This window comes from Phascolarctos cinereus, unplaced genomic scaffold, assembly GCF_003287225.1.
Source record: "Phascolarctos cinereus isolate Bilbo 61053 unplaced genomic scaffold, phaCin_HiC Scaffold_5;HRSCAF=322, whole genome shotgun sequence".
In the NCBI taxonomy this organism is placed as follows: Eukaryota; Metazoa; Chordata; class Mammalia; order Diprotodontia; family Phascolarctidae; genus Phascolarctos; species Phascolarctos cinereus.
Window position 1 is genome coordinate 93089697 of NW_027555958.1, and position 259040 is coordinate 93348736.

A 259040-nucleotide genomic window follows, 5' to 3' on the forward strand; every position below is an offset into this window, starting at 1 on the left:
TTCATGAGAACTGGGCCCTTAGCGGAGGGTCGGGTTATAATGTAGTTTAGTAAAAGATTATTTGTCGCACCCAAGCACCTCATCCAGGCCTGGAGATCTTGTTTTGCTTTCATTTTATTAAACCAATTTCTCTCGTAAATTAAATCAATTTCTCTTTTGTGTGTGAAAGAGGAAGAAACTTCAGCAAACCTGAACCGGAAGGAGCAGCAGGTTTCTCTTCAGCCCATTTCCTGCCCACAGCCTCTCCACGGCCTTCATGCTCTTCTTTCTACCTAGCACCCTTTAACTCCTATAAAGCAGCTAACAACATGATACAAAGGGAGAGGGCTGACTCCACTCAGAAAGTCTGCATTAGAATCCTGCTTCTTGCCATTTACTAGCTTAGACAAGATACTTCCCTTCTCTGGGCCTCAGCTATTTGATAATAATAATAAGCATATATGTATACATAGCACCTACTGTGTGCCAGGCTCTGTGTCCAGGGCATTACAAATATCATTTCATTTGATCCTCACAACAAGTCTGGAAGGTAGGTGCTATTATTATCCCCATTTTCCATCTGAGGAAACTTGAACCAAACAGAGGTCAAGTGACTCACCCAGTAAGTGTCTAAAGTGGGATTTGAACTCAGGTTTTCCTTATCCTGGTCCTTAACCTAGGCACAGCATTTTATCCACTGTACCACCTAACTGCTTCTAGTTAGCATACTCAATAACTCCAGCGTCCCTTTCAGCTACAGATCTGAGATCTTGTTATCTAGGCCCTCTACATTTTTCTGGTTCTTCCCATCCCATTTATTCTGACACACACTAAGATTTGAACTCTCTAAAGCCCATTTCTATCATATTCCTTTATAATCATCATACTAATTAGCATAACATAGTGGCTAGTGTCAGGACAATCTGGCTTCAAGTCTTCCATCTGACAGACCAGCCATGTGGCTACCAGCAAATCCCTTAGTCCCTCAGATTATAAATTACAGACGAGTTACTGAACCGAATTTGTGGAAGGAGATCCCCCTCTGGGAGTTCTCTATGCTGATAAAATCACAGGTCTGGACAAAGAAAAAAAATCAGACCTATGTCTACCTTTGCACGGAGTCTTGAAGTCTATCGAGCAACCAGTAACATAATTTCTCTAAACTTCGTTTCCTCATTTTAAGAATGATTTCAGTGATTTCAATCAGGCTTGCTTTGGACTTCTTTGGTGACAGGCATTGAAAATATAATTAAAATATAATAAGCCGTCATTCTTAGAAATGTGAAGCAAATGGGCTATTCAAAGCCACCCCATTGTACTCTGAATGAGAATACAGCCTTGGAATGTCTTGGTGACTCAGCCAGTCATGAAGCATTAGAATCACAACTATGACCCCTGGTTGCAAAGCAAAAAACCCAACAATATAAAAAGAGATTTCCTAAACTAATTTGTCTTTGAGAGTTGCAGTTGAATGGAAAACCTAGTTACTTCAAATGTGTCTGTCATTTAAAAGTTGTTTGTTCGTTGAATGGAGTTGGCATTGGAATGTAAAAAATACTTTTTTTTTAAACAAACACATACCCTATCACAGGGTCATGATAGTTCTTGTTATTAACTATATGGGAGTCTCTAAGCATCTTCAAAGTCCAGTTCTGGGACAATGGGGCAATATATCTTAGGTGTTGACAAGTAAATTTGTCTTAGCTGTCATAAATCTTAAAGACATGTTTGTTTGACCTACTGCTAACTTAAGAAATGGAGTTGTCAACAAAGGTAAAAAAAAAAACCAAAAAACAGGCCACACAGGATTCACCGATTCCTACCCTTCCTCCTGAGCAACAGAGAATAGTGGAGAACGAAGACTCCCCAGAATTGCTAAGTTATTTTCAGGATTTGGGAATCTGTCAACATGCCTGTTGCTAAAGGAAGATCTTGGTTACTGAGCAACTTCAATTTTATTACTTTGTTAATTGCTGTCCTCATACAGAAGCAAGGTTACCAAAGCTAACCCAGACTCTAGCTTTGCTCTGAGAAAATTCACTATGTGTGTGAACTACTCTTTTATTTTTCAAACTTTATTCAGAGAAATTTTATGACTTAAGATACAGATTATTGCTGTTTCATATAGGCTTTAGGTTCCATCAGTCTCAAATTTGATTGGATTCATTAGAACAGCATTTGAGACAACATGGTATCCTTGGAGTCAAGAAGACTTGGGTTGTAGCCCAATCTCAAAATATTGGCTGTTACCCAGAAAGCAAAATTAAGAGGACCTAATCTTTCTGTATGGGCAGTTAGGTGGCACAGTGGATGGAGCACTGGGCTTGGAATCAGGAAGACTCAACCTCATGAGTTCAAATCCAGCTTCAGACACTTACAAGCTGTGTGACTTAACCCTGTTAAGTCCCTTGACACTTGGCAAGTCACTTACCCCTGTTTACCTCAGTTTCCTCATCTGTAAAATGAGCTGGAGAAGGAAATGGCAAACTACTGCAGTATCCTTGCCAAGAAAACTCCCAATAGGGTCGCAGAGCTGGAAATGACCTAACAATAAATATCTTTTTGCATACCTAGCTGAAAAGGAATCATTCCAATTTTTTTCCCTTCTGCCTAACCAAGAAAAGAACTGCCACAGCTTCAGATTCTGAATGAATGAGTAGAAAATGAGTAAGTAGACAAATATTGATTTAAACTTCGAAAAGATATGAACAAGACCTTTGTATGATTAAGAAGAAAGACACCACCATCAAGGTGTTGTATCTTTATTGCTCTCTCCCAGTGAGTAACATTAGTTAATCTAGTTAATTAGTTGCCATTCACAACTTCAAGTTTCATTATGCTACCTCAACAGCATCTTTTCTCCAAGTCAACTTGAGATTTCATTCATTTTTCCATTCTACATGTTTGTTGATTCAATTCAATTTCAATAAACATTTACTAAGGGTCAGCTAAGTGCCAAGCACTGTGGTAAGCACTGGGGATACAAAAATAGGTAGAAGACGGCCCCTGCCTTCAAGAAACTTACAATCGAATGGGGGAGACAACACCTACTGTACAAGGACTTGTGTCTTTATTCATAAGGTCTCCTTTATTAAATGATCAAAGGATATGAACAATTCTCAAAATAAATGCAAGCTCTTAATAATCATATAAAAGATTGCTCCAAGTAGCAAATAATAAGAGAAGGAACAGACCGATTGAACTGATTGAACTGGAATGGGGCACTCCCAGGTGAAGAAACTAGCTCTACAAAGCAGGTTAGAGCCTTCTCTGAAACTTAAAAGTCTCCAAGAGTTCCCTAGAGCACTGAAAGTTTAAGTGATAAAAAGTATGTGTCACAGACAGAACTTGAACCCAGGTCCTCCTGAATCCAGTTCTCCATCCACTACAGTTCAGAGGTTTTACTACACATTTAGCAAATTGACAAAGATATTTTTAAAAGCACAAAAAAAGACAAAAATATTCAGTGTTGGAAAGTCTGAGAGAAAAAAAGGCATACTAATACAATTGATCAATAGTTAAGTGCCTACTATGTGCTAGGCGCTGTATACAAAACTGAAGATATGCATAGAATGAATGTAGCCCTATTCTCAAAGAGCTTACATTCTGATGGAACATTGGTGCAGCAATTTCAAGCCTTTCTGGAAAACTGTTTGGAATTAGCCTAAGCAAAAACAAAAAACAACAACAAACTAAACCATGTATACTTATTGACCATGAGATCCCACTGTTAGGCATATATCCCAAGGAGGTCAATGACAGAAACAAAGGTTCCATATACAACGAAATATTCATAACAGTGCTTTTTTTGTGGTAGCAAAGACCTAGAAACAAAGTAGATTCGAGTGGATTAGGGAATAATTAAACAAATTGGGACACACAAATGCAATATTAATGTGCCACAAGAAAGGATGAATATTGAAAATTCAGAGAAGTAAGGGAGGATTTATATAAACCAATGCGGAGTGAAGTAAGCAGAATCAGGAAAACAATATATACAGTAACTACGGTAACGTAAATAGAATAGCAGCAATAACAACAACAAAAAGAAGCTAAATGCTAGATAATTAAATGGCCAAGCTTTGCCCTAAAGAAGAGTTGAGAAAATAGAGCACCATTTCTTCTTTGCAGAGATGATATAGGATGGGTGTGGACTATTTCATATACTGTCAGATATGATTGATAAGTTAATTACTTTTATTGAATGCCCGCCCCCTTAAAATTTTTTTTGTTATGAGGAATAGCTTGATGAATAGGGGCAAGGAAAATTTTTAAATAAATAAGCAAATTAACATAAGTAAACATACATCTAACCTGCCCCCAAACAGGAGAAATATGCCTATTAAATGAAATGTCAAGCAGATAAATATAACACATTTGGACGGTAAATGCCTTATATATCCTATATTCACAAAACATTTCTTCTGACATTGTTATTTGAAAATGACTTGGGCTGGCAAGGCATAAGATAAGCAACTAGGCACAGAAATTATTATATTCTCTTTTTGAAGAATCTAAGGGTGATGGGGTTTTTCCTCCTTTGAAAACCATTCTGGTCTGTCTGTGGTAATTGATTTTGCAGAGTAGATGGTTTTTCTTTTCTGTTGCTATTCACAATAATAAAATAAAGGCAATGTGGCATGGTTGTATTGTGAAAAGAGCATTGTATTTGGAGTCAGAAGACCTGGGGTCAGTTCCAAGCTCTATTGCTAACTACCTTTGTGACCCTGCACAAAGCCTCATTTGTAAAATGAGGGGTATGAATAAGGTAATCTTTATGGTCTATTCCATCTCTGGAACTTTTGTATATGAAATTATATACCCTTACTGTGATTAACAACAATAATGAAGTTTTGGGAGAAGGGAATGGGTATTATAATCCAAAAATGCAAATTTTCAAAGCCTTGTGTATCTTATGCAATTTATTTCATTCTTTCTAGAGAAAACACCACAGAATGATCTTAAAAAATCATAACAATTGACAGGCATATAGTATTTTACAATTTATATCATATAGTATTTTATTATATAATATATAGCATAATAGATTCTGCTCCAGCCCCTTACTTTTCTTCTGTGTGTGTCTCTCTGCTTCAAATGTGTTTCTTGTAAACAACATATTGTAGGATTCTGGTTTTTGATCCACTCTAATATCCACTTCTGTTTTATGGGAGAGTCCATATGATTATTAACTGTGCATTTCCCTCTATCCTATTTTTCCTCCTGTTTGTCCTCTGTCTCCTCTTACCCTTTCCCTCCTCATCAATGTTTTGCTTCTACCACCTCCCTGGATCTGCCCACCCTTCTGTCAGTTCCCCCCACCCCTTAATCTCCTCCTTTCCTACTTCCCTGTTGGGCAAGATAGGTTTCTATATTCATCTGATCGTGCATATTATCCCCTCTTTGAGCCAGTACGGATGAGAGTAAAGTTCAAGTGATGCCCATCGCCCACCTTCTCATCTTCCTCTCCACTATAGTAAGTCTTTTGCACCTCTTCATGTGAAATAATTTACCCCATTCTACCTCCCCCTTCCTTCTATACCCAATGTACTCCTCTTTCTCATCCCTTAATTATTTTTGTGTCATTTCCTCAAATTCACCTTATACCCATACCCTCTGTCTACGTATATGCCTTCTAGTTATGCCATCAGTGATATAGTTTTCCCTTTTTACCTATTTATGTTTCTCTTGGGTCTTGATATTGGAGATTAAATTCTTGGTTTAATTCTGGTCTTCTCCTTACGAAAACCTGAAATCCTTCAATTTCATTGAATGACCATTTTTTCCCTTGATGTATAACATTTAATTTTGCTGGGTAAGTGATTCTTGCTTATAGTCTTAGCTCCTTTGCATTCTGGAATATCATGTTCCGTGACTTCTGATCTTTTAATGTTGCAGCTGCTAAGTCCTGTGTAATACTGATTATGGTTCCCTGATATTTGAATTGTTTCTTTCTGCCCCCTTGCAGTATTTTTTCCTTGACTTGATAGTTCTGAAATTTAGCTATAATGTTCCTTGGAGTTTTATTTTGAGATCTCTTTCAGGAGGTGATCAGTGGATTTTTTTCAATGCCTATTTTGGCCTCTGGTTTCAAGATATCAGGGCAGTTTTCTTTGATAATTTCCTGGAAGATGCTGTCCAGGTCCTCCTTTTGACTATGGCTTTTAGGTAGTCCCATGATTCTGACGTTGTCTCTCCTGGATCTATTTTCCAGGTCAGTTGTTTTTCCAATGAGGTATTTTACATTTTCTTCTATTTTTTCATTCTTTTGAATTTGTTTAATTGATTCTTAATATCTCATTGAGTCATTAGCTTTCACTTGTCCAATTCTAGCTTTAAAGAAGTGATTTTCCTCAATTAGCTTTTGTACTTTCTATTGTTTTCTTCTTCCAAGCCGTAATTCTATTGCATCACTCTTATTTCTTTTCTCAATTTTTCTTCTATCATTCTTACGTGATTTTTAAGTTCCTCTTGGAGCTCTTCCATGAGTTCTTACTGGGCTTGAGACAACTTCTTATCTTTCTCTGGGGTTTTGCCCATAGGTGTTTTAACATTGTTGGCCCTTTCTGAGTTTGTGTCTTGATCTTCCCTTTCACCATAACAACTTTCCATGGTCAGAATCCTTTTTTGTTATTTTTTGGCCTTTTCCTTTCTCTTACATTTGATCTCTGCTCCCAGGGGTGGAAGGAGCATTGTTTCAAGCTTTTAGCGCCAGGGGCTGCAGGCCCTGGCTGTTTACCTGGTGCTGAACTGATGTTTCCCTGAGGCCCATGGTGGACCCTCAGGTCTGGTATTGTGCTGAGGGGTGGGATGGGGGGTGGCTGGTGCTGCTGGAGGCCATAGGGATCTAGCAGCTTACCCGGTGCACAGCCAGGTTCCTCGTGCTGGTGTCTATGGTATTCTCAGTCTGGTGGGGTGTTTCTGTGTTTCCCTGGAGATATGCTAAAGTACATGGGGTCTGGCCACTGGCAGTTGCCTGTTTGCCCAAGGCTTTGCTGAAGCAAGTGGCAGGACCAGGTGCTACCAGCTGCCTTAGGGTTGGTATCTACCTGTTTGCCTGGAGTTACACTGAAGCATGTAGCAATTCTCAGAGCTGGAGTCTGCCTATTTCCCTGGGTTTCCTGAGACACATGGTGGAGATGGTGTTGGTGTTTGCCTGCTGTACCACACTGGGGCTCAGGATCTACCGCTGGTTTACTGAGATGGAGCTTGCTTGTTGGGATGCTTCCTGTCCTGGACTGTGCTCCCCTTTTACCCCAGTGAGACAGACCTGTCCTGCCGATCTTCCAAGTTTCTTGGGCTCCAAGATTGTTTCACCCCATCTTTTTGCTGGTTCTGCTGTTCCAGGATTTGTTTGGAGGCACTATTTTTATTTTGTTTTTTTGAAGGTGAATATGGGAGAGTTAGGGTAATTTGCTGCTTACTCTACCATCTTTGATAAATAATAATGTGAATGTAAGAGGGCACCGTGTAGGTACTAGGTACAGTAATACTTCAGCAACACTATAGGAATTATCATGTAGCCACTTCAGGTGACTTCTGCTTGGGAGGGGATAATCTCTGTTTGGAGGTATAAGCCCTACTATGTTTATTTGTAAAAAAAAATCAGTCAAATTTAGTCACGACTCATGGCTACATCTCGTACGCATAGGAAAAGCAAACAGGACAAATGTGCAATGCACAACAACATTTTTTATAGTCACTTTTCAGATGAATTGCCTGCTTTGGCATTCCCTTCTCACAGATTTATTTAGAACAGTAACTATTCATTGAATTCTCCTCCCTAATCCACTTGACATGATAAATCATCAGCCCCTTTAAACAGTATGAAGTATCTGGGTGTGCATGGCACTGTCCTAGAGAATGACGGGCTCTTTCTACATGTTGGCAGAGTCAATGTCTGTGTAATATGATGTGAACAGTGTTTACTGCCCCACCCAAAGATATCTGCCCCATTTTGTCTGCCATGCTATCCTCCTTTGCAAGCCTGTGAACTACGGAGTCCAAGTATCATTATCTCCATTTTACAAATGAAGCAACTGAGTCTCAAGAGGTTAAGGAGGTATATGTTTCAATACTCCATGGCTAGTCAGGGTCTCAAATTCAGCTCTTTTAAAAAGAAGTCCAGGTTCTTCCCAAACTCCTCCACCTCACCGCATCATGCTGCTTTTTCCAGAAAATTGTGGTTAAAATGCACATAGGTCTGTTCTGGGGGAGGAGAGGTAGAGCGCTGCAAGGCTTACTCCAACCTTATCACATTAGCTTTTGATTTTCATCTGGGAAGGCAGAAAACACTTGCCTTGAGGGGATAAGATATGAGATACAGGATGGGTTATTTCAGCAGAGGCAATGGAAGGAAAAGGTACTGAGTGGCCAAAGGCCAGCATGAACTGCCTGCTCAGGGTGGTTGCCCAATGTAGAACACCAAAGTAGGAGCTCTGATCTGGGAGATAGGATGGTGACACTAGATCAAAGGGACTGTCTTGAACAAGAAAGCATCTAGGGCAGGTGCTGAAGTGAGGAGGGAGGCCATACATAATGAGAAAAGGCTGCTTTTTAAAAAAACCCACCTCATAACAAGGAAAAGTACTTAAGTAAAACCAAACAAATCAGAAATCTTATCTGACAGCACATCTAATAATAATAATAATAATAATAATAATAATAATAATAATAATAGCTAGTATTTATATTATATATTAATTTAAGGTTTGCAAACCAGTTTGCATATGCCATCTCATCGGATCCTGACTGCAACTCTGAGAGGTAAGTGCTATTATCATCTCCATTTTACAGATGAAGAAAATGAGGCTGAGAGAGGTTAAGTGACTTGCCTACATTTAATAAATGTCTGAGGCAAGATTTGAACTCAGGCCTTTCTGACTCCAAGTCCAACACTTTATCCACTTTTCTCAAAAGAGAAGGGAAAGATGTTTCATCCTTTGTTCTTCTGGACCAAGAATGATCGTTAAAAGTGATCAGTTAGACTACCTATCAGCATTGTATTATAATTTATCAGCATTATAATTCATCAGTGTGCCAGGAACCATGCTAGACTCAGGGGATAAAAAACAAAAAGAATGAAATAATCCTTCCTTTTGAGAAACTTCACTCTGAATTAATTTATAACGCCTTCTCATTTTTCTCAGAATTCTTCATTTCTGTTATTTCATACAACATAATCGTATTTTATTACAGTCACGTATCAGATTTTGTTCAGTAATTCCCACGAACTGATTTTTCCTTCCTTTTCTCCTTTTTAAAATCCCCGACACTACAAAATAAGCAATTTTCCTTCTCTCTATAGCCTTTGAAGGCCAATGTTTTCCTCTTAAGAAATATCAGGTACATCTGAAAATAAATAATTCTACTTAAGGTTATTCCCAGGCTGTCAACACATCTCTAAAGGTGATCCTCCGCAGGACCCACTGAGCTAGTGCCTGGTAATGCCTGTTACCTTGAACTCACTCCAGCTGCTCAGGGTGAGGTATTTGGAAAGATGCTCAGTAAGCTCAAAGAATTGATTTGAACCGAAAGCTTCAGGGCCAACCCAGGGATTTCATAGATAGGGAAACTGAGGCCCAGAAAAGAGAAAAAGCAATTTGCTTGAGCTCCCCCAACTAATTAGAGATCTTCCGAGTGCCAGTCCCATGGCATCACCCCGCTGTACTTCAGCCCTGTTATATCCGTCACAGTTCTCTTGGTTTAACGTGGGACAGTGTATTCTTGGGCAGTAAAGGATTGTGTGATGCAATTCAGTAAACATTGATCAACCTTCCACTGAGTGCAAGCACTCCCTGTGCTAGCAATGGGGGGACACAGAGGAAAAGTAATGATAGCTAGCATTTATAGAGAGCTTTAAAACTTGCAAATCACTTTCCATATATTAGGGAAAGGGACTAAGCGTGTGTATATAAGACCTACTATGTGCCAGGCACTGTACTGAAAAATTTACAGATATCATTTCATTTGATCCTTACAGCAACCCTGGGAGATAGGTGCTGTTATAACCCTCATTTTACAATTGAGGAAACTGAGGTTTTGATTTGCCCAGGGTCATACATCTTGTAATTATCTAAGGCCACATTTGAACTCAGATCTTCCTGACTCCAGGCCCAGCACTCTATCCACTGTACCACTTAGCTGCCACCTAGCTACCTCTCATTTGACCCTCACAAGCTAAGTGGCACAGTGGACAGAGTGTTGGGCCTGGAATCAGCAAGACGTGGGTTTGAATCCAGCCTTAGATACTTATTAGCTGTGTGACTGTGGGCAAGTCATTTAACCTCAGTTTCCTCAACTGTAAAACGAGGTAACAGGGGGCAGCTAGGTGGTATAGTGGATAGAGCATTGGCCCTGGATTCAGGAGGACCTGAGTTCAAATCCAGCCTCAGACACATTGCACTTACTAGCTGTATGATCCTAGGCAAGTCACTTAACCCCATTGCCTAACCAAAAAAAAAAAAAAAAGAATGGCGTAATAACAGCTCATGTTTCTCAGGCAGTGAAGCTTAAATGAAATGATATTTGTAAATTGTTTAGAACTGTAGTAGATGCTTTATAAATGATAGCTATTATCATTCATCTTCATTTTACATAGGAGGATAATGAGGCAAACAGAAATTAAATGACTTGCCCAGGATCACATAGGTAGTATCTAAGGCAGAATTTTAACTCAGGTCTTCCTGACGCCATATTCAGTGCTCTGTCCACTGTGCTACCTAGTTGCTACAGTCCTCGACTTCCAGCAGCTTACCAGATACTGAAGCTAGGTATGATAAGTGACACAGAGAAGAGTAATAGAAAAAGGTGGCTAGTGAAATAAAGAAAGGTGGGGTATTGGCATAGCGCTCTTAGAAAATTTAATAAGAATTGGAACTCCATCCGTTAGGGAATCAGAGATTTGCCAGAGTAGGTGGCCCCTAATTCCAGCCTTAAAAGAATGAGGAGAAAAGGTTTTTCCGGGCATGAGGAACACTTAATTGTTTGAATACAGAGGGAGGAGATTTGAGATCAGAGCATAGCCAGCTAAAAATTTGGCTAAAAAGTCCCCAGAGGAAAATAATGTGAAATTGGGATGGAAAGATTATGGAAGACTTTAAATGCCATTCTGAGTTTTTATGTTATCCTGTGGGGAGGAGGCTGACTAAAACTTTTAAGCAAGGAAATTACATAGTCGTATTAGTGCATTAGGAAAATTATTTTGCCAGTTGCATGAAGGATAGATTGGACAGCCTAGAAGTGGGGAAACCAGAATTCCTGGCAAGAGGTGATGAGGCCCTACGGTGTCAATGTGAGTGAAGAGCAGGGCCTGGGAGAGTGTGGAGGTGACTCAGGATGACTGGTTATGTGTCAAACTTTGGACAGAAAGTCCAAATGGCTTTATCTTAATAGGGGCCAGTAAGCTGAGTGTGATTACACTAGGTCTGGCCCTGCTATTTCAGATATTTGCTTGGTAAGGGGTCCAGAGGACAGCATGACTTGCTCCCTCCCCAGTTAGAGGGAGGAAAAATTCACCTGGAAGCACTCTCTGGCAGCTAAAACAGGGAAGGGCTCCCAGTTAGGGTGTGGCCATCTGAACAAACTCTGCTAGAAAATATTGATGAGAGGTCTATGGAATGGGTGAGGTTCTGATATCTCTAATGTAAGGTAGGGAGACACTGGGATTGCACTGAAATAGGAAATCATAGTCTCAACCATTTACCACCACTTTCTGGCCATATGACCTTGACTAAGTAACTAGGTAGATTAATTAACCTTTTTGGGCCTCTGTTTTCCCAACTTTAAAATAAGTCGACTGAACTAGATGATTCCAAAGGTCTCTTCTGTCTCTAAATCCTACAAATTTTAAAGAAGAGAACTTAAGACAGAGCCTTGGAGGACAGTCTCACTTAAGGGATGGGAAGAAAAGGATGAACCAGGGAGGGAAATGAAAAAAGAGCAGTCCTACAGGTAGGAGGAAAACATAACAAGGAGAGTAATGTCACAAAAAGCTGAGAGGGAAAACGCCAAGGGAGAGGGGTGGTCAATAGTTGTTAATGCAAACAATGATTTTAGTTGTATTACTTCCTAGGCACACAGCAAAATTGGGCCACCTCCATTTTCCCACACCTAGCTAATTCTCCTATCCATTCAAGCATCACCTGCCTGTCCCAGCTCTCTAGATTCCACGAGTAAGTAGAATACTGCAACCAGAAACCATCTGCTTTCCTTTTTAGGGCCTTCCTGGCCCAGGACATGGCAGGAGAAGCAATACAGAATAGTGGAGGGAAACCATGAATTTAGAATCAGAAGAGCTGAGTGTGAAGTCTACTTCTGTTTCTTACTCCCTTTGTACCCTTGGCCAAATCCCTTGGGTCTCCATCTCTTCATTTATGAGATGAGGAAGCTAGAACAGGTGATCTTCCTACTGCTCCAAGCTTCCCTGTGATCCCAAATTGAGAACTGGGTCTCATTTTCCTCATCTATATATAAAATGAGAGCATTGGGCTGGATGTTCTCCAAGGTTCCTTCTGGTTCTTACATTCTATCAGAAGTCCTCCAGCTATGCTCCCATGCCCATGCCCAGTTGTTCCTTCAGACTTTGGAAGAAATCTTCTATACACATAGGCTCACTCTACCAGGACAAAGGCCTTCTGTCTCTTTTCCCCATTGCTGGAAAATATAAAAAGGTGCTGAGGGCATCCTAATATAGCACCACCAGACAAGCTCTCCCTTCTCCCCTCTGCCCCTCCAAATCCTACCCGTTCACCAAAACTCATCTCAAGTCCCAGTTCTTCCTGAAGTCTTTCCTGACTGCCTCAGCTTCCTCATAGGTCCATCTTTTCTCTGTAATCATATGCTACACCACTGTAATCTGTTCTGTGCCATTTATATTTATACTCTTCCTATCTGGTAAGTGAATTATGTGGTCTTCCCATTTCATGTGAGGCTATTTTAATGGTGCCCATGACATCTCACTACCCTGGGCATGAAGAAATAGGAGCAGCCTCTGTGTGGGGCTTTGTTCACCAAATCAAGACGGCAGTACCCCCAGGGGTGACCTGATAATAAGGACTTCAAGGCCTCAAGCAGCTAAACCTTGAGCAATTACAAGATTGTGCATTGAGGCAGAATAGGGTCTCAGATTCATTGATTCTAAGCCAAAAGGGATCTTATAAGCCATTGGTTCTAACTGCCTGCCCAGGGTACACAGCTAGTAAGTATCTGATATGGTATTTGAATCTAGGTATTCCTTACTTCAAGTCTACTTCCATATCTGCTAAACCACGCTGCCTCTGAAGTGAACTAGGAGACGGGAGTGTAGTGGGGAGGGGAAATTGTTTTAAGACTACATGAAAAAAACAACACCCCCAGCTTTGGAATTCCCCCCTAGGCTCTGCATATCTCAAGTGTGGGAAGTATGTGATGTCTTCACTGCATTCTTTGGGACACAGAGGCACTGAATCAAAGAGAAAGCCACCTCCCAAGGGCTCTAGAATGACAAAGGTCAGTTTATAAAAAAATTTTTTTTTAAAGAAAACAAGAATAGTTTACAGGCCTTTAGTATTTTATGCCAGGCTACTGTGACATCTCTGACTCATTGCTCTCTAGGACTTTAGCCAACATTGAAGATTTTTTCTTTATATCACCTGTTTAATGGTGTGCATTGGCCCTTCAAGAAATAACTGCGTCGGCACCTTCCTCACTTCCTGTGTCACAGGCTGTTTATAGCCCCTGAATGTGCTTAAGCAGTTGCTATGATTCACTAGAGAGACCCTGGCATTTCAGCAGGGAGGGGATTGATTTGTATAGTCTCTGGAATGCAGGCATTGATGTTTTCGAAAGCTTTTGCTGTTAAGAAAAAGAGGGAGCCGTGGGAATGCAGCCCTGTTACCGTTTTACATCATATAACATGTATGCCTGTAGGTATGTGTGCTTGGGAGGTCAGCAAAGTCTGCCTCCCCAGTCACTGAAGCAGCCCTGGCCAGAGGTAGGGGGGAGTAGAACATTCTCTCCCGAGTGTGTGTCACCACTAGTATGTCTTCCTGGGCGGAGCACCAGGATTGCCAAGAGATTGTACAAATTATTATTATCATTATTTCTTTTTTGTATGGGCTATTTGGAAAGACTCTCTCCTTTTTGAGCTCCTACCGCTGCTACTCCCTGTTGGACTGAATTCCAGGTCTCAGTGACCCAGGCCCAAACAAGGATAGGCCACAGTCCCTTGGAGGTACTTCCAAGGAGTATATAGAGATTCAGGACAAAATCAGGGCTTTGCATTCTCTCTAGGTTACACACACAGTTTGGGACCCATCACTTACTGGCAGAAACAGAAACTACCTCTAAGTCTAACCCAGGGCTGAATTATGGGGTGAGGGAGAAGTGAAACTATTTACTTACTTGATTTCATATCTGACCTAGTGGTGGTGGTAGTGACTGTGATGTAACCTCTGAGCTGCCTTCCTTCCATTTTCTTTTTGCATTTACAAAAGTGGCACAAGATAAAGGGCAATGAATGAAAAGACATCTTAACCTTTTGAAACCCGAGGAATATAAGACCCAACCGGAGGCTGTTTCTTCACTGCCAAACAGAAAAGGAAGACAAATGCCTCTAGGAACGATATCCACTTTTGAGTCAAACCGCTTAACTAATGTGCCTCCTACTTGACTGACAAAATGAAAGCAATCTGCCTTGACCTCCCTCTACTTTGCAACTTGAAACCTCAAAAGCTTTCTCTTACTTTACTATAGACTCTGAGAAAGAAGGGGCTCATATGCTTGCCAAGACCAACTTCTGCTTTTCATTCCATCTCAATTCAATTAGTTTAATAGGCTAATTCTTTCTAACAGTGTTGAGCAAGAGTAAGAAAAGAGAAGGCACACAGTGGGGGTGATTCAGGGTTGAACATTGGCTGGATTTCAACAGCAGAAGTATTAGGGAGCAAAGGAATTGATTGAATCAACCTTGTGGGTGAGCTGGGGTGAAGTGAAGATGGGAGTCATGGGAAGCAGGATTGCCCAAGGTGAATAGCATGAATACAGAAATCTTCAAACAGGAGGCCAGGAGTTGGGGTTGAGGAGAGAGAGATGATGAGCTAGATAGTGAATTTGAGAAAGAAGAGAGAGAGACCTAGATCCTGAAAGATTATAGCAATAAAGATACAGAATGAGTTATATAGATTAAAGGCCATCGAGGCAAGCTCCTCATTTTATAGATGAAGAAAGTGAATTGTATCCAAAATCACACAGCTAGCTAGTGTCAAAGGCAAAATTTGAATTTAGCTCTTCATGGTCCTAAATCCAGCACTCCCGTGGTCCATTGCACCAATAGCTTCTCTGGGTACCTTCAGATCTCTCCTCAGTGAAAGTCTTCAAATAAAAATCAGATGACCCCGATCTGACTGGATATTGTAAAGGACATTCTTGGTCAGGTCCAAGTTGGACCAGATAGTCTCTGAGTTTCCTTCCATTTCTGATATTCTCTGATTTATAACTGGGAGGATGGTGATGCACTTGACAGAGAAAAGAAAATCTGCAAAAGGAGTAGGTTTAGAGGAAAGTCTATGGAAGATATAGCCCAACTGCACCACTATTAGCATCAGTGCTATTCTTTTTTTTTTTTTTTTTGGCTAGGCAATGGGGTTAAGTGACTTGCCCAGGGTCACACAGCTAGTAAGTGTTATGTTTCTGAGGCCAGATTTGGACTCAGGTCCTCCTGAATCCAGGGCCAATGCCCTATCCACTGCACCACCTAGCTGCCCTATCATCAGTGCTATTCTTACAAAACTGAAATGGAACTACATTAGTGATTTTATTTATCCATGTAACTGCTGCTTGAGCAATCCCTACAGTCACAACAGTAGAGCCCATAAACTTCCTCCCCAATTAAGGTCTGTTTATTTTGTCATTAAGTCTCAGGAGCTCCTTTTCCATTATTTTTTCTTCCAGGTCCCGGAATTTGACATCAGTTTCATGTACCAACTTATGGCCTTAACTCATAATTCTCCCATAATTCATAAAATCCCCCTTAGGACTGACTGTACCATAAGAGAAGCAATGAGAGAAGAGTTTAAAGGCACTAGAATTATACCTGCAAACATAGTTGGTTCTTCTGTGTAAGTCCACACTTTGAGATGGTTTATGAATGAATGAATGAAAATACATTTATTGAGTCCTCACTGTGTGCAAAGTGCTGTGCTAAGCATTGAGTATATAAATAGAAAAGCAGGAATAATCCTTATTCTCAAGAGCTCTCATTCTGTGAGGGGGAGACTAGATATATAGGAGATTTTAGCAGCAAATCCAAAGGAAAAGACCCATGGTGTTTAGGATATATATCAGCAGAGCAGATGGTAAAGCTTCTCCTTTAAAGTTATTTACACTGATAAACCCATATCCATTTCTGATGGTGGACCATTCAGTAATGCCAAGGACTTTGGTGGTGAGAACTTTTCTGGGTCTTCAACAGCTGTGACTGCTGAGAAGGTGGGAGCTGCAACACCTACCCAAACAGGTGTTGGCTTGCATTTCTACAAGGAATGATTCCCTGGATGATGACTATGAAGACAGGGTTGGCGACAGGGCCTAGCGGGGAGGGAACACTGCTATTCCCAAGGGTCTTGGGCTCCATATCCAGATGGTGGCAGTGATTGGACTCACCTGGCATATGCCAATTCTCATCTCTTTCCCAGGGTGCTTTGCTCCTTCAGCTGAACAAGTTTACCGTGTACTATTTTACTTTCATGCTACTCTAAATTAGAGAGTAAATGCTTAATAATTATTTAATTGAATTGAAATGAGAGAGTCTATGGCCAGACTGTTTACAACTAGATAGCTAAGCAATGACTAGGTAGCCACTATAATTTTGTTGATGAATCATAGGACCGCAGCACAATAGATCTAAAGATGAAAGGAAAAAGCTATCTCATCAAACATCTTCATTTTACAGATGAGGAAACTGAGACTTAGAGAGGTTACATCACTTAGCTGCGATTTACCCTGTATATGCATAGTTGTTTGTGTATTGACTTTACTGTTAGAACGTGAGTTCCTTGATGGCAGGAGCTATTTTTGCCCCTCTTTTTATTCTCAGTTCTTAGCACTGTGTCTGGCACATAATAAATACTTAGTAAATGCCTTTTTGACTTGGAACTAATTGGTGCAGAATCATGAAGCTAGTGTCAAAGGCTTGATTTGAACCCAGGTCCTCCTGGCTCTGAGATCTTTCCACTATCCCTTGCTATTTCACTAGGATGATCCTGGTTTAGACTTTTTTTAAATACTTTCTTTTGCTCCCACTTTCCCACTTTCTCTTCAATTCCTTCTTCTGTCTCCTGGCTTTGAGAGAGGTCATACAGTATGTGATTCCAGGCTGTCTTCGAGAAGGTCCTGTGGGGCAGCTAGGTGGTGCAGTGGATAGAGCACTGGCCCTGAAGTCAGGAGGCCCTGAGTTCAAATGCGGTCTCAGACCAAACACTTCACACTTACTAGCTGTGTGACCCTGGGCAAGTCACTTAACTCCAATTGCCTAAAAAGAAGAAGCTCCCAGAGTGATTGAAAGACTATGGGGAAAAGCCAACATGTAGAGGAGCTGGTACCCCAAACATGGTTCCCTACCTCCAGGTTCTTCTCCAGAGACTTTAGGAAATTTCCCCTTGGGTAAATTCATTTACTCTGTGTATTGCTTGATATATTCTCATCTACATAAATTCTCCAATTTCTTTTTGCTCTCCACTTAGATCAGTGGATTTATTCAGTCTTTGACATGTGCGATGGCCTTTGTTTTAACGAGCATTTGGTGAGAAGAGTTGAGCTTTAGGTTAAATCTTGAGGCATTCCTTCACTGTTAAGGGAGAGTGAACAGAAAAAGCCACTTGGAATTATTTCCATTTAACTAACAGTGTTTTGAGGAGACGATAAAGTAGGAGGGTCACTCACTGAAGATAGCAGAGCAGCCAGCCTCATGGCTCCAATTACCCTGCTCCACTCCTGGCAAGAATCAAAGTCACCTTTGGAGGATGGGGAGCAAAATTCCAGAGCTGTCTATTCACTTCTCCCTACAAGCAGCATTTAGACAAACCACTCTGGACTTAGACATAACCTACAGGGACAAACACCCCTCCACCTACCCATGTCTATGTCTGTACATATTTACATACACATATGTACAGATAAGGGAAGGGACAAGTATTTTTTTTTATTTTTAATTTTTTAATTTTCCCCCAATTACATGTTAAAACAATTTTTAACATATGTTTTAATGTTTTGAGTTCCAAATTCTATTTCTCCCCCCTGTCCCCCTCCCTGAGACGGTAAGCAATCAGATATAGGTTATACATGTACAATCGTGTAAAACATTTCCATATTAGTCATTTTGTACAAGAAGACTAGAATAAAAGAAAAAGAATAAAGAAAGTAAAAAATAGCACGCTTCAGTCTGTACTCAAACTCTATCAGTTCTTCCTCTGGAGGCAGATAGTATGCTTCATCACTAGTCATTCGGGATTGTACTGCATCACTGTATTGCTGAAAATAGCTGTTACTTACAGTTCTTCATGGAACGACGTTACTGTGTACAACATTCTCCTGGTTCTGTTCACTTCACTCTGTATTAGTTCATGTAAGTCTTTCCAGGTTTTTCTGAAATCATCCTACTTATCATTTCTTATAGCACAAAATATTCCATTGTAATCCTATGCCACAGCTTGTTCAGCCGTTCCCCAACTGATGGACATCCCTTTGATTTCCAGTTCTTAGCCACCACAAAAAGAATTGCTATAAATATTTTTGTACAAATAAGTCCTTCCCCCCCTTTTTTGTTGATGGGACAAGCATTTATTAAGTGCCTCCTATGTGCCAGAAACTATGTTAAGAATACACAAATATTATATGTATATGTGCACATAATTTATACACATATGTGGGTTCATGTGTATGAATACATAGGTTCGTCCTGGCAAAAAAAGCCCCAGGTCAGTTTAGAGACCTTTCGCTTATGTCTGGCTCATCAGTCGGGGAAGGAACCTGGGAACCTCAGATCAGCTCATTTACCTCCCACTCACGCACCACATGGGAATATAATTGTTCACCACTCTCCAAAAGATGGCCATCATCTTGTCCTTACCAGCACTCAAGCTCTTGAGGCATCAAACATATAACAAGCCTTATGGATACTGTAAATGCATAAAGGACCCACACCCACATCCCTTTCCAATGAGTCCCCTTTCTCTCTGCCCCAATGCAGACCTACAAAGTTCCTGTGGCTCATAGGCCTGCCTCAGGTTGAGTTCCACTGAGGGACAAGGTCAAGGTTTTATGGTTTTCTCTTCCCCATTGCCCAGCACCTGTGGCTGACTCATTGCCATGGTCCCGCCTCCAGGACATTCCCTCCCACTTGGCTCTCCCCCAAATGGCACAGGGCAGCTGCTTCTCCCCAGGAGGGGATGCCACTTCCCAAATAGCAAAATCGTGGAGAGAATGTGCAGTTGACAAAGTTACAGTTCTTCCAGCCCTGGGGCCAGGATGGCTTTGGGTTGTTCTTTACATTAGGTCTTTACCCCAATTCTTTACATTAGGTCCCACAGCCCTTCAAATAAAGGACTCTGTCGGGTGTTATGGGAACTGCCCTCTATTTGTCCTGCCTGACTTCCATTTCCTACACTTGGCAGTGAGGGTAACTCTGTGGCATGGGCCCCAATTCTCTTGGTCTTCTGGGTAGGTGAACTACAGCTTTCTCATCATTCTCCCCAATAGATGATTGCTGATTGATGGGAGGGGCTCCTCTTCCTCTTCTTGTTTGCTTGTATTCCTTAGTTTCCCCTGGGCCATAACAATTTAGTTAGGTGCCACTTTAAGCAAGCAATAGAAAAAGGTGGGACTTGAGGGGCAGGCTTGGAAGACTCATCTTCTTGAGTTCAAATCTGGCCTCAGATACTTACTAGTTGTGTGACCCTGGGTAAGTCACTTAACTCTGTTTGCCTCAGTTTCCTCATCTGTAAAATGAGCTGGAGAAGGAAATGGCAAACTGCTCTAGTATCCTTACCAAGAAAACAGGAAATGGGGTCATGAAGAGTTGGACACAACTGAAAAATGACTGAACAACAGCAAACAATAAAGGGGGTCTTGGGGGGGAGTTGAGGTTTGGAGGGTAGAGCTAGCAACCGCTTCTAGCACAGGCATCTATAATACACAAGCATCTCTGAGCAACCCTCTGTTAAACTCCTAAGAAAGTTAGGTGGTGCAATGGATAGAGTACTAGACATGGAATCAAATCCTGACTTAGATACTTAGAAACTTCTTGTGTGACCCTGGACAAGCTGTTAACCTCAGTTTCCTTATCTATGAAATGGGGATAATGATAGCACTTACCTCCCAGGGTTGCTGTGAGAATAAAATAAGATGATATTTTAAAGCATTTTGCAAATCTTCATGTGCTATATCAATATTAGCAATTCTTATTCTAACCTCTCTTTTTTTCCATCTTTTTTTTCTAATGTCCCTTACCAGCACATTCCAATCACCTAAATTATACTAGCTGTGTTGTGTGTGTGTGTGAAATCCACTAAAACAAAGTAACAAAAGGCAGCGAGGTGGTACAGTGGATAGATCACTGGTTCAAATCTGGCCTCAGACACTCACTAGCTGTGTGACCCTGGGCAAGTCACTTAACCTATGTTTGCCTTAATCCACTGGCAAACCATTACAGTATCTTTACCAAGAAAACCCAGTGGACAGTGTGCTCCACGGGGTTATGAAGAGTCAGACACGACTGGACAACAGCAACAAACACAAAAGCTCAAGAATGGGAAATGACAAAAAATCACAACTGGAAGTTACTTAACTATTATAGTTATCGGTTCATAGTTATTTTTGTAGGAAATCTCTCTGACTTGAGGGTCAGACTTAGGGGTCATAGATTTAGAAATGGAAGGGATCTTGGAGGTCATGGAAGCTAACCTCGTCATTTTACAGTTGAAGACATTGAGGCCCAGAGTTAAGGGATTTGTCAAAGGTCACACAGGAAGTATCAGAGTCAGGATTTGAACTCAGGGTCCTCTGACTCCAAATCCAGTACATTTTGAATTCTGCCATGGATTTGTTTGGACTGAACTACAATCCCCAGTAATATAGGGAAATGAAATGTATAGAAATACTGTCTATTCAACTAATCCTAAAGATTTGGGATAATGAAAAGGAAGTGGGTTCTACACATTCAGACCTTCCAGCTCTACCATTCTGTTCTAACCCCAGGAAGGGGAAAAGCACAAAGGATTCCCCCCGGGTCTCTCTTGAGTTGCTGTTCACTCATGTCCGACACTTCATCACCCCATTTGGGGTTTTCTTGGCAAAGATACTGGAGTGATTTGCCATTTACTTCTCTAGCTCATTTTAGAGAGGAGGAAACTGAGGCAAACAGGGTTAAGTGACTTACCCGGGGTCACATAGCTAGTAAGTATCTAAGGCTGAGTTTGAACTCAGGTCTTCCTGACTCCAGTCCCAGCGCTCTATCTACTGCACCACCTGGCTGCCCATATTTGCTTTAATAAAACAGCAAAATATGAATAGTCTGGAGGCTTCTCTGGGTTTTGTCACTTATTAGCTGAGTTAATACAGTTGTTTACATATTTTTTGTCAAGACCTGGGATTTCACCCATGTGGGAAACTCCCTGATGTGGAACTTTGCTAATGCTGAGTAGCTGATGCTCTGTGGTCTTAGAGTTGCCTGGGGCACTGAAAGATTAAAGAATTTACTTATGGCCATAACGTGTCAGAGGCAGAAAGGGAGCCCAGGTCATCCTGACTAACATGTGCTGAATATTACTGATCCTCTAGTTAGGTTTCTTTCTCTTCTTCCCCATTTTTATATCCCCTATCATCACAGTATATGTTACTGCTTTCAGTGGGTGCTCTAAATCTATTTAAGGTCTATGTAATAGGAAGTTTTGAATATTGCTGTAACCATAGGCCTACCTCTGGGTTTCCCCCTCCTTGTAGAGTTATTACTATATTGATTAGGAGAGGTAGAGTGTGAAGTCTAGAAAACCTGAGTTCAAATTCTGTCTCTAACACACATTAGCCTCCCTGGGCTAGCCCCTTATCCACTCAATGCTTCAGATGACTCTCTAAAGATCTAAGTTTTATAGCAAACGCTGATCCGTGTCTTAAGAAGGAGTTTCCTCACTGAAATTTCAGTATACCAATGATATTATAAGTCAGTTTCAGCCCACCCCAACCAGGGTGGAATTAGTAAACTGAATTGATAGAAGTGATTTAGAAAACCTTATAATGGTTTCACCTACATCATCTCAAGTCTCACTCTGTACTAAAAAATTACAGCTGTGAAGCTAAATCCCACAGAAGATTGGCCCGAAGGTACATAAAACCAAACGTTTTCTCCATTGAAAAGGGAATGACCTCACTCTCAACTCGTGTAATTCAAACGGGCAAACTGAGAGGCTTAGACGCGCTAACCATCACATCTGAAGAAGGGTTAGACTAGTTGAACAAAAGAAATGATCTCAGAAGAGGTAATAAAAGCCAAGTCTCCTTAGGCAAGTGATTTCTAGGTGGCAATCCTCTCTTCTTGCAAACAGTCCAAAGGGTTTCAAAATAGAATATGGTTTCAGGACGCAAATATGCTATTTACTGTGGAGTTACAAATTATAGTAAATTCCATACATTCTTGCACAGAGAAAATAAAATATTTCCAAATGTAAAAGTGCAGTCTAGTTCTTGAAAAGAAAGATTTATTGCTACATAAAAACTCCTTGCCTAGCAACAAAAACACTAACTCTCCACACCTTTTGCCTAGTGAGTGGATACCCACATCCTCTTAGTCACTCCTGGTTTGTTTGTTTTTTTTTTTAACTTATAAATATATCAGTCTTTTAATAGGCATTGTGGTTCAAGTAACTAATTTTAAATTTCTGGTTTAAAGCATAGATCACTCTAATGAATTGCCAATTGAGTGGGATTTCATCTGATAGTCCAGAAAAACCTACCATCTACCCCTCTGGGGAAAGTATTTGAAGTGTGTTTCATTTTCTCATCCTTTTCCTTTCCCTAGCACAGATTCATGTCACTGTCATAGAATGCTACTTGGACAGGGTTGCTTAGCAGCTATTTTAGAGTGAGATCCAGACCTATTAAGGCAGCTGATGATGCAGTAGGTAGAGAGCTAGGCCTGGAAACAGGAAGACCTGAGTTCAAATCCCATCTCAGACTTACTAGCTGTGTGACCCTGGGCAAGTCACTTACCTCTGTTTATCTCAGTTTCCTCAAATATAAATTAGGAATAAAACAGCACCTACCTCCCAGGGTTGTTATGAGTATCGAATGAAGTAATACATGTGAGATGCTTAGCACCATGTCTGGCATAGTAGGTGCTGTACACCTCCTTCTTCCTTTGCCCTTGTCACTCTCTTCCATTTTGACTGAGGGTTGGTTACTGTCCTCCATTCTCAAAGAGGACCAAAATGATATCACTAGGTCAGAGTCAAATTGTGGTGTGTCTGACTGTGGCTGATCAGACCAAAACAAGTTCGGAATGTTCTACCACAGAAAAGTCCATGTGAACATTTGGGGTGGATTCTCTAAATTTGCGCATCTCAAGTTTCCTTTGAGCTACTTCAATTCTGCTTTGCTTATAGAGCACGGTGCCTTCTCTGACACAAGTACGCCATGCTGGGTGGCCCTTTGCCAGCATCTCCTGTGTCATGCAATTAATCCCAAAGTTCTTCAAAGTGACCTTAGAGTGTCCTTGTATCATTTCCTCTGACCACCACGTAAGCACTTGCCTTGTGAGGGTTGGCATCACACTCATAACTGACATTTACATATTGCTTTCAGTCAGTCAATAAACATTTTTTTAAATTTTTTGGAGGTAATCGGGGTTAAGTAACTTGTCCAGGATTCTACAGCTAATAAGTGTCTAAGGTCAGATTTGAACTCAGATCCTCCTGACTTGTGGTGGTGCTCTATCCACTGCATCGCTTAGCTGCCCCTCAATATGCATTTATTAAGCACCTACTATATACTAGGCACAGTGCCTCTAGTATCCACTGGGGATACAAAAAAAGTCAAAAGACAATCCCTGCCCTCAAGGAGCTTACCCTGTCATGGGGGAAACAATGAGCAAACAAACAAGACGTATACAGGATAAATAAGAAGTCAATGAGACAGGGAAGGCAATAGAATTAAGTTGTCATTCAGTCATTTCAGTCTGTCCCACTCTGTGTGACCCCATATGGGATTTTCTTGACAAAGATACTGGAGTGGTGTGCCATTTCCTTCTCCAGCTCGTTTGACAGATGAGGAAACTGAAGCAAACAGGGTTAAGTGACTTGCCCAGGGTCATACAGCTTGTAAGTGTCTAAGGCCGGATTTGAACTCAGGAAGAGGAGTCTTCCTGACTTTGACTTAAAGGAAACCAAGGAGGAAGTAGGCAGAGATAAAGAGGGAGAGTATTCAAGCATGGGGTACAGCTTGAGAGAATGACCAGAACCTAGAGATGGAGTGTCTTAGTCATGAAACATCAAGGAGGTGAGTACTACTGAACTGAAGGGTGTATGGTGAGAGTAAGGGTAGGGAGAAGGGTAGGTTAGAAAGGGCTTTGAACACCAAGTAGAGGATTAAAAGCCTTAACATTTGCAAAATGCTATATATATAATTATATATAACGTATGTGTGTGTGTATATGTGTATATATATATATATATATGTATATACACACACACACATATAAAATCTCATTTGACCCCGAAATAATCGTGAGATAAGTGCTATTGTGCCCATTTTACAGATAACAAAACTGAGGCCATGAAAAGTAATTTGGCAGGGGACACAGAGCTTGTAAGTTTCTGAGGTGGAATTCAAACCCAAGTGTTTCCTGACTCAAGTTCACTACTCCATCTACATGTTGCCCTACAGCATGGCTTAAGACAGCATTTCTTTTTATAAATTCTCTGTGACTTTCCTATCATCAGCAGGACCACTTATTTATAAGAATCCATACCCATTTTGCCAACAGGCTTATTTTTTAAAATACTAAAGGCAAAATGAGCACCTCCTCTCATTTTCCAACATCATTTGTAACAGAGACATTGGACATGATGTTTGGAAACGGGTTGCTAACCAACATTCTATAGAACAAAGTGTTGGTGTTTAGTGGTTATGAGTCACGGATGAATGACTTCACCACTGTAGACCTCCAACTGGGTGTGCCATGTGCTTTAGATTAACTCACAGCTTTACCCTTTCAGGTGAAAAAAGTTTTCCCCTCAGCTGCTTAACCTTCAGTACCTTCAAAGAACAAACTCAAGTTTGATGTCATTGAAGTTTCTACAAATAGGATTTTGAAGGGCAGCAATTGCTGATTAGATCAGATGACAGTCAATTTGGGGCTGGCCAAACTCTGGGAAATGGTCAGTTTATTTTCTATATTTGTCACATAAAAGCAGTCCAGCAACTGCCCTTAGAAATAGGAAATCCTTCCCTTCTTTCCAAAAATTTCATATTACCTTATATTCACATACTAGTGAATATGTGGTGTCTTCCCAGTGGAAGGGAAGCTCCCAGGGCTCAGCAAGTATTTTTTCTTCTTGTTCTTCTCCCTCTCCTTCTCCTCCTCCTTCTCCTCCTTCTTCTTCTCCCTCTCCTTCTCCTCCTCCTTCTCCTTCTTCTTCTCCCTCTCCCTCTCCTTCTCCTCCTTCTCCTCCTTCTTCTTCTCCCTCTCCCTCTTCTTCTCCTCCTCCTCCTTCTTCTCCTTCTTTTTCTTTTTCTTCTTCTTCTCCTCATTGTCATCATCATCATCATCTTCTCCTCCTCCTCCTCCTCCTCTTCTTCCTCCTCCTTTTTCTTCTCCTCCTTCACCTCCTCCTCCTTCTCCTCCTTTTTTTTGGGGTCCTTCATATCCCAAGCAACTTGCATTGTGCCTGGTACCTATAGTAGGTACTTAATTAAACAATTTCTTAAATAAAATGTTCAATTGGGAGTTTATTTTGAGAGGTTTAGAGACATGTGGAACAGTGGAAAGAACACTGAACTCTGAATCGGGAGATCTGGATTAGAATGCTACCATTTTTCTTCTTGCTTTTCAGTCACGTCCAACTCTTTGTGACCCCATCTTGATGTTTTCTTGGCAAAGATAATGCTATTTCCTTTTCCAGCTTGTTTTTACAGATGAGGAGCCTGAGGTAAACAGGGTTAAGTGACTTGTCCAGAGTCACTCAGCTAGTAAGTATCTGAAGCTGAATTTGAATTCGTCTTCCTGACTCCTAACTTTCTGGTGCTCTACACACTGTGCCACCTAGCTTCCCTTTCTACCACAGACCCTTTCTAACTGTGTGATAATGGGCAGATTATTGTTGTTCATCCTTCATTCTCCAAGAAGACCAGTGACATCAGGAGGGTGCTGCCTTGACTTGCAAGTGAATTGGATTTAAGTGAGGCAGGGCAGTGCAAAGTCATCAGCCCCACTCTCTGCTCCAGAATCATTGGAGTCCAGTGGCAAGACATAGGTCAGGAAAACTGGTGATGGCTCAGCAATGAGAAAGTCAGTCAGTCAATAAGCATTTATTTCACACGTGCCAAAGCTGCTAACCTCTCTGTTTCCTCATCTGCGGAACAAGGATAATACTTTTGCCATCCTCCTCACAGGTTTGTGTTGAGAAAAAGTTTTTAAACTTCAAAGTGCTATAAAAACATGAGTGATTATTACATCCAGGCAATGATCAATATTCCAAATGAACTCTATAAGATGAACAACAGATGACATTTCTATAATGCTTTAAGTTTGCAGAGCACTTTACATATTAATAATAACTGACACTTATGTAGCTAATAATAGCTAGCATTTATGGAGCACTTTAAGGTTTTACTTTACAAATATCATTTTATTTGATCCTCACAACAACTAGGAAGTAACAGCTGTTATGATCCCCATTTCACAGATGAGGAAACTGAGGCAGAGAGCTGGTGAAGTGGCTAGCCCAGGGTCACACAGCTAGTTAAGGATCTGAGTCTCGATTTGAACCCACGTCTTCCTGAGTTGATCATGATTTTGCAGCAGCTCACCTTTTTGAAACAGACTTTTTAAAAAGATTGCTGTGACTTCTCTTCTAGCTGTATACAGTGAATCATTGATGTTTATGTAAGGCCCAGGATGGAGAGAGAAGCCCATGAACTCTGCCTCCAGTTTTCTTCATGTTCTAGCTGAAATGTTTTCCCTTTTACAGATGAAACGAAATGTGGTAAACATGAGCTAAAGAAATCCTGAGAAAGTCATCATTTTTCCTAACCTCTTTTTTGTGAACCACTTGATATACAATTTCCCTCTCATCCTCTTTGTTTGAGTCAGGTAGGTGGCAGGTGGGTGGCTCACTAGATAGAGCACTGGACATACAGTATGCAACCTGTCTCAGACACTTATCATCTTGGGAGAGCCACATCACATCTTTCATCTTCAATTTCCTCATCTGTAAAATCAGTCAATAAACATTGATTAAGTCCCTGCTATAAGATCTAATATGTCCCTACTATGTGCCTTACTATGTCCCTACTATGTGCTTAGTGCTGGGGATACAAAAAGAGTCAAAATACGGTCTTTGCCTTCAAGAAGCTCACAGTCTAACAGGGAGACAGTGAGCAAACAAATACGTACAAACAAGCTATATGAAGGGTAAATAGGAAGTGATTAAAAGAGGGGAGGCACTAGAATTAACAGGGATTGGGAAAGGCTTCCTGTGCAGTAGGTAGAAATGAGGAGGAAGAGTATTCCAGGTATGGGAGTGAGGCAGAGAAAATGCCCAGAGCTGAGAAATGGAATATCTGGCTCATAGACCAGCAAGGAGGTCTGTAAAATGGGGATAATAATAGCACTCATCTCACAGGGTTGTTATGAGGATCAAATGAGATAATGTATGTAAACTACCTCGTATACCTCAGAGCACGGCATAAATGTTAACTATTATTATTTGAGGAGGTGACATTACAAGAAATTAATGTGGGCTTTGAAATGCTGGTCTTAACATAGTCACAAAATTATCATAATACAAATGTACAACATGGTTTCTTCTCAGATCAAGAAGAATTTAGATATACCGATGATATTCAGGGTCACAATCCAACCAGAAGGACTGGGGAAGTAAATTCATCAGTTGCATTTATCTCTGATCATTGAATTAATAGTTAATACTCATTGTTCACATTTCCAGTGGCTCACATAGCCATTCACACCTCTTTGATGAGCAGGAAGTCACCAAGTACAATTTTTTTTTTGTAAAAGAGTCTTATATGATAAAGTAAGATGTTATTACCTGTCATGACCCTATGCACGAAGAACCTCTGAGCATTGCTAGGCATCTTTTTACTGCACCATAAGGACCATTGGACCTTTCCATATGCCCTCTAGCTGAACCTTCCTATTATAGCTCCCAATTAGAGGGTGAACTCCTTGATTTCAGGGAATGCCTCTTTTCTGGGTGTATTCCTAGTACTTAGCAAAGTTCTTGGCACATAATAAATACCTTTTCATTCATTCATTCATCTCACAAAACAGGGAAAATACGCTTGCATAAAATTTTGTATGAGATTCATTCAGGCAAGGTTTTCTTAAGAGTATTTACAGATAAAACTGGAGAGAGGATAACAAATAAACATGAAATAGCACAGATTTTCCAGCATTTCTATACCATCCTATTCTCATAATTGTTGAGAATCTACCATTTCACTACCTAATGTTCCATGTGAAATAGTAGAGATCAAACTTAAGGAGATAAAAATGTGAAAAGTGGCTACACCTGACTAGATACAGAAAAAATCCATTCTGGAACTTTAAAGGTACTCAAGAATAGATGTTCAAGCTGTCTCAAAGAGGAGAATATTTAAGACACTATTAATTTTTTCAAAAAGGTGACCAAGAAGACATCAGTAACTAACAACCATATGCCAACTTTATCATTTATATAAAATAATTATTAGAATAGTCTAAGTATAGATAAAAATAAGAGAAGAAAAGAAACATATGTTTCTCAACAAACTCATCATCATAGTGAGACGATGGAAAGTTCTGGAGATTACAAAATTATTGATCGCAAAAAAAACATAACTTGACTCCACTGAGCAAAATGTAGGCGTAAAGAGTCCCCCAACAGTGTTATCTCCTATGCATACCTTAAGATCAAACAAAATTTCTGGTAGATGAAGCTTTGTTCAATGATGTTCTTGTATCAGTATCCATTGAGGCATAAAACAGGGAGGCATATGTTAAACAAAAGTGTTCACCAGTGACTTGTGGAGGCTATAATGTGCAAAATCCAAATGGAAGAGATTCCCTATAAATTGTAAAATTCTCCAGATGTTCATTATGCTGATTATATTCAGGCCCAGGATTACTACATTATGTCATCAAGGAGATTCACAACCACCAAAGAGATTGGCTTGGTGATCCATACAAGAAATACGAAGTGGATGAAGAAGATATATTGTCTAAATTGACATACATTTGGATGGCTAGTCATTTTACTTAGCCTATCATATACCTTTGATAGGCACTGTAGCAGGATAGTTAGTTGGACAACATATGAAGGAAGGTGACTGTATTGGTAAAGAGCCTTTAAAAAATGCCATATGAAGACTGGGTGAAAAAAACTGGTGATGTTTAGCTTAGAGAAGAGAAGATTTAGGTAGAGTATGATAGCTAATTTCAGATATTTACAGGGACATCATGAGCCTTGCTCTGCTAGGCCTCACAGTACAGAAGTAGGAACTACAGGCATAAGTTATAAAGGAGCTGATAATTAGGCTGATATAAGGAAAGACTTCCTAAATTCAGAGGTATCCCCAAATGGTATGGACTTTCTCAAGAGGGAGCAGCTCCCCCTTCACTAAATATCTTCAAGCAAAGGCTGGTTGACTATTTTTTTCAGGTACTTTAATTAAAGCAATAAACATTTTAAAAGTAGATACTTTGTAAATAGATGAAAAATGGGAACGAGTTGTCTATGACAAATCATTTTCTCCATCAATACTGGTAGAGCCAGCACATTTGGATTCTAACATCCCAACATGTATGAGACAATAGAAATGGCACTAAATAAGACAAAATGGAAGGAACAGCTGGACCAGGCCAATTATGTATAAAGGAGGTTTGGGCCAGAAATGACAATTTTGAGGGCATTAAGAGATAAATTCTTATGATAGCTAAAAGAAAAGAAGATATTAAATAAAAGGGGAAAATCAGGGATTGAGGGCATCAATGATTATAGTGCTTACTTTCTCATCTCTCTATGAGAATAATCTACATAGATATTGAGCGCATCCTTCATGATTATATGAGAAACGAACAGATAGGCTTTCACAAACAATATTCTATAGCAGACCACATGTTTATAGTCACACAATTGACTAAAAAGTAGAAATAATACAAAGTGCTATTGTTTGTAGTTTTTTGTTTTGTTTTGTTTTTAGGCAATTGGGATTAAGTGACTTGCCCAGGGTCACACAGCTAGTACGTGTCAAGTGTTTGGTCTGAGGTCAGATTTGAACTCAGGTCCTCCTGACTTCAGGGCCGGTGCTCTATCCACTGCACTACCTAGCTGCCCCTGTGTTTTTGTTTTCACTATTTTTTAAAAGGACATAATTGAGTAGGGCACAATGCAACCTCAAATACCCTCTTCCAGCATGATGTCTCCTGTGCACATACTAAGATAATATAAGATTCCTTCATAGACACAACAGCAGAAATAACTTTGCTTGCTGTTCCTCTGATTACTAAAAATAAATGTGGCATAAATCAAGGAGGCAAATGCTCATCATTTACTATTGTCATAGAGAATTGTCTGCTTAGAATCCAAATAGAAGGGTGATTCCTTATAGATGGTGAGGTCTTCCTGATACTGCTGGCTGTAGGTGACATGGTACCAAATGCCTCAAGTGCTGCAACGTTACAAAATCTCCTAAGTGAGATCCACAGTCATTAAAAAAAAAGGTGTCCTAACCATCCATACAGAAAAAACTAAGTGGATGAAGAGAACATATTTTCCAGACTATGATATCCAATGGATGAAACCCCCCCCCGTGCTGTCCCATCAGTAAATATAATTAGAAATCTCACAGATGGACAATGAAATAGATATACAATTGAACAAGAAATAAGCAGCCTAGACTGCACTTTGGGAAAATGAGTAGTACTTTCAAAGACCCCAAACATTTACCTGAAACAAAAACACCTCTTTTTAATACCAATATTATTCTGGTGAAACAATTTGTCTTTGAATCATAAAGTACCACAAACTCCAAAGAATCAAATTGTTGATGACACAAGTGAATAATTAATAGACATATTCAATGAGAGGGATAAATATATTATCAATGATGAATTAAGTGCAAGGAGTGGCATGAAAGATGTTATCAAAGAGATGTATGTCTGTAAAAGAAGATGGGCCAGTCATGTAGTGAATTAATAAGTCAATAACATTTATTAAGTACCTACAATGTTCCAGGAACTGCACTAAACTCTGGGAATAGAAATATGAAAAAAGAAAGACAGTCCCCACTCTCCAGGAGCTTACAGTCTAATGGGGGAAGATAACAAACAAAAGGAAGCTGAAAAGGGTGGTTGAGGGGGGAGGAAAGAAGGCATCTAGTTCTGTGGTCATGATGGAAAAGTCCAAAGGAATGTAGCCAAGTGGGAGAGTGAAAATGAAGAATTACAGATGAACAGCATGTGTACTGTTCTTGTATCCAAATAATATTTGGAGACATAGAGAAAGACCTCTAGAATGTTGGATAGATCCCTAGAGAAAATCAGTGAGGAGCACAGGGCTAAAAGGCATCAATGGGTGATGGCTATACTTTGGAAGAACTACCTACAAAAATAAGGTCGCAGAGTCACTGAACTATTGAGTGGACTATTGGAATACTATGTAAAGGCATTGTCATGGATGCTAGAAATACAAGGATGAAAAATAAGTTTCTTCCTTTAAGGAGTTTATAATCTAATAGGGTGGCTGTGGCATGCACAAAAATAAATATGACACAAGGTAGAATGTAAGTTTCTTGAGGGTGGGAATTGTGTTGTTTTTTTATCTTTTTCGTTTTTAATCTCAGAACTTAGCATAGACCCTTGCTCTTAAGTAAGTGATTAATTAATGTTTGTTGAACTAAGTGTGACAGAAGCAAAGTGGCAACAAATTTAGAGAAGGAAATAAGCATTTATTAAGTGCCTGCTGTGTGCCAGGAACTTGGCTGAGAACTTTACAAATATTATGTCATTTGGTCCTTACAACAACTCTGGAGGTAGAAACTATCATAATCCCCATTTCACAGTTGAAGAAACTGAAGCAAACAAGTTACATGACTTGCCCACGATGACTTTCATTTGTAGTGCAGGTCTTAAAGAAACAAAGGGATTTTAATAATTAGTGATGAGGAGGTTAGTCTATTCAGTGATAAGGAATAGCCCATGAAGATATATGAAGGAAAAGATTATAGGGAAAGGTCAGGAAACAGTTTACCTGGAACATAGAGTCTGTGAGGCAACTAGCATGAAACAAAGCTGGAACCATAAGTTGGGACCAAGGTATGGAAATATTTAAATGCTAGTCAGGGGATTTGTTTTTTTTTTCTTATAATCAATAGAGAACCAGTGAAGGTTATTCATTTGTTTTTGAGCAGAAGAATGGGAAGATCAGGCCTGTGTACAAGGAGGGTTACTTTGGCAACAGCATGAATGATGGATTGGAGAAGCAAAAAAATGAGGCCAAGAAACCATTCATTGAAATATTGCAACCGTACATATGATGTATGTCTTTGTGTATATATCTATCTTCCTATGTAGATAGATACACACACACACACATACACACACACAAATATGCAAAATAAACGTTTATTCAAAGATCAGGTACCAACTTGCAATGAATTGAATTTGGGAGGTTCTGTGAATACCATAAACTGCTACACACAGGTATCACTCCTGACTAATGGTTATTTTAGAGATATTAGAAGATATTTTCAATTCACACTATTTCCCCAATGGTTGGTGACTTTTATTAAAGCACAATTAAGTGTCCCAATATTCTTACTGGGGCCCTTCCTTTAACGGAGAATATAAAACCAAATGAAAGTCTGCTACGCCTTTTATCTTATCTATTTATAGGGACAACATACAACCAAAGCATGAGAAATATTTATTTCCACACGGTGGCAGAAATGATAGAAACAAACAAAGAGAAGACATGAAAACCACTAGTGTGTAAGGAAAATGTAGCTTGCTGTCAAATCAGGTAAATAAAGTCTAAAGTTAATTGTCTGATTTGGTGGTACTTGTGGAGTCTAGGGACTTAGGCAAACTTCTATTTTCACTCTGTAAACCTCCATACCCTGTTATTTCTAAAGTGCTTTTAGCTTGCTGCTGGATTTCTATCAAAGTCAGAGGATACTAAGATCTGCAACTTGCTTTTTAAAGTCTTTGAATCAAAGGCAAGGCCTTACCTTCATGCTCTACGATGAGCCACCAACTCATTGGGTAGGAAGGGTCACTGTGGGTATATCGGCATGTTTAATTATGCTGTAATGAAAAGTCACCAAGCACTGGGGAGATGGTGTGAATTGAAAGTAAACATATTTTAATATCTGCAAAATAACAATGAATCCGGAATGATGCCTGTAAGAGTTCCAAATTAGTCTTCCATTTTCTAGATCAGTCGATGTCTTGTCACTGGATTCTTCAACATAAATGTAACACCCGACCCCACACGGGGTGTTTTTAATAGAGTTTAAAGGTACAGAGTCACATCTCTGGTCATCATCGACTCAAAAAGCCATATGAATGGTGTACCTTGTAGAATCACATATCGTTGATTTATTTATGAAAATAGGAGGTCATGGGATATCGTGTGAATCACGTGTGAAATCACATGTGAAAAAGATTCCAAGGGATTAAAAACCATCATTTAAGTGTCACTGTTATTTTACATGAGGTCACAAAGACTCAGACATGACAAATGACTGAACAACAACAATTTTTTTACAACTCTGATTGGAAGGGTCATGAGCTGAGAGCTTCCTTTCCTCGTGTGACATTTAGAACATGATTCAATTTTAGAAGACCATTTTCTAGGCCCCCTTAACCCATAACTGCCACAATTAATTTTGTTATGTCTGATTTGTGTTTCTATGACCTTTCTTATGATGTGTATAAGCACATATTTGCTTCTTAGAATTTTGTAAATGCAAATGCTATCCCTCTTCTTGGGAATGTAAACACATTGGGATTGCTTACTAGAGAATGCATACATGCATACACACACTTATACATAGTTATATTAATGAGTAAGGCTTTTCCCCCCTTTTGTTAGAATCTTTATGTGTTGGAAATTTAATCTTTCCCTCTATTGAAGTGGACAGCATTCTTATGTAGAATATCAAAGGAAAACTATAAGAACCCCCCTCAAAGACCTCTGATCCTCACTTCAGTGAGTAGCCCAACACTAACCTTCTTGCCATGGTCAGGCAATTTAGAGATAGAACTCCCTGGAAAGATTATCGCCTATATTAATTGGCCACTATCCTGTATGCATCTATGGTTTAAATTGCCTCTCACCTTCTTCCTTCCTCACCTCTTTCCAGCTCCAAGTCTTTGTATTTTGTCTTCCCTATCAGAAGTAGGTTCCTTGAGAGTAGAAACCTTCTGTTTTTGTATCCCTAACACTTAGCACCGTGCCTGACACATAGTTTGTTAATAAATAAATATTCTATCATAGCAAGTAAGTAAATATCCTATCTATCCACCTGTCATCTATCAGCTGTGTGGAGGATGGATTGGAGGATGGACTGAAATGAAGAGAGATTTAAGACAGGAAGTCCAATTAGGAGGTTATTACAATAGTACGGGTGAAAAGTGATGAGGGCCTTGAATTAATGTTGTGGCCACATCAGTAGACATGGGATGAATTCCAAGAGATTTTACTCCGTGATCCTCTGGTTCATTCTGAAAATAATAAAGAATCCAGGTGGGTTGAGGTACAATTCTATTGAGTCCAAACTATAACGTCATTCATAATTAACACCACATATAAGCCTGCTACTGAATAGGTGTCTTGAAGTACATTTCTAAAAGTAGTTGTCAATTGGAAAGGAAAGAACAACCTCTTGAATTTTCCCCACTTAGCTTTGTAAGAGCAGGGTCTTGTAATAGATCTTTCTTGATCGTCCAAACTTGGCTATTTTCCACTTAGCATTATATATGCCAAGTAGCCTCTGCATTTGAATAAAGTTATTAGGTAAATTGTCAGGCACTTTTTTTTTGCTAATAGTTATCCAGGCTGTTGAACTTAGAACTCAACATTTTAACAGTGCTATCCTAGCACTCATAGAAGACATGCAAAAGATAACCTGATGTACCAAGATAATCACATGCATGTGTCATAATTACCTTTAGAAATATACCTTTACAAAATGCAAATGCAAAAAAAGAAGAAGAAGAAGAAGAAGAAGAAGAAGAAGAAGAAGAAGAAGAAGAAGAAGAAGAAGAAGAAGAAGAAGAAATATAGTTAATACAGAACTGGAATTCAATAACTCAACTAAAGTAGTTAGAACTTGTTTTTCAAACTAGTATCACCTGTTTAGATATAGTTTATTCCCATTCATCATCCCTTTGCCAATCTCTGACCTCTCTCACATTAGATGAAAGAAACTAGACTTTTTAAAAAATTGGCTCTCCCCATCTTGCCAAGAGTGGAAGTGCAGGGACTGTTCAGGGACCCAGACCCACAACTGATGGGCACAGGAAATTTGATCTGATCTGTTTTGAAGCTGGGACTGTATGTTCTTCCTTAGGCAACCTGGTGGCTCCTCGTTCTTGGGAGGATTACCATATTCAGATGTTCAAAACGAACTCTAAGGATGTACAAAAATACACATTGCTCTTTTTAAGGTGGTAAAGAATGGAAATCTGAGATTTCCAATTTCCAATAAATTGGGATGAACAAGTTATCATATATAAATGTGCTAGAACAGTTCGGATACACAATCAACATAGCCCACTGAAACTCAGAACTCCTGAGCTCTAGAAATATGCCAGCTTCAGCCTCCCTAGCAGGGATTATAGGTGTTTACTACAACACCTACCATGAAGTACTTTTTCATGTGTATATGTCACTACACAATTTTTACATGTCAGTTTAAAGCTGTACCTCCTTAGGATAAACAGGTATTATATTAAGGATATCAATACTTAACAATACTCTTTTAGCCTACATAGGTATGAAAGGCTTACTGTTGTACCTCTAAACAGAGTCATAGAAATTGGGACACAAGATCATAGGGTCATAGATTTAGAGTTGGAATGGACCTTCAAGATTATCTGATTTTAATCACTTCATTTTACACATGAAGGAACTGATCTCAGGGAAGGCAAATGATACATCTAAGATCACACAGCTTGACACAGTCAAGATTTGAACCTAGGCCTTCTGACTTCTAATTCTTCCTATTATACCATATGTCTCCCCAAATTAGCATGGTTTCTTTTCATATCAAGGGAAAGGAAGGAAAGCCTCTGAGAATGTTGAGTGGACCAGCTGTGGAGAACTATTGGGTTGGACATGGTCAAGAACAGCATCAAAGGGTTAGGTGGGGATGAGTTGTAAACTGTACCATCTGAGGAAACATCAAAATCAATGTCATCACAAAACCAATTGAGTATTGGAGCTCAAAATTAAGCCAGCAGGTAAGTTGCTGAGGTGGAATCTAGGATTGAATTTCTCCTGTGAAATCATTATAATATACTCCTTTTAAATTTTTTTATTCAATCAGCAAAAATCTGCTTTCTCTCCCACCTCCACCCTAAATGGAAGACAAAAGAAAAGCAAAACCCCTGTTACAAACATATATAATCAAGCAAAACAAATTCTGCATTGGCTATGTCCAAAAAATGTTTCTCATTCTGCCCTTTAGTCCTTCTCCTCTCTATCAGGAAATGGATAGCATGTTTTATCATAAGTTCCCTAGAATTGTGAATGATTATTAAGCTTATCAGAGTTCCTAAGTCTTTCAAAGTTGTTTATCTTTACCATACTGTTATCACTGTATAAATTGTTCTAATTCTCTTTACCTTGTTTGCACAAGTCTTCCCAGGTTCCTCTGATTTGCCTTACATTTCCTCACATTTTTCCTGCCTTTTGACTTTGTTTTAAAATTTCTTATTGTCTTATGGCATCATCTATTTGGGTCCATCCTAATTTTCAGGAAGCTTGTTGTTGGCCAAGGTTTTATACCTCTTGTGCGAAGCTGTTAATTTCCTTTCCAATTCTTTCTTCCATAGCTCTCAATTCTTTTCCAATTTTTGTCCTCTAGCCTTCTCATTTCATTTATAAAAACATTCTAAACTCTTTTTTTAACTTCTTGCTTCATCTCTGGAAGGAATTCTGGTTGAATTTGTGCCCAAACTGCTTTTTTTTTTGAAGCTTTGCTTGCAGATGTTTTGGAGTCCTTTGGAGTCATTCTTTTCTTCTGAGTTCGTGTCCCAAGTGCCCCTATAACCACAACTTTTGTTTGTCCATTCTACCCGCCTATTACCTGATTTCAGACTTGACATTAGAGCTGGGCTCTGTGTATTCATGGAGGGAAGGTCTGGGCTAGTCCTGTTGCTTAATTCTTGTGGTATCAAATACTGTGTTATTCCAGGCTCTCAGAGACAGCTCAGGCCAGGGACCTTCAAGTTTTCAGGGCTCCCCAAGTGGTTTGATCTTGAACAAAATCTGATTGCTGTTCCCTTGGTTTGAGCTCTGCAAGGTTCTTACCTGGGTTTGGTCTGAGCAAAGATTACCAGGCCTGGAGTCAGAAAGACTCATCTTTGTGAGTTCAGATCTGGCCTCAGACACTTATTAGCTGTGTGACCCCAGCAAGTCACTTAATCCTGTTGGCCTCACTTTCCTCATGCATAAAATGAGCTGGAGAAGAAAACGGCAAACCTCTCTAGTATCTTTGTCAAGAAAACCCCAACTGTGGGCACAAAAATTCAGATACAACTGAAAAACAACTGAACAATAACAGTAACAGTAAAATGCTGGCTGGACTCAGCCATTACCAGCCAGCTGGGAACCTCTGCAGGATCGAAATGACAGAACTGCCGCTTATTTTTTGGTCTGAAATTCCTGTCTTGGCTATTTCTCTATAGGCATCAGACTGGGCTAGACAAAGCTGGAAATGAGATCCTACTTTGTTTCTGGGATCTGAGCAACCTCACTACTACTTATTTGTGAACTTACTTCTCTCTCTGTATACTACCTAGGGCCTCTGACTGCTTCTTACCCCAAAACACCCCCTGTGGGTATAGGTACCTTCCTTAGTCCACCCTGGATCTGTGACCTGGAATTGGGTAGAGGGTGACAAAGCTGCCAGTTGGCAACTCCCATTGTGATGATCTGGCATGGGTATAGGACCTTCTCTTGTACTGGTGTCCCACCTTTCCCTGAGTCCTAGACAGACTCTGTCCCCAGTGTCCCCAGACCTCTCTATCTCCCTGTGCCAACCTGGGCTGGAAAAATGACTCACCATACCTTTTTCTTGGATTTCCCCATCTGTATTTGGTCTGGTACATTTTATAGATCAGTTTGAAGGTTTGGGGAGGTAGGAGAAGGGAAGGAGCTTGCTATACTTTATTCTGCTTATTCCTCCATATTCCTCAAGACTCTATAACACCTATTTTAAAGTCTAATTTATTTTTAAAGCCAGATATTTATCTCTTTGCAAAATCCAAAAATTATAGATAACCTTTAGGTTAAAAATCCAGATTTTTCAGGGAGGCTGGCTAGATTTTGAAACTTTCTCCAAGCTTCTTCAGAGTTATTACCTGCCTTCCATTCCTTTCCCTATACTATAGTCATCTGAATTATTATGTGAGGATTCTGACACTGCCTGTCCTTCCTTGACCTCTAATCTCCCCATCAAAGTATCCATACAAAAAATAGAAAGCTGATTAAATTTATATGTTTTGAACATAAGACCTCTTTCTGACTCGGGGAAATTTTCTGAGATGAACCCAAAGCAGCAGTAGCTGCTACTGCTACTGCTGCCACCCCTCCCCTCCTTGTCCTCATCCTCATCCTCGTCCTACTTCTCCTACTGTTACTATACTACTATTATTACTCTTACTCTTACTACTACTACTATTAATCCTACTCCTATTCTTACTCTTAGTAAGAGTATTCGTCCTACTGTGATATAAGAAATGATGAGCTCAGTGATTTTAGAAGCACATGGAAGGTCTTACACAAAATAATGAAGAGTGAAATGAGCAGAACCAAGAGAACATCGTATGTAGTAAGAACAATAGTGTCTTAAGAATGACTTTGAGCAAGTAAGTTATTTTGGATATTATAAATAGCCAAATTAACTATAAAGGACATATGTAGAAAGATGCTATCCTATTACCACTACTACTACTACTACTACTACTACTACTACTACTACTACTACTACTACTACTATTACTACTATTCCTCCTCCTCCACTACTGCCACCAGTATTACTTTTATTCCTACTCCTATTCCTATAACCACTACTACTCTACTATTATTACCACCATCTTGGTGAAAAATCTGCTAGTGTTATGCCTTCATGCAGCTATTGTTTCCATGATATATTTGCCCCTGCTCACCTTAGAAGGAAGACAAGATCATTTAATCTTGGATATTATTCCAAAGAATGCCGCAATCTTTTGATCTCTTAATTAACAACAGCCACCAAAATGGGTGGTTCTGGTTGCACCAGATACCTCTCTTCACCCAAGTATCCACTTCAGTTCAGGAGCTGAGAACACTTGTCTCTTTGTTCAGGATTCCCAGAAACCCTAGAACAATAGCGGCAGCAGCACCTTAAAATTATAGCAGATTGGCCATACCCCTCCTTTCGACATGACCCAATGCGCACAGAAGAGGAGACTGTTACTTTTAAACTTGGCTCAGTCTCTCAGTGTGAGTCTACTTAGGTGTGCCCACCTACTTCTGAGAGGCTTAGAAAAGAGTCTAGGTGAATAACAAGAGATATTTTAAGAGAAGTAGAAAAGACAGAAAAATTCAAGAAATGGAAAAAATATATATACATTTAGATATATCAAATTTGAGATAAAAGACATCTGCATTCTGAGAGCCAGCCTAGCTAAATTCAAAAAGAGTTATCACCAGGTTAGCCGTGTAGCGACATTTTTTGGAGAGTGGGGAACGTAGCATCTCAAAAAGGCCATCTACTAAGTTAGAGTCAAGATCTTTGTGAGTGGAGAGAGGAGTGCCCAGGCTGCAAAATTAGAGCTCCTTGAAGAACTGTGTACACATAAGGGAAAGGGATGGGATAGGATGGGACGTAATCAATTTGGAAATGTTTAGTTTTATTAGAAAGATCCGTTTCTTGTAAACACTTGTTTCTGCCCCAGTCCCTTAGCTCATGCTATTCCCCCTGCCTGGAGTGTCTTTCCCCCTCTTTTTGACCCAACCAGATTCCTTACTTCCTTTGAGACTAGCCTAAAGACTTACCCCACCCCAAGAAGCCTTCCAATGTCACCTCCTTCCCATACACACTCAGATGCATTGTCCATTTCCCTTCCTTCTTTCCTGTTTTCTCAACAGTTACGTGTACGTATGCTACTACATGTTTTTTCACTTGCTTAAATATTCTAGTGCTTTCCTATCACAACCTCTCTGTGCCTCAGTTTCACTATCTGTAAGATACATACACACACACACACACACACACACACACACACACACACACACATACACACTCTGAAGCTCACAGTCCATGGCATCCAAATGCCATTTGCAGTGCCTCCTTAAATGTTTATCTATGAATGAAAGATTGAAACGATAATTGAATGAACTGATGCACATTTTAAAGAATAACCTCAATTTCTATCCCTTTTTTGGATTTGTTTTCTTGCTTTATGCACTATGCACACATGCATATGTAGTCAGCAGCAATGTTAGGAGGCTATGTCTTCAGCCAGAGGGCAGACATTGCTGGCCGATCATGAAATCAGGTAGTTCCCCATAGTGGGAGTTCACCCTCCTTTTAAGGGACTGGGGGTGGGGAGGGAAGGAGGAAGGCTAGGGGAGCCACCTGTCACTGCCCCAGCTATTCTTAGGCACTCTCCTCCCAGACATAACCGCACGTTACCATGGCTATCTGGGGTTTACCTCTAGAAATCCCTGTAGGGGCTAAAGATGAAGTTTTTGAAACGAACTTTTTGGAGCAGAAGAGTTGGTGAAACATGGGAAAGATACACAGTCACATAGGTACAGGAAGGGAATAGAGTCCCAGGGAAAGGATCAAATACACATTGCACATCCTTAGGTGATTCTAATGCTTATTTCAATTCAGTTCAATTTAACGAACATTTATTAAATGGCTGCTTATATACAGGGTGGTGGACTAGGAGATGGATAATCTCTCTTGTGTCATGGATACCCTGTGAGGCAAGGGCAGTGGATAGATCACTAGACCTGGAGTCAGGAAGACCTCAGTTCAAATCCAGCCTCAGATACTTACTACATGTGTAACCCTGGGCAAGCCACTTAACCTCTGCCTAACTCACTTTCTTATCTCAGAGTTGTTATGAAGACAAAATGAGATAATATTTGTAAAGTGCTTTGCAAACCTCAAAGCCCTACATAAATGCTGCTGTTGTTGTTATTATTATTATTATTATTCTGGGTGAGGTGATTTCTGGCAAATGCTTAATCAGGAGATCATCCTATGGGAATCCTAGCAATATGGTAGAAAATAGTTCAAATGAACTACAGCTAGAGAACCTGGGCTCAAATCTATTCGTATGACTCTAGGCGAATCACTTAATCTCCCCGGGCCTCAGTTTCCTCCTCTGCAAACTGAGGGAGTTGGGTTAGATGACCTCATATGTCACCTTCTAGTTCTAAATCTATGCTCCTATTCCTTTCTATGGCTCTTAATATCCTTGATATTAAAATGAGGGGGTTGGGTTGAATGATTTCTAAGGGTGTTTCTCTATATCCATGATCCCTCTCCTCATTCCTGACTCCTACACATAAAATTAGAGGCACGGAAGAAATATAGAAAAAAAAATATGGTGTGGATACTCTGATTCCTCACTCATTTACTTTTCCACAGAACCAGCCAAAGATCTACCATGGGGCAGTGGGAGCTGAGGTTTCTTTGCCAAAGAAGGGTTAGATCAATTACTATAAAACAACCCAGGCAAACTACCAAGATGCCAGGCCATCTGGGTAATCTTCTAGGAGTAGTGGACTCATTGCCATTCCCTTTCTAACCCTAGAAAAGTACAACCATGCAGGTTACTCCACAGGCCTGATAATCAGATGCTCAATTGTACTGCGAGGTAACCTGACTCTGCACCAGCTGTGGCTGAGAAGCGGAAGCAGACTCTTGTACCACTCCCTGAAGCACTGGGGGAGTGATGATTGAGAAAGGTGGGGAAAGAGCCCCAGTATTCACACAGTGGGTGTGGAAGGCTTAACTAGGCATTCTCAGCTCCTGCAGTCTGTGGGCCTTCTCAGGTGACAAGTTTCAAGAGGGCTGCAATACATATATCACCATTTCACTTTATGCTGAAAGAGCTCACTACCATGTCAACCGAAATAAAATGAAAGCATGACTTACGTATTTGGTGATGAAATTTCACTTTTTTAGAGATCCTTTCAAACTAAAGCATTAAGCAATCTGCAGGATATTGAATGAACATTAAGGTAAACTATATGAACTGAGCCTATCTACTTGGAATCATCCTAATAGGGATAACTTTTCATCTTTAAAATAAACAAATTATATATTTGGCTTTTAATATCACCTTCATTTCTGAATAAAACCTCCCTCTGCAACCCAGCAAACCATCCCTTGTAAGAAAAACTAAAAACAGAAAGAGAAAAATAAGTTCAGGAAAACCAACAAACATGTCAACCAAGTGTGATTACACATACACAATATTTCACACCCACAGTCTGTTCTGATTGGGTCCACCATAGATTTATGTTACTGAACCTCAGTTGGGCCCTCACTGTTGGTAGGCAATCCTGCTACACTTCCCTTATTCACTATCTCACTCTCCACAGTGGCTCTCCAAATCTATTTATACCTCCTCAGACCTTCCATGGTACCTTTTTCCCCTCACCTTTTCAGCTGAGAACTTGGCCTCGTAGTTTATAGAAAAAAACCTGAAGCCTTTGGCCTTGAGGTCCTTCTTCTCTTCTTTTCCTCATCAGATATCATTCATACCCTCTGTCACTACCTCCATCTTCCCTCCATTTCACATAATGAAGTGGCCCTTCTCTTTGCCAAGAAGACCCTCCACATGCACAAGTGATTCCATTACATCCCATATTCTCCAGCAGATTGCTCCCTCTATCATCCCCCTCTCTCTTCAATCTCCCCCTGTATCTTCAATCTCTCCCTGTCTATTGGCTAGTTGCCTCCAGCTTACAAACATGTCTATATCTCCCCAATCCTGAAAAAACCCTCTCTTGCTCCTTCCATCCCTGCTATCATCCTCTATCTCTTCTGCCCTTTGTGGCTAAACTCCTCTGGAAGGCAGTGTACCATAGATGCCTCCATTTTCTCTCCTCTAACTCTGTATTTCAGATAGTACTTTGCAATCCAGCTTCTAACCTCATCACTCCAACTACTCTCTCCAAGGTTACCAGTGATCTCTTAATTGGTAGATGTAATGGTCTTTACTCAATCCTAATTCTTCTTGACCTTTCTGCAACCTTTGCTACTATTGGTCACTTTCTTGTCCTCGATACTCATGTCTCTGTAGGTTTTTAGGATATTTGGTTCTCCTCCTATCTATCAGACTACTGCTTTTCAGACTCCTTTGCTGAATTCTCATTTAGGTCATGACCTCTAACTTTATGTGTCCTTCAGGGCTCTGTCCTGGGCTTTCTTCTCTTCTCCCTCTATACTACTTCTCTTGGCAATCTCATTAGTTCCTGTGGATATAATTGCCACCTCTATGCTGTTGATTCTCAAATCTACCTTTCCTGCCCCAACCCTGCTGCTGATCTCCTGTATATTTGACTGCAGACATCTCGAACTGGATCAGACATCTTAAACTAAATATGTCTAAAATGGAACTCATTATCTTTCCCTCTAACCACCCCCCCAAACCTCAAACTTCTCTATTCCCGTAATTACCACCATCCTCCCAGTTCCTCAGGTTCTAAACCTAGGAATCATCCTGGACTCCTCATTATCTCTGGCCCACCCATACCACACCACCCATATCTAGTCTGTCACAATGTTACCTTTTCAACATCTCTCAAATATGCCCTTTTCTCTCCTTTGACACTGCCCCCACTCTAGTGCAGACCCTCATCACCTCATGCCTACATTATTGCAATAGTATGCTGCTGTAGGGGGTCAGGGAGAGGGTCTGCCTGCCTCAAGCTCTCCCCACTCCAATCTATCCTTCATTCAGCTTCCAGAATGATTTATCTATAGCACCAGTACAACCACATCATCCTCTCTACTCAATAAACTCCAGGGGCTTCCTATCACTTCCAAGATCAAATACAAAATCCTCTGTTTGGCATTTAAAGCCCTTCATAACCTAGCATCACCACCCCTTTCCAGTCTTCTTATACCTTATTCCCCATCAGGTACTCTTCATGCCCAGGACACTATCTCCTTACTGTTCCATGAGCAAGGCACTCTGTCTCTTGGCTCCAGGCATTTTCTCTGGCTGTCCCTCACACTTGGAATGCATACCTGGAATGTTCTTCTTCCTCATCCCCTCCTCCATGCTTTCCTGGCTTCCTTTAAGTCCTAGATAAAATCCCACCTTCTACAGCAAGCCTTTCTTAACCCCTCTTAATTCTAGTGCCTTTTCGTATTTTAACTACTTCCTCTTTATCCTGCATATAACTTTTTCGTACATATTTGTTTGCTTGTACAAGCAATGATCTTTACTCGATCCTCATTCTTCTTGACCTTTCTACAGACTTTGATATTGTTATCACTTTCTTCTCTTTGATACTCAGGTCTTTCTAGGTTTTTAGGATACCACTCTCTCCTGGTTCTTTTCCTATCAGACGACGCCTTTTCGGACTCCTTTGCTGAATTCTCATTTAGGTCATAACCTCTAACTCCCATTAGATTATGCGCTCCTTGAAGTCAAGGGTTGTCATTTGCCACTTGCTGTATCCTCAGTGCATACTGCATAATAGGTGCTTAATAACTGTTTATTGATTGACTGACCAAGGTGTTTTACATACACATAGTATCATGTCATTGTCATGTGGTATTAATATATATGCCTCACATATATTAACATGCTGATACATGTGAAGCACTTTGGGAACCTTAAAGTACTATATTTGATCTCATTTTATTCTCACAACAACTCTGGAAGTATTATCCCCATTTAACAGATGAGGAACCTTAGGCTGAGAAGTCAAATAGCTTGTTCAGAATCATGTACCAAGCATCTGAGGCAAAATTCAAACTCAGGATCTTAATGACATTTATTTTATTAATAATCATAGTTAACCTTTAATATGGCACTTCACAGTTTCCTTACAATAAAGCATTTTCCTCAAAAAAACCCAATGAGGTAGAAAGTACAAGTAACATCAGATGAAGAAATTGGGGAGCACTATCTAACTGACACTAACTAGAGTCTCCTCCCTTCCTTATCTGGACCATTCGGTAATTCAGTGCAAGTCTATACTATCCCTTCTACGAGAATCACTTACGATCTCATCCTATCTCTGATCATGCCTTACCACATCCCAGCTTTGAATTATCCCCACTACCCACCTTTTTACCTCCTATTTTGGTGCTACCTAGAGGAACTAGAGAAAGTCATGAAACTGATTTGTGAATCTTCTACAACTTTGTAATATCTAATCTCAATCATGTCTTTCCTTCAGCAAGACCTTTTACACTTCCCTAATCAGTTCTCTCTCCCATTCACCACAATCCCTATTCCAAACCTTATCTCTCCCCAGACCCTTCACTGAACTCCCTCCCCTGACTTCTTCAGAAGAACTCAATTCATTTTTTCCTGGAAAAATTGAGACCATTCACCTGTGGGTTCCTTCTTCTTCCCTCATCTTCATCTCATACTGCTCAGAAGTCTTGGTCCAATATTTCCACCTTTACTCCTTTCTCTCATGTAAAGATGAACCTTCTCCCTGCCAAGGCTGCCAAGGCAAAACCCTCTACATCAGGCATTCTTACCTGTGTGTGTGTGTGTGTGTGTGTGTGTGTGTGTGTGTGTGTGTGTGTGTACACGCGCACGCGCGCCTGTGCCCAATGGATCCCTTTGGCAGTCTGGTGAAGTCTTTGAAGCCCTCCTCAGAATGATGTTTTTGAATACATAAAATAAAATGTCATATAAAAGAAGCTGATTATATTGAAATAGTTACCAAAAAAGATGTTTTTAAGTTCATGGACTCCAGCTTAAGAACCCCTGCTCTCCATGCCTTCCTGATGCCATCCCACTCATCTTCTCCAAGTTGATTGCTCCCTCTATGATCTCTACTCTCCCTTTAATCTTCAGCTTCTACCTGTCCACTGGCTCCTTCTCTGCTTCCTACAAACATGCCCATGTCCCTCCCGACCTTAAAATACCCTCACTCGATCTTACTATCTGTGCTAGCCATCAGCATGTGGTTTTCCTCCCCTTCATGGTTCAACTCCTTGAGAAAGCTGTTTACCATTAGGGCCTCCAATTTTTCTCCTTATTCACTTCTAAAACCTCTACTATCTAGCTTTCAGCCTCACCATTTCACTGAAACTGTTCTCTCCAATGATCTCTTAATTGCCAAATCTAGTAGCTTTTCACCACTCTCTTGCTTCTTAACCTCTATGCAGCTTTTGACACTGTTAATTGCTCTTTCCTCTTGAACACGCTCTCCTCTCAAGTTTTTCTACCACTGCTCTTTCCTGGTTCTCCTCCTACCTATCTGACCACTCTTTTGCATTCTCCTTTGCTGATTCTTCCTCCAGATCATGCCTACTAACCATGGATGTCCTCTAAGGCTCTGTCCTGGGCCTTCTTCTTTTCTCTCTTGATACAATCTTGTTTGGTCATGTTGTCAGCTTCCATGGGTTCAGTGATTATCTCTATGCAGATAATTCCCAGATAATATATATCCAGTACTACTCTCCCTTCTAATCTCCAGTCCTGAATCAGCAACTGCCTTTTGGACACTGTGAAATGTGTGTGTATATGTGTAATATGTATATAAAAGATGCATATATGTGTATATAATGTATATAACACATACATATATAATGTATATAAATATGCATATATGTATGTACATATATGTACAGCACATATCATCCAGACAATAAGTATTTTACATCTACTTTTTTTTTCTTCCAGTGTGAATGACTGTGCTCATCTCATTTGAATGGCTATAGATTTCACTTAGGAGATCATACAAGGTTCTAAGGTTTGTTACACTCAGTACAACATCATCTATAAAAGGAAGCATCTGAAGATGCACACCACAGGTAGGGAATACTTCTCTTTGACTGTGAAAAATACATCCTCCATGCTAAAGTAGAAGAAACTTAGATTTGGAGTCAGAGGATCTGTCTTTGAATTCTGGTCCTGCTATTTATTACTTTATGACCTTGGAAAGTCCTTTCTCCTCAGTTTTCTCATCTGTAAAATGAGGAGGTTAGCCAAGATGACACTGAAAGTCCATTTTAGCTCTAAACCCTCTTCATTAGTGGTCTTCAAGTGAAGGCTGGATGACTTGTTGAGATGATTCTCAGTTAGATATCTCATCTCATTTATGACCTTAGTAAACGCAGTAGGTGAGCACATATGAACTTGTTTTACATTTCATTTAATGTGTAGGTGCTGGGGAGACAAAGGCAAAAACCATTCCTTGCCGTCAAGGAGCTTGCAAAGTAACCTAGCATAGCTCTAAGCACATAGTAAGATGCAGACATGGAGGGTTGGCCCTGGGGAAACCATAGAAGTTCAGTTGGAAGATGTTTAGGTGTTGAACTATATTTGTCTATGCAATCAAGATAAAAGGGTGGGTCAGAGAAATATGGATGGAGCATCATGAATACTTGGTAGCTAATTGATTGTGAGAGGTTAAAACAAAGATCTAGGATTCAAAAATTATTCCAAAGCTATGAATCCACATAAGATTCCCATCATTCTCAGCAGCCTTCTAATTCACATTTTCCCAATTTTTAGAAAATGTTAGGAAAATAAAACATTAAGATTCAAGTCAACTCTCTATGATGGATGAGCTTTTAGGTCCCAGCAGTATGGTGAGGTAGTGTGGTATAGTGGGAAAATTATCTTCTTGGGATAGTTGAGCCTCAGTTTCTTTATCTGTAAAATGATATTTGTAAGGAAAGTGCTTTGTAAGACTTAAAGCACTGAAGTTGAAGAGAATTGTAAGCAAAGTAGATGCCCATCAATTGGGGAGTGGCTAAACAAACTATAGAACATAAATGTAATAGAATATTACTATGCTGTGAGAAACAATGAATATATAGAATTCAGAGAGGCATGGAAAGACTTATATGAATCAATGCAGAGTGAAGTGAGCACAACCAGGAAAATACTATGCACTATGATTATAATGATGTAACTAGAACAAAAACCTGAAACTGAATGCTAGGTAATTATCATGATCAAGCTTGATCACAGAGAATGAGAAAGAGATGAGAAAACGTATCTCCTTCCCTTCTTTGCAGAGATGAGGGGCCATGGGTGTGGACTATTAAATGTTCTGCCAGACTCAGTTTACATGTTAGTTTTGTTGAATTGCTTTTTCCCCCTTTCTCTTTTATTCTTTGTTATTAGGAATGGCTCTATGGAAAGAAGAGGTAGGAGGGATATATCTGGAAACATAGACGGTATAAAAACAAAAATAGCAATTTCAAATTCACTAACTCTTAAAATACTAGATAAATATGAGTTATCTGGAATTTTCTCTTAACATTTTAAAAATTCATGAAAATGTCAGGAAGTCAAAATTCACAATGTTCTCACAGTTCTACCCTAGATGGGAATAGGATAACCAATACTCAATAATGTGATTGGGAATACATTTGGTGGGAGGGAAAGTTCTGTTTCATGATGAATAAAATTACCTTAGTTCTATTATAACACTGACTCGGTGGATAGAGTGACAGGCCTGGAGATAGAAAGACTCATCTTCCTAAGTTCAAATCTGGTCTCAGACACTTACAAGCTATATGACTTTGGGCAAGTCACTTAACCCTGCTTGCCTCAGTTTCTTCATTTGTAAAATGAACAAGAGAAGAAAATGGCAAACAACTCCAGTATCTCTGCCAAGAAAACCCTAAATGGGGTCGTGAAGAGTTGGACATGAGTGAAAATGACTGAACAACAATAATAAACACCAAACTGAATGTTCACAAAATTCTGGTGAAGTTCCAACTAGATTTATGAGGGTGTTCCATTTTGTTTTTGGAGAAGTTTTTATCAGCAACTTCTGGAAATCCTCCTGAACAAGGAAACATCAGTCAGTTTCACCAACAGTGAAGTCATTCACCAGTACTGAAGCAATGCTCACTACCAAGCAACTTGGCTGGCCTGAGTATGCAAAGAAAATGGACAAAAGTAGGATGCTGAGGCAGCCATTGGGCAGTGAAGTTAAAGCAAACCAATCCAGTAGGTACTAAACCACAATACTGAATTGGAGAATGATCACAGTAGGCAAATAGTCTTGTGTGTCCCCAACAGGAATGTGGGTGTCTCTTTTTCATCAAATCTAAGAGCCAGAGTTGCCACCAGCGAAGAGTTCTGTAAAGAGTGACTACAGTCACAAATGGAAGAGAGGTCTTTATGTATGCATAGTTTGGGAAGGCTGTTTGACCTGGATTGGTCTTTTCAACCACACCCATAAACATAGATCATAATCAGCATTTTTTTAAAGCAAAGGGCAATGATATAGTATCAATCATAGCAGATTACACCTGGAAAAGACCTTAAAGGTCATCTAGTCAATCTACTTTACTCTTTGAAAGATAAAGATACTAAAGGCATAAGCAATTAAGTTCTGTTACTTGCCTAAAGTCACATACTAGTTAAAGGTATCTGCTCATGCAGTTTTATTATTTTTTAAAATGCTTTATCAAAGGTTTTTTGTTTGTTTTAAGTCATTATCATTTTTGTATATAGTCCATCTTCTGCCCTAGAGCTGAACCCTCCCAAGGAAAACAGTTAAACAAACAGAACCAATAAATAGTTGTTTGACAATGCATAAGCCTTTCTGCACTGGTTGATTGAGGTGTATTTTTATCATTTGTCCAATAGAACTGATGCCTTTTGGAATTCTTTTTCACTATAGACATTGTAATTTGGTTCTACTGGTTCTGAATATTTTACTCTGCATCAGTTCATGTAAATCTTCCCATGTGGTTCTGAATTATTTGTGTATCTCACTTTATGATGACATTCATATGCCACAATTTCTTCAGCCATAATGAGTGCCCACTTTACTTCCAGTTCTCTGGTATTACAAAAAAATGCTGCTAAAATTTTTTTTAGTACACATTGTACTTCTCTGTGTTTTACTTCCTTAGTTTATGACTAGAGAGGAGAAATCACTGAGTCAAACAGTATGAATTGTCCTAAGCATTCTCAAATCAAATTATTGGTAAGAATTGGAGAGTAACCTCAAGCATGGTCACAAACACTTGGTCAAGTGACAAAGAAAGTTTTTTAATGAATTCTAGACTGTATGGATGCAAATTATGCAAAGACATAGATAAAATAAAACCAAATCTGAACTAAGAATGTGGTTCATGTTTCAGCCTAGGATACTGACTCTTTGTAAATTTATGTTCACAGAAGGTCTCATTGAAGAGCCATCATTGGAATAGATTAGATTTTTTTCTGTTTTAGGAAAATCAAATTGTGTCAGACATCATTTGTTATCTGCTGGTCTTCATAGGCTTTTTATGCTTGAAGGGTCAGTTCCCTAATTTAAATGAAAATTAAAATTCTTTAGGATCCAGACAATTGGCTCCTTTGCTTGACTCTATTGATACCACAAAACAAACAAACAAACAAAACCCAGAATGTTTTTGGAAGGGAAGGATTGCTATCCAGAGACCAGACTGTTCTATGCTTATATATTTCAAGTACATTACATATATTAAGGAAATTTTTATGGCAATATTACCTCAACATTTCTAGTGCTTACTCTATGCAAATGTTCAAAAGTATTATAATGTCACCTCGCTCATCTAAGGAAAATGAAAGGTTTCATACTAGTGGATTTTCCAGATAAATGAAACTCGACTCTTTCAGAATCAAAACCTTTTTTAAAAAAAACATTTTAGATAAAAAGCTTTTAAAAATAATTAGACACTATTCTGCCTTCTTAACAGAGTATATCTGATATGATATTTTCTTAGTGACCTTTGACTATCTTGTTGACTTATTGACTATTGAATATCTGATATGCTGTTTTCTTGTTGACTCAGGGCCATAATTATGAACACTAATTATTGTTTGGTGCGTAATACACAGAAAACTCAGGTTCTATTTATCCCCTACACTAAATTACTTCAGACTGCTAGGCATTTTCAGTTCTCACATACATTTTTTCCTTAGTTTTTCTGTCTTCATCCTCTCTCAGTCTCAGACTTTCATATGTCGCTTCTTGTTGTTATTAACGTGTCTTGCAATGTCATGATGTCCCGCCCCCTCAACGTACGAATCCTTTATAATTTGTTGTTCCAGTCTTCTATGGGTCGTGAAATCAGACAATCAAACTTGTTAAAATTGTGTTTAAATAAGAGTAAATAGACCTTGAGCGAAGGGCTCTGGTGGGAGTCTTAAAGGAATAAAGTGAATGAACTTTAGTGCATGATTTCTGTCTTTCTTTCTGTTTCTCATTGTGTTCTAAATATTAGAATTGTCAGGTAATGGCTGGATAAGCAAATGTTAGTGAACAATGATAGTAATAATAGCAAAAATAGTAAGCAATATAGGGAAAAGAAACTAAGAAAGGAAAATATGTGTTAAAAAATACAGTATAGGAAGAATATAGTACAGGAAGTGAGTTATGTAATAATTTACCAGTAAAACAAGCTGTCTGGTCCATAAGCACTCTCTCACATTATAACCACAGAAGAGATTTCTATTTCCATCATTTAAGGATTTGTAAGGCTCTAACAAACCTTCTATGACTTAATAGATGATCTTTGAGAGTTGCTGGGGCTGAAAAATATATTACTTTGAGGCCAACCTGGTTTCCTGAGCCTTTCTGAACTAAGTTATGCTGGTTCTTAGATAAGAGATATCTACCTTAGTAGAACCTGTCAGAGCTTGAGTTCTGTAAGCATACCCTTTGAGAATTCAGGCTCACCTTGACCCCATGGTGAAATATCACAGTAGGGCGTTTAATGGTAGAAAGGGGGAATAGATTTTTATGAGTGAAAAAAGGCACTTAAGGATAGCCTACGAAAGTCATAGGATTCAAAACATGTAACACTTTCTAAGTAGTTCTGAATTATCCTAATTGTTTTTAGCTATCACAGAATGTGCAACATCACTGGAATAATGATCACCATAAACCTCCCCAGACAATTGAGAGTTTAAGAAACATTTAAAAATAATTTTTAAATCCACCGTTGGTCTGAATAAGGCAGTTCAGTGGCATAGTAGTCATAGTTGATAAGAAAGACGACAGTTAAATTAGAAAAAGACATGGCAAACTGAGGGCCCAAAAGGTCCAATAATTTTAAATGGCATGGAGTTTTCAAAACTTGGTCGCCTGTGGCAAAGACCACATGTGGAACTGATATGACTACTGAGTTACCAAATACTCCCAAAACAAATGCTTATCACACAGTGCCTAGCACATAGTAGGTGCTTAATAAACGCTGTTTGACTGACTGTTATGTTCTGGGAAATAACCAGCCAGCTGTTTTTCAGGGGTGGGGAACCTGCAGCCTTCACAGAACAAAACTCCTTATCCAAAGGATTTGTTCTGTAAAACTTAGACTCAGTCAAAAGTCCACACCCAAGGACCTAGAAGGCCACATGCAGCCTCAAGGCCGAAGGTCCCCCACCTCTAGTTAGATCTCCTCCTCATTTGCCAGGGACTCTCCTTTTGAGGCCATCAAGAGGAAAACTGGATCTGTCAAGTTATTGGCAAACATAAAGCTGTGATTACATTAGGAAATAAGTTTGAGATTTTTTAAAAAGATTAACCTGGCACCAGTTTTGAGATATAATCAAGACAGGGTCTGAGGTGATTTGATAAAATCCTTATATATCAGGAACATGTAAATGCATCGTGTACACACAACATCACTGGTCCTCGGCATTGCGTCTAAGCTGCCACAAATAACGTCCTTATCTCAAGTTTAACCTTGCCTGAAGAACTCAATTATTTTATAAACATCCTATAAACATCCTTTTTTTTATCACGAGGTAGTCATATATAATTACTCTTATATTACCAAGAAACTGAACCTCTTAGATAAATAATATGACTTATTCAAAGTCAACCAATGAGACAGAGAGAGGTAGGGATGGAATCCAACACTATTGACTTTGGTGTTTTATCCACTTCCCCTTACTACATTTATCCCCATATTTAAAACAAAACTAAAACCTGAAAACAGAGAATTATTTGCTAAAAGAGCATCAATTTACTCCTGAGAGTTAAAGGCAGGAAGGTGCTGGCAGCAGCCAGTACTGGCTCCCGAGAGCCAATTTGCTCTATTTTCAGCGTAAGTATTTTCACCTTGAAAATTGGCAAACGGTAGCCATCAAGACTTGATTTGTTGTTTTATTGATTGTTTAGGCTTGAGAAAGTGATAGAGAAAAAAACATTAGTAACGCAGATGAAATTTTAAAGTTTGTTGCATATACACTGTTTGTTTTTTTCAGAGACCTGGTTGTTAAATATTTACCAGAACACTCTTAGAAAGGTCAGTAAACAGGCAGATTTAGTCTTCTAGAATCCCAAGCAGCCACTTAAAAGCAATATGATTTGTGATGTATGTAAAATACAAGCTGAGTGTATGATCAAAAATTGAATTTAAAATATATCACTAGCAAGGTTAAGAAAAAGAAGGGCTGACAGACTTTTTGGCTATGTTAGCATAAGATGTAGGAGCAGTGAGATGGTGCTAGGAGAGCCAGGCCTAGAGTCAGGAAGATTCATCTTTCCGAGTTCAAACCTGGCTTCAGACACTTACTAGCTATATGACCTTGGGCAAGTCACTTAACCCTGTTTGCCTCAGTTTCCTCATCTGTCAAATGAGCTGGAGAAGAAAATGGCAAACCACTCCATAATCTTTGCCAAGAAAACCCCAAATGGGGTCATGGAGGGTTGGACATGGCTGAAAATGACTGAAAAACAACAACAAACAACAAAGTGCAAGGTGTAGAAGCAAGATGATGGGCCAGGGATTCAGTTCTTTACTCTGCTGCTAATTTGTTGGATGACTTTTGGCAAGTCAATTTGTGTCTCTGGACCTCAAATTCCGCTGCTTGCTAATGTGCTTTCCAGAATCTTATGAGTTTATAAATTGTAGATTTAGAACTGAAAGGGACTTTTAGGATCATTTGGCCAACCTCATTATTTTACAGATGAGGAAACTGAGGCCCAGAGAATAAAGTGACTTGTTATGGGTCATAGAGAGAGTGATAAGTTCATCCTGGAGTCACAGCATCTAGAAATTTTCTTATCGCTGCATTTTGTCTTATTTTAGAAGACTTCTTTCATTATTCCTCACAAATTTTTTTTATTTAATAGGAGAGGAAACTGATGCTACCAGAGTCTACATGCAACATATCTGGGTTTGAAAAACAGTTATGAAATAAAATAACTGTGTGAATATGAGAAAATAATTTACCTCTCTTAAGAGCCTTACCACAAAAGAGAAAGTGAGTTTAAAATGTGAAGTCACCCCATAAACAAAATTTTTAAAAAGCGAACTTCTTCCAGACTATCACCTCTCCCTGACCTATCCTGTTCATTCCCATCAACCCTCCCCTTTCCTAAATGCCTTCTCTTTGCACCCTGGAGAGAGAGACTTCTTTTTTGGGGGGCCCATTGGCATTGAAGAGTCTTCCTATATAGCAGTTAGGACTTCAGAATCAAAGAGTCTGTGGTAGAATCAGAATCAGGTCTCTTCGGTTTCTTATCCCTCCCAACCAAAGCATTCTACGTAAAAGTTTTATAAGTGGTGCCACCATCAAGGTGGGCAAACTTTACTATTCTGTCTTTCCACACACTGCATATCTGGGTTTGAGAAACAGTTATGAGATATAATAGCTGTTGTGATGGAATACTAAGAAATGATGAGCAGTTTGATTTTAGAAAAACATGGAAAGACTTGCATTAAATAATGAAGAGTGAAATGGGCAGAACCAAGAGAACGTGGTATATAGTAACAGCAATATTGTTTGTAGAATAACTGTGAACAACTAAGCTAGTCTTAGTATTATAAATATTCAAATCAGCTACAAAGGACCTAGGAAGGAAGAGGCTATCCACCTCCAGAGAAAGAACTGATAAATAGAAGTATACATAGTGTGGTTTTACATCTCTCTCTCTATATAGATAGATAGATAGATAGATAGATAGATAGATAGATAGATAGATAGATAGATATAATATGTGTGTATGTCTATGTGTGTGTATCTGTGTCAAATGGTGGCCTTCTTTAGTGTGGGGTGAGAGGTGAGGGAGATAGTTCAGAACTTAAAATGTAATAAAAATTAAACTTTAAAAATAAAATAAGAAATATAATAGCTATACAAATATGGGTAAATCATTTACCACTCTCATTTTTCTCACATAAAATTAGGGTTGATACAATTTGCACCATCTTTCTTCACAGGGTAGTTGTGAAAATACTTTGCAAATCTTGAGACGCTATACCAAAATGAGCTATTATTATCAGATTACTATGTGCCAGGCCCTGTGCTAAGTTCTGAAGTTTTGCCTTTCATTAAAGGCAAAAACACAGTTTTTGCTCTTAAGTTCACATTCTAATAGGGAAACAACATGCAAATAATTATGTACCTACATGATGTATACAGTGTAAATGGAAGGTAATCTTAGACCGAGGAGTGTAGGGGAACCAGGATGTCTTCTGCAAAAGGTGAAGTTTGAGCTGAATCTTAAAGGAAGTCAGGGAAGCCAGGAGGCAGAGTTGAGGAGGGACAGTCAGTGAAAATGAAACAGAGCTGGACAACGGAGTTCCATGTGCGAGGAATAAGTAGGCTGGGATAATTTGATTGCAGAGTGTGTAAAGTATGAGTAAAGTATAAGAAGAATGGCAAGGCAGGAAGGAGTTTAGTTGTGAAGGCCTTTAATTGATAATCAGAGGACTTTATATTTGATCCCGGAGGTAATAGGGAACCACTGGAGTTTATTGGGTGGCAACAGGCAGCAATTTGTTATGGTTGTTGAGTTGTTTCAGTCACGTCTGACTCTTCGTGACCCCATTTGGGGTTTTCTTGGCAAAAATATTGGATTGGTTTGCCATTTCCATCTCCAGCTCATGACTGAAAGTGAAGAGTTGAGGATGACACAGAGATTGTGAGCCTCAGTAGCCAGAAGGATAATGGTATCCTCATTATTAATAGAGAGGGTTTTGGGAGAAATATAATGAGTTCCATTTCAGACATGTTGAATTCAAGATGCCTATGGGACATCCAACTCAAGACATCCAAGAAGCAGTTAGGGCAGCTAGATGGTGCAGCGGATAAAGTGCTGGGCCTGGAGTCAGGAAGACCTGAGTTCAAATATGGACTCAGATACTTGCTAGCTGTGTGATCCTCGGTAAGTCACTTAACCCTCAGTTTGCCTCAGTTCCTCATTGTAAAACGAACTAGAAAAGGAATGACAAACCACTCCAGTATTGCCAAGAAAACCCCAAATGGGGTCATGAGGAATCAGTGATTGAACAACAAAAAGAAGCAATTGGTGATGCAGGACTGGAGATCAGGAGAGAGCTTAAGGCTAGATATATAGATCCTGTGGTCATCTGCATAAATCTGATAGCTGAGTTCATGGGAGCTCATGAGGTCACTAAGCTAGTACAGAGGGAAAAGGAGAGAGAACCCAGGACAGAGTCTTGAGGGACATCCACGATTCGTGGATGCGACCTGGGTGATGATCACTGAGTAGAAGTGGTCAGGTAGGTAGGAGAACGAGGAGAGAGCAGTATCAGGAAAACCTATAGAGGAGAGAGTATTCAGGAAGAGCCACCGATCAACAGTGTCAAAGGCCATTGAGAGATCAAGAAGGATACAGGCTTCTGTGAAAAGGTCACCTAGTGAGAACAGTTTTGGTGGAATGATGAGATTAGAAGCCAGCTGAAGAGAATCTGGACATGAGAGAAGACAGGGAAGAGCTTAATATAGACAACTTTCTCAAGGAGTTTGGTGGAGAGTGGGAGGCGAGATATTGTATTATAGCTATCAGGGATAACTGGATCGAGTGAGGGTTTTTCAAGGATGAGACACGGACATGTTCATAGACAGCAGGGAAAAAGCCAGTAGTTAAGGAGAGATTGTAGATTAGAAAGAGAGATAGTGGGGATCGCCAGAGGGACTGATCTGCTGGAGAAGATGGGATAGAATGGGATCATTTGGGCATGCTGAGAGGCAGGAGTGAAGGAGGAGAAAGTACTGGAAGGCATCTAAGTGATGTAAGCTATAGAGGAGGAAAAAACAGGGAGCTCTGAGCTAATGGCCTCAGTTTTGGGGTTTTTTTTTCAGTGAAATATGAGGCAAGGTTGTCTCTCAGCTGAGAGGTAGGGAGAGGTAGTGCCATAGGAGACTTGAGCAGGGTTAAAAAGGTTTGGAATCAGTATTGTAATCAATGGAATAGTAAATCAAGTGGAGAGGTGTTAAAGGATTGCCTTACTACAGTGAGGGCCCAGTTGAGATTATGTAACCTAAATATGTAGGGGACCCAGTCAGTATGTGACTTTCTCCTACTTCCTTTAGCATCATGCAAATAAAAGCAAAGGATTCAGATGGTGGGAATAATCTCAGGTTGTAGTCTGGCAAAGCAAGATCAGTGATAGGACAAGAGGACAGGGAACTTGAGTTGAACTGATTTTATCAAGGACCTGAGATAGGAAAGGGAGAAGATTGTAGCCATGGCCCAGAGGAGAGTGTAGCCAGGGCAAGGGTGATGACCTGGGAAAAAACTAAGAGTGGACAGATAGAAGATCATTACGGCAAGAATGAATAGAGTTAGCAGTTAAAAGGCATAAGGAAAGATGGAATGATAAAAGATTGTGAACAGATAAAGAAATTTCAGAATTCATGAATAAAGAATATATAACATAAATTACTATTTTTACCCCTGGCAGTTGATCCACATCTTCAGAACTACCGACAAAAATGAATGTAAAAAACACTCTTATACAAAAACCTTTGTAATTGAAAATTCTGGACAGGCAAGTTTACTTAACAACTCATGCATCTGGTAATGCTTGGCTTCCTAAGAATCAAGGTTCAACATAACTTCACAGCCCAAAGGATAACCAGTGCTCATGGCTTTAAAATTCTGTTGAGTGAGTTAATGTAAGTTCAACAGAAGACCTGATCCACTGTCTATTCTGTATGTTAAATCCTATCTTTTCTGCCTTTGTCTCTCACATATGCCCCCTTCTCTTCTCTGACACTGCTACCATCTCAGTACAGTCCCTTATCACCTCATACCTGGACCACAGTACCTTTAAGCCTTCCTCTGATCCTCATACTTGGTGAGCCTTACTCTGGTGGTCTAGCAACTCCAGCCTCCTCACTGTTGCTTACACAGGACACCCCACCTCCTGACTGAATTTTGACTGTCCCCCACGTCTGGAGTACTCTTCCCTCCTTATCTCCAACCTCCCGCTTCCTCCAAGGTTCAGTTAAAGTCTCTCCTTCAAGAAGCCTTTTCTAGTCCTGCTTCATCTTAGTGCCTTTTCCCTCTGAGATCACTTCCTCTTCGTCCTGTATGCATCTTGTTTGTAAGTAGTTGTTTGCATGCTGTCTCCTGCCTAAATTGGGAGGTTCCTGAGAGTAAGGACTGGTTTGTTTTTGTTGGGTTTGGGGGTGTTGGGTTTTTTTTGGCTTTTCTTTGTATTTCAAGGATTCAGCATACTGCCTGGCACGTAGTAGGTGCTGTGGGTGCCACATTCTGGCTAACATTTCAGGAACCTCAAGAATTCTACTTATCTCTTTTTTTCAGTGTCTTATCACACTGCACTATACCTTGTTATTTCTAAGCTGAATTCCTTTAAGTAGTTAGTTGCATATATCCTGCAGCTTCCCCTCCCTAGTGTCCTGGTCAGCCCAGTTAGTTTTTAATTTTCCCTCACAGCTCTGTGTGTGTGCCCCCACTGACATGAGAATTCATCAGGGTGCCGTGCTCCCCGTGTGGACACCTCCTTCACTGGTGCAGGCTTGTAGCTTTTACATAACCTAGTATAGAAAGTAGCCTAAGAGGTTAAAAGTAACTTTGATCGAGGTCACATAACCAGCGTCTGTCAGCAGAACTTGAATCCCGGCCTTCTTTACTCTAGCTAACTATTGCCTCTACAAAGCTACTTATTTAAAAAAAAAGTCTCCTAAATTCTTCTGAAAAGACTATATAAAAAGTTTCTTAATATCACATTTAAGTAATTTAATAGATTACGTGATAAATAGGACTCTTGTAGTCTAAGCACCCACCATGAGGTGTTTCCACTTTTTCTTTGGAAAACTACAGGTTGTCGGGGGTTGCCCCCGATGGAATGCCATTGCTCGGGAATTGAAGGGTGCCGCTCGGTGACGCGTAAGTGGCCCAGGTACAGCAAGGCCACAATGGTGGTGGAATTCCCAGAACCGGAGGGCATCATTAGTCATGTAAGTGGGTGGGGGTGGAGCGGAGAGAGCCATCACTTCGCACTGCGGGTACGACAACGAAACACAACGACAACAACAAAGACTGGAGAGGCAACAGGAAACAACACAACTTTCAGGATTTTCCAGGGGCTTGGCGCCGCTCCGGGCGCACACTGGATAATATTAATGGATAACTTTGGCTCTCCCTTAGCTGTGAAATCTTTTTTTTTTAAACCACCCAGCGACAGTTTGACACAAACCCTGCAAAAAGTGCTTGGGGAGTTGGGGGGGGGGACGCCAAGTGTAAGGAAGGCTAGGGAAGAAGCGAGGGCGGCCTTGAAAAGAGACACAGGAGGGGAAGGAGGGAGGGCAGGAGGGGGAAACCTCTCCCAGGGTTTCAGAGATTTGCTGGGAGGGAGGAGGTGAGGGAGAACTGCCGGAGCCAGAGGAACACAGGGAGTTGTTTGTGAGACTGAGGAGGGGGGGGAGGGAAGGGTGGAGGAGAGAAAGGAGAGCGCGGGAGGGGGCAAATGAGAAAGGGGGGAGGCAGAGGGCTGGCCCGGAGGCAGCAGCCATATTGCGCGCACATGCACGCGCGCACACACCAGGAGAGAGGGGCGGGGCGGGGCGGGGCGCGGTTCTCACACCCCCCGCCCTCCTCCAGCCTGCCAGCCTGCCCGGGCCCGGGAGAGCCGAGTCGCTGCAGCAGCTGGGGAGAGAGGCGCACGAGCCCACTGACTGCGGGCGGGACGGAGGAGCCGAGGGCTGAGCTTGCACTACTCGGGTAGGACGGCCGCTCCGCTCGCCTGCCGGGCGGTGGCGGGCGGGCTGCGGGGCGGGATGGATGAAACCTGTGGGGCAGAGGAGACCAGACCTTGCGCTTCGCTTGGGCTTCTCTTCCCCGCTTCTCCCTCTCTTGGGGAGGGCACTGACAGCAGGTGTCGTTGGGGATTAGGAGCTACCCTGCCGGAGCGGAATGGATGGAACTGGGGGGAGAGGCAACTTCTGCACAAGTACCCCCACGCCCCCCTCCCAGGGGGGGATCCGCCGGAGAGCGCAGCCTCCTCCCTGCCCTGAGGCCGCCGCCAGGTCTTCCGGAGCCCCCAACCCCCGGGACGGCGCCTAGCTCCCGCGGGTCATCGAGGAGCCCTCATTTAGCTCTTTTTTGCAACCTCTCCAATCCCCCTACCCCCAGCCCCGGCCTGGGACCCAGGCGTCTTCTTAGGGTGGACTGTGCTGGACTCCCGGACAAAGTCCAGCCGCGTGCCTTTGGCACAGAAAGTTCTTACATATAGACGCCACCTTCTGTTTGACCTAAATAAATTACAGGTTACATCGGATTTTTTAGTGTTGCTGCCGCCCTCTCTTAATGCCTACTTTACCACCACCCCCTTTAAAAAAAAAGTGAACCCTAGAAAAATGTTAATATTTATGTTAGTGTTATTTAGTTATGCTGTTTATTTTCAAATACTATTTATTTGTGCTTGCCTTCTTCCCCTTGCTACCTCCCTGTCTTTACCGCCTTTTGGTCCTCGGGGCCCAGAACGCATCTGCCCGCCCCTGTCTTCTCTCCTCCCTTCATCCCCCACCTCCTTATTTCGCCTTTCCTAGGAGTCCTTTTCCATTTTAAAAACACTTGTTTCTTAAAAGGATTTGTTGTGATTCCAGCCTTGGGGCAAACGGTTGCTGGTTGAAATGAAACTGAGAAAGTGACAAAGCTGCCTGGAAAACGAGGCTTACTTTAAAAAAATCCCCTCCTCCTGTCCTCCCCTTTTCTAGCCCTCTCGTCCCTCCCTTTCTCTGAACCACCCTGGGCTTGGTTTTTTGCCTCCAGACTTGGGTCCTTGCTGCTTGGGAACCTTGACAAAGAAGCAAGCCTACACCTGTCCCTGCCTTGATCCAGGGTCCATAGAGAAAGCCGCTTTGGCACAGTTGCCCTAGAGCCAGACAAAGAGCAGGCAACAGGTTGGCACATCACCTGATTATTTGCTTTCTCTCCCTTCCCTCCCCCTTTCCATCTTTCCTTCCTCCCTCTTCCCTCTGATTCAGTGATTCTTCCCAAGGCTCTGGAGAGATTGTCAGAAGGTAACATTTGGTTTTATGGGTGTGGTTGAGTAAATGACCTTCCTTGGTGAGTGAAGGGTAGGCTTTTCCTCTCCTCCTGGGTGAGGCATTAAAAAAAACCAAAACGGTGGAGTTCCTCCATAATTACTGGTCCGGTGACTCATCCTCAGTTCCCCTGTTGGGCCTGTTTTTTAAAAACCCCAACGGTCTTGAGGCAGACTTCAGATCCCTGTGGTTTGCCTGTGGGAGGCAGAAGGCCTTCTTTCCTTTGTAAAGGGGACTTTCTTTTACTTTAGGGAAAGAAGAGAACTCTTTGCATGAAAGCTTTGTTTGGAGGGATACTAAGGAACACATCAGGAACCGAAAATGCCGAAACCAGTAAGTAATGCAGTTTTATCATTCCAGTCTTTTTGCTCTGGATGTCCAGCAGGTTCCATGCTAGAAACTTTGCAGTATATCTGTATATTTATATATTATATATGTTAATATAATAATATACATATTGTTATACATAAGATAATATATAATGTTAATATATATTAATGAAAATGACCTTAGACAAAGATCCTTGTCTAAATCCTTAGGATTTTTTTTTAAAAGGGGAAAGTAAAAAGACAAACAGAGAACCTTTCTCCCGCCTTCCCCTTTACTTCCTCTTGGGCCTTTATGTGTCGATTCTGAGAAACATCAAGGAACCGGGATTATAGTGTTACACCTACTTAGCTCTCCACAGAGTGTTCCAGTCCTCAGTGAAACTTCTCATTCTGAACACAGTAGTTAGGACTGGTTTATTTGTCATAAGCCTCTTTTGGACTGTTCTTTTGCCTTCTGCATTTTGAAAAATAAAAGCACCACAATCTAAGTGCCTTTTTTTTTTTGCTTTTATTTTTAATGGTGAATTCAATCTATGAACTGCATGGCAGGGGGTGGGCCTTCCCACTCCCCCGAAGGATTCAAAGTAACCATAAGTAAGTAGGAAAAGGTCTTTGACGGGTCTGAAATGGAATCAGGCTTCTAGCTTTCTCTTTGCAATTTATAAAGTCATCTTGAAGAGAAGACTTTCTCTTACAGATTGTTGCAGAATTCCAGTTCCTTTTATGGGGCCCCTGTCAAAATCATAGTAAAGTAACTAACAAAACTTCAAGGCACCTTGGTGGTGCAGTGGATAGAGTGTCAGGGTTGGAGTCAGAAAGATTCATCATCCTGAGTTCAAATCTGGATTCAGATACATACTATCTGTGTCACCCTAGGCAAGTCTTTTAACCCTGTTTGCCTCAATTTCCTTATCTGTAAAATGAGCTGGAGAAGGAAATGGAAAACCATTCCAGTATCTTTGCTAAGAAAACCCCCAAATGGGGTCTTGAAGAGTCAGACTGGATAAATAACAGCAACAAAAGCAGGATTCCCATCTTTATAGTAGTTTAGTAATGAACTTGAATTGCAGATGGAGGCAGTACCCCAGTGGGGGGAGGGGGAGGAATTCTTCTTGAGGCTCTGATGTGTACAATGGGATGTGTTTCAGCTGTCAAGAAGTCCTTTTTGCAGCACAGTGATTGTATTGACCCCAAATGTGTTGGGATCTCATTCACTTCCTTTGTCTGACAGGGCTGGCTTATCTTGGTTTTCCTGCAGAGTATTGGAATGGTTCATATTTGTCCCTGACATGTTGCTTTTTAGCAAGGCTTATGTGCCTTATGGTGCTTTGGCACAAGGGGGTGGTTTAATCAGTAGTCTGAACTATACTAGAAAACTGGAGACCAGATCATGATTTTTCCCAAAAAGCAACTTTTTTTAATGGATAAATTAGTTCATTTTTGAAACACAGTGGAGAAAATATGCTTTTGGTTTTTTAAGGTACCATATGAGATACATGGGGATTTAAGGTTTGGTTTTGCAAACCTTTTTTTTTTTAAGTTAGAGTTTCTTGCAGGGCTGAAATTTTATTCTGTTACAGTTTCTCTGGAAAGTCCAATATTAATACAACTAACATTGCTCAGTTCATAGGAGCATAGGTTATATGTTGAACAGAATCTTCCAGCTCATATGGGGGTAGCATAGCAGGTAACATGCTGGGCCTAGAGTTAGGAAGATCTGAGTTCAAATATGGCCTATGATACTTAGCTGTATGACTCTGGGCAAGTCACTTAACCTGTGCTGTCCTCAGTTTAAACTGAGTGACTTGTCCGGGGTCAAAATGAGGATACTAATAGCAGCCTATCTTGCAGAGTTGTTGTGGGGACCAAAAGAGATGATATTTGTTAAAAAGCACTTAGTAGGCGCCAAATAAATGCTTATTCTTCCCCTTTTCCATTGTCTATTAAAAAAAAAAGTGGTCCACTTTTGTCATCTTTCATTTCTGATGTCCAGCATCAGTCAGTCTGCTTAGATTCCCCTGGAACAGTTCTGCTGTAATTTAGTAGCTGTCAGAAAGCTGATGCCTTTGATATAATTCCTACTGAGAACACATCTGGGAAAACATTGTGCAAAGGAGATGATTACTTCTAAAATAAAAGATTTTTTTTCATTGTGATTTTATTTGGGGAAGGAGGAGATCTCTGAGAAGGCAAGATGAGCAAAAGTAAAGCCATTGGAACAGGGCACAGATTCTAGCAAGAACTTTGTTGTGCATATCAAAGAGGGTAGATCTTTTCCAAACTCTAATCATTTCCCCATTTTTTTCCATAACAGTATTTGCTTTTTTTTTTTTATGGCAGGCATGGTTTCACTCCATTTTCCTTTATGCAGGGATTCTTAACTTTTTGTGTGTGTTATGGATTTGGGCAGTCTGGAGAATGAATATTCCTATTGGGAATGAATATTCCTATCTCTGAATAATGTTTTTAAATGCATGAAATAAAATACATGGGATTACAAAGAAAACCAATTCTATTGAAATGCAGTCACCGTAATATTTACTAAATTATAGGCAGTTGTGAACATCTCTTGGATTGGTGGAGTTTTTCCCTGTGTAATCTATACTAGTAAGCAGGCAGTTCACACTCAGTGACCAGAATTGAACATTCTAGGGGTGGTGAAGAGAGTCCTTTGCATTTAGTCTCTATGCCCCGCCTCCCTCAGCCTCACCCTCTGTATACCGTTGCCCATCCAAAACACACACACACACACACACACACACACACACACACACACTCAAACTTATTTTAGAACCCTGTGTTATAGCAGAAAAATCCATGAAGGCCTCACATTGTGCACCTTGCCTTAGAGATTGCTTTGGTGGATCATAAAATAGAAGACAATTTCTTTTTTCCTGAAAATTAAACAGACTCACTAGTTTTGTCATGTATTTTTTTAAACAAAATACGTTATTGATGCTTTAAAAAAAATAGATATTGCTTCCCAATGACTCCTCCCCATCTTCATAGAACTTCTTCTCGTACCAGTCAGTGAAAGTATAGACAAACAAAATAAGCCACGACATTGGCCATGTCTGACAATTTACACCTCATTCTACACAGATAGTCCATTCTTCTGACAGAGGGCTATGTTAATTCTTGTACCCTAAGGACCAAAAGAATTTACCACTCTGTGGATTATCTTGTCATCAGAGTAGATTTTTTTCTTCCTACATTCAGGTTAGTATTACTATACTCAAGAGACTGGTATTGCACCTCTTTATAGCTGTCCTCAGACGTCTTTGGTCTGAAGATGACTGATGTAGGCCACATGTTTTGTATATGCATCCATCCACTTGTCATGGTGAAGAAAAATTAGTCTCAGGGTTTTTCCTTGGGTAAACAGGAATTGTTTGATGATTTTTAGTGTAGATTAGGATCTGCACTGCAGTATATAAAACACTCACACTTTCGAGTAACTTTTATTGGAACCATTTTCATAGGTAGCCTGAAAGACCCTTGGGGTGCTTAGTGGGTGGTGAATGATATTGCTTTATCCAATTGACTGCCATATATGCCTAATAAATACTAAATTGGAAGTGTGGTGCCTTCTATCAGGTAGTCCTTATGTAGCGAAGGGTTAACAATACCTCTCATTTCTATTTCATTTAGGTTTCCTTTGCTAGCTATGAATTTTGGTTTTGTTGTAGTTTGCTTATGATATTGATAGGATGGAGGCTTCGGCAAAGACATTTTCATATAAGAATAGTTACATTCGAATGATTTAGATTTGAACTGTCAACCTGACCTTGTAACTGTTCTTTTTCAACTTAATGGCCAAAGTATTTTTAATCGTAATGCCTTGCCTGCATATCCACATCACTTACACTCATTTGAACCGTGGAGTTATATTCATTTTTGTTTCCTGACAATGCTAGTCTCCTAAGAGAGTCAGGCCCCACTTTAAAGACAATGGAAGTTAAATCAACTAGGATTGGAAGAACCTTGATGCTATCCCAGACAGGTTTACATTATTTATGTTGAAATTAATATCTAGGAGACATAGAAATAGCTAAAAGCATTGTCAGGGAACAAATGAAACAGGTCAGGGCAGTGTGTTTTCATCAGCCATCATAACTTTTCTGAGCTCCAGTAACAGTACTTTCAGTACACAATCTGCTGTTTGTTCCTCTGTGATCATGGGAAGCCCCAAATTGCCTTATTTATAAAAACACAGTTTCTTTGCTGTCTTCCAGGTTAGGCTGACCTATTTTCTTCCCTCCCTCTATTCGTTGTAGGGGTCATATATTTGCAAGACCTTTCGGGGTACAAACAGAAACTATTGTAGCCAACCTCTGGGGGTATTGTCTTCATGTCCTAAGGATTTGAAGGACTAAAGGTTTTTTATTTTTCTAAATAGTCCAGGTAAGAAAAACTTAAAGCGAATTATCTCTAAAAGGCATAAAGAGATGCCTCTTTGCTTTTCAGTTTTGAAGTGTTAGGCTTGCCTTTGAGATTTTCTATCCAATGCCAGTTTCTTTTTCTTTTGGGTAATTACAGAAGTCACTGAATCATTGAATTTCAAAGCTAGAAGATTATCTAATCGAACTCATTCATTTTTGCCAATGAGACCCAAGAGAGAAAAAAATGATTTATCCAAGGTCACATAGCAAGCTTTTGGCAAAACTGGACCTAAAATTGAAGTCTTTTGATTCTTTATCACCTAATCTCTGGTTATTTTAATCCGGTTCAGTTACAATGACAGTTGTTAGACATTAGAATCTAAGCAATTTAGATTACTTTGTCTCTCCAGTACTGGCTAGATACTTCTGACAGCCTTTTTATTTTTTCTATAAATGATAATATAAAATAGATGTGTGTATTTAGTTATGACTAATTTGGAGCTTAATAGGTATTATGTCTATTGATATCTTTTTTTATTCCTTCCCCTAAAATGCCTTGGAAGAAATGCAGGATTTCTTTTCCTACCACTGGGTAGGGAGTGAGATGGTCAAAAGTGTGCCCCTTTGGTGGTAGGAAAGGCAGCTTAGAATTAAAAAATTATTGACTACTAATCACATTAGAATCAGCCTGGGCTTGGGGGGGGGAGGTGTCAGGAAAACCTAGGTTCAAATCCAGCCTGTGACCACAGCTTCATGACCCTGGATGGACAATGCTAGGATTTATCTGCTAAATTATAGACAATTGCAAATCTCTTGGGTCTTAGTGCTGTGAAGAAGAGGCTGGAATTCCTTTATGAGGCATAGGAAAGAGATAATTTCATAATCTATCGCTTTCATAACTTTCCTTCCCTTATTCCCTTTTTCTCCCTTTTGTCCTCCCCCTTTAATTGGACATTATGCTATTGGTGAAGAGGTCCTTTGCATTTAGTCTATTCTCTCTAGCCTCTGATCTCCAGCCTTCTGTGCCACCCCCTCCCCACCCCAACATATACACATACTTAAACTTATTTTAGAACCTTGTCTTACAAAGGAAAAACTGCCAAAACATATGAATACAATGATTGCATTTTAAAGTATATGCACCATCTGCATCTGTAGTCTACCCACCACCTCTCTCCATTGGATAGTAGAGAAGTAAATTCTGTCATTAATTTTCTGGAACCAAGATTTGATGCTACTGCCTATGGTCTGAATTCTTAGGTCTTTTGGTATTTTCACTTATGTTATCATAGTTATTTATGTACCTTGTTCCCCTAGTTCTGCTTTTTGCTATCAGTTCATGCAGGTCTTTCCATGTTTCTTTGAGTTCCTCATATTTATCATTTCTTATGGTACAATAATTTTCACTTACATTTCACTTACCACACTTGGTTCAGCCATTCTCCAATCCATGGGCATTCATTTCATTTTTGTTTATTTTCAAAATTTCATTTTATTTTATTTGTAGCTATAAACATTATGGCTACAAATAGTTTTGTTATACATGGTCATCTTCCTTTCTGTCATCTACCTCCCTAGTATGTAAGGCTGGTAGTGAGATCGCTGGATCAAAGGGTTGTGAAGAGCTAAATTATCCTGTTATGGTAACCAAGCTGAATTGCCTTAGTATGAGAATAGACTCTCGTACCTCCGTCGGATTCTAGGACTGTTCCCAAAACCATCCATTCATGAGATATGAACTTATAGACCATCGAGTACTTTCATGGTCCCTATCTTGAAACCAAAGAGCACAATGGAATATTGTGAATGTCATTATTGGTATTTGAACATAAAATTAAATGGAGTTTGGAGGGCAAGGAAGATAGAAGAATAGATCTCAAACCAGAGCAAGACCACTCAAGGCCTATAAGGAAAGTATGCCCTGATTTGAAATTCTCTCTCCAACGAATCAGTTTTGCAGAGCTCAAGTCTTGGTGCTTATTGGGGAAGAAGAGGCTAGAAATTCCACGTGAGGCATAGGAAAGACGTAATCTCATAATTTTTCTCTTTCCTAATTTTCCTTCCCCCATTCCCCTCTTTCTCCTTTTCCTCCTCTCCTTTTAAGCCTCACCACTGCTTTTAGCTTTTTGCCCTAAATACATCGACGTAGATGATTAATTGGTACAGTGATACTTTCAAACTCAGTTCATAAACTGAGTACTCTGCTTAAAATTAAATTTTTTAATTTGCTTTATCTGGCCTATCAGTCAGTCAGTAAGCATTTATTAAGTGCCTACTATGGGCCAGGCACTGGGCTTAAACCCTGGATGTACAAAGAGGCAAAAGACAGTCCCTGCCCTCCAGCAGCTTATCCAGTGTAGGAAAGCACAAGCAAACAAATATGTACAAACTGGATATATACAGGATAAATAGGAAATAATTATGTGAAAGAAGGCACTAGAATTAGGAGGAGTTAGGAAAGGTTTTCTGTAGAAGATGGGGTTTTAGTTGTGTCATAAAGAAAGCCAGGGAAGGTAGTAGGAGGTGAGGAAGGAGAATATATTCCAGGCATTGGGGATCCCTTTTTAAATAGAGGAAACTAACTGAAAAAAATGATGACTGCTTTTTGTAATTATTAGAATGTAATCTATTTGTAGGCAGAGAGTTTCATTTTTGTATTTGAGTGCTTGGCACATACGTGCTTAATAGAAATGCTTTCCAGTTGCCTATTGAGACAGAGCCTCCATCTCAGTCGATATCAACTTCTGCTTAGCTAAAGAGAGAAATTTTCATTCCAGACTTTTGTGGGCATCTTCCTCCAACCCCAAATTCAGAATTTCCACAGAGATTTCAAATCAAAAACCTGAAAAATAACGTTTTGATCCCCGTGTAGCATTAATACTTTTCTCAAAATCTACATGTAAAGGTTCATTTAATATTGAGAATGATTTAATAATTTATTTTTAAGATGTAGGAAAACTTCAAAATATTTATCCACTATAATGGAGAAGAATATTGCCATACTACTTCTAGCTACCTGTTTCCAAGTCATCTTTGTTCTGAAAGTGGTCTCTGTTTCAAAAATAAAACTTTGTAGTTGGCTTCTTAAGGATTTTTTAAAAGCATTTTAGAATAAAGGGATGTTAATATATAATAATGTGAGTCTGAAGAGTGTTTGGAGATTATGAAACCTAAATGCTTTGTCCTTTATGAATATAAAGAGAAAGATTTTAAAAATTGGGCTTGCATTGTTCTCGTGCTACATTTTACTGGAAATATATTTTGTCTTCCCACACTCTAAACAGGCTCCAAAAGGTTTAGTTCCTTTGAGCATTGGAGTGCCTGAAATTCATTGGAATCAAGGGGAAATTTTTCCTATTTTGGGAAATGTTGAATGTTCTGCTTTACTTTGTAATTTTGGATAATGTAACATCATTACCTCTCATTCCACATTACCTCACTCCCCACTATAGGGAACTTGGTAACCAGACTGTAAAGTATTATGAAAAATTCTAATTTCCTGAGGGCCTGAAGCACGTTGCATTCTAGAAGTCAATTTTAAATCATTAGGTGAAAGATAATTGTTGTTTTAAACTTTACAGATTACTTTATAATATTATAATATTGTACAATATTTCAGTATTACTGTACAAAATTATGATATTTACAAATTACAAGTTACTGAGGAAAGCACTGTGAGGGGGAGCAGTCTTCAAAGATTAGTGCCTTTTTTTATATTACAAAATACATTTCTGATTATGTCTAACCCCTGTCCCCAGCAAGCCATACTTGTAACAAAGATAAAAAAAAGAGAACAAAACAATTCAGCAAACCAACCAAATAAATAACAAAATAATTTCTTCATATTTTCTAGTAGTGCCCTTAAAGTTTTCCTGCTATCTAACCAATTCATTTTCCTTTACAGAAATTACTGAAGTAAAACTTTAAAAGTTTTTTTAAAAAATCTATTAATTACTTTTATAAAAACTAACCATATCATTCTTATAAGTATGACCTGGGAAGCATTAGCAGAGCCTTGGGAGAGGATTGGTCTGTGCACTGGTCTTTGTTACTGTTGATATTTATAACCCACTAGTGTGTATTCTGTGGTTCTAATGAGAGTTAATAATTTACTTAGGAAAAATGAAAACAGACTTCACCGTTGATAGTCCGTCAGAAACCCTTATCAAAAGCAATGACATTCTTCCTTTTTCAGTTTTAATGAAATTGTTTTATGGAAGCAAATGGAGAATGGGATAGGGATGGATAGATTGGTGCCCAGGGGATTTTTGCTCTTTGCATGGTCCTACATATTTAAAAATTTGATAGATATAGATATACACACATACATATATGTACATACATATATGTACATACATGTGCATATGTATATGCGTGTGTGTGTGTGTGTGTGTGTGTGTGTGTGTGTGTATGTATGTGTATGTGTATGAGACTGCTTCTCTGTGCTAAAGTTAAACCACCAACCTAGGTGGTTCTTTACTTCTCAAACCTGGGGGAGGCCAGAACTATCTGATTAATGAATGAATTAGGCTTCCCAGTGGTGGTTGGTGCCTCAGGTAATCTTAAATATCTGGCTTTGTCATTTAAGATAGGGGGTATCCTGAAACATTTTTGCCCCTTAACAACAAAGGAAAGAATAAGGTTCTTTTACATTTTATTTCACGCACCCCCCCCCCATGTTCTTCCCAAATTTCAGTTACATGCTAATTCTTTTTTGTCTGGTCTTGTGCATTTTTGTGAAAAAATTCTTCCGCCTAGGTGTTATACTAGTGTATATAGAATCAGAGATTTAAAGGTGAGGAGACCAAGATCATCTAGTCCAGTCCCCTTCATTTTATAGTTGAGGAAACTGACGCCCAGAGAGAGTAACTTACTTTCAGGGTCATCCGGGTAACAAAGTGACTGAGGTAGGATTTGAACCCAGGCCTTTTGAATCCAAATCTAGTATTCTTTCCACAAACTCCACCCTGTTCCTCCTTTGTAATTAGATAAATGAAATAAGAGCAGCATCTACTAAACTGATTTGACTGCAAAGCACTTTGGGGCTTGAAGTATACTGACCGAATTTAGGTATAAAGGTTGGTCTGAGGATATAGAATGAATACCCCAGACATTCTAGAGGACCTAGAGAAATTTTGGGGGAAAAGAAGAGGAATTAAACCTGTTTTTGCAACCCCCATCTCTAATACCTCCATGTTTACCCCTCCTCTCTCCTCTCTTTATACCTTCTCCATCTACCTTTCCCTTCCCCATCTCTTCTTTCTGTCTTCTCTCCCTTCCTCTCTTCCCCACTCTTCTCTTTTCCCTAAATTAAATGCTGTTATGACTCTGATACTTTGCAGAATCATGTTAACCTTTCTAGAGAAGAAGGATAACAATGCACTAACTCACATTCAACTTCTGATGAATTATATGACTTATGAGTTTATTTATTTCTCTTTTTCCTCTTTGGCTTGGTCCATTGGAAAAAGCACTAGATTTGAAATAAGAATGGTCTAATCTCAGCACGTTATTTAAACACTCTAGGCCTCCATTTCCTCATCTGAATGGGATGGAGGGTGAGGTGGAATAGGTAGTAGTCAGATCTTTTAAGGGCCCATCCAGTACAAAGATTCTGTGTTGCATTTTTGTACTGACAAACCATGTACTGACATGGTTTTATTTTTAATTCTGTTGAATTCACCAATCAACCAAACATTTATTATCATTTTTTTAAAAGAATGGATTTCTTCTCTTAATTTGCCTGAATAATTTTCAATACCATTTCCCATCTTCCAAGATGTCAGAAATCCTCTTCAGTTTGGGAAAGGGAAAGATTAGATAGAGAATAGAGTGAGAGAAGAGGGGAAAAGTAAAAAGAGGAATATAATAAAAGTATAAAAAGGAATATAAGTAAGTAAAGAGTAGGTAATAAAAGTAAAAAAGAGTATAAGTAGTAAAAATTAAAAAAGAGGAATGTAAGTAATAAAAGAAGACTATATAACAAAAATTTAAAAAGGGGAATATAAGTAACAAATTTTTTAAAAGGAATATAAGTTTAAAAAGAAGAATATAAGTAACAAATTTTTAAAAAGGGATATAAGTAATAAAAGTTAAAAAAGAGTAGTATAAGTACTAAAAGTTTAAAAAGGAGAATATAAATAATAAAAATAATAGAAAAAACTGGGGAGATAAAAAGGGAGAATTGGACTGTTGGGAGAAAACCTATTCGGAGAGGGAGAAATCAGTAATGCCCTGTTGCCCTTCGGATAAAATTGCAACTCTTCTGTTTGGCATTCAAAGCCAAATGTTCACAATGTAACTCCACCCTGTCTTTCCAGGCTGATTACATATCATTCCCCTTCATTTGTCTTTGCTGGGACCAAACTGACCTGCAGGGCTGTATTCCCTGTAGACATTCCAAATTCCACTTCAGTGCCTAGTGCTTTCTTAACTGTAAAATGGGGTTCATAATTGTACCTCCTCTCAGGGTTATTGTGAGGATCACATGAGATAGTTATAAAACACTTAGCACAGTGCCTGGTTCATAGTAAATATTTAATAAATGCTTTCGTCTTGCTTGAGTGATTGTCTCAAAAGAAGACAGGTAGGATTTGAGTGGAAGTAGTGAATTGGAGATTGGAGTGACGAGGATGAGGAAGGGAGGGACAGAGATAAACTGAATGGGAAAGGTTAGTTAAAATGGTGGGAGAAGTGAAATGAACACATAAGAAGATAAATAAGAGAAACAGTGGAAGAGGCTGGGAGCATAAGGAGGGCACATGTGAATAAATATGTGATTGACAGTAATAGAAGGGTAGTAATAAAAGCCCTAGACAGACACTCAGCTGCGCCATTACTTGGCTAATTATATGACTTTGGACAAAGCCGCTCAACTTCTGGGCCTCAGTTCTATTGTGTTTAAGATTAAGAGGTTGGACTGCATGATTTCCAAAGAATCTCTCAATTCTAAAATGCTTTCCTGTAGTTCTATGATATTAAGAGTGATTTGGACATTTGAAAACATATTGAAGAGGGGTAGGTGAGGGAGATTAATCCTTGGGTCAGCAAAATGACTACTAATTTCTAATAGAAAGAGAAGGAAAATAAGAGAGTTAAGTGGGAGAAATGAACAGGTTAAAAAGAGGAGCAAATTCTCAACCTAGGAATACGAAGAATAGGAGAAAGAATGGGTGTGCCTAGAATAGGAGAGATGGTGAGTGTTAACTGCAGATGTTATTTTTTTAAAGCTTTCCTTTTGGCAGAGGAAGTTAGGGCTGAGAAACCTGTCTCAGAGCCATCTTTATAAATGTAGCAAAATTTATAAAATAAGAGATCGGAAAGGCTCATTAATATGCTCAAGTTCTTACAAAAATAAGTTAACATTGTTTTTCTCTATTGATCCTTCCAAAGATTGATAAAAGTGAGATTGGAGAATGTCATCTATGAATTTTTTTTAAATGGAAAAGTCGAACTTCATCTCCTTACCTTGGTTAAGATAAGATAATAATAATTAAAGACACACACACATAACTTCTATAAACTAGACTTCTGCCCTCACCTTTGTCTAACTGTTGATTCATTCAGCTACTATCTGGGTATCATGATTGCTATTTCAGACATTGTCAACAGTTTCCCTTTCGTGTGAAGGGGTCTGGTATGATCATTTCTTATCACTTATTTATCATAAGATGACATTTGAGTGTATGATTCTCTGTCTCAGTCCAAACAGTCTGACAATATTTTATTAGGAGGAAGTGCCGACAAGTGCTTCTGGCTTTTCTCTGTATTCTTTCCTTAAGAACAAAGGATCTTTTGTAGTGCAGTGTTGCTTGCTAATCCCGGTTCTTTTCTGAGGCACCACTTTTATAAATTTTGTCATCCAGGAGCTGCTATAAGGGAAGGTTTTGTTGGTGCAGAGATTATATTTCAAACAAGGTTGGAGTAGGGACTCCTTGATAGAGATGATTTGAGTATCTTGTGTCCCATTTGCTAAGATATTTGTACAGTAACAGATTTCTGGCATATGTTAAAAGAAAGCAATTTGTACCTTCCTGGCATTTGAGTAATTTACCTGTGAGATCTTCTCAGACTTGGTACTGTCTGTGTAAAATTAAACGTCTGGCCTATTGTATAATCTGTAGGTAGATACATAACTTATTAAATCCCTAACCTCAGATGGTTTTTAGTCATATTGGAGGGAGAAGGTTGGTAATTGTGGGTGACAGGGGAAGGGGGGGATCTATTCTGCTATTTCGGATGCGGTCCAAATTGTCTTAAAGTGTGTATTTATGCTTACATATATATCTGTACATATGATGGTAGGAGAGGTTAAGATTGAGAGCTGGCTTCTGAGTCAGGAAGACCTGAGCTCAAATCCTGTGTCTGACACATCCTGGGTGAGTTATTATTTCCTCAGAGTTTCCATTTCTTGGGTCATCTTATCATCTGCCACCCCTGCCTGTACCAACAACCTGTAATGGAACTTTTTCTGGGGTCAATTGATTGGGGAGTGCGAACTTACCAGTCTATCTAGCTAACCTTAGACATGCTCTAAGGCTTATATCCATATACCTTATCCATCCAAGATGGCGATCTTAGAACCTCTTGTCATATACCCTGTACATCCTTCTGCCCCCTTCCACTTCTTTCTCTAGGCACAGTAATAATCAAATCAATACTGTTTTTGCTTTTGTAAAGTTTCATGGCTACCCTCTAGCTCCACTCACCATTCCTGTGAATTCCCCAAACAAAAACTCCTTTTCTTGGCCACCGTTCCCCTAAATGTGCTCTCCGTTAGATTGCAAGCCCTTTGAGGGCAGGGACTATCTCATTTTCACATTTGTTTGCCACCTAGCACCAGGCCTGGCACATAGTTTAAGAAATATTTATTCATTCACCAGTGAAATCACAGGTCCAGACCCTTCCCAGAAAATGTCCTCTGCAAATATTTTGTGCAATGAAAAATAGTTAAAACATAGGAAAGTCATTTTGTGTTTGGTTCTGAAACCAGGGTTTAGACATGTTTGGGGTAGAGAGCAGTTTTTGGTCAGTATTATTTGTCAGGCCATTTGCTACAAACTTATTTCTTAGATATCACAATTTGGGGAAATTCATTTAGACAGCTTACAATATTATTTTGTCAATTATTATACCATTACCTTGTAACAAAAGCCAGATTTAAGTTTCTTATAAATGTATATACCTTATAAGGAAATTCAAGTATATTCTTCATGGGTTTTTTTTTAAATATTTAGCACTATTCTTAACCTCTGATCCTTTCAAATCTTGTACATAGTCCTACCACTCCAGATGCTTTTTTTTTTAACACATTTTTTCTGTGACCTCTTCTGGAGAGGTGGCTGTGGTACAGGAAAACAATGGAAAAAGCCATTATACTTCAAATGAATTCAGAGTCTGAAGACCTGAGTTCAAATCCTGACTGTCACTGCCTGTATGACTCTAGTCAAGTCATTTCATTGCGCTCACAGTTCCTATGTCTTTCAAAGTTGTTTGTCTTTGCAGTGTTATTGTATAAATTATTCTCCTAGTTCTGCTCACCTCACTCTATATTCATCTTCTCCGGTTTCTCTGAAACCATCCCTTTTTATCATTTCTTATGGCACGGTAGTATTCCATCATATTCATATAATTTGTTTAGCCATTCCCAATTGATGGGCGCCCCCTTCGTCTCCAGTTCTTTGTCACTCCAAAAAGAGATAGTATAAATGTTTTTGTGCATATGCGTCCTTTTCTTTTTTAAAATTTCTTTGGGATATCTCTGGGTCAAAAAATACATTTTTGAGCATAACTCCAGATTGCTTTCCAGAATGGCTGCCCAGTTCATAGCTCCAGCTACAGTACATTAGTATGCCTATACCTCCTCCAATAATTGTCATTTTTCTTTTTTTGTCAATTTTTCCAATACTGTATGCCTAAAGTGGAACCTCTAGAGTCCCCTTACATATTTGTTAAACACCTACTCTAGGACCAGCATGGTACTGAATACTGGGAAACACAAGAGGGATAGGCACCAGAGTCCTGATTTTCAGTAAATTTTATAATCCACCATTAGGCAACATAGAAGAAATAGCAAGGGAAAGCCAACCAGTGAGAGGATACATTTATGGAGCGGTATAAAGAGCGCAGGATTCAGCGACAGCAGACCTGGGTTCAAATCCTAGCATACTTTGCTTACTTTGTGAATATGGGAAAGTAAATCATTTAAACTTCCCTGGGTCTCATTTTCCTCACTTAAAAAAAGAAGGGGCTAAAACAGATGCCTTTTAAGGTCTCTTCCAGCTCTAAATCCAGGGTCCTGAGTAAAAAATGAAATAACAATTTGGGTTCATTGACCCTTCCTTGTTGACTTTCTCTGGCTATTCTTGTAGGTTGGTTTTCCCTCTACTCAGTCTTTGGTGAATGTTTTCAGTCAACAGAGACTGTAGTTTCTACCACTTTTGTGTGTACTCGCCCAAAGAGTAGAGGGGGGAAAGGGTTATGTAACCAAATTCCTTTCCATAGAAGTTGGAAAATGATTTTTTATTCTAGAGATTATAGATTCTAGAGTGTGTAAGCTGGTTTTCATTTATTTTTGTTTGTAAATGAAAAACGGAGTTTCAGCAGAGATAGCTTTAAATTCTAGAGTATATAAGCTGATTTTCATTGGTTTTTGGTTATAAATGGAAAAACGGAGTTTCAGCAGAGACAAAGCTTTAAATGTTAAGTTTCTGAATATCCTAGAAGAGGTTGTACTGCCATTTGTAAAAATGTACTCAGCTTGATATCATATTGCTGGCCTTCTTAAGGAGAATGGAGGCAAGAGGGAAGAAGAGAACTTGGAACTCAACATTTTTTAAAAAATTAATGTTAATAGGAAACGATGAGCTTGTTGGTTTTAGAAAAACGTGGAAAGACTTGTATGAAATAATGAGCAGAACCAAGAGAACATTGTGTACAGTAATAGCAATATTGTTCAAGGAACAACTGAACAACCAAGCTAGTCTGAGTAGTATAAATACTCAAATTATCTACGTAGGATGTGTGAAGGAAAATGTTTTCCACTTCCAGAGAAACAGTTTGGAACTTAAAATGTAACAAAAAAATAAATTTTTAAATGAATGTTAGCCTTTTTACATGTATTTGGGAAATATTTAATGTAATAAATAAAAATGTATTTTAAAAAATTTACTTGGCACAGTAATGTAGTTTGTGTATATTCATAGTATAGAATTATTTTTGCCTTTGGACTAAGAGTTAAATTCAGGAACATGTTTTTGAGTTAATTTTTATAATATTTGATTGATCCATTGACGTTTGAGGAATGTTCTGCTTGTATTTTTTGTGGGGAGTCTTTTTGGGGGAGGAGGGATGTCCTGATTTTTTTATTAATATGGAGTATTAAAAATCTCTCTGGTACCCTGCAAGGGAAATTGGCAAATCTGAGCAATAGAAGAAGACTGGCTTAGGCAGGGGAGATCTTGGTGCATATAGAAAGTAGAATGTGCCTTCTGCTTGCTACATCACAAAGTGCCTTACTGGGAATCAGTCAGTCAATCTGAAAAAGAATCTATTAAGCATCTACCCAGGGGCAGACCTGACTGGCTTGAACCATGCCATTGCCTCAAGCGTCCTTGAAACTATGGAAATTTAAGAGATTTTTTTCCCTCCCCTTGAAATTTGTCCTTAAGACTCTGTGACCTCTAAGGTGAGGACTAGCCACCTTTTTAAAAAATCAAAAGCCAGAAGTGAACATCACACTGGAAGTGAACATCCCTAAGTGACAGGACTTTAAAAAACACAAAAAAACATATAAATACATAGTTCTCCTGGTTCTGTTCACTTCACTCAGAATCAGTTTGTACAAATCTTTCTAGATTTCTCTGGGGCTGACTTATTTTTTAAAAAAATTTCTTCCCAATCAAATCTCTTATTCTTCCTTAATTTATTTTTTGTCATATTTTAAGTTCCAAACTGCCTCCCTCCCTCCCCACCCCATTTAACGCAGATACATACACACATGTGCACATGTGCACATATACAAATACATACACACATTGTTGATTTATTTAATAAACATTTATTAAGCACCTACTGTGTGCCAAGCACGGAACTGAATTTTGTGAGGGCATTGAAAGAAAACAAGTTAATGGATTTATACAGCTAGTTAAACACTTCTTCACAAAACTTGGGCTTAGTATTTTCGTAGAATTGCACTGTAGTCATTTAGCTAAACAAATTATGTTTTTGGACAAGTTGCATAAGCTTACAGTCTTATTTTGGGTTTAGAAAAGGTTAAGATTCTAAGGTTCTCCAATCCTTGTGTTTTTAATAGAAAGATAGAAGAATAAAGACTTCCTGGTTGTACTTTTAAAAAAAAGAAAAAACCACCAAATCTTTGAAATGTAAAACCATCTAGAATTTCCTTTTAAAGAAGAAAAAAAGTTCTCTCTCAGGCCTCACTGCTATACTTGCCACACATGTTGCCTCACCAAGGAAGAGGCCTTTCAGAAATGGTTTAAGATTCAAGGTCGATGAGTGAACTGTCTTTGTCACTTTCTGTACACTCAGTGCATTCAGAGCCTGGCACCTGGTAGGTGCTTCCTAAATGTTTATTGATTGATTGATTGGTCTTATATCTTGACTTCTTCTTTCCCTAATGCCACAAATAGGAAATAAACTAGAGAGCCTCATGTTTTTTGATTTAGACTTCTCCTTTTTGTTTTTTTAGGCAGTTGGGGTTAAGCGACTTGCCCAGGGTCACACAGCTAGTAAGTGTCAAGTGTTTGGTCTGAGGTCAGCTTTGAACTCAGGTCCTCCTGACTCCAGGGCCGGTGCTCTATCCACTGTGCCATCTAGTTGCCCCTAGACGCTTTATTCTTAAATGGCCATTTGTGGACCCAGACTTTGAGATCTACAGAGAAAATGCCCCATTTGTGATGAGTAGTGAGGTTTACTCAGTGTAGGTTTAACTTCTCATGTTTTGGGGTAGCCTGGTCTGTTGGTGAGGTTAAATTATCTCAGGCCTGACTTTCACTTTGTATTTTTGGGACTCCATAATTTGCAAATCACATACCTAAATTCACATCTGAAAAGATCTTAAGCCTAAGGGGCCTGATTTATATATGACTCAGGTAAAACTGAATAAAACTGATTACTCAGCCACCTGGTGGAGTAAAGGGAAAGTGTCCTTGGAAGATTATAGTTAATGTATTTATTTGTTCACATTTTAGTATATAGTTAATGTATTTATTTATTTATTTTCCCTTTAGTATAGGTTTCTACTCTTACTAGATAATGAGACACTGTTTATAGAAAGACAGTTTAATGGTGTTTATTTTTTTCACTGTTTCCCATGTCAGGTTGTACATTCTACATACATTTTTCTGTTGACCTTAGACATATAACGTCTGACATTCCTCATCCATTAGTACATAGGTCCCTGTGTCCTTTCACTCAGCCTACAGCCAGAGCCACACCTAAGAATCTTTTCACATTTATCTGGAGCAATGTAATTGAAGATTATATGTCATTAACAACAAAGAAAATGGCTCTGAGTTTACTTTGCAGGATAGGTCTAGAATTTTTGTATAGGGTCTTTAGATTAAAGCAACCTTGAGCGTTTCTTGGGAAAGCAGCCACAGTGGCCCGTATCTTTAAAAATTAAGAAAGAAAAAAATTGCAAGGAGGTTTGGCCACAAACTGCACCTCTTTATAGCTTAAAGTAGAATCTGAAGAATTTTTTTTAAAGGTTGGGGGAAGAGTGTGTATGTGTGTGTGTGTGTGTGTGTGTGTGTGTGTGTGTGTGTGTGTGTTTTCCAAGAAACGTTTAATAAGCCCATACTATGTGGTGGACATTGCTGGGCGCTAGGATTACAAATACAAAGAAATGAAATAATCCCAACTCTAAAGAACATTATATTATCACAGAGGAGACAATTTGTATACATAAACCTATCCAGAATAAATAGAGAATTTAACAAATAAATAATAGTAGTTGAATAGGGAAGATTTCTTGTAGATTGTAGAAGATGGTGCTTAGAGGTGCCTTTGGAATGAAGAGAAAGATTGTAGAAACCACAGGTGAGGAGGGGGAGTATATTCTAGGCATGGGTAAGCAATTTTATGTATGTGTCTACACAGACTCATTATACAGATGCCCTGAAGTTGGGAGGACCTGGGTTCAGATTCAGTGTTGTTGCATACCTGGCTCTGTACAGGCCCATGGCTGGGTCATGTCATTTCTGTGCCCTGAAACATCCCTCTTCCTTAAAGTGATTGAGATGCTAATCTTCATGGTGCAGGAAATTTCCACACTAAGAATTTTCTATATGGATAAAATCTTAGGGCTCTTCTGGACTCAGTATGTGCAATGTTTAAATGCAATGGGTTGGAAGAAATTATTTTTGTATTTCTGAGGATCTCCTGTGGCTGAAAAGATATATAATGCCCCGTTCAAATAGTAATTGCCTTGTTGGAATTATGTTATCAATAACAAAACAAGTCCTGTTTCTGGATTCTTACTAGAAACATTTCCATGTGTAGTTTTCTGTCTTCACTCTGGGGTTTAGAATTGTGAAGAGGGTTGATATGATTAGTTATTTTTGTGTTTGTAAAAGGTAAGTGTGCTCAGTATTAAAAAAAAACCCAACAACTTTTTAACATTCAAATATTTAATTATTTCTAATTGATTTCAAGGCAGTTAACTATTCTTGGAATGTTTTAATAGCTTCACTTTAAATATAACATTAAAAAATGGGCAACACATATTTTGAGTTGCCTACCGAAAGTACTTACATACTGGTTTAGCCCCACCTAGATGTCATTTCTCTGGATGAAATCATGTTTGTTTGCATAGACTCGTTTCAATCGATATATTCTATTTGATATTTCAAAACAGGCAGTTCAAAACACTGGCTATAAAAGCCACTTATTCATTCAGCAAACATTTGTTGAGTTTAATTTTGTATTTTAAGCTTGTGGAAAGGTATCAGAGGAAAGAGACAAAGGATGTGGTAACTTTAATGTTTAAATTTCAGTTTACCTAAGCTTACTTCTAAGTGATCCTTACTACAAAGCTTGATATGAATTTTTCTGTGTAAAGCATCAGCAACAGCATCTGTTGGTTCCTTTTTAAAAAGAAAACAAAAAAGAAAACCTTTACCTGCTTTCCTGACAACTCAAAACAAGTTTTAAGATGTAAATTTAGAAGGAGTGAATGATTTTTTAAAAAATCTATAATAAAACCATTTCCTGGATTTGGCTAATGTATTTTACTGCTAACTTCCATTCCTGATAACCGTGTGTGTGTGTGTGTGTGTGTGTGTGTGGTGTGTGATATTAGTAAATTTATTCAGATTTAAATTCTTATGTGTTTCCTCTGTATCCAACAAGCCTCTTCCCTTCACTAAGAGTAAATGAAGACTGTTTAAATTGTAGCTGGGAAACAGTACCAATAGTGTCAGGTACAAATTCTGGTTTTAAATTGTCTCATTTACGCTTGGAGGGTGTATTCATTAACTGGACAAATACTAACCAAAAAAATTTTGGAGCCCCTGACAAAGGAAGAGAAGGATTTTAACTCTAGTGTGAAATGGCGCTTGATCCACGGTTTATAGATGGTATCTAGTCTTTGTCAATACTCAGAAATCTTAGTTACAGTTCACAGAAGTTTTACCTGTCCAATAATCTCATATATCATAAATCCTATCTATATGGTCTGGATTGTCTTGACCATTTTAAGATTCTATTAAAAAGAAAAAATAAGTCAGCAAATAGTTATTAAGCACCTACTTAATGGGTGTCAGGCTTTATGCTAAGTGATGTGAGAAATAAATATTTCTCTCTTATATTTAATAAGTAATTATTGGACCAAGATTTTTCCTCTTTTGTTTGCTCATCAGAAATCAGTTAGTGTGGGAAATTTGTCTTAGAGATTTACCTAGGTAGGCCAAGATCTAATCAGACAGTAAAAAAAATTCTAAGTTCAGGCTAATGGGTGTATTCCCACTCATTGTGTTTGTTCAGACAGGCCTGGGGAAAGGTTGATTCGCTCTGTTAATCAAGATGAGTGATAATGGAAATTGATGTCTCTTTGACCAAGATTTGAGTGACATAAGTCAGGTACCCCGTGACCTTCATTTTAAAATAGCCCACACCTGTCTTTGTGTTAACTGATCCAAGTTGATTGCCACTTGTCGGGAACACCTCCTCTTAGAAGGGCATATAAACTATGACCCCACTGCCATTAGGGGGTCTTTGGTCTAAGAGACATGGCCAAATGACCATCTTTTTATTAATAACCTACTGGCCTTATTAATAAAAGAATTAAACTATCCAGAAACTGTGTTTCTCGACCTTTTTAAAACATCACAGTGATGGAAATATGAAGAAAGGTAAAAATATTTCCTGCCTTCAAAGAACTCCTTGGTCTGTAGGGGGAAGGAACATGCAAACAATATATACAAAAAATGTATAGCCAATATGAGATTGTGCACCGCCTTGGGGAGGAAGAGGGAGAAAAATTTTAAACTTTTTTTTTTTAATTTAAAGCATATGGAAGTGATTGTTGATAAATCAAAATAAATTTAAAGGAAGAATATTACACAAACAAGATAGATACAGGATGAATTGGAGGTAATCACAGAGGGAAGGCTCTTTTTCTTATGACATAGTAGTATTCCAATTATATTTATGTGCTATAATTTGTTCAGTTATTCCCAATTGATGGGCACCATGCTAATTTCCAGTTCTTTACCACTGCAAAAAGGTCTGCTCTATATATCCTGTACATGGGTCCTTTTCCTTTTTGTTTGATCTCTTTGGGGCTTTCTCCTCCCCCGCCTCCCCTTTTTTTTTTCTTTTTTGATGTTTTGGTTTCAAAGGCCAAATATTGCTAAAGGCTAAAGGCTGTTTTACCCTAAAGAGCTATCCTCAATTGAAATACTCACATCATTAGAAAAAAATTCTTCAGAGAATGAAATTAGAAGGTACCTTTTACATCTTTTCAACATGGCTTAGAAAGAACAGACCATTCCAGACTAATATTATTTACTTTTCTGCAACAGGGTTACTTACCAGACTAGTAGAGCAGAGAAATACCATATAGATATGGCAAATCTTGATTTCATCTAAGCATTTGATAAAGTCTGTCAAGTGATTGTTATGGATAAAATAAGGATTTGTGGGCCAGTACAATTTTGTGGACTTGTAACCTGACTGACTAGGCCAAAAGAATAACCATTAGTGGGTCAGTGTCATTGTGGAGGGGAATTCTATAGTAGACTGCTCCAAGGGTTGGTCTGTCTTTGACCCTATTCTATTCAATATTTTTATCAATGACTTAGATGAAGCTATAGATGGCGTGCTTTTTAGATTTTAGGGTGATCTGGAACTGGAGGTATAGCTAACATTTTGAACAACGGTGTTCAAAAAAAATTCTTGACAGACCAGAACTGTGAACAAATCAGTATGTTAAGGTCCTGTGTGTTTGTTGGCATAGTGACTCTCAACACTTTAGTTTCTACTTATTTACAAATTAGAATTTTAGGGAGTTGCCTGAGGCTTAAAAAATTTAAGTGACTTGCCCCTAATGCTAACACTAGTGAGTGAATGTTCTAGGCAAAGTGGGACCAGATCTTCTTCACTCTTAAGACCATCATACTTTCTACTATGTCATACTGCCTTTCAGGCCAGGTTAAAAAAGATGAAATTTACTGGGGTTCAGTGTAAAGTCCTAAACTTGAGTACAAAGAATCAGCTGCACCAATACAGGATAGAAGATGCAGCTAGATACAGTTTAAATGTAAATAATCTGGGATTTTGTGGATCAGAAGCTCAATAGAAGTTAGTGGTATGGCATTTCAAAGAGGTAACACAATCTTATACTGTATTGAGAGGTCTAGTATCTAGAATAAGAGGTCTGATAGTTCTGTTATAGTCAACTCTGATCAGACTACATTTGGATAACCGTGGGTCAGTTGTGGGTTCCATGTGAGACAGCCATGTGACATGGCTGCCAAAAATAGTAACATCATCTTAGGTTAAAACTCTACTATTGAGAACAAGGGAGGTAGGAGTACTTGCTGATTTCTTTCCTAGTCAGTTCTGGATCCCATGTTTGACAAACTGATGCTGGTCTAGAGAATGATGATCAGGATGGCGGGGGGTTAGGAGACCATGCCATCTAAAGGTGGTTTGAGGGAGCTGAGTATATTTATCTTTGCAAAATAACAAATATTGGAGAGGATTTGGGAAAAATGAGACACTAGTGCATTGTTGATGAAGTTGTGAACTGATCCAGCCATTCTGGAGAATAATTTGGAACTGTGCCCAAAGGGCTATAAAACTGTGCATACCCTTTGACCCAGCAATACCATTACTAGATCTGTATCCCAAAGAGATAAAAAACAAAAAGAAAAGGACCTATACAACAAAAATATTTAGAGCAACTCTTTTAGAGATGGCAAAGAATTGCAAATTGAGGGGGTGTCCATCAATTGGAGATTGATTGTTACAGATTACATTATAAGAAATGATGAACAGGATACTCTCAGAAAAACCTAGAAAGACTTACACGAACTGATAGGAAGCGAAGTTAACAGAATCAGGAGAACATAGTATATAGTAACAACATTAGTGCATGATGATCAATTATGAACAGCTTAGCATTCTCAACAATACAATGATACAAGACAATTCTGAAGGACTTAGGATAAAAAATGCTGTCCATCTCCAGAAAAAGAAGTGATGCTGTCTGAATGCAGATCAAAGCATACTTTTTTTTTTGCTTTCTTTATTTTTGAGGGGTTTTTTGGTCTGTGTTTTCTTTCACAACATGACTAATATGGAAATATGGTTTGCATGACTGCACATGTATAACTTATATCAAATTGCTTGCATTCTCATTGAGAGGAGAGGAGAGGGAAGAAGGGAAAGAATTTGGAACTTTAAAATTTTAAAAAAGAGCAAACGTTAAAAAATAATTTTAAAAGGAAATACTAAATAAATACATTTTTTCGAAAGAATATTTAGCCTTGAGAAGAGGGGTCTTAGGAGGATACATAATAATCATCTTCAAGTATAGGAAGGGCTATCATGCAAAAGAGAGATTGGGTTTATGCTTGGCCTCAAAGGACAGAATTAGGATCAATTAGATCCAGTTAGAATTGGAAGTTAGAAAGAGGCAGATTTGGGTTTGATGTATGGGGGGAAGTAGAGCTCTAAACTCTAAAAAGTAGAGCTATACAAAAGTGAAATAGACTACCTCAGAGAAAGTGGGTTTCTCTTGTCTTCAAGTAAAGATTGCATAGCCATTTGTTGGGAATGTGGAATAGGGCAGTTTTCTTTGCAAGGGCAGGTTAGACCAGATGACCAGTGAGATCCCTTTCAACTTAAAGATTCTGTGATACTTTGAAATGATGTATAGTTTAAATGATTTGATACTGCTTTCCTCTTAGGATGCCAGGGAGCTTCAAAGAAAGAAAAGAAGCAATATGCTAGTCCTTGTAAATGATCATTTCTTTTTTAAAAGAAAAATTGATTTATTTTGAATTATCAACAATCACTTCCATAAGCTTTTGAGTTTTATATTTTTCTACCCCCTATCTCCCACCTCCCTCCCCAAGACAGCACATAATCTGATGTAGGCTATACATATACATTCCTATTAAACATATTTTTACATTAGTGATGTTGTAAGAATTAGAACTAATAGGACGAACCACCAGAAAGAAGAAACAAAACACAACAGAAGGAAAAAAATAGCAAATGGTGTGTTTCGATCTGCATTCAAACTCTGTAGTTCTTTCTTCTTTGTGGATAGCATTTTCCATCACAAGACCTTTGGAGATGTCTTAGATCCTTGTGTTGCTGAGAAGGGTTAAGTTTATCACTGTTAGTCATCAAACAACATGGCTGTTACTGTGTACAATGTTCTGGTTCTGCTCACTTCACTCAGCTTCAGACCATACAAGTCTTTCCAGGTTTTTCTGAAGTCAGCGTGTTCATCATTTCTTATAGCACAATAGTATTCCATTACTTCATATACCACAACTTGTTCAGCCATTCCCCAATTGATGGGCATCCCCTAAATTTCCAATTCTTTGCCACCACAAAAAGAGCTGTTATAAATATTTTTATACATGTGGGTCCTTTTCCCATTTGTATGATCTCTTTGGGATATAGCCCTAGAAGTGCTATTGTTGGGTCAAAGGGTGTACACATTTTTATAGCCCTTTGGGCGTAGTTCCAAATTGTTCTCCAAAATGGTTGGAGCTAAATGATCATTTCTTTAAGTGCTTATATTGGCAGATAGGTACTTTGTTAGAAAGGCATATTAATGCTACTTGGATTTGTAGATGAGGAAAGTGAAACCACACCAAAAAATCTTGTGATACAAATCCGATTTTTGAAGTCTTCTTATATTTACCAGTGATATGCTACACTCCCGTTGGGAACATGTTAGCATTTCTAATGTAGAATGACTGAGTAGCATCTGCTTTTGCTTGTGATGGATGGTGGCATTGGCCATTCAGTATTTCATTGGATCTGTGATCTTCCTTCTTGGGTACTACGTCTGATTGGTGCAGCTATATGCCTTCTCATTCTGTCCAATTTTTGTCCATGCCTTTCCTTAAGCCCCCTACTGGAGAACCACCCAGCATGTTAGGAGCTTTCCTGTAGGCTTTATTTAAAATTTAAATGATACAGTGCAACACTTGTGTTATCCACCCCTTGGTATCTCTGGAGATCATGCCACATGACTAGCTCACCTCTCTTTCTGGTCATACATTTCCAGTGTTCTTTTGACACTTCTTGAGCTAAGGTCACCCACCAATCCCACACTTTTTTGTGGTTGCAAAGAACTGGAAAGAAAATAGATAGCCCATCCTTCAGAGGATGGGAAGCTAATTGTAGTACATGAATATAATGTACTATTACTTAGCTATAAGTAATGACAAATATGATAAATATAGAGAAGCATGGGAAGACTTAGACGAAGTGATACAGAGGGATTTAAGCAAAGCCAAGAAAACATACACAGTGACTACAACAATGAAAATGTAAGAAACAACAAAGACCACCACAAAAGTCAGATGTGAATATTGAAGATTGCAAAAAACAACCATACTCCCAAAGAATAGATATGAAAAGCTACTTCTCCGTATCCAGTTCTTTGGGGAGATGGGAGTTCAGGGATGTGGAACAGTGAATGTATTTTCAGATTTTTTTCTTGATGTATCAATTATTATTTTCTCTTCCTGTTTTTCTTTTTTTAATTAAAAAAATTATTTGTTGTGTGGAATGGCTCTCCCGGAGTTCTAAGGGCAATATAAAAGCCAGAGTTATCAATAAAAAAAATTATTTAAATGAAAAGAACTGTGCTTTAGAACACTTAAAGTATTAAAGGCATTAAAGTTACAGGTGATCCAGAGGACATGTTGGGCGCAAGTAAGCAGCAGCAAAATACATAGTTAAATTTAGCTACTGATATTTATTAAAACTTGCATGTTTTATATTGAGAGTAGCATATATATATATATATATATGTGCTGCTGTCTTGAAAAGGACTTTACTTGTCCCTCCTCTCTGTGTTGCCATGGTGTTTAGGGTTTCTGGACAAATGCCTAGTTCAAAAAGTGTACATTGACTTTTTCTTAATATACCTTGTAGACTGGTATTATAGGGTGGTTTGTGGATTATCTACCCTAAACTGAAGTTGTATATTTTTAACCACAGATATATGTGATAGGAGCTGTAAAAATGAAAGTTAGTAATTGGATTTTTACTAGCAGCTCCATTTTGCTTCCTCTTATACTGTTTTATTAAATTAAAATAGTTTTAATGGATGGCTAGCAATATTGGATGTAGAAGCGAAATAGATGAGCATTCATATTGTGAAAAAGGAAATACGCTATTGGATTCATTTAAAATTTTAATTGCTTCTAATTACTTAAATAGATTGGTGTAGTGGTGAGAGAGAGGAAGCAAATGCAGAAATACTTGTCCTAATGTTTATCGATGACTAACCTGCCCCTTCAGTTTTGGATTCACAATTGACCCGAAGCACAGAAGAAATTCGCCTGGCTCCATTTTGGCATTAAATTGGCTGATGTTTGATGTCCGGTTAATAATTCTATCATACCAGGCAGAGAGGTTGGTATTTGTTAGCTGAAATGTGAAGACTGAACAGTCTCAATTTGTGTTCAAGGGTCTTTGATGGCATCGGATCATGTATGCTCTACAAAGAATCCACTGTTGAGAGAGACCACAAGTGCATTAAGGCTCTTGAAAGGTTAAAATGTGGATCAGCCTTCAGTAGCGTGTAGTTTTACCCAGAAAATCAGTTTGAACTGGTACCAGTAAGTTAAATTTTAATAGAGGTGGATTGACAAAGATGGAAAGGATGGTTAATACTTAGACGACACCAAAAAAAAATCCTGGGAGGTCGGAGTGATGGGCCCAAACTACCAACAAGAAATAGAAAGATAGTTACTCTTTACGTTAAAAATAAGCTTCAGAAGTACAGCATGGGAAACATCTGGCTTAACAGCTGGGTTACAAGAGGGATGCCTGGGGGTTTGGATTGATTGCAAAAAATATGGGTCCAGTCTTGAGCTACATAAATACAGCTACAGTATCCAGATCAAAGGAGTTAATCGTTCTGTTGTGTTCTCCAGTGATACCATGAGATTGTGGTGTTCTTCAAGAGATGGCTTTTTAGGAAAGACATGAGCAAACTGGAGTGCATTCGAAGGAGAGTGGACAAGATGGTGAAGTATCTGGAAATTCACAAAATGTTCAGCCTGGAGGACAATGAAAAATTGGGACTGTTTGGAAGGTGGGAGAGGGATTAAGTTATTTTATGTCAGTGGAACTAGAGCCAGTTGATGGAGTTTTCAGAGGTAGGTTTCTGCTTAGTACAGGCAAGAACTTTCTTAAAAATCAGAGCCATCCAAAACTAGAATTGGACTGCCTTGTTAGATAATAAGCTCCCCCCTCACAAGAAGTGGTCAAGGTGGATGAATTACCTTGTAATGATAAGAGTATAGAAGGTATATTGGATTAACCCTCCTCTAAAGACGGTTCCAGTTTAGTCACTGTGACTTAGGGTGGTAAGATAAGCAAGAGCTTCATCTTGATGATGAAGCCAGCGACAGCTTTGGCCCTTCATGCTTTCAGTATTCAAATGTCACCAACAAGAAGGAAGGGCAGCTAAGGTGGCATAGTGGATAGAGTACCAGGCCTGGAGTCAGGAAGATGCCTCTCTTCCTGAGTTCAAATCTGGCCTCCGACACTTACTAGCTGTGTGACTCTGGGCAAGTCACTTAACCGTGTTTGCCTCAGTTTCCTCATCTGTAAAATGAGCTGGAAAAGGAAATGATAAACTACTCTGTCTTGCCAGGAAAACCCCAAATGGGGTTACAAAGAGTTGGACGTGACTGAACAACAACATGAAGAAAGAGAGGCTAGAGGAAATTGAGCATGAGACTTCTACTATGGCCAGATACCAAATTGTCACCAGAAAATGTTTATATGGCTGATTGAGGACTGGCCTCCATATGTCTACACTAAGATGAATGATGTTGCATTGAAACCATATAAAACAAATGCAGGATTGTAATGATTCTGCCTCTCAGCAGCAACAGAGATGGGAAGTTGTTTGTCCTATTATACTGTCTCAAGAAACAAAGTCATATTTAAAGTAGGGGTTTTTAATCCTTTTCTGAGTTAGGGAATCCTCTGGTATTAGTGAAACCTGTGGACTTTCTCAGAATGTTTTTAAATGCACAAAATAAAATACGTAAGATTATTAAGGAAACCAATTAAATTGAACTACAGTTATAAAAAAAATTTTTTTTTGAGTTCATGGGCCCCAGGTTAAAAGCCTCCATTAAAAGGCATCATGTTTAAAAAAAAAAAAGGCAAAACAAATATTCGACCAACTGCCCCCATAAAGTACATTCCCCAAAGACTTAATAAAAAACATCTAATAATAACTGCAGTTGATAGTATGTGGCACTTGCTACTTCTGTAGCTTACTGATTATTAACAGAAAGGAAAAAGTCATCATACTTGAAGGCCAATCCTTTGGTATCCATCTGGTCCATTATATCTTACTCTCTTTAGTCTCATCTTCATTCATGGTACTTGCTTTCTTTTTGCTTCTCCTTCCTTGACTCTCCATCATTTCCAACAGGTTTTTCTGTATTTATCTGAATTCTTCACATTGATCATATAACCCATGATACTACTAATACCTAGCAGTTATATAGTGCTTACTTTATGCCAGGCACTGTGCTAAACACTTTATATAAACTTTATCTCATTTGACCCTCACAATATCCCTGGGAGGTAGATGGTATGATTATCGCATTTTACAGAAAAGGAAACTGAGGCAAATAGGTTAAGTGACTTGCCCATGGTCACTCAGCTAGTATGTGTCAGAGGCTCGTTGAACTCAGATCGTTCTGACTCAAGGCCACCCATCAGCCTCCCATCAACATACTCATTCCATTACATTCACAGACCACACTTCAGTCGTTCCCCAGTGTTGGGACACATGTTTTGGTTTTGGTTTATGTCATTGCAAACAATGGTTCTATAAATGTTTTTGTACATTTGAGTTTTTTTTTTCACATTGTTATTCACCTGGGAGGTGGGGAACAGCATAAACTTAGTGGGCTCAGTAGGTCAGAAAGCTATGAACAGATGAATAATTTTCTGATACAATTCCTAATTGCTTTCCTGAACATTTGGACCAGTACCTAGCTCTACCAGCAATAAATTAGCACACCTGTCTTTCCATAGCCCACCAACATTGAATTTCCTATTTTTTTTTAACATCTCTTGGAGCATTGCTTTTTAAAAACTATTTCATCTGTTCATTAGGTGTTGCCCTTGCCTATAGCCTCATGTAGCTGTGAGATTTAAAAAAATAAAAGATGAATTTCTGCTGACAGTCTAGCTTGTGAAGCAAAACAATGTGTTATATATATTTATATATTTCAAATGAGACTCTACCTGACTGCATTCCATTTACTTTGCAGGTGGGAGCTGTTTCAAAGCACAGAGACACATTAATGTAGAGCTTATAAAACCAGAAAGGCAATTCCAAAAGGCATAATCAACTTGCACCACTGTTTTTATAACTCACTATTGGTTAACGTGAAGCCCCTTTGAACTTAATCCTCACACAGTAGGATGTCAAGTATTAAGTTGAAATTTTCTTTGCATTCAGATTGTCTCCCAAATTAAAAATATAGCCCGGTCAAGCTGTAATTGGATGGATACCCTCAATCGGACAGTGACACAGACTTAGAGCCATCCCCCTCACGAGGTTGTTGAGAAGCTCAAATGATTTAGTATTTCTAAAATCATAGGGCATGGCACATATTAGGCACTATATAAATACTTATTCTCTTCCCTTCCCCATTATGTGGGAAAGACCTTCAGGGTCATCTGCTCCCTCATTTTTGCTGAATGAGTTTAATTGAATGACTTTTAACTAATTTTAACTTAACTCCCACATTTTCACTGACTGAAGCCCAAAGACTGAGTCAGTAACTTGCCAAGGTCATGCCTGGCCAGAAAGAATGATGGTAATGGAATTTCACAGAGTAGGAAACAACTGTATGTTTGACTGCATACATATATGTCATTCGATGAGCCAAACTGGCACCCACAATAGCTTTGAGAATTGAGTTTTTGTTCAAATGGGAATTTCTGCTTATTATACTTCCCTTCCCCCCTTTGTTGGAAAGGTTTTCTGTCCGTTTTTGTATCAGGGCATTTCTAAGTATTGGAAAGGTCTTATCATCCAGATATTTTGAATGTGTTAAAAGTTGCTGCAGTGGCACCTTTGGAAGAAAAGCAGGAATGTTCAGAAACAGTTCTGACATTTTCAATGATTATGAAAGGTCAGGCAACCTAATCTTGGTGGTAGTAGGATAATCCTACTCAAACAGCTTTTGTGTAAATGCAGGGAATTACTATGTTATCAGCTATATCTACTGCCCCAAATGCAAACATCCAAATGCTATAATCAGAATTCCTCCTTCTGTTTTAAATTACTTTTGAAATTCTGAAGTACATAAGGAATCTGTGCTTTTGGAATGTGACTGTTCCAGCAGTGCATAGCTCTGGTAGCTAAGGGTAAAGCTGATTACTTTAAAGGGATAGTACATTTCCTTGCCTATATAGTACCAAGATGGAAGAGGGAAGGGTAGATGGTATAGATCAGGGGTGGGGAACTTGTGGCCTCAAGGCCACATGTGGTCTTCTAGGTCCTTGGGTGCAGCCTTTTGACCGAGTCCAAGTTTTACAGAACAAATCCTTTTATAAGGGTTTTATAAGGCTGTGCTTTGAGAGATAATTTAAAATGCTAACCAAAATTCTTCTCAGAGACAAATCTTAAGTCTAGTTTTTATTTAAATAAATGAGGAGGGTGGAGAGAAAGATGTAGGAATAATTTTAAAGCTAAAAAGTACAGCAATAAATCACATATTACACATTAACTTGCCCAGTATTTCATCCTAAAACTCATTACCTTGCCCTTTATACTGCCAGATCTTGTGGGTTTTAGATAATGCATTAGTAAAATTTATAACCAGAATTGATAACCCAAGTTTTAAAATGGTTTTTGCTGAGCTAGAGAATTATTCATCTTCTCAAAACTCTTCTGTCTACATTTGGCATTGTCAGTAGAGAACGTGTTTGAGTTTGGGCTCATTATGTCTTACTAGGTCATAGATATCTATCTAGAACTGGAAGGAAGGTGTCTTAGACTATAGAATCCAGTCTCTTCATTTTAAGGATGAGGAAACAGGCCCAGGTCACACAGGTGGATAGTAGTAAGTGGCAAGGCCAGAATTTTCACTAGTGTCCACATTATTCCAAATTCAGTGCTCTTGTTTTCCTTCCAGGTCAGTGTGTCTCAATTTAGAGCAGTTAGTAATTCAGGCTTCCCGCTGAAAATTGTTTGTGAAGACGGCTTATGTCATATGGCCTAGTTTGGGCGTCTCATTCATACCAGAATATAGTTTTCAGTAATCATTACTAGCTTTCAAGTTTAGGGTATTTGAGGTTTTCTCTTGGTTGAGGGGGAGGGGGAAGAGTTAAAGGTCTTTTTGTTTATTTGTTTGTTTCTTACACTATTATAGTCACAACAGTTAAACAAAATCAAATTATTCAGGACAGAAACTTCGTGGCCTGATCCAACAGGGTATGGAACAAGCTGCACTTGTATACATGCCTCTAGTGAGAGTAGGAAAGTTTGTCTCATCATTTTTCCTTTGGAGCCAGTGGTTTTGATTATTTTCATTTGCCTTGTGGTAGTCACTATGTATCTTGTTGTAAGGTTTTGTTTTCTTTGATTTGGATCCATTCAGTTCAATTTAGTAAGCTTTTCTTTTTTTTAAGTAATTAATTAATTAATTTTTAGTTTTCAGCATTCACTTCCATAAGATTTTGAGTTCTAAAATTTCTCCTCCTGCCCAAGTAAGCTTTTCTTAGGCACCTGCTGTGTGTCAGTTATTATACCAGGCACTGAGGATGTGCAGAGTCAAAAAATGAAACTCTTTTAAGTTCATGGAAGTCCTACCATATACTTGGAGCACTGCCTATGATGTGGTATTTCATTGCATGCTTGTGTCTCAATTTTTTCAGCCACTTTCCATTTTGAGGCCCACCCATTTGTTTTTATTTTTGGCATATTTGAAGCATTATTTTTGACCTCCTTGGTGTAGCTATTCAGATACTGCTGGGTCAAAAGATAGGAACATTTTAATAACTTTTCTCTAGATTGCTTTCAAAAAAAAAAAGATTTCCCAGGGCAGCTAGGTGGCGCAGTGGATATAGCACCGGCCCCAGATTCAGGAGGACCTGACACATAACACTTAACTAGCTGTGTGACCCTGAGCAAGTCACTTAACCCCATTGCCTAGACAAAAAAAAAAAAGATTTCCCTACATCAGGTTTAATCAGCCTTTTTAGGAAACAAGGTTACTTGTTTTTGGCTTTATGAATATTTTATTTTATTAGTGTTTTCTGTACGTTAAATGTATTCTTAATATTTTATAGGTATAAAAGATACATAGCTAGCAAAATGTTGGCAAGTGGTCAGAGGTCACTGACTCAGAATCACAATTTTCCGCTAGTAGGATTGAGCTCAGAGTTCTTACTTTGTTTTTTTAACAAAAGCAACAGTGAATTAGCATTTATTCATCCACAGTTTCCTAGTCCCTTTGACCAGCATGAGTCTGTCAGATGGTAGCTAACTCAGGTTGGTGGTCAGGTCAATGGCAGGGAAATAGGGCAAAGATTACTGGCCTCTTCACCATGCCCTGCAACAAGCTATAATAAGCAAAACAAGTTTTAAAAGATCTGTGGGTCCTCAATTTTTTTTTATTGGATTACTCACATTTGGTGGTACAAGCCTTCCCATTTTGAACCCTTTTATTTCCCAGAACTATGATAATATAAGTGTTAGATCAAAGACACTGAGTCCAGTGAAAAAGGGTCATTTTAGCCAAATGAAGCAAGCAGAGCCAATAATATACGTGTTGTATACATTGTTGTGAATATATACGTAACAATGTACATGGAAAGAACTATGGGGGGGAGGGTTGAGAGGCAGAGGTAATAGTAGGTTTGCCGATGAGAATATGCAAAAGAATTTGAAGTGGGGGAGGGATTAGGAAAGGTGTTTTATAGTACCTGGTGACCCACCTGAGCTATGCTTTGAAGAAAACTGGGGGTCTAAGCATTAGAAATGAGGTGAAAGCCCATTTCAGAAATGAGGGACAGCCCATGCAAAGTCATGAAAGGAAGGAAATATGCATTTATTAAACACTTACTGTGTGCCAAGCACTGTGCTATGTGCTGGGGATGGTGTGTGTGTAAGAGAGAGATGTGTGTGTGTGTGTGTGTGTGTGTGTGTGTGTGTGTGTGTGTAGATATAGAAAGATAGATAGATATGATTGCATATAGATATGTCTGTGTAGCTACATATGTGTAGATCTGTATCTATATATTGATATGCAAACAAAAAGAAAGTCTTTGCCCTTCAAGAGCTTGCATTCTCATGGGGGAAGATAATATGTGAAAAGGAGGAGAAAAAAAGGGGTAATGGGCAGGGTTGAAAGTTTCCAGGTTGGAAGCATGATTTCAAAGTTCACACACCTGGAACAGGGCTGGGAGAATAACAAAGGCTGGCTGGGTGCCTCCGCAAAAAAAGGAATGGAAACAAGAATGTAGGATTGGAGAGAAGAAAGGGGACGTCAGCTTGTAGGCCAGTTTGACTGAAACTAAGAGTGGATATAGGGGAGTAATACAAAATAAGACTGGAAAGGCATCTCTGTAAACTTATTTAGTGTTTTTGATATGACATATATTCATCAATGTATATATTTTAGAAAATCAGAACTAACGAACTGTGTAATAAATACTAGAGTGATTAAATTATGTTCACTTCTGCTAGTTCCAATTTGGGTATTGAAATGACCCCCCCCCAAAGTGGGGTTTTACTAATTAGAATTAGGTATTCATCCTTATTAGGAGGTCTGCAGCTAAAGTAACCTAAGATGAGCAGACCCCACCAAACTATTACAAGCAAATAAAAATGGGACATTAAAATCCAGAACTGTCTAGTGTTGATCTCAGTTCTGACAGATTGCTTCGGGTAATTTTACATCTACTGGTATTTTAATCTCAAATTAAGTCCTTGATAACTCTCATGTGATAGAAACCAATGATTTACTTCCATTTGTTACAAGTGGAGATAAAGGCTTGGCTGACCTTGACATTAATTTACTTTATAACCACAAGTTTGGGGTTTAGTTGTCGTTTCATCTTTGGCGAAAGTCTACTAGGATTATTTCCTTTTCCAAAAAAAAAAGCCCCCAAGACATGAGATTTTCTGTACACTCAGATATACATACCCCAGCACTTTTTAAATCTTTGTCCAACTCGGGAGCAGTTTATCCCTTGCCCCATGTTCACATGGCCAGATGAGTATTGGCTCTTTTTTTTTTTTATCATTCTGACCCTTTCTGACTCCTGCAAATTTGGCTAAGTATTTGTTAACCTAGTCTCTGGGTCCATAACAGGGACGGGGCGAATGGTATGGGAGAGAAAAAGGGAAATTCTGTTAGGTGCAGCCTATAATCTGTCAGTCGTGGCATATGTTACTACGCCTAATCTGGAGACTACTTTTGTTACTGCAGTATTTGACTTTGGGGCTGGTCTTCCCATCTCTCATGTGTACCCTTAGAAATGTAATCAGAAGGGACAAACCTGCTTTCTTACAGCTTCTATTCAGACATTTTGCAGCTGTTTTATTAAGTCATCATCAGTGAAAGAAACTTAGAATCCTAACTTTAATCCGTTGAAATGTTTAGAATTTTATCTAGTTTTGCTTGCTAATAAATTTTGGTATGCTGTTTGAATTCAGATAGGAAGAGAGACATTAGAGGAAGTCTGGCTTGCCTCATACTTTTTTTCTATGCATAACAAGAACAACAAAGAGTTATAAGGGAACGCAACTAAAACCCCTGTTTTTAGTAATTCTGTTTTCCTTAATGTATGGAAAAAGTGATCTTTCAATGCTCAGAAATGTGAGACTTGAGTATGTAAACTCCTTGTGAGCAAGGAGTATTTGCCCTTTTATTTCCAGCATTGAATACAGAACCTTGAACAGAGCAGGCTCTTAAATAAGCATAGAATTGAGTTGAGAACCACCATTTGGTCCCCAGATTGTCATTAAGGAGCAGTGTATCCAGTTGAGCTAAATCACTGTCCCTACTATGCAGGAAGCCTCCCCCTCTGAGAACTCTGGTGCCTAGTTATTCATAGGGTGGCTCCCACTTTCAGATGTGAGCTCCTTGAAGGTTGGGACTCTCCTTTTGCCTTTCTTTGTCTCTCTACTCATTTAAATGGTGCCAGATGCATAGTAGGCACTTAATGATGCTTGTTGACTAACTGACTCAGAGACTATAAACAAAATGGTGGGTGCCTGTTGCATTAATGCCTTTTAGCCTGGAAAAAAAAATTAGTGACCTCATAAATGGAAACTGAAATTGAGCGTCTCTTTAGTTCTGAGGGCCCCAAACCCTTAGAAACTGCACACTTGCTCCCCCTCCCCTCCTTAGCAACCTTTGTTCAGAGTACACGGGATTAAAATTACCCAATCACCTGCCAAAACTGAGTAGTGGGATCTGCTTCAAGTTCGAGAAACTGAGCCTCCAAACTTGTCTAGACAAGTCATTTTTTCTAAATTAATTTGCTCCCTGGGTGGTTCCAGGAAAAGAAACAGTGCTTTATTTATTAACCTCTGCTTTCAGACTTTTTAATCAGTTTTTGGAAAAGCAGCTTTGGTCTAGGTATGAATGTGTTTTCTTAAAGAGAAGGGATGGCAACTTGGAGTCCAAACTTTGTGTGTGTGCCAACTCGGTATTATCATCATCAAGTGTCTTGGTGCGATTTCTGGATAAGTTTTGTAGTTTATATTGAAGATGGATGTTTGGGAAGGGCATAGCACTGCCATGGTAGTGTCAAACTCCTCCACCAAATCTTTGGCAAAGGCCAGGAGTGGGCTAAAAATCAAGTCCTTGGTTAATGTTCTTTTCTCTGGTTTGTTTTTCAGATCAATGTCCGTGTTACTACCATGGATGCAGAGTTGGAGTTTGCCATCCAGCCCAACACTACTGGGAAACAACTCTTTGACCAGGTGAGTTACCTGCGTGCTTTTATGAGTCTGAAGGGGAGAACGTGGATTTCACAAGATGAGTAAGTTCCTCCTTCCTGCTAAACTTACTACATTCATGGATAGGAGGTGCTTTCTGTTTAAAGATTCCTATACCCATACCCTTTACACACACACACACACACACAACACACACACATATTCATATACATACACCATTACACAATGCATATATGAATATACACATATAATTATGTGTGCACACATGTATATGTATATACATACATACACATATACATATATACACACACACATATATATACATATATATATATTTTTCCCCCCCTTCTTCCACAAAGAAAGCTAACATTATGGTCAACTCTGTATGGTAACCTGTATGAACAGCAGATTTAAGAGGCAGATTAGGCACTGGCATGCTTATTGACAGCAAGAGTCAGTGTGCCCAAAGGGAATGCCTGCTCACTCTTAGACTCTCCATGGTGGACCAGGGTCCTTTCAACTGAGTTTGAAAGTGGTGTGCTACCTTCACAAACCAGCCTGCCCTCCTCAACCTGATTTACCTAGAGCAGGGCTTCTGAGCCTGGATCTTGTCACCGACCCCTTTGGCAGTCTGGAACTAGCGGTGGAACTCTCCTCAGAATAAGGTTTTTAAAACATAAAATATACAGTATTACAAGGAAAACTGATTATATTGAAATTAAGTTATCAAAATAGTTTTTTTTAAATTGTGATATAGTTCATGGACCCCCTGAACTCTGGACCGCAGCAGTCCAAATAAAGCAGGCTTGAAACTTCCAAAGAGAAGTAAAGCATTTCTTTAATCTAACACATTTGAATCCACTGGTTTCCAAGCCCTTCTCTAGCCTCTTCCAGTCTTGCATGTACCACATCTGTTGTTAAATTCAGCAAACATTTATTAAAGTATCTTCCATAGCAAGAGTACTCTGCTAGAAAATGAAGGAAATTGTATGAGAAATCATTCCCTCACAGAACTTAGGGCATAGTAGAGAGAGATGAGGCCCTGACTTTGATTAGTATAACAAATAGCCATACTTAAGTGCTGTTGAGAGAATACAAATCAAAATGTTTTGTGATATCCAGGAGGAGAAGGTTTTACTGATAGAATAATCAAGGAATGCCTCCTGGAGGAGATAGCATTTGAATTGAGCTTTAAAGAATGGATAGGAAAAAATTTAAAAAAATTTTTTTAAAAAGAATGGGTAAAGTTGACAAGGTTAAGCATTCTAAGCATGAGAAGTAGCATAGAAAGCCGTAAGGGGAAGAAAAGGGAACATAAGGCAGGCAGAAAACGATTGAGTGTGGCTAGAGGGCAGTATCCATAAAGGGAAAGGTCTTAGATAAGGTTGGAAAGGAAAGATGATTCATGAGATGGTAGAGGATCTTGAATGCCAAATACATCTGAACTTTACTCAGTAGAAAGCCATTGAACGTGGATGGTGCTGTAATGTGACTTATGTCTAAGGAAAATTTGTCATTGATGTGAAGGATAGTTTAGGGGGGTAAGAGTATAGGCAGACAAGGAAGACCTGTTAAGAGACTACTATGATACTTTAGTTTATGATCTTCCTCACTAAAAAAAAAGAAAAAAGGTAGAAAGTCCAGCAAACAGGTAAACCTTTTAAAATGCCTTCACTATTTACCTATGTCTTAGTTGATAAGCTCCCTTTGGGAGATAGTGACTTCTCTGGCATTGGAGGTCTTTAAACAGACATTGAATGGCCACTTGTCAGAGAAACTTGAGATGAGATGAATGATTTGGGCAAGAGTTAAAGTGGATGACTCTTCTAGCCCTATGACTCTGTGACAAAGTCTCATTGAGGCATTGATTTAAGGCTGGAAAGAGAGTTAGGCCATTGAATCCAGCCCTTTCTTTCATTTTGTAGAACTTAACTATTTATAGGAAATTAGGAAATTTATAAGAAATATTTGTAGGAAATTGTGAATCCAGAAGGTTCCATGACATATCCATATGTTGCTGAGTATGAAGTAACAGCTGAGATTCAAACCCAGGTTCTCTGACTCCAAATTTAACTTTCCTTCACCTAGACCATCTTGCTTGTAGTTTATGTATATTGGTACTTGATTTTTTAAAAAATTTAATAATGTGATTGACATTCTTGTGGTGGTTAGGATTGGATGGGTTGGGAATACTCTGACACCTCCGAAGGCAGTGCAGTCTGCTGAGAAGAACACAGAATTTGGAGTCAAGAGACTTAGCTTTTGGTCCTAGTTCTGTCACCCAACCTCAGGCAAATCTTTGCACCTCAGTTTCCTCTTCTGTAAAGAAGGAAAATAATATATTTCATTACTTCGCAGAGTCATTGTGAAGACCAAATGAGATCGTCCATATGAAGTACATTAGTATTGCCAGGCGTTATTCAGATGGGAGCTTAGCAGTAGTCGGATATGGCATGGTGGATAGATAGAATGATAATATTATAGCTAGCATTTATATAGCACCTGCTGTGTGCCAAGTGGAGAAGGAAATGGCAAACCACTTCAGTTTCTTTGCCAAGAATCTCCCAAATGGGGTCACAAAGAATCAGACAAAACGGAAATGACTAAACAACAAAAACTGTGTATGAGTACTCTGCTAAGCTCTTTACAAATATGAACTCATTTGATTTTCACAGAAACCATGGGAGGTAAATGCTATTATTATCCCCATTTTACAGTTGAGGAAACTGAGGCAAACAAGTTAAGGGATTTGTCCCATTAAGGTCACACATCTGGCAAGTGTCTGAGGCTGGATTTGAACTCAAGTCTTCCTGACATCAGGTCCAGAGCTCTATCCACTGTGCCACTTAGCTGCCTGAAAGAACATTGGACCTAATTGTCTATGAGAATGCTGCACTTCAAGGTAGTCTTGAGTTTGAACCCTGCTTCTGACATTTAATAGCTATGTGACCCTGGGCGTATCAGTTAACCTCTCAGCCTCAGTTTCTTCATTTGTAAAATGGGGATAATAATAGCACTGATGTAGATTACATAGTTGTGAGGAGCAAAGGATAAGGTGATGCATTTTGCCAACTTAAAGGCATAAAGTGTTAACCTTGTGCAGGGTAGTAATATGCATCACTGATGATCATGAGCTAGAGAGAATTGAGACCATAGGAGCAGAATTCCCCTCCCATAGCCTCAGCTGTAAAAGGAGAGACCACGGTGGGCGTGGTCACTCTGGTATTCCTTGCATTTCCTATTCTGCCTCCAAGAATGGCCATGGTGCTTCCTGGCACCATTTCTGCATCCCCAAGAAAATCGATCTCTGTGGATGGCCCAGCACGTCCTTTCTGTTCTTGTTTGGGACAGTTTCTAATTTCAAGATACTTATGCTTGAGTAACTATGAATAGAAGAAATGGTGATTTAGAGAGAGTAATTTAAAGGGCCACTTCTTGCCTTGTGCACTTTAAAATTACTATGTTAGCCAAACATTCTCCTTCTCTTCCCCTTGTTCCATAATAATGGCTAATCTGATCTAATCTTACTATTTTAATTTCTAAATTTTTTTTCCTGTTCTAAGAGTGACTGTAAACTGTTCACTTCTCATCTGGTGCTACTCTTTATGTTGGAAGTAAAAGTACTTTCTGCCTCCTTGCTAAAATTAGAGGCATTAACTAGTATTGGATACTTAAATGGTTTCATTTTTCTTGACCTAACTTTTTTTCTAATTTCTTTCCAAACTGCTTTACCGACCTCTAACAAAAAAGACTGTATGTAGAATGCCTTTCAGCTCCACTAGGCAGACATGACTGAATAGTGTTCATTCTTGCTAAAAGTTTTGCCAACACGTTTTAAATGACCTTTTCAGATGAGATTGGGGGGTAGAGCCAACTAGGTCTGGCTCTAACTGCGTGGTCTGTAGTGCCTTCTTTTTCATCATTGTGTTTGTCTTGTTTCCGTTAGAAAAAACAACAACAAAAACAATCTAGAGCTTCTCTTCGTTTTTTTTTTTTTTACCACGTTACCCTAGCATCACCCTTGGATTAGTCTCTTATGCTGTTTTCTGCCTTTAGCGGCTGAAGTATCCAGGTGCATGGTCAGTCTGGATGTCACCGTGCTCAGTCAAGTATGTCCAGAGACTGGTCTTACTCCCTGGCCATCTGCACACTCTCCCCACTTCTCCCTTGACAGTGTGGTGTATGTCCACATTGATGTAAACATACCCAGTAGAAAATCCCCTGTTTGGCTTTCAGAGCCCTTCATAACCTGGCCTTCCCATCTTTCTAGTCTTCCCGCGCCTTTCCCAATCATCTACCCTGGAATCCAGTGACATTGCCTTATTCTCCTACGCAGTGTGCCATGCTCCAGTTCTGGGCATTCATGCCTGGAAATCTGTCCGTCTTCATCTCTGCCTCTTGGCTTCTGTAGCTTCCTCCCGATCTCAGCCGAAGCTACACCTTCTGCAGGAAGCCTTTCCCAGTCCTCCTTAATCTTAGTGCCCTTCTTCTGAGATTATCTCCCATTTATCCCATTTTTATTTTGTTTTGTACATTCCATTAGCACAGTTTTCCCCATTAGATTGTGAGCTCTGTGAAAGCAGGGACAGTTTTTTGACTTTTCTTTGTACCCCAACACTTAACACAGTGCCTAGCACATAGCAAAAGCTTAAAAAATCCTTATTGACCAGTATATTTATTTTGCTGTCTTCTTAAAAATAGAAAGGGGAGGGATGATCTATCACACTTTGTCCACGTACTAGAGAAAACACTGCACTCAGATTTAGGAGACTTGGTTTTGTCTGGCCCTGTCACTATTTCCTCTCCATCTTTGGGCCTCAGTTTTCACATCTGTAAAATGAGGGGGGATAAGGCTAGGTGACCTTTCAGTTCCCAGCTGCAGCATTCCATGGTTCTTTATCACCACCCAACTTCTTTCTGTCTTCTTTGTCCAAACAGTGGGAATATCATGCGTGAGTCTGTTTTAAGCTTGTGCAAGAGAGGGCGGGGAAGGAGAATCTTATTTTACAAGAGCGGTAGAGAAAATTAATTCCACCAGTAAGTGGTTAGTCCAGAATCCAATAATGGCACAGGACCAGATCTACCGAACACAAAAAAGGACTCTTGCTATCTTGTGTGTTTCTGAAATTTGTGCTCAGAATGGAGAGTGGTCAGGTGTGGAGAAGCGATTAAACCAATATCAGTGTGCTTTCCACTCTGCCTTCTCTCCAAGGCCCCTTCTGGCTCTAAACCAAGGATGGAATTCTGGAGAGTTTTTAAAACTAGAAAAAAAATAAATATCGAGAGACTGGGGGCAGTGTATTATGAAGGACAAAGCACTAGAATTAGAGTCCTAAGACTTGGGTTTGAATCCTAACTCTGCCTCGGTTATCTTACCTGTAAAATGAAAGGGGGTGGGTTTGGATGAGATGGCTTTTAAGATCTAAATCCATAGTTCCAAGTTGAGAAATTATTTTTTTAGCACTTTTCCTGAAAGGTAATAAAGTATAATTTTCTTTTTATAAGGCATCTTCTAAGTCCATCATTCATGACTCTCTGGTATCTGTAGCTGAATTTAGACAGCACAGAGAGATTTGCTTGGATTCCATGCCTATAGAAATCTCATTCTAGTGGTTCATTTACTTTGCTCACTGGGCTGCTGAAGCTTTTTATTATGATAATGGTTTCTGAAACCTCTTTCAGAATTCAGGAACTGCATACTGGCCTGATTGGTTACTATGGGACATTCTTTTGTGGCATTCTGGTATTGAGTGCTGAACTTGACGCTTACCTAGATGTAGGTTTGCAAGCAGTTCTCTTACCTTTTAAATCTCTAGCATTTATATAATTCTTTAAGGTTTGCAAAGCACTTTACAGATGCTATCTTATTTAATCCTTACAGCAACTCTGTGAGCTAAGTACTGTTATTATCCCCATTTTACAGATAAGGAAACTGAGGCTGACAGGTTAGGTGACACAACTAGTGAGTGAATGAGGCAGGATTTTAATTTAGGACTTCCTTATTCTAAGCCTAGCCCTTTATACCACCTAGCTGTGAGTGGCAGCCATAATTTCTTCACCTGTACAGTGGGGGTCCTACTGCCTGACGCAGCCCACGCCTTGGTAAAATAGTTTATTATTATTACCATCTTCCTCTTTGTAGTAACAGTATCACTCTATGCCAGGCTCTACACATGCTTTGTGTTTTTACTTAGTCATGTTCCAAAATCCAGCCATCTCTTAAAATATTGCTGCCAAAGCCTGTTGCAGACCCTAAGTCTCCCTTTTTATGAGCGTCCTATGAATATACAGCCTTAGTCATGGAAAAAAAAAATCCATATATCCCCAGGGCACATACAGGTACAGCACTGACATCCTAAGGAACTGAATGCTTATAGAGTTCTTGTTCTATTCCTAGTTTGAATGCTCTGAGCGTCTTAGTTTATTGGGTGGTATAGAGGAGGCCTAGAAGCCTGTACTAGAGGCTGCTGCATTGTGATATGTATCACCAAGCTGGAAAGGCTGAATTCTGGGGACCAGCCATCACCACACGGTCATGATCTTGTCAGTCTTCCCCGCTCTTAAATATTATCTACTGAGTACTGGAAAGATTGGAGTCTCTGTCAGAAGGAGAACCCAGAGCTGGCAGGATTACTGATTCTTCATTCATTCTTAAGGTATCTCTTTCCTTTCTCCCAATACTGCTAAAATATTGCTGGAGAACAAAAATGAGGTCAAATAGAAAGGCATTGCCACTTGCAAAAAGGAGAAACCTCCTTACTAGTTTTATATTTATTATTATTGCTACTACTACTACTACTAATAGCTAGCATTTATATAGCCCTTTAAGGTTTGCAAAGTTCTTTACAAATATTACCTCACATGATCCTCCCAATAAGGAAAGCAGGTGCTTTTGTTCTCATTTTATAGAAGAGGAAGCTAAGTACATAAAGCTTTAGCGTCTTGCCCAGGGTCACGCAACTGGATTTCAACTCAGGACCAATACTCCGTCCACTGTATGTCCTAGCTGTCCCATATCGTGCTCATGATCACCCTACAGTGTCATGTTTTGCGTAAGAGTCAAGTTGACCATTTTAATGCAGGAAAAGTGTACTGTCTAGGGAAGGGATAGGCAGGGGCCAGGGGAGAAGATGGATCGATCTTGAAGTAGAATATTCCTCAAAGAGGTTAAGTAAATGAATGTGTTAAGTGAAATTTATAGTATTCTGTACCCCAGGATAGCAGATGGGTAACAAGTGTGCCATTGTTCAGTGGCTACAGGAGAGTTTTCCCATCCAGGTCTCTAGTATTATGCTTTAACCACGTAGCTTGTCAACCTTGGAGTCATCCCCAAAATGAGTCATTTTAGTTATCTGAGGCAGATTTCCAGAAATGAATAGAAGCTGTACTATAGAAAAAGTCTTCTATGGAATAGATGCCAGCTTCTTCTTAGCTACTTTGAGCCCCCAGAGAGAGAATGTTGTCCAGATTTTCTTAACTCTTTCCTGGGTACTTTTGCTTCCAGTTTCTGCAAATCTTGATGCTTGTAGATTTTAATTGATTTGAGGGAGAAGGTAGAATTTGTTTGACGTTTGTCAAAAATAGGAGACAAGGTAATTGAAAGTGGGATTTTGCTCTGATTTTTTTTTTTTTAAATATTGAGTCAAGGAAACTCTTGTTTTCTGTGAGTGGGTGGGGCTGGGTATTGGAGTAGAGGGAGAATATTATAACAAGCCTCTGAAATAACAGAATGGGAACTACCTGACTCCCAGTTAGTAAGGTTTGAAATAACTTTTTTTAATTCAGAGCTTACAGGAGGCTGGCGCATTGATTAGGCTTATGTATTTAGTATTTTTGAAATCAGTCACTAGTATTGACTAAGGTTCAGGGTCCATTTTATGTAAACCCATTTGTTAATTCACAATTTCATTCTTCGTACATAATCTGAATTAGAAAAAATGTCTTGGGTGAGGCTAAGCAAACAACAGAAAGAGATAAAATTATACCGTGTGTGTGTGTGTGTGTGTGTGTGTGTGTGTTTATGGAGGGGGTTATCACATAACTATGCTACCCTATAGTTTAAAAAAAAATGGGGCAGCTAGGTATTGTAGTAGATAGAGTGCCAGGCCTGGAATCAAGAAGACTCCTCTTCCTGAGTTCAAATCTGGCCTCAGACACTTAATAGCTCTGTGACAAGTCACTTAAACTTGTTTGCCTCAGCTTCCTCCTCTGTATAATGTGCTGGAGAAGGACATGGCAAGCCACGCCAGTGTCTTTGTCACAGAAACCCCAAATGGGGTCACAAAGAGTCAGACACAACTGAACAACAACAGAATTTTAAAAATAATCAACCTCAATATTATAAGGTATAGACATTTGCAAACCTCCAGAGGAGAGCTGAAAGTATCTAGTATGTAAGCCCATGCAGTTAGTGAGGATGGTGAGAAGAAAATGAATAAGTGGGAAACAATATACAGTCTTTTAACTTGGACACTGCAGAAATTTGCAAATGGATGTCCTCCACATGTTCATTAACATGATTCTTAGGACAATGTGATTCTTTCATGTATGTCTGTTAAGAAATAATTCTGACCCTGGGCAAGTCACTTAACCCCAATTGCCTTTAAAAAAGAAAAAGAAAAAAAAATAATTCTGTTTTCATGTATAATTGATATCACAATTCTTGCCTTCACAGTGGGTAGGGAAGGATTGGGAGGGAGAGAATTCAGAACTCAAAATTTAAAGAAAAATGAATGTTAAAAATAAACTTTTTTTAAATAGGATGACCAAAACAGAAAAAAAAAAAGAATGCAGCTGGAACAATGCTAAACTCAAACCATGTATGTTTAGTGATGCATTTTTCTAGATAGAATCTTTTCATTGTAGAGCTAGCAGGCACCTTAGGGATTCCAAACACCTCACTTTGCAGATGAGGAGGTGAAGCCGGGAGAGTAGAAGAAAACCCAACATTCCACATACACAGCAAATGATTAGCAGAGCGAATCTCAGTCACCGTCTCTCAGTTAGTGGCATGATGCTTTAGTTCATAGGCTTGGGAGTGGGTACTAAAAAATTATTTTCCTCAAGAAGTAAGACTTCTCATTGTAAATTTACAATAATTTCAAAATGCCTATTGACCTAATGGAATAGAGTGCATGCTTTAAAAGTGCTCTGTGGGATGAAGAAGCATTAACTACCACTGGAGTATGTCACAGAATCATGAGTTGTAGAGGACCCCAGAGGTGACATAGTCCTGGTCGTACTTCACATCAGTCTTGTCTACAACATTTATGATGGGTGGTCATCTGCCTTCTGCTTAAAGACCTGCATCAACAGGAAACTCACTCCTTCTTGAGGGAAGCTTATCCAGATAGAATGTGGATGGAGAAGGAGTTTTAGAAGACCTAGCGATTTTTGTTGTCATTTTCCTCATGTTTTTTGCATAAGGTGGAGGAAAGATTGAGGCTGTTAGATTGTGGGAGAAGGGGGACAGGACATCTGAGTCTCAAGCTTCTTTGAGCTGAAAGGAACCTTAGAGATCATTGTGTTCAAACCCTGATTTTGGCAGATGAAGAAGCTGAGGCCCAGAGAAGTTAATTAACTTGCTCAGAGTTGCACAGATAGCAAGTGGTATAGCTTGGATTCCCTGTAAGATTTAACAGAAATACATAAACAGTTAATATGTGTGCTTTTAGATTCTGTGGATTCAAGAGTTTATAATCTCATTGCTGGCAGTGATGTGACAGCTAGGTGGTACAGTGGATAGAGTGCCAGGGCTGGAGTCAAGAAGACTCATTTTCCTGAGTTCAAAATGGACCTCAGATGCTAGCTGTGTGACCCTGGGCAAGTCACTTAACACTGTCTGCCTCAGTTTCCTCATCTGTAAAGTGAGCTGGGGAAGGAAAGAGCAAATCATTCTAGTATCTCTGCCAAGAAAACCACATAGACAGTGGTCTATGATCCATGGGGTCGTGAAGAGTCAAACAGGACTGAACAACAGCAGTGTGCCAGGCACTGCTGAGCTAAGCATTTTTACAAAAATTATCTTATTTGATCCTCATAATCCTAGCAAGGTAGGTGCTATCTTCGTTTTACTGAATTGAGGAAACCGAGGCAAACAAAGGTTAACTGATTTGTCCACAGTGTCTGAGGCCAGATTTGAACTTAGATCTTCCTGATTCCAGGCCTAACACTCTATCTACTGCCTTTAGAGAAATGTCTAGACTCTGGACTCTAGACACCTAGACAAGGGTAAGGCATCTGCGGCCTGGAAGCCACATGTGGCCTTCTAGGTCCTTGGGTACGGCCTTTGAGTCCAAATTTTACAGAACAGAACAGGGGATTTATTCTGTGAAGTTTGGATTCAGTCAAAGGGCCCCATTTGAGGACCTAGAGGGTCATGTGTGGCCTTGAGGCCAAAGGTTCCCCATCCCTGGTCTAGAGCCTTAAAAAGGTCACACAGCCAACAAAAGTCAGAGTTGGGATTTAAACCCGGGTTTTCCTGCCCTCAAGGTCACTCTATCCACTATGCCATCCTGTTTCTCAGAATGACAGAATTAAGATCCCAAAAGACCTTGACATGTTAGCTGCAAGCCTACCAAGATGGAATTATTTAACAAGGATAAAATTTGTATACTTGTTAAAAAAAACATGTGGGACAAGTATGGGGGGGGCAGGGATCTTCATAATTAGAAAGTATGGAGGGAGGTTGAACATAACCTTTGAAATCTGGATTTTTCTTCATTTTCATGTTTGATTACTATGAAATAAAAATATAACAGTCTAAATTGTGTGTCATAGATTAATCACTGCTTCTCTCCCCAGTCTTGCAACAGTGGGTTTCTTTTTCTGTTTTATGTAAATTCCATGTAAAATTATAAATGTTCTTTAAGAAAATGCTTTTGCTACTAAAGTGGAAAAAAAGGCCCTTCTCTCCAGGCCTCAGTTTCCTCATCTGTAAGATGAGAGTGGTGGACTAGGTAACCTCTAAGGGCCTGCCCAACTCTAGCTCTTTGTGAACTCAGTCTACTTTGAACATCTGATTTCTGTTTAAAATGCAAATACCTGGTTTGGGACTTCTATCATGGTTAGGGTGGGGACTTCTTTTTCTTTCACAACCTAAAAGAAACCACAAAATGTGTGTGGGTCCCCCAGAAAAATTGAGCAGCTTTTGAGGTTGTCAACATGTATTCAAAGCCTGGAGTGAATGACCACAGATCATGTTTCCCAAATGTCTGTAGTGGAACATGCTGAATGGGTGTCCTGCAGTTACCCCTGCCCCTTACTATTCATACACACAGTAGTAGCTGGCACAACACTCTCCATGAATCAGATTGCAAGAGACTTTCTTTTCTTCAAAAGCACCATAAAGAATTTTTAAAATGACTCATCAGGCTAATGAAGAACAGGCCCTTACTTTTAAGTCAGGATTAAATGATTCCCCTCCTCCACACCACGATAGGAAGTTCCTGGCACTGGATGGTCATTATTTCACATCCTAGGAACCCAGAAGCCAAAAATCTGCCCATCACCCCTTGGTGAATATAAAACTGAAGCTTTCCTCTCTCCCAACACCAGCATTACCACCCTGGAAATGTGCCACCATCTGTTTCCTGCCTTTCAGACAATTGCTTCTTCCCTTCCCTATCCTTAGCTGTCAGATTCCTGGACTGACTCGTTGACAAGTAGAATCACAACCAGAAACACACAAGGGTTTCTTAGACATGTGTATCGAGTGAGTCAGTCAGACTGGTTATTCCCTTGGGAATTGGGCTAACTCTAGGAAAGCTGTATCCTATGATGGCTATCTGGTATTTCTGCTCATTTGGGAGAGGCATCCCTCTATATTTGGCTCCTACATTTATATTTCCAGGTGGTTAAGACCATTGGCCTTCGGGAAGTATGGTACTTTGGCCTCCAGTATGTGGATAATAAAGGATTTCCAACCTGGTTGAAGCTTGATAAAAAGGTAAATGAGGGTTAACTATTTACAGATTGTTAACTTGGGTGTGTTGGCTTGCTGATTTGACATTGACTGTTGATGAGGGAAACCTGACCACTTTATTCTTCCTTTTTGTTTGTCTAAAGCACTTAAAAAATTAGGCTTGCAGATTCCCAGGGAACCTGGAGTCCTGGGACCTAGGTACCTCAAGTATCTTAATTCCCTGCTTCACTGAATGGGTATGGTGTTTGATTGTACAACCATTATTTGACCTTGGGTTTGTGGGTTTGTTTTAATTAGAATGTAGCAGAGAAACTAATTTGCTTCTGGGAAGATTAAAAAAGCAACAATTGGGTTTTTTTTTAATGTTTTATAAAAACATAATAACTTTGTGCCTCCTTGCTCAAGTTGGCTTAATTATGCTCAGGTGCTTGAGAAAAGTTGTTCTTATTTTTTAGCAGATCTGGGATAAAGTAAACTAAACATTAATATGAATTTTTTTCCCCTAAACCGCTTCTTAAGGTGCAAATCCATTTTCCTCCAATAGTATATTTTCTCAAAGTTTAGCATAATATACCATAATGGAATTTGGCATGCAGCATATGACAGAAGAGGAGTCATTAGGTTTAAATATCGAATTCTAGAGCCCTCTAGAGTTTAAATATCAAGCCGTAGACTAGCTGTCTGCCTCTGCCTAGCTGGGCGCTTCCCCTGTTGCTTTGGATTTTGAGGCCCCTCTCCTGCCCTCAGTTTCCTCATCTGTAAAGAGCAGTTGGGCTAGGCTAGGTAAGGCCTTTAAAGCTCTGTATCTGTGACCCTGTGATCACAGTTTGGAAGTAAGGGTTGGCCAATAAGCCAGAAGGAGACACTGGTCAGTAATTGGCTTCTGCTTGGTCCCTGATGAACATCTGGCAAAGCACAAAGCTAGGTTGAACTTTTCCCTGAATTTTTTTTTCCCTTAATATTCTCAAAAGACCTTTTAAAGAATCTTGTCCCGAAAATTCTAACCTTAGGAAACTCATTTGTATGTGTTTGTACATGCTATTGTTGCACAGATTATGTGTTCTGAAATCTAGAACTTGGACGTTTGAATTTTAAGTGGGTTTGGTTTCTCTCATCTAGGTCTCTGCTCAGGAAGTCAGAAAGGAGAACCCCCTCCAGTTCAAATTTCGGGCCAAATTCTACCCAGAGGATGTTCCTGAGGAGCTGATCCAGGACATTACCCAGAAGCTGTTCTTCCTACAAGTGAAAGATGGAATCCTCAGTGATGAAATCTACTGCCCTCCTGAGACTGCAGTGCTCCTTGGGTCTTACGCTGTTCAAGCCAAGTTTGGTGATTATAATAAAGAGGTGCACAAGCCAGGATACCTCAGCTCTGAACGTTTGATCCCACAGAGGTAATCCTACACCACACTGTCTGTCCTTCATCATCCATTCATTCACTTGTGTCAGCTTTTGGTATCAGAAAAAGTATCGGGAGTGGCAGGACCAGGGTTGGGACTCCAGTGACTTCTGGGTTTTGTAAGTTTTTAGAATGAGTCACTCTGGACTTTTGACTATCCCAGCCCACGAAGTGTACTTTGTGAAGAAGTTGATGACTGCTTTTAGCCATAGTTTCAGGTAGTGGGAGGAAAATATAACCAGAAAGGAAAACTATCCTGTCCTCATGGAATTATGAAGGGTGGGAAGTGGGTGTGGCCTTATCTTCTACTCACCACTGCATGTGTGTTGAATCCCCTAAGTAGGATGTAAATTCCTTAAAAATGGGGTGTCCCTAGTGCCAGGCACAGTCCCTTACTCCTAGTTAATGCTTAAAAAATGTTGGATTGAGTTAAACTTAGTCACATTTCTCCTAGGCGAGTAGTGCTCTGAAATAATAATGGTGGGGGCCCCTTAAATCCCTACTTAGTCCCTATGTTAATTTACTTTGCTTAATCCAGAAATTTCCTTCCCCTTCCCCATTACTATCTGTGTGTTTTATATCCTCTTTCCTCGCTTGAGGGAAAAAAAAAGACATCGAAGAACATTGAAGTTTTCCAACCACGATTAGAGCAGGTTTGGGCTGACAACCATAAATAGAGATCTGAACTTCTGCATTTCTCTGCTCTGACTCCAGTGGGGCGTGTTCCAAGGTAGCAACAAAAGCTTCTTAGGCTTTTACCTGAAGGAAAGTAAGGATTTCTGTGGAGGTGGGAAGGAGAGACAGATTTCAAAGCTTTCAGCACCCTTTAATTAAGAAAGAGGCAGAGAACGAAATAGAAAAGGAAGGAGGAAGTGTTAGCTTCCCTTTCTTTGTATTTCAGAGTAATGGACCAGCACAAGCTCTCCAGAGAACAGTGGGAGGATCGGATCCAGGTGTGGCATGCTGAGCACCGCGGGATGCTGAAGTACGTGCTCAGTTGTTAGCGCGCACTGGTATTTAGGTCACCTCCAGCTCTTCTAGTTAATCTTCTTTACCTCGTGACTTCAGTTAGTCGTCTCAAAGTAATTAGCTCTAGGAGGCTCTTGAACTGTTTTCCAGTCCTAATGCCTAATAAGGTATTAAAAAGTTTTAATACTGGTGGGGCATTTGTTTTTGTTGTGGTTTTTTATTTATTTCTCATAATTAAATTATAGTTATAGCCTGAGGACCAGCCTTTACATATGAGCTTAGGAAAGCTCCTTCCCAGGCTGCCTTTCCTTCCTTTGTACTTTTTTTAGGGAAGGAAAAAAAAAAAACAAAACTAAGCATCTCAAATAATAGAGAAGCTACTTCCCTCCCCCACCAAAATAACCCATTGTTGTCCTGTTTTTCTCTGCTGCTTAAGTGCTCTTGGTTTGCTCATGCGTGGTATGCAAGGTAGTCACCTTGTTGGACAAGGCAGAACCCCTATAAGGCACATTGATCTTAGAGCAACAAAAATGTTGCATGGAGGAGAGAAGTCCAGGTACTGGTGTTTGTTTAAATAAGTCTCATTGAGGCCCTTTGTTCCTACACCGCAGTTATTTCGGGAAATCTCATCCTCTTGGTAACAAAGGAAAACTGTTACAAAAACACCCCCCTACAGTGACCTCGACATTCTAGCCAATGTTGTTGTTCTTTTAAATGGTGCACTGCTTAGTTTCCTCATGTGATTTATCATCCAAGTACCCCTTATTTTCATACATTGGCAGCATTTTGAGATTGAATGCCAGGCTCAGAGTCTGGAAGGGTCCTGCTTGTGAGGTTCCTGGCAGCCATAGTTTATTGCTTATGGCACCCCCATGGCTGAACCCATCTGACTCAAGTAGATCTCCTGGGTGGGGTGGACAGGGAAAAGCAGGCAGGAGAGTGGTCTGCCATAATAAACGAGGAAAGCAGTAGGGACCTGGAATTACCATGCTGGCCACAGAAGAAATAATCTGCTAGGTCAGCAAAGATGATGCCATATCGCTTAATAAAGACCATTTTTGTCGGGTCTGCAAAGGCATCAACGAGGTTCTGTCTTGATTTGTCAAGAGAGCAATCCTTTATGATGTTAGGGATGGACGCCAAAATCCATACTGTGAATTCAGAGTTAATAGCAATACTCTCTTTGTTCTTTTCCACCATTGATTCCTGCCTACCTAGATCCTTGCTATTCTGACAACCTCTCTTGGTCTTCTTGAGTGTTACAGAGAGGGAATGGAGGAATAATAACCAGCAAACAAAAAGCTGCCAAAATCATACTTACCTTCTTGGGATTGCAATGTGAAATTAATTTTATACTAATCTAGTGTTGTGTGTGTGTGTTTTAATCTCCCCAACTAGAGATAATGCTATGCTGGAGTATTTGAAGATTGCTCAGGACTTGGAGATGTATGGGATCAATTATTTTGAGATAAAAAACAAAAAAGGAACAGACCTTTGGCTCGGAGTGGATGCCCTTGGGCTGAATATTTACGAGAAAGATGATAAGTGAGTTGAAACTTTTCTCTCTTTTTGAGCTTATGGAGTAGAAGTAATGGGGAATAGACGGGGAGTTAGCCATCCTGAATGGAGCTGAGTGAAGGCCTTGGTTCAGCTTTGTGCTGGCCAGTTAAAGGACCGTTCTTGAAAGTCTGTTTCTACTCTGTCGATACGAGTGCATCAGAAGCTTTGCACAAAGACCTTTTTTGTCACTAACTTCTTTCCTAATCTCATTGGATATTAAGTGTTTACAGTACATGCAATGTCTCTAAATGTTCAGAATGTTGACTCTATGCAGAGAGGCGGGGGGAGAATATAGTATATCCATTAAAATTTAAATAAAATTCTATAGACCCGTTTGTTTGGGGGAAGAACTGGGAGGGAATAAGAAAGAGTAACCTGTAAAACGGGGCAGAAAGAGGGGGATTAGGGCAGGTGGATCATCAGTGAAATCTTTCCCTGCCCCTTTCTTTCTCCTAACCACTAAAACTTACAGGTCCAACTGCCACCCACTCAGTTCCTGTAAAGCTTACAGGCCAATGCCTGAAGGTGCCCTATGAGATCAACCCTTATATCAAATTTTTGCTAATGCAGTTAATCAACATTTATTAAGCACCTACTATGTGCCAGGCACTGTGCTAAGTTCTAGGGATACAGAAAGAGGCAAAAGATAATCCCTACCCTCAAGGAACTTGCAATCTAATATTTAGAGAGTTATTAGAGACCTTTTTAAGGCCTCTTAACAGATAGATTTGTATATTAATATAGAATGCCACTTAACCTAAACCTTCTAAACTTTTGGGAGTTATTCATTTACCTTACGTTCAATATTTAGCTCATGAGATCCAGGACTGTTTTGTTTTTGTCTTTGTTATCTCCAGTGATGGAGAGGCAGCTCAGCATAGTAGATAGAGGGCTGGCCTCAGAATTAGAAAGGCTTGGGTTCAGGTCCTGCCTCTAACATACTAGTTGCCTGACAGTGATTGTCACTTAAGCTGTCACTACTCTACAGGTGCTCATTTACATTAGTAGAGGGAGCTTTTTTCCTGGAAATTCCTGACTTTGATGAAATAAGTTTTTTTTTCATTCATTCATTGACTCAACAAAATCCAGGTCTGGACCAGAAACAAAGACCCAAACTCAAGTGTTTAGCACTGTGTTGCCTTGCATGTCATAGGTACTTAATATGTGCTTATTCTCTTCCCATCATCCTAATAACAGTGAGTGGAAATTGTAAGAGACTTGGTCTTTAGCAACACTATCCAAAGTGAAATGACTTTCCTTATCAGGTGGCAGGTTCTCCCTCAGTGGGACTTTCCATGCAGAAGCTTTCTGAGCATTTGTGAGGTGGGCTATAAATGGGATCCTTCAACTCTAAGTTGGATTCAGTGGTCTCGTCTGAGATTCTTTGATTCTCTGAGAGATACTTGACCACAGTGATTTAGGATACAGGAGTGGGGGGGGACAGGATGTGGATGATAAGTCCCTGTTGTCTTTGCTCTAAGGGTCCTCCAGTAGCTCAGAGCTGTGTTACCCTTACAGTTGGAGGTTCTCTTTGGGAGCACTGTTGGATGTTGAGTTCCTAGTTAACCTCTGCTTTCTCAGTTTCTTCATCTGTAAAATGGGGATAATAACAACACCTGCCTCCTAGAGTTATCGTGAGGATCCAGTGAGATAATAATTGTAAAGCACTTACCTGGTACATAGTAGCTGCTATATAGTTATTATTATTGTTATTATTATGTTACTTGTTAGTATCTTTGTTATTCCTGCAGAAAAGTCATTCAGTCAGTAAGCATTTATTTAAATAAATGCTGTGTGTCAAATTTGTGCCAAGTTCTAGGAATACAAAGAAAGACAAAAAAAATCCCCCCCCCCCAAAAAAAACTAGTCCTTGCTCTCAAAGAGCTCACAGTCCAGTGGGGCAGACAACACAAAAACATGGATAATACAAACAAGATACAGACAGACTAAATTGGAGATGGTTTCAGAGGGAAGGTACTAAAATTAAGAGGGTCTTTGAAAGACTTTTTGCAGAAGGTGGACCTCAGCTGAATCTTGAAGGAAGTCTGTATGCAGCAGTGTGGAGGGAGGGAATTCAAGGCTTAAGAGACTTGACTTATTATATATGGTCCTCTAGTTTTCTGAATCACAACCCTTGATTCTCAATTGTGGAAGTGGTCAGTTGGATCCAGGCACTGACGGTTAGTGGCAACTCTGTAAACTTTTCAGGACCTCAGTTACCTTATCTGTCTAATGGGAGTAATATTACTTGTACTGACTTCTCAGGGTTACTGAGGAAAACCCTTTGACATAAGGCTTTAAAAATGTGAGTCCACAGCTATTTTAGGAAAACCTGCTCCCCTAGCTGTGCGCCCTTTTGTAAAACGAGGGTGTTGGCTAAGATGGATCCTTCTAGCCTTAGTTCTAAAGGCGTGGTTCTGGCCAGTTTCCTGCTCCTCCCAGTTGCTGCTGCAAATGATTTAATAGGATCCTGGATTTAGAACTGAAAGAGACCCTTAGAGGTCCTTGCATCCACCCCCCTTGTTTTACAAATTGTCCAGAGCAGCCAGATCTGTCATTTGAATCAGGTCCCCTGAATCCAAATCCTTCATTTTTTCCCCCACTGCTCCATGCATTCTCTCTCCTGATCACAGTCATTTATCTGTTACCCTCCACACTAAAACAATTACAAATGAGAGTCATTGTCTCTGGTCTCAGTGTCATGGAGGACCAGAGGGGGAATATTTTTATTTTCATGTATTTGGTTTACTCAAGTGTATGGGAGGAAAAAAGGTGTTAATGTTCTCTTTCCAAGTGAGAGAGACCCAACTTAGGGAATGATGGCTTTGAGGCTCGGTTGTCAGGAAGGTATCTCAGTCCTAAGGAGAACAGTATACAAAATGAAAGGGAAAACTTAGAGCACCCACCATGGGATTGGAAGAATGAGCTGCCTCTTGTCTTAAAGCTTAGTTTCCTGAATAAGGTTTTGAAATAGAGCCACAGTTATCCAAACAGGTTTTTCAAGCCACATATAATAACCATAGGCAGGAACTTGCTGATGTCAGCTCATAACTGCCTCCTAACCACAGGTGTTTCTGTCTTTTCCTGAATAAGAGTTTGAGCCCCATTCAGACCTCCTTTTCTGCTCTCAGCCCTCTCCAAGTCTCCCCACTTGTTGGTTTAACCGACACTTCCGTTATTTGGTTTGTAATTTCCCCAAGTTGAAGAGCTTTAACGTAGGGGTAAGCATGCACCTTCTCTCTCTGTCTCTGCCTTTCTCTCTCTCTCTGTCTCTCTCTCTCTCTCTCTCTCTCTCTCTCTCTCTCTCTCTCTCTCTCCTCTCTCCTCTCTCCTCTCTCCTGAGACACACCTTGTTTTTATTTCTAAGTCCACCCTTCACTGGAATCAGTCTGTTGATCAAAGTCCTTTTCTTTTGAACTGAGTGAGTAAACATTTATGAAGCACCTACTACGTGCCAAGAACTATGTTGAGCCCTTGGGAAACTGGGTGATTGGTGTAATCAAAGGGATTGAAAGTCAGGCTTGAGGAGTGGAGAGCTCGCTAAAGCTATGTTATGTTATGTTAAATGGTCAATTTCTACATATACATACATACACACCCCCCCCAATATATCTATCTTTATCTATTTCTCTACCTATACACATACACTGTTGCTAATAGAGAGGAACACAATACATAGTAGTTAAGGAACTGGCTTTGGAGTCAGGAAAGGCTTAGGTTCCAGCTTGCCTCCGATACCTACTGGCTATGTGAGCCTGGTCAAGTCACTTAGTTTTCAGCGCCCTAGACAATTCTTAACACCGGAAGTTGCCAAGCAGTTGCTAACATGCATGAGTAGGAGGAGTTTCCTCAGTGGTAATACCAGTGAACTCTAGATCTAGACCAGAAAAACCCTGATCATTGCTAATAATAATGTGAAGTTAAATGTTTGGAATTCCTTGCTCCAACAACAAAGAAATTCCGATAAAGGAAAGATGAGTTGAATCTGTTGATAGCTATATTAATAATAATAATAATAACATATAATGATAATACCTATTGTTTATGTGGCACTTTAAGCAAAGAGCACTTTACGAATATTATCTCATTTTATCTTTACAACAACCCTGGGAGGTAGATGGCTGTTGTTATTCTTATATTACAGATGAGGAGTTGGAGGTTAAATGACTTGCCCAGGGTCTCCTGGCTAGTAAGTATTAGGATTTCAACGGGGGTCTTCCTGACTCCAGGCCAGCTCTGTCAGTACCTTGTGTGACCCATCTGCCTCTAAAAGCAAACACATCTCTCTAGGTACATCACCAAGACCCATCTGCTGCCTTTAATATTACTTGTACTTTCTTTTGAAAGTGGCTATTCAGTTGTTTTTACCGTTAGATTGTAAGTGCCTTGAGGACAGGGCCTGTCTTTTGCTTCTTTTTGCATCCCCAGCACTTAGCACAGTGCCTGGCACATAGTAGGTGCTTCATAAATATTTGTAGTATAGACTGCCTTCGTGTATGTCATTGGATGCAGCTTCCAAAATACCATGAGTTCAAACAGGATTGGATAACTTCCACAAAGCTGGCAAGGCAATCAGTCTGCTTCATATACAAATAGAACAATCAGGCCGTCATCAGCTTCAAGACCTGGTCCTCTTTTTTATTTCTAAAAGTTAAGCAGAACTTTTGTTGCTTGTGTATAAAATTGTGAGTATCACCCTAGATCCAGCAGCCTAACCAGTACACTCTAGTCACAAGAGTCTTGGATTAGGAACCCTCTAGAGAGCTTGGTTCAGATCCCATCTTTGCCATGTACACCCGACATTCACGAAACCTCTCTGGTTCTCCATTTTTAGTAAAATGGAGGTGGGAGGGTGAGTTGGACTTGATCTCTAAGGTCCCTTCTCATTTTTAAATCCATGATTCCACATCCATGCTTCATGATTCCCACTCATTCTTAACTCTGTTATGTATTATAATATGACCACTTTTTTAAAGCATCTTTTGGGCTAGGATAAACTTCTAACAGGAGAACTTTGGGTCTCTTAGCCCAAGCCATTTATACGTATAAACTCCTTTTTAAAAAATCCTGCCAAACTTTGTTCTGTTTTTCCAAGCTGTGGCTAAGAGTTCATTTGGCTCCTGTAATAGCATTTTTTTTAGATATGACTTCCATGATAAGTCCTCTACTTTGGATATTGAAACCACGCTCATAGATGGTTATGGGCTGTAATTCATAGTTGAAGTTTTATGGTTTTTCAGAAGGGCAGGCCACAGCTAAAGGGTGCTACCAGTCATCAGAGAGCCATTGATGGCAAGATGCCCAGACCCACGACCAAGGAACAGGAAAGATGATGGCACAGGCTGATGATCTAATTTTTCCAAGAATAGCAACAGAAATTCTCTGTTTGAGAGGAGGGAGATTGTAATGGTAGGAATACATAGAAACCAGCCGTTTCCTGGTTGCTTAATGTTTAGAAAGAGTTGTAAACTTAGTCTCTCTGGTCCCATGGCATTAATTATGCCATCGCAAATTGAGCAACACTGGTGTGGTTCATTGTTTCTGTCTCATTACCAGCTCTGATTCGGGCTTCCCACAGACACCCCACGGGCAATGACTATACATATGTATGATGAAGCAGGAGACTAAATTAGATGATTTCGTTAAGCCCCCTTCTACCTGTTGATGCTGGTTCATACTATTGACATATGCAGGTTGTTGACGCCCTATGTATGTATGAATACATATAGTAAAATTACTTTCCTTCTTTGGTCTTAATATATTATGCCCAGATGTAAACAAATTACTTCAAGCAGAGAACTTAAATCTATCCATCCTACCTTGGAGGCATACTACCTGTGTGACTTGGGGCAAATCAGTTTACCACCCTGTGCCTCAGTTTCCACATCTGTAAAACGAGGGAGTTAGAAAAGATGATCTCTGAGGTCTCTTTCTGCTGTAGGTCTTATAACTCTATGATCCTTTCCCTTGCTGTGGGTAATAATGTTAGCCAAGTAGCTAAATGGAGATTGTTTCTACCTTTGTCTCTTAATAATGTCACAGGGTATATGCTAAATTCAGCCCAGAACCTGAGCTGTATAACCCGTAAAGATTATGACTACAGTATTGGTTGAATACTTATTTAAGTGCCCAGGAATGAGTACAGAATTTGGAGTCAGAGACCCTGGATTTGCTACTTTTAAAACATTATGACCTTGGGCCAGTCACTTAACTTCTAAGCATCAGTTTGATCACCTGTAAAATGAGGACTAGTTTCAGGCCTTAAGTGTATGATCCAGTCATGATGATCCCTTTTGTTGGGTGCTGTGAGAGATAAAAGGGAAGAATTAGGATACCTCCGCTCAAGGAGATTCGGAAGTCCCAGCAAGATATGATATAAAGTTAGGATACAATACCAGGATTTAATAGCTATGCAAAATGTTAACTTGAAAGTCATTTATTTAGCAAGAATTCAAGCACATAATTTTTGTATGACAGATTTATATATGACACAATAGGTTTTAGAATTTCAGTTTAATTGGATATTTGATGAAATATTTGTTAAATGTCTAGAATATGCAAAGTGCCAGCAATACAAAGACAAAAATTAAAGTTGGCCCCTACCTTCAATCATAGTTGGGAATAAAACATTTAAGTAGAAGAGTAAGTTTGTGATACTTTGAGAAGGGAAAGAGTACTAACAGCTAGTGAATCAAAAAGAAAAATCCTGTATACAGCAGATGGACCTAAGATAAGCCTTGAAGAAATCTAAAAATTCTAAGACATGGAAGGGAGAAGGAAGTGTATTTTAGGCATGGGTGCAAAGGGATGGAGGTGGCAGGTGAAATTTAGACGTGTTGAAAAGGATCATGGAGTATGTGAAGGAGAGTAATGTGAAATGAGTCCACAAATAATAATAATAATAGCAGCGTAGCAGCAGCAGCAGCTAGCATTTATGTAAATGCTTTAAGGTTAATAAAGCACTTTATAACTATTATCTCATTTTATCTCCAAAACAATCCTGGGAGGTAGGTGCTATTAATACCCTTAGTTTACAGATAAAGAAACTGAGGCTGAGAGAGATTAAGTAGCTTGCCCAGGGTTACCAGGTAGTAAGTATCTGAGGCCATTGTAGGTTGGAGCCCAATTCTAAAGAGCTTTAAATGCTGAGTCTGCATTTTATCCTAGGGGCAATAGAGAGCCGTTGAAGAATGGCTTTGGAGTAGGAAAATGAGTTTAGTCAAATCAGAACTTTGGAAAGATTATTTTCTTTCCGTGTTTTTCTAAAATCAACCAATTTGTCATTTCTTATAGTAGTATTCCATCACAATCATATACCACAACTTGTTTAGCCACTCCCCGATTGAGGGGCATCCCCTCAAATTCTACTCTTGCCACCCCAAAGAGAGCTGCTATAAATATTTTAGAATATAAAGGTTTTTCTTCTTTTTCCCTAATGACCTTAGGAAACAGACCCATTAATGGTATTGCTGGGTCAAAGGTATATATAGTTTTATAGCTCTTCAGGCATAGTTGTAGATTGCTCTTCAAAATGGTTGGATCAGTTCACAATTCCACCAACAGTGTATTAGCATCTTAGAGGTCTTGAACTTACATGGCAGCTATGTGAGTATAGAGAATGGAATAGGTATGAGAGATATTAGCATCAGCAAACACTTGCAGCTGATTGGATATGGGAGTTAAGGAACAGTGAATACCCAAAGATGATTCCAAGGTTACATATCACCAAGATGGGTGGTGTCCTCAACAGAAATATGAAAGCTTGGAAGGGAGGATTATAAGGAAAGATAAATTCCATTTTTTGTACATGTTTAGTTTGAAATGCTTATTGGACATCTGGATGGAGATGCCCAGGAGATATTTGTTGATGTAGGATTAATACTATATTCAGGAGAGAAGATTTGGGAGTCATCTGTACAGAAATGACTGAGCTATACTCAATAGACCCATAGTTATGTACTGACCTTTTTTCTCTTTTTATTTCTTTAGATTGACTCCAAAGATTGGCTTCCCTTGGAGCGAAATCAGAAACATCTCTTTCAATGACAAAAAGTTTGTCATTAAACCCATCGACAAGAAGGCACCTGTAAGTTAACTTGGGTTTGAGGCGTTTTTTTGTTTGTTTGTTTGTTTTTGTTTTTTTTTAGAGGTTCTGAGACAGTGTTCAGACTGCTCTGACATTGGAGAAAGAGCTGGTGACTTAGTCTATTCACTTGTATGGGGAGAACAATTGCTAGCACAGTTATATAGAAAGGGCCTCTTGTGCCACGTGACTGCTCATTATGGTATGAGGATGAAGTGGAAAACATACACTAATGGAGAGCTAGCCATCCCCATTAACCTAGTTTTTGATTTAGAATGGCCTTTTTCTTCTTAATGAATCATTGCCTCTCTGGGCACAGTTTTTCTGAATAATCAGTATCCTCTCATGGGGACTGGAGACCTCAGGGTGAATAATTCATAATTGTTTATCTTCCTCTGGTTGGGAACCCTTCTTGTCCACTGGGCATCTATGTTGCAGCGCCATTTTCTTGGTCTCAGGTGGATTTCTGATTATGAGGCCTCTAGCCACAAACCTTTGAGCATTTTGCCTTTGGGAGCTGCCTTGGAAACTTGACTAAGTTAAGAACTAGATTCATAGTTTGGGTTTCACTTAGGAAAAACCTGGTTGTAAATGAGGGAAACCTGCCAATTTCTCTGTATGATGGGACCCAGGAGATTGGCTTGTGATTTGACCAGAGCAGGGATTTATTTTTAACCTGGGCCCCTTTTGTCAGTCTAGTCAGACATTATTCTCAGAATAATGTTTTTTCAATATATAAAACAAAATACAAAAGAAACCAATGATACTGAAATAAATGTGGTTTTTTTCCCCCCATTCAAATTAACAGAAACTATCTGTGGGACCCTTGAGAATCCATGAACTCCAAATTAGATGATCTCCTATGGTCTCTTTCACCTACATTATCTCGGATTGTGACTGACATATATTGAGAGTCATAGTTTATTTGAGGGTTTTTTTTTTCATTCTTTTCCAAGACAGGGAAGTCTCTGAACTTTAGAATCTAACACATAATACACATTTTATTTATTGTTTAATTATTGAGCATTCTATTTCATTATTAATAGTGCTCTATTAAATTTATTGTTTAATATGTATTAGTAATTATTTAACACATAACTATCTGGCAGCTGAAAACTGCTTATAATTCTTCCATAAACAAAACCAGTTCCTTTAATGCCTGGTTCTGTATTTTACCAAAATTATAATGAAGGGAAGAGACTTGGTGTCCTTGGGTCATTGGTTCCTTAGTTACAGCATTAAGCTTGGGAAGGCAAGCATGGGCTGTGGTCCATGCCTTGAGTATTTATGTATCCTCTTGAGATTGGGTATTGCTTAGGGATGGTAACCCGCTCAGGAAAGAGAACACAGTGCTATTGTCCAATTACTTGTCCCTTACTGTCAGCACAGCATAATTTAAAATCAGCATGTCTTGTGACATAGTTTGTGAAGGTATATTTTTCTTTATTGAAAATCCTTCCTGCTGTTTGTGAACTCCTGCCTCTTCCACTGTTAGTAACAACACAGTTATTTAAAATTAAAGCAGTATTTAATACCAGGACTTCAGCTCCACAGGAGCAGTCCACATTAATTTACAGCATCCCTCTGAGTGAGGTTAGTTGTAGGTATTATTGGTGATAGAAACTGAGGCAAAGCAAAGCTGGGAAAGTCTAGGGCTGTCCATTTTATGGAGCGAGCCCTGGATCTGTAGTCAGCAAAGGAGAGTTTGACAGTATGAGTTTACAGTGCTTGCTGTGTGACCATGGGCAAGTTATTCAAGCCTTTCTGGGTCTCATTTTATTTATCTGCACATTAAGGGGAGAGGAGGCTAAGCAGCCAAAGTTCTTGCCAGCATCAAATCCTGTGATTCTTTTTAGAAGGGCTTTTTGTATATTCTCATACAGCTCCGTAGATTCATAGGTTTAGAGCCGGAAGCAACTTTAGAGCTTGTATAGACCAACCGTCTCAGTTTACAAATAAAGATTGACTTGATGGTTCTTCATCTAACGGGTGGCAGAACTGGGCATTTTTTTATTCAATTGTATTTTTATTTTCAGTTCCAAATTCTCCCTCCACTCTCAATCCCCATCTATTGAAGGCAAGAAATGCAATACTTATTATACATATGAAGTCATGCAAAACATATTTCCACATTACCCATTTTCTAGGGGGAGAAAAAAAAACAAGAAAAAGAAAGAGGAAAAAAAATATGCTTCTGTCACCACTCTTAATCTATCAGTTCTCTACCTGGAGGTAGATAGCATTTTTTGTCATCATAAGTTGTTTAGAATTATGTCATAGTCTCATTGATTAGACTTACTAAGTGTTTCACAATTGATTATCTTTACATTATTATTGTTACTGTGTAAAGTGCAAAACTGGGAATTTGAACCCAGGCTCTTCAGTTCTGCTTCTGGTTCTCTATGTGAACTGTATTCCTTAGGGTTTCCTTTCCTCCTTCCTTCTTTCCTTTTCTTTCTAATTTCCTTCCTTTCTTTTTTCTTCCTTCCTTTTCTTCCATCTTTCCTTTTCTTTCTTCCTTCCTTTCTTTTCTTTCTCCTCTTGCCATAAGACTATTTCGGATTTGGAGTATATTTTATAATAATGAACTTTCAGGCCAAGTCATTTGTACTACCTATTACTGTTGCCTGGGTGATTTTTCCCCCCTCTGCTGCCTTTTTACGTCAAGATGAGGCAGTATGGAGATAGACCGTCTCCTTTAAAAGCTTTTTAATGGTGGGCAGTGGGAACTAAGGCTTTCCAGTTTAGCCTTTCATGTCAAAGATATAAAAACAGAATCTCAGAGACGAAGATTGTGCATGCCACATTAAGATTCCTTATCTTGACTGGCTTGTGCAGGGTCCAGTAAGTTTCCGTGTCTGCTTACAAATGAGCTGTTGTCCTGTAGCCATAGAAAGTTGCAACAGATTTCCCTCCCACCCCCACCCCAGTCATGCTTTGGCTAATGACCAAGCATTTCCTTATTAAAAGTCAGCTGCTTAGCACAGCTCCTCAGCTTACTAATATGTTGAACCACCTGGAGTGACCAGGTGAGGAGTACTACCTGGAGTGGCTAAGTCCTTTTGACAAGATTGGGGGTTTCCTTCCTCTGTGTAAATGATCCATCCTCTTTCTAGACAGTTTGTTAAAGAGGCTTCTGACTATGGCAGATCTAAGATGCCCCCAGGAGAGATGGAATTTTTCTGTTTAAAAAAAAAAATCAGAAAAGGTCATTATCCCTCTGGCTTCAGAGTTTGAGTAGTAGTGCCTGAAAAGTGCTAACCAGTTAACAACTTTTGACCCTTTGTTCCAAAATGGAAAAACTTTTAATTAAATTCTAGAGGCACCCTGTTCCCAGCTTGGCTCTGACACAGCAGTGAACTTTGAAACCTGTGGTTACCTTTACAAGGGTACATCCAGATTGCTGCCACATTTTTTGGATCTCTGAGACCAAGATACTTGTAACAAAAACAGAAAAGAGCCTATGGCTACACTCATTGGCATGAGGGTAACCTGGGAGAATAACCCAGACATTTCTTAGTGGCTTAGGGCCAAGCTATTTTTGAGAATGTTTCTCTTCCAGTCTCCTTTTTCCTTCTTAGGTGATTGTCTTTAGGCTGCTAGATTCACTTTCCATGGATTTTCCTATCTGGAATTTCTTTAAGTGAATTTAGGAAAGCATGTCCCAAGTCTCTGGACAGAGTGTAAGAAAAGCAGGTTGGATAGTTTTTGCCTCCAGAGGTTTCCATGACGGCCATGCTTTTAGAAATCTAAAAAAGGTGACTACAAGTAAGAAGGCTCAAAAAATGTGATTGCTCAGCTCTTTTGCTTCAGGGCATCAACCGGTTATCTGAAAGGCAGTGCGCTAAGTTTCTGCCCTTTTGCTTTTTTTTTGCCTGCCCCCTCTCCCTTGGGACCCTGAACAATATTGCACAGCTAAATTGATCCCCTGATTGCTCCAGGGGACTGGCTGCTGTAGAGGTGCAACCTGGGGTCTTAGAAGACTTCTAGTTAATAAAAAAATCTCATTTCAGTCCCTAGTTCTGGTTCGTTGACTGTTTTTTCTTTTTTAAGACTAGGTAGTTCTTTGCATATTCTCAGTAGTCACAGTTAGGACCCATTTGTGGTACATGATTATGAAGCCATAATACAATCTTATTGTGTAATAAAAGGTAGGTGGGTAATAAAAATACCTGTTTTCCTCCCAACTTCTCAGACACCAACTCAGGAAACCTGATGATTTAATCCAAGTATTTGAAACCCCAAAGGGAGATTTCCCCCAGAAAGATCAGAGTAGGATTCTGGGATTGATGTTGTAGTAACATCTAGAACCAACCCCTTGTTACCAGCACTTAGAACTTTTCATACACACACACACACACAACACACACACACACACACACACACACACACGTATCTAGATTCCCATACAACTGGTGGCTTCTCTATGTTTCTGATGTTGCCAGTAATGTCTCAGTCTAATGGTTATTTGTATAGCGTCTGTCTTTTCTATCTCATAAGTATCTTGTGTTGCCTCAGATGGTGTTTGGGTGGGGGGCCCCTCTAGTTGTAAGGAGAAGTAGGAAAGGAGCTGGACTGAAGCATTTTTACCTTAATATGGTTGTTTCTGTTACTAAAATATTAGTCGCTGTTCTCTACTTCTTCCTTTCAGCCGAATTGAGCCCTAAGATAGAATTGAAGGTTGGAAAATGAGTGCTTTCAGAAGTCTCAGCCTTAACTAGAGTACAAGAATTTCTTTCTGGCTCTTGAAATTCTGATTAAAGTGTCCCTTTCCTGCAAAAGAAAAAAAAAGTTTCATATAAACACTTATTTGTTGAGTGAGCATCTGTTGCAGGTAGAACATGTTATAAGAGTCCCTTGTCCTCAGGAAGCCTTCAGTCTAATGGAGGACATTTCCCTCTGTGAGCTCATGGAAGAGGCCCAGTAGGAAATTCCATTTCTTTCTCCATCTGTTGCTTTTGAGTTGGTGCCATTTTCCTCCCTTGGACAAGCAGAAGTCATCCTCTTGTACCCACACCCCTTTCAGCCTTAGGTTTTAAGAGACACCTGTGATTTGGAAGTTGGCAAAGTGATTGAGGATCACAAAAGACATTCTGTTTTGTCTTGCAGGACTTTGTATTTTATGCCCCTCGCCTCCGAATTAATAAACGGATCCTTCAGCTTTGCATGGGGAACCATGAGCTGTACATGCGCCGTAGGAAGCCAGATACCATTGAGGTACAGCAGATGAAGGCCCAAGCCCGGGAGGAGAAGCACCAGAAACAACTGGAGAGGTGAGCCAAGAGGAGAAGGGAGGTCAGGACCGAGGAGAGCAGTGCAGCACACTTTGTGCACAGAGATAGAGTAAGATCTATGAGTAGTCCTGGCGAATGGAACTAGAGACATCCTAACATGAGTTGTGGGATCATGGATTTAAAACTCGGAGGGTGTCTCAAATCCAGCCCCCTCCTTTGACAGATAAGGAGACTGAGGCCCAGAGAGTCTGTGACTTGCTCAAGGTCACACAGGCGGCAAGGGGAGAAGAGTCCTCCAGCTACAAGTCTCCTACTCTTTCTACAGTAGCACACTGCCTTCCTAGAGAAGGCTGTTCATCGACATGACATACTGGGCACCAAACCAGCTTCATCCTAACGCTCCCTGACCTCCCCCCACATCACCTTTTGGCTCCCTTTTGTGTTCTGTCTTCCTCCATTATAATGTAAGCTCCTTGAGGGCAGGGGCTATTCTTTCTGCTTGTATTTGCATCCCCTGTGCTTAGCATTGTGCCCCAGTCCATAGTAAGTAAGCATTTAATAAATGCTTCTTGCCAAACATGCAGAGCACAGGCAGGCCTGCTTACTGAACACGAGGAGTCACTGCCACTAAGTAGCTGTGTGGTCTGGGCAGTACCTTAGACTTTGGTTTCCTTGTGGGTAAAATGAGCTGGTCGGTCTTTTCCAGCTCTGATTTTCTCTCATTGCTCTAATGTTGGGATGTTCATGTCTCTGGGACTGGAAACCCATTGGCAGTCACCACGGTCCAAAAGAACCACATGTCTACCATGTGTCCTGTGGCATCTACTATAATTTAATGTTCTAATCTAAAGGTGTAAGACTTGAGAGCCAGAGTCCCCCAACTGCCTTCCCTGGAAGCTGGATGTCCAAAGATAGAAGATGAGAAGATGCAGAAAGATCTAAGGATCATTTTAATTACAGTCCATGGTGAGGGCGGGCTTTATTGGTGAGCTTGGTTTTGAAATGAGTATGTTAGGGGCAGCTAGGTGGCACAGTGGATAGAGCTCCAGCCTTGGAGTCAGGAAGACCTGAGTTCAAATGTGGTCTCAGACACACAACACATGACACTTACTAGCTGTGTGACCCTGGGCAAGTCACTTAACCCCAATTGCCTAGCAAAAAATAAAAATAATTAAAAAATTGAAATGAGTATGTTCTTCCACGCTTGAGGGGGAAAAACATGAAGGGCTAAAAAAGAGAATTCTCCCATAGGCTTGAGAAGAATCAAAAAGCGTATGGTTTCCACAGTTTTTCAAGTGTCCATGGTTTTATGGTTTTCCTTCTGAAGTTTGAAGCTTTCTCTTTCCCTCTTCCACTTCTTCCTCTTGCCAACAGGCAGCAGTTGGAAACCGAAAAGAAGAGAAGAGAGACTGTCGAAAGAGAGAAGGAGCAGATGTTGCGAGAGAAGGAGGAGCTGATGCTGAGGCTTCAGGACTATGAACAGAAGACCAAGAAAGCAGAAAAGGGTAAGGATGGTATATGTACAGTTGAGCTGTCCTCGGTTGTGAGGGGCAGAGCAGTGGAGAGAGAGACAGGAGGAGGAAAGAGAGACAGAGAACAAAAAAGACAGAGAGACAGAAATGGAGAGAGAAAAGGGGGGAGAAAGATAAAGACAGAGACAGAAATAGAGAGAAAGATAGACAGAAATGAGGCGGGAGAAAGATAAAGACAGGGAGAGACAGGTGGAGGAGGAACAGAGACAGAAAAGAGGAGAGGGGAAAGAGAGATAAAGACAGAAAGATGGAAACAGGAAGAGGGAAAGAAAGAAAAACAGAGGGGGAGAGAAGAAAGACAGAGAAAGAGGGAGGGGGAGAGAGACGACATCCTGTATATATCTTGTTTTTGGTTACGTTATTAGCTTCATTAGGGCAAGAACTGTTTCTGCCTTGCTTTGTGTCCCCAGAGCTTGGCTCAGCACCTAGCCCTTAGTGGACCTGTTGTCGACTCAAAAGAGGCATCGTGCTATGAACTTGGGTCTTAGGTTCAAAAGACCTGAGCCGGAGCCAGCTGTCAGTATAGGAAAAGTCGCTTAACTTTTGAACCTTGGTTTTTTCCTATTGTGAAATGGGATAATTATACTTAACACTGCCACACAGAAAAGATTCCAGCTATGATTTTAGTCCTTTCTCACCAGGCTGCTGAACTCTGCTGAATACAACACCACACACTGAATACACAGGCAGAGAATTCCTCATTAAACCTCATTAGTCATGTCTGAAGATGGGGTGTTATTTTCTAAGAATAGGTGTTCTCCCCTCTTTAAAAAAAACCACATTAAATAAAAATCTTTTATAAATCCCAGATAAGTTTTGATGTAATTGTTTACATTATAGAAAGATTCTTTGCTATGCAAAGAATTTTACTATAGGATTTATTGTGCATTTGGGTGTTTTGTCAAAAATTTGGTTCACGCTTTTGTATGGCAAGGTACATATGCATAATCACACACATATATAGTTATATGTACAGGAGACATATATATGTATTTTTAAAAAGCTATTGGATACATATACATATATATATACACACACACACACACACACACAAATACACATATAGTTATGTATTCAGCATTTGTGTGTATGTGTGTACACATACATGTATATATACACTCCTAGCTGTTTCAAAATACACACCATACACCCCTAGCTATTTTAAAATACACACACACACACTCTATTACCTTAAATGGCTACCAAACTAGTTACAGACACTGACCTCATACTTTTGTATGTGGGCTAGGAAGTATACCTGACCAATAGATTGAAGTGTGGGAAAGACCTTAGAGGCTATCAGGTCTGGTGCTCTCATTTTACAGATGAGGAAACTGAGGCCCAGATATGAAACACCCTATCCCCACGGCTACTAAGTGTCAGAGTTGGGATTCAAACCTAGGTCTTCTGACTCCAAATGTAGCCCTTTGTCTATGGTCTCATGCAATTTTCTTGGGTGATTTTTTTTTGGCTTTCTTTTGTTTAGTTTTGTTTTTAAAGCCTTTCAATTGGTGTAAAATGTTTTTCTTGGAGAAATCAGTTAATGATAGCTGATGGCCCAGGAAAGGGAGGCTGAAGGGTCACCACTCTGCCAACTTTGGCTACTTAGGATTGTGGGGCGGGTTGCTTGTTTGATTTTGTTCATTTATTTATTTATTTAATTTTGTAGAGCTCTCTGATCAGATCCAGAAAGCCATTCAGCTGGAAGAGGAGAGAAAAAAGAGCCCAGGAGGAGGCTGAGCGCCTTGAGGCCGACCGTATGGCCGCTCTCCGAGCCAAGGAGGAGCTGGAGAGGCAAGCTGTGGACCAGATAAAGAGCCAGGAGCAGCTGGTAGGAATTACCTGAGTTTCAAGATGCTGAATTATAAAGGGGCTGCCACTTAGGATGAAAAAAAGTGACACCTGCCTCATAAGCATTTTTATGTAGTGTTTGTAACGTGATCCACTTTGAAATAAAGAGTAAGTGGGGGGGGGCGGAGAATACATCAGGGAAAGTGTCTCATCTTTGTAGAATAGGGTGGGGAGCCTGAGAGCATCCCTGGTATAGGGCAATCAGAGGAAAGTGGAAAAGTGTTGGACCGGGAAACACCATCTTGAAGAGATGCCCCTAGGGTATCTGAATCACCTCTGTTAGCCAAAGGGAGGAGGGAGGGAGGGTGGGTGGAAGATTTTGGTTACAATAGACACCATTCACCAAAATATGCAATCCTGGTTCAGAATTTCCAGAGGACTCTGTGCTTTCCATAGTATAATTTTATAATTCCAAGTATAATTTTAGTCCTTTCTCACCAGGCTGCTGAACTTGCCGAGTACACAGCCAAGATTGCTCTACTGGAAGAGGCCAGGAGGCGTAAAGAGGATGAGGTTGAAGAATGGCAGATCAGGGTAAGGGGGGAGGGGGTTCCTTTCTTCCTCATTGTTCTGGCTGCCCACAGCTCTCACTAGCAAGGTGAGGCAGTTCATGGGGGTGTTTAAAGCCTCTTCTATGTCATGTGTCTGGTGTTTGGATGGAGAACGGGGTCTGAGCAGAACGGGCATGTTCCCATTCAAATGGTCTGGGACATTTCACAACCTCAGATATTACTGTATTACCTAAGCATAAATCCTTTCTGGAATGTGAGTGACTAAATTGACTAGATTAGCAAAAGAATAAGGAACTTATTATTTGGTTTCCACCTACTTACCTTTGGGTTCTGCCAAGTCCCTTTTTAAGGTCTTACATGCTTTGCACTATTCAACTATGATCAAAACTGATTTTGACAAGGAATTTAACTTTGAATCCAGCTTTTCTCTTCTCAGGGGCACCTGACATAGTCTGCCTTCTTTCTCATATAGTGGAATCATAGCATTCCAGAGAGACCTCTGAGGCACATTTAATTCCATCCTGGAGCTGGTGTGTGTTCCCTCCCCCCCCAATAGTAATCCTAACGAATGGTATCCAGCTTCTGAATGAAGACCTCCAGAGATGAGGAGCACCCCCACCCCACCCCTAGCCTCCCAAGGCAGCCTGTTCTTCTTTTGGACAGCTCTAATTGTTAGGAAATTAATGATCAAGGAAATTGGAGTGATTCCTAAATTCATATTTTCTCTCTCTCCATCTATCTATCTATCTATCAATCTATCTATCTATCTATCTATCTCTGTCTATCTCTCCCTGTCCCTCTCTCCCTCTTTCTCTTTCCCTCTCTCTCTCTCTCTCTCTCTCTCTCTCTCTCTCTCTCTCTCTCTCTCTCTCTCTGTGTCTCTCTGTCTTCGTCTCTCTTTCTCTCTCTCTCTCTCTCTCTCTCTCTCTCTCTCTCTCTCTCTCTCTGTCTTCGTCTCTCTTTCTCTCTCTCTCTCTCTCTCTCTCTCTCTCCCCCTATCTTTTTCTCTGTTTCAAGTACTTCATTTATGGAAGTGCTCTCATGGAAGGCAGGCATCTGATATTCCAAATCTAAGCCTTCCCCCACCAAAGCAGATATTTTGAGAACTCTCTTCCCCTCACATCTATACCATCTAGTACCCTCTCTTCGAACACCACCCTTCATTTTGTTCCACAGCCTTTCATCCTTTATTCCCCTAGCTGGTTTCTCAGTTTATTGTAATGTAGTAAATATTTATTAAATATGTCCTTTGTTCAGAGCATTATGATAGGCGCAGTGGATAGGAGTGGGGTGTTAAGTAACATACAGTTCTTGGGCCTCATGGAGTTTCTGGTCTAGTAGAGGATTTTGACATCTATGTGAACAATTATGGTTAGTAAGTCCATCAGAACAGTACAGATAAGGACTTTGTAGGGTCCAAGGGAAAGGAGAGGAAGTCATGACAGCATAGGATGGTGAGGTTATGCTTTCCCTGTATCTTCTCAACTTTTGACCCTAAAAACACAGTGGTCAGCATCAGAAGCAGTATATATGCTGGTCCAGAGTAGCTTTATTTCCGTCATCTTAGCAAAATCCTTCATCTCAATTAACTACATCCATAGGATGGAGATGGCTGGTCACCATGCAAATAATTAAGGGTCCTAGGCCTAAGGAAAAAAATGGTGTCTTTGATAAGTAATATTTTAAATTAGCAGTTGTAACATTACTCTAAATGCCAAGAAAGCCATCACTGCTCTGATGCTAGAAGCAAAAGGAGAAAACCCATTTTTGGTAAGCCTGAGATAACTCCTGGCTCTTTCTTAGAGGAAAAACAAAAGACTGTGTGTGGTTTGTGTGTTGAAATCTCATTCTCTTAGCAAGGCTCTCTGGGTTCTTAAAGGAAGAGCTCTCTAGGGAAAACAGGCCCAAACCACAAGGACCCTGTTCAAGGGAGGGGGGAAAAGTCTTCCCATCTTTGTTAATTTCTTTTTAAAGGCCAGGGAAGCCCAAGATGATCTTGTCAAGACCAAGGAAGAACTTCACCAGGTGATGACCGCCCCTCCCCCACCCCCACCACCCGTGTACGAACCCATGAGTTACCACGTGCGCGAGAACTTGCAGGACGAAGGGACCGAGTACAGCGGCTACAGCGCCGAGTTCTCCAGCGAAGGCATCATGGATGACCGAAATGAAGAGAAGCGCATCACTGAGGCCGAGAAGAACGAGCGTGTGCAGAGACAGCTTCAGGTCAGAGCAGAGGTGTGGGTGGAGGCTGGGAGCACTAGGAGGAGGGCAGCTGTGTGCTCATCTTCCGTGTGTTACTGTTTGAAAATGGAAAGAATTTGTTTTGTTGGTGTCCCCACATATACCTTTTTTTTTTCTTAAAAAATATCTCAGTTGCATTCATAGGATAGGGATGGCTGCCCACCATGGAAATTATGGGGGCCTAGGGGAAAAAATGGAGTCTAGATGAGTAATATTTTAAATTGGCAAAAACGCCGAACCATATTCCAGGTTCTCTGACTGAGAGAAAATAGTGTATTTCCAAATATATTTTCCCCCTCCACCATTCAGTTAATGATTCCTTGTAACAGATTTAAAAGAAGGTAGAGTGAAAATAAAAATTTTGATTTCTTTTAAAAAAAGAAGCAGGGAGGGGAAACTTAAAAAAAAAAAAGTAAAACTATTTTTAAATAATAGAGGGGGGAAAAAAGAAAAGGAGGGGGAAACAATTCCCCAAAACCAATATGGCCCGCATCTGACGCCATGTGCAATAGTTCCACGCTCTGTGATGTGGTGAAGGTCCTTCTGTTCTCTGAATCTCTAACACATGTGATTTCTTTTGAGCCAGTGGAGATAATAAGCAGAGCAGCAGTGACCTACTCCTATTTTAGCAGTGACTTCTCTGCTTTCCTTGTTTTTTCTCCATCTCTGAGAGAGCCTGAGCTTTCTAAAAGCTTATCTAGGTGGCTCAAAAGTCAGCCACGATGTTTGGGCCTTTTAGAGACGCATCATTGGCACCATACCTGGGGGTCAGGAAGACGTTGGTTTAGATACTGGTTCAGATGCTGCCTCAGATCCAGCTACATGGCCCCGGGCAAGCCCCTTAACATCAGTTTCCTCATCATTAAGATGAGGATAATAATCCCTGTAGAGGGCAGGTAGGTGGTGCCATAGTGCATAGAGTGCCAGGCTCAGAGTCAGGAAGACTTCCTCTTCATGACTTCAAATCTGGCCTCAGACACTTACTAGCTGTGTGCCTCTGGGCAAGTCATTTAAGCTTGTTTGCCTCAGTTTCCTCATCTGTAAAATGAGCGGGAGAAGGAAAAGGCAAAGCACTCCAGTATCTTTGTCAAGAGAACCCCAGATGGGGTCACAAAGAGTTGGACACAACTCAGTTCTATGTAGCTGCGAGCTACGTAAACTGTAGCTCATTTGCATGAATCAGATGAGATGTTTTGCTGACCTCAAAGCACCACGTGGTGGTCATTAAATTCCCTATGTGCCATTTGCCTAACCCTGTTCCTTTACATTTCAGACATTGACCAACGAGCTGTCCCAGGCCAGGGATGAGAACAAGAGAACCCACAATGACATTATCCACAATGAGAACATGAGACAGGGACGGGACAAGTACAAGACTCTAAGGCAGATCCGACAGGGCAACACGAAGCAGAGAATCGATGAGTTTGAAGCCATGTAAAGGGCGCTGTGCAGCCGAGCGGGCAGGACCATGGGAAAAGGCAGATTGGAACACATGGACTTTCCTGAGGGGGTCACTGTAGGACAAACTACAGATGAATATTTTTAGTATTTTATAAATCTAGAAACTCCCTACCATATTGCAGGTTCTCCAATGGAGAGAGAACCATTATTCAGCGGGGGTCTCCTGGGGGCTGGGAGGTGGCAGGGAGGGAGGGGTGCCTAGAGAATTTCTCGTTTGTTTCTTAGTGCCAAACAGGCCTGCGGCAGGATTGATTTGAGTCAGAATAAGCACCTATAAAGCCTGATAAATTGATACGTAGCACTTCATGCTGGCATCAAGATTGAGTGTAATGAAAGACTAGACATGGTGCCATACCTTGATTCTCTCTCTCCCTCTCCTCTCTCTCTCTCTCTCTCTGTCTCTGTCTCTCTCTCTCTCTCTCTCTCTCTCTCTCTCTCTTCTCTCTCCTCTCTTCTCTCCTCCTCCTCCTCCTCCTCCTCCTCCTCCTCCTCCTCCTCCTCCTCCTCCTCCTCCTCCTTCTTCTTCTTCTTCTTCTTCTTCTTCTTCTTCTTCTTCTTCTTCTTCAAAGAAATTAGTCTAAGAAGTGCCTGATTCACTTTTCATTCTATGCAAGATCCATCCATGTTTCTAAAGTGCTAATTTTGAAAGATTGGTCTTTAAAAAAAAAAGAACCTCTTCCTCCCCCATTCCCTAAGATGGTCTGTTTTTCCCCCTTCAGGTAACTCAGTTGAGTTAAAAAACATTCCTGCAGTGATCACTCAGAAGGGACAATATAGGAACACCCTGATACCTTATTTTGCATGACAGTTAGGTTTACTTTGAATTTCTATACACCTAATGTGTTATACTCTGGCTTAATTAATGATCAGCTATAGAGTGTAGTATTTATATATAAATATAAGTGGTAATAAATATGGGTTGTAACATTAGTTTAAAAAAGGGAAAGTTTTGTTCTGTATATTTTGTTACCTTTTACAGAATAATAAAGGAATTAAATATGAAAAAAAACCCACTTAGACAAGGTACTTAATCTGATGTACTGTGATGGCAGTCAGGAGATTGATTACTCAATGTAATCACATTTGTAAAATGATTTTTTTTTATTTGTGCTCTTCTTGCATGTGATTCAAGTATATATACATATATATAAACACTTCACTTTTTTTCTAACAGAGCTTCTAATTTTTTAAAAGACAATGTTGATTAATAACAATTCAGACTCCAACCATGAAGGGACTGTTTAATCCTGTGTGTCACCTTTGTATTCTGACAAGGAAATGTTGCTATGAGCGACTTCCCTTCCCTCTGTCCCATCTCTGGAAAGCCATCGGCGTGTCAGCGGTGGTACACTGTCCGCCCTGCTTCCTCACCGACTTCCTCCTCGAGCTTTGTCTTTTTTAAGTTAAGACATAATATGCAGATGTCTTCTGCACGACTTACACGCAAAATAAAAGATCTGCAAGGTGATGCATAGCATTTGATGTTTGATTGCATGTTGGGGGGTGGGGGAGTCCCTTTTCTTGACTTGAGTGTAGTTTTCATAAAATACAAGTGATGTGTTAGGCATTGGATTGAGCTGGGTTGGGATGGACGCACATTACAGAATTTCAGAGGTGGAAGGGACCTCAGTATCTCATCACATCCATGCCCACAAAAGACTTTCCTTCTGCAACACATGCAGCAAAAGATTATCTGACCCTTGCCTGAAGACCTCCAGTGATGGGGAACCCACTGCTTCCTGAGGTAGCCCATTTCACATTTGTCTAGCTCGGGGGTGGGGAACCTGCAGCCTTGAGGACACATGGGACCCTCTAGGTCCTTAAGTTCAGCCCTTTGACTGAATCCAAACTTCACATAACAAATTCCCTTATAAAAGGATTTGTTCCGTAAAACTGGGAATTGGTTGAAAGGCCACAACTAAGAATCAAGAAGGCCAAATGTGGCCTTGAGGCCTCAGGTTCCCCACCCTAGTCTAGCTCTTAATTATAGCTGGGTCTCAATTAGTGGAAATAATGAATCCTCCTGATGTAATCATATATATTTGAATTTGCACTATTTGAAATTGTGATTATAATTAGAGAACAGCTACGTGGTACAAGTGGATAGAGTGCTTGGGGTGGAGTCAGGAAGACCTGAGTTCAAGTGCAGCATCAGACAATTACTGTGATTGTGGACAAGTCACCCTCTGTTTGCCTCAGTTTCCTTATCTGTAAAGTGAGGATAATAATAGCACTTGCTTCCCAAGGTTGTGAAGATCAAATGAGATAATTATAAAGTGCTTGCCACATAGTGAGGACTATATAAAAGGTTGATTACTAATTTGTTTAAAACATGTAATTGGGTCTATCCTAATGGAAGTCTGTAGTACAAATTCAAAAGATGTGGCAGGAACCTAGCTGTAGTGCATTTCTGGACAGTGTATGTTCTTAGCATTGCGTGAATCTGAAAGTAAAAAAAGTGGCTCATCAGTGCTCAATTGTGTTTGGGGATAAAGAGTAAGAAAAATTGCCTCTACTGAGAACCTTCCGTGGCCTTGTAGATTAAATATTCAGAAAATTTTCTTCCCTTTTAATGTTCATAATAAAGTTAACCTTGGGCTTCTGTCATTTTACATATTTGGACATACTGCTAGTGGCATCACAAAATGTTTACTGGGCACTTAACTGGTATTGAACCGCTTCCCAGTGGGCCTGTTATCAGTGCAGTGTAAGCTTATTGCCTGTGAGAAGAGACCAGTGACTTGAGATTTCTTTATATGACAGCATTCTTTTCACTTATCAACAATGACCCTTCAGCTTAAGTTAAATATATAAAAAAAAAGATTATGAAAGTTTGTTCTTCCCATGCAACAGGAGATGGTGATTTTTCCCATTTAGACTCAGGAAAGTAAACATGTTGAGAGGCCATGGATACCAACTAGGGTTTCGGGCACCCCCAACCTTTAGGTTCTTGCAAAAATGCAGCCCCTGGTACTTAAAAAAAATTGTCTTTTCCGAATGGTGCTTTAGTTTGATGTCATTTTTGTCCATAAATTGCACCAGTCTTAAAGAACTTTTGGACATAAATTTTGGATCATGAGGATGAGATGTAAGCCACCAGCTGCCGGTTCTTCAATTTGGACAAAAACAAGTTGGTGTTGGCTGAATGAGGGAAGAAAGGTTTAATCTTACTTACCTGTTAGCCTTTCTCCAATGAATGCTTCTTGACTGTTACAAAGTTAGATAGCTGAGGAGTAGCATGGTATTGTGCATAGAGAGCTAGCCTTACAGTCAAAAAAGATACGGGTTCAAGTCTCTAACCCTGTCACATGCTGGCTGTGTGACCCTGGGCATGCCACCTATTTGCAAAATGATGGGGAATGGGCCCATTGATCTTTGTGATCCCTTCTAGCTATAAATCTGCAATCCTGTAACTTTGCTTCTCTGTGCCTCAGTTTCCTTGTCTGTAAAATGAGAGAGTTAGACTTAGGTTCCTCGTTCCCTGTGATCCCTCCAGCATCAGCAGATATACATTAGTTCAGGGAGTTTCTTCACTGTTATTTGTGTGCCAGTAAAATAGGTCTGGTCCAGAAAGAAAAAGTTTCAATGAAGCATGCGTACATGTACTACATACATACATTAGGGAACAGGAGGAACTCCTAAGCTCAGTATTGACTCTCTGGAGTAATTAGCCATCCCTTCTCTGTAAAAGAACTGCAAGATTTGTGGGACTCATTACAACAAGGTTGGTGTAAAAAAGGAGAGGAACAAGAAGGTCAGTGCATCAATTGATGCTTCGTGAAGTAGGAGAGGAGGGGGAAAAGGCAGAGGGGAAAACCTGAGGCTGCATGTAAATTGAGACCATTTGCTTTTTAACAGGAGGACACACTTCTTCTCCAAAAATAGATTATAATTTTCACTTGATTGTGTTTATCTAGGATATCTCAGTTCCCCTTGTAAAATCATTTCTGGATTGCCTTTCATTTGGGTTGAGACAAAGGGTGGATTTTTTCCTTTTCCTTTTTTTAATTAAGAAAGTAATCCTTTAATAGTCAGCCCCTAAAACAAAAAGCAAATACTGTAGGTCATGATTAGATCAGGGTTTGTTCCTTTTTTAGATTAGATTTTTTTTCTTTAGAAGATTTAAGTAATTTAAATTGTTTAAATACTTTACTGTATTATTCCTTAGTAATAGGGATTAAGCTTTGCAATAACGATTTTTAGGTACCCTAGAAACAAGTATTGAAGAAGTTTGATTTTTCATCATCATCATCATCATCATCATCATTGTTATTAATAGTGACATCTATAAGGTTTGCAAAGTGCTTTATATTTTATGTTATCTAATTTGATCGAAAGCCCTGTGAAGTATCATTATCCTCATTTCACAGATGAGAAAATTGAAGCTCGGAGAAGTTGAAAGATTTTTTTTAAATGTAGTTATTGACAGTAACAAAGGGTGGACAGATGCTTAAGTTGTATGAAGTATTAATATTTTATCCTTTTGAAAAGATTCATTTACACTGAGCCTGACCTCACTCAGCAAGTGATCATCTAAGTCAGAACTTGGTTTATCCCAGACAGTTCATTCATTGCTTCAGCTAAGAAGTGGGTCACACCATTGAGAACAAAGGAGTGTCTGCCCATTGAGTGCAGACTTTCTTCTTCACGACTGTGTATTTCGGTTTTAGCTTTTTGGGGGCTTGTAGGATGAGACAACTACCCCCATTCCCACCTCCACCCACAGCAAGGAAACTCTGAGGGTGTCAGGGAAACGGTCAGACCCTAACTACTAAGATACAACAGGGTACTGAGCAGCCTCCCCGCCCTCGTCCTGTGTGTAGGGAGTTGTTCCTTATTGCAAAACAGGAAACATTTAAATATATTGCTAAGTCCATTACCAAAGAGGTTGTCAAGCCATGGAAATCCTACAGGACCTGTGTTCAGCAAGGGACTATAATGTGATTGTTATTGGACCTACTGTCTTAATCTAGAGATTTATCCTTAGAGACAAATTCTCTTTCATGGGATCTTAGAGATCCATTTGGCTCTCTGGATACATGCTTTAGTCTCATTCCTTCAGAGCTGTTCATTACCCTCCCACGAGGTGCCCTGCTGGAGCAGAGCTAACCAGGGAGATCTTACCGTTGAGATCTGACAATTCAGCATTTATGGTTGATGTTTTTACTTCAGCTTTGGAGATAATCAACCTTGCCCAGGACAGAATGCCAAGTGTTGTTAATTTTACTGTCAAGGCAAGGCTGGGAGGGGAGGGAGGGGATGCCTGGGAAAAGTACTGGGCTACACTTATTAAAATAATCAATCAGCAAGCATTTATGAAATAGTTGCCATGTGTCAGGCACCAAGGATAAAATACAAAGAATGAACCAATCCCTGCTCTCAAAGAGTTTACATGCTAATAGGGGATAGCATATGTTAAATGCATACAAAATAAATATGAAGACAAATTAAGCTAGTGTGGGACAGAAGACACTAGTAGTTTTGAGACTAAACATGGTGTGTTGTGTGAAGAACAGAGAGCAGGCTGAAATGCATTCCTTCCTCACTGAAACTCTCCCTCTTCCTTCAAAATGTTGCTTAGCCACCACTTTCCTGAGCCCCCTAGTGTCCTCTGTCCTAGGGAAAATAATGATAATGAGGCTAGAAATCCAGGTTGGTGCTAGGTTGTGAAGGGCTTTAAAAAGCTAAATGGAGTTTATATGTGATCCCAGAGGGAATAAGGAGTCATTGGAGTTTACTGAGTGAGTAAGTGGTCAGGCTGGGCACTCATCCACTCTAAGCCCCTGCTAACCACAAACTGAGGCAAAAGCCTAAAGTATGCTCATACAAGGCCATTCCCTCACCTCCCTCCTCAAAGCAAAGAGGGAGGCTTCCATTTCCATTGCATTTCTGTGAATTCTGCATAGTCATTGCCTTCATTTACTTCATGCACATTGATACACAAACTTTGAGAAAACACAGTAACTTGCCATGATGAACACTCATGGCAATGCTAAATACTAGTTGCTGACCTCTATGACATGAGGGGTCACCTGTCTTCCAGGCCCAGGAGGAAGGCCTAATTGACCAAAAGCATTTGAACCTCTGTGACAGCACCTGTAAGAGAAGAACATTGGAGTCCTAAAACTAAAGGGTGAGGTATTTATGACCATCAGATCAACACTGTCAGAATCCTTATGTTGGCAGGGGCCCAGAGCCATAGAGAAGATCACCAAGATAAGAAAGTTCCTGGGCTCTTAGGCATTTTCCATTCACTTGAACAATAGTTATTGAATACCTACTATCTACAATATTGCTTTGAGTAAAGGTACTGGGGATGCAAAGAAGAATAAGACAACCCCAGACCTCAAGAAACTTTAAGAGACAAGTAGTAACAAAGGCTGATAAGATACTCAGGAAGGTCTTTTAAGTCCTGGCTACCAATGCAAGGTAGGGTTGGTCAATGAGCTCTGAGCGTCTCCAAATCAAACAGTAGCAGAAGCCTTCAGGGCCACCATTACTCTGGGCCTCTCCCAGCACCCTCACAGACTTTGTCAGCCTTCAACACCGAGTCAGCATTACTGATCCAGCCTGGCCAAATATTCCCATACTAATATTGGTACCTAACTCCTCGTAACCCAGACCTTGAGGCTATATAATTCATAACTGCCACCACTAAGCATCGCAAAATCCTTAGGCATGAAGATACTTCCAAAGGTCTTTTAGCTGTCCAACCCCACTGTGTGCCTAACCCAAGGAAGAGCATATAATTAAAGCTACAATTATCATCTGGCTCTTCAAAGAGACCATTAAGGGTTACCTGTGAGTGAAATCTTAAAATCCCAGCCACTTGTGGGACGGGGCAGCAGCTAGTGGTGTGTAAAGGGTAAAAGACAACATCCTCAAAGTGACCAAGTCCCAGCTGCCCACCTTTGTTCAGGTCACACACCAAAAGTTCCCCTCCATCTACAAAAGAGAAAGTTCCCAGTGAGCACAACAGGGGAAATCTCTACTTACCTCCAAAACAAAACAAAAAAAATTTCAACTGATTGAAATTCTGACAAAGAACAAAAGCTTTCTCTTCCTCCTCTTTAAGTAAATAATTTTTAACCAAATAGCACAGGATATAGATATGTATGTACATGTGTATGTATGTATGTATATGTATGTATATCTATGTGTATATATGTTATATGCACACATATATATAATCTCAAAATGGCACGAGACACAGGCTGTGTGTGTGTGTGTGTGTGTGTGTGTGTGTGTGTGTGTGTGTATTCTCCATGCAGTTTGCTCAGATTGTGGTAGTTGTCTGAAAACATTTAATGGGCTGTCATTTGGGCAGCTAAGTGTCACAGTGCATAGAGTTTTGGGCCTGGAGTCAGGAAGACTCACCTTCTTGAATTCAAATCTGGCCTCACACTTACTAGTTGTGTGACCCTGGGCAAGTCACTTAGCCCTGTTTGCCTCAGATTTCTCATCTGTAAATGAGCTGGGGAAGGAAATGACAAACCATTCCAGTATCTTTCCTAAGAAAACCCCAATGGGGTCATGAAGAGTCAGGCATGACTGAACAACAAACATGGAAAAGAGGGCTTAGATTTGTCTGCTGGGCCAAAAAAAGTGAACCAGAGACAAGGGATAGATTTGGGCTTGACAGAAGGGGAAACCATCCAACAATGAGAGTGCTCCCAAAGTGGAAGGTGGCTGTGGGTTGCTTAGCAGAGATTTTTAAGCAGTCTTGATGACCACTTGCTGGATTTGAGGTAGACAGGATTCTTGTAAAGGTATAGACTGGACTAAATTCTGGGAGGGCACAACTCACCTGCCACTCAGTAATTACCTGCATGTGAAATAAGCCTGGCTATGGTTTCTGGAAGGCTCAGCTGGCTTTCCAAGGCAGAAGCACAGGGGTCCCCAAGGAGATGCTGCTCCTCAAAAGTATGGAGGAAGAGGCTTTGGAGCAGACATTGAGGTGGCTGAGGTGATGCCTGACGCTAAGACCACCTGTCCCACACCCATCATTCTAGGCTGAGGCTAAAGAGTTTGCCCAGGTGATTCAGACTGTGATAGGTGTCTGGTAATCCAGGATCTCTGGCACCAGGGGCATTCAGCCTTTCCCCTCCCAGCTGAGCTTTCTCCAGCCCTGGACCATCCCCAAGGGCTCCAGCTTGAGGTCCACCTCCCAGGAAGCCTTCCTGCACTCGGTGGTCCACCTTGGTCTCTCCCAACCTACTCTCTGTCTTGTCTACATCCTTTAAATGCCTTTCAAATCAATCAAGAAAATTTACTGTTGATTTTTCAAGTGCCGGGCACTTCGTTAAGCGCTGATATGCTAAGATGCTTGTGGAATTGGATTGGCCGCTAGCATTTTTGACAGAGTAGTAAGCTGGAATTTTTGTACCTGGGGCAAACACCATAAGAGAAGAAAAACACAGTCCTAGGAGGCGGCAGAGGGAAGGAGGAGAGATTCTCATGCATAGAGTTAGAGACAAGGTCATCATTAGGGAGCTGCCCACCCCTATTCTCCTAAGCAGTGGAAGAAGGCTATCAGGTAGCTTCCTATTTAAATAGACCTAAGTACCTGGCTATCAGAAATAATTAGTTATGTTTTCACACTTCCCTGATTACTAGGGGATAGTGTGTAAGTGTTTATAGCAACCAGATTCTTGAAGCTAACTCCACCACACCCCCCAACCTCAAAGTATCATGTTAGACGTGGAAGACCCTTCAGGGATCACTTCATAATAACAGTAGCTAGCATTTCTATAATGCTCTACAGATATTATCTCATTTTATCCTTACAAAACCCCTGTGAGGTAGGTTATTATTATCTCCATTTTACAATGAGGCAACTGAGGCAGACAGAGTTGTTAAGTGACCTGTCCAGGACCACACAACTAGCAAGTTTCTGAAGCCAGATTCCTGATTATGACATTCCTGGTAGTCTAACGTTCTATTCACTGCATCCCATCTAGCTGCTTTTAGTCCAACTCCTTGATCTTACAGAGAGAGCAACTGAGACCCCACACAAGGCACAAAGGAAGGTTCGTTCAGCTCTTATCAATTAAGCCTGAGCTTCCTTGAAGTCAAATGGAGCTTGAATCTCATAGACACACAGACTGTTAGAGCCAAAAGGAACCTTAGAGGTGACTTCACCCAGCCCTTTCATTTTGCAAAGAATGAAGCAAAGACCTAGAATTAGTATCAGAACAAGGCTGAAACCCGGTTCTCCCAAATCCCAGGCAATCCCCTTCTTTAAGTAGAGTTTTGGAAATCTAGCTTCCCATGGGAGTCAGGTGGGTGAAGGTACCAGCCCTTTCAGGGCCTCAGCCCCCTGGATCTCATCACTTGGGGCAAATAGCTAGGCAGGGAGTCCTCCTTCATTCTCTCTCCCTCTTCGCCTCCCTTCTCCCACCAAAACCATCTTCCCTGCATCGTTTCAGCTCCCTTTTTAATGTGTTGTCTTTACTTGCTAGAATGTAAGTTCTCTGAGGGCAGGGACTATTTCTCTTTATTTGTATTTTGTATTCCTAGCACTTAGTACGCAGTACCTTGGCCATCGTAAATGTTCTATCGATAGCTATCCATCTGTACATCCATTTATTTGTCTATTTGTCCATCAATGACTCACCATTATCAACCAGCTGACATCTAAACTCCTTAGCATGACATTCAAGGTCCTCAACAATGTGGGTCCACTACCTTTTCAATTTTATCTCACCCTATCAGTAGTGGCCTCAAAATCAGGACCACCTGGATTCAATGTACTGTACAATGGCAGGTAGTGGCTGTATGGTCTTGGGCAGGTCACTTAACCTTTCAGTGATCCAGGAAATTTTCTAAGGCTGTAATTTTTAGAGCAAGTTCAGACAAGTTCCGACTTGCATTGGAGAGATAACATTTATTGAGCCTTTACTGTATGCCAGGCACTGTGCTAAGTACAAATACAAGCAGGCAATTTTGTTCCTTCCCTCAAAGACTTTATATTCTAATTGGCGAAGAACACATAATGGAGAACTGGAAAATAGGGAGGAGTCAGAATGGTGTAGAAATGGATGGGAAGTGATGAGAGGGGCTAATTTCATTCAGCAAGATAAAGCCACAATTTGCCTATGGAGGAGGGACCCCAAGGGCAGAGTCTAACACTGTGGTGAGGGAAAGGTCTTATCCTGAAAACTATCCTTCCCAAGAGATAACATGGTATAACAATAATAATGATAACAACAATTAGCATTGTGATGTTTCAGGGTTTTCAAAGAATCCAGCTCTTTCCCACCTCCACATCTTTCTCCATTCCATTCCCCTGTTTCCCTGTTCCTGGGGGGATATGGGGGCTGTGGGGGGCTGTGGGGGGTGTTGTGAGTAAGAGAGAGGTGGAGCAGGGAGGGAGAGAGAGAATGATACAAAGCAAACTTTAAAACACTATATAAATGTGAGTTGCTGTTATTATTATTATTATTATTATTATTATTATATTATTATTATTAGTCTAATTCACCAGTCTCTAGTCTGGTGATAACTTCATTTCCTCAGCTTTCTACTGCACTCCTGCTGAGCTCAAGCAATGTCTATAGAGTAGTACAGAAGAGAGTTGGTATAATTTAACAACTAGGCTCTCCAGGGGGAAAAAAAGTATACAAAAGATTTCATAAACTTTTAAGTTTAATCTGCATTTGGGGGGGGGGTTGAGGCAATTGGGGTTAAATGACTTGCTCAGGGTTACACAGCTAGTAAGAGTCAAGTGTCTAAGGCTGGATTTGAACTCAAGTCCTCCTGATGCCAAGGCTGGGGCTCTATCCACTGGGCCACCTAGCTGCCCCTTAATCTGCATTATTAAGACTTACTTAAGTCTGGACCAGAAGTGTAAAACTTACAGTCTACAGGTTATAAGCTGCCATAGAATTTCCAAGTGTGGACCAAACTAGGTTAAAATCTCATTGGAAAATGTTTAATAAAATAAAATTGAAAATACAGTACAATACAAATAGTTGTAGCAAATTTCTGAGATTTAAAAGCTCACCGTGAAAATTTAGCAATCAGCTCGCTAAAGGCCATGGGCTCTGGATCCAGCACAGACCCGCCCATACCTGCGTTCTGCCTCCCCATTTCACCTATTGAAATTCTTATTACATTACGTTATGTTATGTTATAGTATATTGTCATATCATATCTTTGTGGCTTAGTCATTTTCAGTGGTGTCCAACTCTTTGAGACTCTCTTTAGGGTTTCCTTGGCAAAGACCCTGGAGTGGGTTGCCATTTCCTTCTCCAGCTCATTTGATAGATGAGGAAACTGAGGCAGACAGGGTGGAGTGACTTGCCCAAGTTCACATATCTAGTAAGTGTTTGAGGCCAGATTTGAACTCACAAAGACAACTAGGACAGCACTCTATCCACTGTGCCACCTGGCTGCCTTAAATTGTACAGTATTGTGTCATGTTGTGTTGTGTTATCATGTCATGTTATGTTACATTATATTATATTATACCATATTATATTACATTGTATATTCCCTTATATTAAAATATTTACCTTCCCTTCCATCAAGACAAAGCTCACGTACCAACCACCTCCTTCGTGAACAGTTCCCTGGGGCCTCTATCTAAGAGCAATCTCTTCCTGTGAGCTCCCAGATCCACTTTTCACACTCTATGTTCTATTGATTAGAGTGCATGACTCAGCTGTCCTCCTAGAGTCTAAACTTTTCAAAAGTAAGAGCCACGTCTTTGAGAGCAGCAAGGTGGCACAGTAGATAAAATACTGGACCAGGAGTCAGAAAGACTTGAGTTCAAATCTGCTTTGATACACTGTGTGACCCTGGACAAGTCACTTAACTGCTGATTGTCTCAATTTCTTCATCTGTAAAATGGGAATAATAATAGCACTTACCTCCCAGAGGTTGTGAGGATAAAGTGAAATAATACATGTAAAGTGCTTTATAAAGCTTTAAAGTGATACATCAATTTTAGCTATTTTTATTTTTTGTCATTTTTTAACCCTAGTCCTACCAGAGTACCTTGCACATTTAGGACTGAAAGAGACATCATCACCAACTCTTTTTGTCAACAATAAAATTGAAGGGTGAAGTGAGGAAGTGATGGCCAACGGCCCGGAAGAGGCAAATGGCAGAGCCTGGATCTGATTACAGGTCCTCCAACTTCAGATTTGGTGCTCTTTCCACAGTAAATACTATGCTGCCTCAAAAAAAAAATATTTGAGTTGGATGGATAGTTTCATGCACTCAGGTGGCTAGAAGCCTTGATTAGAAATGAGGGCAGAATCCCAGCAGTTAGGAAACGAGTTGTCCCTTTTCTGACAAATGAGCGGGATCCCATCCTTCCACCTTCAACTGCTGAGAATGCTCCTGGAAGCCCTGGACCATGAGCCTACTCCATTGCTGCCACATCTAAACCATCAATTCACAAAGCATGAATAGGACCACTCTGAATGCATTTACAAGCAAGCCAGGGTAAGTGGGCAAAAGGGTTAAGGGGGGGAAATAGTAGGCTAAATTGGGGAAAGTGGGTTCTTTGTCCAACATATCCCTTCCCTGCTTTTAGAGGATATCTGACTTTTCCTACCCCTCTCCCCTAATAGAATTTCACGACTGTAGGAAACACTGTGATAGCCAGAAGTAGAAGAAGCCCTACCTCTAATTATAAATAGCTTTTTCACCCAGGACAAAGGAACAGTTGCGGTGCTGGGGTAGTGTTGTGGTTTCAGTCATGCCAGAAAGAGGGAAGACTCTAGCCCTAACCCTGATTCTTCACTCCAGCCATCTCCTACTATGAGCTGCCATCCTACAACTATACCCTCCAAAATGGACCTCCAGAGGCCATGCACACCCAGGAGGAGCTTTGAACTCCCTGGGACAATGTTTCTATACTCCAGCCATCTTCTGCCCTGTTCCCTCCTTTCTCCTTTCCAAATTTCCGCCTCTTCCTCCAGGAACTGTAATGAAACCAGTAGTACTACTGCTTCTAGAAAGCACTTTCAATAAAGTGTCCACTTGTTCCACTCTGTGCCTTCCCAAACCAAAGAACCTGTCCCTGACCGCTAGTCCCCCATATATGTTGCCCCCACCTGCAGTGGGAGCATTTAGGAATGACAGATAGGCTTCCTAGCAGCATAGGCCAGTAGAAAAACACGAAGTGAGGCACTGTTTGGGATGATGGGCCAACACAGAAAAGAATGCAGTTGTGACAGGAAGGAGCATGCCCTCCCCCTCTCAGGAAGGAAGTACCCCACCTTGGAGCAAAGCTCTATTTGCCTAGAGCAGGACTGGGGAAACTGTGGCCCTCTAGGTCCTCAAGTGTGTAGCCCTTTGACTAAATCCAAACTTGACTGGGTTTTTTTTATTCAATCAAAGGGCCACACTTGAGGACCTAGAAGGCCATATGTAGCCTCCAGGCTGCAGGTTCCCCACTCCTGGTAGTGTTAGTTAAGGTTCTGCTGCTTCTAGTTTCCTTTAAGCAAGTCCCATTAGACTCCTGGCAGTTTTGTAGTCTTACAGAGTTAGAAGGGTGTGAGTCTTCTTACTACTCAGAGGGGAAACAAACATGAATTCCAGTTCTAGAGCACTGTTTATTGGTAAGTCATTTTCTTTCTGGTGGTCAGTCATGGGGCAGTTAGTCAGTCAGTCAGTCAGTGATCTGTTCAGGAAACTGTGGAACCTGCCTCAGTGCTGGGGCCCAAGTCAGAACCCTTTTCTCATTGGAGAGTTCCATCCAGGTCCTCCATTTTGGAGAGAAGCCAAGGTTGGTCAACCTCCTGGCTGTGCTTCTGACTTTCTGGACTTCCAAACTCTATTTAGCCTTCATTCCTCCAAACTCCCTTTTCATTTAACTCCCTTTTGCACGTTGTCTTCCGCCATTAGAACAAAAGCTCCTTGAGGGCAGGGACCATCTTTCATTTGGCTGGCATTTGTATCCCTAGCACTTAGCACAGTGCCTGGCACATAGTAAGTGTTTAATAAACACACGGCCTTCACTTGCCTATTAAGTGCCTACTGTATGCAAGGTACTATGCTGAGAGTGGGAGAGGGAATATAGAAATAAATAAGATGACTCCTTTCAAGGAATGAGCTTACAATCTTGTAGGGAAGCTAAGATATGCATCTAAATAAAACATAGATTAGAACATGATGAGTGTGGAAGAGGCATTTAGAATGAGCAGATGAGGAAGAAACAACTTTGGGGGTGGCATTCAAAAGAGACTTCATAGATGAAATGGTAGACTTTTATTCCAAACGTAACACCAAATAAGATGGCATTTCCAGACACAGAGTAGAACAGAAAAAGAGGATTACACATGAAACTGCAGATTTCTATTCTACAGAGCTTGCTTTTCTTTAAGTATATAAAAAGTAAAGACTGACTTTCAAAGCTGGTCTGCTCAACTATGCTCTTCTGACTTTCAGTTGTCTTCTCTACATTTTTAGAAAGATGCCTCAATGGCGCCCTTTTCTTCCTTCCTTCCTTTTTTCATTTCTTTTTCTTCCCTCTTTTCTTTCCTTTTTCTTTTTTCTTTCCTTCTTTCTATCTTTTTCTTTGTTTCCTTTTTCTTTCTTTCACTACCCCATCCCTGGAAAAAAGAAATAAGCCATATTACAAATACACAGTCAAGCAAACAAATTCTTGCATTGGCTGGGTCCACAAATATGTCATATTCTCCACCTGTCAAGTACTGGGTGGTATGTTGCATCATTAGTCTTCTAGACTGATAGTCAGTCATTGCATTAATCAGAGTTCTTAAGTCTTGCAAAGTTATTTAAATAATAAGTAAAATTAATAAAACCGGTACTTTTTGATGAGCTTGAGGATAAGTCTCTCCAGGCTTAGGAGAGATGCCTTGTTACCTGACATGGCAATATGAGAGATTTGGCACACATAATTAACACATGATGTACTTTTTTGAGTCTCTCTAGTACTTCATAGGTGCTTGGAAAATATCAATTGATTGACTGAAGGATTCACATTGGGTATTTACTGTTTGAAAGAGTCATCTAAGCCCATGACTTTGGCTGACATGCTTGGCCACCCTAAGATGACTGTCCTGGCCCAGTGCTACTGGGTCATGATCTGTTAGCCAATGTTCTAAGAGATAATCAGCCTCAGAAATTGTCACCTGGGGGCAGCTAGGTGGCACAGTGGGTAGAACACGGTCCTGGATTCAGGAGAACATGAGTTCAATTCTGGCCTCAGACACATAATACTTACTAGCTGTGTGACCCTGGGCAAGTAACTTAACCCCATTGCCTAGCCCCCCCAAAAAAAAAGAAAGAAAGAAATTGCCACCTGACTAGCGGCCCAGGATCATAAAATTCTGGGTGGGAGGAAAGAATATCAGTTTGATTCACCTTGCTACCAGTATCTTTGTTTAGAGGGAGGGTAGAATTCCTTCCACTCCCCCACCAAAAAAAATCAAATCTTGATCAATCAAAACACAAATATGGTCTGTAGATTATCCAGTTCTCTAGTTTCTCCTTTAACCACCCAACATCTGCCTTTCTGCAGCTATGTAGCCACTCTGGTAGAGAGAAGGGAGGGTCAAAGAAAAGATCAAATCAAAACAATGATCTTAACATTTTTTGGTGCCAAGGGAATTGTTGGTGAATGGAAGAGATTGACACTGGTGATAAAAGCCAGAATGTGGGATTACCCAGGAGTTCAGCTATTCATGAAGAATCTCCCCAAAACTTCTCTGCAGGCCCACCACCCAGATTGGAAGGCAGGCCAGCTGGACATCAGGGACTGGGCTGGGACACAGTTTCTGGCACTTTTGTGGTGGAGGAGGCTGTGCATTTAGTAGCATCAGGACGTTCTTTAAAGGCTAACTATCAGGATGGCACGCTGGTAGAAACTGGCCCTAGGGGTGTGGAAAGAAAGTTAAGAATCTCACTGAGTCTGTGTCGAGAACAAGAGTGTGAATCATATTAAGATTAACTTTAATAAGAAAAAATGTAACGTGTCATGGATTAAAAATAAAATAAAATTTACAAGTATACGATGGGGAAAACATGGCCAGACAGTAGTTTGGGGTAGGGGAGTAGGGCTTGGTAGGCTACAAGGTCAATATGCATCAACAGTATGATACTGTGGCCAAAAAAAGCTAATTCAATCACGTGTACTCTGCCCTGTTCCATCCATATTGGGAACACTGTGCTCAGATGGGGGCCATACATTTTAAGTACATGGATGGACGCATCCAGAAGAGGGCAACCAGAATTAGGAAAGGCTACAAGATCACACCATGTAAGAGTCAACTGAATGAACCAGGGATGTTTAAACTGAAGAAGGGGAGACATGGTAGTTGTCTTTGAGTATCAGAAGGCTGTCACTTGCTGTACTTGACCTCGGAGAATAGGATTATAAACATTGGACGAAAGGAGCAGAAAGTCTGATTTAGGCTTGATGTTAGGGAAAAATCCCCAACAAACAGAACAATGTCAAGGTGGAAATGGGTGGGCAGCCTTGGGTGGAATGGCTACCCCCTGGAGCACTTCAAGCAAGGCTGGACCCACACTTGCAGGGCATGTTTGTTTGAGAGGACGTTCTTCAGGTACAGGCCAGACCAGAGGGCTTCTGAGGTCTCCTCCAGTTCTGAGATTCTGCCGTTCTGTAATTCTGTGAAGGAGAGGGAGAGAAAACCACAGCATGAATCAGAATCAGTCCAGAGTATTAAAGGCATGCCTTGGATTTATGGAGCCCTTGCCATGATTCTGGCCTGGAGCAAGAAAGCGAAGGGGTGGTTGGGAATGGAGCCCTGATGATTTGGCCCTGAGCCTTACCCTGAAAAACTGCAGGAGGTTGAAGGAGAGCAGAGGCTGCCACACCTCACCTGTGCACTGAGCCCTGAGATACTAGATACAAAATCTTTGATCCTAAATAGGAGCTGATACTTATTTGGATGAGCAATGCTAAGAGAGCGCAGTCAGTTTCTATATAGGAAAATAACTCATTTCTGGAATCCCTCTATTTTCTTATTGGGAAGAGTATGTTTAAAGGGAGTGCAAGCAGGTATATGTAGGTAGAAGCAGTAGTGTAGATGTGACTGCCAGTGTGTATTACACTGTGTTTGAGATACCCCAGCTCTTCATCTCATTCTCAACCCCCAACTTCTACTTTTTTTTTTCTTTTAGTAAAGGCCAGCAATAGTCATCAATGTAGAAACTCCCTCCAGGAATATGGATTAGTAATCTGCCTGCAATTTAGGGAGTTGTCTGGTGGCCCTGAGGGTTTAGGTGGCTCATCCATTGTCACACCACTAATTTATGTTAGGAGCAGGGCTTGAATCCAGGACTTTCTGAATCCAAGGTCAGCTGTTTATGAATGTGCCTTTTGACTTCTCACAAGGTCCTCCTCTTCAAGATTTAAATAATTGAGGGTTGGGTATCTTTTCAAGTTTACAACAGAAATAAAGGAGAAAAGGCATGTTGGAAACCAACATTCTGCTGAATAAGAAGCCTCCCCCTCCTTTCGTCTCAGCGTCTAAGAATATTCTTTGATGCCTTAGTCCGTGGATACACTCCATGGCCCACACCTCTGAGCTCAGGCCTCTCTTATTCTGGAAGGCATGAAATAACTTGCTCCGTGATATGTGTAAGAGTAACACCCTGCAGTGCTGTGCCATCAGCTAGAAGATGAGAGAGAAGGGGCTGCCTTTAGCTTTCTGTGTGTCTCCATACCTATAGGAGTCATCTCTTCTAGAGGGTCTGTCTTTGGTGGGTCAGCGTGGGAGAGGTCTGTATGTTCTTACACTACCAAAGTGAAGAGTTTCTTTCCTGGTGACCTTTCTAACTGATTTGAATTGTGGATGTTTCATTTCTTTGCATGAAAAACATTCCTTTGCCTCTGCCCTTTATGAGCTATGAGCAATGTATTTGCTCACTTTGATGACTCTTCTGTCCCTTGCCAGGTCTTTGTGAGTTTAGCCTGTGTTTAATTGGCTCTCTTAGTACCCATCCGGGAAAATGCTGAGGACATCTTAGAAGCTCCTGGCTTGATGGGCTTAATGAATTCTACTCCCTTTGAAGTGCTGGTGGTCACTCTTTAAGATCAGAAGCTGGAGCCTCTCATCTTTATCCTGTCTTCTATTTTGGTGTAATGTTTACTAATGTTCTAACCAGTAGATAATCTAATTAAACACAAATGATTCCAAAATGACTTAGTGCCAATAACCAGTCATTTGACATCTGTTAAGCTATCGTCAATTTCATTTTTGGTGAATATTGTTTAGAACTCACCATGCTGGACTTGGAGTCAAGAAGGTATGAATTCAAAATTTTCTCAGATACGTGCTGTGTGTGACTGTGGGCGAGTCACTCAACTGTCTTAGTTTCCTCATTTGTAAATCCAAATCCCTAGGTATGAACAGCTTTTCACACTACAAAGCTGCTGTTAGAATTACGGAACCAATTCTGAAATAGCTACCTCTCTGGTTCAGTGTTCTAGACTTGGTTAAATTTTCTAAAGATTATTTGCTCTAATTAGCATGTCATTCATTACTTTAAAGTTATTGTTTTTAGGGTACATTTGGGACTGAAATTCAGATGATCACAAATGAGTGGAATCAGTGGTTCATTACCCTTACCTCAGTGGCAGAGGAGCGGATTGACTAGCACCCCAAGGCCTTCTCATGCCTGTGATTCCAGGTTGTGGGCTTTAGGAATTTCAGGGAAAGGTGGGGTGATCGTCACCAGCCAATACTAACTACAACTGAAATTTGGAAGGAGGTTCAGGAAATTGAGTAAGGTGCCAAAAGGAAGTCTTTGGCAGGAAACATGCGGGCTCTACAGTGGTAGAGATACTCTACTCCCCCACAGTTTCTTAATCAAATAATTAAAGAAAAAAAAATAACACCTTTACTGAAGGGGCCCTGCATTATCTGTCATAGCACACTCAGAGCATGAACTCCTGACAGTCTGGCTCAGATCTCTTTTTTGTGTGTGTCACACTGAGTTTGCTTTAAAAAAAAAAGGCCTAAGAGGATATTCAAATGTTTAAACAATACCTTAGCAATGATTTTTTTTAATCACAAAGTAAACTAGCTCTGTGAAATTCTACTATGCCATCTGACAGTTTTAGCATTATCTTACCTAGAGAATTTAAATGAGTCCTAGCCAGCTAAGCCTTCCATGAAGGCAAAGTGATTGAGATCCACTTCTTCCCAGTAACCTTTTCATCCCCCCTGGCCCTCTGAGGGGTTGGTTTTAAGAGAGATTTTTTTTCTGCCACATGACCTGAACCCCATTGAACTCAGGAATCACCTTAGCTTTGAGCTGATGCCAGTGGAATGATTGTACTGTACTATCTTCGAAGTTCCAGGAAGCCAGAGGAATCAAAACTTCTCCCAGAAACACTTTCCGGGTGAGGGTCCCCAAGTGCCACGCGGAGACCTGGAGCAGCCGGGTCTGCAGCTGGGAATACTCCACACGATACTGAAAAACAGCAATATGGGAGAATGTCCTCCACCTGTCTCTTTGCAGCCAGGAAGGCACACATAATACCATATAGCCACACAACACAAAGAACAGTGCTGAGAATAGAGAGGAACACAGGGAATTGTTCAAGATTCAGGCATGCTATTAGAGTCTAAAGAGAGAAGCTGCCCAGGGCCTGCCTGTACAATGATTCTGAAACACAAACAGTCCCACGGCTTCCCGGGTGTCAAATTTCCATTCCAGACTTGTACAGTCAAACTCTCGATCTGGAAGAAGCCCAGCTTTACTGTACTGAATTGGCATCTTCTGCTTAAAATAGGACTATTTGCTCTGGCACCCAGGGTGAGGTTCTTTCCTGGCAAGTCCTAGGAATCCAATCCAATCAAATGAGCATTTATTAAGCACCTTCTAGGTACAAGATTGCTCTAAGATCTCACTTCTGCCCTACAATGTGTTAGCTATCCCTTCCTGATTTTGTGCCATCCATAAATCTGGTAACCATGGCATCTATACCTTTATTCAAAGCACTGATAAAAATGTTGAACAGAATGGGATGAGGGGCAGAACTCCATGGCATGAAACTACAGGCCTCTCTCTAGTCCAATGCTGATCTATTAATCAGTTTCCTAGGTCTGGGTATTCAGCCTGAGCATACCTAACTGCTATAATTTAGCCCACATCTTCCCATCAAAATTAGTTGAAACCTGGGGTGGGGGGGTGCCATTCATTATCTGCAGAAGAAAATTTTCTACAGATGTCACTTAACTTCTCAGAACCTGTTTTCCCATCTGTAAAATGGGGGAAATAATATTTGCATTACTTACTTCACAGGGTCATGAGGAAAGCACTGTGTAAAGTGTTACATCCATGAGTTGCTATTCTTATTAACATGTACCTCACGTATCGTGTATTCTTTTTAACATGTATCTTATTTAACATGTATCTCCATTCACACAACACACTGCTTCTCTGATATTCACCAAGATTCAACAAGTCAAAGGATTTTTTTTAAACTTGTCCCTAGCCCAGTTCAGAGATAGATCATGGGGTCCAGCCAGGTTCTCTTTTTCACCCTTTCCCCCCACAGAAATCATTAACTAAACATTGTTCCCAAGTTCAATGGACACTGCACTTTTCCTGAACAAAGGCTCAAATTTATTTTTTCCCCAACTTGCAACTTATTGACAGAGGTTTACAGATATCTATGTATAGGTTGTTGGTGGAGTTTTGTTTTATTTTGTTTTTTAAATTTTAATTTAACTAACCCACGGACTTGGTAAAACCCATTAGTTTGACTTTGACCATGCAAATATTGGGCCCAGAGTAGCAAAGGGGCCAAAGCCTTTGAATGAATGTTGACCTGCCTGTACCTTCAAAGTCTCATGAAAGAGAGGATCCACAGTGTTCTTTTTGACACTTGTCTTCCTCTTGGCCTGAGAGCCTCTATCAGGTAGCAGATAGGTCTTTATATAGCTGAGGACCAAAAAAGGTAAGAAGAAAGAAAAAGATCAGGATTTCTTCTACGTGACATTCCAAAAAAGTTGAACACCACGTAATGAATGGCAAACCTTCTCTTCCTGCCCCACTCCCCACCCCCTGGTCCTTAACCCTTGTCTTTTGCTTCTTGAAACCTTTTCACATTTTTAAAGTAAATTTTAAGCTAAAGGGTGTAATTGGTGCCCCGAAGGATACATTTATCTGTATAAACTGTGTGTAACTTGAAGCCCATTGGGTTTCAAACTTATTTTAGCTAAACTTGGATTGAACAAAACTCTTTGAAACGTTTTCTATGTAACACACGCATACAGAAACACCTCACGTGATGCCTTCCAAAGGGAATGTACATTGTGTGGGCTGTCTGTTCTCCTAGTCTGACCTATTTTTTTTTTAATGTTTTGTTGATATTCTTTTTTCTCCCACCCAGTCACTTCCTAATGATTCCCCCAATATTGACCCCCCCCCGACCCTTTCTATATAACAGTGAAATGCAAATTACTCATCGTCGTGCCTGATAGCATATGTCTCATTGCACTCCTTCAGTGCACCATCTCTCTGACAACAGGCAGAAGCAGGTCATGCGGTTTGGACAACACCTTACTTACTTATTTGTTCTTGCAAATACTCAGGATTTAACATTAGAGAAACCAGGAGCTCATCAATTTCATTGTAATTATTATAATTTTACTTTATATATATTTATATATACTTACATATTTATTTTCTATATATTTTATATTTGTATATAATTTTATACATAATTGTATATATTTTATATACTTTATTGTATATACATTTATAAAAGTTTGTATCCTGTTTTCTTTGCCTTATAAATTAAAAGAAAAAATACAGGGGCAGCTAGGTGGTACAGTAGATAGAGTAACAGCCCTGAGTTCAAATCCAGCCCCAGACACATAACACTTAACTGTGTGACACTGGGCAAAGTCACTTAACCCCAATTGCCTCACCAAAAGAAAAAAGAAAAAGAAAAAATGCACTCAAAAATACTACCTGGTATCTACACAGTGCTTCAAGGTTTGCAAAGAGCTTTATACCAGTTAACTCATTTGATTCTCACAATCCTATGAGGCAGGTGCTATAATTATCCTCATTTTACTGATAAAGAAACTGAGGCAAAGAACCATTAAATGACTTGTCCATTGGTTACACAGTTAACATCAGGGTCAAGATGTGAATTCTGGTCTCTCCTGACTCCAAATTCATCACTTTTTCTATTTGTGATCCTGCTTAATGCTGAAAAGGTATTCACTCTGATATCAAAGGATAAAAGAAAATAACTTCCCAATCAAAGAGTACAGTGAGGAGTATGAAGGATTATTCTAGCAAGGATGGTGGTCAGCTGTTTCCCCTTCCTCACACCCCCACAGAAGACCCAGTGAGGGCAAACTACAACATAAGAGGTTTCAGTAGATGAAGAACTGCTGACCACATGTTTACTAAGGAATGCTGTAGAATCTCCTCTGGGGTTTTTTAGAAGAGAATAAATTCTCATCTGTCTGGGAGTGACTATGCCTGGGGGACTGCGGGGGAGGACAGAGAGTTGGAGGCACAGACCCACATGCATACCCTTACCCTCAGGCTCCAGCTCCCCCAGCTACTCATACAGAGACTACTGGGGACACATAATTAGAGCCAAGCACATCTCTATCAGCGCTCTGTTCCTCACCATGCCCAAAATGCTGAGTGACTCTGTGAGGGCTGGCATTAGGAGCCAGGTCACTCCACAGGTTATCATTCCAATACTCTTTGAGTGGAGGTTCCCCTGAGGGAGCAAGGCCAGAAATGCACCCTCAGATTGTTCAGGGAATTCACACCCAAAACACCCCACAACTCATGGGCACTAATTCACATATTTTAATGAATATACCCTTCATCAAAATTTCACTACTAGCACACACCTGCTTTTGCTCAGAATTGCTCTGTCTGATTCCACACACACTCTGTCTTCTTCTCAATCTCCTCACAATGCACAATGTCCAGTCATCATAAATACCCAGAGACAGCTTCCAACCATAAGTCTCCATCAATTACCAGTGAACAGAGGACTTCAGCTACCATTCTTATAGCTGGGAGCACTGGGCAAGATGAGGTCAATTAGTTGCTATTATGGACAGCTGTAATTCCTCCTCAGGGACTAGTTGCTTGCCTTTCAAGTTGGGTGTCCCTAAAGTCTAAAGGTAGGGCTAGAAGACTGAGGCTTAAATTTTTCCAGCAATTGCCTTCAAGCCACTAAAAACATAAGGGGCCACTGCTATTTTTTAAAATCTCAGTTAAGAGCTTTATAAGAGTTGATAATCCCCCTACATCTCAGGCTTAAAACAAAAAACAAAGGAAGATACAGGAGTCCTCAAAGTATGGTCTGGGGATCCCTGGAGCACCAAGATACTTTCAGGGGGAACATGAGATTAAAACTATTTTTATTATAATACTAAGACATTTAATTTCTAATATGATAAATATCAATAGGTATAACCCACATAAACAAATGCTATTGCTGGGGGCAGTTCAATAATTTTCAAGAGTGTAGAGAGGTCCAGCAACCAAAAAGTTTGAGAACCACTGATATGGGGTATAAAGGAAAGAGGTCAGAGAGGAGAGGAAGAATATTTTTCTTTACCATCATATGAAAAAACAACAATAGCAACTTACGGATTGCATTTTTTCTTCTTTTCTTCTCCAAAGGCTAGGTTCCTACAACCTTTGATGCAGATTTCTAATGTAGAAGCCTTAAAGTCGTACTGAAGGGAGAATAGTATTTCTCCAGTTACATCAGCATTGTCAAAACTGCCCACCTCTGTACAAGTGCTGCTAATGCTCACCAAACTTCCCTGGAAAGAAAAAAATGGATAACAGAAAATGAATCTGCTCCACCATAGTCAACTTCGCATACTTCCTGATTTCAATATATCAAGTAAATCAAAATTAACAAAACCAATAGAGCCTAATGCTATTACATGTCAAAATGCCGCTATTTTATCTGTATTTGGCTAAAAATGACATAGTGCTACCCCAAGGTCTGGGCCTCAGACACACCTGAAGCTGGAAAGGCTGAGTGTCAATGACCTCAGGCTACTTCCAAAGAACCACGGTTTAAGTGGGACTTTGACATGCTCATGGCCTACCCTTTTCAATCCACCTGAGTCCTCCACAGTAATAGTCTTTACTTAGATCTCACTGTAATAGTTAACAGCCAACATTTATACAGCACAAGGTTAGAAAGGCCAAGGTCTCCCACGGCCTCCTGGGCCATGTCCAGTCGTCCTGATCTATATCTGGCCACTAGACCCAGATGGCTCTGGAAGAGAAAATAAGGCTAGTGACCTTGCACAGCCCTCCCTCACTACAATCCAATTCATTTGCAAGTCATGGCATCATCTTCCTGACATCATGGTTCTCTTTGAGAACGAAGGACAAACCACACAATACAGCACTTTGTATTGAACCTCATAACAATTTTGTGCAGAAGATAGTATTTCCCATTTCACAGGTGAGGAACTGGGTTCCAGAGAAATGAAATGATTTGCTATGGGTCATATCCATAGGGTAATGGGCAGCTAGGTGGTACAGTGGATAGAATGCCAGGCCTGGAGTCAGGAAGATTGATCTTCCTGACTTAAAATCTGACCTTAGACACTTACTAACTGTGTGACCCTGGGCAAGTCACTTAACCCTGTTTGCCTCAGTTTCCTCATCTGCAAAATGAGCTGGAGAAGGAAATGCCACACCACTCCAGTATCTCTGCCAAGAAAAATCAAATAAGGTCATGAAAAGTTGGACACAACTCAGATGACTCAACAACAATGACAACAAAGATGGGATAACAAGTGTCTCAGGCAGCATTTGAACTCAGGTTCTCCTAACTGCAATTTCAGTATGTTTTTCTATCCTCTATGCCACCTGAGAACAGGGATCATGCTTTTGTTGTGCCTTCCTGTTTGTCTCCAGTACTTAGTGTAGTTCCGAGAACATAGTGGGCAATTAATAAATCCTACTTGATTGATTATACTATCATTTATAATTATGCAATCTCTAGGATTCTGAATTATGAAATCCCCCTCTCTGCCCATATGCATAGCTTATTCCACATCTATATCTCACTTTTCCTAAATCTATTCTTCACCCTTGCCCCCTTATCCTATTGCCAGTATTGCCCTGCCAAGCTTCAGCCTTGGGTCATTACCACCATGCACTGTCTTCACCCCTCCTCATTTGCTGCCAAAGAAAAGCTAGAGAAAATCATGAAACCTATGCTGACTGGATCCGTTACAAATTGATGTCATGTAATCTCAACTGAGCCCTCACTGCAGCAAAGCCCTCCTTTTATACCTGACTGACTCACTATCCTACTCGCCATGGTGGCTTTTCCAAATCTCTTCATGCCTTCTCAAACCTACCATAACTCCTCTCCCCCTATCCTCTCAGCTGAGAACCTGGCCTTATATTTCAGTAAAAAAAATTGAGGTCACTCTCCACTAGCTTCTTCTTTTCCTCTCTTCCTCATCTCATCTCACCCAGATATCTTCTGCCACTGTCTCCTTCTTCACCCATCTCACATGAATTGGTGACCCTTCTCCTTACTAAGTGCACAAGTGATCCCATTCCATCTCCTCTTCTCCAGTAGATTGACCCCTTTATCAACCCTCCTCCTTCACTTATCTTCAGTCTCTCCCTGTCTACTGGCTGTTTCTATATAGCCTACAGTTGTGGCCATGTCTCCTCTATCCTCAAAAATATGCTCACTTGATCCATCCATACCTGCTAGGTAGCATTCCATATCTCTCCTCCCTTTCTAAACTTTCTAAACTCCTTAGGAAAGCTATTTCTATAATAGGTACCTCCACTTTCTCTCTTCTGTCTTCTTAACTCTCTATAGTCATCGTTTCATCATTCAACCAAAACTGCTCTCTCCAAAGTTACTAATGATACCTTAATTGCCAAATCTAATGGTCTTTTTTTGCTATCCTCATTTTTCTTGGCTACTCTGTAGAAAAGGCGACCACTCTCAGTCACCTTCTCCTTGACATTCTCTTGTCCATAGGTTTTCATGACCTCTTTCTCCTGATTCTCCTCCTTCCTATCTGACCATTCTTTCTCAGTCTCCTTTGCTGGAACTTCTCAAGGTGACACTGTGCCTGCTAACCCGTGCATGTCCCTCAAGGCTTTGTCACGGGCCCTCTTCTCTTCTCTCTCTATACTGTTTGAGTTGGTAATCTCATCAGCGTCTATGGATTCAGTTGTGATCTGCATGCTGATGGTTCTCCAATCTACTTGTCAAGCCCTAACCAGTGTCACATCTCCAACTGCCATTGGACATTTCAAAGTGGATGTTTTCTAGACACCCGGATTTCAACATGTCCAAAATTGAACTCATTATTCCCCACCCCCACCCCTACTTCTCCCTGACTTTCTTATCACTGTCGAGGGTACTGCCGTCCTCCCAGTTACCAGGTATCACTCTTGACTCTTCACTCTCTCACCCCATTTCCCCGTAGCCAATCTGTTGCCAAGGTTTTTACCATTGTAATATCTCTTGGATATGTTCCCTTCTCTCTTTTGATACTGCCACCATCCTGATGAAGGCCCTCATGTCTAGCCTATTGCTAGTTGGTCTCCCTGCCACAAATCCCTCCCCTCTTCAGCCCATCCTCCACTCAAGCTACCAGAATGGTCTTCCTAAAGTTCAGTTCTGACTATGTTATCTTCATTCTCAATACACTCCAGTGGCTCCCTATCCCCTCCCAGTTCAAAGCTCTTTATAACCTGTCCTCCCTCACCTTTCCTTGCTTCGTACACCTCATGCTCTGCCTTTACTCTGCAATCCAGAGACACGGGTCTTCTTGCTGGCCCTTGAATAAGATGTTCCATCTGGGCCTTTCCACTGTCTGTCTCCTTTGCCTGGAATGATCCCCCTCATATCTTCCCTGGTTTAGTCTCAGCTAAAATCCCACCTTCTATAAGGAACTCTTTCTCAATCCCCTTTAATTCTAGTGCTTTCCTTCTGTTAATTACCACCAATTTCTCCTGTGTACAGCTTATTTATACATAATTGTTTGCGTACTGTCTCCCCCATTAGATTGTGAGCTTCTGGAGAGCAAGGATTGTATTTTACCTTTCTTTGTACCCCCAGTGCTTAGCACAGTATCTGACACATAGCAGGAGCTTAATAAATGTTCATTGACTGATTGACTAATCCTCCCCATGATATCCTATATCCCTCCCTGTTCTCTCTGCTCATCAGTCCGTAACCCCTGCTTTGAATCCTCTTTCAACCCTTGCCAGTCTCAATCCCATTCAATGTATGGTTAAACAATGTTAGGGTCTTCCATCCTCTATCCCTTTGTCCCCTTGTCCTTCCACCATACATGCCCTGCTAATGTTCAGCCCTGCATCATCCCCAACCTGGATCACCCATTCTCTGCTCCTTCTCCCAAGCTTCTCGATGCTGTTAGAATAAAGCATGTAATAGTATCAAGTAGGTATACTATCAGTTCAGGCTGTCTCATCTCAGCTGGGAGCTCAGTGATGCACATCAATGCCTCGCTCTCTAACAGCAGCTCCAGTTCTTCTCTTCACTCCTCAAGCCCCCCATGCCACCTTCAGGCCCTTCTCCCTCAGCAAATGCGCTTGCCTGCTACTTTACTAAGAAAATTGAAGTCGCGCTATCTTATAGCCCGTACTCCACACCTCAAAACCCTTCTGCGTTTTCATCCATTCTTTCTTCCTTTACTCCTGTCTCTGAGGTAGATTTGGCCAATGAAGGAGTTGGCATGAAAGGTGTTTATTACAGAGTAAAAAAGAGGGTAGTGTATACAATGAGGCAGTCTGGAACTCTTCTATTCAAGCATTATGTTAATAACAAACACTAAAACTGAATATATTTAGAGAGCTTTTTTTTATATACATCCATTTACCATGTGGTACAAGGTATCCCTTAGAAATCATGTCCTATAAGCTAAATTCATTCTAATAGTTTACAATAAGCTTGTAGCAAATTCTGTATCACTAAATAGATGTTGGTTTTTAATGCATAATACTTTAAAAATGTCATGGTTTGGGTTGCTTCTGAATACTTAATTACTTGATTTGAACAAGGAAATGGGACAAAGAAGATCAGCAAGACAGGCCTGTTCTAGGATTTTTAATATTCAATTTGTCAGGGGCAGCTAGGTGGCACAGTGGATAGAGCACTGACCCTAAAGTCAGGAAGACCTGAGTTCAAATCCAGCCTCAGACACTTGACACTTACTAGCTGTGTGACTCTGGGCAAGTCACTTAATCCCATTGCCTAGCCAAAAAAAAATTTAATTTAAAAAATATTCAATTTGTCTACTTTCACATCATCTCCAATTAGCTGGTACACATAAGTGACAACTGTAAAAGCCTGGATATCCATCAATACAAATGAAGGGATGGTGTTTGTTTCCAGAGCATTATAGCCTCTGGTGGCAAATCGTGGATGAAAGTAGAATTGATTTTCATGTTCAAAGGCCTGAAATATGTGTGTGTGTGTGTGTGTGTGTGTGTGTGTGTGTGTGTCCTGAAATGAGAATGTTAACATCAAACTGCCTTTGCAGCAATGCTAAGCTGGCCATATCACCCCATGGAATAATTTGATGTCCAAGGATCAAACCGATTTTGAACTGCCCAACAGTTCTGGATAATTCAGATTCTCATCAAAATTTCCTCTAACAAAGTGAACATCCCCAGGTGCAGTCTCACAATAGTCATAACTTTTGTTTGGTGCAAAGGTTTTCAGTACAGATAAATGCTGAATGTTTTCCAGGCACCAGCAGGTTTTTGAATTTGGATGGCTGACTGTTGCATCAGCTGGGGATGTACAGATCTCCTAACGCTAACACCAACATCCTGTCACCAGCCCCTCTCTGCCACCACAACCGTCACTGCCGTCTCCTTCCAACCCTCTATTTTTACTTTCAATCACGTACCTTCTCATCCCTACCAGGAGCTTGCCCCACTGATCATTCCCTCTTCTCTCCTTCATTTTCACTCTCATCTTAACTCCTGGCTGGCTCCTTTCCTACTGCTACCAGACATGCTCAGGTTTATCCCATTGCTAAGAAGTATTCCTTTGATCTTGCCAAAGTACTGTCACTTATCTCTTCTCCCTTCCATTACCAATCTCTCAGAAATAATTGTCTATACACACTTCCTCCACTTCCTCACTGCCCATTATTAATTTATTTTTAATGTTTTTTCTTTTCAGTTGTGGTCATAACACATGCATATGCTTCTCAACCTTTTACAGTCTTGTTTCTGACCACATCATTCAACTGAAACTGCTCCATTCAGACAAGGTTACCAAGGATCACTTTACTGCTAAATTTGGGGATCTTTTCCCAGTTCTAAGCCTCTTCTAGCCTTCTGTATTTTTTGCTGCTGTTGGCTATCCTTGCTCCTGTATATTCTCTCCTCCCTTTGAATTTGTGACATTGATCTTTCCTGGTTCTTCTAGTTATCTCAAGATTTTCCTTTGTTGGGTCATCATGCCTTCTGACCTCTTAGCACGGATTGCCCCATGCCATCCTTTCCTTCTTTCTCTCTACCCTCTTCCTTGGAATTCTCATCAGTTCCCTTGGATTCAATGATCAGCTCTATGAAGATGGTTCCCAAATCTATATGTCTAATTTCTCTCCTGAACACTAGTTCCACATTATGAACTAATTGCTCGACATCTTCCCCCAACTCTTCTCCATTGGCATCTCAAACTCAGTATGTCTAAAATGAACTCATTGGATTCCCCCCAAATCCAATTCCTTCAGAATTCCCTGTTTCCTAGGATAGCACCACCATCCTTCAAATTACCCAGGTTTGCAACCTTAGAATTATCCTAGGCTTCCTCATTTCCCTCAGCCGCTATAACTCACTGCCATATCATATCAGTTGTATTGGGTTAAAATCTGCAAATAAGCATGACATATGGGATGGATTTCAGCACAGCTGCTTTGGTTATTAAACCAAGGTAAATACAAGCTGCTAAGTATGAGCACATGCTGCCCCCCGGGGGTCCTGTGGTCAGTGGTACTAATTCCAGCAATTCGAATTCTTAAATGTCACAACCTAAACACGCCTCCAGGTTTTCTGGTTCTACCCTCTTCCTACACAGAACAGAGCATGCCACAATATGCTACATAAAAAATGAAGTGGCAGCTAAGATTGCCCTCAGTTGTTTACAGTAATAAGCTCTCTCAGGCTGGATAGAATACTGCACAATGACAAAAAAAAAAAGACTGTCTACAGCCTATTAAGAATTCATGCTAATGACTTCCAGGGGTTGGGGAAGAGAGGACGTCCCAAGAAGTTACTGCATATGATACTCCTTATTGGCAGCTAGATGACCCAGTAGATAGAATGCAGGATTTGGAGTCAGACAGACCTGAGTTTCAGTTCTGCCTCAGACACTTGCTAGCTGTGACACCTTGGATGAGTCATTTAATCTCTCCTCGCCTTGGTTTTTTCATCTGTAAAATGGGGATGATAGTAATAGCACTTACCTCACAGATGTGTTGTTAAGATCAAATGAAATATGTGTAAAGTGCTTTGCAAACCTTAAAGCTCTATATGAATCCTAGCTATTATTATTACTTTCAAAATCTATGCAATACCTCCTCACATTCATCTCCACCTTGCCTTCCACCCCCACATATATACTTTTCTGTTTAAAGAAGGAAAGTTAGAAGTTGGAAAAAACCTTAATGAAAAGGAATCTGTCAAGACCTGGTGATTTCATCTGTGATCTCTCTCTATACCTTATCGTTTTCGAGAGTCACCTGAGGCTCAGAGTAATTAAGGAATTTGCCCAGGGACACACAGCTAATAAGGCAGCATTTGAATCCAGGTGTTCCCAACTCTAAATCTAGCAGCAGCCACTGTGCAAATCCTACCTCTGCAATAGGAAATCATAGCCACTAAGAAATGTGAAGACTAGAAATGCAACAACAATGCATAGTAACCTTGTATCAAAAATGGACATCACATCAGCCTCGTCTGCTTGGAAAAATATAAATGCTTCCTAAGCAGCTTGCTGTCAGGATGGCAGCTATTATAAATCTTCAGCACTGGGTTGAATCTGATTTCATAGCATCTCCCCAGCTGGGTACATGCTGGGGATGGGCTTAGCAGCAATTTGAGCCGCATTATAGACTAATACAAACACTTTAATGCACCTTCACCCGCTTCCTCCAATCAGATATCCCCAAGCACTTCAATATGGCTGGAGTAAAGAAGTTTACTGAATCCAAACGAGATTTTACAAAGCCATACTGTAAATATATTAAATACAGAGGGTAATCTCTGGACCTCAGCAGACATCCTCTCTCAACATAAAATATTGTGACAAAAAATACCACACGACAACCACACGCACACCATCACAACTTGGCGTTCACTGATCTCTCTAAGTAATTAGAATGCTGATTTTCTGAAACTAGTCAGGGGCTCTGAGCTGTACATTTTTTGCTGGTAAATTCAGCCAGCCAGAATATTTTCTCCATCAATCAACCAACAAGCATTATTTAAAGCAAGTAGCATGTGTCAAGAACTGTGCTAAGGACTGGGGATGTGAAAACAAATGTCAGACAGTCCTTGACCAACAGGATGCTTACATTCTAATAGGTGGACACAGTATGTACAGAACAGCAGAGTCCAGGGAAGGTACTTTTGTTCTACACAGCCACAGAGATCTTGGAAGGAGCCATTGGGCACAAGATTGTCATAACTTTTCCGGTAACAATGGTAGTATTGATTTGATTATCACTCTCAGAGTAAGAGCCAGACATGGAAAGGGGTGGATGGTAGAAATGGAAAGATGTTCATGCTGGGTAGGTCTAGGTTTCCTCACAGCTGGCTGGGTGTGATGAGAAATAGGGTGTGGATCTGGCTATATACAGTGGTTGAGATGAGTTTTCACTCACTGCTAGTTCATTCCTAGCCCAGGGCAGAGTCCCAACGTGGAGGAAGGAGACAGAGGTGGAAAAAATAGTACACAGAGAGAGGAAAATGTGAATTATATGAAAACGTTCAGGTAGGATATTTTTCGATTGATTTTTTAAAGAAGAGGATATAAATATATTTGGGAATTAGGCAGAGATTTAATTACATCTAGTTGGTACTTAATGTTTCTGGGGTGATTAAATGATTAAACAAATAAAAATAGTTTTCCTCCTCCCCTCAAGGATCCTGAAAAGTCACTCATGTGGTACTCGGTTCCAACAAACTTCTAATCAATGTTTCTATCCAAAAGCTTAATAACCTGTCCAAATTAATTGATGCTACCACAGTTTGAACTGTGCTCACATAGTATAATTTTAAGCTTTAAGCTTTACTAGCTTCAAACCGCAGTAAGATTTTGAGGACATACTGTATAATTCGGGTAGGTACTCCATATCGACAATGAGCTGAGTTCAGAATGGAATAGTTGGAAGAGAATGGTCTAGAATACATTTTGGGAATTGCATAATACTTTCAACAATACCAAGCAGACATACAACCCTATCTTTTTAACTCCAGTGTTATCCTGGTGATGCCACATGGCTGCTAATCTTGAAACAAACTGAAAATCTCTCTTCTAGTACTTAACTAGCTATGGAACCATAGGCAAGTTGGCTAACCTCTGTGAGCCTCAGTTTCCTTATCTGTAAAATGAGCATAATAATAACTATATTGCCTGTCTCATGGGATTGCTGTAAAGGTCAAAGGAGAAAACATAAGTCAAATGCTTTGCAAAGCTTAAAGGCGAACAAACATTTATTTAATACCTACTATGTGGTTGGCACTGTGCTAAGCACATTATAAATATTATTTCACTTGAGCCTCACAACAACCCTGGGAGGTAAGTGCAATTATTATTTCCATTTTGCTGATGAAACTGATGCAGGCAGAGGTTAAGTGACTTGCTTAGGGTCACACAAGTCATAAGTGTCTCAGGGCACATTTGAACTCAGAGCATCTAGAATCCTGCCAAATAGCTATGTAAAGGTCAGATACTGCTATCTTGCTCTCCCTTTTCAACAGAGATCAGCCAGAAATGGTCTTGGGATAAGTCACTCGCCTGACATTATTCTTTAATATTTAGTGTTTGGTGAGGCATTGTACAGGGGAATGAAATGACTGGTTTTTTGTAATTTATGTATTGGGATTTAAGCTCACCTTCTATAGGTTCACTGGAAGCATCTTTGGGATTATCATTATCATTATTATAGTCATTATCTGGTACTACTTCACCCACACTATGACAAGTGGGCATCCCACAATGGTCAATACTTTATTAAAGTTTTAACACCTTCTAGTCCTAATATAATACAATGCAAACTCATTAAAACGTTGGTGTTAGGTGTTATCATTATTATTGCCCTTTCTAGAGACAAGATTAAGAAAAGTTAAGCCACTTACTTAAAGTTACATGGTTAGTAAATGTCAGAGCCGTGGCTAGGACCCAGATCTTCTCATCTTAGTCACTTCCTACTGATATGGCATGGAAAAGCATGGGAAAGTTGTTTATTCATTCTGACTGAAAGAAAGTACTGACTTCTAGGTTTCATTCAGTCTATATATGAGGTCACAACCCAATTATATCCCCTGCATCCCAACTTCAGCTTGACACTGTTATGCTATTCATATGTCACATGCCAACCACCTTAAATCAAAACTCACACGTTTGATGCCACCAGAGAACATGATGCTATGAGAAGAAGTGGGTAAAATATTTTCTTGCTCCAAAATGGGATTAATAAAGTTTTCATCATCCTCTTGGTTGACGAGTTTAAGATGATCTGTTACGCTGACAGTCTGAAAAAGAAAAAAAAATCACTGATCATATGGTTCACCTACCTGTTTGCTTTTGTTCAAATGTTTGGTGAGCACAGGAAAACACGCACTATGTATATACTATGTACAACCTGTTCATCAATGTGGTAATAATAAATATCTTAGAAAGTAGCAAATAGGGGAATCATTGGGAGTGTCTATAAACCATCTACTAAGATAGAGGAAATAAGATGTTGAATTAATAAGAGCATTATAGAGGCCAGATACAGTGGTAATAGAGGACATTAGCTACCTGATAAAAATCACATTAAAAATAAAGAATTTGATGATTCTCTGAAAATTTTATCTCTCAGAGAGGCAGTGTGGTACAGTGGATAGAGAGCTGGACGTGAAGTCAGTAAGACCTGGGTTCAAATCCCACCTCTAAAATTTCCATTAGGCAGTTAGTGATGCAAGACTGGAGTTCACCAGGAAAAGACTTGGGCTAGACGAATAGCTCCATGAATCATCTGTGGACAAATCATCATTAACCCCAGGGGATCCCATGAGGTCACCACATGAGTATAACAAAAGAGGATAGCGCCCAAGGTAGAGCATTGGCAGACATTCACAATGGATGCTGAGACAGCAAAGGAGACTGAAAGACTAGTCAGACAGGAGAACCGAAAGAGAGCAGTCTCCCAAAAGCCCAGACACGGGAGCATGTTGGTCAACAGTGTCAAATGCAGTGTCAAAATGAGTTAACACGTAAAGCTCTTTGCAAGCTTTAAAGTGTTATATAAATGCTGTTGTTACTGTTATTATTATCATTATTATGTAGAAGAGAGGTGAGGAGGGATGAAAACTGAGAAAAGGTCATTATTAGTCTAAATATATTGTAGAATATTGATAAAAAATTATTTGATTTTAATAAAATCTCTATCCTCTAATAGCAATCAACATAGATTTGAGACTTTTCCATATAAAGGTAGACTTTAGAGGTAGTCATGGAAGCAAGAAGATCAGGAACAATAGTCAACACTGACCCTCTCCCTCCTTGAGCCGCCATCTTAATGTTTCTTTGTGAAATGAACACTGGACAATATCTCAAGAAAAACAAGACTTGGATTGTCCACTAAAGTTCTCTGAGTCATCGATAAATCACAATCTACTGGTACAACCCATCTCATAAGCCTAACAAAATGATTAATTGACAGATGGTATAGTGGAAAGAACATTGGTTTCATACTCAAGGGACTGAAATTTAAATTCTGTCTTTGCCACTGTGTGATCACTGTGTGATCTTGGGCAATTCACTTCCCTCTGAGTCTCAACTTCCATGAAGCTTAGTATCAGTCCCTTTCCTATCCCCATTTCTATTTGCTGTTCTGCCTTTAATCTGTGGGCAGCAAGTGAAAAGAAAGGACCTTAGGAGTCAGGCAATATTGAGTTATATGGACTTGGAAGATTCTAATCATATGTATTTTTGATATTCTATTGTACATCCTTGAGCATCTCAAGTACTGCATTACCTGGCCACATTCCCTACCATCTCTTTAAAATGAAGATCACATTTCAAAGAAAAATAGAAGGATGAGTCCACTGGAGAATCTAGACTGACGTGTATTGGTGATCATCTTGAATTCACATCTTAGAATGTGTATGTGGCTTCTAGTGATTGAGAAAGTGAGTGAAGGTGATGAATATTGGTCTACCTTTCCCAGTTATTATCTCTAATTCACAGAGTAACCTTTGGCAGGTGGCTCAAAATTTCTGTGCTTTTGTTTACCCAGCTGGAAAGTGGACACCAATGTACATACCTCGCAGGGATACTGTGACTTACAATTAATTTTGGTGAGATGTTTCAAGATTCTTCAATGAAAGGACCTGTGTGAGTGTGATATTAATAAAGGTGCACTAGTTGCATTTTAGCCCAAATGATAATTATTTAGCATTTATAAAACATTTTGTGTCCACATGTAATCTGCTTTACAACTGCTTTGCTAATCTATTCTTCAACACAGTTATCTCCCCATTTTATGGGTAGGGATATGAGGATACTCACAGAATAGGTAAGATGTGGACATTGTCTGAATATAAAAGTGGCCTGGGCAGGGGGTGAAACAGAGCAGTCTCTATTGCTTGATTAATGAATATTGACAACTGCTCACTATGTTTTTGTCTTGTGACCTTCCTCCATTATGACTCACCAGACCTGTTCTGGGGTAGGGGGCACCAGGGCCCTTTCATGTAGCACTTTTACATATCTTTGACAATGCTCCTATTCCAAAAAGACAGCCCTCTCTTATAACAATAAATAATACCTAGGCTAGTATATGTTAAAACAATATTGTATTTGATTTTCAGCAACATGTTCACATTGCTGAAGGCATCAGGATCATAATTTCGAAAGACAAACTTTCAGATGCTGAGAATTGGACCCATCGCAAAACATGCTATGAATGCAAAAATCATGAAGTGACATGAAAATATGAATGGAAACTAATTATTAATCACTCCATTCTTATCTTTTTCAATGGAGTTTGGGTAAAAGTGGCCCAAAAATAGGTCTCTATTTTGCTATTCTTTTAAATTTAATATTCTGTGGACTTTTGCACAGATGCATAAAATAGCTGCTTTTTGTAATTGAATGAAAGTACTAGGATGTAAGCTCTTCTTCTGTAGGCTCATTGAAACCATCTTTGAGAAAACTCCAATTGCAGAAAGGATGGTGGGGGTAATATGTTCTCCACTCTGTGGCTCTGACATCTTCCCTTAAGTCTCTATATTTCCTGGAACTCGCTCAGTATGCAGATAGGACCCCAGGAGAGACTGTTCCCTTGGGTCCCTTGTCTTTGCTGTGAATCTGTGACCCAGAACTGGGTAGTGAGTAATAGAGCTTCCAGCTGGTAGACATTCCTACAGCCTGTGCTAATTCAGGAATTCTCTGGGATCTCCTCCTGCATCAGTGTCCCCTACTCTAGTGCCCACTCTCAGCGCTCTCTCTCTCTCTCTCTCTCTCTCTCTCTCTCTCTCTCTCTCTCTCTCTCTCTCTCTCTCTCTCTCTCTCTCTCTCTCTCTCTCTCTGTCTCTCTGTCTCTCTCTCTCTCTCTGTCTCTGTCTCTCTGCTCTCTGTCTGTCTGTCTGTCTGTCTGTCTGTCTCTCTCTCTCTCTCTCTCTCTCTCTCTCTCTCTCTCTCTCTCTCTCTCTCTCTCTCTCTCTCTGTCACTGGGTTCTAGAAGGTTCTGAAACAACACAGTCCTGGCTAGACCCTGTCCCCAGTGTCCTCAGACCTCTGTGTCTGACTCCCTAAGTCTTCCTGCCCTGGAAAAATAATGCACTGTTACTTTTCCTTGGATTTATTGATTAGAATTTGGTCTGGTTAGTTTTCTAGATCTTTATGAAGAAGATTTGGTGGGTGAATTTCTCCCTCTTACTTTACCATGTTGACTTTGCCTCAGGTCTCTATATTTTGAAAGCTTTTCATTATACGTAGCTTAGAAATTGTTAGCATTTTATATGCTAAAATCTATTATTTCAATTAATGAAAAAAACATTCTTATTATATTGCTTGATGGATTTCAGATAGAAAGAGACCTGGAACAAGTCACTATCATACTATTATTCTGCAATGATCTAAAAGTCTGGACTCTCTAGGATAATCTTTCAATAATTTCTGATCGCAATGACCTGATCCTCAATCACTATCATATTACCCAACATTTGTGAATAAATCTCCAAGACTCAGGCTTTTGTTCAATACTTCATTGTTGATAGATTGTTGTCTGAGTTCATATCAATGCAACTCATAAAGCACTTTTAAATTCTATTCTTGCATTTTGGTCATCCAGAGTGAAACCAATTTTAGTTATATTCAGTGAAACCAGTGCAATATACCTTTTCTCAGACTTCAGTATTGCCTTGTGAAGTCCGTTTGTTCCAAAAAACATTTCTGTAAAATTTTTAACATGTTTTCTATGTGCTCAGTGAACATCTGTTAATCCTCTTCTTCCTTTTGGAAAGAGAAATGTTTGATCTTTCCATATCTGTGTTGGATAATTTTATTAACATTGTAGAGGTTTTTGTTTGGATACCCTCTAGACCCTTGTTATTTTACTATGTCATATATATACATATATATATATATATATATATATACATACATATATATGTATGTATATGTATATGTGTATATATATGTATATATATACATACATATATATGTATGTATATGTATATGTATATATATATATATATATATATATGTATGTATATGTATATATATACCCACAACAGTATAGCATTGGTATTAATTGCTGTTAATGGACTTCACCTTTCTCCTTGATAACCTTATGTTTAATATGTCTTGTCTAGAGAAGACTGAGGTATTGTATCTATTGCCATCATTTTCTAGATTCAAATTTAGAGTCTTTTCTGCCTTGGTAAACATGAAGAATTTTACACTTGTGAAGCCAAAATGACATCTTGATGTTGTTGAAGAAAGTTTCCATGAGATGAAGAAGCTGTTTAATCTGCTTTCCAAGGAGTCATAAACTTGATGTCATCCATTGATGGGATTTTTTTTGATACAATTCCTTGTTTGCTTTGAAAGTCAAACTCAGTTCTTTTCAGTATTGATTGGAGATTCTGTTAAGTTTGGACATCAAATGCATTCAAGTATTCTTCAGCTTTTTCCTCTTCAGATTTAAGTGGCTCCTCAGTTTCCACACTTTTTAAATCTATGTTTAATCTAAGTTGTTCTGCATTGATCTGCATGTTATAATGTAACATCAAGCTGGGGTTATCATTGACAAAAATCATATGGAACCTTTGCCTTTAACTGATGTTTCCAGTTTCGTCATGATGTCATACTGGTGCATGATAAAAGTATTCATGTCTTCAATCCATTTCACATAACTTAACGATAAGCACCAACTGCACCAAAGCATTTCCATTAAGGAAGGTATTAATTTTTCACATTTGTTCCCACATATCTTTACATGATGTTGTGCCAGAATACAAAGGCTCACCCATCATGCCACTGTCTTCTTAGTCAAGCCGTTGCGATGGCTTTTAGTAGATCTGATCTGCAATCATATGCTCCTTCATTTATCACTTAGATTTATAGAAGCAGTTCTATTACCGGATGGTGTGCTAACCCAATCAACGGTGAATCATTAACCTAACTGGCTAGTGTTTCAGGGTTCCTGCTAAGCCTTCTGCATGACCACAACTATCTCAAGGCACACCAAGTCATTTCCATAAATTGCCCCAACTATTACCCAGTATTTGGCCATTGGTTGGGCCTTGTTACTATTATAACAAATGTTTATAAATACATGTGCTGTGATTTGCCAATATTTAGGACTTCAATCTATATTCTACCTGACAGACCCCTTTCCCCTTCTGATATGCAGGAATCCATTTGTCTTTGAGGTGGTCCAGCATAATGTGGACAGAATTCTGGACTTGATATCAGGTTCAAATCCCACCCTTGGCATTTTCTAGCTTTATGATCCCAGGCAAGTCACTTACTTTCCTTAGTCTCAGCTTCCTCATCTATAAAATGGGAATGAAAATTTTATATATATATGTGTATACACACACACACACACACACACACACACACATACACACATATATGTATATGTATAAAACACTTATATCCCAGGGTTGTTATGAGACTTAGGCCTTTAAAGCACTTAAAATGCTATCTAAATATTGGTTTTTATTATTATCTGCCTCTTGAAGCATGAACACTGAGTTTCCTCAAAAAAGGTTACATGGCCCCTGTTCCAGGAGAAGAGGTGCTCAGACTACAGAGAGCAAGATTTGCTTCACTGCACCTCATTATTTGAAATTGTCCTCCTCTATCTGGGCTCCTTCAGCTCAAAGGACAGGAGCAGGGAATTATTTTCACTTTGGTTTAGTCAAATAAGACACTAGAATACCACCTATATGCAAACCTCTTCATTGTATCTCCCATCCAAAGTATCACTGTGGCATCTATCTGTAAGGTTTTATTTCTTTGTCGGAGGGAAGCAACTAATGAAAGAAAATCTACTACTGGGATAAAAATGCAAGTGACCCATTAAAAAGTTAAGGTTAAGTTGTTTTGTTCTGTTTTTTTTTCTTGTTGGCAAACTTTGAGCCATAAAACCCTGGGAGAGGGTTGAACTTTTTGCTTTCTCTGAAAGGCAGGTTTGGGTGAGATATTTCTTTTGATTTAGTTGCCAGGAGAGTTTGTCTCTCCAACAGTCTGGCACGAGCACCAGTCTGCATCATCAGTGCCCTCCTGTGTTCTTCACTCCTTTAGCCAGAGATGAAGGCAGATGTGAATCTAGACTTACTTGCACTGAAGGAAATTGGGAGGTTTAGCCTGGAGAAGAGAAGACTTGGGAGGCATCTGGCAGGGGATCTTGGTAGGTTTCCAGTACTCGAAGGGCTGTGGATTAATTGTTCCATTTGGACCCAGAGCGCAGAATGAGGAGCAGTGGTTCTAAGTGGCAGGAAGGAAGATTTGGGTTTGTGGAAGGAGCAACTTCCTAATCATTAGAGCTACCCCAAAGTAGAATGAGGCATCTGGGGAGGTAGAGAGTTCCCCATCACTGGAGATTCTCAAAAAATACTACGTGACCACACCTCTGGTGTGCTACAGAGGGGGATTTTGTTCATTTACAAATTGGACCATACAGTCTTTTATTTCCCTTCTGACTCTGGCATCCTATCAAATTTGTTTTGCTTTGTTAGAAGCCTTTCTAAACATGAAATCACTGTGGTAATGATGAGGATGATGGTGTCTGCTCATATTTAGATAGCACTTTAAAGTTTGCAAAGTGTCCATCTCATATCATTTGATTCTCAAACAGCTCTATGAGGGAGGCACTGTCATTATCCCCAATTTATAGATGAGTAGTATAAGGCTCATCGAGGTTAAGTCTCTTACCCAGGGTCATACAACTAGTAAATATTTGAGGCAGAATTCTAATCCAGGTCACTGACATTCCCAAACAGCAACACAAGAGAACACATGGTTTCCACATTAGATTGACTTTTTTCCCTTTTCCTACCTGGATTCTAAATCCATTCTGAATTTTAATCTTTAATTTCTCAACATCTCCCAAATAAGAGCTTTTCATTATTTTTTCAGTTCACTTAGTTTTGCCATTAAAAAAAACCTAAATTCAAAGCCAAAATAAGATGGAAGGTCATTGAAGCAAATATCATCCTGTTTCAATGTAGTGAGATTTAATTGACCTATCATGGCCATCACAAGGAATGTTCTCAGTCGCCTTTCTCTCCTGGGATTCTTAAACTGGAATCCATAGGTAGATTTCAGGGAGTCTGTGGATTTGAATGGGGGAATTATATCTGACCTCTAACTGAAATTTAGCATTTCTTCTAGTTACTAATGTAGGCAATTAGGCTTCCCCAGACTGCCAAAGAGGCCAAGTGATATAAAACAACTTAAGAGTATTTGTTGTTGTTATTCACTTTTCCATCATTTTTGTGATCCCGTGTTTTGGTTTTCTTGGCAAAGATACTGGCATGGTTTGCCATTTGCTTCTTTAGATAATTTTGCAGATGAGGAAACTGAGGCAAGCAGGGTTAAGTGACTTGCCCAGGGTCACACAGCTAATAAGTGTCTGAGGCCAGATTTGAACTCACAAAGATGAATCTTCCTGACTCCAGGACCCATGCTCTCCACTGTGCCACCTAGCTGCCCCAGAGTCTACACCAATCCCTAAGAAAACTAAGTTCTCAGAGTAGCCCATGGAATCCCAGATGGACTTGGGTTATTTGCTTGTACCCTGGTTGTCAAGTTGATGGCAGTGTCAGATTGGCTCCTCCTCTCCTTCCGGTCCATACCCTCCCTGTAATTGGTTGTTAGAAGATGTTTGTCAGAAGTCATGTCATTCTGGGACTTGGAGATTTCTATAAAAAAAAATGCAAGGAAAGGAAAATCTAGGTACCTGTTCTCTAGGTTTTCTTGCTACCCAACCCAGCGAAAAATAGGATGTTCTTGGGCAGAAGCAAGGAAAGAAGAAAGCTGCTCCATCCACTGTGAGGCTCCAGTCAAGGCTATAGAGCTGGTTAGCCTTGTGAAATTTAATTCAACAAAAATTTAATTAGCTACTATGTGCAAGGCACTGTGCTAAGTGCTGGTCATCCCAAGAAAAACCGAACAGCCCCTCCTGCCCTCCAGAAGCTGACATGACTGGGTGGGGATGGTGAGGAACTCAAAGAAGTCGGTATCAGATAGTTTAGAGACAGAGAGACAGAGACAGAGAAGAAGAAGAAGAAGAAGAAGAAGAAGAAGAAGAAGAAGAAGAAGAAGAAGAAGAAGAAGAAGAAGAAGAAGAAGAAGAAGAAGAAGAAGAAAGAAGAAGAAGAAAGAAGGAGAAGGAGAAGGAGGAGAAGGAGGAGGAGGAGACAGAGGAGGAGGAGGAAGAAAGGGGAGAGAGACAAAAAAGGAGAGAGACAGAAGGAAAGAGGAAGAGAGAGAATATATAAATAGGGAGTCTGGAAAATTTTTGGTTGAGAGATAACACAATTTGAGCCTTAAAGGACGGTAAGGATTGTGTCTAAGAGACAGAGGTGAGGATGACATAGGCATGGAGGACAGCCTGAGCAAAGCCAAAGAAGCAGGCTCTGTAACATAGAGATGATGGAAGAATTAGTAGACCAGTCTGGATGGAATACAGAGTGCATGAAGGGGAGAAATATATGTGTCTGGAGGGTTAAGTGAAGGGCTTTAACTGTCAGAGTAAGGGAGTTATATTTTACCTTACAAACAATACGGAACCAATGATCATTTTTTGAGCAGAGAAGTGACATAGTCACATCTAAGTCTTTTATTTTTTAACTGAACCAGTAATTTAATTGGTGTTGGGAGTTCCTCATGAGGAACTTCCTTTCCCAGTGTAAATCTTAAATCAAAACCCAGGGTCATGTAACCAATCAGAATCAGAGGCCATACTTAAATTCATGCCTTCCTGATTCTGAGAACAGCTTTCTATCCACTGTCCGATACTGCCTCTCTGTGTTTTAAGAATATCAATTTGACAGATGTGAGGAGGATGGGTTTCAGAAGGAAAAGACTAGAAGTAGGAAGAACAATTTGGGAGGCTGTTGCAATAGTCCAGGAAAGAGATAATGGAGGCTTGAACCAAGAAAGTGGTGGTGTGAGTGGTGAGGTTACTGATTTTGAAATGTTACAGGGGTAGAATCCACAAGACTAGACACATGATTGGATTTTTTTTTTTTTAGGGGAGAAGGTGAAGGACAGAAAAGAGTTAAAGATGGCTCCAGGGATGCACACTGGAAGTTTGGAGGAGGAATCACTTTATGGAGGGAAGAAAATGAGTTCCATTTTGGACATGTTAAATTTGAAATGTTAATGGGACATCTGAGGGAGAAGCCCATCAGGTATTTGGTAGTGAATGACTGGAATTCAAGAATGAGATAAAGGCTAGGTGTATAGGTTTGGAAGTTATCTGTGGAGAGCTAATTGAACCTGGGAGAGCTGATGAGGTCACTGAGAGAGGGTAAACACAGTAGAGGACCCAGGAAAGAATCTTGGGGGGACACAAGAGAATGGATGAGTGACAAACTAGCAAATATTGGACAAAGATCATGCTCTACTTTGCAAAGATGAAGAAGGAACAGAGTTCATGAAAATATGTGAATATGCCTTGTACTACTCTGAAGCTAGAAAATGGCTATTAGTGCCAGAGTTGTAGAGGAATATTTCTTTCGGTTAAACACTACCCTTCTGTGCTTATACAATTAAAAATTGGCAATGTAACAAATAATCAGTCTTTTCGAGAAGTTCTTTGCAAAAATAGTATAAATAAATAATATTACAGGTAATTTTTTTTAACGTGGGAGTACTAAATGAGACCAACGGTATCTTTATGACAAATTCTGAGTCACAATCTGCGAACTACTATTTAGTAACTGCCTGAAACAAAAGGGAAGAAAGTGAACAGAGTTTAATGGAAAAAAACCATAATTTTTCCTTGTTTCCTGTTGTCCCTGATTCACCCACCTCTGAAACTGACTGTAAGCAAATTATGTAGCTTGCCTCTCTAAGCCTCTGTTTCTCCATCTGTAAAATGGGGATAATACCCTTCCCTACTAAGAGAGGCTACATAGGGCAGCTAGGTGGAGCAGTGGGTAGAGCACTGGCCCTGGAGTCAGGAGGACCTGAGTTCAAATCCAGTCTCAGGCACTTGACACTTACTAGCTGTGTGACTTAACCCCATTGCCAAGCCCCTCGCCCCCAAAAAAGAGAGGCAACATGGCATAGTGGATAGAAGACCTTTCCTGGAGTCAAGAAGATCTTGGTTCTGTTCCTGCCTCTCAAATATTAGTTGTATGACCATGGGCAAATAATTTATCCTTTCCATGCTTTAGGCTGCCCTCTAAGACTATTACTTACTGATGAACTGTTGGTCTAAAATGAAATCACAGATCTCTGCCAAAAAACCCCCAAACCATCTACAGTACCACTCTCAGAGTTCTTGGGAGGATCAAATGAGATAATATGTATTAAATGCTTGGTAAACCTTAAAGCACAATAGAAATATCGACTGTTCATTGTTGTATTATTATTATAATTAGGGTCTCAAAGGCAACCTTAAATGATCATCAAGCCTGTCTGCCTACCTTCATAATCATTTATACAACATTTGACTGAATACCAATTCACCCAATATTTAATGAATACTCTTCTCTGCCTAGTAATGATTCAGACAGGACCAGCAGATAACAGTCTATCTCATCAAGAAAAGGACATTCTGCCACGTGCTCCAGTAAGCCATTGCAACATTTCCCTTATACATTAGTGCTTTCAGGCTCTGGCAGCCCTCTTCCACACCCTGCTCTAAAGTACCTGTTAGAAATTTGTCTTATCTTAGGGTGACTTTCAATTTGAGAAGGGAAGGACTTGAGCTTTCATTTCTAAGCCCTGCTCCAATATTGTTTTCAACCCAGTGGTTTTGTCTAGCCCCTAATCCTCTGGTTTTTAACATTGATTTCATCTGAAGGAAAAAGCCTACCTAAACAATGGAGAGGGAGAAGGCGAAAATAACTGAGGGACCAGACCTATGACTGAGTAGAGGTAACTCCCAGGTGAAGATACTCCCTCCACTTCTCTGCAACTTCTGAACAACTGATGCTACAACAATTTTGACATATGGTCCTGGTTAAGTCCATGGTCTATCAATAGGGATGAATTAGAATGAGGAGAGGGAAGAGCAGGCTATTTCTGAAGCAATCAAGAGTTTCCATTCTATTCTCCTCCTTTTCCAAGAAGGGCAATCAAATGGAAACTCTTCTGGAGATTTACCACTATTTAAAAAAAAAACCACCTAGATTTCCTCAAGAAATACTTCACTATTTTGCTTATAGTGAGTCAAAAGTACTTGGAACTAGGAAGATCACAGAGTCCTATAGGTGATGGTGCCAAGTGGCTCTGAGAAAGCCTTAGTGATAATGGGTTTTACCAAAGTGGATCACTCTTTCCTCAAGTGAGAGGACGCTGCCCTCTGATGGACACACCGAACTCAGTCTCCTTCTTTCTCTGTCCTTCCAGTCACACTCACTGTTGTTCCCCCTTATTCTCCTTTTTGTCTTTCCACCACATACCTACACTTCCACCTGCACCGAAACAAAAGTCTCATCTGCTCCCTATAACACTACTGGAAAACTTTTAGTATCAAAGAAGAAACAGATTAGAAAATATAGAAAAGCTTAGTAATGACAAATTGGCTACTGACCAAATGGATGAATGCATTTCCCATACACCAAATAACGTATATTCGAGGTTTATCACATAATTTCCTTAAAGGTTGGTAATTTAAAGATTATTACCCCTCTCTACGGAGGAAGAAGAAAGTACAGAGATACAGGGAGTAGTGGAGCAAGTGCTGGGGCTAGAGACAAAAAGACCTGGGTTCAAATCCCCATCCCCTTAGACACTTACTAGCTGTGTGATACTCTATGTGCCTCAGTTTCCTTATCTATAAAATGAGGAGGGGTGGATTGATCATCTTAAAGGTCCTTTCAATCTCTAAATCTATGATGCTATGATTTCCCCCCCAGGGTTACACAGCTAATTAAGTATCAAAGCAGGGACTCTTGAGAATCTTCTGCTTCTAAGCTTACCACACTGCCTTTCTATGAATGTGAATTAGTCATTGCCTTTTAGACTACAGACTAACCCAGGCATGATAAGATGTAAGAACTGGAAGGAAGCTGAGATGTTACATCGTCCACTTCCATTATTTGTACAGATGGTAAAACTGGCCTAAAGAGGGACCTGAATTACCCAAAGTCATACAGCTAATGAATGATAGGGCCAGGGAATGTGTATTGAGATCAACAATAAATATCCCTGGCTTCACAGTGAATGTCTTAGACACAAAAGCCCTTAAAGCCTGGAAAACATTTGCTCCTTTGTTCCTTCTTCCTTTCCCTGCTATGACCCCTGCTGGACTGAGGCCACAGTGACCTAAATAATTCCTAACTGGTGCCTCCTAGCTTCATACACTCTCAGGATTAGATCTGGAAGGGCCCTGGGAGACATCAGCTATGACCATATTGTTTAACTAGTGAGGGACTGACAATAGATCACGTTTCTGTTTTCAAACCTTTCATGACGGTGAATAAAATATTACTGAACCTCTCACAACACTTCTTGGGTATTGGCCATGCTCCCCACTGCATTTTCAATTTAGAGATTTTAAAATACAGGGAGAATATATGTATGTATGTATGTATATATGTTTATGTAGGCACACACATGTATGTACACATGTGTGTATATACGAGTGGATGCTTGCACAATGAGCATAAAAAGATCTTTGATCAAAGCTAGAAGGTCAGAGGTCATCCAATCCAATCCCCTCATTTTACAGATGGAGAATCAGAAACCAAGAGATAGGAAATGACTTGTCTTAGGTCATACAGTGGCAGATCTGGGATTTGAATTCAGGTCTTATGACTCACAGTTTTAGAGCTAGAAAGGATCTTAGTAAGAGTCCAGGGGTTCTTAATTTGGGATTCTTGAATTTAGGAGTTTTGGCTTTTTAAAAAAAATCCTGATACCTGTATTTCAATATAACTGGTTTCCTTTGTAATCCCATATATTTTAAGTATTTTAAATGCATTTTTCTGTAATGGGGTCCACAGGCTTTACCAGACTGCCAAAGGGATCCGTGATACAAAAATCCAGATATAATCCAACACTCGCATTTTACAGATGAGGAAACTGACACCTAGATATGTAGTCACTGGTCATATAGGCAGTAAGTAGCACAGGTAGATTGGAACATAGGTCTTTCTGGTTCCAAGCCCAGCTCTCCATCTACTCATCACTAGCTTCAAGAATAATGCTTCCTTCCACTCTACCATGATGTCTCTGGATCAGGTTAGGAGTTTAAAATCTGTTTCTATGTCTAATCATACGTGTATGTACCTGGGTATTTTAGGATATCTGTTTGCATATGCTTATGAAAAAATCAAAACAAAAGATCCCTCTGCCTCTGTGTGTGTGTGTGTGTGTGTGTGTGTGTGTGTGTGTGTGTGTGTGTTTCTACGGCTCAGGATGAGTAGAAGAACCACAGGGGAGCTGGATTTGCTGAAATGTTCAGTGTGAGCTGTGTAGGGAAGCTGTAAGCTACTAGAAGGGGCAGTAGAAGGTTCCAGATCAAGAGCTGAAAGAGTTATCTAGTCCAGCTCCCTTCTTTTTTTTTTTTTACTGATGAGAAAATTGAAACTCAAGGAGACTGAGTTTCTTTCCCACAGCCATACAGATGGTAAGCATCAGAAGCAATATTTGAACCCAGGTCCCATCTTTGGGGACTGTACCCTTTTCACTATACCACCCATTGGTGGTAAAGAAGGTGCCTGAATGGAAGAGAAAGGACCAGATTAACCACCCATTGGTGGTAAAGAAGGTGCTTGAATGGAAGAGAAAGGACCAGATTAATGAAGCTTTCGCTTTTGGGGGGCCTGAAAATCTACCTGCCAGGATGCTGTATACACACAGTTGTTGTTTGTCCTTCATTTTCAAAGAGGACCAATCATCAAGAGGTGATATCTTGACTTGCCCGTCAATTAGCTTAAAGTGAGGCAGAGTTGTACAAAGTCGTTAGCCTTACTCTGTCTTCCAGAGTGTGGAGACTGACAAAGAGCCAGGCAAAGCAAGCATTTTTTAAAACCATTTAACCCCTTCTAGCAAGTAAACAAAGCAAAAGATTTCTCCTTCCCCTCTTAATATTAAGGAAATGTACTGTTTCAGGACATAATACTTATGTCTGCCCATCAGAATAACTGGGTTTGGTTCAAATTCTGTTTATGAGCCAGAGGAAGCATGGATTGTTAGGAAGGAAGATGGCTAATTAAAGATGATCCCAGAGCCTAGATACGAACTGCACTGGAAGGCTCCATGTGGAGCTATAGAAAACAGGTTACTAAGAAGGACCTAAGAAACACAAAGCCTCTGACTAGGTAAATATGAGCTCTGCGGACCTAATCTGGGCTTATCCTCAGGGAAGGCAAAAGATGTGGGCCAACTGTCAAATTTCCATCGCAAGCAGCTACACCTCAGAAATTGGAAAGCACTACGAATCAGGGCTAAGTGGGTTGTTTGTTCATTGTCTAGCTCTAGGCTTATGAACAGGATGGAGAAAATGTTCAAAGTGTGTCACGGGCACATTTTTTATTTTCCCCCAAAGAGCCAGTTATTAAACGTGTACCAGCACATCCCTGGATATAGGGGGATGCTCAGAGAGGTTTATATTTTAAGACAAATGGGCAGGGGGAAAAATAGACTAGCCCAGAAGGTGGTGAGATGTTATAAGGATAATCTGGCAAGCACTCTTTGTTTGCAACCTGCGTAAGCACTGCCAAAAGCAACTTTTCTGAGCCAAGGAGGAAGCAAGGCTAGGGAAACAATGGAGAAAAATCAAACAAAATAGTGAGTCACAGGACATCTGAAGGCTTCTATTTTTGTATTCAAGTATCAAATAAGTTCAATTGGGCAGGCTTCTTGTTTTGTTTTGCACTTGTAACAGTCTAAAATAACTCACACAAAATCCAAATGAACCATAGAATCTGCTGCCAAGTGGTTTCCTCGAACCTTGATAGAGTTGAAGGGCTGTTATAATGTCTTGGGGAGAGGGATGGAAAGGGTGGGGCAGCAGAGACTCTAAATGAGTCAAATCAGTTTAAAGCAGGATTTTGGGGGGCACGAAGACAAAACAACCCAATGCTTTGGTTAGGATAACTAGTCTGATGCACCTACTAAAATGGAGCATGGACGAATCCACAGCCCGGCTTCCCTTGGCAGCTAGCTTTGGTATATGTAAGCCCCTTGAGAGCAATGGGGGCTGTTTCATTTTTTGTCTCTGTCTCTAGCACATAGTATGGACTTAATAATGGCTTGTTGATTGACAATTTGATGGGGAAAGTGCCAGTGGCTGCTCAGCAGAGAGGGAGGCCCCATCATATGGGAATGATCCTGAATGTTTCTACTCAATAAAATGTAATCTTCTGGAGAGGACAGACTGCTCTGTTCCTTTGGGGTTGTTGTTGTTTTTTTTCTCATCACCTTGCACAAAGAAGGTACAAAGGCGGCACTTGATAAATGCTTGTTGAGGTCCTTATCAACTCGTCACTGATTGGTGATCTTGCTTAGGCCTATCAAGAATAAGTCAAGGGGCATTCATTCACTTACTTTTTATGTGTGTGGTAAGAGAGAGAAACAAATTTTCCATCGATTTATTAAATCCTTTAAGCTGACCAAGTTCCTGTATTAAAACAGAGAGAGTAAGAGTTATGCCTGGCCCAAAAGCCTCTAAATCCCCAACTTAAAAGCACAGAGGCATATATGTGTGTGTGTGTTTGTGTGTGTGTATGAAAACTAGTACATTGCTTTACAGAAGTATAAGAGCCTTATCCTCCACTATCTATTAATACCGGCATTACAAGAGGGTGACTTTGTCAATCGTTTAGAAAGAGAGCAAGCAGTATAAATAGTGAGTCCTTAGAAAAAAAAAAGAGCCGACTTTTCATTGGCCCAGAGGTTGTTCCCCCACCCAATTGTGTCCCCTCCTTCCTCTCCTACAGCCCTGCCTTCTTCTCCTCTCCCCAGCTTTCCCACACTGCTATGGAAAACAGCAGTGTTGTGGGGTAAAGACTACAGGGGAGCCTGGATAACCAGGCTGGTGCCACTGAATGTTTTCTCCTCACACAAAAGAAATAGTAAAGGAAGGGGGAAAAGTACAAAAAAAATTAGATCATTTTTCCTCTAAAGGCTCACCTTTATAGAGGAATGATACAAGAGAACTTAAAAGCTTGAGGAAAGAAGGGAACATTTGTATCCCAGCTTGAAATTCGCCATCAGAATGCACAGATTCATTTGTTTCCCTCTTTCCATGTTTCCTATTATGCCCACCTACGTATAGATTTCATATACCTACTCACACCCAAGTGCATAGATGTAACTTTCTGCGAATGTACCAGCACATAGGTACATACACACATTTCATGGACATATATTCCCATTCCCAAACAGATATGGTTACAGGACACATACATTCCTACACTGATATACAGAAGACTATGGCTGTAAGTAGCGTGAGGCAACAGAAACTTGTACCAAGGTGCCAAAATTTAAAACGTACTGCATTTCTGCAATGGAGAAACAGCAGAGTTTACCGCCTAGTTAGCAAGAATAAATAAACTAGGAAGCTACCAGATGTTATGTACTTCCTCCACTGATGGACATACTTCATCCACATGTGAACTCTCCTAGGGCTCCCTATACCCTTCCTACCTCAGCAGTGGCCTTGTGGTGTCCTTGAGGTTTTTCCACTGCAACCCCAACTGAACTGAGGGTTCGGCCATATTGTCTGGCACAGAGAAGATACTTGAGAACTTGTTAACTGATCAATTGATTTTGTGCTGCTTACTTTGTGCCCAAAAAATTAACCAGTGCCAGCTGTGCATAAGACATAAATTCATAGAATGTTAGAGCTTGAAGGAACCTTGGCCATTATATAATCCAGCTCTTCCCTCACTGCTCACTCACCTTACAGGTGATTACAATGTAGTCTAAAGGTGGACACTCAGACATATACCACCACATCAGATGCACACATTAAACAGGGCAGGTACAAAGATCTGTGACCAAATGTATGAAATGAAAGGGAAAGAGCCTGACTGAATAGGTCAGTAAAAAAAGGTCATGAGATTGGTCAGTCATGGGACCTCAGGATGCTAGCAGAAGCCCAAACTTGAGGAATAGCAATGCTACGTAAGAAAATTAAGGTAAACTGAGAGATAATGATACCTTGATTAAATTTGTGGCATTACGAAACATGCTAAACTATGTCTTTAGAAGCTGCATATTCTTCTGACTAAGATCAATATAAGTGAGGACCCTTTTCTAGGTCCCTCAGAAATGCTGTCCTCATCCGCTTCCTCTTTCTCTGTCTCCTTCCCCACAGAAACAGATAGTGCAAACAGATACATTACCCCAGTGTTGGATCCATAATGGCTCTCACTGACAGGTGGTGGAGTGGGAGGAACCACAGAAATTTTGCTGTAGGCAAGGAAATACACAGAAGTAAGAAACCAAATACAAAATCAAGGTAAGGAGGGAGGGTATGGGGAAAAGGTCAAAATACACTATCAGAATATCATGAAAAACTCAGCTTTCTCTACTTTTCTTTGAGTTTTATGCTCTCCAAAGCCTGGAAGTACTTTAGTCTCATTCTAGATCAAGTCCAATAATTCACCATAATTAATATCACCATAGGCACTCTATAGAGAAAGGGAGTTTTTCACCCTCCAACATGTATTTCACATCTTTAACCATATACTAGAACCAATTAGGCATCTTGAGATAAAACTATAAGGCTTCAGAGTAGAATTGCTAGCAGAGCTCTTTCTCCTCAGCCATACTAGCCATGGGCAGCTTTCTGAGTCTGAGCCTTTGCTGAGGAGATGTCATTCAGAAAATGGCCTCAGAGTTTGGGAGGGAAGGGGTCGAAAAATAGCGTCAACTAAAAAGGGACTAAATGCTCAGACACCACTTACTAGGAGAAGTCGAAGAAAACGAAGTAGAAAAATCCTACTAATGGTAAGTCTAAGCCCAAGCCAAGCAATTTTTGTTCATGGGAAAATCACAGTAAAGCTTGACTCAAGTCAAATGCAGTAACAAGTGGGGCTGATTGCCAGCTTCAGGAAAGCTAAGTTTCCAAGCATTTACACAAAAGGGAAAATAGAGAAGACCAGTTTGCTATATAATTTTTCTCCATTGCTGTTGTTTTAGTTCTACTTGGACCAGAATTTAAGACTGCCTCAAAGGACCAAACTACATCAACACAGTATATTTGAACATAACAGAAATAGGATGAAAAATTGTTTTCCAAATAAAATGATAATGTGTGATTTTAATTATTATATTTAAAGCTCATTTGTACAGACAGTAGAAATTATAGTAAAATATGGTAAAACTGTTTAAAATTATATTAAAAATTATCAACTGAGACAATCGGTGTATCTGGACCTTCTTTAATGTGTGACATGAATGAGAATTTACTATCATGCGTCTGCATCATTCAATACTCCCATATCGTTAAATTTCAGGGAAATTTGCCAGACCCAACATATAGTAGGCACTTAAATGCTTGTTAAGTGATTTGTTGATTGTGTGCTGCTTGCCTTAGGTACAAAAACACCTAGTGACATCTCTGCATAGGACCACAGATAGACTCTTAGAATGTCAGAGCTTTAAGGAACCTCAGCCATCTATAGTCCAACCCTCTCCCATCCATTTTACAGATCATTAAATTTCAGGGAAATTTCATACAAAGAAAATACTTAGCTTGAAAAAAGTCTACTATAGAATTTTCAATAAGAACACATAGGAAACTAGGTTTGAATCTTTTTTCAAACACCTCAGCATAAAGAATTTGAAATTCAAAGCTCTGACATATAGAAATCAAGAAGTTTAAAAGTTCTTTTCTGATGTCCTATAAGCTTCTTTGCACTTCAGTGTCCTAGGACAACTTGTCCTTTCTACCATACTAACCTCAGTTTCTGATAAGATTTCAAGAGCTTTGCACCAGCTGTTTCATGTTTGCCTGAGAAAAGATAGAGAATAGAGGTCATTTATTAGCGTGGACATAATTTGGAAGATGCAGATACAGGAAGTCATAAATTAAAAATTATTATTTTCCTAATACTGATTCTAATGATTAAAAGTCAAGTAGAATCAGATCAAAAGGACATCTTTCAACTCTAATTGCTGGGAGCAGGAAAAGCAAACTTTATCTGAGGTTAGGTTAGGACAGCTCTTTGTAGGAGACAGTGGTTCTCAAACTCTTTGGTCTCAGGACCCTTTTACACTTCGAAAAATTGTTGAAGACCTTAGGAAGTTTTTGTTTACGTGGCAATATCCATTGATATTTACTGTGTTAGAAATTTATACACCTTAGTACTAATATGAAAATTGTTTTGACCTCTTGGATTCACTGAAATGATCTCAGGGACAGGCAAGATCTCATTCCACCTCTGAAACTTCATTTCATTATCTGATGCATCTCATTCTAAAAATATCCTCATTGAATGAATAATTTTAAAAGCATTTATTAAGCACCTACCGTGTGCCAAGCACTATACTAAATTCTGAGGGTACAAATACAAAAGGAAAGCCAGTCCTAACCTTCGAGGAGCTTATATTCTAATGGGGAATTCACATTTAGAGGAGTGGTGCCTAGGGAGGGGTATTTTGTTTTAGAAAGTGGTAAATGGAGTTATAAGAGAATAATTGACATGCTCATCACAGAAATTTTTTTTTCAAAGAATAGTATTTTGTTCAGTCATTTCACTCATGTCTGACTCTTTGTGACTCCATTTGGGCTTTTCTTAGAAAAGATGCTGAAGCAGTTTGCCACTTCCTTGTCCAGCTTATTTTACAGATGAGGAAACTGAGGCAAACCGGGGTAAGTGATTTGCCCGGGGTCACACAGCTAGTAAATGTCTACGGCCAGATTTGAACTCAGGAAGAAGAGTCTTCCTAACTTCAGGCCTGGCACTCTATCCACTGAGCCACCTAGCTGCCCTAAAGAATAACTAACCATACATATTTTTAGTTTAAAAGCAACCTAGTATAAGTGGATAATAGTCTGGTCTTCAGATCAGGAAGACCTGGCTTCACCTGTGGCCTCTAATATATACTGGGCAAGTAACTCAATATGGCAGGGATCCACTCGATTCTTTGAATTATATAGTTGAGTAGCCAATATGCATCAGCAGAGAGATTTTCCACTCCAGGAGTTCCCTTCATGGATGAAATCACATGATCCAACTTTGCTGACTGCCCTCTCTAGTTTTGTTTTTGTTTTTTGAGAAAGAGGATTTTTGTTTTTATTTTTGTAAAGGTTGTGGGACAAGAGGAGTGGGGGAAGAAAGAAACTTTCTGCCAGGGATCATGGAAATCGAGTTTGTGAACAGAATCTGCAGGTCTGCACTGTCACTCCTGGAGGAGTCATCCAGGAGAATACTTTCTCATCTTAAATGGAATTTGCTCAGGTGGGCTGAGCACTGATGTCAAAATGCCTGCATATTGAAAACCTTACTGACATGCATTAAAGGTCAGAATTTTAATTCAGATTTCCTTTTCCTGGGGCAAGCATATTTCTCAAGATCCTTCTCATTGTGCTCACCCCACCTCCAAAAAAAAAATGTATCAGTATTGAACTAAAGGTGCCAAGTCTCATTTCCTGTGAGATCAGTCCAGGACCTAGACAATGTTTGACCAATAGTAACGACTAAATAAATGTTTGTTTCTTTGCATTGAATTGAATTTACATCCTGCACAGTTAGAAGGAAATAATCTGCTCCATATTTGAGCAGCAGATATCCTTTTCAGGTGACCTATGCCATGAATGACAAGGATCTTGAAACCAAGCCGAGCATGTCCTTTGCAAGGTTGGCAGACAAGAATTGGTTGCCAGTAGAAATGAGCACATCAAATTCCAGTGGTTAGAATCTATAAAGCAATAACTCCCAGTTTGACTGAGAGACCTAAGACTTAATAATAATAGCAAATTTTGTATAGGTTTTAAGATTCTCGAAGTACTTTGCATATATTACCTCATTTGATCCTCATAATAACCCTATGAGGTAGATGCAGTTACCTCTATTTTACAGATGAGGAAAGTGAAGCAGAGAGATTATGACTTGCCCAGTCAATAGTGTCAGAGGAAGGATTTGAACCCAGGTCTTCCGGAGTCCTAAATCAACACTATTTGCTACAGGGTCCTCTCTCTTTGTAGCTATCACATTAAGTTTCTTGAGAATTTTACAAGCACTACTTACAAGTTCTTCTGCAAGGAGAGGGACAAGAGAGGCCAGGGCATGAAGTCCCTAAATGTCACACATCTACCTGCACTGAAGCAATTTTCAGAGTGATTATAACTCTGCTGAGTTATGTACATAGAAGTAACCATCACCAAAAAAAAAAAAAGAGTAACCATGTACATAGAAGTAATCAAAATCAAGAAGAGAAGAAAAAAATCCTTTGAGGATACAGTGAAGCACACAGTTCATTTCAATAAAGCCACCACTTCTTTCAGTGTAACTGACTGACTGCTGGGAAAACAACAGCAGTAAATACACCAAGCAACAAACAGTATTTATTAAGTGTCTATTACATCGCCAGGCACAGTGTGCTAAGTGCTTGGGATACGTTGACCAAAGTGAAACAATTCTGTCTTTCAAATTGGGAGAGACTACTTGTATGTGCAGGGAGGTCTCTATAAAATAGATACAAGGTAATTTGGGGAGAGGAGCAGGCACTTTTAGCTGAGGAGCCCGAGAAAGACTCCAGGAGAAGATGGGATTGGTGGTGAGTGTAGAAGCAGCATGGTATTGCAAAAACAAAAAGGGGGTGGAGCTGGATTTGGTCAAGTCAATAAGCATTTATTAAGCACCTACTATGTCCTAGGTACTATGCTAAGTTCCGGGAATACCAAGGCAAAAGACAGTCCCTGAATTCACAGCCTAATAGAGGAGACATTGTACAGACAACTCTGTGCAAACAAGATGTAACAGGATAAATTGGGAATAGGAAGGAAAGAGGAAAAACATTAGCATTAAGGGGATTGAGAAAGGCTTCTTGCAGGAGGTGGGATTTTAGCTGGGTCCTGAAGGAAACCAGGGAAGCCAGAAGCTAGAGATGAGGAGGGAGGGCATTCAAGGCATGGGAGACATCCAGTACCCTGAGTCTGGAGATGGAGTGTCTCATGTAAGGAACATCCAGGAAGTCACAGCCGCTGGACCGTGGAGTATGTGGAGGAGCATCAGGTATAAGTAAATGTGGAAAGAAGGGGACAGGTTCTGAAGGACTTAAAAAGGCTCAGTTTAAGGGGACCTGGATTCAATTCCTGGGTGTACTACTTAATAATTGTGTGACATTAGGCAAGTAAGAACAGTTTCCTTATCTGTAAAATTCAAGGGTTGGACTACCTAGTCTCTATCACCCCTTCAAGTCTAAATCTGTGATTCTGTGAAAGAAGCTTGAGACTCTTAGAGGCAGAGTTAAGGGATACTTCTATTACAGGAAATCATTGAGAACGTTTCATCCCTTTCTCAATCAAAGTCTCCAGGACAGCCATGAGCCCAGGAATAGTGACAGAAGCTCAAAGAAAGAAAGGCCACACTTAAAAAAATTAACTTCATGAGTTCACAGGATGGAAAGGATGGTTAGCAAATTTTTAGCCAAACCTGCTCATTGGTTATCAATAGCAAACGTACAAATGTAAGCCTGGATACCACTATGCTGATCAAAACAGGAAGTATGTGTTTCTATTTGAACTGTCACACTGATAATGATAATGACTGACAAAAATAATAATATACTTTAAGCATGAATTCCTGTAGCTGAGATTTAGTACTTCCTGTCCCTGGGAGACAGCCTGTGCAATAATAACATAGGGACAGAAATTACACAGATCACAATGTAGTAAAAGTTCTTGCTTACTGGTATAGTAGGGGGGAAAAAGGTGTGTATATTATGGTCAGTGGAAATAAATTTGAATCCTAGCTCTGACACTTGCTTCCTGTAAGACTTTGGGCAGTCATTAAACTTTTACAGGCTTCAGTTTCCCCATCTGTAAAATGAAAGAACTGGATTAGATTAGCATTGAAGTCTCAGCTCTGAATCGATGATGCTATGATCTAGGGATCACAGCCTTTGCCATGGAAAAGCTTGATGCAGTTGAGTAGGAAAGGTGATGAACAGGTTCCAGATTTCACCATATAATAGTGACCTAGTAAATCATTAACATCCCACATACTTAAATGTATCTGTATCCTACTGAGGCATAATGTCTTCTACTTAATAACTAGTTAATTTGCTTCTTTCAATATCCTCAATACTTCAGGAAACAAGTAATTTGCATTAGAAATAATGTCCTTATATAAGTATGTTAGGTAGGGGCCCTTGAATTAAGAACACACTGACTCCAGAAAGTCCCCCCCAAATTAGTCAAGGGACCAGAACTCCTAATAAGCTATAAGAGAAAAAGATCCAAAACAGACCTTTATAATAATAGTTACACTTCTCTGAAAGGATTGTTGTTGTTCCAATCATGTCTGACTCTTTGTGACCCCATTTGGAGTTTTCTTGGCAAAGATACTGGAGTTATTTGCCATTTCCTTCTCCAGCTCATTTTACAGATGAGGAAACTGAGGCAAACAGGGTTTAGTGACTTGCCCAGAGTCACACAGCTGGTAAGTGTTTGAGGCTGGATTTGAACTCAAGTCTTCCTGATTCTGGGCCTGGCACTTTATCCACTGTGCCACCTAATTTCCCTCTAAAATGATAGGCACTCCTATATTCTTTGTTGGTAGTAGGGAGATGTTTCCAAACAGTCACAATACATTTCCAGCTAAACCATAGGGAGTTTTATGAAAGGGGTACAATGACAATAAATAGAGCTCTGAATTCACAGTTAGAAAGATCTGGGTTTCAGTCCCTCTCCTGATATTTGCTAACCATGGCACATTGGGCAAACCTCTCTGAGCATCAATTTCATATGATCATTGATCTAGAAGGAATCTCAGAGGCCATTTAGTCCAACCCCTTCATTTCATAGACAAAACTAGAGAGGTGAAGTGATTTGCTTAAGGTCTCGTCGTAGAAAGCATCAAAGGCAAAATTTAAAGCTTAGTCCTTGGACTCCAGTGTCAATGTTCTTTCTCCTGTAACATGCTACTTCTCTTTCCTCATCTGTAAAATGGGAGGTATCAATAATGCCACCCCCCTCACAGGGCTCTTTTGAGGGTCGAACAAGATCATGTAAACCTTAAAGCACTCTATAAAGACCTAAGTGGCACAGTGGCTAGAGTGCTGGACTTGGAGTCTGGACGACCTGAGTTCAAACTAGATAGTTACTGGATGTGTGGCCCTCAGCAACTTAACCTCTATCTGCTTCAGTTTCCTCATCTGTAAAATGGGTATAATAATAGCACCTACCTCCTAGGGTTGTTGTGAGGATAAAATGAAATGTTTGTAAAGCATTTTGCAAACCTCAAAGCACTATATAAATGCTAGCTATTTTTATTAAATGCTAGCTATAATTATTAGCTATTTTTTAAAAACCACAAAAACCTGAAATTCAAGTTCTTTCCAGAAAACCAAGGACAAGTCAGAAAAACCAAGGGAATGAATGGATTTTCTGTTCAATTTCTCTATTTACATTCAGAAAGACTGCATACACAAGTACATTTTGGAAAATGGAATATACAAGTACTTGTACATACAAGTAAATTTTATAGTACATGCTCTTAGAATATTGCCCTAAGTCCCAATTTGCATTGGCATACTGAACCCCTGGAGCTCAGCTTGCAGCTTTTCCCCCTCAGAGTTTTAGGAGTAACCCTGAGAAGTTGGGGGTGGTTTTTGGTATCATCTCTCATAAACCCCCACCAGTGTGCCTCTTACATTGATCATCAGTTGATATAAATTAGCCAGCCAATTTTAATTAGCTTTTAGAAATGGGCCTTTACTAAGATGTTCTAGTAAGAGCAATTAGTATAAAACATCCCTCAGAGGCACAGTCTACCATAACTATATACAGAATTCAAGGGAAAGTTGACTCATTTTAAGTACAGGTAGTAAAAGGACCAGTTCCCAGTTGCCAGAAATCTTTCCTCTCTTAATGAGGTCCTCATGAATCTTTTCTTAGGTATGATGTGGCTTTCTGTGGGATCCTAATAGAATTCTGAGGCTTCATTTCCTCAATGGAACTATTTGTTTTCAGTTCCTAATAGAGATGCTACCATTATCCATTACTATTCTGGGGGTATTACTAAGATACTGATTGGAAGTCAAATATTTTCCAATCTTGAAAGTTCACAAAGTCATCTTCTAGTCAAACAGAGTAGTAGACAGAGGCACAGAGGCCCTCTCCCACACAGAGACCTCCCAACAACTCCTACTTAGGGGCTTGGCTTGAACTGTTTCTATCACTGGGCTGGTCAGATATTTGAATGCCTGGATTCCAAAATGACTTGCTATTTTATCCAAGACCCATCCAAGTCAGGGTATGACTGAGTTTCTTTATCCAATCCCAATACATAGTCTGTGTATCATCATTTCATTTTACCCAATGGTTTTTACTTCTTTCCAATTGCTCAAGTCCTTTTCATACCTGTTTTAATGTCTTTGACTCTCTGAATGATTCCATAGAGGTAGTGTTGGGGAAATTTATTGCCTTAGTCAATTCCAATCCTTACACTTTTTTTTATATATTGAACAGGGCATGAGTTGGGGGAAGGGGTAGTTTTTGCATGAGTGGTATTCCCAGCTATACTTCTTTTCAAAGAATGACTAGATGTATGGAGCAGGATGGATAGAGGATGCTATGATTCTATCACAATAATGGGAGCGGGGGAGGGGAAGTGATATTGTTTTATATCCTCCTACTAAACTATTAACTATTAACTTTATGCCATTGTTTCCCCAGTGAGAATATGAAGATAATACAGTCTAACTTGCTTGCTTAGATGGCTTCCAAGGGATGTGATGAAAGGATTAGTATTAGTAAATAGCCACTGTGAAAGAGCTTGAGTTACTAAGAAAAAAGGCATTATGTAAATATATGACACAATACATGGGCAAAGCAAACCTATAACCCAAAGCTGAGAAGCAAGAATTTCTCCTTAGTGGTTCTTTTTCGATCTTCTTAAGACTTTACAGTTTTATACAGCCAGGATCCCTGGCTGGCATAGCCTCACAGAAAGCAAAATACAAGTATTGTTATCTCCTGTGAACTATAAAGGGAAGGGTGGATGGAGAGCCATTAAATGTGGGTTCAAATCCTTGCTTTTCTCTTTGTTAATCTGTAACCCCAAGCAACTTGACTTACCTCTCTCTTGACCTCAGTTTGTGTGACTCTGAGACGCTTAATTTGGAGAATAGATTGAAGAGTATTTAAAGACATTTGAGCAGCATGAATAAAAAGTGCTATAGAATAGGCCTTTTACTACATACATATATATGTGTTTATGAGTGTGTGTGTGTGTGTGTATGTACATTTATGTGTGTGTAACACAGTGCTGGCCCTGAAGTCAGGAACACCTGAGTTCAAAATCCAGCCTCAGATACTTACTAGCTATGTGACCATGGGCAAGTCACTCAAACCTGTTTGCCTCAGTTTCCTCATTATAAAATGAACTGGAGAAGGAAATGGTAAATCCAGTATCTTTGCCCAAAAAAACCTAAACAGGGTCGTGAAGCATCAAACACAACTGAAAAACTACTAAACAACAACATAGAGGGAAAACTGAGGCCAGAGAACATCAGTGATTCACTTCAGGTCATATAACAGGTCAGTATTAAAACTGAAGTTCTCTTGACTTTTGACTTCCTGCTCTACCTGAAGGACTCAGATAACTATATTCGGTCTAATCAGTGCCAGTGATCATGGATCCAGGTCCAACTCAGGGATTGTAGTGGAATGACCCACATTCAGACTCCGTCTTAGAAGTCTACTATGTCACTGGAACTAAAGTCAAAGCAAGAGTATGGGCACCACATGCAATACCTATAACTACACCAATCCCAGTACATCATCACTGGCAATGATCATTTAGGGTCTGCCTGTGTCAGTGTAAGTTATGTCACTCACAAATTTCAGACATCTCTCTGCTTTACCTAGTTGGGCACAGCTGAAGGCAGGATAGTCAGGAACTGGAGGCCTCTCCAGTCTCAGTCTGGGTCTCAGTCTGAGAGTAGGTAAAAGGACTGTAACACCTTTGATCTTCCATATTCTAATGGCTATTGATATTTGACCTGGATTGTACCATATGTCATAGCTCTCCAAAATCATAAAGAAGTCTTCCCTAAGTCCCATTTATTTGCTTTCCCTGTCCCTGAGTTTCTTCATTTGCACAATGCAGACAACATATGTGTTATTGAGAGGTATGAGTCTCTGTACCCTCAGATGCCAAAGATGTTCCTTTTTCCCAGATTCCTCAATTTATTGAGGAATTCCTCCTTATGGCAACATAAGGCAAAGTCATAGAGACCAGAAAATGGAAGGCACGTTTGGGTATCTGTGAACCAGTTTGTGGAGAGGGTAGATCAGTTCTTAACCTTTTTAAAGTAATAGATCCTTTTGGTAGTTGGCAGAGTCTATCAACCCTTCTCAGAATAACGTTGTTGTTTTTTTTTAATTCACAAAATAAAATACATAGAATTACTAAAAAAATCAATGATATTGAAATGGTTGTCAAATTACATATTTTTTTAAAAATCACAGAGGTGAGAACCAGAGGTTAAGAACCTATAGAGTAGGGGCAGTGGATAGAGCACCGGCCCTGAGGTCAGGAGGACCTGAGTTCAAATCTGACCTCAGACCAAACACTCAACATTTGCTAGCTGTGGGACCCTGGGCAAGTCACTTAACCCCAATTGCCTAAAAAAAAAAAAAAGAACCTATAGAGTATATAAGAAAGAGTAATACAAAGTAAGCCTGAAAAAATAGGTTTAGTGTAAGATTACGGAGAGCCATGAATATCAGATAAAGAAGCTTGAAATTTCAGCATGTGAAATTTACTTGGAAGGGAAGATTTCATAAGATCCTATGGTTCATTCAATTCAATGCATATTTATTGAGTACCTGCTCTGCAAACAATCTTGGGATTGGGGTATTTTAGTTGAACATAAATTCAAAGTGAACCAACAGTAGGATGATAGGATCAAAATAGATACTGTAATCTTAGGCTATATTAATAGCAGTGTGGCATCCAGAACAAGGCAGAGGATAGCTTTATTTTATTAGGGCTGGATGTCACATTTTAGGAGATCTATTGATACTCCAGAGCTAATCCAGAGGAGGGAAACCAGAAAGGTAAGAAGCCTTGAGTCCATGTAATATGAAAAATAGTAAAGGAATAGGGGATGTTTGATTTTGGAGAATGGAACATTTAAGGGGCACAGTTAATGTCAAGTCAAGGTCACTAGCATTTATTTAGTGCTGGCTGTAGACTAGAAAGTGTGTTAATCATGGAGGAAACAAAGAAAGATGAAAATATTTCCTGCCATCAATCAGCTTACAATCTAATGGGGGAGAAAACATGCAAACAACCATGAAAAAACAAAATGTATAGAAGATAAATTGGAGATAATCTCAGAGAGACGGCATTAGCATTAAGGGGAACCAGGAAAGAGTTCTTGCAGAAGGTAGGATTTTAAGCTAAGACCTGAAGGAAGATAGGAAGCCAGAAAGACAGAGACAAGGGGAGAGAGAGAATTCTAAGCATTGGAGGACAGCCAATGAAAGTTCATGCAGTTGGAAGATAGAGTGTCTTGTGTAAGAAAAACAAAAAAGCCAGTCACTAGACCATGGAAGATATGGAAGTAAGTAGTTTAAGAAGATGGGAGTTGTAGGAAGAGGCCAGGTTATGTAGGGCTTTAAAAGCCAAAGAGAGGATTTTATATTTGATCTTGGAGGTAAAAGGGAGTCACTGGAGTTCACTGAAGGTAAGGGAGGAGGGAGAGGTGACATGATCAGGCCTGTGTGTTAGTGAGATCAATTTGATATCTGAATGGAGAATAGGCAGGAGTGAGGAGAGACTTGAGGCAGGGAGGCCAACTAGCAGACTAGGTCTATGTGAGAGATGATGAGGGCTTGGACTAGTGTTGGCATCAGAGGAATGGGGATGTATATGAGAGACATTGTGAAGGTAAAATCAACATGACTTGGCAATAGTTTGAATACAGGGAAATGAAAAAAAGTAATGAATCAAGGATGACACCAAGGTTGTGAGCCTTAGTGAATGGAGGATAGTGGAGACCTCAAAAGGAATAGGAGAGTTAGGAGAGAAGAAGATTTTGGGGGAAAGATAACAAGTTCAGTTTGGGATATATTGAGTTTAAGATGTCTACAGGACGCTCAGTTCAAGATGTCTAATAGGCAGTTGGAGAAGCGAGATTGGAGGTCAGGAGAGAGGTTACTGGACAAACTGAGGATCAATAAATCTGAGGATCATCTGCATAAAATAATAATTGAATCCATGAGACCTGAAGAGATTATCAAATGAAATAGAATAGAGAGAGAAGAGGACCAAGGACAGAGCCTTGGGGGGAACACCTGGGTATATTTCCAACAAAAGAGACTGAGAAGGAAAGGTCAGATGGGAGAAAAGCCAGAAGACAGCAGTGTAGGGGAAACCAAAAGAGAAGAGAGAATCAAGAAAAGGATGGACAGTGTCAAGGGTTGCAGAGAGATCAAGAAGAATGAAGATTGGGAAAAGGCCACTGGTAACTTGAGAGCAAGCAGTTATGGTATTCAGACTGTTTTAAGAAATGTTATACTGAACAGATTTCATGGACAATGCATGAGCTCATGATTTCCTAGGCAAGCTTGTGTCAAGGATGGGACAATATCTTGTGTCTTCTTTCCTTTGGTATAGTGAGATCTTGACAGGCAGCTGCCATCTTCCCCACTGCCCTCCACCGCCACCGCTGCCACCACCACCACCACCACACCACCACCACCACCACCACCACCACCACCTGTGCACATGAGCAGTGGGAGAGCAGCTTTGGTACATTTGTAGTGGCAACAGTGGTGATAGAAGAGGTAGGAACAGAGAAGATAAAAAGGGAACAGTCAGGAAGGGAAAGAGAGAAGAGAGAGAGATAAGAGAAGGAGAGAGAAAAGAGAGAAAGTAAAAGAGAGGGAGATAAAGGAAGAGAGAAGCATCAAGAAGGGAGAAAGAAAGGGAGAGAAGGAGTGAGAAGGAAAGAGAGACAGAGAGAAAGAGAGGGAGACAGAAAGAAAGACACAGAGAGAGAGAGCACTAAAAGAAAAAGGCCACTTGACATTCATTAGACTCTATTCAGCAGAGGAGAAAGCTTGAGTTCAGGTCACATTAGAGGGATGGCACACTCTGGCCTCCAAGATAAGAGAGGATGAATGGCATGATTGCTTCAGCCATGAGCTTCCTTTTGTAGAAGTCAAATTAATAATAATGTATTCACTATCACTCTGGCACACAGTTGCTCTTAACCAGCTCCTCTACCATTAAACATGAATCTTCTGCCTAGCTGCAGGTCAGAAGAATTATATTTTGCCCTGTAATTTTGCTGCTCACATCCTGTCACAGCAGACATTCTTCGGAATGGCTCATCAAGGGTCCACTCTTTCTTTCTCTCCCCTCACTGAACTTACATCATGTGGATTTTTGGATTTGTTTTTGTTTTGCTTTAAAGTCCCTGGGAACACTCAGGTGCAGACACAAAATTCAGGGCTTGTTTCTGACTACCTAGGGTTTCAGTATGACAGGCAGCACAGTGAGGGGATCAAAGCTTGTCTGTGAGTCAGCAAGAGCAGCGTTCAAATCCTTCCTCTGATTCATATTGGCTGTAAGATCCTGAGCAAATTGCTTAACCTGAGCGTCTAGTTCATCAATAAACACGATGAGTATGACAATGTCAGCACTTAATCTATTACTATATTGATTTTTATTTTGACTGATTGATTGATATTGAACAATTCCTAATAATCCCTTAAGGGTCAAAATAAACTAGCTAAGATCAATATTATTTTTCAAATAAATACAATATTTTTCACACAAAAACAAAATACAATAATTGTCCTAGCTAGGTATTGAGTGGATCATAGCTATGGCTAACTGGTGGTTATCTTAATAGATTACCTCCCTAAATTATTTTATTTCTCCAATAAACAGCAATTTAATGAAGGTTAAAAGCAATATTTTCCATTTAAACAAAAAACCCTAAATAACATATTACTGACATGGTGGAAAGAGTTAAAATGAAAGCTAAAATGCCTGGATTTAAGGCTCAACTCTGCCATTTACCCACTCTTTGATCCTGGGCAAAATACTTTACCCTTTTAATATCTCAGTTTCTACATATGGAAGAATAGAAATAATAATCCTCCCCACCACTCATAATGAAAAATACCATCCACCTCCAGAGAGAGAACTGGTGTCATCTGAATACAGACCAAAGCATATTATTTTTCATTTTTATTTGTTCGAGTTTTCTTGTACAAAATTACTAATATGAAAATGTTTTACTTGATTGCACAGGTATAACCTATATTAGATTGCTTACTAATCTAATATAGGTGGAGGGCAGGGGAGAGAAGGAGAGATAGAATCTGGAACTGAAAACTTAAAAAAAAACAACAATAAATGTTAAAAATTGTTTTTACATGTAATTGGGGAAAAAATAAAATATTATTTTTAAAAATCCTTCCCATTTCACAGCATCAAGAGCAATGTGCTTTGTAAATTCATAAAATACTATATGAGCTATTAATATTAAAAGCGATCTCAATTTCCTGCTTTGTAAGCTCGAACTAAGAAGTTGCAAAATGTCACAGTTGCAAAATAGTAGTAAAATCATCCGCATTGCACAAGTTAGCCAGAAGAGGTCGCTAACTCAATAATGTAAGCAGAATGCCTGAAGACTAACATTTTGTTTCAGTTACAGAATGCCCTTTATTAGTTATTTGGGGATTTCCAATTCAATTATGCAATGTTTTGGGATCTCTACATCATGGAAATAATAATTTCAAATCAACAAAATGAGTTGAAATATGAACTTGCCGAAAATAAAACTGGGTGTTGAAAGAATTCCAATGTATGTTTATGATGTAGCATTTCAGCTGAATTTAATTAACATTTATTAAGCTTCTACCATGTATGAGGCTCTGTGCTAGGTAAGAAGGATACAAAGCCCGAAATGAAAATTAGTCCTTGCCCTCAAGGACTTTATATTTTACAGACGTAGGCAACGTGCAAACAGACCATTAAACATAGGAGAATTTGAAGAAGACAGGCAGCTAGCAGGCCTGAAGTCAGAAATCCCTGAGTTCAAATCCCACCTCAGAAATTTACTGGGTGTGTGACCCTGGGCAAATCAGTTAACTCCGTGTCAGTTCCTCATCTGTAAAATGAGCTGGAGAAGGAAATGGCAAACCACTCCAGTATCTTTGCCAAGGAAACCCTAAGTAGGATCACAGAGTGGGCAGGACTGAAAAATGACTGAATAACAACAATGTGAGGAACAGGTCAGTGCTAACAGCTCTCATCAACAATGATGAAGTAAGCTTTGTTGTTTTTTTCTTTTAGCTTGTCTTTCAAAATTGTTATTAGAAAAGGTGTCATAGTAAACACTGTTTCAGTTGAAGCTTAGGGCCCGAAGCATTCAAAAGATCAATTGATTGACAGAGGACCGGTAGGACATGTAATGTCCTAAAAAAAAAAAACAGGAAAAGAAAATTCAAAGACCTCTTGAGTAGACCTATGTAGCTCCTGCAATACTAAAATAAGGTGGGGACCTTTTTGTTTGTTTTTTTTTCTCGGTTATCTTGACAGGAATATGAAGTTTAGTGCCTGCTCTTATACTGAGTGCAGTTTTAGCATTGGGGTTTTTTTTTGACTTGGCTATATTTTCCCCATCTTTTATTCATCCTCACAGGTTCTGGTGGCATACATTACCTCCTCCATCCCTCAGGGACAAGAAGTTCCAAGATTAAGGAGCAAACTTTCCAACTTGTTTCACCTGAAGTAAGTCCTCAAGATAACTTAGAGGAAATCTTAAGCAACCATGGCAAAGAAAAGTCTACAGAAAATTTGGTTAAAAATAAAAGTCTTTCAGACCTGGAGGTTCTTTGAACTCAACAGTGATACTGAACTAGACATCCAGAAAATAGCTCAATTTATGATAACTTTGATTGTACTTTTTAATGGAGGATTCATCAAGACTTGGTAAAAATGAAAAGTTCCTTTTCATAGCCTACAGGTTTTCTTGTTTAGAAAATTAGGCATAAGAATGGCAGCCAAGTAGCCATGAAAAACAGAATTTAGAAATATCTTCTTTCAGAGGTTTACATTTGGCTCCACACCAGTTTCATTTTGGGCTCATTGGGCAGCTCAGGCCAGAAAGTGTCTCTATTAGAGAGAACCAAGAGAACTTAGTAATAAATCTCATAAATCTCATGCTGACATTTTTTTCCTGAAAGAGGCTACAAAAGATGAAAAATTTCTTTTGCTGGAAAGCTTGTATTAGCTTGTATCATCCAGGGAACCAATCTTTGTGGAGAAGGGGCCTACCATCCTCACCACCACCACCACTACCACCACCATCAGTGACTGCCACTAGCAGATAGGGCACTGCCCCAGATCACCAGCCTTCCTTTCAACCTGCTCTTCTCTCAGCCATCATCCAAAGAAGCAACCCTTGTGGAGATGCAACCTGTCAACTCTCCCTACAGGTGTTAGAGGCCCCACCTTTTTAGCAGCTGAAGCTACTACAGACCTAGAAAATAAAGTTCTCATCACCAAAGTCCTTAGCACTCTCAACATCAGAAATAGATCTGATTTTATCAATAGAATCAGCAGATTTTTAATTGTAGGGAACAAGTATTTATTAGACACCTACTATACGCAGCACTGTGCCAAGTGCTTTACAAATATTATCTCATTTGATCCTCACAATAGGTTTTATCATTTTACAGGTGAGGAGACTGAGGCAGATAGATTAAGTGATTTGGCCAGAATCGAAGAGGTAGTGTTTGAGGCCAGCTGTGAACTCAGTCAGGATTTCCTGACTCTAGGCCCTGTGTTCTATGCACTGAGCCATCTAGCTACCTCCAACAGCCAAATAGTTTGGGGGATTGTTTTTTGTTTCCAACCCAAATCTCCAATTTTCTTATTTGTATCTTGAACTGTTCCACTCCCTCTAAATGAGAAGAGTCCTGCACACTTTGGCTTCCTGGTCTGCTGCCTCTCTTATCAGAAGTCACAGAGGATCACTGCTACAGATATTACCGCTCCAAGCAAATGTGCTGGAGATCATCATTGTTGAAGGAAGGCTGGCTGAACTTTGTCATTTTGATAGAAATGTATGCAAGTGTTCTCCTGTCTGTTTAGGTCTGCCCTTATCTCATTGTTCACATCCTCTACTATAACAATTTTACAAGTCCATGTACAGTCTGTGATCTAGAGCATCAGGCACAGGCAAAGTTTGCCAGTTTAGTGGCACATTTAAAGGTATACTTTAACTTAGCTATTCTGATCAAGACAATGATCCAAGACATTTCCAAAGGACCCATGATGACAAATGCTATCCTCCTCCAGTGAGAGAAATGATAAACTCTGAATGTGGATTGAAGCACACTTTTTACTTTATTTTTCTCGAGGTGTGTGTGTGTGTGTTTTCTTTTGCAACATGGCTAATATGGAAATATGTTTTATATGACTTCACGTGTATAATAGATAAGTTGCTTATCTCAAAGGATGGGAAAGAGGCTGAAGGGAGAGAATTTAGAACTCAAAACCCCCCTTTTTTAATGAATGTTAATTGTTGTTTGTTGTTGTTGTTGAGGCAATTGAGATTAAGTGACTTGCCCAGAGTCACACAGCTATTAAGCGTTATGTGTCAGAGGCCAGATTTGAACTTAGGTCCTCCTGACTCCAGGACCAGTGCTCTATCCACTGAGCCACCTAGCTGCCCCTGTTAAGTTTTTTAAAATGTAATTTGGAAATATTTTATTAAATAAAAAAATATTTTTAATTGAATTAAATTTTTAAAGAGTATACTTTATAAGAAAAGCACAGTACACACAGTAAAGTAACACATATTTCCATCCACACCCATAGTCCTTATGAATTCATAAGTACCATTTCATCTTATTATTCCATTGTACATAACAGGCACTCAGAAGAACTAGGTTGGAATTCCAACTTTATTCTGTGTAGTTTGGAAAGAGAGCAGATCCACAGGGCTCTGATACTTACTCATTGGACGACTGGAGAAATAGTTACTTTATTTCTCTAACCCTCCGTTTCTTCATCCATAACATGGGGATAAAAACACTTTAATTAGTTCACAAAATTGTTGTGAAGGCCAAATGAGATTTTTATATACATATATGTATGCATATGTTATATAAAGCATTTTGTAAACCTATTATTGTTACTTGTTGAATGAATGACTCACAATTCTTCATGTTTATTATAGTTACTCGACAAACATTTGATGAGCAATTGTAGTTTACAAGTTCATGTGGGGATGCTGAGATGAATAAGATCCACCACCTGTCTTCAGAAAGCTTACAATTCAACAGGAGAGAAAGACATACATATGTGTGTGTGTGTGTGTGTGTGTGTGTAATTACAACAAAAAGCTGTTTTTGATAAGGAGGCAACAGGGAACAGCTAGATTTAGAGTCAGAGGTTTTGTTGTTGTTCAGTCATTTTCAGTTGTTTCTGACTTTTTGTGACTCTATTTGGGGTTTTCTTGGCAAAGGTATTGGCATGGTTTGCCATTTTCTTCTCCAGATCATTTTTACAGATGAGGAAACTGAGGCAGACAGGGTTAAGTGACTTGACCAGGGTCACACAGCTAGTAAATATCTGAGGCCACATTTGAACTCAGGTCTTCCAGACTCCAGGCCCAGCATTCTATCCACTGCACCGCTGCACCACCTAGCTGCCCTATGGAGTCAGAGGACTTGCATTCAAATCCTAGCTCTGCCACTTACAACCTGGAAGAAGAAATTACATAAAGCAAAGGTGTGGAGGCAGGAAAGCTCATTGTATATGAGATGAGAGCCATTCAGCTTGCCTTGAACACTGGATATGACATGCTAACCACTGCAAAGGCTTTAAATTCTAAATATCTTTATCTCTTCTTATATAAGCTAAATATTATTTAAAGCTATTATTATACAGTTTTATTTTGATTAAAAACAAAATTATGTCACTTACTTTCAGCTGGAAATTTCTTGGCTCGTTCCTCAAAGAACCACTCTCCAGTTTTTATTTTTACATCTCTGAAAAACAAATGAAAAGGCAAACCTCAGGGAAAAGAGATGTGAAAAACATAAATGTTCTGCACGTTGCAAGGAGAATCCCAGATGAGGGAACCAAGGTACAGGGAAATTAGCTCACACAATAACAGACAATCTACGTCACTCCTAACCCCTTGTTTATTGTTCATTTCCCCAAGCTGTGCTATCTCTAGATTCATTAACTAATACATGCATTATTGCAAGCTAATAGTTATTAATTAATCTATGCATATTATCAAAGGTGGGGTTGGTTGAGTAAATCTATCAAATTACCCCATCCTACCCAAAAGTCATGCTATGTTCTGGTAACTTAGCCATGTAAGAACCCATTTTGATTGAATCAAATCAATGGAAGGCATTCCAAACAAGTGTGAAAAGAAGGGCATAATCTGACTCAGGCCTTAGATTCTGGTAGGTAGTATCCCATGGGCTAAAATCCCACAGGAAATGCCAGCCAGACTAGGAAACATGGAGAGTTGCCCCATGTCTGAAGATACAAAAGAAAAACCATTTTAATGAGAAAGAAAGAAAAAAGAGTAATTGTTTAAAAATAAAAAGATGTAGCTGCACAGAGGACTTCCCAACCAATTTAGATAAGAAAAAAAAATGCACAGAATATGGGTACAAGGATAAGTAACAGAGAATGAATACAAAAATGCAAAAAGCCCCTGTGGGGATAGTGTCATTAATACTTCAATTCAAACTGGGTGGGAGCTAGTAAGGAACCCGAAGGTCAATAAAATATTCTTTAAATTTTTGCACTTTTGTTTTTAGCTATAGTGAGGATCAAAGAGGGATAGCACCACTGATGAAGGTGGATGGGAAAACAATAAGCAATAACGCAGACAAAGATAGAGCTGCTCCATTTTTATTCTGCTTCTGTTTTCTCTGCCAAGGAGATGGATATTTGGCTTGAAAGGAAGAGGACAACAACAGCTAAAAGAAAGTTGATACCTGAGATGAGAGAGAAGCTAGCAAGAGAACATCTTGTGCCCCACAATGGATTCAAGTCACCTGGCCATGAGGATTAATCTTAGGATAAGGAATGAAGGTGGCAGATGTGAGGCAGTGCTGAGCCACTGTTAGTGATCTTGGAAAGATTGTGGAGAACCAGAGGGGCCACAGGAATAAGAAAATAATAGCAAGAATTGTCCCAGTTTTCAAAAAAGGGAGTAAAGCCAGTAAGCTTGGCTTTAATTCCTGGGAAAATTCTAGAATTTAGGATTCTAGAACAGAAGTATCAAACATGCAGTGCAACACTCCCTAGTGTGACCAGAACTGGACTGAAATGAAATTGGGAAATATTTAAATAAATAAAAATACAATAAAACATAGATGACGTTACATTTTAAAACTAAGTCAATAGAGGCCCACAGGGATCCTTACGTATAGATTAATAGCCCCATTTCTATTTGAGCCTGACAACCCTTGGTTGGAGGATGGTTAGTGAATATTTAGAAAAGGAAGTGGCAATTACAAAGAGCCAGCGTGGCTTCATCAAGAACAGATCATGGCATACTTTACTTAGGGTTACTAGCCTAGTAGAGAAGGAGTCCATGCTACAGATACATTTTCACTTAGATTTTAGCAAAGTATTTGACAGAGCCCATCATATTATTCTTGTGGACAAACTAGAGACATGCAGAGTAGAGAGGGACATTAGGAGGATTCGGATCTGGCTAACGCTGCTAAACCAAAAAGAGATGTCATTAGCCATCTGCTGTTCACTTGAAAGGAGGCTCCAGCTGAGCAAGGGAGTCACTTGTCCCTCAGCTACACCGTACCCAGAAGCACACTTGGTGGGGAATATGTTTTAAGTTTGAGTAGACTCTCTTTGGGAACCAGGTGTCCAAGGGGTCTGTGTTTGGCAAAGTGGCAATATTTTTGTTAATGCCAGTATGGTATTATGAAAAGAATATTGTATTTGGAGTTAGAGAAATGGGGATTGAAATCCTGTTTTCACCATTTATAACCTATGATACTGTGGGCAAGTCATATAACTTCTCTGGGCCTGTTTCTTTATCTGTAAAATGAGGATGGATTAGAAATCCCTTCCAGAACTAAAGTCCATGATCCTATGACTTGAATAAAGGGTAGGAAAGGGAATAAATATTTATAAAGCACCTGCTACATGCCAAATGCTTTAATAAATATCTCATTCGACTCTCACAACAACCATGGTAGGTATGTGCTATTATTATCCTCATTTTACAGTTGAAGAAACTGAGAAAAACAGAAGTTAAGTCACTTGCCAGGGTCATACAGCTGGTAAGTATCTGAGGCTATATTTGCACTCAGATCTTCCTAACTCCAGGCCCAGTAATCTATCCACTGAGCCACCAGTAACAATGGCATACTTATAATATTTTCAGATGGGAGCTGGGAGATGTGGTTAATACGTTGGATCAGGATTCACAAATATCTCTGGGAGAAATTTAATAAGATTGAAATTAATATTTCAATAGGGACATACTTGAGTTAAAATCAATTTTGCAGGTACAAAATGGAAGGAGGAATGTTTAGATAGCAGTTTGTCTGAAAAACATCTGGGGGTTTAAGTGGACTTCAAGCGCAATGTGAGTCAACAGTGTAATATATTAGCCAAGAAGCTAAAGCAATCATATGCTGTAGTAAAAAAGGCATCATGTCAAGGATCAGGAAAGTGATGGCTCTGCTGTGTTCAACCTCAGACAGACCTCATCTGGAGTGCTGTCTTCATTTCTGAGTGCTATGTTTTAAAAGACAAATAAGCAAGATATCAACAAAGGAGGGAAACCAGGATGGTAAAACAGTTTGACTTCGTGCAAGCTGAGTATCTTTTAAAGGAACTGGGGATTGCTAATCTGGAGAGGAGAAGATTTGGTGTCCTATCAGTCAATAAATCAATAAGCACTTATTAAACACGTACTAAGCACTAGGAATTCAAAGACAAACACGATAGCTCTCTTCAGAGTTTTTAAGGACATTCAGGAAAAACAGGAATTATATTTGTTCTGCTTGGCCTTGTCAGACAAAACTAGAAGCAACGTGTGAAAGTCTCAAAGGAGGTAAATTTAAGCTTGTTGCATAGGGAAAAAAGTCCTTACAATGAAAGCTGTCTAAAAGAAAAAAGTAGAACAGGTTGGAAGCATTTGGCACAGTACCTGGCTATCATAGGCACTTAATAAATGCTTATTTTCTTCCCCCTTCCCTTCCTCTAGTGCCTTCCCTCTTGATGGGGATCTTCAAGCAAAGGGTGATCAGATATCTTCTAGAGGGAATTATTTTTTAGATGTCAGATTCAATATTCTCTGAGGTCCCTTCCAATTCTGAGATTTCATGATTTCTCTGACATGTATACAATTCAACAATTCACATTATATTTATTTAAATGTTGATTTGTAGTTGTTTATTAGTTGTTTCATATATATACATTCTGTTTCCCCCAACTATTTTATAAACTCATTTGAGGGCAGGAGCCATTTCTTCTATTTCTTTTGTATTCACATAGTAGGTGCTCAATATGTGCTTATTACTGAAACCTTAGATTCGTCTATTGATAATTTCCATATGGTATCCTCTTAATAAGTTTTTGTTGAATTCAACCAAATAAAATTTCTCTTTTGGCTTACTGGAGATACCATAAAATATTCATCTGTCTTGAACCTCAGTAAGATCAGACTAATAACACCCCTAGGAGTGATGCAACAAACATTTTTCTAAGTGCCTGCTATGTGCAAAGCACTGTGCTAAGCCCCAGGAATAATAAAAATCATCATAACTCACATTTACAAAGCACTTTGAAGTTTAGAAATTGACTTCTCCACGACAACCGTGTGATGTAGACGATCCCCAGAAACAAATGCAAAAACAAAACAGGTTCTGTTCTATAGAAGCTTTCATTCTGTGGGGCAGGAGGTACATATATACAAATAGGTATAATGGTAGGAAAAAACGAGGAAAGAATGCTTTGATAACTAGGGGAATTAAGGAGGCAATATCTCAACAAAACCATAAAGGAAGAAAAAGTGAGGTAGAGATGAGGAAGTGTTCTAGACATGTATTGGAGACATGGAGAACAGCCCATGGGAATCCCTGGAGGGACAATATGGGACAATGAGTTGAAGAAGAGTTAGTAGTACAGTTTGGCTAGAATATACAGTTAATAATGTAACAGAGGAACAGGCCAATAAGGTCCCAGTCCTTAAAGTATGTACAATATTCTCTACCTGTTAGGTCAGCCTGCTTCTGGAACTACATGATGCATGGGCCGTTTTCCTCACTGCTTTGGAGCAAGCCCAATCCTGGCTTACTTTGAGGTGATGAAAAGCTTTTTAACTGGTTGCTGAGGCAGAACTGATTGCATACTACAGGCTTGAGCAGATACACTTGCCTCCTTTTCTCTGGTGGCTCTCAAGGTGAGACCTTCTGTGGGTCTCTGGTTGGGGGAGGGGCCTCAGGCCTTCTGTGTCTCACCCAGCTGCTATATGGCTCTAAATGCCCAATTACGATGCTTCTTTTGTCTCGTAGTGTTTATTCTTTTCTGATCATGGGAAAATGAGCATCAAAGACAGAAGGGACCAGTTTACAGCCTTGTGAGCCTCAAAAGATTAGAAGTACCATCAGAAATCCACCAGCTGGAGTTGGTAACAGAATCTGCTGGTAGTTTCATCATCCAAGCTTGGTGAGGAGACTTAGAAACAGCTGATTTATCCACTTCACACAGCCCACAGGGGAGCCAGTTCAGCCAATCAAGGGAGCCATTCATCCTCTAGCTATACCCTACCCAGAAGTGAATAGTTGCCGAGAATGCCTTATAGGGATCTCTTTAAGTTTCAGTCGACTGTCCATGGGAAGTGAGTGGGTGTATAGAGAAGACAGTAAATACTGGTGGGAGCTATTGCTATACTTTGGTGCTTCCTTTACCTTCCCAGTAAATATTCCTTTGTAAAAGCTAATTGATATTAATTGGATAATTAATACTGGGGAGAGGTTAACTGACCAATAGATGTTGGTAGGGGAATATCCCCGTCCCCTTAGGCTTACCCCTGGAGCCCTAAGAGGAGAAATAGTAATCACAGTCTGAGAACTTTTCCTACACTCCTGAGTGGGGTTGGAAGAATGAGCCCAGAGTCTTGTACTACAGTAGCAAGGAGGAGGAAGAGTGGTGGTCATCGTTGTACTGATGGTAGTGGTAGTAATAGAAGTAGTAGCAACAGTAACAGCAGCAGTAAAAGCAGCAGCAGCAGCAGCAGCAGCAGCAGCAGCTAATGTTTATATAGCTCTTTAAAATTTCCAAAATGCTTTACAAACATTATCTCATTTGATCCTCACAATAATCCTGTGAGGTAGGTGTTATTATTATGACTATTTTACAAATGAGGAAACTGAGTCTAAGAAAGGTTAGGTGACTTGCCTAGAGTCATATAGCTAACAAATAAGGTGGAATTTGAACTTAGGTCTTCCTGACTCCAAATCCAGAATTCTATCTACTATACCAAAAATAAGGCTGAGAGTTTTCATAGGAGGCATATGTGGAGAGCTTTAAATGCTAGGATGCAAAATTTATATTTTATCCTAGCCACCAAAGGTTTTTGTACTGGGGAGCATTGTGGTTAGAACTGTAGTTTAGGACAGATGGATTGAAGGGGAAAGAAAAAGACAATAGAAAATGTGTGGGTTGGCTATTAAAACTGGCCATAGGTGATAATGAAGATGCCTGTGCTGGGGTGATACCAGTGGAAATAGAAAGGAAAGAGAGCTGTGAGACATCATGAATGTGCATTGATAACAGCTGGTAACTGCTGAGTATGAGATTAGAGGAAGGGATGATGCTATGCACAAATATCAATGTGTGTGTGTGTGTGTATACACACAAATTTGTGGGTATATGTATATATGTGTTTGTGTATATATGATGTATAGGTGTATCTTATACATGTGTGTACGTGTATTGTGTATATATATGTATGATATGGGTATGTATATATGTTTATATAAATATATTATGTATATATTATATTTAATATGTAGAGATAATGTATATAATATATTTCATTATATATATATATATGTTGGGGGGTGTTAGGGGATAATACAGTACAAGGGCTGTTAATGTTAGTAACTAATAATAATTTGCCTGTTTTTATCAGCCTGTCTGTCTACCACAGAGTCACACTAACATCAAACACACACACACACACACACACACACACACACACACACACACACAGAGGCATGCTGCTTCTTTTCTACTCATCTGGCACAAACTGTTAGAGTATACTATTCATCAGTTGACTGGTGACCATTCTCATTGCTGAATAAAGGGTCCTTGGGAAATACTCATCAAATATTTATAAGCTTCACAATATATTTGTAAGATAGTTTCTGCAGCCTGGAACTTGGAAGTGTAAGGCTGGGAAAAGGAATTGTCTCAGCTCTGATCTACAGACCCATGCAGTGGGTCAAACAATTTAGATACTCTAGGACAACTTCAGGCTCGCCACCACTCACATCTATCCCCTTCCTTCTACAAAAGCCACTACCCTACTTCAGACCCTTATCACCTCTTATCTGTATTATGAAGATAGCTCCTAATGGTTCTCCCACCTCAGGACTCTACCCTCTCCAGTCTATCCTTTATAATTCAGTCACCAAAATTATATTACAAAAACATAGGTCTGGACATGTCATTTCCATGCTCAGTAAACTCCAGAGATTCCCTATTTACTTCTAGAATAAAATTCAAACTCTTCTCTTTGGCATTGAAAGCCCTTTACAAGCCAGTTCTAAAGTCGTTCTAGCTTTTTTAGAAATTAATGTAGGGTCCTGTCAAACTGGTCTTCTTGTTTATCCTCGTATGTCATATTCTGCTTCCTGACTCTTTGCCTCTATCGGGCCTGTCCCCTTGGAATGCACTCCCTCCTTACTCCTGCTTCTCATATGCCCTAATTTCCTTCAAGTTCATCTCTGAAACAACCCCTCTGTATGAAACCTTTCTTGATCTCTTAGCTGCTAGCAGCTTCTCTCCCCTCACCCCCATAATTACCTTGCATTGATTTTGTCTGTATTTTGTTTCTACTTAATTGTGTCCTGAATAGAATGACTTTCTTGAGAGCAGCAATTGTTTCTTTTTTCTTTGTACGCATGCCCAGAACCTACCATAATGCCAGGAAGGTAGTGGGTGCTTAATAAATGTTTGATTGATTTATACAAACTGCTTCCAATAGGAAAGAAACTTGACTCTCTATGATCTAAGCTAATATATTAATAAGGGCTTATGAATCCATGCGTCCTCTTTTTCTTTCTAGCACTTAAAGGAAGGAACCATGCCAAGAAAGTGTAACAGAGACTAATGGTCCAGTAAATACATTCTCATTTGAAGTGCCCCTTTCTATTACTAAGAATGTCTCTTTCATCCTAATAAACATGACATGGTTCATCAAAGTGAGAATAAAACCAGTGTACTGGACTGAGGAAACCTCCATCTGATGAATGTACTGACTTTCAGATTCAGACATGACACTTGGGCTCTGACTCAATATCCTTAATATATATGCTTTAGAGTTCTTTTTCTAATAGTGATGAGGGACTCGGGGCTGATCCATTCAGCGTCTTTCATCTACTCATCCCTGTGACCAACAGCATACATCTGTGAGACAGATAGATGACAAAGAATAGGGATGTGGTCTATGGCTGTGGAAGAGCAAAGCTAGGTGCCCTAACCAGGGATCAACCCCAAGATTCACAGCATTATGAAATTAAAAGATACCTCTTATAGGCTGTTTAGTCCAATGTATACCTGTTCAAGAATCTCTTCTACAATACTGCCAACAAGGGGTCATCTGGCCTCTGACTGAAAATATCCAGCAAGGGGAAAAGGCCTGCTTTCCCCCAAGGCAGCCCATCCCACTTTTGGACAACTCTAACTGACTCATTTTTATTATTAGTATGCTATAAACAACTGTGCAAACAAGACAGGTACCTGATAAATACCACTTATGCATCCTCATAAAGACATGAGCACCTTGGGAAATATAAGAGGTGAGGGTGTGGGGAGAAAGAAAATCCCCTGTAGAGGAGCCACAAAGTACTTTCCATACATTAAGCTAGGTGCTATTATTGTCCCTATTTGCTAATGGCCTTCCTCTGATTCTTTAAATCCAGGGTACCCTAAAAGTCTTGGGACAGTCAGGTGGTGCAGTGAATAAAATGCTAGACCTGGGGTCAGGAAGACTCATATTTGTGAGTTCAAATCTGCCTCAGACACTTACTAGCTGTGTGATCCTAGGCAAGTCACTTAACCTGTTTGTCTTATTTCCTCACCTGTAAAATGAACTGGAGAAGGAAAGAGCAAACCACTCCAATATCTTTGCCAAGAAAATCCCAAATGGGGTCACAAAGAGTCAGACGTGACTGAAAGACAACTGAACAGCAGTAGCATCCTAAAAGCCTTACTGCACTAAGACTTTTGGGACACACTGGATTTAGGAAGTATGAGTACAGCATTCAGGCTGTCCATCTGTTATCCTTCATTCATCCTACATGACCAGCCCGCCTCTTTTTCTATGTATGTATATCTTTAATAATATCTTTATGACACTACTTGTGCGTTACCATCACAGAATAAATGTTGCACCTCCTTACTCCCACCGTATCTCCATTGCTCTTTGGGTCATAGGCCATTTAGATACTTCTGAGAAAGATCTTCCAAGACCCACTGCCACATCGCTTCACTATGTGAACCTGGGGCTTAAACCATTGGGCTTCTATGGCATGAAGCAGATGAGGATTGTTAAAAATACTCTGTGTTTTCTCCAATATGATCCAACTCAATCTTCTCCTTTTCAATCTTGGGCCCAGCTAATTGTCCACCTTCAGCACTTGCAATTAACATAATGTCACCTTGTAAAGAACATTTTTTTTGCAACACAAGAGAGCAAGCCAGGCAAGCATATTGGTATTCAGTCTACCATTTAACATCCCTGTTGTTGCATCTGTCAGTCATAAGATTTTAATCCATATACAGGGAAAAAAAAAACCCTTTTTGAAGACAGTCTTTAAGAATCGACTTTGTTCTACCAAGTCATATTTTAAAAAAATAATAAAAAAGGAGTTCCAGCTAAAATGGCAGTGGGGCCAACCTAGGACCTCTAAACTGAACCTCTGATGTCCCAACTCTGAGATGTTGTCATACTCTAAGTCAGTTCACCTCCACTTGATATTTATCTATGGGTTAAATTTGTGTAGAAAACAATGAGCCAAACAGTCAGGCTCTGTGAACTGAGATATGGATTAGGATTGCTTTCCTTCCAATCTTGACTTATTACTGCACAACCTCAGGTGAGACACTAAATCTCTTTTCCAATCATTCAGGCATTTCTTGAGCTTATCTTCCACATTTCCCTCCCCCTCCACACACACACTATATTTCTTGCCCAGTTACCTCAGTAATCATTTTAAAAAGCAGATCATTATCTTATGTGTATTTCAGAGATATGACCAGCAACTGTGATGCCCAAGGTAAGCAAAGGAGGGGGGAAAGCACCCCAAAGTCAAATTTTAAAGACAAATTCAGTTGAGGTGGGAGTAAACTTCATGTATAGGGATACAAGCCCCATGGGGTGATACCATGAAGCTGCTACTGGGGAGATTGCAACCAAAGGAAAGGAGCAAGGTAGGACCAGAAGGGGAGGAGCTCACTGGGGAATGTGGAAGGAAGAAGATAATACCATCAATCAATCAACAAATATTTCTTAAGTGTCTACTCCATGCCAACTCTGCTAGTAATTTCCAACTGAATCAATTAGCCTTCTAACTAGTGCTAAAATTCAACTGGTTTTTTTTACCAGTTGAAGAATACAAGTACTTTAAACACCCTCTAAATTTCAGTGCTCTAAGGCAAAGCCCCAGTTTGCCAGCCTTAGTTATGACTTTAGGTTAGGGTCCTATAAAGAACGACAGCTGAAAAGCCCTTTATAAATTTTATTCAACAAATATTTTCTAAAAAATGAATGAAGGTCCTCTAGCAGAAATATGAATTTCAGACTATGACCATTGCCAAACACTGAACCAAAAATGTTCACAGAGCAATATTTTTATTACACATATGAAATTACTGCTGTTGGCAAGCTCTTAAAACATCACCTCCCTGTTATGCACAGCAGGAAGACTCAGCACTTCATCCCTACGGTGCCATAAAATACTCCCATCATTTACTGGACAAGAGTGAGGAACTTGGGTCTGCAGAGCTGGCATTCTTTAAAAGGCTGAAAAAATAGTATGCATCCTGACTATGGGTTGCTCTTTGACTAATATTCTAGCAGCTAGGAAGCCCTGAACACCAGCTGGTCTGCCTCATTAGTATGGTTCAAACACCAAAAGCTTTTCAACATGATAGAACACTGTCAAATGGGGCCACATGCCTCTTTTATATCCCACATGGAGAGGCACATACTAATTTGCAATAAGATCAATGATTAGCAAGCAAAGTAATTTTGTATGCATACATATTTGGACAGCGATCTTATGCTAAATTATCTTACATCTAAGTCGGTTTCCTTGTTTTAAAATTAACTAAGTTTCTCCCCACTCCCAAATCAGTTAATATGATATCAATAGTTTGTAGGGGGAAATAACTGATTATTATGATTAAAACCTGGTAACTATGGCAGGAGCTAGAGAAATAAGATGAAGATAAAGAATCTATTTTTCTCAAGCTGATGAGGGAACATTCTGCAGTAAATTTGACAACTGTCTTCTATTTGAAACCAGGATATGGCTTTACTCAGCTGTATCAGATGTAAAGACATAATTCCACCTCTCTTAGTCACTCTGCCTTCTGTCAGCACGCAGGCTTTTGAAAAGTCCCTCCTTAGCAAGATACTTCTAGGAATGACTATTTCCCCCCATCCTCCACTCCCTGCATCTCTTTAGGTCTATTTATTTAATTATATATGGGAAAATAGAGCTAAGGAAGAAGAAGGTGAAATCTGCCAAAAGTGAAAGAAGGGAATCCCTCTGAATCTGAATGGAGAGGCAGTAGGATGTAGGAGAAAGATAGCTGGAGTTGGAATCAGGAGGACCTGGGGTTTGAATCCTGCCTCTCACATTTAGTAACTATGTGACTGCACAAATTATTTAGCCTCTCAAGGTCTAGGTTACCTTATCTGTGAATAGGGAAAATAATAGCATCTGGCTTAATGTATAGAAAGTACTTTGTAAATCAGAAAGCATTAGATAAATGTCAGTTAATACTAATTAACTTAAAAGGAATGGATGTATTATGGAAAACGCTGGTATGTCTAGTGACTTCTCTCTAAGAGGTGGTCAATTAGAAATGGTCTTTTGAAATATGTAAGAACCACACATTTTTCATTGTGAAGATGTTGAGAGTTTTGTGAGGAAATTATGACATTGGGGGAAAATCTGAAGGATCTCTCTGCTTGGAAGATCAGAAGATGAAAGCCAGAGAATCGAGTTCTATAACGTATTTTTCTCACTATCTGTAACACTGACTGATCACAGTTTCTTGAACCCAAATATGTCACTCCACTAAGGTCAGTAGAGTTCTGGTGCAGTCCTAGGTCCATCAATAGAATGTAAGCTTTTTGAGAGCAGGAACTATCTCATTTTTGTCTTTGTGTCATTAGTATCTAGTATAGTGCTGGTCGCACAACAGGGACTTAATAAATATTTGTCAATAATTTGAGTAGTTAATCCCCAATCTCAAAGAATAGCAGGAGACCAATTTGCTTTAGGGACTAATCTGAAAATTTGTTTCTGCTCTGCTTTTAGAAAAGCTGAAGGAATCCTATCTAATTTGAAACCTCTGAAGTCATCCCAAATCAGGCTCAGAAGGGACCCAAATTCCCGGCTCACTTTCGGAATCGATCAGCTTCCTAGAAATCCAGGCCCGTTCTCTGATGACCTGGCATACACAACATTAGTTTCAAAAGTTACGATTTCCTTTCCTCCTTCTCCTCTTTTTCCTTTTCCTCCTCTTCTCCTTCCCAACCCTCACTCACTATCAGTAACAGCTGGGAGGGACCTTTTCTGCTTTGTCCTTCCCTACCCCTCTTACCTCTGCTTTATGAAATTTCTTATTAACTGCAACTCAGGGCCAAAACTTTTGTGCTGAGCTTCACAGTTTGTTAGGACTCCTTCGCTTGAATAGCCTTCCAATAGTATTTCTGATAAATATCAGAGGGAAACAAAATTCAAATGAAAACTTTCAGGTATCTGGGGTCATAAACTCGATCTCCTTTGGACCAGGACAGAAAAGCAAATTTCAAAATCTAGCCATTCAGTTTCTCCTTTTTCACTCCCAAACCTCTTGTGTGGTTTTCTCCTGTTGCCTTCACTCCCTAGCTATCCAATTCCATCATTTTAAAGTTATTTTTTTCAACAAGCAACAATTTATTTTCTCTCCTTTCTGCTTCCCACTATTGGGCGGTGAAAAGAAAAACAAAATCCTTGTAACAAATATGCAAATATGCATAGTCAATTTATGCTGTATTTGAGGATATCCACTTTATGATACTAAAACTCATCACCATCATCATTTTCATCATCATCATATTCATGGCTAGCATTTATATAATACTATAAGGTTTGCAAAGCATTTTATACGTGTTAACTCATTTGATCCTCCCAATAATGGTGATAGGGAGGTACTATTATTATCCCTATTTTAGAGATAAGGAAACTGAGGTTCAAAGCGATTGAGTTGCCCAAGGTCACATAGCTGACAAGTATCTGATGCAAGATCCTAATGCAGTCCTTTCTGACTCTGAATCTAGCCTCCCATCAATGATGACACTACTTCTATTATTACTATTCAGTGAACTACCAATTACATTTCTAATTCTGTCCTATTCTCTGGGCTGATATTTATAATAGCTAATTGGACTAATTCTTTTCGTTATCCTAACATCAACAGCTTCTACCATGTCATTTCCCTGCTTAAGACCATACAGTTAAAAAAAAAAAAAAAGGACTATACAGTAGCTCCCAATTGCCTGGAATCCAAAAACTTCTACCTGGCTTTCGAGACTTTCCATGATCTACTTCCTTCTGCCTCCCCTCAGTATCTATCTAACCTTATGTCCCACTCCTCCCCAGATTGCAACCTCTGCCCTAGTCAGACAACTCTATTCAAGGACCCCTCCACACATCAAGTTCATTTTTATTGCTATACTTTGCCCATGTTCTTCCCCTAACCCAAAATGTCATTCTTAATGCCAACCTACCTCCTACCTTGTTAAATCTAGGTCTTGTCCATCCTTCAAGGATGAACTTGAGTTCCTCCTCCATAAAACCTTTTCCAGTTATTGACACTGATCCTTCCTTTTTCTGAACTCCTGCAGCCCTCCCAGTAACCATCTCATAGCTCAGCACTTCATTGATATCCGATTTTTTCCTATAAATGCTTTCTCCCCTCAAACAGGTTGTGTGCTTTTTGAGGGCAGTCAATATGCCTTCTCCTTCTTTGGCATCTCCTCTAGTTTCTAGCTCTGTTCTGAACACTGTGATTAAAATTTGTAGGCACAGCCCAAGTTTGCTATTCTTAGGCAATTTTAAAGTTATGGGTTTTTTTTATTAGTGCCACCCTTGCAATTATAATTTTTAAACTTTTTTCATATGTTTCTCTTCATCCTACAACTGACACCAGGACCTCTGTCCTGAAAGCAAACAGCCCAGGGAAGGGCAAGACACAGAATTAAAGGAAAGGGATGATGGTGAGACTCACCGGGAGACTTTTTTGCCAGTCACAATTAGAGGCATATTAATATAAGATACCAGCAGATACCAAATATTACAAAGCTTTTAAAAGTTTTAACTTTAGCCTTCAGTGATTTTTTTAAAAAATTCTTTCAGACTTGTATGGACTGATATTGAGTGAAATGAGTAGAACCAGGAGAATCTTGTACACAGTAACAATCATGTTGTGCGATGACTAACACTGTTAGATTTAGCCCTTCTTAGCAATATAAGGATCTAAGACATCTCCAAAGGTGTCATGATGGAAAATGCTATCTGCATCCAAAGAAAGAACTATGGAGTTTGTATGCAGATCAAAGCACACTATTTGCTATTTTTTCCTTCTGTTTTGTTTTGTTTTCTCTTTCTTGTGGTTCCTCCTATTGGTTCTAATTCTTCCTTACAACATCACTAATGTGAAAATATGTTTAATAGGAATGTATATGTATAGCCTATATCAGATTGTGTGCCACCTTAGGGAGGGAGGCGGGGAAGGAGGTGGAGAAAAATTTAAAACTCAAAAGCTCATGGAAGTGGTTGTTGATAAATCAAAATAAATTAATAAAAATAGGGATTAAAAATAATTCTTTCAGAGTCAAAACAAAGTATTCAAAGCCTACTAGGAACAAATTTCCTTTTCTCTAAAATGAGGGGATTGAATGGAATAGTCACACAACTTCCTACCTAGCTATAACATTCTATGATATTATACATATTTTGTGAAATATTTTTTTTAAAAGGCCTATGAGTAAATAATTGAAATGGATACATCTCTCCTTCAATAGCAGCATGTTTGTAAGTTTACTATTAGTATTACAACTATCCTGTGTATTTTGAAAAGTCTTATTTCAAAATAAGGAAGCTGGGGTTTTAGAAATCACATCTCATGGACTAGGAGGATAAAGCTTTAATGACATTTAAGCCCAAGTATATAGATTTCAAAACGGCAGCCTTCCTGGGAGATTGCCTCACCTGCCTTTTCAGTTTTGATTTCAGCATATCAACTCCGAGGAACAAAAAAAAAATCCTTAAGTGTTATTTGATACTCTACTCCTCAAGGTCGATAATATTCAACTTCAAAAGATAAAGTGCCTTTTAATATCTGAAAAGGAAAAATAAGTTGAAATCCTTCTCAACCAAGGTTTCTTAGAATTTTTTAATATCATAGACCTCTCTGACTGTCTATTGAAGCCTGAGGACACTTTCTCTGAGTAATATTTTTAAATTCATAAAATGAAATACTTAGGGTTATAAGGTAAATGAGTTGGATTGAAACACAGTCATATACATATATTTTAAATCAGGTTAAACACTCTTATTCTAAACATTATCCAGTGGAACTATATATTTTCTTTAGAGCAAAGACTGGCCTGTCATTCAATACAAGTCCTTCTCATAGACTTGGCCTACCACAATAACTTTGTTTTTCCTTCAATAGATACTTAACTAGCTGAAAGTAAGTCTGGGAAAAACTGAGTTGGGACAGAGAGGTACTTTACCTACATTATGTCATTTGATCCTTACAATAATTCTATAAGGCCGTTTTTTACATGGAACATTAGAGGGGAAGCAGAAGGGACAGTACCACCTTGGATACAGTTGTGCTGGGAGATGGAGACCTTCCCCCATAGAATCCTTTGGGACCAATTCTGTGCCAACCTTCTGGAGAAACAGGAAGTGAAATATGGGGATTAAGAGGTTCTTAGGAGATGGGGGTTTCGACATGGTAAGGAAATGTAACTTCTAGACAGAAAGCTCATTACTTCCTCCAACCCCATTCCAATGCAGGCACCCCAAGCCAAAGCCCTGTTTGCCCATATTAGTTTGGGCTCTGTTGTGTTTATTAAAGCTCAAAGGGCACTAACCTAACCAAATCCAAGAAATGTGAGTTGGAGAGGGGTAGCTGTGCTACATAAGAAGCAATATGGTATAGTGACTTGAATGCTAGACATAGAGTCAAGAGGCTTCAGTTCAAATACAACCTCAGAAACTTTCTATCTTTGTGATACTAGGTAAATTATTCAGCTTCTCAGAGTCTCAGTTTCCTCATCTGTAGATGAAGATTAACTGCAACCTGCCTTACAGAGTTATTGCAAGCATCAAATGACACAGTGTAAGTAAAGTGCTTTGCGCTTACAATGTAATAGAAATATGGATTGTTAAAGGTCATTTGTTTTTGTTCAGTTGTGTCCCAATGATTTTTTGTGACCCCATTGGTGGTTTTCTTGGCAAAGATATTGAAGTGGTCTGCCATTTTCCTTCTCCAGCTCATTTGATGGATGAGGAAACTTGATCAAGGTTAAGTGACTTGCCCAGGGTCACACAGCTAAGTGTCTGAGGCTGAATTTGAACTCATAAAGATGAGTTTCCCTGATTCTAAGCCCATTGTTCTATCCGCTGCCCTGTTAAAGTTCTAGTGAATTGGCATGGTATAGGAACAGAAAATATAGTCCCAATGGAAGTAGGTTAAACAATTTCACCTCTCTTTTTTGACTGGATGATTAAAATGGATGAAGCACCTGAAAAGCAACTTAAGTAGACTTGTGTTATGATGTCAATAAAGATAATACTTGAGGATTTAGGAGAAGTTAGAATCAACTGCTGTATCCATAATACATTAATACCCTTAATATTCTTGTTCCCAGTGGGCCTCATATAGCTGTTACTGCTTTATTTAGGACGTGTTTTTAAATCGTAGGGTTACAAACTACTTTCCCAGACTCATTCACTGTCAAATTCTAGCCCTTTTTCTTATTTTCTACAATCACACAAGCCACAGATCAAAACACTGAAAAGCAAGTGAGTTATGCCCTTGTGCACACAAACTCATACCAACTTATGCACTCACTTTTCATTGATTGGTTGGCAGAATGTGATATAGGTCTGAGCTAAATACACCTTTGATCTCAGGACATCTTTGAACTCAAGTTTCCTTGAAGGGGTAATCCCCAAAAAGGGAATGGAAAATAATTCTATATTTTAAAAACAAAACAAAAACAAGGCAAAGATAATAATAAAGCTTTCTAACCACTCCAAGACAAAGGATTTCCCCCCTTTTTCCATGTATTTTTTCCTTACTACTTCATAGATTACTAAGAATATAATCAATTCTTGTTTTTTAAGTTTGAGGAAAGAGCATTGTCCCTTGGGGTCTGACCCAGTCCAATCACTCTACATAGTTACTGTATGCAATGAAGGAGGCAGCTCTCTGCATTAGAGCAGCAAGGTCTTTAAAGGCATGCCCTCCTAATTTCACATATGAACCCTAACCACAAGCGTGCACCCTTTCTAACAAGATGCAATGAGGCTTCATCAGCCTTTGTGTTTTCAGGGCATCCCTTAACACACACTTAGAACCTAGGTGATCTTAGGCAAGTGGCTTAGGATTTTAGCTTCTTCACCTACAAAAGTCATCATAGTTCATGATAAGAGTGATGGATTTCATGTCAGAAGGGATTCAAAGCCCTACTTTTCCACTTATATCCTGTATGATCTTGGGCAAATCATATCTCTTCCTTGGGCTTTAGTTTCCTCATCTGTGAAGTGATGGGGTTGGTTCCTGACTGAAAGGTGATGAATTCAAGGTATATTTTTCATACATCAAAAATCTGAGGGTTTTTTTGCTTGCAAATGCATTTTTGATACATTGGTTTTGGTTCTTTCAATTTTTTGGAAGGGGAAGTGGGAAGAGGAGAGAGGGCTAGTGATAGGGTTAACAAAATAAAACAAAGTTAGAAAAGAAGCGTGTTGAAGCATTTTTCAAATGTATAAATGAGAACAGAGGGAAAGTGAGTAAGAAACAGACAAGCAGATCAATTTTGAAAATAACATGTTAAGACTAAGGGGGTGCCCATCAATTGGGGAATGGCTGAAAAAAATTGTGAGAGATGAATGTAATGATGTACTATTGTGTTGTAATAAATGATGAAGGGGGCAGTTTCAAGGAAATCTGAGAAGACTTGTAGAACTGATACAGAGTGAAGTAAGCAGAACCAGAACAACGTAAACAATAACAACAACATTATAAACACAAACAACTTTTGAGAGACTTAAAAATGATGACCACTACAACAAGGATTCCAGAAGACTGATGAAGAAGTTGGCTATTTACCTCCTGAAAGAGAGGTGATGGACTCAAGGTACACAATGAGACACATATTTGGATATGACCAATGTAGAAATGTGTTTTGCTTGACTATGCATATTTGTTGCAAGGGATTTTTTTAATTCAAGGAGAGAATGGGGAAGAAAAAAAATATTTTTGTTCATTAAAAAAAATAAAATTTAAAAATCCTTTAAAAGAATACATAAAACATAAAACAAGAAAGCAACAATAAAAGAATTTATTATCGACAGAAAGAGAAGTCAACAAGCTGTGTGTTGCTCAGATTTGCAGGTCTGTGTGCAGTGCTCTTTTCCTGTTCTATTTTGTATATACAAATGCTCTTCTTATTTGATCCCTGTCAAGTTCAGAATTTAAAAAAAAATAATAAACATGGAAAAAAGAGAATGAGTGGATTGGATCAGATGGCCTCTAATGTCCCCACCTACTCTAAATTCATGAGCCTAAGAGCTTATGACAGAGTGATCTTTGAGACCTCTTCCAGCTCTGGCATTCTGTGTCTCTACTTGCAGTCTGCCCTAATATCAGATTTTAGAGGGCCCACGAAATTATCTGGGGGAAAATTTCCATTTATAGGCTTTACCTGATTGCCAAAAAGGTCTATGATACAAAATGTTCAGAAACTGTGCTCTAGTGTATGTTCATATGGATGTAATGTTAATTGCCCTTCCATTTAGTTGTTTTTCACCTGATAAAGTTTCTATTACAACATCAGACAGCTAAGTGGTGCAGTGGAAAGAGTCCGGGATTTGGAGTCAGGAATTCCTGAATTTAGATCTTTTCTTGGACACTCTCTATATGATTTTGGGCAATTTATTTAACCTCTCTCAGCCTTGGGTTCCTTATCTGTAAAATGGGAATAATACTAGCCCCTACCTCACAGAGTTGTTGTGAAGTTCAGGTGAGATAACATATATAAGGCACTTTGCAAATTTTTAAAGCTCTCTACAAATGTTAGCTATTATGTAATGGATGTTCCCCATACCTTGGGACAATAAAGTAATTAGGAGGTCCAGTGGCTAGAGGGTTGGGACTGAAGTCAGCGAGACCTGAGTGCTACCCGTGGCAGATGTGTTAGGAACACTTGGAAAAGAAGTGCTTGTTTTCAGCTGCTTCTGTGGTGATCTTTTCCAACCCCCAACTCTTCAGGGTCATTAAAAGATCAAGAGGAACAAGAGCTGCACAAAGTGAAAGGAAGAGAAGAAGGATGGATCCCAAGATGTGGTTTCGCTATGACTAAGTGAAAGAACTTACACATGGTACCCTCTGTCTAAGTACCAGGATAAGATAGAGGCATAAAGGTAGCCTAATGCAAGCAGGTCTTGGGTAAAGTCATATCTCATTGTCCTGAAATAGGGTGGCCCTAAATTAGCACCATTTTACAGAAGAGCTAAACTGAGGAACTAAGAAATCCAAGCAACCTAAAGAAATCAGTAGTCCTGGGTAAAAGACTTCTAGCCTACACTTTGTCTAATAATTTGACAGTCAACAAACATTTATTAAGCACCTGCCACGTGACTCATACTGACCTTGAGGTTCACTAAAATCCCCAGATCAAGAGATTACCAGAACCCTTCTCTTGCCATGCTTCCACCAGAGAGGCCTTGTGCAACTGGGTTTTTTTGAACCTAAGAGTAGAACTTTACACATTCCTAGTGAAGTTTATTTTATTAAATACGGCCCATCATGACAAGCTGTCAAGATCTCTTGGATATCACTGATTTTGTTGTCCAGTGTTAGCTGCCCCTCCCAGATTTATGTCAAATAGACTTGGTAAGCATAGCAACAACTGCTAGTTTGCAAATAACTTGGTTAACCAATGTGGACTGCTCACCCATCAGCAAAGCAGACAGTACATTTCCACATGTAGGTTTTTCTCAGGAAGACCCGACACTCGGAACATACTCGATGGCTGCAGCCCTGGCATACACCTCCTCGGTTTATCAGCAAGCCCAGAGATTTCTGGCATCGTGCACAGAACTTCTCTTTGTATTCCTGATTTGTGTTCTTTGCTGGTCTCCATCGAAGATCATGCAGGTGCAGTTTCAGCTTCCTGTCAACCCAAGGGACCAAATGATAAAACATAATTTAGCATAAGGTGACACTACCCCTCAATACTGTCTCAATTTTGTCCCATTCTCACCCCCTCCAAACAAGGCACATTGGATTACAATAGTAATATAGTATAATATATTCTTAATAATATTAATCTTAATAAATTAATTAATCATAAAACATCTTAATAACATTACAATTAATATGTTACAAGTTATAATTATATAATTATATAATATAATACATGTGTAAAATACATTGCATATTATAACAAATTGTAATGTACATAATAACATAATTACTACTTATACATGTAAACATGTATTTAATGTTATAATACATGTGGTACATATCGTGATATATTTATATAATATATCACATATATGTATAAAATGTGTATTAAATATATCATGGTGCATATAATAATATGCTTTCATAATACATTACAGATACATGTAAAGTATGCATATCATATAACATATTCCATATACATGTAATGATATGTATTACATAATATAATGTGTTACTACAATGGATAATAATATATAGTAGTAATTCCACCACTACCACCCCCAAAATAAAGTAGTGAGAAAGAAAGCCAGGAAAGACATGGGGGAAAAAAAGGTAGTATTAAGTCTCTAGGGAAAGATAAATTTGCAATTCTCTAAGTCCCCTAATACAATGCTATTTAGCTTACAGTGATGTTTTTTCTCATAATAAGCTTATAAAACGGAGAGTGCAATTACTGTTATCTCCATTTTATGGGTAAGTAATTTGATCTGAAACTTTTTTTAATTGTTATCCAAAACACTTAGGCCTAGCATACTTCAAACCTTTCCATTCCATCAAATATTTATTACGTATCTAATATTATCTTAAAGAAGCAACACTGTATGATAGAAAATTGGGCTCTGAGTCAGAAAGACCTGGGTTCAAGTTCCACCTCTGGGAAATGCACTGTCTGCTTCGCTGATGGATAAGCAGTTCAGATTGGTTAACCAAGTTATTTGTAAACTATTAGACTCTGTCAGAGAAGGAGAGATCTTTGACGTCTATTGTGTCATCCCATGACCAGCTTGCCTAACCCTGGAGATATTGCTTAATAGGTGATGAATTTATTTCAATTTATCCCTAAATTGAAGAAACAGTGACTGATTTGCATTGGTAGAGGGAACCTCCCTACATCAATGAAATCAAAAGGCCAGGACAAATAACAGCTTCTATTTATAGAGCATACAAAATGTTTTCCTTCCCAAAACCCCATGAGGAAGGTAATACAAGTATCACACCCATTCTACGGTTGAGGAAAACAAGACTCAGGGAAGTAATGTAACTTGCCCACAATCTCACTAGAATCCAGGGCTTGCTAACTCCATCTGCTACACTGTCAAAGGGCTGTGCTTGTGCTAGGGTCGTGAAAAAGATAAATAAGGACAATGGAGAAGGGAATGAGAATTTATATAGTGCTATATGTCAAGCACTATCTTTAAGAAAGGTATTATAAGAGCCTTAAGGAACCCAGAAAAAAAATCACAAGAAAACAAGCTCATATCGGGAAATTCTTTAAAAAAAAAAACTTCCCCCCCCCCCCCCGATTATGTACTGGGGTTGGGACACTCTGTGAACAATCTTCTTTTCGGCAACTCACTTCTTCACTTTAGGTCTCAGTTTTGTACTTGAAAAATGAGGGGACTGAGCGGGGTAATCTCTAAGATTGCTTCCAGAAAACAAAGTAGATGCCTATCAATGATAGATGAATGTAATGAAGCATTAATGTGCGGTAAGAGATAATGAACATGATAGAAGCACAGAAAGACTAACATGAAAATTAACTAATGGCGAAATGACGTAAGCAGAACCACAATGCCTATTACAATATGTATGGCAAGTGGAAAGAATAAAAATAAAACAATTGAAACTGAAGGCTGCAAAATTATAATGATCTAGCTTGGCCTCAATGCAAAGATATGAGAAAGTACCTTCCCTACAGAGCGGGGGATTATGGGTATAAACTACATATAATGTCAGATGTTCTCATTATGCTGGTTAATTTTTGTGAACTTTTCCCCCCTTCTTTTCTATTATAAAGGACATTTCTCTGGATGGGAAAGGAGGAGGATACATTGGAAAATTAGATTATGTAAAAATAAAAGATATCAATAAAAATATATTTTAAAAAGGATTCTTTCCAGTCCTACCATCCTAGGAGTCTATGATTCCTTTCCTCCTACAGCTATCTATATGACTAGATTATGAGAACTAATGTTCAGAAAAATGGCTCCACGTCACTGACAGCTCCTTGATGATAAAAGAAGACTTTATCTTCTCCAGTCACTCTATTCACTGATGCAGAAAAGTCTATGAATGCATTTGGAAGGTTTTTCAACAGTAAGAATTGAAATTAAAATGGTTCTCTGGATGTCTTCCAGATAACCAGAAAATTTCTGCAATGACATTATAAGTAGATTTCTTCCTTCATATTTTTTATTGTATTGACAGAGTCTAAAACTTCTGCCACTTAACCTAATGATGAAAAAATTCATTGTAAGTGTCCCCCCCCCATGCCACATCTCTTTCAAAAGCATTAAGAAAAAGCACAAAGCACCAACGTAATACTGGGTTTGTCTGAAAAGCCAGCATGTATATACACATGTATTCACACATACATAAAAGCCCACATCTATTCAGTAATGAGTAGAAAGGTCAGAGAATCTACAGACAAGAGTTCCAGTTCCATCATGTACAGGCTGTATGGTTTGGACAAGCTATTTCATCTCTCATAATCTAAGTTTCCAAATCTTCAAGATGGGGCTAATAATATTTGTGCTGTCTACCTGATAAGGGCCAAGGTGAGGGTCCAGATGGATAATGTACATATATGTATAAACAAAGCACTTGTAACTTTGAAGTACTTGACAAATGTGGGCATAGTTTAAATACATATTAACATGGCCTTATTAAACGATAATGTTTGTTAAATACTGGGGAAAATGCTTATAGTAACAGAAAGATGGAAGCAATTTCTAGTAATTCTTTTCTAATTCAACATTACAGATCAAAGAGATTTACATGTAATAATCTCCTTCCTCCTAGAAAGCAGAGAGAGAGGCAAGAAACATGAAAAAAATTGTCTACATTTATATTTTAAGTAATGTCTCCAGGCTGCTCGTTCATTTCATTGACCATTCCCCAACCCCCCATTCCCAAGCCTTGCTACTCAGTCAAACGGACAAAAGAGTACACAGAACGACCTCTTTGAAGGGGCAGATCAGCAATTTTTAAGAAAAGGTCATTTCTTCACATTCACTCAGTCCCTTCTTACTGCTGCTCCAGCTTTTTCTCCTTACAATTCAAATGCAAACTCAAATGCAAAAATTATTTGAAAGTATCAGCAAAGAAGAGGTTATTGGGCCTCATCTCAGGGCCTCAGTTTTCCCATGTGTAAACTGAAGAGGAGGCTGGACTTCACGATTCCCAAGGTTTAAAACTCTTTAAACTCTTAAGAACATAATGTAGTAGGAAGATCAATGACTCTGGAGTTAGCCCTGGGTTTGTGCCCTGCCTCTTTCACTCACTAGCTCAGTGTCTTTGAGCAACTTCCTTAACCTCTCTGGGACTCAGCTGCTTCATCTGTAAAATGAGAAGATTAGATTAGATGATCTCTAAGGTTCCTTCCAGCTCTAAATGCATAAAATCCCCCACATTTCCTTTAACTGAGCCCTGGAAACAAAGAGAAAACTAAAAACCACCAAGGCAAGTCCACAAAACTGTCAACTATATTAGCTCCTCTTATTGTCTGGCGGATATGTGGAAAGGTAAGTGTTGGGCGCATATATAAATAAGCCTCTACCTCTCCCAAATCCAGAAGCTATGCGCTGTCACAAAAATGAGTAGATGTGGACTTTGGGCTGACAAACTGGGAGCAAGCTTGTTTATCGGCATATATTGGCATCTCACCATCTGAGTTGGCAGCCTACTCAGCATCAGGTTCCAGCTTTCACTCAAGCAGTTTTGTACCTTTAACCAACAAACTCCCAATTCTGCCTCCAAATACTGGAGTGAAAAGTCCTTAACTGTAGGGTACTTGCCCTTTGGAGTATATTGAAGGATACCCCCAGTCAGTGAAGCAACATTTGTTAGAGCAAAGCATCATTTGAAAATGACTAGGAAAGACAGGTCCCTAGCTTCCTGCCCACTTTTTGATCTCAGATGGACAGTGATGGTGACCTCCACCCCAACTCCTTCAGCCTATGGACTTTCTCAGAGGCTAAGAACCACTTCCCCAAGTAACCCACCCACTTGTTAGTTAGCTCTAAAAGTAGCAGAAGAGAAAAAAATGCAATAAAGGGTGACACCGAGAAAGAGAAAACAAAACCATGACATGTTCAAATGTTGACATACCTTATCCTCTCCTCCTCAACCTTTTGCACCATCTGATCTCGGTACAAAACCTGAAGTACCATCTCACGTTCCAGTTCCTTGAGGGAATTCAGATTGACTTCTTGAGTCATCTTCTTTTCCTTTATTTACCAGGTGCTGAACTTGGTTAGTTTTACTTCATTCCACCAAACAGTTTCCCTTATTGTTTTGGCTTCGATGCCTCCAAAGAATAGTGACTAAGAGTTCTTGAAAGAGCTAACCTCTCTTATTTCATTGGTGATTGTGGTTTTGTTCTTTGTTTTTTGTTCTTTTTTTTTTCACTGTGTCATGCTCTTTGGGAGGGGAAAACATCAAGAGTTTGTCTCTGCTTAAGTCATTATTTCCAAAACTTCTCTGCCACCTGGTGAGTGTTTTCACTGGTCATCTTTCAAAGACAAAAACACTTACACCTTGGGGAGGTGATTCTAAAGGTAAGGTATGGTCCCAGATAGATATTTTATCAGGCAAAAAGCAACCTGCAAACTAAGGAATATTTGAAAAAAAGCAATGCAAATAGCTTTTTTTACTCAAAATACTTCATTGAGCTCCTCGTGGCTGGCAAAGACTAACCCTGTCAGGTATGATGTGAACAGTAGACCTGCATGGGGTGGGAGGTTGGGCTAATTACCTCTAGATGACCTTCCCACTTTTTTAGGAGTCTGTATCAGTTGTCATGCAAATAAAAAGGTAGTCTGGTTCAAGACCTATAAGAAAACAAAGAAAAAACTTTTTTCTCTCATTTTTCTTCACCTAGAATAACCAAAGTCTTACTGAACAAAGGTTGAAATATTATGCACAAAGATGGATTTTTATCTGATTTGCTGCTATGAATTTTCAGAAGTATTAAATAGATGATCCCATATTTTAATGAACACTAGATTACTCAAATTTTAATTCCATGAATGTGTATGCTGGAACCTTAATAGCCAAGTATAGAGATCTGTATAAAATATTATCCTTCCTGAACTTTGGTTATTAGGAATTAGAAAAGAAATATTGTTAACCAGTTACTCAGTTATTAGACCGACATATCAGACAATACCATAATAAGCTTTGTACATAGCAGATACTTAATAAAATATTTGTTGAATTTAATATTTGATACTAAAACAATTTTTTAATCAAAGTTGCCCCCATTGGGAATTGAGGATATAGAGATATTAAGAGGCACAAGTTGACAAAGAGCCATCTTCCTGTGGCAATTCTATCAATTATTCATGGGCTTTCATCATTTTTGCAGGCTGTCATATGAATCATGCCTTTCTTATTTCTGTTGGGACTAGATAAAAGGTTTTGCCCGTATTCTGCTCACTATCTTTTCAAGCAACTTCTCGCCCACATCCCCTTCCGTCCTTTCCTATGCCCTCTTAAAATAAAGCCAAAAAGACATTTAATTCACAGTACAATAGACAAATGTAGGCTAATTAATTCTTTCATCAGATGCATTTGCTGCAAATAAGCATTTATTCCAGAGACCTTATCCAGCAAAATAAATACATTAGATCCTTTTGTGCTCTCTCCTTTCTCAAATGACCATGCAAATAATTATCCGTTTGCATGATGTGTCCCCAGTCATTCAACTAGCATTTATTAAATGGCTACTATGTGCCAGGCACTGTGTTAAGTTCTGGGGATACAAGGCAAAAGCAGTTCCTTCTCTCAAGGAAGTCCCAGTCATTATAATAGGGGAGGTGGAGAGGAAGTTTTATGAAGGGTATAGGACTAAGAACAAAAATATTTCAGAATTAAACAGCCGGCACAATTGTTGCTATTTTACAGAGAACAGAGAGGCTTCTGGGATGAGGCTAAAATAGTTTCTTTACTGTAGTGCCTCTCGATCCCTTTGTTCGTTTGAGGCAGTAGAGTTCTGGGGAGATTTACCTCAGCTGGGGGGTGGACAGGAGGGGTCTGGCAAGACCTAAGAACTAGCAAAAGTTTCTGACCATCAGTTATAAGACACAGCTGGAAGAAAATTCCCTGGGGGAGTGGCAGAGGACAGTTTAATTCAATTCAGAGCTTGATAGAAGAGTTCCAAGAGGGGTTCAAAGAAGTCTGATGTCAGCCTCTTGTCTCTAGCTCTTTGTACTTTCTGATGAAGCCTGCCTAAGGAGAAGAGTGAGTTTCATAGACATTGGCTGAGGATTCTGAGGAGAGCTCTGGTCCTCTCCGCCTAGGAAAGGTTGCCTAAGCACAGAATCTCCAATAAATGGATGAGGTTCAAATATCCCTGAAGATGAGACTCGAGTTAAGGACTGCAAAATAGAAGTCCCTTAAGGACAAAAGATCGTCTTCCTTTTTTGTATTTGTATTCCCAATGTTCAGTGCAGGACTTGGCACATTGCAATCACTTAATAAATGCTTTATCATTCCTTCATTTATTTATTCTTCATTTTTAGATATCTGACCCTTAATTCCTATAGAAGTACACTCAAGTCCACTCTTCGCACTAAGGATGTATATATTTGTGGAAGAGTAAGTTCAAGGTATATTAAAGGAATGTGCAATGATTTAATTAAACAGTGCTGTTTAATTGAAATACTGTAAACTAAGTGAGTACTATGGCTCACTGGTAAAACTAAAATGTATTGGTAGATGCTCAGGAGTATGCTTTGGAGAGAATTTTGACCTACAAATGCAAAGAATCTGAGGTAACTGTTGGGAAGCCCAGAATAGTGCTCTGTGGGCTACCTCTGTGTGTATGACAATGATTTCTTAAAGGATAATTCTGATGACTTATTCTCAGTCCTCACCTTTTTCGAACACTGCAATATTTGGCACTGCTGACCTCCCCATACATTGGGATGTTTTCTCCTCCCTGGGATTTTGTGCCCGCTGTTCTGCTCTGGTTCCCCTCCCATGGCACTGCTTTTCAATCTCCTTTACAGAATCATCATCCACGTACATAATATATACATACAAAACATGTATATGTATTATGTGCACACATACACACATACATGCACACACCTGTGATTTCACTGGTGTAGGGAACTTCTGCCCCTGTAGATCTGTAACTATTCTGCACCTTAGAGACCTAGAGAGTTGCCTAAGGCGTTGAGAGGTTAAGTGACTTGCCCAGGGTTACAAAGTCCAGAGGGTCCAAAAGTCAGGACTTGAACTGAAGCCTTCTGTACTCCAACTGGAGTCAGGAAGACCTGAGCTCAAATCCAGCCTCAGACACTTACTATCTGTGTGACTCTGTTTACCTCAGTTTTCTTAACTATAAAATGGGGATAATAAAAATAACTACTTTGCAAAGTTGTGAGAATCAAAAGAGGTATTTGTAAAGTGATTAGCACAGTGCCTAGAACATAGTAGGAACCACGTGCACGCGCATACACACACACACACACACACAGACACACACACACACACACAAGCACTTATTCCCTTCTCCTTTCTTCCCTTTCAACTCCTAGATGGGGACTCTATACATTAAGCCATACTCCTTCCCCCTCTTTCTTTCTCCCTCTCTCTCTCCACATATATGTGTGTGTATGTATGTATGTATGTATATACACACATTATATATGTGTGTATATGTTTGTGTGTCTATATATATACATATATACATATATACATATATACATATACATATATACATATATACATATATACATATATATATATCTTAGTTTCTGCAAATGAAAAATAAGCTGAAAACATTATTTAATAGCAGGAGAAAATGGCATTTAGTGAATATATAATGATATTAGAACCTCTTCTTGCTATAGGCAAATTTCTTAGACTATACGTTGCAGAGAAGGTGCTGACCTGCATTGGCAGAGGAAATTTCTTCACTTGGGAGTTACATAGATCCAGTCCCTACTCATATATATTTAAAATTGATATCATTTCATTTTCTATAGTGCCTTTAGTATAACGTAGTTTCCCTGTTTGGCTCTTTTAATGAGATCAATGGCCTTTATTACTTTATACAAAGTCATGCTCAAAACTCCTGATGTTCTGCATTTAGTTGAAACCTAATAGATTTTAGAATGACCTCTTCAAGTAGACTTAGGTGACTGAAAGGATGGTGTTGCCCTCAATAGAAATGAAGAGGTTTGGAGAAGGGGTGGATTTAGAGGGAAAGATTTAAAGAGTTCCATTTGGTACATTTTGAATTGGAGATGCACACAGGATATTTAGTTGGAGATATCCAACAGGCAGTTGGTGATTTGAGAATGGAACTCAGGAAAGAGACTGGGGCTGAATATACAGACGTGGGAGTCTTACAAAGAAATAATTGAATCCATGAGACTTGATGAGATTATTGAAAGAAACAGTATAGAGAAAAAAAACAAGAAAAGGACCTAGGACAGAGTCATTGGAAGCCACTCCTAGTTGGGTGTCTGGCTATGGATAACAATTCTGCAAAGAGGACTGAGAAAGAACAATCAGATAGAAGGAAAACCAGATAGAGGGAAATTTCACAAAAACCTAGGGAAGAGATGTGTCCTGAAGGAAGAGGTATTCAATAGTTTCATATGTTGCAAAGAGTCCAAAGAGTTTGAGGATTGAAAATAAACCATCAGATTTAAGCAGTTAAGAGGTTGTTGGACCTCTTGGTCCAATAGAGAATATAGCATGATCAAGTGGTGAGGTCAGAAGCCAGACAGCAAGGGGCTGAGAAATGATTGAGAGGAAAGAAATAGACAACACAGAGGGCTTTTTCTAGGAATTTTGCTGTGGACTTAAGATAATAGCTTGGAGGGATGGCAAATGAAGGTTTTGAGGGGGTTTTGTTTTTATTTTATTTTGTTTTTCAGGGTAAGAGAAACCTAGATATGTTTGTAGACATCAGGGAAGGAATTAATAGATGGAGAGATTAAAAATGAGAGAGAGGGGGCAAACTGCTGGGGGAGATGAATAGGAATTAGATTAAGGGCAGAGAGGTCTTGATCTTGTCTAGAAACTAAAATAAAGGAGGAAAAAATAGGGGATAATTTTAATGGATTTTGAGATATAGAATAGGTAAGATGATGGTCTCTATTTTTTCTGTGAGATGAGATCTGGATTCAAACCCTGATTCTGACACTATTTTCATCAACCTAGACAAGTTACTTAACTTTTGATTTAGATTCCTCATCAGTAAAATGAAGATAATAATAGCAATTCACTTGTACCTACATCATATGGTGGTTGTGAGGTTCAAATGAGATTATATAAAATGTTTTTCAAAACTTAAGCATTCCATTCAAGTTCATCATTGTATTCATGTCATATTTATGTTAAATATAGAAAGAAATACCACTAAAAGTGAAACAATAGGTTATGTCCTCCAGAAATATGGATGGGTATGAATTTAAAACTAGTACTGACATATTGAATATCACAGCATAAAAGCAGACTATTTCAATTATATAAACATAAAGAAACACAGCTAGAATGCTAAGGAAAATATGGAATGGAAATATTTGCCCAGAACATGACTGATAAAAATTTGTCATCCAAAATACATTCAGAATGGACATAAATCCAAAAAATTGAGAGCTATTCCCTAATAGTTAAGTGATAAAAGAATGTTAACAAATAGCTCTCAAAAGAAGCACACAAAACTATCAAAGAATACTTTAAAAGTACTCAAGATTGCTAACAGTCAGAAAATGCAAATTAAAACAACTTGAGTAACACCTCATACTTGAAACATAGCTAGAATAGATTAACTTTACTCTAGGACACCTGATATCTTAGGGGTTGGGATGATGTTTCCCACCAGTATGTCTCCTGTACCGTTTCTGATCCTTTTTTGACTTTGTAATATGACTCCCTCTATCTGTAGCACTAGCATTGCCACCTCCATCCCATACCCACATGCAACGATCCTACTGCTGTATGGGTCATCCAGAGCAGAGCTTAGTGACCCTCTGCTGCAGTCAAGGCACAATCTTGTTGCATTTTAGGTTGAAGGAGCTGATCCTTGCCTCAACTTCCTTCACCACTCTGTCCTTAGCCTGGCATCTCTCCCATCATGTTAAGGATAGGTTTTCTGGAAAATGGGCCACTCCTCCAAATACCAGACTGGGAATGGCTCCCACAAAGGTCACCTGTGGTGTAAGAAAAGTACACATTGGCATACCCCAGCTCTGATGATCATGAGCCCTTCCTGCAGCTCAGATGTGCTCCTCCCTGCCCAGCCCACCCTGTTATAGCAGTGGCTTCCCCAGAAGTAGCCTTAGGGTGTTCCTAAGATTCTATCTTCCCACCTTGAGTAACGTCCTGGGGTCTTAAGAGAAAGAGTTTAAGGTCTCTTCCTAAAGTCCCCAGGTACCAAAAGTACTAGAATTGTTATTTACTGTTCTGCCTCATCTTTGTGGCAAATACGGCAAAAGTTGTACTTGTGGAAAACTATTAAACTATAAGACTATCATTGGTCATAATCACTCAGTCGCTTTACTAAACTATTTTTGGTGATTATACAGTATATTGTGAAAGCTTCAATTGGGAGCACACAAGAATTTTACATGAGGTATCAAACAAAATTTATCAATAATATAAAATTTAAAAGATAAGTAGACAAAGATTCTACACGAAACTATTCAGCCCATGAAGGTCAAATCATTGTGGAAATGATGCCTCAAAAACTAAAAAGTAGGCGGGTGCATTGAAGCATGGTTCTGACATGCTTGGGAGGTTCCAGAGCCCATCGTGTCACTAAAGAGCCACTGTTAAGTTTATGTGGCTCTTTCTGATGAACTACAATATTTGTAGGACTATCTGACAGATGAGTTTATAAACATGTCCCCAAATAAATATAATACAATATAATACATAGGGATACAAAAGAGGCATGGATTCCTGTGTGAGGTCCTTGGGACAAAGAGCAATGCTGACCGGCTGTGAGATAGAAGAGAATCAGGAACAGCTTTGTTAAAGAAGTGACATTTGAGCTGGACTTCAAAAAATGGGCAAGATTTCAACAGAGATGTGGGGGAAGACATTCTGAACATAGAGTACAAACAGCATGTGCAAAGGTGTAGAAACAGGAAGGCATGGGAGGGGCGGTGTGTACAAGAGAGAGTGAGTTGTACAGTTTGACTAAGGATGCTTACTAGCATCTTTCCTACATAGAGCATCAAGAGCTCAGCACAATATTCAAGATAATTCCAATCAGTTCATGAAATGACAGTCTGTTAGATAGCTAATTTTAGTGTCTGAAAAACTCTGCTAGATTCAGACTGTGAGGTTGTATCAATGTGTTGTGAAGCAACATCAGGACAGAAAGGTGTAATCTGAGGTTATCACGCTAGGGGTGGCCAAATGTCTGGATGCTGCAGATAAATCACTGATCATGATAGAATTTCATAGATCTTTGAATGTAAGCTAAAAGATTGAGAATTGTAGCTCTGAGTTCATATAAACTAGGATCAGATAAATATCTCTTGGCTCATTTTCCTACTTGAGGTTTTCCCTGAGAACATCTGAATTTGTTTTGTTTTATCCTTATTTATGGTTTCCCCTAGAAACATAAGAATTTGGCTCATATAGAGTTTCACTAAAAAAAAAAAAGAACCGATCTTCAGTTTCTATGTTATGTTCTCAGGCCAGTGACATTGATTATAGGATAGGTTTTATTTAACCAAACAAAAAATTACAAAATATCTGCATCTGAGCCCATAAATAGTTAAGACATCTCCCTTTTCCCATTGGTAGATCTCTGCCTTCCCCAGGGACCTATATAGTTCCACTGACTTATAATACTATCTTGGCTACCTCAACCACCAAGGGAAAAGACTTAGAGGTTGCTGGAGAGTAAAGCTACACTTTTCTCTGGTGAACCTGTGGCTCCCCGGAATGGCAGCATGGGGCCATAAAGGAAACCAAATAGTAGAATAGATTGATACAACAGATCAATAGCCAAAACTAGAAAAATGACTCAAAATGTATAATATAGTCTTAGCATATCCACAGTGCCACATCCACACGCAAAAAAGATGGCTCTTTATTTATAAACTACTAGCATAAGGGCGATATATTTGCTGCTCAGCCCAGTATACTCCCCCATTCCATCTCTGTCTGTCATATGGCAACTCATCTATGAAGCCTTTCCTAATCTTCACGAGGAACAAGCATATCCCCCCCTTGGAACCCCGTGGCATTTTATTTTTATGTCTCTTAGAACACTTATCACATGTTGCCTTGTATTAGAGCTATTTCTGTACACTTCTTATCTCTTCTACTGGTTTCTGGAGTGCAGGATTCGTGTTTATTCATCTCTCAGTCTCTCTTAGTGCCTAGTATCTGTACCTAACTCACAGATGGTGCTGAATCAATATTTATTGAATGAATGATCATAATGAATTTGAACCTGTCTAAAACTACCTTATAAGAATATATATATTATGTATATGTACATACTATACACACACACACATATATGTGTATATATATATATGTATATGTATATATATATATGTATATGTATATATATATGGACAACAGTGAATAAATTGTGGGAGGGCACAACCATTGTCAAATTTAAAAGATGATCAATTTGTATAAAAATACCCTAGTATCCTTTAATGATGGATGTACCTATCATGAATATATATATATATACATATATATATATATATATATGTGTGTGTGTGTGTATATATGTATATGTGTGTGTGTGTGTGTGTGTATAACTACTATTTACATGTCAGTGCCCTGGGACAAAGCCTGGATCACCTCTGGATCATACTCTTTTTTTAAAGTTAAAGCTTTGCTTTCCCATCATTTGAAGCAATTTTGTTGTACTCCTATGAAATTTCTTTATCTGTGTTTTATTTTTCTTGATATCCTTCAGAATCATAATCATCTACAGTATTCCAGCAGTATTTCTTTAAAAACAAAGTAGAATCATGTTTTCTTTTTGAAAAATGAGCTCCATAGAGGTTAAATGACTTGCCTGAGATTACATAAGTAGCTCTCAGTAATCAAATCCAGGGTTCCTGACATGAAATCCAGGCTTTTTGGTTGTATCGCTCTGCTTCATGGTTTAGAACATTTTTGAAGTCAAGAAAGTCTTCCTGGGGACAGTGAATAATAAACTAAGTTGTAATTAGTGAGCTATACTAAGTACTATAGGAATACCAAGGAGAGTGTTTTTGGAGCTGGGAATGAAGGTCTCACCAACACTGAGGCTGAGTAGAAATGGCTAAGTCTCCATTGCTAGACATATACCCTAGAGAAGTCAAAGGCAGAAAAGTCTCATATATACAAAAATATTTATAGCAGTTCTTTAAGTACTAGCAACACAAAACAAAAAAAATCACTACCAAAACCAAACAAAACTAAAACAAAACAAAACAAAATGGTATTCATTGATTAATTAATTGTGGTACATGAATGTCATAGAATATTACTGCACCATAAGAAATAATGACTATGGAGAGCACAGCAATATACACTATGATTGCAACACTATAAATGGAAAGTACAAAAAAAATGGAAACCAAATGTTCTGAAATTATAATGACCAAGCATAGCCCCAAAGGAGAGATATAAGAATGTCCTCTCCCTCCAATCTTTGCAAAGTGGGAGACTATGAATGTGGAACATTACATACATTATCATAAGCAGTTGATGTGTAGTAGTTGTGATGAACTGGTTTTTTCCCCTGACATTTTAGTTTTTGTTAGAATAATTGGTCTCTGGTTGGGAAAAGAATATGTTGGAAAATGGAGTTGATATAAAAACAAGGGATGTTGTGGGGGTTTTTAAAGCATGGGGGTAAAGAAATATTTTACCTCCATTCTCTACTTCCAATGAAGCTGGCAAAGTGGCTAAGGTTAGACAGAAAGCAGGTTAAATAATTTCATAGTTATAGTTTATGTAGGAAGTAAAGACTTCAGTAGTCAGGCACAAATCTGTAAATAGAAAGTAGGGATACAGGCAGAAGTCAAGTTCCAAGTGAGCTAATCAGGGTGGGAGGAGGGAAGTGGGAGGAAGTGGAAGAAGAGGCAGGGAAGGAGCATTTTAGGACAGTGGCCATTTTCCTTTTCCATTTTTCTTTTTACCTTTCTTTCCCCAGTTATTTAACAAAGATTCAGTTTAATAAATATTTCTGAGGACCTACTATGTGCAAGGTACAGGGGGAAACAAAAATTTAAAAAAAGTTTCTTCCCTCAAGGAACTTTCATTTTACTGGAGGGATACAACATGCATATATGTAAGGAAATACATGGTATATTCAAAGTAATACAAAATAACTTCCAAAAGGAAAGGGTGCCAGCAAATGAGGGAATCATGAAAAGTCCATGAAGGGACATATTCCTGAGCTATTCTTTGGAGGAAACCAGGGATACTTAAACTGTATTTGGAGGAATATGTGGCACTACATCCAGTCACATGGTAGAATTTTGAAACTGTAACAAAATTTTGTTCAGCTAGAAGGAGGTAGAAGATAGTGAATGTTTTACTAAGCGACAGAAAGGCCTGGATTCAAGTCATACAAACTAGCTTTAAGAAAATGTGGACATCATTCAACCTTTCAGGAGCCCAGGCAGCTTTCTCTAAGACTTGTTGAGCTGCGTGGGCGGTTTCTCACTGATTAAATGGCAAATTGGATCCCCAGATTCCCTTACCATACATATAATAGCCCACCTTTACTTGGAATGCCTGATTTGACAAATTGGAGAAAATGTCAGGGCTGGAAGCAGGAAAAGTGGGAGTGGGAACAACGTTCTTACATTCTCAGGAAGTAGTTTCCCATTCTTTTCATCCAATGGATCTATTACATACAAAAAATTAGACTGAGGGAAAAGAAAGTGTGACACAGGAAGTTAGAGAAAATAATTACATTGAAATTGAGAAAGAACAAACTGGAGCAGAATTGCATAAATAATTAAATTTTACTGCTGCCTAGGCCTTTGAGGGAAATTACAATGTACTCTCAAAGAGCACAAACCCACAACCTCAAGTCCACTCCTAGGGCAGATCACTTCAGAGAAATGGCCACCCACTCCTTAAGACGGTTGTTCACCACAATCACTTCTGTGAGAGTCTTTGCTGTTGGAGAACACAATCATACCACTGACTTACAGTTTCAGAGTTCTGGGGAAATTTTGAATGACTAAATTGGCCTTTACATGTTACCAGTAATTGATATGCATCATCTTTGGCTTTCTATAAATTTGGTTAATGGAGTCCTTGAATGCTCAACCAACTAAGCCAGAAGAAGATAACCAGTTAAAAACTCTTTTCTTTGAAATCCCATAACCCCAAAGTTCCAAACCCAACTAAGATAAAATCTCTCTCTTCAAGCTTATGCACTAAAAAGGGGATTTTTTTTTTGTATTCCAGGTGATGTTTTCCAAAGACAACACATCACAAATACACATACAGCTATGCCCTGTATTTGTATCCTGATTAGTGTGGTAGGGTGTAGATGACAATTGTGCATGGGAGACTAAGAAGGACTAGTCAGGTGATCAGGAGGAAACCTGTATTAGGAGAGAGCAGAATTATAAAATCCAAAGGAAGAGAGAATATCTACAAAGTATACCTCTAGAGTTTTAAATAACTTCATGGAGGTTTTAGTTTGGGTAACATGATATGATTAGGGGACATTTTGAAAAGACATTTGTTTCCTAAGACACTCACACCCTTTCTCATTCAACTAAGCATATTGCTGTTTGAGAATCATAAAAAAACTGAGGAGATAGAAGACAAAATGCTCTTAGAGCAGCTAAAATGTACAGATTTCCATTTACTTATAAGCTGTAATTTTAGCTTAAAGACAGACAAACTTGATGGGAAACTTTCTACAAGTAAAGTTAGTTGCAAATGTGTCTATAGTTTTTCATAGGTCTATGGAAGTAATTGAAGAATTTTTTCAAGACAGTTTCTAACTTTTATCTCAAAATTATTTGTTTCAGTTCAGATTTACAATTGCATTACTGAAAGCAACACAATTACACCATCACAGATCAGCAAATCATCTACGACTTAGATAAGGGTGGGGAACCTACAGCCTGGAGGCCACATGTGATCCTCTAGGTCCTCAAGTGCAGCCCTTTGACTAAATCCAAACTTCACAGAACAAATCCCCTTAATTAAAGGATTTATTCTGTAAAACCTAGACTCAGTCAAAAGGCCACACCCAAGGACCTAGAAGGCCACACGTGTTCTTGAGGCAGCAGGTTTCCACCCATTAGAGGAGCTTAAAGAATTATCTGGAGCCAACCTAGAGGTTAGGTAACTCACCCACGGTTAGAGCCAGAACTTGAACCCAGGTTTTCCTGAGGTTGACCCTCTACTATAACATGATGTTTCTCAATTTTTTAAATAAATTTCTAAGTTTTAATCTTTTTTTTTTCCATTTTCCTTACTCTTCTTTTTTCCTTCTCTCCCCTGTTAAGAAATATGGCAGAGGGGTTGGTATGAAGGAGAGTTATATCAATACTGAAACAAATTTAGGAGGTAAATGCCAGTTCTTTGATAATTAAAAAAAATAACAAACTCTGGTCCTTAAAATTGTGTATTCTATCATAGGTTTCAGAGGTTAAGTGATTTGCCTGTCACACAGGTGATAACAAAGATAGTCAGGATTTGAACCATATATATATACACATACATATATATATACACACATACATATATATACACACATACATATATATATACATATATATACATATATATAATGCACATATATATATACACATACACACACACAACCATATATATGTGTGTGCGTGTGTGTGTATATATATACATATATATATACACACACATCACTCACACACACACAAATCCTGGGCATTTATAAAACCTCTAGAAGAGAAGAATACAATGAAGTTGACTGATTCCTGAATATTCAATAATAAAATCCATCAAGGCCTAGAAACCAAAGAACTACACAATAATATTGTGTTAACACCTTTTTCACCTACAGCTACACTTAATTTTATAAGTATGTACTTCAGAAGAGCATAGATAGGGAAGGAATCTCAGAAGTCATGAAATCCACTTACATCCATTCTAGGATGGGAAAGCTGATGCCTATGCAGATTAAGTAATTTGCTCAAGATCACACAGGTACTCAAAGGTCAGATGTGGGATTTGAACCCAGGTTTGCTAACCAGAGCCAAGGCACTTTCCACTCTACCAGGGTGCTGTCACTTCTTCCATATAATTTTAACTCTCCTTTTTCCATCTTATTTTTTACTTTGTAAGATAAAATATAAGGACATTTTTAGGATTCAAGCCCAGGCCTTGTGAGTCCAATACTAGCCATGTTTTTAGGACATCACTTTATCTCCCACCTAACCTACTACATATTCAAGTCCCCAACTTATATTGCCTCCCCTTTTACCAGCTCAGCAAACTGAAGATTTTACGGAAACAGTCTCTGCAAGAAAGTTGTTAAATTAGACTGAAAATGCCTGTCCTACCTTTTGATGTACCTTAGGAGTAGAGCCCAGGGTAGCATGCCCTGAAGATGAGGAAGTCTCTCTTGCTTTTTGGTTTGAGAAACTGACTCTTCTCTTTCCTTCCTGTTGGGTCCGAAGCAGTAGTAGCAGTTCTGTGAACCACAGACTTCTAGCTCGTGGGAAGCTGTGACTGCTGTGGCTATCATTGTCGAATAGTTTCTGCTACCACAAAAACAAAGCAAAGACCAGTAACCACACCAAGAAGTGTGTGCCTATTTTTAAAAAGTCAGACGGGAGGCAGTACATAGCTGATGTGAGCAAAATATTTTACTACTCTCAAGGAAATCCCAACCAAGCTCAGATGTTACAAATATTCAGATCTTCTCATATTCATGATGCTTCATGCTTCACTACCAGTCATTAGCCTGGTGTGGTAGAAAGCATCATAGATTTGGGTTAGAAGACCTGGATTTGAATCCAGTCATTACAAGCTGTGTAACCTTGCACAAATCCCTTAACTTCTCTGGTCTTTAGTTTCTTCATCTTTAGAATGAGGGAGTTTGAGGAGAGGAGCTCCAAGGTCTCTTCTACCTCTAAATCTTTCATCCTCTGGGTCGTATTTTCTCTCTTTTTGTTTTCTTTTTTTAAAAACAATTAATTTTTTTAACATGTCTTTCTAAAACTTTGTGTTACAAATTTTCTCCCTTCTTCCCTCTCCACCCACCCTCATTGAAAAAAGTAAGTATCTCGATACAGGTTATAGCTATGTAGTCATGCAAAACACCTCCATAGTCACGTTATGGAAAAACTAAGCCTATTTCCCTTCATCCTATTCAACCCATTTATTCTATGCTCTCTTTTGACCCTGTCCCTCCTCAGAAGTGTTTACTTCTGATTATCCTCTCCCCCAATATGCCCTCCCTTCTATCAACCCCCTGCTCTCTTGTCCCCTTCCCCCCTTATTTTCCTGTAGGGTAAGATAGATTTCCATACCCCATTGTGTATGTTATTCCCTCCTTAAGCCACATCCTATGAGAAAAAGATTCACTCATTCCCTCTCAGCTTCCCCCATTTCCCCTCCACTGGAAAAGCCATTTCTTGTCTGTTTCGTGTGAGATAATTTACCCCATTCTACTTCTCCCTTTCTCCTTCTCCCAGTATAATCCTCTCTCACCCCTTAATTTTATTTACCAGATATCACCCCTTCATCTTCAACTAACCCTGTGCCCTCTATCTATCTATCTACCTATATACATATATAATTTTTTCTCTCCCACTACTCTAATACTGACAAAGGACTCATGAATTACAAATATCATCTTTCCATGCAGGAATATAAACAGTCAACCTTAATAAGTCTCTTATGATTTATTTTTCCTGTTTACCTCTTCCATGTTTCACTTGAGTCTTGTATTTGAAAGTCAAATTTTCTATTCAGCTCTGGTCTTTTCCTCAAGAATGCTTAAAAGTCCTGTATTTCACTAAATGACCATTTTTTACTCAGTTTTGCTGAGTAGGTGATTCTTGGTTGTAATCCTATCTCCTTTGCCCTCCAGAATATCATACTCCATGCCCTGCCATCCCTTAATGTAGAAGCTGCTAAATATTGTGTTATCCTGATTGTGTTTCCACAATACTTGAATTGTTTCTTTCTGGTTGCCTACAATATTTTCTCCTTGACCTGGGAATTCTGGAATTTGGCTGCAATATTCCTAGGAGTTTTCCTTTGGGGAATCTCTTTCAGGAGGTGATCAGTGGATTCTTTCAATTTCTATTTTGCCCTCTGGTTCTAAAATATCAGGGCAGTTTTCCTTGATAATTTCTTGAAAGATGGTGTCTAGGCTCTTGTTTTGATCGTGGCTTTCAGATAGTCCAATAATTTTTAAATTCTCTCTACTGGATCTATTTTCCAGGTCAGTTGTTTTTCCAATGAGATATTTCACATTCTTTTCTATTTTTTCATTCTTTTGGATTAGTTTTACAATGCCTTGATTTCTCATAAAGTCACTAACTTCCAATTGCTCCATTCTAATTTTTAAGGAAATATTTTCTTCAGTAAGCTTTTGGACTTCCTTTTCCATTTGGCCAATTTTGCTTTTTAGGGAATTCTTCTCCTCATTGGCTTTTTGGACCTCTTTTGCCATTTGGGTTAGGCTATTTTTTAAGGTGTTATTTTCTTCAGTATTTTTTTGGATCTCCTTTAGCATCACTCTCAGTTTTTCCTCTACTTCTCTTGATTCTCAAAATCCTTTTTGAGCTCTTCCATGGCCTGGGACCAATTCATATTTTTCTTGGAGGCTTTGGATGTAGGAGCTTCCTGCTTTGTTGTGTTCTTCTGGTTGTATGTTTTGATCTTCTTTGTCACCAAAGTAAGATAATATAGTCTGACTCTTTTTGTGCTGCTTACTTATGATCCCAGCCAATTACTTGAGTTATAAACTCTTCTTTAAGGTAGGGGTCTGTTTCCAGTGTGGAGAATGTACTGTCCCAAGCTTCAGGGGTTTTGTGCAGCTGTTTTCAGAGATACTTCTAGGGACCTGTAAATTTTCAGCTCTTCCATGGTGGTATGATAAGGGGTAAGGTGTTTACTCCTTTCCTGGCCTGTGCTCTGGTCTATGAGTGACCACAAGCACTTTTTTCTGCCTTGGAACTGTGAGAAGGATTTTCTCTTTCATAGCCACTACAAGCTCCACCAAGCCAGAGCTCCTCCTTGCCCCAGGACCACCACCCAGAACTGTGACCCAGATCCAAGCACAGGCAAAGCAAGAGAATCCTGCACCCGCAGAGAGACCCCTGCAATCCCCCTCTGATCAGCCACTTAATTCCCCCTCAGTGTGTGGGCCAGAAGCTTAGGAGGCAGCCACCACTCCCCAGCTGAGCTCAGGGACTGGAGCTCAGACCACCATGCTTCTCTCTCTCACCACAGACACAGGCTTTTCCCACTGACCTCCTAAGCTGTCTTTGGTGTTCGTGGGATGAGAGTTCTGGAAACCACCACAACTCCTGCAATTCGGTCCTTTGAGGCCTGTTCCAGGTTCACTGTGGCCTGCTCGCCCATGCTGCACTGCACTCAGCTCCCAGTCCAACACAGTATACATTTCTGATCAACCATCTAGGTTGTCTTGGGCTAGAAATTTGTTTCATTTTGTCTTTTTGTGGGTTCTGCTCCTTTAGAATTTGTTTAGAGCCATTTTTGATATGTATTTGGAGGGGTTTGGGGGAGAGCTCAAGGAAGTCACTGCTTTTACTCCCTGGGTTGTACTTTTCAAAGGACTTCTTTGACATAATAAATTTTATTTATATTTAGTGTCATATAAATTTTATGATAATCTCAAACTAGTTTGCAAATATAAACTCTATAGAGTTTAATCTTAAGGCAACTGCCTTAAGACTGAGATTTTAAGACTTTTTTGTGTCATTTAGAGATGTTTCCTCATCTGTAAATGAGATTGGCCTAGATCAGGAGTGGAAACCTTAGGCCTCAAGGGCACATGTGGTCTTCTTGGTCCTTGGGTGTGGCTTTTTGACAGTTTTACAGAACAAATTCTATTATTAAGGGGATTTGTTCTGTGAAGTTTGGATTCAGTTGAAGGGTGGCACTTGAGGACTGCAGGCTTCCCACCTGTAGACTAAATATTCTCTAAAGTTCCTTACTGTTCACAAATTCTAAAATCTATGATCTAAGACTATGAGGAGGTAAAGGTGAACTAGAGTTGAGAATGACCAGAAGACTTCAAATTTAGGGACTGAGAGGCAGATTGAAGCATCCAGAGTCAAACAGGAAAGACCGGAAAGAGAATAAATCAGAGGTGTGGGGCAATCTAGGGGACAGGCACTAAACTGGAAAATTTGTAAGAATGGATTTCAAGGGATACTTACGGGGGATAAAACTTAACTAACCATATTTAGTTTGGGCTAACTGCTGGGTTTATTAATAATGCACAAAATCACTCTTGGTATTCACACACATTCAAGGAGATGTGCTAATATCTTTTACCATTATATAGGTCTCAATTGTTATTCCAGTTCTGAGAAATGAAGCAGTACACATCATAGATCAAAGAAAATGGCCCTACCCAGAACTACAGGCTAATTCTGAATTGCCTACTAGGACTAGCATGGTCTCATACCTAGAGATACTGGATCCCTTTACAAACACACAAATCAGTCAGGCAAGCCAGTAAACATTTATTAAGCACATACTATGTGGCAGGCACTGTGCTAAGCCCTGGCTATACATAAAGATAGCCCTTATCCTCAAGAGACTCACAATCTAATGGGGGAGACAATAAGCAAACAAATATGTACAAAGTATATACAGGATAAATGGGAAATGATTAAAAGAGAGAAGGCACTAGAATTAAGAGGGGTTGGGAAAGGCTTCCTGGAGAAAATGGGATTTTAGTTGGCACTTGAAGGAAGCTTCAGAAGCCAATAGGTGGAGGTAAAGAGGAATAGCATTCTAGGCATGAGGACAGCCAGAGAATATGCCTAGAGCTGAGAGATGAAGTGTCTTTGTAATGCAGAACATTATTTTGCCATTTAGGTAATATGGCCCTTTAAGCCATGGAAAGCAAAAGTTAGTGCTTAACCTTGCCCCAGACCTCTTTCCTCCTAAATCTAAATAATAGTGAAATGTACTTTTGCATAGCTCAGCATAGCCCGTACCTCCAACGCAAATGGGTAAGAAAGCTTGCAATATAATTGCTTTAGATAATTATGTTTATACCAGAGACCAGCACACCTGGTTTGTTTGTGTGATCTCTGACCTGTAATGATGGGGTGCTCGGGCGCTTGTGCTTGTACTTGTGCCCCAATTTCTACCTAGTCTCAGAAACACTGTCTCTGACAACCACTCCCCAGTCCAAGGACACTGTGCCTAGCAGTTATTCATGCATGGGCCTCAGCATGACCATCATCTCTCTCCCTGGTACAGCTACACAGAGCTGGGCTGCTCAGGCCCCAGCGCTTAGATCACATCTCTGGAAGCCTCCCAATTCCTTAGTAAGCTCCTGTCTTGTGAGAAAGCTTTCCCTTGTTGCACAGCATTCTTTCATCAAGACAGGGAGAGGGGTGTCCTTGGCCAGCCCAAAGACTCTTCTTCCTGCCAGACTCTAAAGATCCACCCTCTCCCTGTCCAGTATACTCCCTGTACTTTCCCATCCATAGCCCCCAGAGACACCTGCACCTTTGGATTACCTCATCAGTGTTCCTGGCATTTCTTTCCCATGCTCTTGTCCATATAAACCCTAGCTCGATCCCTGATCGGGGCTGCTTGATTTGGGTGTGCATACCCCTTGCAGCCTCGAGCTAATAAATCCACATTTTAAATTACGTCTGGGTCTCGCTCGCTGATTTCTCAGTACATCTTCATGGAATAGCAAAGAGTACATAGTAGGGAGTAAGAAGACCAGAAAGTGGACCAGGGCAAGGTTATAAAAAAGGCTTTAAACACCAGAGAATTTTGTATTTGATACTGCATTTATTGATTTTCTATTTGCATCTATATTACTCTGCATGGTGCTTTGCTTTGCACATAGTAAGAACTTAATAAATGTTTTATTCATTCACTTATTCATTTATTCATTCAGTGTTGTACCTTTTGTCAAATATTTGTTTTGTTTTGTTGACATTGCTTTGTAAAATTTAGTACAATTTCATAGACTATTCCATTTATGTACTGCCAGACACCAGGAAAGGCAAGAGAGAAAATTCTATTTACTCAAACCTAGGATGAAACTGTCTTTGTATGTCAAGCTCAGTCATGCATACATAAGCTCCCCATAATGTGGCATGGAGTCTTGCACATAGTAGGTGTTTAATAATTGTTGAATTGAGTTGAATCAAAAAGTGGTGAAGGATCACAGATTATAACCAGGTCTTATTAATGTAATTAGATTGGCACTACTCCTTAATAGAAAATAGCTTCAAATATTGAAAACAGGCTCTTGAATCATGTTTTATTTAATTAAAGTGAACACAAATATAGAAGCAGGTAGTGGCAGAGTTTAAGGGCAGTCTCTTACCCTGTAAAATCATCACTCATGGGTAAATTATAGGGAAAGAGTTCTAGGGAGGGAGCAAAGTGTGTACTGGCAAAGGCCCCCCAAATATTCTGCTTGGATCACGAAATATATTCCATACTTCTAGAGGCATAATTCAGATTAGGTTATTGATTTCTCTCTGCAACCAATGCTCCTGCTTATTACTTGACCTGCCTAAGGAATAGTATTACAGATGCAAAAGTGTTCATGATGACCAGGAGGAAATCACTCACACTGCTATCTCTTTGTGGAATCTGTCTGGTTTCTATACAGACTCACCCATTCCCTCCAAATCTTTGTCGGTGCCATTAACATTAACTACACAATGAGGCCACTTTATGTTCTTTATATAAAATGGCAATGAAGGGTAGCAACAAAAGGGCAGAGAGTAAAGGGGAGGGGTTTGGTTTCCCGGTATAGGTAATCAGGGTGAATGTTTCTAAGGCAAAAGAAGCTGGTTGCTTTTTTGCCCTTCTCCCCTGAGGGGAGAAATCAAAGAAAAACTCCTAAAGAATGGGGCAGTTGCTTCCCTTCCCAACTCAAAATCACTAGAAAAGGAAATTATTCAGGGGGTCATCTTGAGTCATCTCACTCACAAGGTCAGCATGAGTCCAGTAATAACTCTATTACCCTTCGCTGTCATGACAGTAATAGCCACTAGTCTCAGTCTCTCTCCAAAGGGGAAAGTTGGGGAATGGAATATCAATGCTGATGCCCAACCACGTGATCCCAAAACGTGAAGTAAATTCCAGTTTCCATACTCCCAACTTGGCTCAACTCCTTCTGGCAACCTTCTCTCCTAAACAGCAGTCAAAAATCAAAAATTCAGAGGCTGTCTCCCCTAAAAGCCCTACTGCCACACTATCATTAGTTGGCAGATTCTAAAGTAGCATCTCCATTGCAACATGGGTTATATTAATAAGTCATTAAAACCAAGTAGTAACCAAAATACGTTTCAAAATGTATGTATTCAGAAAAAAATATTTTGGATCATGTACAATATTTAAGTTAGGAAAAAAAAATCTTAAGAGATCATATAGAGAAATACCCAGATAAAGAAAACAGGTCCTGAGAAATGATGGGACTTACACAGGTCACACAAGTGGTAGAAGTAACAGGATCAAGATTTGGACCCACATCCTCATAAAAGATAAAAAAATAATCCCATGAATAGTCTATATTTAAGCGATCTCTACTTTTTTTAACATCCCCTTCTTCTCTATTTAGATTTCTCCAGTTGCACTTATAAAGCTTGTATTATAGTTATTTATTTATCTTATCTTCCTTGAGAGTGGATATTGTATCTTATTTCATCTTACTTTATCTCTAGGACCCAGTATGGTCTATCCAGGGCTTCTTAAACTTTTCCACCCCTTTGCATGTTTCCGTTGTATGGCCTGAGGGCATGCACAGTGTAAAGTAGGCATGCTTTGTGTCCAGAGCCAAGGCTGCAATGAAGTTGCAATGCAACACGGGCAAGTACTACCAGAAACACCTTGTATTCATTTCGGGTTTGATTTTTAATTAATTTTTGGTCATTGCATGTTCAGAAACTTTTTACTGTTGCCAAATGGTCACGACCCACAGTTTAAGAAGTGCTGATATACAAATAGTAGGAACTTAATAAATTTTTGCTGAATTCGATTCAATCAATCAATAACTATTTATTATGTACCTACAATGTGCTGGGTGCTAGGGATAAAAATTCAAATGTGAGGATAGTCCCTGACTTCAAGCTTATCTCCTATTAGTGAAAGACATGATGTTCACAGATAAGTAAATACAGGATATAAACAAAATAAATACCCAGTGATTTTGTGGGGAATTGACAATTGCAGGAGGTGGCACTTGAGCTTAGACCTCAAGGAAATTAGGTATTACAAGAGGCAAATGACATAGTAAGAAGAGTATTAACATGGGCCCTCCTTAACTCTAAAACTCCTTGCTACTCTAGGTTCAATATGTGTGAAGATGATTTGGGATTACCATAATTACACAAATAAGGCTGATGACCCCATCTAGGGCATTCTATATCTAATTCACAAAGCAGGAACCAGAAATCAAATAAATGAGACACTTAATTAAGACAGAATTGCAAAGTAAATAAGAAAAAGCAAGTAATGAAATCATTCTCAATCTCTCAAACACGAAGGGGAACAATCTCTTACAGTGAAGAATTGCTTCACGGGGAACTTACAGTCCTAGGGGAAGGAAAAGTCACATCATAGTTGAAACAGTTCTGGCTTCTCTGACTGCAAGCAACTTGCAATGTCATATCCACCCCTCATGGATCCCTGGGTGTGATCCCAGAGATCCTCCCTCTCAACAAGGTCCCAGATTCTCACTCCCAACTGAATAAGGGAAAGTAAATTCCTTTCCCTGCCCCTGAGTGAAGACAATGTGCCCGTGATCTACACGTGATCTACAATTCCTGTTGAATCTTTCTTAAGCTGCAGACAAATGAATGCAACATGTTTCATTTGGTCTTTCAACTCTCATCATAGCCCTGGCCATGCAAATTTGCCAGGTAATTCAATAATATTCAAATAAGTACTTAATTTCACTGAAGGAGAAGGGGGGAGGGAGAATTAAGGACCTTTGATCTACATTCCTGCCATCACTCCAAAAATTCCCTGTCTTTATTGCATGTATAACAAAGTTTTAGAATGGAAAGTTATGTAGTCCAAGGAAAGAAATATTTTAACTGGGGGTAGTATCATCTATGTCTTATAACTTTTATATAATTAAAAAACTGCTTGATAAAACTTTTTTTTACTCTGTATAGTATACAAAATGAGACAGGATGTTTGGCATTCATAAAAGGAGAAGTGTTAACAAAAAAAGTTGGCTCACATCAGTTTTATTCCCCTCATACTGAATGTGAAACTCATCTGAGACTAAAAGGGTCATCCTTTAATACCAGACCCTACTTCCAAAGAAAATGTATTCAGAAGACTTGGCCCAGACCCAATCAAGCAGTTGAGAAAGGTACTTGTAAGTAGGAGCTGCCAACCTAAAGCTTTCTCTAAAATTGAAAAATAAACCTAAGTTTCACTCCATTGACTTATAGTGCAGAAACTAAACATTATTTTAAAATATGGCAAAATATCAATGATTTATGAGCTGCCATAGAGTCAGTGTGTTTTACACTCTGGTGCTTCTCAAAGACACTTCCTTGGAGAATTGTGTGAGTTGGTCAACTACTTGCTGTAAATGGCAGTGAGTGCACTGCCAAACGCTATAATTATTTTAAATTGCTTTGCCATATAGACTGCATATTGATTGGACAAGATAAAGCACTGTATCACCATGACCTATTTCTGACTAAGACAGTCAGTCTCATTTAAGGCTGAAAAATTCAAAAGCTCCATTTTAGGAATCAGTTTAAAGAAATCTTATAGGGAGAACAAAAAAAGTGATAAATATATTAAACAAAAAAATCAAAACATATCAATAATACTAATGAAAAGAGGCAACCTGATGTAAAATATAACTTTTCTTCCATACAGTAGGCATTTAATAAAATTTTGTATAATTCAATTAAATTGATACGGTGCCAGGTTTAGAGACAAGAAGCAGTAGGTGTTGGGTTTTTTTTTTTGCTGGTGTTTATATATGTATAGCACTTTAAGGTTTGCAAAATATTTTACAGATATTATCTCATTTTATCCTCACAACAACCTTAGAAGGTAGATGCTGTTATTATACCAATTTTATAGATGAGGAAACTAAGTCAAACAAAAATTAAATGACTTGTGAGAGTTGCACAGCTAATTGTCTGAGGCCAGATTTGAACACAGTGTTCCTAAATCCAGGTCCAATGTACTATCCACCATACCACCTACCTCAAATATTCAGTGGTTGGGAGATCCTGTGCCAGTCATTTAAAATTGTTGTGCATATGGCTTTATCTATTAAATCCTCAATGGGATGTTCTTCAACTGGGAGGAACTGGAAAATTCATTTCCCACCTTTGTGCCTTTGTGTGAATGTCCCCCATGCCTAGAATTCTCTCCCTCTTCACCTCCACTTCATGGAATACCTGTCTTCCTTCAAGAGGCACCTTATACACAAAGTCTTTCCTGGTCCCCCCAATTGCTTCCCTAACTATTTTATATTTATTTTGTATCTACTCTGTACATGTTTATTCTATATTTACTTATAAAAGTATATGTTGTCTTACTTGATAGAATGTAAACTCCTTGATAGTAGGGAATATTCTTTATATTTGTATCCTATGTCCTCAAAGCCTAGCATGTTGCCTGACACAGTAGATTCTTAATGAATTATTGATTGACTGATACTGAGAAAATCACAGACCTAGCACACATTTGCATAATGACCTAAAAGTATTAATTCATTTTGCAATAATAAATTCAAAAAACACTTATTAAGTGGTAACCTATTCTATCCATAGCACTGTACTAGGTGTTTGAGGACATACAGAGTTTAGATAGGATGTGGCTTCTGTCATCATGGAAATTACAGTCTGATAAGTAGACAATATAATATAATATAAATTATAAAATAAACTTACAGTTATAATATAAAATATCACATTGGTCAATAAGTGAATTCATTGACAGCGTATATTTGTAATGCTATCATCCACTTATTTCTCTGCAAGTGTATATATAAGACGAAACAACTGGTATACAATTCTGGTTACTGAAGTAGTGATAGAGAAAATTTAAAATTAGAGTAGAAGAAGAAAATTGCCACTCTGGACGTTACCAGAACATCCAGTCAGTCAACAAACATTTAAGCACCTATTATGTGCCAGGCACTTTCTAGCACAGAGGCTGCCCTTACAAAGATCATTTTTAATTTGCACTCAGCAACTACACTTGTGAAAAAATGATAAATACTAGTCAAATATCTTTCTTCTTCTCATGGATCTACAATCTGAACATTGTGGACATTCTTTCTATTGGTGCAAAGACAATCCATATATGCTTCTCATCTTAAGCATTTTTTATCTATGTCCTTCAAGTGAATCTTCTATAGAAAATTCAACCAATATGGTAAGGTCTTCAACTAGATCTTTTATTATTTAGTATATCAGTGCAACAATCATATGACAGTCCATATGTTTTACCTTGCCATCTCCGCACTTTTCTGGTAATACATGTATTTGACAATGTCAGAAACTGAAGATGCTAAGCTTACAGAAAAGAAGACTTAGTGGGGACATGACAGCTATATTTGGAATGCTGTTAGGGTGGGGAAAGGATTAGCTCAGTTCGTATAGGCTCCAGAGAGTAAGATTATAATTAGTAGGTGGAAATTGTGGAGAGGTAGATTTAGGTATAATATATGGAAAAAATTTCAAGCAGAGGGTGGATGGTCATATGTCTGCTGTGTGGTAGCAACAATCTTGGTCAGATATGGGTTGAACTAGATGGTCTCTGAGGTTGCTCCCATCTCTGAGTTTCTGCTACTGTGCATGTTTCATGCCAGTTCTCATGGACAAGCCCCATCCGTGGAGATAGTACAGAATCATAGGCTCTCAGAGATGAAAAAGACCTTAGAGGAAACCTAGGCCAGCCCATAGCTGAAAAAGAATTCCTTCTGCACACACAGAGGGTCTTCAGGCCCTTGCATGAAGACCTCTAGTAAGGGAAGTCATCCTGTCAAAGAAGCCCATTCTACATTTGAATGGCTTTACTTCTTGGAAATTTTTTTTTTACTTACATCAAATCTAGATTTGTTTCTTTGCAACTTCCATTCATTGCTTCCAGGTCAGCAATCTGGGACCAGTCAGAGCAAGTCTATTCTTTCTTCCATGTAACAGCCCTTCAAATATTAAAACAGTCATAATCCATTCCCCAACTCCCAAGTCTTCTCTAGCTGTAACATCTTTGGTTTCTTCAAACAGCCTCCATAATTCACCATCTTGAGACCCTTCACTATTCTTCACTCAAGAAAACAGACATGAAATTAGTCTAGAATTGCCTGTTCTTGATGAAGCCATGCTGTCTTTTTTCTAGATGTCCATTCATCATTCCTTTGAAAATTCATTCTAAAATTTTTACCAAGAATTAAAGTCAATCTCACTAGTCCATAGTTTTTAGATCCTATTATCTTCCCTTTTTAGCAAATCAACATTTGCCCTTTTCCAATCCCATTGTACCTCTCCTATTAAAACATATAAAACATAAAACATGGTATTTTTATACCATGAGTCTAAAACCTCTCTGCCAGATGATGAGTAATGTGCTTCCTCATCAATCCTCTGGAGAGTAAGCATTGTTCACGGCATTGATCAAAGTTCTTGAGTTTTTTTTTCAAAGTTCTTTTTCTTTACAATGTTGTTACTGTATTGTGGGAAATTTGGTTGGGGATGTTGCTTCTGCATATCATTCAACCAGGGGGCAGACGCCAATGTAACAGCATTGGAGTCAGTTTAAACTAGGAAGGAATGTGAGAAATAGCTAGTTTTCATTTCCACAAAAATGTAATCTAGGGCCTAGGTGGAAGTTGAACAAAGGAAGCCATAAAGTAGAATTGGTGGGTGAATAGACTAACTGGCAAAAACTGGTTCTGAGGTTAGGTATACATTAACATATCTGTATCCCAAGCAAAAAAAGAGTGTGGGCATAACCAAATAAGGGCAAAAGTAAATAAGGGCCAGGCTCCCAGAACTGTGGGAGTGGGAAATGTAAATGGAGCGGACACTCACGTGACCAAATTAGGTACTTCGGATAGGCTGTGACCTCTATGATACCAAGTCAATGGGGAAACGGGAAGGAAATTCGAATCGGGAGCAGGGAATAAAAAAGTATACCTGTCGACACATGTGCTCTCATATGTGGGATGCCCAGCCTTCCCAGGCCATTAATAAAACTTCTTCCTGGTTCAACAATGGCTTCATGGAATTTGTGGTTAAGCTAACAATATAAATTGATCTCCTCCAACACTGTATATGGTAACAGCAATATTTAAATAATAATCAATACAATAATCTGACAATTCCAAAAAATTCATGATGAGAAATGCTATCCACCTCAAGAGAGAGAACTGATGAACTCTGAGTGCAGGTTAAAGCATATGCTTTTTCCACTTTCTTTATCTTGCTTCCCCTACCCCAACATGGCTAGTAGGAAATATGTTTCACATGACTTCATATGTAAAATAGGAATCACATTTCTTGCCTTCCCCAGTGAGTGGGGGGAGAGAACTTTCAATTGAAAATAAAATTTTTAAAATTTATTTTTAAAAAATTGTTCTCCTGGTTCTGCTCACTTAACTCTGAATCAGTACATACAAACCTTTCTAGGTTTCTCTGAACCTTTCTTTTGTTATTTCTTTCAGAGCAATAATATTCCGTACACTATAATTTTTTCAGCCATTCATAAATTGATGGGTAACCCTTTGTTTCCAGTACTTTGCTATCAAAAAAAGTCATTATAAATGTTACATATTACATACGGTTCTTTTTCCTCATTCTTTGATCTCCTTAGGGCATAGGCATACTTGTCTCTTAAAAATCTAAGTCATTTGTTTAGTTCCCTGTGCATTAGTCTTCATAGATGACTGCCCCTTTTCTTCCTCATCCTTCTTGACTTCTCTGCAGCCTTTGACACTGCCAATTATCCTCTCCTCCTTGATATTCTCTTCTCTCTAGATTTTTGCAAAACTGCTCTCTTCTGGTTCTCCTCCTATCTGTTTGACCACTCTTTTTCAGTCATGTTAATTGGATCCAGGTCACACTCAATAACCATGAGTATCACCCAAGCCTCTCTACTGGGTCTTCTTCTCTTCTCCCTCAATACCAGATGTCAAACTTGCAAAATGCCTAAGTGGGGCCTGAACCAGATTAAAATTTAATTGGGAAATGTTTAACAAAATTTATAAAAATACAATAAAACAATGTTAATTTGTTTTTAAGTCAATATATGGCCCACAGGGATCATTTCTATTTGATTTTGATAAATTTTTTTATATTATTTCAGTTGGTGACCTCATCACCCTATGGATTCAACTATCATTTCTGTGGAGATGATTATCATATTTGTCCAGTCCTAATCTCTCTCCAGACCTTCAGTTTTGCAGCAACTGCCTACAGGACATCTTGAACTGAATGTCTTGCAGACATCTGAGTTTAACATGTCTAAAACTAAAAGCTGAACTCATTATCTTTTCCTACAAACTCTCCCCTCCTCCTAACTTCTCTATTACTGTCACCACTATCCTCCCAATCACCTGGGCTCCCAAACTAGGTGTCATCCTTAATTCCTTATTTTCTCTCATCCTCTCATCCAATCAATTGCCAAGTCCTGTCATTTCTGCTTTTGTAACATCTCCAGTATACACTGCCTCCCCCTTACTCCTCTCCTCTGATACTGCTGAATGGAATGCTGAAATAGTGAAGCTCCCTCAACGTAAGATAAAAGCTGACCCCCCACTACATTTCTCAGAAGCTGCCTTGCTGAGAAAGCAGAGTGCCACAAGTAGATCAGGTGACAGAGCCACATCCTGTTCCCCCGGATTCTATCCCTCCTCAGGTCCCCCCCCAGTTGTTGAAGCAAACCATTCCCTGTTTTCCGCCCTTTTTGTCCTTGGTGCTGGGGTGAAGTTTCCACGATCAGACTGAGAGCTCCGAAGCCCAGCCAGTGGGAAGAAGAGGCACTGGGTGGGTGGGGTTATTGCAGTTAGGATCTATATAATCTGTTGAGCTGAACACACTTCTACTGTCTTTGATTGGTGCCATCTTTTGGGTGCTCCAAGGGAGCCCTTTCTCGAGAAAGCCAATAAACGAACTATTCTTTTTGCTAATATCTGAGTCTCCAATTTATTGGTAAGGGTCTTCGTACCCCACGCACTGCCTCCACCCTGATACAGGCCTTTATTACCTCATGTCTAGAATACTGTCATTAGTTGGATCTCCCTGACTTGCCCCTCTCAATTCCAGTCTATCTGCCACTCAGCTGTCAAACTGTTCTTAAAGTGCAGGTCTAACCATGTTACTATTTCTGTTTGATCAACTCCAGTGACTCCCTGTTGGCCACAGGATCAAATATAAAACCCTCTGCTTGTCTCCTAAAGCCCCCCCAAACCTAGTCCCTTCCTCTCTTTGCAGTCTTCTTATGCTTTATGTACTACTCCCCTCACCCCACACTCTGGGATCCAGTAACACGGATCTCCCTGATCGTCCCTCATGCCAATGCTCCCTTTCTTTACTCCAGACATTTTCACTGGCTGTTCTCTGTGCCTGGAACTCCCTCTGTCCTCACCTTTGGCTCCTAGCTTGGGCCTTCTTCCCTCTGTTGATTATCTCTAATTTATTCCATTTATACTTTGTACATAGTTGCTTTGTTTGCATAGTATCTCCTCCATTCCAATGTTAGCTCTTTGAGAACCAGAATCATCTTTTTCCTTTCTTTTGTATTTCCAGACATTAGCACAGTGCTTGGCACATAGTAGGTGCTTAAAAACAAATGAGTTTGGGGTAGCTAGGTGGCACAGTGGATAGAGCTCCGGCTTTGGAGTCAGGAGGACCTGAGTTCAAATCTGGCCTCGGATACTTGACACTTACTGTGTGACCCTAGGCAAGTCACTTCACCCTAACTGCCTCACCAAAAAGCAAAAAAAAATGAGTTGAATGACTGATCATAACTTTTTATCAATACATTTTTCTTCAAGATTTACAACCCCTAACTCTGTCCTTTGTCCTCTTTGTGACCTTTATTCCCTGTATCCCTCTCTTCTTTCCAGCCTATCCCAACTGCATTGGCTGTGTTCTCCTCTACTCCCTATCAAGACCCCTTGGTGAACCAACTCTACTCTATACATTATTTCCTTCTTGAATCCCTTGCTCCCTTGGCTTATCATTGATCACACTCTGCCTTTAAGCCAATTCTGGATTACTCCATCATTTTCATTTGTTCCTGTTCATGGGGATGAATACAATTAGAGAAAATCATAAAACCAGGCTGATTGCATACACAACAAATTTGTGTTATCTCATTTCAACTGGTCTCTCACTGCAGTAAGACAAAAATTCTGTTCTCTAACAGTTTTCCATTCCACTCCTCACGGTAGCTATCCTAAACATTCTCATATTTCTTCAAGCTTCCCAAAG

At 39.6% G+C, this 259040-nt stretch overlaps 2 protein-coding genes and 1 pseudogene across 2 annotated transcripts; 1 reads left to right on the forward strand and 2 right to left on the reverse strand.

Moving 5' to 3' along the window:
* Positions 1-60475: 60475 nt before the first annotated feature.
* On the forward strand, positions 60476-135486 carry EZR (ezrin). Its single transcript, XM_078155057.1, is given in 16 exon segments — positions 60476-60602; positions 61653-61783; positions 62179-62260; positions 98260-98343; positions 110171-110266; positions 111362-111636; positions 112543-112626; positions 114009-114155; positions 122160-122256; positions 127363-127526; positions 128862-128992; positions 130689-130735; positions 130737-130850; positions 131312-131404; positions 133357-133608; positions 134900-135486. Coding segments are annotated over 14 exon segments (1761 nt in total). The 5' UTR covers positions 60476-60602; positions 61653-61783; positions 62179-62248; the 3' UTR covers positions 135065-135486.
* A 13809-nt stretch (positions 135487-149295) lies between these two features.
* SYTL3 (synaptotagmin like 3) lies at positions 149296-243020 on the reverse strand. Its single transcript, XM_020986706.2, has 13 exons — positions 242934-243020; positions 229534-230255; positions 224912-225130; positions 205132-205196; positions 187901-187952; positions 186340-186406; positions 184538-184610; positions 176603-176727; positions 168700-168834; positions 158680-158858; positions 155883-155985; positions 154339-154509; positions 149296-151696 (listed from the first exon to the last, which is right to left on the reverse strand). Exons 2-13 carry the CDS (start codon positions 229641-229643, stop codon positions 151628-151630), a joined length of 1368 nt encoding a protein of 455 aa, XP_020842365.1. The 5' UTR covers positions 229644-230255; positions 242934-243020; the 3' UTR covers positions 149296-151627.
* LOC110208594 (vacuolar protein sorting-associated protein 29-like) lies at positions 163368-164339 on the reverse strand (annotated as a pseudogene).
* Positions 243021-259040: the final 16020 nt, after the last annotated feature.

Excerpts from the sequence above, each read along its gene's own strand:
- SYTL3 (XM_020986706.2), bottom strand. The coding sequence starts at position 229,643 with ATGACTCAAGAAGTCAATCTGAATTCCCTCAAGGAACTGGAACGTGAG. Across the intron at positions 184,611-186,339 it reads ATTATGGATCCAACACTGGG|GAACTTGGTCAGCTTAAAGG; the intron begins GTAATGTATCTG and ends GTTTTAATACAG. Across the intron at positions 168,835-176,602 it reads CCATCAACTTGACAACCAGG|ACTGTCAGCGTAACAGATCA; the intron begins GTACAAGCAAAT and ends TTTCTTTTTCAG.